General features: G+C 48.4%; 1 protein-coding gene and 1 long non-coding RNA gene across 2 annotated transcripts; one reads left to right on the top strand and one right to left on the bottom strand.

Annotated features, from left to right (window-relative positions):
* Nucleotides 1-30732: 30732 nt before the first annotated feature.
* Nucleotides 30733-120750, bottom strand: LOC307189519. The gene is made up of 3 exons (XR_013829202.1): nt 120157-120750; nt 67027-67124; nt 30733-32095 (listed from the first exon to the last, which is right to left on the bottom strand). It is a non-coding gene; the product is annotated as an uncharacterized lncRNA (long non-coding RNA).
* A 31811-nt stretch (nt 120751-152561) lies between these two features.
* SHB (SH2 domain containing adaptor protein B) lies at nt 152562-287959 on the top strand. The gene is made up of 6 exons (XM_079925465.1): nt 152562-153875; nt 201926-202046; nt 239623-239838; nt 256847-257018; nt 263039-263158; nt 286461-287959. The coding sequence occupies exons 1-6, from the start codon at nt 153165-153167 to the stop codon at nt 286642-286644; spliced, it is 1524 nt and encodes a 507-aa protein (XP_079781591.1). The 5' UTR covers nt 152562-153164; the 3' UTR covers nt 286645-287959.
* Nucleotides 287960-288358: the final 399 nt, after the last annotated feature.

Below are 288358 nucleotides of genomic sequence, written 5' to 3'. Positions count from 1 at the left end.
GTTTTTAAAGGTTGGTCACTAACTCGAAATATTAAAAATAAAAACAAAACAAAAACACTGTGGGGGCCACAAAAACTCATCAGAGGCCTCAATCTGTTATAGGGCAGCCATTTTATAACCTCTGGCAAGGCCAACGTCGCAGGAGTTTAGGGCTTATGGTCAGACCGAATCACGTTTCCAACCTCATCTCCCACAACGTGCCTTCTTACACAGCCAGACCCCATTCTTCAACTCCCACTTCCACATCTCTGCTCCTGCAGCTTCCATACCTGAAGCTGGACCAAGCCCCACCCCTGCCCCCTGCATCATCCAAATCCCACCGGAGTCTGCAGGGTTTTATGGGTCTGTACCTTGGATACCTGCCATGCTCTCTCTGTTCCTAGCTATCTGTGGCCATCTCCCATCGCCTGCTGCACTGGGAACTCCTGGGGACAGCACTCTTTGATTCATTTCTGTGCCCTCCAATGCAGGGTCCCCAAAGAGCCAGTCCAGAGCGAGCACTCAGGAAACAAGAGCACGGCTGACAGACCCAGCAGCATTCACCCAGTGCAAGTGAATTCCTCACTTGGAACAGAAGGATGGGTAATTACAGCCTGGCTTTAGCAATCTGCTATGCATTCACCCTTCAGGGTGTGTGAATTGCTGTGAAATTCTTATCAAGAGGAAAGCAGAAAGTGACTCTTAAAGGGAGAGTTAAAGGAAGGGAAAGAAAGGAAGAAAAGCCTTTGTAAGCTCTCTGGGCTGTGCCTCTGTTGATCTTTGAGCCACGGAGAAAAGGAGACAGAACAAGGCTGCTGGCTGGTGCCGTGGGGAGGTGTAGGTGGGACCCCAGCCCTGCCCTGATATGACTTTGGGCAGGTGCCTTCCCCTCTGAACAGTAAGGGACAGACCCAAATCATCACCTAGAGTCTTTCCTTTCTAAGATAATAAGATGCTGTGTGGCAGTCAAGGGGATTTACAGCGTCCCTGGCTAACATGATCTGGGGGCCACAGGGACTGATTTCTGCCAGTCTCTCTCTCTCTCTCTGGGGACTCCATCAGGGAAAGGGCAAAGCCAGGAGCTACCACCTGAAGCCCATTAGCCCACCTGCCCCTGCTTCCCCTGGAGGTGATGACTTGGTGAGGTCCTGCAAACCCCCAAATGCTTCTCCGCCGGTGGAGATCTGGCCACTGGACAGACCCTGAGACAACTCCTGGGGCAGCAAAAAGCAGGGCTGAGATAGTTAGTACCTGCAGGACCTTGAACAGGCCACTAAGACCCTTTGGGTCTCAGTATCTTCATCAGCAAGATGTGAATGATAAATGCAATTGGGTAGTTGAGATTATGACACTTAAAAATCCAACACAGAGTCTGGCACATGGCAAGTGGCTAATAAATGTTAGGTTTCTGTCAATTAGCCTCAATTTGATATGAACAGGTCAGCCTTTCAACAGAGCCCAGACAGTTCTGAAGACTCCAGGAACCTGGTTTTATCTTCAGCAGAAGGAGCCCAGCCCCACACTGATACAGCCTCAGGGAAAATCATCTCAGCAAGACAGGTAGGTATAAGATGGTGAGTGCAGGAAGGAGAATTTAAGAAAATTTGGATCAGGTGATGGAGGACCGGAAATCCCTCACTGAATGCCCAAGATTTTGAGCCCCAGTGGGTTCTGGCCCAGGGGCTGTCTCAATTGTCTGGAACCACCCCTGAGAAGGCAAGACCTGGTTTCCAGGGGTCAAGGACCGATGGGTAGAGCCCCAGATTCCAAGCAGGGTCCAGCTGGCACTTCCTGATGGCAAGGACTGGTGGCCCCATGAGGGGCACTGGACAGAGTGGAGCTACAAATGGGGAAACTGCATAGCCCGGAGGATAGCATTCAGAGGCAGGACCAGAATCCAAGTTTCCTGAGTCCTTCCTGGGCCTCCCAGGAGAGGAAACCAGGAGGCAGGATGGGGTAACAGCTTTGGGCACATAGACCCAAGAGCTGAAAAAGAAGAAACTATCACAAACATCACCCCCACCAGGCATGCTGCTCACCTGTGCCAGGTGTTGCCCCCTCTCCAAACAAGCCCTCAGTTTAGCATCACTGGCTTCAATCTTAAAAATTACTTACTAAATTCCTGCCTACTTTTAAAAAAATCTGAGTTTATATGCTCAACATGCTCGTTTCCTCTCAGCCCCTTCATTCTCCCATTGCACTGCTTGCTCTGCAGCTGTACCCTCAGATGCTAACATAGTACCTGGGACATAGTACTATGTCAACATATGTTAATAGATAAACAGCTTCCTTCATTTATGAGCATGTTCCCTGGCCAGGCCCTGTGCCAGCTTCTGGGGAAGCAGAGATGCATCTGGGCGGCTCCTTTGCCCTGGATCACCACCTCTATAGCTTAGCTCTCAGCCTCCATGCCTGGCTCCCTTGACTGGGGATCCTGGAGAGCAGACCACCTACACTACTTAGCTCCACTCCCCATGGCCCAGGATCCACCTCAGAGCAGGGGCTCAGAAACCATGGAATTAGGTAAACAGAGAAGCAGATGTTTTGACTCTGATGAAAAGTCAAAAGCAGAGTGGCCAATAAGCTAGAGCTGCTACCACCTCTTGCTGTCTGTCTCCACCTCTCTTGTCTCTCCCCCTCTGGATCTATCCTCCCTTCTGGGTCCTTCCCCACTTTCCTTCCTCCTCCCTCTCCCCTAATGTCTGCCTCTGGTTCATAAACCTGCTCACATTTTTTTTCATGGGTTAGCTTAGAAATAAAAATTAGCTCTCATTTACCCAACGTACAGCCAGGATGACTGGTGGCAATAATCAGCATAAAATACAATTGACAAAGGCTAAAACTCCACATGGTGGAAATTTCATTGACTAAAAATTGACCAAAGCACCAAATCATCTTGATGTTGATTTGCTAAATATGACCCAAGAAACTTGGGCTTGGTCAAAATAGTGGTCAAGAAAAGAAAAGCTACAGTGGCAGATGCTATCATGAGTCAATTTTAAAAAAAGAAAAAGAAAGAAAACTGAGTGATAAACCAAGTCTTCATGGTGAAACAATGTCCCTGACTGAAATAATTTCAGTAAGATTTGCGAAAAGATAAACTAAATTAAAGAGGAAAATGGACCAAAGAAGTCCATTAACTTTAAGGTGCTGGCTTTGAAAAATAATTTTTCCATAATATTAATTAGTGTTGATATAATTCTTATTAAACTACTAGTAACAGCACAAATGCCCAGACTGGGGGTGCAGTTAAGGGAGACATGGATGAGTAGGCTTGGTGAACCTGCGTGCTGTCTTTTACTGCTCACTCTGCATCCCCCACTGCCTATGATGAGCTGGCCCAGTTCCTCCTGATTTGTAATCATCACTGTCTTGCCAGTGGTTTTTGTACTTCTAAAGCAGTTAAGTTTTTACACTAATTGCTGCCTCCTTAATCAATTAATGAGACTTAAAATGTCATTTATCATTGGTAACTGCAACTGGAATCACCAGAGCACTACACTGGCCCACAGATGCTAAGGAATTGCATCCTACATTGATAATTGTACCCTGGCTTTAATGAGATTCTTATTAACATATACATTATTAATTAGACCATTAATGCAGATGTCATTTTGAGTCACACCAGGATTCCCAATGGCTCACATGGTTATTAAGCCTTGCTAACTTGCACAAGGAATTAATACTATATTAAAGGTTCTCTCCACCGTGTATACTAAATTAAATGCTTACTTTTGACATCTCACCCGCCACATCCACTCATACTTGTTAAAGAGAGGAATGAGAGGGAAGCATTTTCATGCTAAGACTTGAGAGCTTCCTATTTTGCAAGTACCTTTGGTGTCTGTAAGTAGATAGGGAAGGAAAGACTGAGAGAGTGGGAGGGGAGAGAAATCCCCTCCCTCCCCACCCCCACTCCTTGGGAGAAACCTACTGGTATTTAATTAGCAAGGTTTCCTAAGGTGTCTAAAAGAGAATGTTCAAATTTTTTTCTTATTATAAAGTATCATTTATTCATTGTAAATAATCTAGGAAATACACATAGCAAAAAGGAGAAAATTTTCATCACCCAGTCTCTCAGAGCCCGGTAATTACCACTCTGAACCATCTCATGTGCTATTTTAGCATATTTTCTTTATGCTTAAATAGACAGTTTCACACAAATAGAATACTCTATATATTGTTTTATAACCTGCCTTTTTTAACTTAACATTTCATGAACACTTTTCTATATCATTAAATGTTCTAGAGCAGCATGAATTGTCATGTTATACAATCTCCTTCATTTTGTGGGATGGTCAGCTTGATAGGTCAACTTGGTTAGGCTATGGTCCCCAGTTATTCAGTCACACACTCATCTAGGTATTGCCATGAAGGTATTTTGTAGCTGTGATTAAAGTCCCTAATTAACTGTAAGGGAGATTATCCTAGATAATGTGGGAGGGCCTGAGTCAGCCAGCTGGAAACCTGAAGAGCACAACTGAGGCTTCACTGAGGAAGAAACTGTGTCTGTGGACAGCAGCTTCAGCTTGTGCCCTTCCTGGTGGGCTGCCCTACAGACTCACCTAACCAGAGCCCCCAGTTATGTAAGCCAACAAATCTTTGAATACATATATCTCCTACTGGTTCTGTTTCTCTGGTTGAAAGCTGACCGACACAGGCCGTGTAGATTTTATGATATAACTATACTATAATTCAGTTAACCAATCCCCCATTGTTGGATATTGTGCTGGATTGTCTTTGCTGTCAACTTGGCACCATCACTCCTTTTACACGCTGGAACTTCACTTCCCAGTATTCTGTTTCCTGAATGTTCCAGGATGGAGCTTGCCAATGAGAGCAACCTGTACAAAATTTGGAAGTGAGATGCCAACAAGAAGCCGTTGTCATTGGGAAGCCATGGCAGTCAGACATGATGGCAGAGTCACCAGGCATGGCAGTTTCAACAGATGCAGTGGCTTTGCAGACCTCCCAGTGAGCTCTCATCCCACAGACCCACTTTGGGGGCCAGATGCACGCAGCTTCTCAGGTTTTCCCACCTGTGCTACCTGTACCACCTTTGCCACCTGTAATTAAGGTGGAAGTGGTTAGCAACTGCTTCTCAAACCCTTCAACTTTCCCCTTCTAGAACCTCACTCTGATGGCTACGCTCAGATTTGCATAAGCCCTGCCTCCTATGTTAAACCCCTTATTCTTATAATACTTGTAATGGCTCTGTTTTCCTGACTGAAATCACTAGTGGTTCGAGAAACAGAGCCTTAAGGATGAGAGTGTGAAATGCTCTCACTAATATTAGAATTAACAACACCATTATTACATCATGGTAATCCATGGCATAAAGTGACAAAACATTTTCTTAAATTATTACCTATCTGAAGTCAGGTATCTGTGGAAAGAAAGTCAAGTGACCAACTAGCTCTGCAATAGAACATTTACAGTGGAAGTAGAGATTATAAGGACTGTGGGATTAGTTGGCTATTTCTAATTGTGCTGAAGAATTTGAAAAAAGAAAGTGATGAGTTCAGGCTTTAAGTTCCCAACTCAAGGTCTGAGTAAGAAAACATAAAGCTTTGGTGACTGCTCTGAAATAATCCTTAGGTTCAAGTTCCCAGAATTTGCTGATCTGACCGTGTTTTCCATCACTCTGAAACAGTAGGTCTGTTAGGCACTAGCTGGGTGATGAGATGTTGCAGTCTGGGGTAATGGGGCATATGCTCTTACTCAGTAACCCATGTATAATACTGTGTCTCCCACAGCCAGGATTCAGAGGTCCGAGGATCAATAAGGGGAAATACAAGTGGCTCACATCACTGTTACCCTTAATGATACACCAGCAACATTTCTGCTTCTATCCCCATGACTTTGGCTCTTTGGCATAGAAGTCTTGGTTACCAGAGGAAGACTACTTCCTTCAAGGGATGCAACAACGGTCCATTCTGTATTACTGGAATGATTAGACCTGATTACCAAGGGGAAATTAAGTTGCTACTACACAATGGGGCCTACTATAGATTAAATGTTTGTGTCCCCCCAAAATTCATATGTTGAAATTCATCACCCAAGGTGCTGGTATCTGGAGGTGGGACCTTCGGAAGGTAATTAGGTCATGAGGGTGAAGCCCTCATGAATGGAATTAGTGCTCTTATAAAAGAGACCTCAAAGATCTCCCTGGACCCTTCCACCATGTAAGGTTACAATGAAAAGACAGCCACTAATGAGGAAGCAAGTCCTTACCAGACACTAAATCTGCTGACACCATGATCTTTGACTTCCCAGCCTCCAGAACTGTGAGAAATAGATGTTTTTTGCTTATATATAACAGTCTTGGTTATTTGTTATAGTAGCCCAAACAGACTAAGACAGGGATAAAGAGAAGTCTTGCTGGGACCCAGGAAATTTTCTGGATGTTTTCTAATACTCTCATGTTCTGTGGTAAAAGTGCATGGAAAACATCAGCATAGTCTAATGACGTAGACTCCTCAGGAATGAAGGGTTGAGTTATTCCACCAGACAAGGAACCATAACTAGTCAAAATGCTTGCTAAGAGCAAAAAAGATTAAGGAATGGGTAGTAAAAGAAAGAAGTCAAATTCCAGCTACAACCACATGACCAGTTGCCAAAATGGGAACTACTTGCTTCCTTGTTTCCTTGCTTTGATATGAGTATATTTGTATCTGTTAACCACTTCTTTTTCTGTTTTCCCCTCACCCATTCTCTTCTAGCTAATATGAAGTGCATTAATAGTGTTTAATCCTATATCTCCATATTAAGTTACAGGGCATAAAAGGGGGGAGGATGATCCAGCTAGATGAGTAAACATCATCCAGAGATGGATAAGGTTTCCTATAAGACTTTGTGTTTCCTCTTTTGGCAGGAGGAGGGGCCCGTGAGCTTGTCTTCAGCTGTACCGAGGAGAGATGCATCATTTCAGGTGGAGTGTGCTGTTGTTACTGTTTTCATTCAGAAGTCAGTCTTAGTGAAAGCAATGTGTATGGATGCCAAGTTGACAGTGGGCTCTTCTGGATCTTCTAGCAACCACTGCTCCTGTTATCAGACTGGAAACTACATTTCCCAGAATCTCCTTTCCTGTAGGGTTTGTAGGATTAAAATATGTCAAAGAGGAACTCTTGGAAGGCAGAAGTAAAGCAGAAGCCATTTTTCTCAGGATATCGCAGCAGTAGCCATGGTCGCAGTCAGATGTGGCAGCTTCTTGGAGGGCTCCATGAGCTCTCACGTCATGGCCCCCCTTACGTAGACACATGCTGGGCTCCTCAGGCCTTCTCCCCATCCCCCCCCAACACACCCTCCCCACCCGCCTGCCATTCCTTCAGTATAAACTGGTTAGTACTGAATCTCCTGACTCCCCTTCCAGATCTTCACTGCCCAGCTCCAACATCCAGAAACTGGGCATCCTCAGACACTGGCCTGGCCACATCATCTTGCAGGCCCCTGAGTTATGATTTTCACTAAATCCTTTGACTGGAGAAATAGTATACCATCTGGTTTGTTTGTTTGTTTGTTTGTTTTTTAAAGAAAAGTGTAGAAAATGGGAGCTTATGGAAAGAAGTATTGGAGAGAAATAATTAGCTGTACAAATGGATTCTTCACCCTCTAAAGCAGTGGTTTTCAAATGGGGGCTATCTTGCCCCCCAGGGACATTTGGCAATGTCTGGAGACATTTTTGGTTGTCACACGGGGTGGAGGGGCAAGCAGACTGCTCCTGGCACCTAGTGAGTAGAGGCCAGGAATGCCACTAAGCTTCCTGCAGCGCACAGGACAGACCTCCCCCCCGCTGCCCCAGCAAAGGATTTCTGGCCCCAAATATCAATCATCCCTCCGTTGAGAAGCCCTGCTCTGGTACATGCTTTGGTTTTAGTCCCAGCCCTGCAATTCCAAGTGTTCTCTAGTAGGAACACCTTCAAGGAGGTCCAGGAGGGAGGGAAGGAATTTCAATATTCCAAAAGCTAAGCACACAGGCTCCCCTGATTTAAAGGGGTTCCCTTATTATTGTAAGGACCTTTAAAATGGTGAATTCTCCTAGTTGACGCTTCAAAAACATTCAATTACAAAAAGTCAGTTTGGCTACAATTTTCCAAACCTCACCCACTAGGTGAAGCAGTGTCCCTCCCTACTCTGCTAGGACACACAGCACTGTTGCTCGGAGGCCTCACTGCTAGTCCATACGGCACCTTGATGCAAATTAGAACAAGCCACCCATCTTCCAAGTACAGTTTTAAATAGGTACGCTATTTACTTCTTAAAAATAATAATTATAACAAAGTCATTTTTTTGTAAAATAAATCAATTGCAGAATATAAAAGAATACTTGGAATTCATTGAGCTGTACACTTAAGATTTGTGTACCATGTGTTCATTAAACCAAAATTAAATGTTCTAAGTAAAATAGAAAATTTGAGCTTTTATTCACAATAATTAGAGCTAGACTAAAATTATTTGTTCTTAAGTATTACACATTGTATCAGATACCTCTCACGCCCCACCTCACATCCTCTCAGTCACTTTTTTACTCCAGATGCTTTTGAGGCAACCAGCTGTGTGTGTCACCTGAGAGCACGTCACCTCAGCTACCCGCATATCTCCTGTTTTCTGCTCTGGGACTTTTCTGATGTGGTCACAGAGGACATTCTGACAAATGTGCAAACTTTGAAGTACAAGAGGGTTAACTCCTCAGAGAGCAACAACCCTTGACCAATGGGGGATGGACACCAGTAGAGAAATGCTCCCTTCTTCTGCCCAATGGGGTACATTCCTCATGGCTCCTCAGGGTCCCAGCCAGATGGAGCCCAGGTGCTCACAGCAGATGCCAGCTACATAACGGGGAGCTTCCTTCCTGTTTCACTTTTCCCAGTTCCCTGGCGCCAGTTTCCCTAAATGAACCACCTTCATGTCTCAGTCTCTGCCTTTTAGGGGAACCTAGGCTAAGACATGCATCTCACTTTCATGGAAACAAAATGTTTATGATTATTTTAATGTTTACTCCCCCCATATCTTGTTTTCTCTACAAATGATCACTAGATTTGACCCACTATAAATCCTGAGTAATTTAAAATCCATATTTATTTGACCAATTGGTTTTTATACAGTCAAACTGGGGTTGAGGCAAGCCCCCATCTCCCTTTTCTCTTTTTTTTTTTAAAGATTTTTTTGATGTGGACCATTTTTAAAGTCTTTATTGAATTTGCTACAATATTGCTTTTGTTTTATGTCTTGGTATTTTGGCCCTGCCCTGATCCTACCTAGTGACATCCTCCCCAGTGGGGACCTCTCTTCCCCAAATCTCCAGAGCACTGTTTACAAGTCATTTGGGCCTGACTCCTGACCAGAATGTGAACTCTCCAAGACAAGGAATAGATCTGCTCCATCTTGGCTTTCTGGGAGTCGAGCCCAACCCACAGTGGGCTTGGGAAAATGGGATGAATTGTAAAAGGCCTAGGATCCAGGAAACTCTCTGAGGACAGTGGCATTTCTTGGTGGTGGCACTGGCTGCTGTGTAACTTAGTAGTGTTGGGATGATGATGGGCTGATTCTCCGAGGACTCTTCATGGGCAGAGAGGGCCCCCACCTGGGAGCAGGGAGACGGGTACTACGAGGAATAACCTTCCTGAATAAGCCTTCCCTCCAGTTGGGCTCTCCTGTGGACACCAGGGCCTTTGTTAACTGTTTCAGCAATTTAGCACTTATTGAGTGCCTACTGTGTGCTAGGCCCTCAGATAAACCAGACTCTGGTCCAAGGAATACACAACCTGATGAGGAAGACACTTGTGAGTCAGTGATGACAGCACAGTGTGTCTCTGTTACGTGTTTATTAGATGGAAGGGCTAGATCTGATGCAGGCACAAATCAGGCAGCACCTGGAGGAAGTGATATCGAAGCTAAAATGAAGGCTGAGGAGGAATTTCTCAGGGGAGAAAGTCTAGGGGTGGAATTCCAGCGGGGAGAGAACAGCATGTAAAAAGACATAGAGGTGTGAAATGGTCTAGCCTTTTTCTGGGGTCATTTGGTATGACTGGGCATTCAGATCTGAGTAGAGAAATACCCCTTAGAGACTGGTACAACCAGATCGTGATGCCTGAGAGATTAGACTTCATCCTGAAAGCAACAGGGATCCTCTGAAAGAATGTAGAGTGACACGGCCAGATTGGAGTTTTAGGAAGGTCATCCTGGTGTGATCCACACGCCCTGGAGGCTAAGCCAAGCAACATGACTCTGAAGGTTCATAAAAGGCAAATAAAGGGCACATGGGTCACCTGGGGATCTTGTTAAAACACAGCTTCTGATTCAGTAGGTTTAGAGTGAGGCATGCTATTCTGCATTTCCCAGAAAGCTACCAGGTGATGCTGATACTCCTGGTCCATGGGCCACACTTTAAGTAACAAGGGAATGAAACCTATTTGCTGGCCCAGTCATTAATGAATGCTGTGAATTTATAGACCACCTTCTGTATTCTCCGGTTTTCTCTTGCACAGGGTTGAAACCACTTTCATTGGGCCCTTCCTGTCCCATCCCTCCTCCACATACACAGAAGAATCAGGAGGTGCCTATGTCCTTAAGTGGAAGCAAGGAGTCATTGGTGATGGACACTGGGTCACAAGGTCGTTTGTCTCAGGCTAATACACAGGCAGCTCCTAGTCCTGCAATAAGCATTAAAAGAACACATTCATCACAGGATATGTCCATCCCACACTTCTGGAGTGCTGTGCTCAGCTCTGGGAGGGGGACAATGGAGAATCATAATGCATGAGGGGTTAGAGGACAGGATGGGACGAAGACCCAGTGTTGAGGGATCTGGGACACTTAACCTGGAGAAGACAGGCTGAATGAGACATGGTCACTTCCAAGTCTCTGCGGGGCTGTCACAGAACAAAGGGAGCAGACATGATCTGGGGTACTCAGGAGCTAAGCTAAGACAAATCAATGGATTTGAACCCCAGCAGGAGTGCTCTTGCTTCACTGTAGAAAAACAAATTCCCATAGTCAGAGCTACCCAAATAAGAGATGAGCTACCTTGGATAGTAGTCAGCTCCTCATTATTGGGGATGTGCAGGACTGTTTAAATAGTAGCAGATTGAATGCGATGATCCCTGACTCCTGAGATTCTCTCATCCGCTCATCCAGCTCAAGATACCCTATTTACTGCAGTGAGCCCAAAAACCCTGTTGCTGTCCCCAGTGGGACTCCAGAGCCAACCTAGTTATTTAATCCTTTGTGCAAATAATCAAATACTAATCATATTTTCACACTGACCATTCATATCCTACCTCCTTTTCCTGGCTGTACAGTGCTTCAGAGAATTCCCCAACACTAGGCTGGAGATCAGGAACCCTTTGTTGGGCCTCTCTCACCACTTTGCTCTGTGACCCTGGGAATGTTGTCTCCTCCCTCTGGACTTCAGTCCTGACATGGTTAATTAAACATCACACCCTGACCCACTGCCAAATATGACAAGTGGAAGTTCACTCAGGATGAAGCCTGTCTCAGGTTCACTGATGAGCCCCAGGACCTAAAATATACTAGGTGTTCAATAAACAGTGGATGGACTGCATTGTGCTTAGCACAGTGACTGGGTCTGTTGAACTGAGTTGAGTTGAATTGAATTCACAAATGTTTTTGGCCCAGAGCAGCAGAATGTTGGTGCTAGATTAAATTTATAAACCATTTGGTCCCAGCCTCTCACCATTCACCCTTCCTTCCCTACGACACCCCCATCTTCTGTTGACACACAAAGGGGCTGAGGAGGCCTGGTCTCTTTTATCACAGAAAACAATGTCTCTGAACCATCTCACCTGTGCTGAAAGTTTTAACTTTTTGCTTTCAAACCAGACCTCTCTCCTAAGCTCCAGATCTGTTTGGCCTCTGCCCACCAATATTACTATGATGATTCCACATGCACCACAAAATCAACATGTCCTGCATCCCCCAAATCTGTCCCTCTACTGAGTTCTCAATTCATCCCCCAGTCGCTTACTTAGGAAACCTGGCGTCATTCTGGACTTTCCTGACTTTTTCAAAAATTGGGCTGATTCCTGAGGGTGGAAAGTAAAGTAATGAATGATTTCTGAGCCTATTATTTTTACATCAGTGATAAACTCAATTTTGCAAGCTTAGAATAATAAATTGAAAAAGACGCAGTGCAGAACTGATCTGAAAGTGTACCTTTCAGCAAAGTACACAAATATTTGCTGAAATAGCCAGATTATAAATTCCACACTCATCACAGTTTTCTTCCAGAAGCTGCATCCCCTCCCCACCAGGTTGGTCTTGCCGACAGCCAACCTGGATCATGCTTTCCTGCCTAGGAGGGGTTGGATCTACTTCAAGGGCCTCAGAGGGGCTACTGAGCACCTGACGGTCAGACCTGGCTTCTTCCTTCCCCACCTGTAGTGGGGTCAGGGAGTTGGATTAGAGCATCAGAATGCAGGTGTCCAGGCCTCACTGGTTCAGTAAGTGGGACACTAGACCATGTATCTTCAACAGGCTTCTCAAGTGATCCTGATACAGTTGGTTTGCCAGCACCACTTTGAAAACTACCTAACTAGACCATCTTAAGGGGTCCTCTGGGACTGATAGCTATGAAGCTATGACAGATGCCCCCTTCTGTCCATGCCCAGATGGGAGCTGGCTCTTATGTGTGACCAGAACCACTACAAACCACATTTATGTTATACCCCAACATGCCTACCACCTGAGAATGGGGCCAGCCATGCTCGGAACCAGAATAAGGGATGAATCAGCAGTCTGGATGGTAATTTATAAGGGCACTAAAATATTCCTGGAAATATAGCTGGATTTATTTCCCAGAATGCTCCTTAAGATAGAACCATGCATGCCTGGAAAGTATCCCCTGACAGATAACCTGCTTGGTCTGGGATAAGATGATGGCCTGCCTTCTCAGGAGAGTGATGTAAGTGTCAGGGCTCCTATTAGCAAGCAAAAGAAACAGACTCTAGCTGATAATAAGCAGAAAGGAAATGTAGTGAAAGCATAGTGAGCAACTCACAGTGTGGCTGGGACAGATGCAGAGTCGGGATTAGAAAATGGACAGAGGCCAGGACCACAGCCAAAATTCCACTACAGAGCCAGGATAGCAAGGACACTACTACTGGCCTCAAGTCCTGCTAGCCACAGCTCACTGGGCACTGGATGCCACCACCCACCCCACTGCCGCCATGGCCCCTGGAGGCTGGGTGCTGCTGCTGCACCAGGGTGGAGCCTCCACGGCCTCTTTGTGTCACTGGAGCAGGTGGGTCTGAGTGCCCGTGGCCTACTACAAGGCAGGCCTGGGAAGTGAGTGTCCAGCTTTTCTGCTTCTATAGTGAGTCAGGCCCAAACATAGGCAGGATGTTCAGAAGCCAGAACACTTCCCAACATTTGGTGTCCACTCCAAAAAGACTTGGCTACCTACAGGGTTCTAGTCTTACAGAATAAAAGAGTCACATTTGGGGCCAGAATTAAATATCTCAGGACAGTAGAAAGAGGATTCATGATGCCATTAACTATCCCCTCTTTCTAAATGTCAAGGCTTCCATTCTGAAGCTGAGTTAAACTATCTGCCTGCCCAGCGCACTTTCATGACTCAGAACCTGACCATTCCCCAATCATGACTTCTGTTGGGCCGGGTCAGGAAGGACTTAGACCTTGATGTGCAGGGAGGTCTAAGCTTACACCCTTGGAATGAACCATGGAGGCCTCTCTCTAATTGTGGGAACCTGGCGTGAGAAGAGTGTGGCCTGCATCCTGGGCTCTGGAAATTGCGGTGGTGTGCTCTGTGAGATTAGGAAAGCTATGTAGCTGAGAGCACAAGGAGGACACAATGACCAACGCTATTACTTTTGCCGCATATCTGCCTACACCGTGAGGGTCCTCTGGGGATGGGATGACACAGTTGTGTGGCCCTACACCCTCCCCCTCCCTGTTGACTCCCAATTGTCCACAACCCAATCACTTCGCAGGCAAATTACTGAGACCCAGAGAGAGTGATAGATGGCACCTCATTTGGCAAAAACCAGAGATCGCAGGAACCCAGGTAGGAGCAGGCTGCATCCCTTTTCCAAGATGCGGGTCGGGACCAGCTTGGATTTGAAAGGGCCAGAATCAGTCAGCTTTTGCCAACAGCCCTGAAATGTCAATAACACACAACAAACATTTATTTCTGGGTCACATCCATATCTACTGTGGGTCAGCTCTAGCTCTTTTCCACTCCATCTTCATTTCAAGACCCAGACCAGATGAGAACAACTTATTCTGGTCCTGTGGAAGAAGGGGAAGAGCAGTAACGGAAACATCTGACAGCTCTTAAAGCTGCTACTCAGAACTGGCATATGGCCCTTCCCTTTACTTTCAGTGGCCAAAGCAAGTCACGTGTCCAAATCGGATGTCAGTGAGGTGGGGCAATTATGATCTCACAAGGAGGGCACAAAACAAGGGAAACAGTAACACAACCTGCCACAGAGCCATCCCATCAGAAGCCACAACAGTGGCACCTAAGCCAGGTCTCCTGCTCCTCTGACCTACATGTCCTCCAGCTTTGTCCCATTTCTCTTGCTTCTTCTAATAGGGTTTGGCCCCACCATCCTAGTCCCATTTTAGAGATGTGGAGACTGAGGCCCACAGAGGAGCCCCGGGTCACCAACTCCTCCCTAATGCCCTTCCCTAACCAAAGGGCTCCCTGTCTACCCCATCCTCTTCCTTGCCTACCCCGAGTCACCAGAAATACTTGCTCTCTATGGAGCACCAGCACACACCTGCTATCAGTCCGTAGGATCCTCACTTAGTCTCCGGAGCACTCTGTGAGGTCAGTCATTTATAAGGCAGAGCTGGAATGGGAGGTGCCTCTCCAAGCCCCCAGTCCTGAGCAGCAAACCAGACTGGACCCCAGTTTTGCCCAACTCTGAAGCTGGTATCCTGCCACTGCTCTTCATGCTGGCCTCAATACCTTCCTCCTCAGCCCCAGCCCACATTCATTGCCACCTGTGGTGTCAACCCGGGTCAGGATGTCACAGCCATGGAGCTGTTCCCTCCTCACCAGCCGGAACTAATCTTTAATTCAGACCCACAAAGCTGGCCCTTCAGTTCCCATTGCCAGGCACAGAAATGAGGATAAATGTGGCTGTCAGTGGCTTCCTACCTCTTTGTTTTTTTAATTTACTTAGAGCTGGGCAGCAGAGATGGCAGGAGAGGAAGCAGATGGCTCAGTGTGACAGATGGGATCCTATCCAGTGACACAAGGACAAGGTGAGAGAAAGTGTGATCAAGAGAAAACGCAGGCTCTGCGTGACAGCGTGTGTGCACGGGCCCCCATGCCAGGACGTCTGTGTTCCGGCCAGCTCGCCAGCCCAGGGCACTGGGCTGGGGCTCCAGTTTGCCCAGCCCCACACCGTCACCTGACAGTGAGGAGAGTGAGGCAGAGAGGGTCACCCACCCAGTCACGCGCTTGAAGGACACCTGACTCCACGCAGTCCCAGCTACACTGTGGTACGTGTGATGGGCGATGCCTGTGGACTGGCTCCCAGGGCTGTCCCGCCCTTGCCACCCCCTACCATACGTTCTTACAGAAGTCTACCTTCAGCCCTGCCTTGCCTATGCTAACGATTCTCCAGGCGGGCTTTCAGAGGAGTGTTTCGTGCCTAGAACATCCCAACATCTCCAGCACTAGGGCTCCAATCCAGGACTGGGAGCTTGGGAAGGGCAGCTCCCCTTCCACCTCTGGAAAGACCCCCTGAGAAAGCATTCAGGTGGAAGAAAGAGACGACAGGGGGGTCTTACCGGTGGCAGAGCTTTAAGATCTCGCAGTGCCCTGCCCTGGTTATGTCACGGATGGATAATAGTCCTATGTACATGGACGCTGTTCAAAGGGGAGAGGAGCATAAGATGAAAGACCCTTCTGTTCTCCTGGGTACACTCGAGAGATTCGGGCAGGACGGTGGCCTGCAGCAGAACTGGGGAGCAGGGGCTGCACCAGATTGCGGAGCTCAGCACAACAGTGAGAATTTGGAGCTCCCAGGACAATCAGGAGGAAGGGGAAAGGAAAGGAGATGGACTGGGGAGAGGAAGCCCAGAGCCTGCATTGGCAAAGTGCAAGCTTTTTTCTCTTTTGGGGAAGTCTGGTTTTGCCAAAATTGTGGAAAGGGCTGAATATCTCATTAACAGTATAGGAAAGAAACAACATGGGAGAGATAAAAGGATGATCCAGAAATGGGACTAACTCAGAGCCAAAGGTGACCATGGGAAACGAATTCCCTTCAGAATTTAGAGAAATCTCGGGGAGCACTGGATCCTCCTCAGAATTGGGGGTTGGGGGTTTGAGTCGATATTAACATAAAAGGCTGCGTTTGGGACACAGTATTATGAAGGTCATTTTGCAGGAGATATAGAAAGATGGAAATGGGGAAATTCCTTTCTTCAGGAGCACTGTACTCGAGTGGGGAGGACCTGAGGATGAGCAGGTGTGGGTCACAGGACCACCCTATATCCCAGCCCTTCCCATCTATACCACGTGCAATCCTCGCGGTCACCTTGGAGCATGGAGGCTATTATCACTCTCATTTTACATATGAGGAAAGGGACTCAGCAATGAAGTGATTTGCCCATGGCCACCCAGTGTGTAAGAAGAGGATCTAGGATTCAAACTCAGGTCTATCCAATCCTAAAAGTCAGCTATTTCTTCTCCTGGAAACCAGGTTCCACTTGGACATGATAAGCTTGAAGGTAGGACGAGGCCTTTCTCCTCACTGACCACGTGGTTTTCCTCACCTGCCCCGCGTGAGCCACATGATATACTTGTCATTCCTAGGGACCCCCAAGGCTGGGCTCTGGGGGGTGAAACACAGAGGCACTGCACACTTGGACCAGCAGACCAGACCTTAAGCCACCAGGCCCTAGAGGTGTGAGCATTTCCTATCCTGATGTGCCCAGCCTCCCTGCAATGAAGAAGCCCAGCAGGAAGGCCATCCTCACATGCTGAGATGAGGGAGAAGGCAGGGGACAGGGATTCTCTCAAACCGTGTAGGTTCCTGGAGGATAAAGACTTCTGTAGCTATTTACTGAGAGTGCTAAAGCCAAGCTCTGCAATCAAACCAGAGGAGTCCAGAGGTGAACAAGGCAGGAACCCTTATCTCCAGCCTGAAATCTCCTCTCAGTCAGGATCTTAGCAAGAAATATGAATCCATTCACTGAAGAGACTTTGGCAAAGGGACCATGTGCAGGGATGTGAGCAGGATGGTGAAGCACCCAGAGACTTGTCACAAAGGGAGTCATTCCACACTGAGGCCTGGAGGGGTAGAGGGAAGAGATGGTGTTCTCAGACTCTCATGAGAGCTGAAGCTACAGAGGAGCAGCCGCCTGCTCACGGCAGTCACGGAGGGACTCACACCCTGCCACAGACATGATGCCAGAGCAGGACGGGAGCGGGGAAGAAATACCTGACCTCTCCTATCTTCCACCCTCCCATTTCCTGTGCTGCCTCCCTAGACTGAACCTAACCAGATGCCCAAGGGCAAAGGAGATGGTGCATTCCGTGGGGGTCAGAGACTGGAATGGAAGGGAACTGCAATGGAGAAGAACCATCAGACTTTTCCCACAAACCCCTCCTGATCAGGGCTTGACAAACCCACTGTTATTTATCAGTTAGAGGTTGAAATGAGAATCCTATAGTCAGGGACAGGCAGATTTTCTTCACTGCCTCACACTTCTAGGAAGTTGTTGATTCTCATGTTGACCCGGAGCCCCTTGGGCCCTCTTGTCTCAGACAAATGTGAGGATCACGGTTCAGGTTGGAGATCACGTTCTCCATCCCCTCCAGCTCAGCGAGCTCCTCCTGGGTAGCACCAGAGAGTCTGCCCTGACATTAGACATTCCCTTCATAAGTGTTCCTGAGGACTCAAAAGACAGTCAGCATAAAGAGCCGTCTTCATGGATTTTCATTGCACTGAAAATTACACAAGTCTCCAATTAAACACAGAACTTTTCCCTTCCCACTGAGATTTCTCTTCTCCCCTTATTCCTGCTCTAATCTGGGACTAGAATTCAAAATCATTCCTGGTGAGAAAAACTAACTTGGAAGCTCTAAGTCACTGGAAGAGGTACAGGTGCTCCTTGAAGCGATGCTCCTGATGACTTTGAGAGAAGAGGAATGCACGTGAACCAGACCTGTCTGTCACCCTCCATAAGATAATGCCGCAAAATGATTTCAATAGGTTAGCAAAACCACATTGTTATTAGCCAGAGCCTGTCTGTACTCAGCACGGATTCAGCAAACCCAATATTATTGCAATTTTGATATCCTACGATTTACATGTTCCATTCTCCTGGTCAATAATTTCCCAACACACTTGCTCACCTCCAAATCCCCCAAATTCTTTACATCCTTCAAGGCCTGTCTCAAGAGGCATCACCATCAATCATTCATTTATTCAAAAATATTTTCGAAACCTGCTTTGTGCCGAGCATATTTATGGAGCTGCAGCAGTAATCAAGACAGACTTGACCCCCGTCCTTGGGTGTGTTTTCTTCATCATGCAGTCTCTTCCATCTTTGACCTCTCCCTGAGCACCAGCTCTGATGATCATATCACATTTGACCTTCAACGATGATCTCCACAGTCTTGTGTCTAGTCCTTCCCTCCAGAACAGGAGCTCCTGAAAAACTGACACTACACCTTCCTCTGTATTAACCAGTGCAACATCAAACATACGTGAGATTGGAATCCAACCACAATCTTTCAAGCAGCTGAGGCCAATCTCTTAACCTTGGTCTCTTCATCTATATAATGGGAGACATTATCTCAGGGTTTCCTGAGTCGAATTTTCTGAGTTGATGAATGTAAAAGCACTTTGCACACTGTTAACCTCCCAGCACAGTAGCCCGACCACCCAAAACAGTTAACCTAAAAGGAATTCTGTCCGGCTCTTCTGCAGATCAGGGGTTGCAGCGTGCTCCACAGCGAAGCTCAGCCATCGGAAAGACAAAGCAAGCGCTGACGAATCTGCCACCCCACCCCCTCTCCCTGCAGTTAAAAGGCGGGTCAATTACCATCGGCTCATTTGTAATCATTACAGTTGTCTAGAGTTTTCTCTGCTGATTGCTTGGGTTAGGAAGCCCCTAATCAGTGGAAGGGGTGTGGGATCTTGAGAGCGCCTTTTGTCTGCAAGCCCCATCCCGTCTTGCCTGGAAGCTGTGGGGAAAGGATGTCAGGAGTCCGTCTGTCCTTGGTATCGTATCCAGAGGCTTTGTGGAGCCTCGGAGGTTTTTCCGGGCTGACCTCTGATGGAGGAGCTGGGGAGGTAATCCCATTCCGGAAAGGGACCCCTGGAAATTTTCATTACTATTAATGCATACCATCCATATTTCACCATCACCAAGGCAGGTTTTCTCACTCTTTTGACAGGAAAACAGACAGGTGGAGTCGTTTTGATTTGGACTGCCTAGTTTCTTCCCCAGGGAAGCTGCTTCCTCTAGCTTGCATGATAATTGAATTTCACGGATGGAATCTTCCACATACTTCTCAATTAGGCATGTGTATAGGCAGTGAGATTTTTCAGGTGTTAATCTATGATTGTCACCCCCTTTATTTTAACCTTTAAATTAATTTTCTTAATTTCTGCCAGCTCTAAACCCAGCTTTGCTAAATAGCATGATTCTGACTTAAATGGTCTAACCTGTTTGTCATAAACTGGGTACAGCTGAAAATCGTGTATGCGTCAGAATTCCTCATTAATCACAGCTGACAAGAAGTCAGAAATGAAGAAGGCATTTCTGCCTCTGAAGGCAAAGTGGGGAAGGACTGGGAAACGCAGCCAACTTGGTGTGATAGCCAAGCTGGGAGGGCAGGGGAACAGTGAGTCCCAGCTCCATCTGGGTGACCTTGGTTAAGTCCTTGTCTCCTTGGGGCTTCACTTTCTACCCTGAAAAAAAATGCAGGCAGGGGTGGGATAGGGGGTTCAGATCAGCTGAGTCCTCTGGGACCTTTTCAGCTGTAACATTCTCTGAGCCTATACATGGCTTCTCAGGGAAATGCCACCAAAGTGACATCTCAGGATTTAAGTGCGCAGCTGTTGTTGAGAATACCAAGAGGACCTACATTCCCAATACTTCACCATAGCATTCTCCAAAACGAGGAAGGCAAGATGATTTTAGGTAGTAAAGGGTCACAGATCTCAGTCCCCTGGGAGTGCTGAGTCCCTGTGGAGTCTCCATCCCCCTGAGCAGATCTGTCTGGCACATCGCATCTTAAATGCCTCCCTGATGCTGGTGCTCCTCCCAGGTTATCAGAGAAGGAGCATTCTCAGACTCAAATCCTTCGTCAGGCAGCAGATCCAGTTAGAATCCAACACTTGAGCACTTCCCTGGTGGTCCAGTGGTAAAGAATCTGCCTTCCAATGCAGGGGACGGGGGTTCGATCCCTGGACGGAGAACTAAGATCCCACATGCCACGGGACAACTAAGCCCATAAGCCACAGCTACTGAGCTTGCACACCTCAACTAGAGAGCCTGCGTGCCACAAACTACTGAGCCCACGTGCCCTGGAAGCCACATGCCACAACTAGAGAGAAGCCCGAGTGCCCCAACAAAGAGCCTACGCACTGCAACAAAAAGATCCCCCATGCCTCAATGAAGATCCCGTGTGCCTGCAACTAAGACCTGACGCAACCAAAATAAATAAATAAATATTTAGGGAAAAAAAAGAATCCAACACTTGTTTGGTGGTGTTGAGAGAGGTTTCTTTGTTTTTCTCCATGTAGGGTAGAGATTGTTTCCTTTTAAGACATTTTTACTAAGGAGCTGATTTTGAAGAATATTAAGTTAATGCAGAAGCTGTGTGGCTTGGGAAAAATTAAAAGTAGCATGTGAATGTCTGCTTTTGCAGTCTCTGGAAAAGTATTTAGCCTCAGTAGAGAGCCAGGCACTATTCAGGCACTGGGAAGACAGGTGAGTAACACCTTTAGGTCCTTACCCTCCCTCCCAACCCCGCACTGCCATATCCTGAGTGCGCAGGCCACGCTCCCGTCCAGAGGCAGAGGCCTCCATCCAGGCACTGATTCCAGAAACCAGCATCCTCATAGCCCTTGGATCCCCGTGCTGTCACCACTCTGCCCAGTTGGGTGACCAACCACCCTGAGGGAGTTTCTGGAACATGGGACTTTCAGTTTTAAAACCAGGACAGTCCCAGGCAAACAGAGACAAGCTGGCCCTCCTACCAGTGATCCAGCCCAAACCTAAAGCAATGCTACCCTCCACCTTCTCCGTCCTCTGCCTTAGTGGCTGCAGCTGCAGGTGAATCAGTCTCCCTTCCCCCACTCCCCACAGACTGGCAGCCTTCCAAATTCTGGTCTCTGCTTAGCACTGCCTGTCAGTCTTTTGTAACCCTCCCCCACACCCTCAAGAGCTATTTCACACCTCTCCAGCCCTCCCCTACACCCTCCATACACCACCCATCTGCCCCTGCACAGCTGAGTTTGCTGTGCAGAGAACGGAGAACAGAGGAGAGGGCAGCAAGCACTAACGACCACTTCTCACCTCCCACTGTACATGCATGCAGTCTCCCCTTCCCTGCGCCCCACCCCCCAGCTCTGTCCTTCTGTCCTCCTTGCTGTCTCCTGTATCTGAGTCACTCGCATCCTACTGGAAGCTTCTCTTCAACTTAATAACACTTGGTCTCTCAACCCTTTCACACCCTCCCCACTGAACCACCACTCCCTCTTCTCACGTTCCCATCCAAACAACTCTAAGGAGTTGCCTCCACTTCCCTTTCTCACTCTTTCAGGTCACTCATTCCTCCCTCCCTACACTTGGGCTTCTGCCCCCTCTAAAATAGCTCTCTCCACATCTCTGATGCCCTGCTAATTGCCAATCCCAGTGCCTTTTTTTGAGTGTTTTACAGATATCAACTCATTTGACCAAAACTATGTATGTGTTGTTGAAGTAAAATAAAATGATACGTCAACCTAGTAAGATAACTTATCTTTTACCCCCACTTTACAGCTGAAGAAACAGGAACAGAGAGGTTAAATATCTTGTCCATGGTCACACAGCTACATGTGATAGAGCAATGATTCAGAAGTCTGTGCCCCTCACACTCTCCTCTGGTACTTCTCTGCTGCCTTCACCTCTGCTGTCCATTCCCTTCCTCCTAATCTTTGTCCCCAGCACCTGAGATAGGGTCTGACACACAGAGGGTGCTCAAAAAATGCTTGTGGTCTCAACTAACTGAATGTCTGTGACACACTCAGGGAAGTCACCATCCAGGGGAGGAAGATCAAACGCAGCCACCAGTGTGTTGAATGGTACACATCACATGGTCCGAGGGCTCTGACAACAGTGACAAGAAAAAACAGTAACAGCCACAACGACAGTGCCCACCATTTCTTGAATTCTAATATACACCAAGAGGTATACTAAGTAGTTTTTCTGTTAGCTCATTGAGTTCAAAAGAATTCTCCAAGGTAAGTATTATTTTTAAGCTCATTTACAGATCAAGAAAAGGAAGTTCAGAGAGGTCCCCAGGAAAAAAGCATATGTGAGGGAGCCTCAGACAGAGAGTGGGTGGCTAGGAAGGCTTCCCAGGGGAGGTGCCTTCTGAGTAGGGTTTTGAAGCACGAGTAGGAATTAGTCAACTGAAGAGCACAGGGGTATTCCAAGTAGGGAACAGTGTCTGCAACAGCTCAAGGTCATAAGAGCATGTACCCATCAGGGAACCTCAGACAGCTGACCTGGCTGGAGGGCAGAGAATGAGATGGGGAGTGGGAGAGGTGAGGCTTTCAAGGGAAGTAGGAAGAGGAGGAGGGGAGCCTCACAGGCCACAGGAAGGAATTTCAACATGATGGGGCCTCAACATGATGGGGCCTCAGCTCTCAAACTGGGGTGTGCATCAGAATTGCAAAACTGCGACCCTAGGCCTCCTCCCCACACAATGAGTAGACCTAGGACAGGGCTCAGGAACTGTGTGTGTGTGTGTGTGTATCTTACTAAGGCTCAAATGTACTTAAACAGCTTTATTACATATAACTGATATACAATAAACTGGACATATTTAAAGTATAAATTTGATATAGTTTAAGATACACACACACACACACACAGCACACACAGATGTGAAACCACCACAATCAGGAGAGTGAGCATATTCATCATTCCCAAAGGTTTCCTCATAATCTTCAAAATCCCTTCCTCCCAACCCCATCCTCACTGATCTGCTATCTCTCATTATAGATTAGTTTGCATTTTCTAGAATTTTATAAATGAGATATAATATATATACCCTTTTGTCTGGCTTCTTTCACTCAGCATAATTATTTTAAAATTCATTTTGAGACAAGCACATGTTGTTTGTAGAAATAATTCATTCCTTTTTATTGCAGAATAATGCTCCATTGTGTGGAAGTGCCATATTTTGTTTACCCATTTACTTGTTGATGGATAAATAATACTGCTGTGAACAGTTGTGTAGAAGTCTTTGAATGGGCATAAGCTTTCATTTGTCTTGGGTAAACACCTAGGAGAAGGATGGTTGGATAGTAGCTTTTTAAGAAATGCCAAATTATTTTCCAAAATAGTAGTAATATTTTATATTCAAACCAGAAGGTATTATATATCCAATACCAATGAGTGGTATCTCATTGTGGTTTTTAATTTGCATTTCCTTGATAATTACTAATGATGAGCATCTTTATGTTCTTATTTGCCATCCCTGAATCTTCTTTGATGAAGCATCTGTTCAACTCTCTTGTCCATTTTTAAACTGGATTTCTTATTTTCATATTATTGAGTCTTGAGAGTTCATTCTATATTCTGGATATAGGTCCTTTTTCAGATATATGAATTGTGAATATGTTTTTTCAGTCTGTTACTTACATTTTATTCTCATAACAATATCTTTTGAAGAGAAGTTTTTAACTTGATCAAGTCCAGTTTATCAAATTTGCTTCTGTAGATTGTGCTTTTGGTGACATATTTAAGAAATTTTTGCCTAATCCAAGGTTATGAAGATTTTGTCTTATGCCTCCATGTAAAAAAAAGAATTACAGTTTTAGGTTTTACATTTAGGTCTATGATGCACTGAATTAATTTTTGTATATAGTATAAGATATAAATCCACAGTTTTGGTTTTGGGGCCTTTTTTTTTTTAATTTGGATATCTAGTTGTTCTAGCCTTTGCTAAAAAGTGTCCTTTTCTCCACAGCATTTCCTTTGCACCTTTGTCAAAAATCAGTTGTCAATATACTTGTGGTTATATTTCTGGTCTCTTTATTCAGACTCCTTATTCTCTTTATTCTGTCTCATTTATCTATTTGCTTTTATGCCAGTATCATGATTTTTATTACTATATGTTTATAAGTATTGCATTCAGCTAGCGTGAGTTTTGTCCTTCTTTTTTGTCCTTCTTTTTCAAAGGTTATTTTAGCTATTATGGACTCTGTGCATTTTAGTATGAATATTAGAATCAACATATGAATTTCTGCCAAAAAGCCCTGTTGGGAATTCGATTGAGATTGTGCTGCATTATAGATCACAATTTGGGGAGAACTGACATCTGAACAATATTGATTCTTCCAACTTCTTATTTTAGGTTTTCTTTAATTTCTCTCAGCAATATTTTATAGTTTCAGGGTACAGTTCTTTTATAACTTTCCTCAGATTTATCCCTAAGTATTTTATATCTTTTGATACTACTGATAAGTGGTAAGTTTTAAAATTTCTGTTTCCAATTGTTTGTTGCTAGTGTGTAAAATACATTGAAATTCTGTAAATTGATCTAGTATCCTGCAGCTTTGCAAAACTTATTTATTACTACTAGTAGCTTTTTGTAGATTCCAGTAGACTTCCTACATAGATGATTATGTTGTGTGTGAACAAAGGCAGTTTTACATTACCAATCTGAATGTCTCATTTCTTTTCCTTGCCTGATTGCACTGGCTAAGACCTCCAGTACAATGTTTAATAGAAGTGGCAAGAAAGGATAGCCCTGTCTTATTCCTGATCTTAGTGGAAAGGTATTCAGTCTTTAATGATTAAGTATGATGTTAGCTATTGAGATTTTACAGATGTTCTTAATCATGGTGAGCAAGTCCCTTTCATCACTAGTTTGCTGACAGTTTTTATCAGGAATGGATGTTGGATTTTGTCAAATGCATTTTCTGTATTTATGAGATCATGATTTTTTTTTCTTTTTTAGTCTGTTAATATGGTGAATCAATCACACTGATTGATTTTTTAATGTTATACTAACCTTGCATTTCTGGGGAAAACCCTGCTTGGTCCTGACGCAAATATCCTTTTAGTCTATTGTTTGATTCAATTTGTGTTCGTAAGGGATTATTAGACTATAGTTCTCTTTTTTTATAATGCCTTTGTCTGCTTTTGGTATCAGGGTGAAGCTGGCCTCATAGAATGAATTGGGAAATATTTCCTCCCCCTTTCCCCCACTTCTTAAAACTTTTTGAAAGAACTTGTGTTAAATTGGTATTATGTCTTTCTTAAATGTTTTGTGGAATTTATCAGCGTGAGAAAGTTTTTATAACCTGTAAATTCAATTTCTTTAATAGATAAAGAGTTTTTCAGGTTAACTATTTCTCCTTGAGTAAGCTTTGGTAATTTGTGTCCTACAGGGAATTTGTCCAGTTCATCTAAGTAGCTGGATGTATTGGCATAAAGTTGTTCGTAATGTTCCCTTATTATCTGGAGACTCTATAGTGATACCACTACTATTCCTGATGTTAGAAATATGTATCTTTGCTCTATTTTCCCTGGTCAGTCTAACTAGACGTTTATCATTCTTACTGATCTTCCCAAAGAACAAGCTTTTAGTTTCATTGATTCTTTCTACTGTTTTTCTATACTGTTTCATTTATTTTCACTTTGATCTTTATTATTCCTTTCTTCAGTTGTTTTGGGTTTCATTTGCTCTCCTCTTTCTATGCTTAAGGTGGTAATCAAGGTCAATGATTTCAAACTTTTCTTTTTCTAATATAGCCATTTAGTGCTAGAAATCTCCCCATAAGTGCTGCTTTAGCAACATCCCACAAATTCTGGTATTGTATTTTTATTTCATTCTGTTCTAAATATCTTCTAAATTCATTTTTTCTTTGATCCATGGGTTACTTAGGAGTTAAGTGTGTTACTTAGTTCCCGAACATTTGAGATCTTTCTGTCATTGATTTATAATTTAATTCCAGTGTGACTTGAGAAAATAATTTATATGAAGTGATTTGTTTTAAATTTGTTGAGATTTGTCCTGAATAGAGTCTATCTCAGTAAATGTGCCATATGCTCTTGGTAAGAATGTAAATTTTGCTGTTGTTAGGAGTATTCAATAAATGTCATTTGGATTAAGTTACTTAATAGTGTTGTTCAAGTTGTCTATATTCTCACTGATTTTCTGTCTACTCATTCTATCAATTTTTGGTTATTTAAATCCCCAACAACTGTTGACTTTTCTATTTCTCCTTTTAGTTGTATTAGTTTTGCTTTATGAATTTTCAAGCTTTATGATTAGCCACATAACATTTAGGATTATGTTATCTTGATCGACTTCCTCTTATAATCATAAAATGACCTTCTCTATCTCTGGTAATATTTTTTGCTCCGAAATGTACTTCGATATTAATATAGCCTCTCCAGCTTTCTTTTGACTAGTGTTAGCATGGTATTTTTCCCATCAATCCATTTTTAACCGATTTGTGTATTTATAGTTAAAATGTTTTTCTTACAGGCAACATTTGTGCTATTGTTGTTATGCATTTTACATTTACATATATTATAAATCCCACATTACATTGCAGTTATTTTAATATTAACAGTAAAATATCATTAAAAGAATTTTAAATAATACAAATATATTGCATATACTTATCATATAGTTACCATTTTGAATGCTTTTCATTACTTTCTGTGAATTCAAAATTCCATCTGGTGTCATTTTCCTTCTGTCTAATCAACTTCTTTTTTTAAGATGTCGGGGGTAGGAGTTTTAGTAATTTATTTATTTATTTTTGCTGTGTTGGGTCTTCGTTTCTGTGTGAGGGCTTTCTCTAGTTGTGGCAAGCGGGGGCCACTCTTCATCGCCGTGCGCAGGCCTCTCACTATCGCGGCCTCTCTTGTTGCGGAGCACAGGCTCCAGGCGCGCAGGCTCAGTAGTTGTGGCTCACGGGCCTAGTTGCTCCGCAGCATGTGGGATCCTCCCAGACCAGGGCTCAAACCCGTGTCCCCTGCATTAGCAGGCAGATTCTCAACCACTGCGCCACCAGGGAAGCCCCTAATCAACTTCTTTTAGCATCTCTTTTAGTGTGGGTGAGCTAATGATGAATTCCCTCAGCTTTTATAGGTCTGAAAAAGTCTTTATTTTGCCATTGGTTTTAAATGATATTTTTGCTGAATATAAAATTCTAGGTTGAAAGACTTTTTTTTTAATCATACAGTATGTCAAAGGTGTTACTTATACTGTTTCTGATAAGAAATCTCGTATAATTCTTATCTTTTTTCCTCTGTACATGTCTTTTTTCTCTCATTGTTTTTTAAATTTTCTCTCTATCAATGCTTTTGAGCAATTATATCATGATATGCTTTGACATCATTTTCTTCATGTTTCTTGTTCTTGGAGCTCACTGAGTTCTTAATCTGTACCTTTATATTCATCACTGTTTGTAGTCTGAGAACATACTCTGTAAGTTTTTGATTTTTTAAAATTTATCAATGCTTGTTTTATTTTCTGGCCCAGCATACGGTCTATCCTGATGAATGTTCCATGGGCACTTGAAAAAAATAAGTATTCTACAATTGTTGGATATCAAAGTGCTTGATAGTGTTGTTGAGATCTTTCATATCTTCACTATTGTTGTTCTAATAATTCTATCAATTACCAGGAGAATAAAAACTATGGCTGTAGTTTTATATTTTTCTCCATCAATTTTTGCTTTGTATATTTTGAAACACTGTTTTTGCACATATTCACAATTGTAATTGTTTTGTCTTCCTGATGAACTGACCCACTTTTCATTATAAAGTTTACTTCTTTTTTTTTTTTTTTTTTTTTTTGCTGTATGCAGGCCTCTCACTGCTGTGGCCGCTCCCGTTGCGGAGCACAGGCTCCAGACGTGCAGGCTCAGCGGCCATGGCTCACGGACCCAGCCGCTCCACTGCATGTGGGATCTTCCCGGACCAGGGCACGAACCCATGTCCCCTGCATCGGCGGCGGACTCTCAACCACTGCGCCACCAGGGAAGCCCTACTTCTTTATCTCTGATAATACCTCTTGCCTTGACGTTTATATTACCTGAAATTAATATAGCTACTCCAGCTTTCTTATAATTAGTGCTTTTGCATAGTACATCTCTTTCCATCCTTTTACTTTCAAGCTTTCTTTCACTTGTAGACAGCAGTGTCCACAGAAAGCTGACACCTGTAAACAGCAGTTAACTAGCTCTTGTTCTTTTAACCAGTCTAAAAACGTGTGCCTTTAATTGAAATATTTAGTTCTACATGTAATATTATTTTTGATATGGCTGCCTTTAGGATAGCCACTTTATTATTTGCTTTCTATTTGTCCTGTTTTCTTTTTCTCTGTTTCTCCTTTTGTGTTCTTTGGAGTTAATCAAAATATTTTTAGTATTCCATTTTAATTACTCTATTGAACTTTTTTCTCTTTCCAACATATTATGAAAAATGTCAAACATACCAAAAAGTTGAAAAAGTTTTTCAGTGAGTACCTATGTGCCTACCATCAATAGTTTCTATTCCTATATAAAAGAATAGAAAAGACCTCATTTGGTCAACCCACCTTCCATATTGGATGCCTTATCTCTTGATTTAAATAGGGTAGAGGTAAACACATTGACAGGGTTGCATTAATAGAAATGTAATTCTCAGAATTTGGGAAGTGAAGGTCCCATCTTTACATATATCGTCTTTACTCTGAGAGGGAGCAGGACAATCTGGACTGTGTCCAGAGTGGGTAACCAGGACAAGGCAGTGACTGGATGCTGGGTCATTTTGAGGAAGGAACTGGCTGTGCTATACCCAGGGAAGAACAGAGGGAGTTAAGGAGAGACATTTATAGGTCATAGCCTTTCAGCCTCGGGGAGGAGGGGGAAGCTGTCTTTGGGAAAGTCCATGAGTCAGGACTAGATAGATGGATGCTCCAGGAAAACAGATGTAGCTTCAGTAAAAGGAACAACTAACAGGAAAAGGTGTCAAAGATGGGCAAGACTATCAAAAGATAGTGAGCTCCCCGTCACTTGAGGTATGCAAGCACTCACTCATTCAACAATATTTATTAAGCCTTTACATGGCAAGCACTGGGCTATGCACTGTGGATCAAGTGGTGAATAAAACAGACAGGTATCTTGTCCTCATGAGGTGGTAAATATTAAACGATCCCACAAATCTGTAAGTATCAATAGTGATTCATGCAGGACATGTGCTCTGGCAAAAACTGGAGAACAGGATTAAATGTTTTCTAAGTCTGAGACTAAACAGCATTTAAACAGGAAGCCCTACATAAGTGATGGCTTCTATTCTTACGTTATTATTAGCATAATTATTATTGTTTGTTCTAGTGTTCATTCATTTCACATTTCCTGAGCACCCACTACGGGCTGTGCAAGGAGGCAGAGCTGCATGAGATGGGTCTTTGTCCTTCAAGTGGAAGGGTCGCTCTGTTACAGACCATCCAATACAAGGGGAAGTGCTGTGGTTAGAAACTAGGATCCCAGGGAGGCACTGGCTACCCAGGAAGCAGTTGAGGGTAAGTGGGGGGAGTCCTGGGGTGGGGGGAGTGGGGCGGGGGGAGCTTCCTGGAGTAAGTGGGAGTGAGTTGGATCTTGAAGGACAAGGAGAAAACTGCTGTGTGTTGGTTCCCTTCATTCCCCGAGGGGTCGGCCCCTCCTCTCTCTAACCCCCCTCCCCCTCTCCCAGCCTCATCCCCCTACCCACTTGGCAGTAGAGGGTTTCCGCTCAGCTGGGCCCCTCAGCCAATTAACACTCTTTGCCTCTGAAAAGCTCAAATCAGCTTCTCAAAGGTGTTAGAGATCAGAGCAATTAAGGTCTCTTTCTAATGCAAATCTAAACCCAAAATTGAATGTTTGTCTCCTTGGAAAATTAGGCTCCCAAGTTCTATGAGGAGCTAGTGAAATTCAGCAAGGGGAGGTGATAGCTTCAAGAACTAGAAGCCAATTTGTTGGGATGCTCTCCAGAAATATTTGATTCAATCAAATAAAAATTTACTCCACATGGCAGCAGAAGTGATTTCTTTAAACATGAATCAGATCCTCTCTCCCCTGGTCTCCGATGCACTTGCATTAACATCCAAAGCCCTCACCACAGTCTCAAGGCCCCACATAATCTGACCCTCGCCTCCCTCATAACTTCATCTCAGGCTCCTTTATAAAGTGCTTGTCACACTTTGTAATTATTTTATTTACTGGTTGGCCTCCCTCACATCATTAAGTAAATACATCACCGTTACTGCTCACCCTGGAGCACAATATATAAAGTTATCCAAGTGAAAAACAGCTGGATTGCAAATCAGAGCTTGAGATTTGGAATGTGCCCTAGAGCCATTCGGAATAGGGCTCAGATTCAAAACGACATTGTTTTCCCCTCAACACCATCCCTGGCTGTTGTAGTAGCATCAGCCGTCGCTGACCTCTAGCTGTATCTAAGACCTCATTTTTCCGGAGAACAGCTAACTGCTCTCTCTTTGAGATGCCCCTCGGCGTCCCAAGCACTCTTCACAAATGGCTCATTTTTAGGTTGGACACTACTCACAGATAACCTCCAAATGCAAAGAAAATTCCTCTCGCCATGGGAACAGACAGAAATGACGTTTTATTTAACTAAGTTGTTTACTCTTCTTTCTCTTGTCTCCCAGTTGGAATGCATGGAGGGCGGGAACCTGTGTCTATCTTGGTCACCACCTATCAGCGGCACCCAGAACAGTGCCTGGTACTTGATGGATATTCCAGAAATATAAATATTTTGAATAAATGGATTTTCTGAAACTGCCTGTGTATAGGCTCAGTGCCAACACAATGGGCACAGAGGTGGGCAAACCCAGATTCAGCCTTGGAGGAGCTCATAGCTCAGTGGGGGGACCCACAGGACCAAGGATTCATTTGTTCATTAAGTACTTGAGCGCCCCCTACAGTGGAGTCAGAACCTCGGTGCAAAGAGACACACATAGGCAAATTCCAGCATGTGAGTTTGAGGGGGAGGGGGGGAAGGAAGCAAGAAATAACCATCTTCCCATTGTGGGCAATTCCCCCAGCTAGGAGGGATCCTAACACCTCCTTTAGCCATCAGACAGACACTGCTTTAGGTACTGAGATACACTGATGAATTAAGGCTGCCCTCGTCCTCAAGTGAATCAGTCTATAATAGATGGCAATGTCACATGGTAACAATAGAAATATTTATGAGTCCAAACCTGTCGCAGAAGTGAAGGTGATTTACCACAGAGGAGAGTACAGTGAGATCTGTTAGAAAAGACAATCCCTGAGCTGGGTTTTTTCAGCTGAATAGGAGTTTTCCTTGCAGACAAAGGAGAGGAGAATGGCATTCCAGGCAAAGGGCAAACCAGGTGCAAAGGCATAGAAATGTAAACCAACATGATGAATCTGAAGAACTGCAAGCCATTTGGGGGTCATTGCTAAAGTATAAAGTGAAAAGGGAGGTCTGGAGGCAGGAGAAGTAGCTGGGCCCAGATGTTACGAGGTTTCACCTGGACTTTATGCTACAAGGGACCAGTGTTGGGGGTTAATCACAAGAATGATAAATCGGCTTTTGCCACACAATAAACCACCCCAAATCGCAGTGGCTTAAAACAACAGTGTTCATGACTTACCCATCTGGGGTCAGCTGGGGGCTGGCTGGTCCTGGCTGGGCTTTGATGAACTGGTTCAGTTCTTCATGAGTCTCTTATCTTCCTCCTGGGGCCATCAGGCCTGCGTTGGCATGTCTTGCTCATGGCAATGGCAGAGGCATAAAAGTGCAAAAGGAGACATGCAAGGCATCTTGAGGCCTGGGCTCAGCACTGGCACATTATCACTTCTACCTCATTCTGTTGACCAAAGGACATCATGTGGCCTAGTCTGGATTCAAAGGCATGCACCTGCAAAGTCATATGAGGAAGGGCATGAGCATAGGAAGCACTGAGGCATGGGGTCCATCAATGCACTCTAGCACAAGCTATGCGATCAGATCTCTGCATTAGGTCTCATGGCCGAGATGCGGAGGGTGGATTAGAAGGGATAAGGCAGTTTCAGAGATTCAGGCCTGAACTAAATGAATGCCCCAGGATCCCACGATTCGTTCTTTCCTCTATTCCGGGTACCCGGGATTTAGCCAGATCAGGCAAAGGGGAGGCTTATCTTTAGTCTTTTGTTTGATTCTAAGAACTCAGCCTGAGCACTCTGGTGCTTGCAGCAGTAAATAAGGAGCCTTTGAAATAAGCAGATAAAGGCTAATATTCAATAAACTAGTAAACAAGGATTTTCTGTAACTCTCTTGGAAAAGACATCTCTGAGACAAACACAGAGCTGAGCTGAAATATTGGATAAGGCCCACTGATCACAAGAAAACCTAACATAGGTAATTGACTATTGGCAAATGCAACAGAACCAAATAAAGCGAGTAATTAACAATTATTGTGCTTGGAGGTAATGGAACTACAAATCCAGGCTGCCTATGTGTTTGTCCCAGGCACTGATAAGAACAAAGTGGGTGAGTAACCCAGGTGTGAAATTCATTTTATTAGGCTAGATCTAAAAATAGGCTTGAATCAGACAGTGGAAAAGAACAGAATTCATCACCACTTGCTCACCGGGGCACATGGGGAATAAACTCAAGCTCTGGTTTTTGTTTAAAAAGAGAGAATTATGGTAGATTGTTTGCAAAAGTGACCCCCATTATTTCCCTTCCTGTATCTATGATGCTTCGTGGATGTGACTTTGTAACTCTTCCCATCAGGACATGGAGTCTGTTTCCCCACCCCTTGAGACTGTCTAGTTTTGACCAATAGACTGTGACAGAGGTGACACTGTGCTAATTCCAAGCCTTAGCCTCAAGACACCTTGCACCCTGTCACTCGCTCTCTTGGGATTTTTGTCCCTGCCATGTGAACAAGTCCAGGAGAGGCTGCTAGAGACGAGTTAATGTCAACTCAGCTGTCCCAGCAGAGGCCCCCAACCATGTGAAGAGCTCAGCCAAAATCAGCGAAGCCAGCCACAGCTGACCACAGAAGCAGGAGGAATGCCAGCTGAGTCCAGAAAACCTGCTGGCTGAGCCCAACCTAAACGGCCAACCTACAGAACCTTGAGGTTAATAAATGGTTGTTTTTTTATTTTTATTTTTTTTTTTGCGGTACGCGGGCCTCTCACTGTTGTGGCCTCTCCTGTTGCGGAGCACAGGCTCCGGACGCACAGACTCAGCCGCCATGGCTCACGAACTAGCCACTCCGCGGCATGTGGGATCTTCCTGGACCGGGGCATGAACCCGTGTCCCCTGCATCGGCAGGTGGACTCTCAACCACTGCGCCACCAGGGAAGCCCAATGGTTGTTATTTTAAGCCACTAAAATTTTTTTTAACATCTTTATTGGAGTATAATTGCTTTACAATGGTGTGTTAGTTTCTGCTTTATAATAAGCCACTAAATTTTAAAGTGATTTGTTACACAGTAACAGATAACAGATACAGGAATATTCTTCATCAAAACAGCTAGAAATAAGCTGTAAAACACGATATAAACAGTAAATAAACAGTAAAAACACGATAATCACCGCTACAAATAACCGGGCACCTATTGTCTACTGGGAACTTTGTGCATCTGAAACTTTGCTGGGTACTTTACATATTCCATGCGGGGTTACATCATCGAAACTCTGCAAGGCAGAGTTATTTTCATCATTTTGCAAGTGGGGCAGATGAAGAAACTGAGGCTGGGAAGACAGTTTATGCAACTTGCCCAAGGTCCACAGCTATTGTTTTCTCAACCTGAGGCAAGTGGGGCTTCTCAGAGGCTAAGAGAGGCCTGGGCCACTTCCAATTTCTGAGATGCTTTGTATACTAGTAAATGAAGATATGAAGAAACAATTACACAAATGGTGACATATTTTAAATCTTTACATTTATTAAGTAATCACTTTTAATATCAAAGAAAAAAGCAATGCACTATAATTGCTAATCACAAGATAATCACGCATTTATTTTAAAAGCATATTAATTTATAGTAAACCGCACGTGGTATGATTTGGTAATGAGATGCAAACGTTACTTTGTGGGCTGAGCATTTTCTGCTTTTATCAGGTCAGGGTACCTCTATGATGGGACCTATAACCCATGTAACCTCCCTTGGAAATAACAACAAAAGATGAAATATGAGGCCTTTCAATGAGGTCAAGCCCAGCCACAGGGCACACCCTGCCAACCCCAGCCCAGCCCAGCCCTCAGGAGAGGCCTGTGCATGGCCAAAGGAGTCCATTCTACACCCTCAAACAGCCCTTGGCTGAGGGGTGAGCTTCCAGGGAGGGCTCGTACAGAAACTGAATTTCCTCCTCTCATCAGAGAATTAAGTCATCTTTATTTTCTATCACAAAATGACTGCATTCTAAGATGTTTCACTCCATTATGTCCAGGCTTACCCAGAACCAAGCAAAGTAGGGATTTACCAAGAAGCCAGACAACATTGCCAGTCTAAACACAGAGAAGGGAATGGGGATGCAGGACTCTGCATGGTCCAGAGGGTTGAGAAGTCATCTTAGAGATAACTTTGAGGCTGGATCTTGAAGCATGAATAGGAGCCTGCTGGGTGGCAGAGAGCATGCCACGTGGCTGGAACAGTGCTGGAAAAGGTATGGAATTAAGAAAAGACATGTACAAGTAGGAATGGTGCAGATGCCAGTGTAACTAGAGCCCAGGATGGGTGGGGGGAGGGTGGAGGCAGTTGAGGCCAGAGAGGATATTGGGGAAAAATAGTGGAGGGTATTTTACCCAAGAAGGCAGCCAAGTCTCAATCCCTTGTGGGTATGGCCTCTTGCTGCCAAGGAGGAATCTCAGTCTTAGAATGCAGCTGTGCACCCAGAATAAATCCCTACAGACCTGACTCCATCTGCTCTTTGCAGTAGCCCATCCACTGTCCTCCTTCCCAAAGACTTCAACTGTCCCCCCTCTGTAGGTGGCTCTCCTGCAAACTGCTGCAAGCCGAGTGTTCCCTGGAATCTAAACCCTGCATTTCTCCACTAATCTGCATAATTTACAAACCAGCTCTGAGGTCTTTCACACAGACTATTCTATTTAGAACAAAAAATGTAACCAAGTTTTGAAGCAGCAGCCTCACAGTTTTTTCATAATTTTACAGACTTAAGAGTAGAGAAGGGGGCTTGCCTAGTGGCGCAGTGGTTGAGAGTCCGCCTGCCGATGCAGGGGGCACGGGTTCGTGCCCCGGTCCGGGAGGATCCCACATGCCGCAGAGCAGCTGGGCCCATGAACCATGGCCGCTGAGCCTGCGCGTCCGGAGCCTGTGCTCCGCAACAGGGAGAGGCCACAACAGTGAGAGGTCCACGTACCACACACACAAAAAAAAAAGAGTAGAGAAGTGCTAGACTTCCCTGGTGGCGCAGTGGTTAAGAATCCACCTGCCAATGCAGGGGACACGGGTTCAAGCCCTGGTCCTGGAAGATCCCACATGCCACAGAGCAACTAAGCCCGTGTGTCACAACTACTGAGCCTGCACTCTAGAGCCTGCGAGCCACAACTACTGAGCCCGCGAGCCACAACTACTGACGCCCACACGCCTAGAGCCCGTACTCTGCAACAAGAGAAGCCACCGCAGTGAGAAGCCCAAGCACTGCAACAACGAGTAGCCCCCACTCGCCGCAACTGGAGAAAGCCCACGCGCAGCAAGGAAGACCCAACGCAGCCAAAAATAAATAAATAAATAAATTTATTAAAAAAAAAGAGTAGAGAAGGGCCAAGAAGGTTGGCTTGAAGGTAGAGGAATGACTGAAGTGACCTAGCAGCATTAAGTCTTGGCATCTGGAGCCATCAGGGCCCTCTGGGATCACCTAGTCCAGGGATGGAAAATATATGACACACGGGCCAACCTCCTGCCATCTGGTGTCCAGGGCAGACATTGCTAATCTATTACCACACACTCTTTGGCTGAGCCCAGAAACAACTGAATCCTCCTGTACACAGCACTGTGGGCAGCCTCTACCCATCAGTCAGAGTCAGCCATAAATGAAAACCAGCTGGTCATTCCTGATGGTTTCCATTGCTCCCAGTTCACAGAGGAGAAAACAGAGGCACAAGGAGGGTAAGGGACTTGTCCAAGGTGGGCTTTCCTGTCCCTTTGGGCAGAGCTTTCCCCTATACCACATGGCCTCCCCATTTCCATATGGTTGCAGAGGACAAACACTTCCATGCCTCAACTGTAATTCAGGGAATGACTCTAGCATATGCGATGGAATTTTACAAGCAACGTCATTTTTCTTTTGCTTCAAGTTGTTATTTGGTCATGCTTTAAAATGTAGATTTGTATTATCATAATCAAAGAACATATAAACAGTTAGTAGATTCTGCCCACACACTTAATAAAACCCTAAGGAATTCATTCATTCACCTATGGGCCAGGCAGGGTGCTGGGCATTGAGTTTATGAGAACACAAAGGACATCCCAGGTGCCCAGGGAGCTAAAATGCTCAAATCTGACATTCTGCTTAGCTTGGGGGAATGTGCTCAGTTCAACTCCCCCATCCTAGCACTGAAGGGACCCAGAGATTCCACACATGCCACCCCTCACCCTGTGCAATCCTCCCTAGAGCCCTTTAACAGGCCCTTGTCCACACACCTTCAATGATGGGGAGAACACTACCTCCCAAGGCTGCCAATTGGACCTTCAGATGGTTCAGCCTGCTACAAATTCTTCCTTTTGCTAAAAGAAAATGAGCCTCCCCAAGTCCTCCACGCACTGGTCCTGCCTTTGTCCCATGGGGCACTAACTTTCTGGGGACCTAAGAGAGAACGTTGAGGGGGAGGGTTGTCCAGTGAAAGAGAGACAAGAAAAGGGGAGAGGGAAGGCATTAAAACCATCCTTTACAGTGTGGCAAGACCGTTTCATATCCTTGCTCATAATTCTTACTCATATCAGTAGAACGTCATCGTGCCCATTCTGCCCCAGTATATGCTGAGATCCTTATAAACCCAGCTCCTCCAGAAGGCCCAAAATGCATTTGCTATGGGATCCTGTGCAAGAGAGCTGGCTGCTATGGTAGCAATTGCATGTAAATTTCCCAGAACCCCCAAATAAACTATTAATCAGAAAGATGAAGAAAGGGCCAAGGGGGTAAATAAATCAGTGAAGAAATCGGCTCCTACCGGGAAGGACAGGGAGCAGGGCCACCCCAACCTGCTGAGGCAATAATTCATCCCTCCCTTTGATCCTTTAAATGCAGAAGGAGGGGCGGCTGGAGCCCAAGGGGATGCTATCTCACTCCCTTCTCCAACTGTTTTGTCTGTTATTCTTTTGGAGCCAGAGAGGCTTGATGGTGGAAGCTGCACCTGGCATCCCATCAGTGGAGAGAAAGAACAAGGCCCCCTGCTAGCAGGAATATCAAAGGTAAAGATGTTTGACCCTGAAAAAAATGTTCTGGCCAGCTTGAAAGAAGCATTCTACTGAAGTGTGGTGATGACAGTGGGATTAGGTTCAGCACTGGTGGATAATAGAAGGATTAGAGTGATGGAGCACAAATTTTATCTAGAAGATTGTGGGATGTGTTTGTTGGTTTTTTCCCCAGGATCTTGCTTTTTTTAATGTTTATATTTGGCTCTTAATAAGGATTATTATGGGAAGGCTTACTAAGCTTCCTTGAAGTAAAGTAGACCCACCTAGAACCTGGTGGGTCCCACCACACAGCCCCCTGGGGGGGGGGGGAGTGCTCTAATTAAAACGCTCCTGGGAGGAAAGGAACAAAGGGTACTATCCCGGTGTACACAGAAGCCTGCAAAGGGAACATCCATGTGACCAAGAAGGGATCTCAGACCTCAGGACAGGGAGAGGGATATTCAAGGTAAGCATGGTGGGCTCCACTGTGACTGTGGCCCCTGCTGACCAGGCCCAGTGGTAACCCCACCCCTGGCTTATGTAGGCAGGGCTATGGCAAGGGGGGAAGAGTGCACTGGAGAGGACCAGCCCTGGCTCCACAGCAAACTCACCCTGGATCTTGGGCAAAGCCCTTCCCTTGTCTGGGCCTCAGTTTCCCAAACTGCACAAGGATGGGCCTGGGGTGACTGAGGTCAACGTCACCATGTAGCTGGCAGTAATGGGCCTTGATGCAAAGTCTAACACGGGACCCTCTCCCCCTACCTTTTGTTTCTCCTTCGAGGGGAAAAAGGGGTTTAATCAAGGGTGTCATCCTTGGGTAAGAAGTAGGGGCAAGGGAGGGGGGAATCCCACCTCAAAAGCCACCCTGGGGGAGATCTGACCAGAGACTAGAGAGGGATGCCTCCAGGACTCCAACAGAGGGGCCCCTGAAGGCTTCTTTGGTGCTCTCTGGCTCTGAAATTTACGTCTCTTAATTGAGAAAAGAGGAAGGGGAGGTGATAGAGGATAGAAGGGGCTTTCTACCCTGTAGGCCAAGGTTGAATTAAAGTCACAAAGAGAAAATCCAAGGGCACCCTGCCTCTCTCCCCCACGAAGCAAGTCTTCACCCCAGAAAAAGCACTTGGCTACGCAGGCCACTTTGCCTGCTGCCTCCTGTAAGCCCCCTCAGAGAACTGTTTTAAGCTCATCAAAGTGAGGAGGCCTTGAAGGAAGCACTAAGGCCCAGAGAGGGGAATGATGGACCCACAGCCTCACAGTGAGGAGGTGGGAGAGGCGGAACTCGCACCCAGGTCTCCCACCCCAGACCTATTCAGTTTCCACTGCCAAATATCCCTACACTGTCTTCCCTGGGCTCTTGCTATAATTCATGTATATTGTACAGTGAAAATGGCAGGGAGAGATCCTGCCGGAATTGGTAATTTTTCACCATGGGTGGCACTAAGGCTTCCCTATTCCCTGGAGGAGGGAAATGAAGCGTTGATTAAGTACTCGAAACATCCCTGACTGTGGACCATTTAATAAGTGCCTCGTCCATCTCTCAGGCATTAGAACAGACATTTGGTCTGCTAATCCAATTTGGCCAGCCTCTCCAAGGCTGCTATCGCTGGCTGCTGGGCGCCATTTTGTTTGACGTGTCAGGAATCAATACAAGCTCCCTGCAATTGCTCTCACTACTGCTTGATTAATTACAAATGAGACCTCTCCCCTTGCATTAATGTTCCACTACAGACAGAGCAACCTGCAATGTCCAAGAAGCTTTGAGGATCTGCTGATGACCCAGCAATTCCCCTGATTCTCTCAGCATATTTCCTGGATGTGAATAAATCATCAGAAAGTAGGTGTGGGGTCTACAAATCTTCACACCCTAAACTGTGATTTATGCTATGCTGTCCACTTGGGTAAGTGTCACCATACTCCTCACCGACATGATTCGGTCCCAAGTCACCCTCTCCCAAACCCCCTCCTCAGGAGACCACAGGTGTCCCTGTGACCAATTCAGTATCCTTTCTATGGAGGTGAGGCTAGTCATGGTCACACCAGCGGCCTCTTTGGCACCCTAATACAAGGATAGTTGGGCTTTGTCGATGACCTCCCAGACACTCCTTTCCGAGCACCTCTCAGTGGCCTCCCCTTCAGTGCAGACTGAAGGACAGTCTTGTCCTCTCTCCTTTCGTGTTCTCATTCCCACCTTTGACCATCTGTCTGCTGATGCTTCCAAGTCTCTCTCCAGACAGGCTTTTCTGGAGCTCTCCACCTGGGTGCTCCCTGCTCCAGGCATCTCAGCCTCAACATCTCTCCCATCTTTGTGAGAGCACCTTGGTCATGGCAGCTTAAAGACTCAGGACATGTCTTTTCTCACTCACACTCTGCCTCCATCCAACTGATCACCAAGTCCAGGCAGACATCTACCTGATGTCCCCGGAGTTCACTTCTACTCCCAGTTCCCACTGTTTCTGCTTCAATTCCTGTCAAAACCTGGTCTCCACACTGCTGGTATCCGCCCCCGCTCCAACTTACTCTCCATGCTTCCAACCAAAACTCCTCCAAAAATGCTGCCTTCACCTTGTAGTTTCCCTGCTCATAATCCTCAAGGACTCCCTGTCACCAGACTCCTCACCTACATGATTTGGTCCCACGGTAAGAATAATCCAGCATAAAGTTCATCTTTTCCTACAAATGCCTCATACTTCCCTACCTCCACATCTTTGCTTACATAGTTCTATCTTCTTCAATCTCAACCAATTGAACTCCTATTCATCTGTCAAAGCCCAGCTCCAATGCCCCTTCCTCTAAGAAACCTTTTAACTACCCCCACCTTAAGAGTCAACTTATAGACAGCCATAGACAGATATGTACCCAATCCATTGCTAGAACAATTATAAAGTCACACAGGCCCACCCTTGACGACTTAAGAACCCAGGACAAGTAAAAGAGGGAGTCTTGCAGCCCATAGCACCTGCTCCCCTCTTTCCACCCTTCTGCCTGACTTCATCCTGTGCTGTAAGGATCTTGTGCACATGTAAGGTTCTTGTTCAAGCCCTCATGCCCAAGATCCACCCCACACCCCCATAACCCCTTTCTTACTCCCACAGTCACTCTTTGACCATCCCTTGGGGCTACGGGTACAACAGCCTTGCAGAAGAGACAAGTACAAGTCCTGGATGCAGGCTTGGTCCCTTTGGGCAGGAAATCCCAGGATGGAGAGTGCTGGAGTGAGGTCCAGAAAGGGCCTGGGCTCTGGGTGGTCCTCATTACCTGTGGGGAAGACCAGGGGAGGAGGGCAGAACTATAGCCTCTGCAGTAGAGCTTCTCACACTTGTGTGCACATGGATCAGGAGACCCTGCATTTATAACAAACTCCCAGGAGATGCAGATGCTGCTGGCCACAGACCACACTGAGAGTAGCAAGGGACTGGAGCACCAGGCCCAGGTCCAAGGGTGGACGGATGCTACATTAGCTGTATGCTGTCTTCTTTGCCACTTGATGAGGAAAAAACACTAGAAGGTGTGGTTCTCCAGAACGAGGGAAAGAGCTCAGGAAAAATAGGTTCCCATGAGGACAACTCATTCTCACCTCCATAGCTCCCAGGTCCTCCCTGCAGACCACAGAGGCAATGACCAGGCAGGTTGGTAGATTTGGGCCTCCTGACTTTAAGTCCAGACCCTTTGTCTACCTGGTGCTGTGAGGAGTCCACCAGACCCTGGGAGCAGGTAGTAGAAGGAAATCAGGTCATTTCCTGTGTACATATGACTGCCCGTGAAAACAAACCTCACCATCAAAACTGCAGAACTAGAATGATCCCAGGAGGCATCTCGGGGACTTTACAGGTAGGGAGACACTGCGCTCCCCCCAAAGGTCTTCCCTTCCCCTGCTCTCTCTCATGCTCTAATTTCACACCCTGGCTAATTACTCCACTCTCTTCTCCCCTCAGCAATATTGCTACCACCACCATTGGGCCCCCTTCCAGTTGTTTTATATATATACATATATATCTTGCCTGGAGTCACTGAGCAACAGGACTGAAAGTGCTCTTGTACAATTCTCTCACTTTAAAAATGGGGAAACTGAGATCCAGAGAGGGGTGGTGACTTGCCTGAAGTCCTACAAGTTAGGATGGAGCCTTAGCTAAGAAACAGGTCTCCCCACTTCCAGTGCAGCTCTGCCCACTGCCCCACACTGCCTCTTTGCTAAACCCACCCTTCATCCACATTGAGCATGTAAGAGACCTCCCTCAGTTAACATCTGAATGAGTTTCAGCAAGCCATTTCACCTATCTGAGGCTCAGCTTCCTTACTGCTCAGAGGGGAGGACCTAGCCCCACCACAGAGTTGTGGGGAGAATTGGGGGAGCCAGCACAGGGCCTGGAAGCGTGAAGCAATTATGATTAAGAAAACAGGCCCTTTATTAGCTCCCTTTGGCTGCTGTGACAAATTACCACAAACTAAGTGGCTTAAAACAACACAAATTTCTTGCAGTTTTTGAGGTCAGAAGTCAGAAATGGGTCTCACGTGACTAAAATCAAGGTGTTGGCAGGGCTGCATTCCGTTCTAGAGGATCTAGGTGAGAATCTGTTTTCTGGCCTTTTTAGCTTCTAGAGGCCACTCACATTCCCTAGCTCATGATCCCCTTCCTTCTTCAAAGCCAATGACGGCTGGTTGGGTCTTTCTCATACACCATTCCTCCTGCACACCTCTCCTGCCTCCCTCTTTCACTTAGAAGGACTCTTGTGATTACTCTGGGCCCACCTGGATGTCCAGGATGCTCTCTCCATCTCAAGGTCGGCAGATTAGCATCTTTAATTCCATCTGCAACCTTAATTCTCCTTTGCCATATAATATAGCATATTCACAGGTTCTGGGATTAGGATGTGGGAGGCCATTATTCTGCCTATCACGGTCCTAAACCATCTGGGAAGTTGGAGAAACTAAGGAAAACCAGGTTTGAAGAAAAATACACATGCAAAAACATTTTGGCATCTAATCTCAGGGGGTTCATGGGCACCCAAGCATGGACTCTAGTATGAACTCTTGGACTAAAAGGATAATATGGGTCCCCCACCCTTTATGACAATTGTCATAAGTATTTTAGAGTGCACCCACGTGCACATGTGCATACTCATATACTCGTGCACACACATATACTCATGCACACATGTGTACATGCATACATGTGCCTATACCTGCACGCATGCCCTGTGTGCACACATGCATACTTATGCTGATACACACACGTACATAGACATATACACACCACGCAATTTTCCTACAGAAATTGGAAGACCTTCGTTGGCTTCTCTGCGTGAGATGCAGCCAGGAAGGCACAGGAAAAGTCTGCCCCTGCTTTACTTCTCCAACCAGCTCATTCCACCTCCACCCCAGCCCCTTGGGGTCTGTGGCCATTCTGTGCTTGTCCCTGACGTTCATCAGTGACCCTTGGCAGGTTTCCCCTGGTGGAGAGTGCGGACCAGCTGCTGGCTGGCACGAACCCTGTGGCTTATTCTTCTGCAGGGTGTTCAGCTTGCAAAGCTGCTTCCCTGAGGCTTCAGCTTGAGTTATTGCTCTGTACATTTATTTTTTTGAGTGGCAACACTTTAGGAGCCCCAGCTCTTACACCTGTGCATTCAGAGCCAAAGATGAAATTGATAGAGGCAACTCACAAGGAGGACAAGAGGGTCTGATTGCACCCAGGCACCCACATGTCCATGTACACTCACTCTCGGACATGCCCATCAACACAGGTTTATACACACTTACACACACACACACACACACACACACACACACACACAGACCTATTTCTGACAGGGCTGCCTATCAAGACACCCAGGAAATCCACCTCGTGGATCCCCCGAATACATGTACATCTCGAGGATGGCAGGTCCCCCAAAAGAGAAAGTCACAAGGGAAAGAGTGGCCTGGCCCCTTCCTCAGCAGGCAAATACACATAGTTGTCCCCAGCCAACCTCCCACACAAGCCCAGTCTCTCAGCCCCACAGTTCCAGGCTCCTTTGAGCTCCACTTCTTCTGCCAGAGTTCCCACCTCATCCTAAATCCCAGCCTCCAGCTTCAGCTGTCAGTCACCATTTGCTTTGCTTGAGTTCTGCTGCTCCATGTGGTAGCGGATGCTGCAAATCTCAAGGGTAAAGGGGAGCAGGGTGAGATCACTGTGATCTAGCCCCAGGTGAAACATCTAAAGTTTGGCATACTTTTGAGCCCACAAAAAATGATTCTTGTTGGCATATCTCCAGTAACTAATTATGTAAAACGATATCTCTTTCCTTCCCAGACTTGAGCCATGCTCCCCAAAATCTCATTGTCATTATTACATTAACTTTGAAAGGGGCAGGGTCCCAGACGGGAGAAGAACTAACCGAGGCCCTCGCCGCCATACCCCAGCTGGAGCTGGATCCCTGTGGTTGGGCTGGGTGAGGCCCTCACCTTCCCAGAGAGACACAACTCGCTGATCTACAGGAATGCAGCAAACCCTTCTGGCAGCTCTTCAGAGGACAATAGTCCATAACCAGGTGGTGATAAGGTCCTTCCACACCTGGATGAAGGGGGACCTGGGAGGCAGGTGGCACCTGGCCCCTGCACTGCTCATGCCAGTTAGCTCTGTGACAACCACTGGGCCCACAGACAATGGCATGCTCCTGGAGGTACAGCTTTGGGGGAGCACTGAGGAGTCACCTGGGGTTTCCCACTCTCAGCTTCTTTGTCCAGAGCATTTCAGCCCTGGCTGGGAGTGACATAGAGATGGAGGCTCTTGGCTCAAGGTGGAGGAACTGCAGGGAAGACCTGTATATGGGGGCAGGGAAAAGATGCTGGATTAGAAGGTCAAGGCCAGAGAGAAAGAGTGGAGAGGAGAGGGCAGTGTGGCAGAGACTACTCATAGCCAATGTCATAGTTAATTCCCCTTCTTCCTGGTTTTCTTGTTGACAGTGTGCCGGGGCTCCACAGCAGCCGTCAGTGGCCACAGCATATAGTCATGGCCAATGAGATGTAAGCAGAAGTCATTTGGGCAGGTTTCCGAGAAAGCATTTTTAGTACTGTCTGTCCTCAGACCCCGCTCTGGGTTCCGTGATTTAGTGGGCCTTGTATATCATGCAGACACACACACACACACACACACACACACACACACACACACACACACACACACACACGCACACCCATTTCTTAATGAACACAAAGATGGTCTCTATCAGTTGAGATCATGTGCTTAACACTGACACAAGCAATCCATGCCCTAAACATCTTATTACAAGCACCATTCAGGCCCCAGGGAAATACACTTCCACATCCCTTGCCCTGTTTCGAAACAATACTGAGTCTGGAAATTTTGTGTCTGTGCCTGATGACAGTGGAGATGAATGCTCCTTCTGAAATCAGGAAGGAATGAATGGCAGAAGAGCTTAGGTAATGGGAAAAATTGTTAATTCCTTCCCAGCACATAGCATGAATGTTATGTTCTTACAGACCAAAGTATCATTTCCCTCTTGTGCCAAGCATCTATTTTCTTGCTCCTTTCCCAGTTCCAATCCCCTTCTGGAGGTACTCACTATTAGCAGGGTGTTCACAGCAGTTGTACATGGCAGCTGAAGAACATGTTGCCATACTTAACAATTCATATTACTCTCAAATTTGTATACTTGTAGGTCTAGACAGAATGTACACAAAGCATGATATGAAGCATTTACCTTGGCAATCACGTGGATGTTGAATGACAGAAGGTCAAGTTTTATTTTTATAGAAATGTTTACTAAGATTTGTTTAACTAAATTTTAAAAATAAATTTATTTAAATATTTCAATACATGAATTATAATTTATATTTTACCTTTTAATTGTTAAATAATTATGACTTTTGTAGAAAAATTAACTTCTATAGAATATGTATATGAAAAATGATTTTTTTTTTTTTTTTGCGGTACGCGGGCCTCTCACTGTTGTGGCCTCTCCCTGTTGTGGAGCACAGGCTCCGGACACACAGGCTCAGCGGCCATGGCTCACGGGCCCAGCCACTCCGTGGCATGTGGGATCCTCCCGGACCGGGGCACGAACCCGTGTCCTCTGCATCGGCAGGCGGACTCTCAACCACTGCGCCACCAGGGAAGCCCAATTCTTTGGTTTTTATGTTCACTTATTTTGTTTTGTTGTTGTTGTTGTTTTGGGCCATGCCACACAGCTTGCAGGATCTTATTTCCCAGACCAGGGATCAAACCCAGACCCTCGGCAGTAAAAGCGCAGAGTCCTAACCATGGACTGCCAGGGGATTGCCTACGTTCACTTATTTTTAACTAATGCTTTTTGATAAAAATATATTCAAATTCTGTATACTTTCATTACATTTACATTTTATGTTTTTATCCTTTAGATCACGGGTTGGCAAACTTTTTCTTAAAGGGCCAGAAATTTCAAGCTTATTAGGCTATACAATCTCTGTCACAACTATTCACCTCTGACACTAACGTGATAACAGCCGTGGACAATATGTAAAAAAATGAGCCTGGCTAAGTGCCAGTAAAACTTTATTTACAAAAACAGGCAATAGAGCGGCAGGTCATAGTTTGCCAACCTCTGCTTTAGATCATTACTGCCAACAGAATACAAATCTGTGAAAATCTTGATGATAACATAATTATTGAATTTTGCTGAGATAAAAGCAAAAATATAAAATTTATGGAATAAATATATGATAACTTATAAATTATGTATACCTTACTTTTATTATTCATTCAGACTTTGCAAGCACATCAACAGAATACCCAGATATATTCAGTCAAATTAAATTGTCTTTGGTGCTTTGTTGATCTTCAGTCATATAAAAATTATAGCCTGACATATATTCTAGATTTTGTCATTTTGAAGGTATTTTTGTCAAAGCAATAAGACAAAGATATGTTATTTAACAGTCTTCTGGCTTGAATTAACAACTTTTAAATTGATAAACCTACGGTAGCTGGGTGTCCCTTCATACTCTTGTCCTGGTCCCTGCAAATATCTGGAGTAGCCTGAGCCTTTTAGGAGGGGACAGGCTTGGCTGGCTTTCCCTTTCACCATTTTGACTTTCCTGTTTTCCTGGAACATAGACATGATGGTTGGAGTTTGGCTACTATATTGCCAACATGAGGAAGCAGCCAAGTGACTGGCAGAAACTTAGGCCTGACAGCACTAAACCTAATTTAGAAACCACCCACCCCCAGACCCTTACCATGTGAAGAAAATGAATCACTACGTTGTTATTTGGTTTTCTGTTACAAGCAGCCAAACACAATTTCCTAGACATAAATTCCAACTGGGAGGTGGCTCTCCCTCCACATTTCTTCTGATGCACCTATCACAGCTCCCATCACAGGCTGGTATGTGTCACAGTACATTCATTCATTCATTCATTCAATAAATATTCACAAGGGCTTATTCTGTGCCATGGCCCAGAGTAGTTCTGGGGCTACGTGAGGAACTGGAGAGAAATATGGGGAGAGATCTTCGTAAGGAGCTCACAGCCTAATGATGGAGACAAGCATGGAAACAATTACAATGGATCCTTGATCTACTATGGTGTTAGTTAAGAAATAGGTAAGAAACCATAAGTCTGGGCAGTTATGGCAGCTCTGGCTATGAAGTTGTCAGGGGCCCAGGCCTCCTCTCTCTTGTTGCTCTGTCATATTGGGGTTTCCTCATTCACCTGGTCCAAAATGACTCACCATGTGTCCATATTCCAGCCAGCTAGAAAGGGCAGAGGAGAACATGCCTCTTCCCTTTAAGGGCACAACCTCCAAGTTTCACACATCACTTACATCCATTGGGCAGAACTTTATTACACAGCTTTATTAACTTTATTAACTAGCTGCAGGGAAGTCTGGGAAATGTAGTCTTTTTTCTGGGCAGCCATGTGCTCAGCAAAAAACTCAGCTATCTATTATATACAAGAAAGAAAACCAGCCATTACTGCCACACTTTCCAAAACACTTCTGAACCACCAAAATAATGAACTCAGACATATAGGCTCGTGATTTCTAGAATCACATTCCCACAAGACACTGGTATTTACTGTTCTCACTTGCCCCATATGACCACTACTAGTTAACTGCCTTTTGAAGATTTCATTAAAGTTTTGTTTATCTCCACTTACTACATACATGTGCACATATACAACAAACAAAAAATAAACCAAAGTTTTTATCACTTAAGTAGAGTCATTCCCTAAGTGATGAATTGAGAACACCAAAACTTCAGAGAATTGGATGCCAGGCAGTCAGCTAGGTTCACTCACTAGCTCAGTATCTTGGTTCAGCACGTTGGCCTCACAACCCAGGATTCCAATTCACGGCTTTTAGGGTCTTCAGAAAAAGCCAAAACTATGTGTGTTATGCCTGTGAATCCTTTGAGCTGAGGTGAGGGTTGTGATGCGCATATAAGTGAAGCAGTCCATTTTAATGTTGCTATTTTCATTCCAAGGGCATTTCAATGTGGTACTTTTACCAGGTCATTTTGAGCTGTATCAAAACATAAAAGCTGTTTGTTTTCTGTGTAAACCCATCTTTAATCCCACCCTATTTCTCAGCCTCAATCTACTCCTTGCTCTACTCCCTCCTCACTCATTGTTATTCAACCACAAAATTTATGACCACAGCAAATGGCCCATGATAAATGGACCCTAGTAAAATATCTGTAAATCCACCATTCTGCTCCCATGGGAGATTTAATAAAAATGAACTCAGATAAAAATACTCATTAAAAATTGAAACAGAGACGGATAGACAGTGCTTAATTTATAATTAATACATGAGAAAATTACAGTCTCTTTCTCAAGGGTATTTGAAAATATTTTAGAGTCATAATTTTTTACCCGCATCAAAACTGTTCTATCAATTCTCATATTTTAATAATGCCTGTTATGGGGTTTTCCTTTATACATAGAGATAGTATCCTAGGTCTTTTTTGGGTTGGTCCCAGCACTGGCAAATTTCCAGATGGCTTTGACTGGATTGACAATTTTAGTCATTACCCTTCATTTTCCTTTTATGACCTAACGTTAGTAGAAATAATGAGGTTTAGTGGGGTTTATTTTTGACAATTTTGGTGGCTTTAAACAAGTGCCTTTGACCCAATTTTTAAATGGCTGCAGATTTTAAGGGGTATTATCTACTAAAGCATCTGATGGAACTTCTGGGTCATTAGTTGCCAAAAGCAGATTCATTTGAGATACAAGGGAAAAATTCTAACCACTTCTGTTTGGTTCTTTCTTTTTATTTTCTAATAAATTTTTTAATTAATTTATTTTTTTGGCTGCATTGGGTCTTTGTTGCTACACACAGGCTTTCTCCAGTTGCAGCTAGCAGGAGCTGCTCTTCATTGTGGTGTGCAGGCTTCTCATTGCGCTGGCTTCTCTTGTTGCGGAGCATGGGCTCTGGGCATGCAGGCTTCAGTAGTTGTGGCACGTGAGCTCAGTAGTTGTGGCTCCCGGGCACTAGAGTGCAGGCTCAGTAGTTGTGGTGCACGGGCTTAGTTGCTCCGCGGCATATGGGATCTTCCCTGACCAGGGCTCGAACCCGTGTCTCCTGCATTGCAGGCGGATTCTTAACCACTGCACCACCAGGTAAGTCCCGTTTGGTTATTTTAACTCTTTCTAAGTTAATGTCTTTTACAGTTTTGGAGGGCACTAAATGGAAAATACTTTTAGTTCTCAAGAAGAGTGAATGGGTGGCCTCTAGTGTGTCCTGCTCCTAAATCATTACCACACATACTCAGTTTCCTCATCTGTGAAAGGGAATAATAGTGGCACCTAATTCACAGTGCTTGAGCATTAAATTAAAATATGGAAAGTGCTTAGCATGGCGCCTGGCACATAAAAAATGCTCACTGGATGACAGCTATGGTTCTATTGTTATTCCTCTTTTTTTCTTTTTAATTTTTGAATTTTATTTTATTTATTTTTTTATACAGCAGGTTCTTATTTTCATCAATTTTATACACATCAGTGTATACATGTCACGTCCAATCGCCCAATTCATCACAGCACCATCCCCACCCCGCCGGCGGCTTTCCCCCCTTCGTGTCCATATGTTTGTTCTCTACATTTGTGTCTCAACTTCTGCCCTGCAAACCGGTTCATCTGTACCATTTTTCTAGGTTCCATATACATGCGTTAATATACGATATTTGTTTTTCTCTTTCTGACTTCCTTCACTCTGTATGACAGTCTCTAGATCTATCCACGTCTCTACAAATGACCCAATTTCGCTCCTTTTTATGGCTGAGTAATATTCCATTGTATATATGTACCACATCTTCTTTATCCACTTGTCAATAGGCATTTAGGTTGCTTCCATGACCTGGCTATTGTAAACAGTGCTGCACTGAACATTGGGGTGCATGGGGCTTTTTGAATTATGGTTTTCTCTGGGTATATGCCCAGTAGTGGGATTGCTGGATCACAGGGTAATTCTAGTTTTAGTTTTTTAAGGAACCTCCATACTGTTCTCCATAGTGGCTGTATCAATTTACATCCCCACCAACAGTGCAAGAGGGTTCCCTTTTCTCCACATCCTCTCCAGCATTTGTTTGTAGATTTTCTGATGATGCCCATTCTAACTGGTGTGAGATGATACCTCATTGTAGTTTTGATTTGCATTTCTCTAATAATTAGTGATGTTGAGCAGCTTTTCATGTGCTTCTTGGCCGTCTGTATGTCTTCTTTGGAGAAATGTCTATTTAGGTCTTCTGCCCATTTTTGGATTGGGTTGTTTATTTCTTTAATATTGAGCTGCATGAGCTGTTTATATATTTTGGAGACTAACCCTTGGTCCGTTGATTCATTTGCAAATATTTTCTCCCATTCTGAGGGTTGTCTTTCGTCTTGTTTATGGTTTCCTTTGCTGTACAAAAGTTTTTAAGTTTCATTAGGTCCCATTTGTTTATTTTTGTTTTTATTTCCATTACTCTAGGAGGTGGATCAAAAAAGATCTTGCTGTGATTTATGTCAAAGAGTGTTCTTCCTATGTTTTCCGTTAAGAGTTTTATAGTGTCCAGTCTTACATTTAGGTCTCAAATCCATTTTGAGTTTATTTTTGTGTATGGTGTTAGGGAGTGTTCTAACTTCATTCTTTTACATGTAGCTGTCAAGTTTTCCCAGCACCACTTATTGAAGAGACTGTCTTTTCTCCATTGTATATCCTTGCCTCCTTTGTCATAGATTAGTTGACCATAGGTGCGTGGGTTTATCTCTGGGCTTTCTATCTTGTTCCACTGTTCTATGTTTCTGTTTTTGTGCTAGTACCATATTGTCTTGCTTACTGTAGCTTTGTAGTATAGTCTGAAGTCAGGGAGTCTGATTCCTCCTACTCCCTTTTTTCCTTCAAGACTGCTTTGGCTATTTGGGGTCTTTTGTGTCTCCATACAAATTTTAAGATTTTTTGTTATAGTTCTGTAAAAAAATGCCATTGGTAATTTGATAGGGGTTGCATTGAATCTGTAGATTGCTTTGGGTAATGGAGTCATTTTCACAATATTGATTCTTCCAATTTAAGAACATAGTATATCTCTCCATCTGTTGGTATCATCTTTAATTTCTTTCATCAGTGTCATAGTTTTCTGCATACAGGTCTTTTGTCTCCCTAGGTAGGTTTATTCCTAGGTATTTTATTATTTTTAGTGCAATGGTAAATGGGAGTGTTTCCTTAATTTCTCTTTCAGAATTTTCATCATTAGTGTATAGGAATGCAAGAGATTTCTGTGCATTAACTTTGTATCCTGCAACTTTACCAAATTCATTGATTAGCTCTAGTAGTTTTCTGGTGGCATTTTTAGGATTCTCCATGTATAGTATCATGTCATCTGCAAACAGTGACAGTTTTACTTCTTCTTTTCCAATTTGTATTCCTTTTATTTCTTTTTCTTCTCTGATTGCCATGGCTAGGACTTCCAAAACTATGTTGAATAATAGTAGTGAGAGTGGACATCCTTGTCTTGTCCTTGATCTTAGAGGAAATGCTTTCAGTTTTTCACCATTGAGAATGATGTTTGCTGTGGGTTTGTCGTATATGGCCTTTATTATGTTGAGGTAGGTTCCCTCTATGCCCACTTTCTGGAGAGTTTTTATCATAAATGGGTGTTGAATTTTGTCAAAAGCTTTTTCTACATCTATTGAGATGATCATATGGTGTTTCTTCTTCAATTTGTTAATATGGTATATCACATTGATTGATTTACATATATTGAAGAATCCTTGCATCCCTGGGATAAATCCCACTTGATCATAGTGTATGATCCTTTTTATGTGTTGTTGGATTCTGTTTGCTAACATTTTGTTGAGGATTTTTGCGTCTATATTCATCAGTGATACTGGACTGTAATTTTCCTTTTTTGTAGTATCTTTGTCTGGTTTTGGTATCACGGTTATGGTGGCCTCATAAAATGAGTTTGGGAGTGTTCCTTCCTCTGCAATTTTCTGGAAGAGTTTGAGAAGGATGGGTGTTAGCTCTTCTCTAAATGTTTGATAGAATTCACCTGTGAAGCCATCTGGCCCTGGACTTTTGTTTGTTGGAAGATTTTTAATCAATTTTTCAATTTCATTACTTGTGATTGGTCTATTCATATTTTCTATTTCTTGCTGGTTCAGTCTTGGAAGGTTATACCTTTTTAAGAATTTGTCCATTTCTTCCAGATTGTGTATTTTATTGGCATCGAGTTGCTTGTAGTAGTCTCTTAGGATGCTTTGTATTTCTGCGGTGTCTGTTGTAACTTCTCCTTTTTCATTTCTAATTTTATTGAGTCCTCTCTCTCTTTTTCTTGATGAGTCTGGCTAATGGTTTATCAATTTTGTTTATCTTCTCAAAGAACCAGCTTTTAGTTTTATTGATCTTTGCTATTGTTTTCTTTGTTTCGATTTCATTTATTTCTGCTCTGATCCTTATGATTTCTTTCCTTCTGCTAACGTTGGGTTTTGTTTGTTCTTCTTTCTCTAGCTCCTTTAGGTGTAAGGTTAGATTGTTTATTTGAGATATTTCTTGTATCTTGAGGTAGGCTTGTATAGCTTTAAAATTCCCTCTTAGAACTGCGTTTGCTGCACTCCATAGGTTTTGGATCGTCGTTTTCATTGTCATTTGTCTCTAGGTATTTTTGATTTCCTCTTTGATTTGTTCAGTGATCTCTTGGTTATTTAGTAACTTATTGTTTAGCCTCCATGTGTTTGTGTTTTTTACGTTTTTTCCCCGTAATTGATTTCTAATCTCATAGCATTGTGGTCAGAAAAGATGCTTGATATGATTTCAATTTTCTTAAATTTACTGAGTCTTGATTTGTGACCCAAGATGTGACCTATCCTGGAGAATGTTCTGTGTGCACTTGAGAAGAAAGTGTAATCTGCTGTTTTTGGATGGAATGTCCTATAAATATCAATTAAATCTATCTGGTCTATTGTGTCATTTAAAGTTTCTGTTTCCTTATTTATTTTCATTTTGGATGAACTGTCCATTGGTGTAAGTGAGGTGTTAAAGTCCCCCACTATTATTGTGTCACTTTCCTCTTTTATAGCTGTTAGCAGTTGCCTTATGTATTGAGGTGCTCCTATGTTGGGTGCATATATATTTTAAATTGTTATATCTTCTTCTTGGATTGATCCCTTGCTCATTATGTAGTGTTCTTCCTTGTCTCTTGTAACATTCTTTTAAAGCCTATTTTATCTGATATGAGTATTGCTACTCCAGCTTTCTTTTGATTTCTACTTGCATGGAATATCTTTCTCCATCCCCTCACTTACAATCTGTATGTGTCCCTAGGTCTGAAGTGGGTCTCTTGTAGACAGCATATATGTGGGTCTTGTTTTTGTATCCATTCAGTGAGCCTGTGTCTTTTTGTTGGAGCGTTTAATCCATTCACACTTAAGGTAATTATCATTATGTATGTTCCTATGACCATTTTCTTAATTGTTTTGGGTTTGTTTTTGTAGGTCCTTTTCTTCTCTTATGTTTCCCACTTAGAGAAGTTCCTTTAGCATTTGTTGTAGAGCTGGTTTGGTGGTGCTGAATTCTCTTAGCTTTTGCTTGTCTGTAAAGCTTTTGATTTCTCCATCAAATCTGAATGAGATCCTTTCCGGGTAGAGTAATCTTCATTGTAGGTTCTTCCCTTTCATCACTTTAAGTATATCATGCCACTCCCTTCTGGCTTGTAGAGTTTCTGCTGAGAAATCAGCTGTTAACCTTATGGGAGTTCCCTTGTATGTTATTTGTCGTTTTTCCCTTGCTGCTTTCAATAATTTTTCTTTAATTTTTGCCAATTTGATTACTATGTGTCTCGGCGTGTTTCTCCTTGGGTTTATCCTGTATGGGACTCACTGTGCTTCCCGGACTTGGGTGGCTATTTCCTTTACCATGTTAGGGAAGTTTTCGACTATAATCTCTTCAAATATTTTCTCAGGTCTTTCTCTCTCTCTTCTCCTTCTGGGACCCCTATAATGCGAATGTTGTTGCGTTTAATGTTGTCCCAGACGTCTTTTAGGCTGTCTTCATTTCTTTTCATTCTTTTTTCTTTATCCTGTTCCACAGCAGTGAATTGCACCATTCTGTCTTCCAGGTCACTTATTCGTTCTTCTGCCTCAGTTTTCTGCTATTGATTCCTTCTATTGTAGTTTTCATGTCAGTTATTGTATTGTTCATCTCTGTTTGTTCTTTAATTCTTCTAGGTCTTTGTTAAACATTTCTTACATCTTCTTGATCTTTGCCTCCATTCTTTTTCCAAGGTCCTGGATCACCTTCACTATCATTATTCTGAATTCTTTTTCTGGAAGGTTGCCTATCTCCACTTCATTTAGTTGTTTTTCTGGGGTTTTATCTTGTTCCTTCATCTGGTACATAGCCCTCTGCCTTTTCATCTTGTCTATCTTTCTGTGAATGTGGTTTTTGATCCACAGGCTGCAGGACTGTAGTTCTTCTTTCTTCTGCTGTGTGCCCTCTGGTGGATGAGGCTATCTAAGAGGCTTGTGCAAGTTTCCTGATGGGAGGGACTGGTGGTGGGTAGAGCTGGCTGTTGCTCTGGTGGGAAGAGCTCAGTAAAACTTTAATCCACTTGTCTGCTGATGGGTGGGGCTGGGTTCCCTCCCTGTTGGTTGTTTGTCCTGAGGCAACCCAACACTGGAGCCTACCTGGGCTCTTTGGTGGGGCTAATGACAGACTCTGGGAGGGCTCACGCCAAGGAGTACTTCCCAGAACTTCTGCTGCCAGTGTCCTTGTCCCCACGGTGAGCCACAGCCACGCCCCGCCTCTGCAGGAGACCCTCCAACATTAGCAGGTAGGTCTGGTTCAGTCTCCTATGGGGTCACTGCTCTTTCCCCTGGGTCCCAATGTGCACACTACTTTTTGTGTGCCCTCCAGGAGTGGAGTCTCTGTTTCCCCCAGTCCTGTTGAAGTTCTGCAGTCAAATCCCACTAGGCTTCAAAGTCTGATTCTCTAGGAATTCCTCCTCCCGTTGCCGGACCCCCAGGTTGGCAAGCCTGACGTGGGGCTCAGAACCTTCACTCCAGTGGGTTGACTTCCGTGGTATAAGTGTTCTCCAGTCTGTGAGTCACCTACCCAGCCGTTATGGGATTTGATTTTACTGTGATTGCGCCCCTCCTACCGTCTCATTTTGGCTTCTCCTTTGTCTTTGGATGTGAGGTACCTTTTTGGTGAGTTCCAGTGTCTTCCTGTTGATGATTGTCCAGCAGCTAGCTGTGATTCTGGTGTTCTCACAAGAGGGAGTGAGAATATGTCCTTCTACTCCGTCATCTTGGTTCCTCTGCCTCTACTGTTATTCTTTAGGGCAAAGTTAAATCATAAATGTTTTACTCCCTCAAAAAGGCACCTGTGAATATTGGCATAGACTCATACCATGTCCCCACCAGTTACCAAGGGGAAAATGGTGCCTTCACAATGGAGTAAGGTGGGAGACAACGATATAACTAGGTGATTAAAGTTAAATCAGCAGTGGTGCAATGATTGACATCGCATGCCCCCTGACACAGCGCACTGAAAGAGACCAGTGTAGTTTTTATGTGATTCCTGCCAAGAAAGCACGGTCTGAGTCTGGACACGAGAAAACATTGGATGGACCCAGGCAGAGGAACCTGATCCAGAATGAGAGGCCTGTACCATTTAAAACTGTCAGAGTGTGCATGAGTAGAAAAGACTGGGGGACAGCTCCAGATTGAAGGAGACCAAACAGACTTGATTACTAAGTGCAACATGTTAGCCTGAGTTGGTCCTGGACCAGAGAGGGAACAGAGACTCTGCGGGACAGCTGACAACAATGAGAGTTCTCTGTACAACTGGTTCTGCAAATTTCCACTAAATTTGAAATTATTTCAAAATGAATTATTATTATTATATATTTCTTCATGCCTTGATAAGGCAATGGGTCCCAAACTGGAAACATAATTGTTCCATTTTAGCTGAAACTATACACCTGCCGCAAGGGAGTGGCCACCAGCCTGAATGTATCTTCTGGTGACTCCAGGTAACATGAGATCATCAGGCAAATAGCAAACTATGAGTCAGAGCACTTCCACTTCTGCTCATGAAGGATTAACAGCTCTAGAAATTGCCATCCTAGCCTAAACAACTAAAAACCAAACAAAATGAGTAAAATGTCTTACACACATATTGGACCCAGGATACAGGTCTCAGGAAAAACCACAGGTGAGCCTCTACAGCTGTCCCAGCTGACTGCCTGGAGGGAGTTTCCAAGCCACAGCACAGGGAGCAGGACCCAAACCAAGACCAGCAAACCTACTGAGTTGGGGGACAGATCAGAGTTCAAGGAGGCAGAGGCAGCTAGAATCGGCAGTATAGAATGCCGAAGATGGCAGAGATGCTCCACGGGAGCTCCGGAGACCCACAGCAGACACAACTAGAAAGCAGATCAGTGGCTGCCCATGACGGAGGGTGTGCAAAGAGAACTGGCTGTAAAGAAACGCCAGGCAACTTTTCGGGGGGTGACAGAAATTTTTATACCTTGATTGTGGTGGTGGTGGTTACACAACTGAAAACACTTGTCAAAACCCATTGAATTATACACTTAAAGTTGGTGATATTGTATGTAAAATACATCACAATAGAACTGTCGATAAATCAAGCACCAAGATCACTTGTGGCTTTGAGATGTCTAGAAGCCATGTCCGTGTTGGCCCTGATAACCTTTGGCCTCACCTTCACTGGACTACATTTTTTTGCTGTTTCAGTGTTCAGCAATTTCCCTTTCCTGATCTTGGAAGCACCTTAAAAAGCTCCATTGAGAATTATAGATGGAGCCTGAAGAGTTTCTCAAATGCAATTCTTGTCACCTTAAACTTTGGGACTCTCTTCCACATTCAAGAAATCGTTCACCCGCAGCTGAAGTTCCTCTGCTGCCACAGAATGATGCAAGGTGGCTTTTTAGTCACATGAAACACCTGTCACCATCCCAAAATCAAATGGCTTCTTTGAGGTTAAGTCTATCAAAGCAGCAAACAGACATTACCTTTGTCCTATTGGCTTCTGTTTGGCACCAGTACTAGAGGAATAAAAATGCCTTGTGAACAGGTTCCTGAACTACTGCCAAAAGTTTTCTTTTGACCTGTTGCTGTGATAAATTGCATCAACGCACTTCCTCATCTGAGTCATCTTTACATTCTTGAAATAAAACTGACTTGACTATAAGGTATTATTCTTCTAACATAGCACTGGATTGATCACTATTTCATTTGGGATTTCGGCCTCTATGTTCTTAAATGTGTAACCAGTGTATCAAACAGTTTGAAGTCAGCAGGGCATAAACATAAAATGGTTTTATTTCTTTGTCCATTCGCTTACCTTCAGGCAAGTTCTGTCAAATCTCTCCCTCCTGCCCCACACTGGCATTTGAACAGATCACATGGCTTTCTGGTCACTTTTAGTTTTTAAAAAATCCAGGCCAACCTATTACAGGTTTAAAACTTCTGTTACAGTGTAGGCAGCCTCACGTCCAAGTTTAAGCCTGTCAAGAATGTTTCCTTATCTAAGGCTGCCGAGAAAAGTTTAGGGCTCAGAACCCCACAGAAGAGCTTCAGAAGTGTGCCGGCACCTACAAATACTATCTGATCCTCTTCATCGCCAGTGTGAGTTATAGCAGGCTGAGGACATTCAGAACACCTGGAAATAGCAGATGTCCTTTGGCAAGATCAAAGTGGTGACCACGGTGGCCTTGGGCAGAAGCCTATCTGTAAAGTACAAAGACAATCCGCACCAGGCTGGCAAGGAGTTTCTGGGAGAAGTCACGGGTCTCTGATCCAACAACCACCTAAGGAGGAAGCGAATGACATGCCCTGAAATTAGCCACGTTCACCACGAGCCTGGACGTGGGGGTCTCTGGAGATACTCCCCTACTCCATGGATCCACACTTGGCCTGCTCACTACCCTAAAGAGGAATGTGGAAGAAATGAAGTGCTGATGCAGGTTACAACATGGACAATCCTTGGAAACCTAATACTAAGTGAAAGAAACCAGTCACAAAAAACTACATACTATATGATTCCATTCATCTGAAATTCCAAACTAGGGAAATCTATAATATCAGAGTAGATTAGCGGTTTCTTAGGGTTGGGGGCTGGGGGTTGGGGAGATAGAGGGATGATAGCTGAAGGGTACAGGGTTTCTTTATTTTGAGATGATGAAAATGTTCTAATATTGACTATGGTGATGGTTACACATATCTGTGAATTTACTAAAAACCACTGAATGATACACACTTTTAACAGGTGAATTGTATGGGATGCAAATTATCTTTCAATAAAGTTATTGAGAGAGAGAGAGAGAGAGAGAGAGACTCTCCCAGCTACAGCGTACAGGAAAAGCAATTTGTTAAGGCACAATAGGTCCCTGTCTATAGGTGTGAGATGTCTGAATTCATAGTGGCCATCTGACCCACGCAGCAGTGCAGTTGGGAAGGTTCGAATCAATGATTATGAGGCAGGAAGCACGTCTAAGTCCTCAGAAGTACGGGAGGAAGGGGATCATGACTACTGGGGTACTCAGGCCTAAGGCCATCCCCTGCCCCCCAGGTCACGGGACTCTTCTTCCTGCCCTCCCCTCCCTGGGAATCACTTAGTTGATGCTGGTCTGGGGACAAGGAAGGGAAACAGAGAAGGACTATTTCTATGAAAAAAAATAATTTTTGTCTGCAGATAATTCCCTGTGGTAGCAAAAGGGCCATTTCTTAGAAAAGAACTCTGAAGTCATGCTTTCTTCTGGATTTCCAATATCAGAGCTTCTTCCCAGTCCTGGTTGTGCTGTAGATGCCCATGCACCAGCAGCTTCCTTGCACTGGGAGTGAGCAGCAGAAACTTCAGAGCTAGGATGTCTCTCCTTTCTTTTCCTCTGGTTGGAATGAAGACTTGCTGAGGGACATGAGCTCCCTGGTGACCCTAACCCTTGCCTCATCCCCCACTCCCACTGGGCAGAGGCCTGGGTCCTGCTGTGCCTTAGCCCTATGAATGTCAACTAGAAGAGAAAAGAATTCAGCAAGGTTAAGGCCCCTGGTGGAGCTTAGGGGGTGTAGGATAGGTGAGTGATGTTTTCAATAGCCAACAGTGATCTAAGAGGTTTCTTCTCCTTGGGGGTGACTCAAATGGAGGGTTTTGCCAAAATTGTTCCATTCATAGAGTAGAGAGGAGTTGAGAAAAAAGCTCCTTTGGTGCATGTCCCCCCTTTTCTATCACATTCAACAAAGGGAGAGCCATTGCGGACCCCACTGTTGAGAGGCCAGGCTAATTCCCTAATTCCACTGAAGGAGGCTGGAAGCAGCAATACCCCAATAGCAATGAGCACACCTAGTGCCCAGATCTTGACTTCTAAATACCAGTATACACTGAAAGGAACAAAGACTCCTTGGAGAAATGGCTGACTCCAGGGTTTAGAAAGGGAAAGTACAGATGAACCTGGAACATCTTGTCCTGCTAGAAAGTAAGGAAGTACTCAAAGGACGATGGAGGCACAGGAACCAGCTTAAAGGCACTACCAAACACCAAATCTACTGCCCAACGTCTAATCTACTTTCTGTCTCTATGAATTTGCTTATTCTAGGTACCATGTGTAAATGGAATCATACAGTATTTGTTCTTCTATGTCTGGCTTCTTTCAATTAGCATAAGGTATTCAAGCTTCATCCATGTTGTAGCATGTATCAGAACTTCATTCCTTTTTAGGGAGGAATAATATTCCTTTGTATCTATATGCCGCATTTTGTTTATTCATTCATCTGTTGATGGACACTTGGGTTGTTCCCACCTTTTGACTATTGTGAAAAAGGCAGCTATGAACATTGGTATACAAGTATCCGTTTGAGTTCATGCTTTCAACTCTTTAGGTACAAACCTAGAGTGGAATTGCTGAATCCCATTTGCTTTTAAATTCCTGCTTCACTAAGTTCCTCTTATAGATAGCATATAGTCTAAGAATTTTTGTCTTAAAGAAATGCAACCCATTTACATTAATTGTTGTAACATATATTTAGTATTATATCTATCACCTGAAGATAATTAAAAGCTTTTTTTCTGATAAGAACTTTTAAGATCTATTCTCCTTGTCAAAAGGCACAATCTGGGCTTCCCTGGTGGCGCAGTGGTTGAGAGTCCGCCTGCCGATGCAGGGGATATGGGTTCGTGCCCCGGTCTGGGAAGATCCCACATGCCGCAGAGCGGCTGGGCCCGTGGGCCATGGCCGCTGAGCCTGCGCGTCCGGAGCCTGTGCTCCGCAGCGGGAGAGGCCACAACAGTGAGAGACCCGCGTACCGCAAAAAAAAAAAAAAAAAAGGTACAATCTTCCAGTTATAAAATAAATTAGTCACAGGATGTAATGTACAGCATGGTGACTATAGTTAATAATATTGGATTGCATGTTTGAAAGTTACTAAGAGAGTCATCTTGAAAGACCTAAAGATCATTTTAATTCTTGCTCTTTTGAGTGTTTGCTGTTTGGTGTGGGACCATGTATTCTTTGGTTTTTATCTGAGACAGAGAGAGAGAGAGAGTATACACACATACGTATTACATTATATCTCATATATTATACATTTTAATGTATCTTATATTATGTATATGTATATATGAGACATATATTCTGTCTATAATTCAATAGTTTTAAATTTTTTTAAGTATTCTTTAATCCACTTTTTTTTCTAAATATCAGACAAGAGTAAATCAGTACTTCCTGAGTCCTCTTGCCTCTTTTTGAGAATATTTTTAACTTTCATTATTTTGTACCACTTTTAAAACTTCTTATATTTTTCTATGTTTAACAGGCACTTGCTCCCTGCCCTCTTGCACCAGGGCTTCCCCACTTTCAGTTCTTAAATTTGCTTCATCTCTTGACAATATTTAATGCTTTTTCAAGTTTCTTATTCAAAAGGGTACAAGGTGGTATGTCCTTTAAACTCTTGCATACTTGAGAGTATGCGAACTTTAAACTCTTGCATATTTGAGAGTATCTTTCTTGAGATTTCAAATATTAAATGTACCTGGGTGGGGCATCAAATAATGGATTGCAATTTTTTTCTTTATTCTTCTGAAAACTGAGGGCAGTAAGAGTTTGAAGCCAGTTTGATTTCTCTTCCTTTGTAGGTTCCTCTTTATTCTGTGCATATACTTGTAGGATTTTTAAGATCCTGCTTCTTAAATATTTTTGTGAGGTGTCTAGATATAGTTCCATCTTCAGTGATGTTTGCGTGACACACGATCTCTTCTGAGCTGCACACTCAGGATTCGTGTGGTGTTCTCTTGTCTATTGCAGTGGTCCCCAACCTTTTTGGCACCAGGGACCGGTTTCGTGGAAAACAAGTTTTCCAAGGACGGGGGTTGGTGGGGGGGGGGATGGTTCAGGCGGTAATGCGAGCGATTGGGAGCAGCAGATGAAGCTTCAATTGCTCGCCTCCGCTCACCTCCTGCTGTGCGGCCGGTTCCTAACAGGTCTCCGACCGGTACTGGTCCGCGGCCCAGGGGTTGGGGAACCCTGGTTTATTGGATGATTGCTACTCTCCAATCTCACCCGCAAAAGCATGGAGTGTCTGCTTGGCACTGCTTTAGTCTCTGGTCTCCATACCTATCTTGTCATTTGAATTTCTTTGTCTTTTCCCCTGCATTTTTGATGAGAGTTTTCAACCTTGACCTCTACAGCACTGATTTAATATTTTACAGCACCAATTCTTTTCTTTAATCTCACCAAGGGATTAATGGGGAGTTTTAATTCTGTGATTACATTTTTAGTTTCTATCACAGTGTTTCCTTTTCTCATTAATTCCTTTTTCATTTAACTTTTTAAAAAATCTCATTCTGTGACTTGTCTGTCCCTCTATTCCTATGGCTTTCTGCCTTTATTTCATAGGGGCCATATCTTTTGACTTATGCAACAGAATGTTGAATAGGTTTTTCCTTACTGACCCAGAGTTGTTGTTAAGACCCAAAGTGAGGATAAGGAGCTAGATGCCCAAGTTCAGGGGATGCAGCCCATGTAGACCCCATGACTTGATCCTGTGAATTTGTCTTGGTGGGGGCTACAGGGCATTCATGGGGCTCCTGAACAGACAGCCAGGCCTGCATTTCTTTCTTTTTTTTTTTTTTTTTTTTTAATTAATTTATTTATTTATTTTTGGCTGTGTTGGGTCTTCGTTGCTGTGCACGGGCTTTCTCTAGTTGTGGCAAGCGGGGGCTACTCTTCGTTGTGGTGTGCGGGCTTCTCATTGTCATGGCTTCTCTTGTTGCAGAGCACAGGCTCTAGACGCACAGGCTTCAGTAGTTGCAGCACATGGGTTCAGTAGTTGCAGTGCATGGACTCCAGGGTGTGTGGGCTCAGCAGTTGTGGCTCGCGGGCTCTAGAGTGCAGGCTCAGTAGTTGTGGCACACGGGCTTAGTTGCTCCGCGGCATGTGGGATATTCCCCGGCCAGGGCTCGAACCCGTTTCCCCTGCATTGGCAGGCAGATTCTTAACCACTGCGCCACAAGGGAAGCCCCAGGCCTGCATTTCTGAGAATGCTCCCACAGAGGGATGACAAAGACCCTCCTGCCAGCTTCCCTCCTTCCCATGAAGCTGGCAAAGCAGACCTTCCAGAGCCCAGGAGGCTTCTTTTACAGGAAAAAGCTCTAGGGCTTCACCTAGTCAACATCAACCCTGGAGGGAAACTCAGCGTTTTCCCCAGCTTCAAACTCCTTCAGTTTTCTCCCCAGCACTTCCTCCTTGCCTCAGCCTGGGAACAAAGACATCTGAACACATCCGCAGGAACATGCTAATTAGCAAACAACTCAGGCTCCCATTGCCCTGAGGGGGGTCATAGGTCTATTGGGCACTGCTTGGGCCCAACACCTTGGCAATAGCACCCAAGCCTATATTTTAATGTATTCAAATACGTTCCCTCGAGGAGTTTGCAGGCCCTCAGGGATACAGGGAGTCTGAGCTGAAACAATTTCTCCTAATTGCTGAAGCAGACACCCAAATAGAATTCTGAATACGAGGCTCCCACATGGAAATTGGCTCACTCTGGCTACAGGGTCTGCAAAGACCCCATGTAAATCAGGGTCTGCCAAAGTGGGTTTCTCAGAGCACTCTTTCCACAGAATGTCAATAGGTATTTTTGAAAATAGGGTCCCAGTGAAAATAAATTTGAGATATGCATAGTAAACAAAGGGTCAGTTTCCTTTCTGCAGAACTTCTTGGCATCTTGCATATTAATGGCCTATTACAGTATTCAGTCAATCATTCTGCATACACTGAGTGTCTACTGTGCACCAAGCATTGTGGAAACAGGCGAGATTCCACATGGTCCATGCTTGCAAGCAGCTCACAGCCGAGCATTCCAACAGCTTTAGTACTCAAATCCTGGTCTGGGCCAGTAGCAGCAACACCAACTGAAAACTTGTTAGAAATGCAGATTCTCCAGCCCCACCTCCAGACCTACTGAATCAGAATCTGCATTTTAACAAGTTCCCCAGGTGATTCATGTACATTAAAGTATGAGAAGCCTGGAATAACATATTGCTAGGGAAGAAACATAAGGTAAGGAGAAGGGCTACTCTGGTAAGCTGAAGACCTTCTGCTGTGGAGCCCAAGTAAAACAGTAAGTAGCAGAGTTGGGGAGTGACTCATTGCCTCGCTCCAGCGTGCACACAGAGAGGCTCTGGTCAGGAGGACTGAGAAGAACACAGTTCCATTTTGGCATCAGTATTTGTTGAGGTAAGTTTCAGCTTTGAGGAAAAGAAAAACCCTAAAAATACTGTCTTAAACAAGATAAAAGTTTATTCTTCTCTAACTTTTGAGAAGTCCAGCAATAAGAATTACTGGGCTGGTATGGCATACCACAGGATCAAGAACCCATGTTCCAGGCTTCCCTGGTGGCGCAGTGGTTAAGAATCCGCCTGCCAATGCAGGGGACACAGGTTCAAGCCCTGGTCCAGGAAGATCCCACATGTCGCGGAGCAACTAAGCCCATGTGCCACAACTACTGAAGCCCGCGCACCTAGAGCCAGACTCCGCAACAAAAGAAGCCACTGCAGTGAGAAGCCTGCGCACCGCAATGAAGAGTAGCCCCCACTCCCCACAACCAGAGAAAGCCACGCACAGCAACAAAGAACCAAAGCAGCCAAAAGTAAATAAATAAAATAAAATAAATAAATAAATAAAAAGAACCCATGTTCCTTCTATCTTGCTACTCTACCTCGCATTCCCAAAGTTGACTCATGGTCCTATGTGACTGCCGGACCTCCAGCCATTACAGCTGCATTCCGGCAAGCAAGAAGTAATAAAGAAGGGCATCTCTTCCTACTTTTAAAGATACTTCCTTAAGGTTTATATACCATCTCTATTTATATCCCATTGTGTGAACACATGTGGGACATGCTCAGGGAACAACCTGGAGAGAATTTAAGAGGTGGCTGAAGAACTAGCAGAATTTAAGTTATTATTGTTAACTTTCTTTGCACCCACAGTGAGTTAGGACCAGGGAATTAAGGAGACTGTTTCCATAGGTTCATTCTCCAGAGAGAATGAGACAGTTGGACACAGTTGTCCAACTTTGGTGGTTTGGGAGTTGAATAGGGTCATCTACTCAATGGTTTCCACATAATGATAATAACATTAAGTTCATAGGGAGAATGTGCTGAATTAAAATTTTTTATTTGATAAATTTTTCTTAAAACTAGTGCTTGGAACTACTTGTCTACTTCTGAGCAAAGATTTTTTTTTAACAAAAATAAGTGAACAAATGGCAAATGGAGAAATGAATATTAATAGGAAACAGAATAAAACTGCAAGTTCAACAACTTTTCCATGAGCGTATGGTTTTTACTATATTTTGCACACATAGAACAGAGCCCTGTTTCCTACAGGTAAACTGTTTCTGGTTCTCTTTTGCACGATGAACTTAAATGTGTTGAGATTTCCCAGGGAACTACAAAGCGTACAGCGATGTACAGACACTCCATCCTTGAATGGAGTTGAGGTCCACTGCTCTAGGCCAAGGCCAAGGCAGGCCCTGAAACCTGAGAGGCTGAGTCAAAGGACCCCACCGTCCTCTGTGGCCCAAACCAGAAACCTGGGAGCATGTCAGAGTTGCCCTCACCCTCACCCACACACCCCAGCAGTCACAAGGCCTGCTCAGTCACCTCAAATTCCTCCCTCTGCTCCTCCTGCACACTGAGAGACAGGAGAGCTTACGGCAAAGGGTCTGGACTATGGAGCTCAACTGCCTGGTGCAAATCTTGGCTTGATTTAGTAGCTGTGTGTGGCCAAGGGCAAGTCTCCTAACTGCTCTGGGCCTCAGTTTTCACATCAGTGAAGTGGGGATAATAATAGCACTTAGCACAGAGGGCTATGGAGGGTAAAGGAGTCCATGGACCTGAAGCAACTGAAACGATGCCTGGCTCACAGGAGCCATGTGAGCGTCAGCAATTCTCACTATCACTATGGCCACCACCTTAAACGAGGCCTCACAGAGGCCAGTAACCATCTCCTCAAGGCCAAGGTCCAAACCACTAAACAGCAAGGGCCCAAAGCCCTGAACCCTCCACTATCTTATTCAGAAAACTCCAGGGGCTTCTTGTGAACCACAGAATTAAGTAGAAACTTTTAATCATCCCATTCAATGCCCTTTATGATATGGAGCTCAATAGATATCTAAGGAGGGAAGAAGAGAATAGAACAAAAAAATGCAGGAAAGGAAGAAAATGATGAGCTAGAAAATTCCATCATCAGCTCTGCTTATTGGCCACTATCCTAAATAAGTGGTCAAGTTGGCAAACACACGTTGACATGTGTTTGTTCCACATCAATCATTAGATTAAGCTGGTCATCTCAGGAGAATCTATTCTCTGTGCATTTCAAAATCTAGACTGTAAATGTCAAAAGTGACTTACCACTCTGAGATAGGCAAGTCTGTACCAGCTTGAAGCTTACTCCTTGAAGCTCTGTGTGTGTGTGTGTGTGTGTGTGTGTGTGTGTGTGTGGTGTGTATATGTGTGTGCATGAAGGTATGTGAAAATAAACAAAGAAACACCAGGTCTTGGTGTGCTTGCAACAGAGTCAAGCTAAACGAAAGGCTTTGTCCTCAATACACACAAACATACTCATGTTCACATTCATTCATTCATGCACACACGTTCTCACACACATGAAGTAGCCTATGTCCACACACAGGGCCAAAGTCACAGGCACAAAAGCTCACTCACCCACACATACATATGCACATGCACTCACATGCACCTCCAGGCCTGAGCAGGGGCCACCTCCTGGATCCCACATCTGTCCCCCTCTCCTGACAGTGATAGTGCCATGCCAGTAGCACTCAGAGGTCGATTTCCAGGTATAGTAGTGCCACATGCTTCTATCCTGGCCAGTATGTGGCTATCTCCAGATCTTTCCGTCCAGATTCCTGGAATTATGCTGAGCCTTCCCTCCCACCTGTGGCAACCCATTCCCAGAACAGTCTCAGGACAAATGAATCACCACAGTGTTTGTCATCTTGCCACTGGGTAGCTGCCATCTCTAGCCTACCTCACAGGATGTGAGTTGCAGGACCTCCTTTTTTAGTTGAAAGGTGTCTTAGAGATCATCCCTTCTGACCTCCTCAATGTGCAGATGGGAGACTGAGGCTCAGAAAGGGATAGGATTTGCCCAAGGTCGCCCAGCAAGTCAAAGGCAGAGCTAAACTTGAACCCTAACTCTAGGGCCAGGGCTCCTTCTACCTCACGGCCACCAAAAGAAGCCCCTCTCTTCTACTGGAGTCCTGATCCTACTAGTGGGCCTTCCTGGAAAAGTCAGGGGGGAAGAGCACAAGATAACAGCTACAAGTGGCCAAGAGTGCCCAGTGACACACTGACCACAGTCAGGAGGGGCCAGAGGTGCTGCTGTCCAGCCTGTGAGATGCCTCCACACACTGCCCTCATTTCCCCATGCAGGCCCCTCAAATGACTTACTATTCTTTGGTCCCTGGAGCTCAGGGTGATGGAGTCAGGGGAGGCAGTGGGCAGAGAGGCAGGCAGGGAGGCGGCCAGAGCTCCAGCACCTTCTTTTTCTAGAAAATAAAATATAACTCAGTCATTCCATAAATCATCTTTTTTGCTCCCCATGCCTGCTCTGCCCCCACCAGGTCCACCCATTCTCCCTGTCTGGTGTCCAGACCCACGACAAACACAGGGGTACTAAGAGGAATCAGAGCTGGGGCTACCACCTCCCTGCAAAACCCACCACTGCAACCCAGCATGGGAGGAGCAGAAAGAGCTCGGTGGAGGGGTGCTTTCCGGAGGAGGGGATACCCCAGCAAGGCTGGCAGGGGTTAGCCCCGTGAAGGGGTGGGGGGAGGGGCATTCCAGGAAGAGGACAGGCAGGTGCAAAGGCCAGGAGGGGAAAGCACTCTGACCGATCATTTAGCATGAGTGGGGCAGAAATGCAAGGAGGAGAGGTGTCAGAAGAAAAACACAGAGACACCACAGAGGCAGGAGGAGGGCAGTGCTGTGGGAGGGTAGTCTGGGTCCCAGGGGTAGTCTGGGTCCCAGGCGCACTCTGGTGGTCCTCAGAGCTGAACCTGATCCCAAGTCAGCCTCATCACAAGCCTGCCAGAAACAGCGTACTAAAGAAGAACAAGGTCAGTCCTCCCCCACTACCAGAGGGGAAACTGAGGCCCAGAGAGAGATAGACACTTGCGCGAGGTCACATTGCTAGCAGAAGCAGTGTGAACACCAGAAGCTCAGCCTCCTAACTAATGATTTGATTATCAGGTCAAATCATTCCTCGCTGCTTGCAAGTTCTGCCCATCCCAAGCTGGGGTATCAAGACAATCCTAGTGAGAGTGGTAAGAGCACAAGGTTGTGGATGGTGGTAGCTGTTCCTTACAGGAAACAGCCCACTGAGAGCAGAGGTGGGAGCCCCAGAGAGACCCATGGCTAAGCAGATGTTGGTTCTCATGAGGCCGATGTTCCAGGCAGTACACAGCTTGAAAGTTCAGCTCTGAGGCTGGGTGAGGCCCTGAGCCCGCGGAAGCCTCTGGAGACAGAGGAAGCATCTTCATGTCCTGTCTGTTGCTGTGTATATTTGGTCAGGAGAGTTATCTCAAGAGAGAAGAAGCAATTATCTTTAGGACTTTCTGTCCCATACATTATTCAGTTGAAAAAAGAATGTCACCTTTGCTGTAAAAATCGATTGTAATAAGGGAAATACTTCTACACTCAACAAAATTCTCAGCCTCAGGATACACAAGCATTAATTAATAATGCCACCATTCCATCTTTTCTGTCACCCGCCCCCAACCCCAATTCAACAGGAGGACACAGGGTCAAAGAATCCCATGGAGTTATAGTTGAAAACTTCCCTAATATGGGAAAGGAAATAGTTAATCAAGTCCAGAAAGCACAGAGAGTCCCATACAGGATAAATCCAAGGAGAAATACGCCAAGACACATATTAATCAAACTGTCAAAAATTAAATACAAAGAAAACATATTAAAAGCAGCAAGGGAAAAACAACAAATAACACACAAGGGAATCCCCATAAGGTTAACAGCTGATCTTTCAGCAGAAACTCTGCAAGCCAGAAGGGACTGGCAGGACATATTGAAAGTGATGAAGGAGAAAAACCTACAACCAAGATTACTCTACCCAGCAAGGATCTCATTCAGATATGATGGAGAAATTAAAACCTTTACAGACAAGCAAAAGCTGAGAGAGTTCAGCACCACCAAACCAGCTTTACAACAAATGCTAAAGGAACTTCTCCAGGCAAGAAACACAAGAGAAGGAAAAGACCTACAATAACGAACCCAAAACAATTAAGAAAATGAGAATAGAAACATATATATCAACAATTACCTTAAATTTAAATGGACTAAATGCTCCCACCAAAAGACACAGATTGGCTGAATGGATACAAAAACAAGACCCATATATATGCTGTCTACAAGAGACCCACTTCAGACCTAGAGACACATACAGACTGAAAGGGGATGGAAAAAGATATTCCATGCAAATGGAAACCAGAAGAAAGCTGGAGTAGCAATTCTCATATCAGACAAAATAGACTTTAAAATAAAGACTATTAGAAGAGACAAAGAAGGACACTACATAATATCAAGAGATCAATCCAAGAAGATATAACAATTATACATATTTATGCACCCAACATAGGAGCACCTCAATACATAAAGCAAATAGTAACAGCCATAAACGGGGAAATCGACAGTAACACATTCGTAGTAGGGGACTTTAACACCCCACTTTCACCAATGGACAGATCATTCAAAATGAAAATAAATAAGGAAACACAAGCTTTAAATGATACATTAAACAAGATGGACTTCATTGATATTTATAGGACATTCCATCCAAAAACAACTGAATACACATTTTTCTCAAGTGCTCATGAAACATTCTCCAGGATAGATCACATCTTGGGTCACAAATCAAGCCTTGGTAAATTTAAGAAAATTGAAATTGTATCAAGTATCTTTTCCGACCAGAATGCCATGAGACTAGATATCAATTACAGGAAAAGATCTGTAAAGAATACAAACACATGGAGGATAAACAATACACTACTTAATAACGAAGTGATCACTGAAGAAATCAAAGAGGAAATTAAAAAACACCTAGAAACAAATGACAATGGAGACACGATGACCCAAAACCTATGGGATGCAGCAAAAGCAGTTCTAAGAGGGAAGTTTATAGCACTACAATCCTACCTTAAGAAACAGGAAACATCTCGAATAAACAACCTAACCTTGCACCTAAAGCAATTAGAGAAAGAAGAACAAAAAAAACCCCAAAGTTAGCAGAAGGAAAGAAATCATAAAAATCAGATCAGAAAGAAATGAAAAAGAAATGAAGAAAATGATAGCAAAGATCAATAAAACTAAAAGCTGGCTCTTTGAGAAGATACACCAAATTGATAAACCATTAGCCAGACTCATCAAGAAAAAAAGGGAGAAGACTCAAATCAATAGAATTAGAAATGAAAAAGGAGAAGTAACAACTGACACTGCAGAAATACAAAAGATCATGAGAGATTACTACAAGCAACTCTATGCCAATAAAATGGACAACCTGGAAGAAATGGACAAATTCTTAGAAATGCACAACCTGCCAAGACTGAATCAGGAAGAAATAGAAAATATGAACAGACCAATCACAAGCACTGAAATTCAAACTGTGATTAAAAATATTCCAACAAACAAAAGCCCAGGACCAGATGGCTTCACAGGCAAATTCTATCAAACATTTAGAGAAAAGCTAACACCTATCCTTCTCAAACTCTTCCAAAATATAGCAGAGGTAGGAACACTCCCAAACTCACTCTACGAGGCCACCATCACCTTGATACCAAAACCAGACAAGGATGTCACAAAGAAAGAAAACTACAGGCCAATATCACTGATGAACATAGATGCAAAAATCCTCAACAAAATACTAGCAAACAGAATCCAACAACACATTAAAAGGATCATACACCATGATCAAGTGGGGTTTATTCCAGGAATGCAAGGATTCTTCAATATACGCAAATCAATCAATGTGATAAACCATATTAACAAATTGAAGGAGAAAAAACATATGATCATCTCAATAGATGCAGAGAAAGCTTTTGACAAAATTCAACACCCATTTATGATAAAAACCCTGCAGAAAGTAGGCATAGAGGGAACTTTCCTCAACATAATAAAGGCCATATATGACAAACCCACAGCCAACACTGTCCTCAATGGTGAAAAACTGAAAGCATTTCCACTAAGATCAGGAAAAAGACAAGGTTGCCCACTCTCACCACTATTATTCAACATAGTTTTGGAAGTTTTAGCCACAGCAATAGGAGAAGAAAAGGAAATAAAAGGAATCCAAATCAGAAAAGAAGAAGTAAAGCTGTCACTCTTTGCAGATGACATGATACTATACATAGAGAATCCTAAAGATGCTACCAGAAAACTACTAGAGTTAATCCATGAATTTGGTAAAGTAGCAGGATACAAAATTAATGCACAGGAATCTCTGGGATTCCTATACACTAATGATGAAAAATCTGAAAGTGAAATCAAGAAAATACTCCCATTTACCATTGCAACAAAAAGAATAAAATAGCTAGGAATAAACCTACCTAAGGAAACGAAAGACCTGTATACAGAAAATTATAAGACACTGATGAAAGCAACTAAAGATGATACAAATAGATGGAGAGATATACCATGCTCTTGGATTGGAAGAATCAATATTATGAAAATGACTCTACTACCCAAAGCAATCTACAGATTCAATGCAATCCCTATCAAACTACCACTGACATTTTTCACAGAACTAGAACAAAAAATTTCACAATTTGTATGGAAACACAAAACACCCCGAATAGCCAAAGCAATCTTGAGAACGAAAAATGGAGCTGGAGGAATCAGGCTCCCTGACTTCAGACTATACTACAAAGCTACAGTAATCAAGACAGTATGGTACTGGCACAAAAACAGAAAGATCAATGGAACAGGATAGAAAGCCTAGAGATAAACCCACACACATATGGTCACCTTATCTTTGATAAAGGAGGCAGGAATGTACAGTGGAGAAAGGACAGCCTCTTCAATAAGTGGTGCTGGGAAAACTGGACAGGTACACGTAAAAAGTATGAGATTAGATCACTCCCTAACACCATACACAAAAATAAGCTCAAAGTGGATTAAAGACCTAAATGTAAGGCCAGAAACTATCAAACTCTTAGAGGAAAACATAGGCAGAACACTCTATGACATAAATCACAGCAAGATCCTTTTTGACCCACCTCCTAGAGAAATGGAAATAAAAACAAAAATAAACAAATGGGACCTAATGAAACTTAAAAGCTTTTGCACAGCAAAGGAAACCATAAACAAGACCAAAAGACAACCCTCAGAATGGGAGAAAATATTTGCAAATGAAGCAATTGACAAAGGATTAATCTCCAAAATTTATAAGCAGCTCATGCAGCTCAATAACAAAAAAAAAACAACCCAATCCAAAAATGGGCAGAAGACCTAAATAGACATTTTTCCAAAGAAGATATACAGACTGCCAAAAAAACCATGAAAGAATGCTCAACATCATTAATCATTAGAGAAATGTAAATCAAAACTACAATGAGATATCATCTCACACCAGTCAGAATGGTCATCATCAAAAAATCTAGAAACAATAAATGCTGGAGAGGGTATGGAGAAAAGGGAACACTCTTGCACTGCTGGTGGGAATGTGAATTGGTACAGCCACTATGGAGAACAGTATGGAGGTTCCTTAAAAAACTACAAATACAACTACCATATGACCCAGCAATCCCACTACTGGGCATATACACCGAGAAAACCATAATTCAAAAAGAGTCATGTACCAAAATGTTCATTGCAGCTCTGTTTACAATAGCCCAGAGATGGAAACAACCTAAGTGTCCATCATCGGATGAATGGATAAAGAAGATGTGGCACATATATACAATGGAATATTACTCAGCCATAAAAAGAAACGAAATTGAGCTATTTGTAGTGAGGTGGATAGACCTAGCGTCTGTCATACAGAGTGAAGTAAGTCAGAAAGAGAAAGACAAATACCGTATGCTAATACATATATATGGAATTTAAGAAAAAAAAATGTCATGAAGAACCTAGGGGTAAGACAGGAATAAAGACACAGACCTACTAGAGAATGGACTTGAGGATATTGGGAGGGGGAAGGGTAAGCTGTGACAAAGCGAGAGAGAGGCATGGACATATATACACTACCAAACGTAAGGTAGATAGCTAGTGGGAAGCAGCCGCATAGCACAGGGAGATCAGCTCGGTGCTTTGTGACCGCCTGGAGGGGTGGGATAGGGAGGGTGGGAGGGAGGGAGACGCAAGAGGGAAGAGATATGGGAACATATGTATATGTATAACTGATTCACTTTGTTATAAAGCAGAAACTAACACACCATTGTAAAGCAATTATACTCCAATAAAGATGTAAAAAACAAAAAAGGATCCCATAGTGGGAGGGACAGGAAATACCCCTCGGGGAGGGGGCCCTATGCTCTGCTAACAGACTATATTCCCTAACTTCTTGGGGCAGCAGCAGCCATGGCACAAAAGTAGGGAAGGGAGCAGTTTATCCCAGAAGACAGGCAGAGGGGACCTTGCCAAAGTCCCAGCAAAATCCCTTAGCTGTCCAGCTTAGCACAGGCATCAGCAAAGGGACCCAACACATAGATCTGCCCTCTGCGACTTAGTTTCCCCATCTGTATAATAATGAGGGAGCTGGCTCTTCCAGCTATTATGTTCTGGGATCTGGAGTCTAGACCTGGTTGGCAAACTATAGCCTGCAGACCAAATCAAGCCCATAGCTGTTTCTGCATGGCCTGTGAGCTAAGAATTGTTTTCACATTTTTAAAGGGCTGTAAAAAAAGAAAGAAAATCACAAGGAAGGCTATGTGACAGAGACTGTATATGGCCTGAAAGACCTTAAATAAACTATCTAGCCCTTTACAGAAAGGTTGCTGACTTCTGCATTAGATTATGTTGGATCTGTGCTCCTTCCCCATTAGAGTTCATAGAACTCTCTGGAACTCTGTGGGATAAGTAGGATTTCTCACAGCTGTGCAATCCATCTTTAATTCTCTCTCTTCCACTGTCCTGTGGCTCCAAGGCACTCCTAGACCCTAGCATGTAGCAGATCTTTAGTCTGAATGAATGAAGTCTATGCTTTTGCATCCTTGTAGCCTATATGCACACTACTCAGGCTGAAAAATTACTCCTGCATAATGGAGACTGTAACCATAGGCTTATATTATCCAATTAACCACCACTAAGGGCTTTACTAGTATTCCACACTAGGCTGGTGCTCAGGGCTGGCTCTGTCCACCAAAAGCTCACAGTCCAATAAGAAAAATCAGACAAGTAACGATAATACAAGCTAGACCATGCAGAAAGGTAGAGAAAGTGAAATGCACACACAAAAGAAGGAAGCAATTAAATCTGAACAGAATTAACATGCCACTAGATAAATGGGCAAAACCAGGAAAACACAGTTCACAAAAGGGAATATACTCTAATAAAACAAATATATGAGAAAATCTTCAGCCTTACCAGTAGCCAGAAAAATGCTAATAAAAATTACAGAGATATATTTTTATGATTATTAAAATAGTAAAAATTCTATTTCAAGTCATGATGCCCAATGTTCTCAATGGTACAATGAAAAGGCTCTCTCACACAATGAGAGTGAATTGAATAACTCTTTGAAATCAATTTGGTAATAATATCATATATAAAAATTACGAACTTTGTGATCCAGTCATCCCACTTTTAAGAACTGGACCAAAGAAAATAATTCAAAATCAGGAAAAGTTTATATGCTAATACATGCAATGACTGCTATAGCAGTTATTTGGAGGCAATATAAAATCTCACCATGGGATTCTCTTCCCAGGATCCCTTTTCTACACCAGCTACCGGGTTATTCAAGGATGATCCACATTAGTAGAATGTGACCCTGCCCCTAACTACACAAAAGGAGTCTGCTCCTAAGAAAGAGGGACCAGTCTCTGAGGGGTGGCTGAATTATCACATGTAAAGCTTGGGCATGGTGTGTGGGTGTTCTCTGCCACGTGGACAGGAAAATCAGAGGAAGATCAGCTGGGAAAGAAGGAAGGAATGAAGTTGACACAGACACAGGATAATACCTTATGGCATTTGCATCCCTGTTCTGGGGGTCCCCAAGGCCCAGCCAGAAGCCTACCCTTGGCTTCTGTGAGATGTTCCAGTATCATCTGCATAAAGATTCCCTTTCTGTTGAAGCTTATTTAGGTTGAGTTTCTGTTACTTAGAACCAAAAGATTAGTAACACACAACTGAACAATGTACAACCATTAAAAACTGTGATGAAGACTATGGAAGCAAATGGGAGAAAAGCCTTTTGACCTAATAAGGATAAAAAAGAAATCAGCTGCAACATTACAAGCATGCTACATATTCAAAGCATGTGGACAGGACTTCCCTGGTGGCACAGTGGTTAAGAATCTGCCTGTCAGTTCAGGGGACAGGGGTTCAATTCCTGGTCTGGGAAGATCCCACATGCCACGGAGCAACTAAGCCCGTGCGCCACAACTACTGAGCCTGTGCTCCAGAGCCCGCGAGCCACAACTACTGAGCCCGTGTGCCACAACTACTAAAGCCTGTGCACCTAGAGCCCGTGCTTCACAAAAAGAGAAGTCACCGCAATGAGAAGCCCACGCACCTCAACAAAGAGTAGGCCTTGCTCGCCGCAACTGGAGAAAGCCTGTGGCAGCAACGAAGACTCAACGCAGCCAAAAATAAATAAATAAATTTATTAAAAAAAAAAAAAGAAACATGTGGACAGAAAAACTAGAAAGGAATACATAAAATGATAAAAGTTGTGCCAGCAGTGGGATATTAAGTGATTATTTTCTCTATTCCCATACTGTTGCATTGCTTTTCTTAAAGTTAAGAAAAAATTCTGAGTGAGGAGATGAGTCATAAACCAAAACACCTGTGACACTAAGTGAAATAATACCTGTTGTCCAGACAGAGGGCAGATATAGGGTCATGGAACCCAAAGGAAGGATATTTTTATTACCTCCACTGGAAAGATCAGAGAAAAAGCCATGAAGGACACAACATTTGAAATGGGCTTTCAGCAATGAGAACAAGGAGCAAGGTATCCAGACAAAGAGGGAACTGAAATGGAGAGAAAGAGAAACAAAAGCTTGGAGGTGGAAGGGCACGCATGTTTGGGGAAAGATGAGCCATTCTCTCATCTTTCCCTAAACATGGTAAGAGCAGAAGGACAGAGTGAAGATCAGTAGGAAATCAGGTTACACTGCAGAGGTTTTAAAGTAGCCACCTTCGGGTCACATTGGCCTAGTTGTTTTTTATTCAGTCAACATAGTGATCACACCTTTCTAAATTAGTTGCTATGCCTTTCATCTCTAACCCTACTCCTAAATTCTGCATTGTGATGCCAGACATGGGACTCTGTTGTTGTTGGGTTTGACCAGTTGGCGCCTTCTTAGCCTCTGCCAATAGGGGGCACTAGAGGGAGACCACAAGGTAAAGGAGAGGCGGAAACACACACTGCAGGTGGGAGTATTTGTTGATTTGGCTTTAACTTATGGGGTTGACTGTTCACATACTATATGATCCAGCAGTCCCACTCCAAGATATGTCTTTGAGAAACTCTTCCATTCACACTGGGAGACATGTCCAAGAATGGTCATAGCAGCATTATTCATCAGAGCAAAATACTAGAAGCAAACTAAATGTCCAGCAGCAAAAGAACAGATCAATAATATGTGGCATTCCACACAATGAAATATTATACAGTGGGGAAAATGAATTAACTATAGCTACATGCATCAACACAGATGGATTTTAGAAAAAAACATGGAGTTTAAAAAAGAATGCACAAGGGCTTCCCTGGTGGCGCAGTGGTTGAGAGTCCGCCTGCGGATGCAGGGGACATGGGTTCGTGCCCCGGTTCTGGGAGGATCCCACATGCCGCGGAGCGGCTGGGCCCACGGGCCATGGCCGCTGAGCCTGCGCGTCCGGAGCCTGTGCTCTGCAACGGGAGAGGCCACAGCAGTGAGAGGCCCGTGTACTGCCAAAAAAAAAAAGTATAAAAAAAAAAAAAAGAATGCACAGAAGATAATATAGATTATAATACTACTTGAAGTTCAGATGCTGGCAAAAGTAAATAACATATGGCTTTGGGATCTATACATGTGTGCTAAAACTATTACAAAATAGGAAGGAAATGACAAACAACGAAATCTGGGTCGTGGTCACCCCTGGGGGAAGCAAGGAGATAAGATAGGGAAGATGCACCCAGACACATGCAAGAATGCCAGGAAAATTCTAGTTCCAAAGGTGGGTGGTGGGTCACAGGTGCTAATTTCACCATTATGCTTTTCCATGAGTAAATACATCACAAATATCTGTGTGTGTATAGACATATATGCATATACATATAATTACATAATAAACACCTTGAAAAAATTCAATCACAAACTAGCTTGTGACCAACAAGTAGTATCCATAGGTGGTCCCTGTGGGCTCTGCCCACAAACATGGGCTCTGCCCCCTGCTGAGGGCCAGGAGTGGATGGAAGATGGTGGGCTGGACCCTGGCCAGCACCACGTCCAGGCATCCCACCTGTCTGCTGCATCCACAGGCATGGCCACTCCTGAGGGGAGCAGGGAAAGCCCTGGCCTAGAAGTCTGGGCCCCTGGGTTTCCAGCTCTGCCTCTAATTACTGGGTGACTTTGGTCCGGCCCCCCTACCCAGCCTTAGTTTCCCCATTTGTTCAATGGGTGGTCAGAGCAGGTGCTTGCTCAGAGCCTTTGTTCTTAGTGTTATTGACTGACCTGGTTTCTTGATGGCAAGATCTGCTGGGAACTTGACAGTCCTGCCATAATGACCTGGGGGACTTTGAGCAAGTTACTTGACTTCTCTCTGCTTAGTTTCCTCAAGTGTTACATGAGGATGGAACTAGTATCTGTCTCATAGGGTTTTTGTGAGGATTGAAGGAAATGAAACTTGTAAAGTATCTAGCACATAATCTAGAAAGAGGGAGTTCCTAATAGATGACAGCCATGGTGAGGAAGACCAAGCAGCCAGGTAACCACACCACGCCTTAGAGGGTGTCTTCCCACATTGCCTCACTCCAGGAAGTAACACCCGGCCAGGCTATCTCCAGCTTTAGCTTTAGCCATAGCTGAAACTGATCACATCACTCTTGCCTTCTCTGTATTACCTCCTCAGCCTGGCATCCAATCCCCTCCAAAGCCAAACCCCAACCTCCTGCCCTGACTTCTCCCTCATGTCACCCTATAATGTGGCTCATTCTTTGGATGCTCCCTCTGGCTCCTGCACCACTCCCATCCCCTATCTAGGACATCATTTTCCCAACCCTGTCTCTCCTGGGCCAAAATTCTCTTCCATTGAGGTTCAGTAGGAATGGGCCCTCTTCCAGGGAGCCTTCTCTGATTTCGGCAGCTAGGGATATAACCACGCCCTTGTCCCACACCCTCGACCCCTCACACCCACCCCAGCTTTTTGTCCCTGTCTCAGGACTACAAGCTCTGCACCCCAGCATCGCAGCTGTTTGTGTCTGCCCCAGCTGACAGAGAGGCCCTGGAGAGCATGGCTTCATCTGACAGTGTCTGATTGTAGTCTGCTACACCGGCGTGGATTATGGCTTCACTTCAAAAGGAGGGTGCTAGTCCTATTCACGGCCCTTGTGGATAAGAGGCCTGAGGTTTGCTCCACAGCTCACAGGGCACAGGGACTATTTCATACTTTCTATAATAAAGCCATTTGCCCACACATGTCCATGGTCGACAAGAAGTCCCTCCACCTCCCTTGGATGGTACAAGAAGCCCCCAGGTTTACACAGTCCAGGTCTTGGGGCCACTGCCCCTCATGGTCACAGCTGCCTATGTTCTTGCTCAGACCTGTACGGCCATCCAAAATCAGGTCACTCTGCTGGTCATTCTACTCCCTTCTGCCCCAAGAAATGCCATCAGGGTTGGGAGACAGTCTCTGCTGAGGCTCCTGGGGTTCCTGGGCTCCCATGCAGTCACCCCCACCCCAGGCCACTCCCCCAGGAGCCACACTGTGGTGAGGTTCAGGCCTCCCCATGCAATTAGGAACCCACCACCCTCCAGGGTAGAGAATGGGGAGGGAAAACAGGCAGGCAGTGTATCCTAGGGTTGCGCACTCCTTTTTCCAACCCCCAGAGCACAAAGCCTCACACCCTCTCCTCAGACCCCCTGGGGTCACCATCCCCATTCAAGGAGAGCCTCGGTTAACCTCCACGAGGCCAATTCTCTACTCTGGCCAGAAGACACCAGAAAACCTGCTTCCTTCCCCAGTGAATGGTTAAACAAAAGGCCCAGACCTTTGGAAAAACAGACAGGTTCCACCCTGGGTAGAGATATCAGGGCTATGGTAAAGCCTGGGGAGAAAATGCTTTTGTTCCTTCTGCAAAGCCTACAATAGTCAACAAAACAAGACACCAATTAATTTCTCAATAATTCTGTCTGTTGCACAGCCAGTGTTAGCCAAAATCCAATCTAGCCTACTTTAAAAGAATAATTCTTATCTGCCCCATCCCATAAAATACAAGCTAAAAGGAGAGAAAGCTGCAGACAGCAGGTAAGTAATGATCTTCAGAGTGGCAGGAAAAAGACTGTCTCCTCTGTGAGAGAGTTGTTGAAATGCATCCTGGTTCCCTCTGAGCTCTGTGGTTGGCTGAGGAATGAGCCCAGAGATAACCAGGCCCTCATCCTGGAACCTGGGAATGTCACCTGATATGGCAAAGGGGCTTCACAGATATGATTACGTTAAGGGTGTTGAGTTGGGGAGATTATCCTGGATTATCTAGGTGGGCTCTAAATGTGATCACAAGGAAGCTTATAAGAGGGAAGCAGAGGGAGATTTACATGGACCAGGAAAATGCAATGTGACCTCAGAGGGAGAGTTTGGAGTGATGCAGCCACAAGCCAAGAAACGCCCACAGCCACTAGAAGCTGGAAGAGGCAAGGAAATGGAGCATCCCCTGGAGCGTCCTGAGGGAATGGTAGTTAGCCTGATAAGATTCAATTCAGACTTCTGACCTCTAGAACTCCAAGAGTATAAATTTCTGTTTCTTAAGCTACTAAGTTTGAGGTAATTTGTTAGAGCAGCCACAGGAAACTAAGACAAGCCCTGACTGCCAGAAACCTGACCTCAGTGACAGCAACTTTCTTAGCCTCGGAGGGCTGGATAATTAGTTTCCCTTGACTTATCTATAGGGGATAAAGAATGTGCATCTAGGAAGAAGAAGGGAAGTGAAACTGAATAGGTAAACTGAGGCCAGATCATGAAAGACCTTAAATGACAAGCTAAAGACTATGGTCCTTACCCTGAAGATTGTGGGAAGCCATAGGTTTGCAATAGGGAAATGATATGAATAGTTTTTTTTAAAATACACCTCAGTTCAGTAGAGAAGGAAATGAGAGGCACAAAACCATATGCCAGGGTACAGGAAACAGGTGACTGCAATAACACAGGGAAGAGATGAGGATGAATGGAGCCTGGAAGAGAGGTCAGGTGGAGGAATGCCCGCAAAGGCCTTAAATCTGGCAGAGAAAGTGAAGAGAAGGTATGCAGGACAGCAGGTAATTTCCAAAAAGGACAATGCAGGTTCCGTCTTATTTAGATGACATATACAGGAAAAGGAAGCCATTTGATCACACCTTTCTGCATATGTTTTTAAATGGCAAAAGCCAACCAAAATAATTCACTTAAAAAGAGAAACTTTTAAATTCCAAGAAGACCAGCGCAATTCTGACTGATCCAACAATCAGGGAAAGCCAGCTTGCACACTTCACTTTTGACCCAAATTTTGAAGAGCATCCAGCTGCATTTCACATGGGCCTCGTGTGATCAACCCAGGCACGCAGATGTGGGGCTTTTACAAGGGAAGCGGCTGGGGAAGGAGGAAGATCCTTCAGGCTGGGATGCAGGAGCTCATGGGTTCAGTCCTGGCTTTGCCACTGGCTGTGTGGCTTCAGGCAAGTCCTTGCCCCTCTCTGGGCCTGTCTCCCCCTAGTCAGCAGTGTTAAAACTGGGTGGCAGAGCTCTCGAATTCTGAAGAGGCACCCAGCAGCCATACAGTCCTGGGAACTGTAGGGAGAGGGTAGGAGTCCCTATCGTGCCCTGAGGAGGGCTGGCCATATGTTGTCTTCCTTTAGCTGACATTTATTGACTACTCGCTATTTGCCAAGCACTGTTCTAAGGCCCTACTTATAGTATGTGTTTGGCATATGAGGAAACTGAGGCACAGAGAGATGAAATGGCTTGTTCAAGGCTGCAGAGCTGAGAGAGGACAGACCTGGGATATGAACACACATAGTCTGGCTCCAGGGCCTGTGGTTTCAGAGGCCTGTTTCATGTGCCAGGTTATGTGCTCTCCCTCCTCTGTGCTCACAGAGCCCCAGGTTGTCCTCCATCTCACCCCTCTAGCACACTGTCCACTTAGCCCTTCCCAGTCACACTGGGAGCACTTTGAGGATCAGGACTGAGTCAGGTTTATCTCTGTCCCTCCACAGCACTGCCTGGCCACGGGCTTGGCTCTTGCTGACTGTTACTGAGGGGCTATCGAATGAAGCTTTAAATGGAGTCAGAGGGAGCCCAGCAATGAAGTGGGTTCTCTGCCCACTCACTGGGCACTGCCTCTGTACCAAACCCCTGTACTGGTGCTGTGGATGAAGAGAGGAATCCAACAGGCCCCTGACCTCCGGAAGCCCAGCCTGGCCAAGTAGACAGATCTGGAAGCTGATAACGAAACCCTGTATGCTACTGTCTAGTGTCACCCAGACAAACCCCACTGCACTGGGGATATAATAACGGGATCAATGAAATCTGCCTATGCCCCTGACAGCCACCACACCCAGCCCCGGACTTGGAGCCTGGCTGGCCATGGGGGAGGGCAGGCAGAGGGCGACACCGGCAGGCCAGCCCCCCTTCCTCTGCCGCAGAAGGCCCTTCCTTCCCTCATTCAGCCAGACATGATCAAGCAGTGCCGGGGCAGGCCCTGGAGGGCACAGACAAGATGGATCAGACACATTCCCTGCCCTTAGGGATTTCACAGGCCAGTGGGCATGGTGAGCTGTGGACACATAACTGTCCCACTAACACACAAGACTCAGACACTGGCAAAGCACCTCCAGATGCCAGGCTGGAGAGACAGATTCATGGATCACAACTGCTAAACACACATTTAACCAAACCTTGATTTTACAGGTACAGAAATTGTGTGCCAAAGTAGGGAGGGGGCTTGCCCACGGTCACACAGAGACCAGTGGCAGAAGCAGGACAGGAACCCAAGCATTCTCTCCCTCTTCACACCCCACTCCTTTCCCCAGTTTGGAAGGTAGAAATCTTCCCCAAATCTCAGCAACTGCTCTCCCAGTAGTTGCTGAGATCTGGGGAGCAACAGACAAAAGAACTCCATGCTCCCATTCCCGACACCCACCCCCCCAGGCCCACATGAACAGCAGCCACAGCCCTGGTGCAGCCACTGCTCTCACACTCATCCTAGACCAGGGCCTGCCTGGGGACCTGGCCCCTGACCTTCACATCTGCTCCCAGAGCCCCAGGACCTTGTCACCTGCTGAGGCACTTCTGTCCAGTGCGGGAATCTCCGGGAAGGAGAGGAGGAGGAGGTGGGAGCTCCCACTTGCTGAGCACCTACTAGGTGCTGGGATAGGGCTAAGACCTTCCCGCGTATTGTCTCCATTCATCCTCACGACTCTCGTCTAGGTGGGTAGGATGACCCCGTCTTTCAGATAAGGAGACTCAGGCTCAAAGAGGGGCTGCAGCGGTCACCGGTGGCCAGTCACAAAGCTCTGCAAGCAAGAAGGGGACTCGGCATCACCCTAAAGACCTGAAGGACCCACCGTCCATTTGTGAACACCATTTCCTGTAGCTTTGTTCCCTCAGTCACGGCTGTGCTTCCTTCTACAAGTGCAGGACTACAGGTTCACAAAGCATGCTCTCATCAGGCGTCTCTCTGAGCCCCAAGGTCCTATGAAGGAGGACTGGGGAAGTCAGCCTCCCGTTTCACAGACGAGGAAGCTGGGGCCCAAGAGCCAACAGGTGGTCAAGCTGACCCAGGTCTCCCTGGCCAGAGTTCTCTGAGAAGCCTAGACCCAAAGTTAGTTTTTGCCAGGAATTATTTTGGGGTTCATTGTGATCCTGGGTTGAGATGGCAAGAAAGGAGAAAGCTGCTAATAGCTTTTCATCAAGGAGGAGAGGTAGTACGGGCATGAAGCAGGGTTCAGGGTAGGTCAAGGATTCCAGACAGAGACACATAGTCTGGGTCCCTCAGCCCTGACTCACACTATTGGTCAGACCCAGTCGTTCAGGACCATGGGTGTCCCCAGATGGAGTCGGTATCGTCACCTAAACAGGCCTCATTCTCAGGCCCCATTCTCAACCCCCTTTATAGTACAAGTAGATGCTATAATGGGTTGCAGAGGGCTGGGCACAAGCCGATACTGGGAGAGTCTTGTCAGTATGTTGAGGCAACAAAAGGGGCTCCCAGAGGTAGTGTGTGTGGTTGGCAGGAACATGGGCTCTGGAAGCAGATGGAATGTCACCTCAGGTAAGGGGCATAGCACCCAAGAACCTCAGTTTCCTCATCTGTAAGATGGGGATGATAGGTACCACCTCCAAAAGGCTGTGAGGACTGATGAGTTAATGCACGTAAAGCACTGAGCATGGTGCCTGGTGAGGAGGGAGAACTCAGAGGACAAGAGCTGCTGGGAGTAGTAACAGCACCATGAGTGGTATCAAGAGTGGTGTCCCGGAATGGATAAAGGCCACAGGTTTCGGACTGGGTCTGCAGGGCCTTGGGGCTCTGAGGAGTTACCGCAGAGCTCAGGGGCCACTAGACATGGTGGAATCAGGAAGGGCTGTGCCTAGCAGGGAGCAGAGCCTGGGGCAATTCAACTAATACAGAGGCTACCTTATCAAGTATGTAAATAATATAAAAAGTAGGTGCTTGATGGTGTGAACCTTAGTATAGTACAGTCAGCAGTGTCTCATGGCACCCTGCCTTTCCCCCCATGCAATGCAAGGGGTCTAGGGATGTAGGGAATTGCCAAATGTTTTTGCTCATTCCCTGTTCCCAGTACCTAGCACAGAGCCAGCCACCTAGTAGGTCCTCAATAATTTTTGTTGGATGAAAGAAAATTCAGGCATGGCTCTGACTCCAGTCAAAGGAGAGCCTTTTTTTTTTTTTTTTTGGCCGCACTGCACTGCATGCGGGATCTTAGTACCCTGACGAGGGATCGAACCCGTGCCCCCTGCAGTGGAAGCGCAGAGTCTTAACTACTGGACCGCCAGGGAAGTCCGAACTTCTCTCTTCTGTTTTACATAATAGGCTTCAATGTAGATTTTCCTTTGAATGAAAAAGGGTTTTTAAAAAAATAAAATTGAAATCCAATGATGTAGTTCATGCTCCTCCTTTTACAGAAAGTCGGAAGGACTTGCCCAAAGGCACACAGCTCAGCAGCTCGGTCAGAGTTCCCACAGACTCAGGCTTTCTCCTCCACCCTGCTAGGTCATCTTCCAGGATGCTGAAGCTATGGGCCCAAGAGCAGGACTGGGCTGGGCACTGCTGGAGATGAAGCCTCTGGGTGCCTGGTGCCAGGAGTGCAGGGAGGGTGAGGATTTTCCAATCACTCCCATCGCTGGAAATGGACCTTGAGTGCAGTCAGAGATGGCATCCAAGATTTATGCACCAGGATGTTTATCATCATGTTATTTATAATATCGAAAAATTGGAAACGACCTAGAAACAGTTTAATAAATTATGCCACAACCTTTCAGTGGAATATAATGCAGCTATCTAAATTCATCTCTTTGGAGACTGTTAAATGATAAGTTAGAATCAAGGCAAGATTCAAACCTCTTAAGGCTGACACCAATTTTTAAAAATACATATATACCAAAAAAAAAAAAAGGCTGTTGGAAATATATCCTAATGTTAAGAATGGTTATTTCTGGAGAGGTTGGAAGGGGGTGGTTAATAGGTGATTTTTTTTTCTCCTACATATTTTTCTGTATTTTCCAAATTTTCTACAATAAGCTTTAGAATCAGAAAGGGAAAAAAATTAAGATTCCCTGACCAGGGCCAGGTCCCCCTAAGAGGGTCAAGTCTCACTCATCCTTTGATCCAGTGAATATTCACTCAACATCTTGTTTCAGGCCCTTGTGTCTCCAGACATTGGAAATGTCTCAGCTTAAAGGCATACAAATGTCATTTTTAATCAATTTCATGAGTCAGTCACCATATATTAATAGGCTGTCTCTTAATTGCTCAACCAACAATTAGAGATTCTGAAAATGATGTAGTACGTATTTTGCATTTAGGAAAGCAATTTGAATGTTCAAGCTTTAAAGCTCCAAAAGATAGTATTTGTGCCTTTTGCACACTGTAGACTGCTCTTTATCTTCTAAGAAGGAATCATGACAACTCTCTCCCCTGCATAGACTGAAGGTTCTTTTTTCTTCCATCTGATCTTATCACTGGTGCTAAAAGTCCCTGGTATACTGTGTGATTTTGAACCAGTCCCTTGACCTTTCTGGACTTTAGCGTCCCCTTCTGTAAGGGCTTTTCCAGCAGGAGATTCTTAGCTTCTCTGTTTCTTTGGCGGTAGGCAGCTTCCAGTGTCAAAATTAAGAGTTTCAGCCTCCAGACCCCTTGACTGCATCCTTACAAGATACCCCTCAAATTCTGGGCTGTTGATTTCCATATCCAGACTTCCAGGCATTTCAGAGAAGAAGTGGCATCCTTCAGGGGTGATGCTAAGATAAAATCAGCATCCTAAATGTGCAAATCATTCTGATCTAAATCTTTGTGGGCTCCCAGTGCCTCATTAAACATCCAAGGCCCCCAGGCTCTGAATCACAGCTCCTCTTCCCTCGCAGCCCTTCAAGAGGACTTCTGATTACCCCATAAATTACATGGTGTCAGAGGGTACCTGCAGGCTCTTCATCTTGCAATCCAGCCACCAACGTTTTTATGGGATATGGATCCTGCCAGGCTCCTACTCTCCTCCATCCCCATGGTTACCAGGGAGGGCCCAGCAGAACGTCTTTCTTGGACGTTCACTGGCTCACTCTCCACTGATGTCTCTCCCCTCCCAGGAATGCATTAAATCCTCTGGAATGGAGAGTTCTTTCTACCAGAAGCCTTTGTTCTCAGCTCTCCTGCCAAAATGAAGTCTAGGTGGCCCATGGATCCTGCTGCCTCAGTGAAACTGACTGACTTTCCAAACACTCTTACCCCTCTTAGGAGCTCAAAGGGGCTTTCCCAGTGGCCAGACCCCAAATAGTAGCCATAGTGACCAGCCAGCCAAGCACCAAAATGATGGAGCCATAAAAACATCAGGTCAGGGAAGCTGTAAAAACATCAAATGTAAAGAAGGTCAACACCCTCTCAGCTCACACCCTAGGCTCAAAATCTCTGTCTCTCAGCTCCAAGGGGCTTGCCTTTGATTCCCGTGTCTGGAATGCCTCCATCTCACCCCTCTGGCCACTTAGGTCCATCGCCCACCGTGTTAACTTGGGTTTTCCCAGATGTTGCACATGAGACAAGCATTCAGGCGTTAATATATATTTGGGAGGTGAGCTCAGGAAGCACCTACTGGAGGCAGGGAAGGGAAGGCAGTCAATAAGGCGGCGTGGTCCAGCCTCAACCCACTGGGGAGCCTGGGGGTCAGAGTTCTCCATCCCCCTCGGTCATTGGTTGGAGGCTGCTGGGGAGGACACTTAGTTCTCTGGCACTTCTGACCTGCCATGGGCTCTGGCCAGCAGGATAAGCCCCTGGGAAAAGAGATGCAGATGCTAACACTGGAAATCAGGTGTTCATCACAATGGGAAGGGCAAAGGAATCATCTCCTACAGCTTCTTAGACACTTGGCAAGCAGCTTATCTCCCCTGGGAAGCTGTTCTGGCTACCACATCCTGTACCGAGTTAGGCCAACTTGATCCCCTTTCGTAACCTTGCCTCCATTCGGGGGAAGAGGGAATGTGTGGACACTGGGCCCCAGGGAAGAAAGTGAGTGCCCTAACAGCCAGTGGCTATGAGGATAGGACCCACCTGCTAATATCACCAGGTATGACGGTCCTTCTCCAACCTGATGCCCCTCCATTCCCAAGGTGATACATTTGTTCTCGCAAGAAAATTTGGGGAACCCAGATGCTTGATGATGCATCTCTAGTGGCGGCCTTCCCTTCCCTGCCTTCCCTTCTCAGTCTCCTACTACTTGCACTCAGGTCTACCTCTGGGGAAACCAAACAAAGGTAGCAGGCAATGGGCAGAAATGGTCAGAGAGGTGAGATGGGGGCACCTTTTGGAGAAGTCTGTATACCAAGACTGAATAATATAAAAATGTCAGTCCTTCCCAAATTAAATTCTCTGCTTAATATAATTCAATCAAAACCACAGTGGAACATTTAGAACTTAGTTTTTAAAAGGAATTTTAAGTTAGTGTATCAGTTTCCTGTTGCTGCTATAAGAAATTGCCAAAAACTTAGTGTCTCAAAATAATACAAATTTCCTCTCCTACAGTTCTGTAGGGCCAGAAGTCTGAGGTGAAGCTTAAGGAGCTAAAATAAAGATGTTGGCAGGGCTTGTTCCTTCCAAAGGCTCCAGAAGATAATCTGTTCCTTGTCTTTTCCAGCTTCTGGAGGCTGCCTACATTTCTTGGCTTATGGTCCCATCATCTTCTCTCTCTGCTACTCCTGCCTCCCTCTTATAAGAAGCCTTGTGATTACACTGGGCCAATTTGGATAATCCAAGACACTCTTCCCATACCAAGATCCTTAAATTAATCACATCTGCAAAATCCCCTTTGCCATGTAAGGTAACATTCACAGGTTGCAAGGATTAGGACACAGACATCTTTGGGAGGCCATTATTCAGGCCTACTACAGTTAGATTAGACAAATAAATGAATTGGAATTGCTAAGAAACTTTTGATGAAATAAAGGGAAATGAAAGTAAACTTGCTTACTTGATAAATAAACTCTAATAGTTAAAAGTATACTATGTGTAGAAAAATCAGCAGTAACACAGTAGCATAGAAATAGATCCAATTATATGTTAAAGATTGGTTTAAGATAAATGTGTTAAATCAAGTAAGTGGGGAAAGAAAGGAGTAATTATTCAATATATAGTTCAGTTGGTTAATTATATGAGGACAAACAGTTTCCTTACAACTTAAAACAAAAAAAATTATAGGTAGATTAAAGAGTTTAATGTTTAGGAGTTTAATCAGTAAAGTAGTAGAAGGAAATATAAGTAAAAAGTTCAGAGATGAAGAACACTGAGCCCAGCATGTTGTCTATGCTGACCATGAATTTTTATTCTGACTCACAAATTCCTTCCCACCTCTCTCATCTTTGTAGCCACCACCATGACCTAGAGTCCTAGCCTTTCAGTTCTCAGTCTACACTACGCTCAGTCTTTTCAACCATGGCCTCCCCCCACGTTCTCATGCAAGAGATTGACTTGATAATCTGGTATCAGTCAATAACATCCCAGAAGGTCAAAGAGCCTGAGGAAATAAGGGTTTCCCTGATATGTATAAGAACGTGCTATCCATCAAATGAGCAGAGAAGAGGGACAGGCAGTTCAGAGAGATGAAATTCAGTTAATTAACAAACATATATAAAAATTCAACTTCATGGGTAATAAAAAAAATCCAAATGAAATTAAGGCCCTATTTTTATCTACAAAATTAGCAAAAATTAATTTTTATTAACAAACCCAAGCTGATAAGAGTATAATGAAATTGGGGGTACTATGTATTGTACTGTCCCTTGAGAAAGCAATTTGACAATATGTATTGGGGCATAAAAATGTCCACGCTATTGACCCAGCAATCCATCTTCTGAAATGGTACACTAAAGAAAAAAGTCTAAAAGAGAAGAGAAAAAAGCTTTATGTACAAAGATGTTCACAGTCATTTGGAAACAACATAAATAACCCACAAGACTATAGCTGAATAAATTAGGACACATACATAAAATGAAATATTCTGTAGGCCTTAAAGGAGTGTGACTCATTAAAATGGAAAAGCAATTGACTGAAAAATGATCAGCCACCCTTGTGATTAAATAAATGCAATTATAGCAATAAAGATATCCCATTTTTCACTTTTCAAACTAGTAAAGATTAAAAATTTTGTTAATGTCCTCTTGGGAAAATGGGAGCATGCTCATTTACTGTTCGTGGGAGTGTAAATATTGTGTGTGTGGGGGGGGTAAACTGTCCAAGCATACAGAAAAATATGGACAGGAATATAATAAACACCTGCATATCTCCAACTCAAATTTTGAAATGTTATCATCTATAGCACTTCTCCAAAAAGCAATTTGCCATTATCTATCACTCTTTTAAAAGTATATACTCTTATATACTCCAATAAGTCCATTTAATAATATATATTCTCGGGCTTCCCTGGTGGCGCAGTGGTTGAGAGTCCGCCTGCCGATGCAGGGGACGCGGGTTCGTGCCCTGGTCCAGGAAGATCCCACATGCCGCGGAGCGGCTGGGCCCGTGAGCCATGGCCGCTGAGCCTGCGCGTCCGGAGCCTGTGCTCCGCAACGGGAGAGGCCACAACAGTGAGAGGCCCGCGTACCGCAAAAAAAAAAAAAAAAAACAAAACAATAATATATATTCTCTTTGAATGTATATATTGTTACATACTCCAATAATTCAATTCCTAGGAATTTACTGTACAAAAATAGTTCTTTCTGCACACAAAGATACCTGTAGTAAAATGCACACTGAAGTATTATTTCTAATGGCAATAGATTGGAGACAACAGTAAGTTCATGCAGTGGAGAACTGGTTGAACAGACCCTGCTCCAGTCCACAAAAGAACACCACCCTTTTGGAACAGAATGAGTGATCTCAATACATGCTAATAAGGAAGTATCTCTAAGATACATCATTGAGTGAAAAAAGCAAGGTGCAGAACAGAATGCACTCTAGGATCTCACTTGTCTATTTTAAAATATATGTATATATACACTTACATATTCATGAAAAGTTTTGGGAAGAATTCCCAAGAAAACTTTTAAAAACAGTTATACCTTGATGAAGGCAGCCTGGGGGAAATGGAAAAGACCTTTATTTTATATGTTTATTCCTTTCTGAATTATTTGCATTCTGTTTTATCGTATACAAATGTTATTTTTGTAATTAAAAAACTAATTTTAAAAGATAAGTATAAATACTCTAAGACAAGTGGGAAATACATATGCTGTAATATTAAGTCACCAAAACAATAAAAAACAAGATGGATTGTGCACTCTGCATGTAGCATGGCTGTGTGCAGGGGGTCTTTTGGAGACAAAGGTAATCCTGCTGCCTCTGTCCTTCATTCCAGCCCTGCCCATGTCCTCCAGCCTTTTCTCCCCTTCAACCTCTCCCTTAAGCACTAACACTAACACATGATCAAGTGTCTCCTCATTAAGACAACAAAAACAAAACAAAAACTCACCGACCTCTCTGGTTCCCTCACTCTCTTGTTCCTTTCATAGCCCCTCCAAGCTGGCTTCCATCCCACCCATCCCTGGCTTTTTGCAAGCTCATCAGTGGCTTAATTGCTAAGTCATGGACACCTTTCCACTACTGATTCACTGGAGCTATCTGCAGTGAATCACATCATCATTTCCTCCTTGAAATGTCTCCTCCTGGGGCTTGGGTTGACCTGGACCCTTCCTGCTTGTCATGGCTCCTGGAAGACCCTTAATGGCCACTCTTCTGCCCATACTCTTGCCCTGAACTTGGGCAGGTTGAGCATTGAGACTTAGTCCTCTCCTCTCGTCTCTCTACCGTCTCATCCACTCCTCTAGCTTCAGAATCACCGTTGTGCAGTGAAGCTGCCCAGACATAGCCCGTGGATGCTGTTGTGTTCATTGGCCCACATGCACCCCCAGCAACAATACCCCACTTCTACTTTAGAGAATTCCTCTCTCCCTATTCCACATGGTCATAGTGCAACTGCCAATCATAATGGCAGCCCTCCCTTTGCCCCAGTGCTGGGTACCCTTATCCAGTCCTGGCCAATCAAAGTTCTCCCAGGACTTCGCTGCTGGCAGAAATTAGCCTCTTTCCACTGAAGATACTAAGCCTATCTGATAGAGAGAGGCTACATGAAGAATGAAGCCAAGCAGAGACCACAGCAGAACTGGAATGTGAACAGACAGACAAAGCTCCAGCAACTTCACTGAACCCCTAGATGCAGCCACATCTAACAGGATCATCATCCTTTGGACTTACATGAGCCAAACAATTGCTTTTGGCTTCACATAGTTAAAGTTGGGATTATGTCTCTCACAACTAGAAAAACCCTGGCTAATATACTCCCAAATCTATACCCGAGACTTCAAATTCATAAACACAACAGTCTTCTGGAAATCTCCACTTGGGAGCCACCGTGCACCTCAGGCCAGAACTAAACATGTCTTCCCCTCCCCCAGCAGACCTGCTCCTCCATCTGTGTTTCTTTTCTCAGCCTCTCCAGCCGCTAGACACCCAGGCAAAAACTGAGCCAACAGGAAGCTTAAAATGACAGCTCTTTCTACTCTGTTTGAGATTTTCCAATTCAATTGTTAAAGCATCAAATATTCAGTTGTACAAGCTCCAGGAAACTAGGTTAAAATGGCATCCTTAGAAAGACTGAGGATCAGCTGAACAGGACCTGTGCGCTGATGCCTCAAGCAACCGCTTTCCAAAAGGTTAGACTTGCTCCCACTTCATTGGCCCAGAAATCATTGCTAATTAAGTCCACACATATTGGATTTCACTCTTCTCAAACCTAATACTTTTAGCTAATGGCAGTCTCAACACTGCCATTAGAAGTGACTTGCTAATCACTACACACCTCCCGCCCCATCACTCCACTCTTCAAGAATATTCTGTGCATCTCCGTCACCAAAATGCTCCAGCCATCCGAGATCCAAGCAATTCCCTAGACATAATGCACAGGTTCCTGCTCCTGGGGCTGCTCTGACTCTGGTCCCTCATCCTTCTATTTTACCTCTTCTCCGCTTCCATTCTCCCAAGGTGTGGCTCAAACTCTGTCTCATCCAGGATGTCTTTGGTGACTCCTTCATGCCCAATTAGGAAAAAATGTCCTCTTATTCCAAAACCCAAAGTACTCATTTGTATCTCTAATGCCTCTGAGAACATATTGCCTTTGGCCTGTGTGTTTGCACAGCTCTTCTCTCCAGGGAGGTTGCCAAGTCTACTTGAAGCCTCGCCTGAGGCTGGATGGACGTCTTCCTCCTCCAGCTCCCACTGCAACGGGGAACGTCTCCTCACACTCACTGCCTATCACAGTGACTGTCACTGCCTTTTCCCAAATCTGGCTCTCCTCTTGGAGTGCAGGGCCAGGCAGACTCATCTCTGTCTTCATGACAAGACCAGAAGAAGGACCCCTGATGCCTTTGCCTGATGCCCTCTAATACTATCTCTCTAACCGGATGCCCAGGTGCCTATGGGAGCTTCAATCAATTGAACTCAACCCGAAAGGAGCAGTTGCTGCTTTATCTAGGGCAAGAGAGGCAAGAGGACACAGTGGAACTCCTCTGAGGGCACCAGCAATCAAGGCTAAATGTGTGGGCCTGGTCACCCCTTCAACTGCTGACAACCCCTGCCCTGGGATCCTGATGGCAGGTTTGCACAAGCGCATCACACTGAAAGCTGCCAAGGCTTCTCCCTTAGAAACACTTCGGGAGCTTGAAGAAAAATCAGGGAAGACAAGGAGGAGTGGTCTGAGAAGAGGAGAAAAATCAAAAGAGCCAGGTGTCAAGGAACCAAGGAAAGAGTTTCAAGAAAAAGAGAGTGATCTGCAGGGCCAAACGCTGCACCCGAGGAGAGGTCTGGAGAAGGAGCCTGAAGGCACTGGCTCCCCTGACCTAAAGGAAGGGCAATCTGGCCCGCAGGGATGGGGAGGGCGGGATAAGTGCAGAGCAGCTGGACTCCTTCAGACCTGCCCCCATAACTACTAGGAGGAGAAACTCTCTAATGTCACTTCCTTCCACCTGCAAAGTCCTCTCTACCTTCACTGCCCAGCTTGATATCACCTCTCCACTAAGCTGTCCCCGGATGTCCCCAGGTGGGAGGGATTGCCCTGTCCTCTGAGCCTAATGCTTTGACTCTTGTCAAAACACATTCATCCTGCTGCACATCAGTTATGTGTGGTCTATCCTGCCCTCTAAGCTATGAGAGCAAGACAGATGGCAAGTGGGGAGGAGGAAGGGCAGCAACTCCTGTAAACCCACTGTGTGCCAAGTCCAGGTCCAGGATGCTCTCTCCGCCTCTGGTCTGAAAGATCCCGAGGGCTGAGAAGCCTGAATGCACACACCCCAGGCTTTGAGGGTGAGGTTCAAAGCAGCAATCAGAGGCAAGATATTTCTTTTCCTTTTAAAAATGTAGGCACAAAACCACAATGAGGTACTACCTCACACCCATTAGGATGGCTACTATGAAAAAGAAAACAGAAAATAGTGAGTGTTGACTGGGATGCGGAGAAACTGGGACCTTATGCACAGTGATGGGAATGTAAAATGGTACAGCTGGTGTGGAAAGCAGTATGGCAGTCCCTCAAAAAGTTAAATATAGAACTACTATATGATCCAGCAATTCCACTTTTGGGTATATACCCAAAAGAATTGAAAGTAGGGTCTCAAATATTTGCATACCCATGTTCACAGCAGCATATTCACAAAAGCCAAAAGGTAGAAGCAACCCAAGTATTCCACAGATGGACGAATGGATAAGCAAAATGTGGTATATACATACAATGGGGTGTTATTCAGCCTTAAAAGGAAGGAAATCCTGTCACTGCTATAACATGGAGGAAACTTGAGGACATTATGCTAAGTGAAATAAGCCATTCACAAAAAGGCAAATACTGTATGATTCCACTTATACGGAGTACCTAGAATAGTCAGACTCATACAGGCAGCAAGTAGAATGGTGGCTGCCAGGAACTGGGGGGAGGGGAGGATGAGAAGTTATTGTTTAGTGGGTACAAAGTTTCAGTTTTGCAAGATGAAAAGAGTTCCGGAGATTGGTTGCACAACAATGTGAATGTATTTAACACTATTGAACTGTATACCTAAATGTGGTTAAGGTGGTCAATTTTATGTTAAAAATTTTTACCAAAAATTTTTAAAACTGTGTAAAACATGCATTCTATTCCATAATATATCCATCTGATTTTAATATAAAAATGATGCATATGGGGCTTCCCTGGTGGCGCAGTGGTTGAGAGTCCGCCTGCCGATACAGGGGACATGGGTTCGTGCCCCGGTCTGGGAAGATCCCACATGCCGCGGAGCGGCTGGGCCCGTGAGCCATGGCCGCTGAGCCTGCGCGTCCCGAGCCTGTGCTCCGCAACGGGAGAGGCCACAACAGTGAGAGGCCCGCGTACCGAAAAAAAAAAAAAAAAAGATGCATGATTTTTCTCTTCCAAAATCTTTGATAACAACTGATGCTCCAGGAAGATACTCTCTGTTTATCCTGACCCAGGAGGGAACCCAAAGACCAGAATCTCTATGAGGGGAGGCCATGTGTCTGACCCTTCCCTGTTCTCCCCATCTCCAGGGCCTCAGGTGCTCTCCTGTCAACAGCCAAGCTGCCAAGAGCTTCCTCCTCACCACAGTGGCTGGCCAGAACTTCGGATTACTCCAGGCCCTAAAGGACAGAACCTAATTGCCTACCTCAACTAGCTAATGGCAGAGCCAAGGCCAGGGAAGGAAAGCTAAGTGAGATGTTAGAATTTGACCAAAAGCAGCTTCTTCGGTTGATGAATTAAGTTTCACAAAGCAATCCCTTTTCTCTTTCCTTAGAGTAGTGATGTCTCTCTCCTGGCTCCCACGTGGAGAAACAGCCATACGGAACAAAAGAGCTCAATTATGCTAATATATTTTTTCCATAATTGTGCATGGAGTGCTGAGGCCACCCTAGGATAAGCCCGTGGCTAAAACCCACCCCCTCTTCCAACTTCTATCTTAGCCCTTTCTTTCCACACACCACTGAAAGGGAGATCCTAAAACAGGCCACTCAGCAACCCTATGCCAGACAAACTGCTAAGCCACATAGGACAGAGTCACTGACTCCATCACTTTCCTGTCCTCCGTGTCCCCCAATTGCCTTCAGGTCAAATCTGAAACCCCGTAGCCTCGTTCATAAGCCTCATCTCCTGCTACCTGCCCCATACACTGGAGGTTCCAGGTTCCCACAGCTTTTACACATTCTGCTCTCTCTCACTGATTCTAAAACTGCTCTCATCCCAGAGCACCACCTGTCTCTCCTTTAGCCCTGGGGCACTTCCTGCCTTGTGCTTTGTTCTCAGGTTCAACTGTGATGGCCCTAAATCTGAGGCTGCTCACAGCTCAGCCCCAACAGGTGGTGGCATGTAGGAGATACCAACAAGCACTCTAAAGAAATCGACCAGCATAGGCTCCTGGAAGAAGGATCCCTTAGCTCACTGTGGTTTCTGTTCTCTGGAGACAGACCCCAACACCCTATGGTTCAGGCCATGGGTGGACATCTCACCCAACCCCAGGATGGTTTAAGTCCTTCTGGGGATGTCCCCAACTGGACGTGAGGAAAAAGGAGCCATCTGTCCCTTGTGGCAAAGCTCTGAGCTGTGGGATACTGGAGAATGGTCAACATTGTGTCCCCTAACATGCAAGAAGCTGTTAGAGAACGGGGATGACACACAGATAAGCGAGCTGAAAGATGGGAGGAGGGGCTTGGCTGCCTCCTCGAATTCTTGTGTCCCTGAAGTCAACCTGGATATGATTTGTTGATGTGAGAAAGGCCTTTCCATGATTTAGTGGCATAGGAAAGCCCAGTATCTTCCCAATAACCTCCTCTCCCCCTTGTCCTACACGTATGTGAGTTGGGTTTCTGTGATAACCAAAAGCATCCTGACTGAGTAAACAAAGTGCATTCTGAGTTTTGCCTCTATCCTAAGGAATCCTGTAGTCAAGCTTGGAAGACTCCCTGTAGGAAGAGGCCCCATTAAACCCCCTTATCTGCCTGGGGCAACAAGAAGCCTCAACCATGCCTCTGCTCCTTCTTCACCTGCTCTAATCTCCCTCCACCTTCCCTTCTAGAGAATTCTATGAAATCCCAAAGGACCTATCCTAACAGGCGGCTGCCTGTCTATCCTCCTTGGTTCCAGAAGCACAAGCCCAAAGGAGTTACTCACTGTTACTCACTCCTCACCTGCCCAGACTTTGCCCTGAGACCCCACACAGATAGCCTGGCCAGCAGACGAGCAACTGGGAGGGAGGCCTGGGGTGGCTTCCACTGCTGGGCTTGGGTAAGGGGCATGGGAATGGGGAAGGATTTGTCTCAAATGATACACTGTACAAGCCAAGAGCTATTCAAAAGTCAATTTGAAGATCCCATCTCAGTGCTGCCTCTCCAGCCCCTCATCCTTAATGAGATGAGACAAGATGAGATGAGGTAAGATAATCGGCAAGAGACAGCCTGAAGCACTGGAAAACCCCTCGCTGGTTCAGAAGCCTCAGGCTCTAGTCCCAACTCTGCTCTGACTGGCCATGTGGCCAAGCACAGCCCCTTCCACACTCTGGGCCTCTTTCTCCAGCTGCGAAATGAGGGGGCTGAAAGATTTCAAAGGGCCCTTCTAACTCTGATGTTGGTGGATTCCCCTGTTGCATGGAAAGGGAGAGGTAACGGAATTCCCAGGTTGGGAAGAGAGAATACAGCACAGACATCAGGGGTGCAGAACCATATACATGTCAGGCTGGGAACCCAGTCCCAGGCACAGCCTGAGACCAATGCTTGCCACCCTACCCAAGCCCCTCACTCCAGACAGCAGGGTGACATGGGGGCCTCATACCAGAGATAAGGCCCTCATGAACAAGTTCTCAGCTCTAGCCCCAGAATGGAAGTCTCTGCAGCCTAAAAAGTCATCTCTCTGCATCCTACTATGTCTCCTATTCCACTTCATCTTGGCCCTTTTGATGGCAGTGAAAAGGGCAGGGAGGACCAGGGGACAAGTCGGAATAAAAGGCACCTTTGAGGGAGGCTTCAGGAGTGGGGGGACGGGGGACGAGTCCCTGGCTAGGAGACAGGAGACCCTGGTTCACAGCCCAGCTCTGCCACTGTCTGCTGTAAGCCCCCAAGCAGTCCCTTCCCCTCTCCAGGCCCAGGTTTCTGCACAATGAGGGGTGAGAACATTTGACTGCTGAGGACCCTCCATATCTGACATTCTGTCTTTCTGGGAGAGGCTACTCCAATAATGATTCCAGGTCTCATTCTCCCAGGGAGGTGCAGCTTGATAACCTCATAACCTCATTTACCAGGGCATTTGATGACCATTGAGAAGGAGACAGAGAAACAGTCCTTTTCACTCAATTTACAATCTTCAGCCCTCCATAGGCAGCCAAGGTGCCTTACAGATGAGACCTGTGCCACCTCCCCATGCCAAACCTACCACCACTCCCAACCTCAGGAGACAGGCCACATCTTTTATGTGGCTCAGAAAAGTGGGGTGAGAAGGATTTGGGCAGAAACAACCACCCCCCTGCCCCAGGGAAGATGTGGCCCAGCAGAGCAGGCACCTGTGCTGTGGAAAGACCCCAGGACCTAAGAGTCAGCTGTGTGGTCTCAGTCTGGCCGAGAGACAGGGTAATGCACAAGATCACAAGATCAGGAAAGGGGAGGCATAAGGAAGGGGAGTTGTGGTTTCCTGGCTTCTCTGCACCCAGAGCATCGGAGCTTCCTGGTGGACCCCATTTAGCTCCCTGAGTAAACACTCCCACAATTTAAACATAGGCCCAGGGCAGCCCAAATATGGAAAAAAATGATTTGCGAATTGTATCAACCGCACCTTCACTCTATGTGAATAGATGAAGAGTTGGTTCTACCCCAGCTAGACCTTGTCCTCTAAGATCTGGGCCCTGTCCTGGGACCTTGCTGATGTTCAATCACTGAGACTGTAGGACTGTTTTTACTGCAGGTCGCTTACCCTGACTCATATATTATCCAAAGTAAGTAACTAGATTCACCTTTCCTTAACTGCATGGTGCCTGAGGTTCTCCTTGGTATTTTCAGGATCCCCAGGAAGCACTCCCATTTCTCTGGGGAGTCCTCGTCTACTCTAGCTCTCCATGTCTGCACCCAGATCAATCCCCCCTCATTCCCAGCATTTCATCACCAGCCTCCAGGCCTGGCCCTCTGCCCACAGCCCTTTACCCCACCCCCACCCCAGAACCATCAACCACTAGAGCCACATAAGTTCACTGAAGGTCTGAGGGTCACAGCAGGGAATTACTTTACAGAATAAGAAAACCATTTAAAATTAAACATCAGGCATCACTCTTGCTAAAGCTTGTCAGCCAAACATACCATGGGAAGTCCCTTATTGCTTCAGCTTCTGGTAAGACTCCAGCCTCCTTATGTTTACTTATTCACTCAACAACACCGACTGTGCACCTTCCATGCTCTGGGCACCCCTCCTAAGTGCTGGGGACATGCAGAAAACAGCACAAAGTTCCCACTATTATGACGCTTACTTTCTAGTAGGGGCAGAAGACAAAAGCAAACAAGCATATGATGTCAAAGTTAAGAAAAAGTATTCAAAATATGAAAATAACACCCTTTCAGCTACAGCATTATCTAACAAGCTGTCTAACTGTCATCAGGGGACTTCCCTGGTGACGCAGTGGTTAAGAATCCGCCTGCCAATGCAGGGGACATGGGTTCGATCCCTGGTCCAGAAGATCCTACACGCCGCGGAGCAATTAAGCCCATGAGCCTCAACTACTGAGCCTGCGCTCTAGAGCCCGTGAGCCACGACTACTGAAGCCCAAGCGCTGTAAGTACTGAGCCCGTGTGCTGCAACTACTGAAGCCCGTGCGCCTAGAGCCCATGCTCCACAGCAAGAGAAGCCACCGCAATGAGAAGCCTGCACACTGCGACGAAGAGTAGCCCCTGGTCGCCGCAACTAGAGAAAGCCAGCGTGCAGTAACGAAGACCTTTATAAATTTATTTTATAAATAAATTTATAAAAAATAAATAAATAAATGTCATCAGACTTCCCAGGGCTATGCTGTCCAATAGGGTAGCTAGTAAAATTTATGGTGGCCACTTAAATTTAAATTTTAACTTATTAACTTTGTATTAATTAATGAAATATATTTAATATAATAAATATATATTTACATATAATTTCTATTTATATCATATTATTGATATCACACTATATTTATATCACATTGTTATATATATTGGTATGCACATAAAGTATATTTATGTATCAATTAAATTTATTGAGATTTCATTTAATTTAAATAATTAAATACTAAAATTCTGTTTCTCAGTCACACCAACCACATTTCAAGAGCTGACTAGCCCCATGAAGCTAAGGGCTATCATATTGGATGGCACAGACATATTGAATAGAACATTTCCTTCATTATAGAAAGTCCTTTTGGACAGCACTGCTCTAGGAGAGCAACTTTTGTTTGACTTACTATTTGCTATTGATTAGGGCCCAGACTCCTAGAAGTAAAATGCTAACTTAAAGAAGACTGATAAGTGGCAAATGATTTTTGTCCAGCAGAGATGCAAATGATTTCTGTCTGGAGGAAAGGGCAACCCCAAAGGTTACGGTTTTGTTGTGCTATAGGACATTAACCAGCTTAGTATCTAACTTTGCAATCTTATTCCAGTGCTCTTTTTCTATTGATTATATACATCAGTTTCTCATACTTCCTTTGAACCAGCTTTGTCATCCTGCTGATTCCCTCACTATGAGTTAAATAAATTACTGGCACATCCCACTGGATGCTTGTGAGAGGGTCATGTTTTTGACTCTTTGGAAATTATACTTTGACATCAGGTAATGATGGGGGCTTGAGAGAAATTTAAGCAGAGTGTGGAGTTAGAGAGCGACAGAATGCAATTTTAGCTAGGCAGGTCAGGGGGGGTGCCTTTCTGAGCAGGTGACATTGGACCAAAGACTGAATTGAAATGAAGGAGCAGGCTGTTTGGATATCTAGGGGTGCATGGTCCAGCACACGGGGGACACAGGTGCAAAGGTAGGTGCTGAGGCTGTCTTGTGCTTGGTGTCTGAGGCGAGCTGGGAAGCTGGTGTGGGTTGAGCTGTGTGATCCTGATGGGCGGAAGAGCTATGGGAGAGGCAGGGGCCTGATTTTATAGGGCCTTGAGTCCAAGGTAAGGACTCTGGAATGCATTTTACAGATGGCTGATTATTTTAAGGCAGAAGCATAACTCCTTTTCATATTCCAGCGGTAGTGTTGAAAAGCATCCTTTGTGATCTATCCTGCTGAGGCTCTCCTGGGCAGCAGGGGTGGTGGGAGGGAATGGGACACCCTTCACCACGTGCTGAGTCCCATTCATGTAGAAGCACTGTGGGTGAGCACCTAGAGGTGCAGAAGGCCCAACCTGGGAGAAACCTCCCCTGACACCCCCAGCCCCACCCACCCCCTGTGTCTCACTTAAAGGTTCTTAAAAGAACTTCTCTAAAGGAGCAATTATCTCTGGAAGAAGACTCTGGCAGACCTTCCAGAAGGTTCCAAACTAGCCAGCTTTCAAACGAGAGGTTTTTTCTCATTCCAGATAGGTGAAGCTGGGTTTTCACCAGACATGGTAGTAGGTCTGGGGCTTCAGAGAGCGGATGAGGTTGCTAGTACGAGTCCAAGGATTGGGGATGATAAAATGAAGATAGGAAGGGCTAAAAGACTGGGTGAAATGGGGGAGGGTACAAAAAGCACCTAGAAGTGTCTCTAAGGTAGAAGAGCAAGGGCAGAGGGAAACTGTAGCCAGGGAGTGAGATGTGACAGCTGAGATTTCAGGGATGGGGAAGGCCCTGGTGGATGTGGGTCCTGGCACAATGGTGCTTGCATCAAATCCCAGCTCTGCTACTTAGAACCTGCATGACCTTGGGCAAATAATGTACCCTCTCTATGATGCACTTTCCTCATGTGTAAAATGGTAGGATAATAGTATTCCCTTGGAAGAGTTCGTTGTTGGAGCACAAAATGAGATAACATGTGGAGGCTTTAAAACAGTGCCTGGCATGGGGCAAGTGCACCACAATTACTAGCTGCTGCTATTGTTATAAAGGGCTATCCTGAGACTGCAGGGCTGAAGCTGAGTGTGAGTCCAGGGGACACTGAGGTCACTTAGGATGGCGGTGGGGCTTAGGTAGAGAGGAAGGGTGTGTTGAATTGAATGCTGCCGTTGGTGTGTTGAGGCAAGGGCTGTCAGAATGATGACCTGGCTGCCCGGGCGTCCTCCAGGGACATCTTCCAGGCTCCAACTCCTGCTCCCCTTCCCCCAGAGGAGCCCAGAGTAAACCCCAAGCCACTCAGAAGCCCTCAGTGCCTCCCAGCATTATGAAGTCCTGGGAGCTTTACATGCATCATCACATTCCATTCTCTTACAGCCCTGAAAGACAAGTATGACCATCCCCATCTCACACTTCAATCCATGGTTAGGGGTGAGTTGATCAAGGGCTAAGCTAGGCAGGAACTTCTTCCTTTGCTTTAACCAGAACAACTCCTTTCTGTTGGTGTCCATGTGGATTTTCACTGAAGATATTGCTTGACAAAAGAATGCCACAGCTTAAAAAATAACAAGGATGGAAGGACTGAAAAGACCTGGACTTGATCACCTTTAAAAGGCTCTTAAAATTCGGATACTTTTTTGCTCTCAAACTGCACTGAAAACTTCCAAGTAACCCTTAGTATCAGTAGGACCCAAAGAGGTCTTTTCCCCCAATGTCATTGCTAAGCATGCTCCTTTGGCATCACACAGATCCACAAATAAACAGAAATGTCAGGGATTCTGGGAGGCTCTGCTCATGGGCAGAGAAGGAGAAGGAGTGGTGCCAAAGGGAGCAGAGAAAAGGAGTATGATCTTGTTCCTTTCCAGATCTCCCTTGCTCATTGAGATTCGGCAGCAGCCTACTTCAATACACTTCAACACATTCCCCGGGAGTGACACACAGAATGCAATGATCTGAGAAGCTTATCTGCTCACCCAGGCGGGTCACAGGACAAAGAGCACGCAAAGGGAGAGCCCATTCTGCTCCACCCAACCCCACCCTACCCCTGTCCAATTCTGTCAGCAGTATGTCCACTTTCATTGCCCCATGTGTCACTTCTCTTCCCCGAGGGAGGGCGGGACCCTTGCCCCTGGTAATGGACATGGCTGTTCTGGAACAATCCCTACCCCTTAGACACTTTCATTCCATCACTCATACTGCTTCCTCCATCTGGAAGAGAATGTCCTTCTGAGTCGGGAACCTCTCAACCTCCATGTCTGAGCGTAAAAATGACCGCTCTTAGCACTTCCCTGGTGGTCCAGTGATAAAGAATCTGCCTTCCAATGCAGGGGACACAGGTTCGATCCCTGGTCGGGGAACTAAGATCCCACATGCCGTGGGGCAACTAAGCCTGCGTGCCACAACTACTGAGCCTGCACACCTGAACTACAGAGCCCATGTGCTCTGGAGACCGTGCGCCACAGCTACAGAGAAGCCCGCATGCCACAAGGAAGATCCCATGTGCCGCAACTAAGACCCAACGCAACCAAGAATAAAATTAATTAATTAATTAATTTAAAAATAAAATGACCTCTCTCCCCCATCTTTATGTCTAGGAAGTGAGATTTTGGCTAATTTAAAATTTTTCTTATTTGTACTTTTCTATACTTCCTGGTTCTGTTGAATTAGCAGGTATTACAAATATAAAAGCAATAAAACTATTATTTTTATGTAGATTTCTTCTTTTATTATGGCTATTTACCCTTCAGGGTCCAGGAAGAACTTCCTGAGCCCTAGCCAGCAAAAACTTCTATCTCTTCCAAAACCCCAAAACTCTTAATTTCCCTCTCTCACATCCCTGAGCATTGTATGTCTGCAGTTATGGTGTTATGGCCAGGTCATACCTCCTTCCCAACCAGACTGCAAGTGCACTGTGGACCAGACTGGGTGATCTGTCTCCACTGCCCAACTTGCCACCTCCAATATCTCCATCATTTACCACCACCATTCCTCTTTTCCACAACACCACACTATCACACCCACCACCCACTAACATCATCACTGTCACCTCTACCCCCATCACTACAACCACTATCACCCATTACCATCACTACACTCACCATCACTGACACCGCAACCAACAGCAACCACCAGAGTTACCACCACCATCATAATTACCATCACCACCATCACCACCACCACCACCACCATAACCCCTATGATAGGCAGAAAAATTACTTTCCAAAGATGTCCACAACCTAATCCCTGGAACATGTAAGTATATTACCTTACACAGCAAAAGGACTCTGTAGATGTGATTAAGGATAAGGACCTTGAAATGGGGAAATTATCCTCGGTTATCTGAGTGGATCCAATCTAACCACATGAGTCCATAAAAACAGAGAATCTTTCCTGGCTGTGATTAGAGAGATTGACAATGAGAGGAGAGTCGGAGAGATGTGACATTGCTGGCCTTGAAGATGGAAGTAGGGGCTCATGAGCCAAGGAATGTGAATGTTCTCTAAGAGCTGGAAGAGGCCAGGAAATAGATTTTCCCTTAGAGCCTCCAGAGTGGAACTCAGCCAGCTGATACCTTAATATTAGCCTAGTGAGCCCTGCATTGAACTTCTGACCTACAGAACTATACGGTAATAAATTTGTGTTGGTTTAAGCCACTAAATTTGTGGTACCTTTTGTGACAGCAATAGAAAATACAACCTCCATCAACAATACTGCCACAGTCACAACCACTCACTCATCATCACTACCCCCCAAAACACTACCCTATTACCATCATTAAAAACACCATCACAACCACCATCTCCAAAGCCACCACCATCATGAACAACAAATCACTGTTACCATTACCCCCATTAAAAATACGTTAACCCTAAAACAACACCTGTCACTACTATCCCCACCACCACCACCACCATAAATGACACTACCCACCATCACAACCCACATTAGCACCACCACTTTTACCCCATCAACAACACTACAGTCACCACTGCCCATCAGTACACTCCCCCCAAAAAACACCCATCTCCCGCCACTACTACCCATCGTTACCAATACCAACAACCTATCACCACCACCCACTACCACCACAACATCAGCACCACCACAATCACCAGCACTTAACAATACCACCCACCACTTAAAGCACCCTCTACCACTACCATCATCACCACCAATGCCACCCACTTCCACAACCATCACCACTCCTGGGAATGTGCATCATGAATGACTGGTTGGTTGGTTACATGAGTGAATGAGTAAGTATATGAATGAATAAGTAAAGGAATAAAGAAAAAGCCCCAGAATGCCTATGAAAGTCAGCTCCATCATTTGGTGATTTGTGGTGTGTAATGTAAATAGATTTGCACGTCAGAGCTTCATCTTTTTAACATCCCTTTCGTCTTCCCAGCTACCCCATCTGCTGCCTTCTTCAGCCACTGTCTAGCACTCCCCAAAGCCTGAAGCAACCTCCTCCAAGACAGTGCTTGAGATCAGTGTGTCCAAATAGATGGACTGGCAAGGCTTTGAGACAGAGGAGCTGAAAGTCTGAGTTCTTGGTGAATGAAAGGTAAGTGTGCATCCAGTTGCCTCTCAGCTCCCGGAGCGATGATGTGGGGCTACCCAACGAGCTCTGAATAACAACCTAATTTAAAGTGTGGAGCAGGAAGGGAGAAGCAGTGCCACTCAACCCAAATTCTGGGGATGTTTCTGGTGCCTTGGCTATTCTCACTGCCTATGAAACCCCAGTCTTGTCCTCCCAACTTCCCTCCTTGCCACTCAGCATATAGCCTAACACCCTGGGACATGGCTGGGAGCCAACAGATCGAAGTTCTAGCTTCTAGCTCCTGCCCTGACAATGGTTTTCTGGGTCTCTGTCTCCCATCTGAGTAATGGGTAAATTAGGAAAGATGTGTCTGGTGTTCCTCCAGTTCTGATGGTCTGTAACTTAACATTTCTACCAAGAAGATTTTTTTGTTGGAGGCATCAACATGTGAAGTCAGTCTCCTTGGACGTATAATCCCTCTCTGTTCACATGCTTGATGGCAGACACAATTCCAAAGTAAGGACTGAGCATCCAAGAAGAGGTGGAACCCTTTACCTTTATATCCAATGGCTCAGTCATGAATTTTAAGCCAGAAGGCCTCAAGGGTCAGCTGATCCAAAGCCTGAGTTGAAAACCTTCTCAAGATACCCAGTCAGGCAGTGCCATACTCCAAACCAGGGCCAGAGTTCCTGACATCCCTGCTCTGCTGAGCTCTTTCTGCAGCCCCAGGAAACCTGGAAGAAGCTACTGGATAAACCCCAACACTCTTCTTGAAGTCTCACCTCATACCCACATAGCTGCTGCAGCCCACACACCACCTGAAGAGCTGAAGTCCCAGCCCCCAATAAAGAAATCTTAGGACTTCTGAGGCCACATCATCCTATGAGCCTCAGAGAACCCAAAGGGAACAATAGCTGTACTCACCTTTGAAGCACTTCCCAGGGCTGGGTAGAGGAAGGAGATAGGAAGAAGAGGGGAGGGCTCGGTAAGTATAGCCTTCCCCCATCTCTGCTTCCTGTCTCTCTCACACACTGTCTCCTTCTGACTCTCTTTTGGTCTCTTTGTCTGTCTGTTGGTCTTTGATCATTTTCCATCTCTATTTCTTTCTGTCTCTTGGTCTCTTTCTTTGTCTATACTTCATTCTCTATGTGTTTCTCTCTGTCTGCCTCTTCTCTCATCTCTTCCCTCCCCCTTCTCTCTCTCTCTTTCTCTCCTACTCATCCATCAGTGGTTCTGCTCTTAGAATTTAAAAGATTGGTGCCAATTTCAAGGTCATATTAATCCAGCTCTAGGAAAATCCCTGTTTGTGAAATAAGATATCCAGGAGTTACAACAATTCTTACAAAACTCCATGGCCTGGTGGAGAGGGAGGAGCTCAGGCCTAGGAGTGAGAGCCCTGGGTTTCTTTCTCAGCCCTGCTCCAACCTGCTGGGTGACCTTGGGAAGCCTTCTTGGGGCTTCAGCTTCTGTATCTATTTGGACACACTGATCTCAAACACTAGCTTCAGCTCTGACAACCTAGTATTTGGAAGGATCCAGATGTTCAGATTCCCCAGCTCAGCCAGTGCAAATCCTAACTGTGGGCCTCATCAACCACTTGCTTTTGTGCACACTGGCAGGGAATTCCACCAGAGTTCCCCATGCCAGTAGGTGTCTCTATGCTCAGTGATAAGGATCTTGCACTAATCCTTGCTTCTTTATGTTCCTCTGTTTAAATGTGTATGAACATGAGTTGGGTTTGGCAGCAGATAAACCGAGCCGCCCTTTGGGAAGATCTGTCTATGATAGGTGGTTTGGAGGGGGCCTCTCAAGTAGCCTGGTTGGGGACCGAGTCTAAAGGCAGAAAGCCAGAGAGGAGTTATTCCCTTTTTCAACAGATGTTTACTAAGCACCACCTATGTGCCAAGCACCCGACCAAATCAGACACTGCCTTTGCCTTTGTTATAATACGAAGAAGAAAGTGATTCTTCTCTGCTGAATGAGTTAACATTCTGTGGGAATCCAGAAGCTACAGTGTTTTGCTTTGAATGAAGAAATCAAGAAATGCTTCACAAGAAAGTGATAGCTGATCTGAGCCCTGGTGGGTAAGTAGGATTTCAATGGACAGAGAAGTGGGGGGGAAAGGTGTAGTCCAGGCAGAGGGAACAGAGAGCAAAAGAATAGAGGGACCATTCCTTTAGAAACAACTGAGTAGAGAAACTGAGTTGAGTTCAGACTGTAGAGGGGTGTGGGAACCTACAAAAGGAGGCTAAGGAAATAAACTTTATCCTGGGGATATGGGGAGCCACTGAAGGTTTTTCAGCAGGGTAGTGACAAGCTCCAATTTATGCTTTAGAAAGATCCCACTGGCCATCAATGTGGCAGCTGGATGGAATAGCAGAGACAGGATGCAGAGACTCTCTGGAAAGACCAAGAGAACACAGAAGTAGAAGCTGTGTCAACAATCAGAATAAATTTATACATCAGCATACATACCCTAGGCTACAGGGTAGGGGAAGAAGCCAAGTGGAGTGAGTCAGGGACAGGAAATGAGGTCTGAGTAAGACTTGGCAAAAGAGAATTCACCTTAAAAGACAAGTCTGTCAAAGCAGGGAGAGAGAGAAGGAAGAACATCTCAGAAGCCCCATGAATGAGCCCTGTATTTGAAAGAAATCACATGTGATAAATCAGCATACATCAGAGCTGACAGGAGCACATTCAAAACAGTTCAATTCTGCATCCTCACTGCATGGATGGGGAAACCAAGATCCAACGAACATGAAGGACTTGCCTGGGTTCTCTAGCAAACCCATGGTAGAGCCTTCTCTAGAATCAAGAACTCCTGCCTCCAAATCCCACAGTTTACCCCCTCCCATATTTTGTCTGGCTAGTGTGTGGCTCCATCTTGCCAGGAAAAAAAGGACAATAGCCACAGGGACCACAGTAAGGTGCCTGGAATCCTAGCTCCTGTTAGGCAGACAGAAAGCTGTGCTATCAGGGAGTGTCACTCCATTCAGAGTTCAGTGAGGGCAGAGCTAGGGCAGAGCCAGTGAAGGTAGAAAGAAAAGATGGGGAGAGGGATATTTTGAAAGAAAAGTTAGCAGACTTAAATGAATGATGCTCCAAGAAGAAAGAAAACAAGAACCCAGGCATCCAAAAGCTCTGGTGATGCTGGATCCATACAGGATGTCATCATCATTAGGGAACAAGACCAGGTTAGAGGTGACCCCCAAACTGAGGAGACTGGGGGGCTGGAGAGGGCAGAAGACAGAAGGGCTTGTTTGGAGTGAAATTACGAGTTTGCTTGGGATAGGCTGAGTTCTAAGTGATGGTAGAACCCCAAGGCTAATTTTTTGAGCACTTACTCTATCATGGGCATGTGATAAGAGTTTTCAGCCTCACAAAACTCCTTGAGATAGCACAATTATTATCCTTATTGGATAGATGAAAAACTGAGGAATGGAGCTGTAAATAAATTTGTCCAAGGTTCCCCAGTTTGTAAATGTCCAAGCCAGATATCAAACCCAGGTCTGGCTAACTCCAAAGCCTGCTCTTGTTATTAGTGTGCTCCAGTTCCATCACCAAGGAGCTACAGAGAGGAGACAGGTGAAGAAATAAGAATAGATAAACTTGGAAGTAGAGAGGACAGAGAGAAAAGTGAGAGTATGGTAAACCCCAAGCAAGACAATGAGCCCAGTAAGGAGTCAGAGAGGAGCAGAAAGAGATAGAGGGAGAATAAATAGAGTCTTTGTCACAGAAGCCAAAGTTGGGGGAAGTTTCAAGCCAAATGTCAAGCCTAGAAGACTCAGAAGAGAAAGTCAGAGTGCAGATGAGAGCTCTAGTTGGGGCAGGGCTAAAACAATCAGATCTGTGAAGGCATATCAGGAAACATGCCCTGACACATTCCAGGGAATAGCAAAAACAAACTCTGGGGATGGGGAGAAAATCTGATCTCCAGAGTTGCCTTTTGTATTATTAGATATGTTCAGTGTTCAATAGCAACAAAAAAATATAACACATGCAAAGTAAAAGAGAGAATGTGTCATACATGCTGGGAAAAAGCAATCAATAGAAACTGTACCTGAGGAAATCCAGATATTTTAAATTAGCTCTTTTAATTATGTTCAAAGAACTCAAAGAAACCATGTCTAAAGAACTAAAGAGGGACTTCCCTGGTGGCGCAGTTGTTAAGAATCTGCCTGCCAATGCAGGGGACACGGGTTCCATCCCTGGTCTGGGAAGATCCCACATGCTGCAGAGCAACTAAGTCCATGTTCCATACTACTGAGCCAAGCTCTAGAGCCCATGAGCCACAACTACTGAGCCCGTGTGCCACAACTATTGAAGCCTGCACACCTGGAGCCCATGTTCCACAACAAGAGCAGCCACTGCAATGAGAAGCCCGCGTACCACAATGAAGAGTAGCCCCCGCTCGCCACAACTAGAGAAAGTCACAGGCAGCAGCAAAGACCCAACGCAGCCAGAAAGAAAAAAAAAAAGAACTAAAGAAAAGTATGAGAATAATGTCTCAGCAAATAGAGAATAACAATAAAGAGGTAAAAATTACAAGGACAAACCAAATAGAAATTCTGAGGTTGAAAAGTACTATAACCAAAGTGAAAAATTCACTACAGGAGCTCAGTAGCAGAATTGAGCAGGCAGAAGTATGAATCAGCAAGCTTGCAGTTAGGTCAGTTGAGATTATCCAATTGAGGAAGAGAAATTTGCAAAGAGTGACTTAAAATAAACAGACCCTTAGAGACCTGTGGGACACTACAAGCATTCCATTATTCACATACTGGAAGTCCCAAAAGGAGAGAAGAGAGAGAAAAGGCAGAAAGAACATTTGAAGAAATAGAATAAAAAACTTCCCAAATTTGATAAAAAACATGGATCTACCCATCCAAGAACCTCAACAAATTTGAAATACAATAAACACAAAGAGATCCACACATAAATACATCATAACCAAAATATCAGAAGCCAAAGAATAATGGGGAATCTTAAAAGCAGCAAGAGAGAAGCAACTCATGTACAAAAGGGCCCCAATGAGGTTAATAGCTAATTTTTCATAAGAAGCCATGGACATCAATAGCCAGTGGGATGACATAGTCAAAGTGCTGAAAGAAAAAAACTGTCAATCAAGATTTCTATATCCAGACAAAAACATTATAAGAAAAAAAACAAAACAAAACACCTAGAGACCAATATCTCTTATGAATACAGATGCAAAAATCCTCAACAAAATACTAGCAAACTGAATCAGGTAAAATATAAAAAGGTATTATGCACAAGGACCAAATGGGACTTTTTTCCCAGGAATGCAGGGTTGATTCAATATATGAAAATCACCCAATGAGATATACCATACTAATAGAATAAAGGGGGAATAATCATCTCAATAGACACAGAGAAAGCATTTGACTGACTCCAACGTCCTTTCATGATAAAAGCACTCAAGAAACTAGGAATAGAAGAGAACTTCCTTAACCTGTGAAAACTCCACAGTTAACCTTACATTTAATGGTGTAAAATCTTCATGGTGAACCTTACATTTAATGGTGTAAAATCTTCATGGTGAAACCATGAAAGCTTTCTCCCAAGATGAGGATCTTCTCTTACTACTTCACAGCATTGTACTGGAGTTTTTAGCCAGGGCAATTAGGCAAGAAAAAGAAATAAAAGACATCCAGATTAGAAAGAAAGAAGTAAAACTAGCTCTATTTGCAGATAGCATAATTGTGTATACAGAAAATCTTATGGAATACACATACACATACACACACAATTAGACTAATAAATTCAGCAAGGTTGCAGGATACAGGATCAATATACAAAATACAGTAGTATTTCTGTACACTAGCAATGAAGAATCCAAAAATGAAATTAAGAAAACAATTCCATGTGCAGTAGCATCAAAAGAGTAAACCATTTAGAAATAAATTTAAGAAAAGAAGTATAAGACTCATATACTGAAATTCCAAAACATCATTGAAAGAAATTAAGAACTGAAAAAAATACAAAGACATTTCAGGTTCATGAACTTAATATTGTTAAGATGAAAATATTTCTCAAATTGATCTACTTATTCGACTCAATCCTTATCAAAATCTCAGCTAGGGAGCTTCCCTGGTGGCGCAGTGGTTAAGAATCCTCCTTCCAATGCAGGGGACACGGGTTCAATCCCTGGTCCGGGAAGATCCCACATGCTGCAAAGCAACTAAGCCTGTGCACCACAGATACTGAGCCTGTGCTCTAGAGCCTGCGAGCCACAACTTCTGAAGCCTGCGGGCCTAGAGCCCATGCTGTGCAACGAGAAGCCACGGCAGTGAGAAGCCCGCACACCGGAAGGAAGAGCAGCCCCCGCTCAATGCAACTAGAGAAAGCCCGTGCACAGCAACAAAGACCCAACACAGCCAAAAATAAATAAATAAAATAAATAAATTTATAAAAAAAAAATCTCAGCTGGGTTGTTTATTTTTAAGAGACTGACAATCTAATCCTAAAATTCATAGGGAAATGTAAGATATCCAGAAAATGCAAAACAATCTTGAAAAATAAGAAAAATGTTGGAGGGTTTACACTTCCTGATTTTAAAACTTACTACAAAGTTACAGTAATCAAGACTATTTGGATCTGGTGTAAGGACAAACTTACAGATCAATGGAATAGAACTGAGAGACCAGAAATAAACCCATATATCTATAATCAATTAATTTTCCCCAAGATAGTTCAATGTGGAAAAAATCGTTTTTTCAACAAATGGTCCTGGAACAAGTAGATATCCATACATAAAAGAATGAAGTTGGATCCCTCTCTCATACCACATACAAAAATTAAATCAAAATGGGCTAAACACCTAAATGTAAAGGCTAAAACTACAAAACAATTACAAGAAAACATGGGTGTAAATCTTCATGACCTTGTATTAGATAATGATTTCTTAGAATGACAACTAAAGCACAAGCAACGAAAGAAAAATAATAAATTGGACTTCATCAAACTTAAAAATGTTTGCTCTTCAAAGGGCACTATCAAGAAACTAAAGAGATAAGCCACAGAATGGGAAAAAATATTTGCAAATCTGAAAAAGTATTTGCAAACCCTTATATCTGATAAGGGTCTAGTATCCCAAATATTTAAAGAACTTTTAAAACTCAGCAATAAAAAGACAAATATCCCCCCAAAAAAGTGGACAAAGGACTTGAAGAAATAAACTTTTCTCTAAAGAAGATATACAAATTGCCAATAAACACATGACATTATTAGTCATCAGGGAAATGCAAATCAAAACCACAGCGAGGGCTTCCCTGGTGGCGCAGTGTTTAAGAATCCGCCTGCCAATGCAGGGGACACAGGTTCAATCCCTGGCCCAGGAAGATCCCACATGCCGCGTAGCAACTAAGGCCGTGCACCACAACTACTGAGCCCACGCACCTAGAGCCCATGCTCTGCAACAAGAGAAGCCATGACAATGAGAAGTCAGCGCACTGCCACGAAGAGTAGCCCCCGCTCGCCACAACTAGAGAAAGCCCGCGCACAACAACGAAGACCCAACACAGCCAAAAATAAAAACAGATAAATAAATTTATATTAAAAAAAAAACCCACAGCAAAATACTACTTCATACCCACTAGGATGGTCATAATAGAAAAGACAGACAATAACAAGTGTTGTCGAGGATGCGGAGAAATCGGAACGCTTATGCATTGCTAGTGGGAATATAAAAGGGTACAGCTGCTTTGGAAAATAGTTAGGCAGTTCCTTAAAACCTTTTGCAGAGAATTACCATATGTCCCACATAGTCCACTCCTAGATATATGACCAAGAAAAGTGAAAACGTATGTTCAGATAAAAACTTTTACATGAATGTTCACTGTAATATTATTCATAATAGCCAAAAAGTAGAAACAACCCAAATGTCCATCAACTGATGAATGGATAAACAAAATATGGTATATCCATACAATGCGATATTATTCAGCCATAAAAAGGACTGAATTACTGACACATGCTACAATACAACGAACCTTGAACACATAATGCTAAGGGAAAGACGCTAGACACCAAATGCACTGCATTATATGATGCCATTTCTATGAAGTGTCCAAAATAGGCAAATCCATAGAGACAGAAAGACTAGTGGTTGCCAGGGGCTAACAGGAGAGATGAATGGAGAGTGATTGCCTAATGGGTACAGGATTTTTTGGGGGGTGATGAAAATGTTCTAGAATTAGATAATGATGATAGTTGTACAATCTGTGATCATACTAAAAACCACTGAATTATACACTTTAAAAGGGTGAATGTTATGGTATGTAAATTATATCTCAATGAGAAAGAGTAGGTAAAATTTTCCAAAGCAAATATTGAGTGGTTGCTTAATCCCTGAGAACATCAAGAGCTCATTTAAATTATCCAGAAAAAAACAGATTTTATTCAACTGTTAAATTCTTTTGAATTTATTACTCTGAAGGCTAGCTTATGTTGCATTTTGTACTACCTTCTTACGAAGTGGTATATTAATTACAGCTGGATTTATAGAGAAATGTCTGCAAGGTTGTTATCTGAAATGTCAACAGTGGTTGCCTCTGGGAGATGGTATCTTCTGTAGTTTTAAATTTATTCTAATGCTTTTATGTACCACCTACATTTTCTGTATGCATATATATCAACTTTATAATCACTAAAATCCAAAGCTCTTTTTTTTTGGCAAAAGAAAAAACACTGGCTATTTTGAGAAAATGTTGATAGATCATTTAAAAAATTCTTTCTACTCACATGAAACCCATAGCATTTTGCTAGTTGCTCCCAAGGGGGGAAAAATGCCCAATTAGCCGAGTGATCACAATTCAAGAATTATTTTTTAGATAATGAAAAAGGCCCTGTGCTAAGCCGTGCTGTGTGAGAGAGAAGGAAGTTTAGGGCATGGTTTCTGCATTCAAGAGTCTTTTGATGTAGTAAGGGACCTCAGATATGTAAATAAATAACTGAAAGAAGGCAGAACAGAAGAGAGGCGCCCGAGACGCTGCAGAATCCCTGAGGAAGCTGTGATTCACCACCACCGGATTCAAAAAGACCGGACAGCTTTAGAGTCTGGTCTTGAAGGCGAGTTGGATTTCACTTGGGAGGGAGCGGGGAGCCAAGGCCAAGGGTGAGGCATTTCTGAGCCCTGCCCACCTTTCCTGTCCCCCACCACACCTCCACTTCGAGGCCCTGGCCTTCCTGAACCACTTACACTTCTGGGCACTGGCTGCTGTTTCAGGCCTTCATGCTGTTGTTCACCTGGAGTGCCCTTCCCTCCCTCATCACCTCACTCTCTCCTGCTATTCTATAAGACTCAGGTTCCTGTCACTCTTCCAAAAGAATTCTCCTTGACTGAAACAGGTTGAGTTCAAGGCCTCCCACCTGTGCTCTGACAGCAATCTGCGTCTGTCTCTATTGCTTCACTCTACACCCTGCATTGTAATGATCCGTTGAGTATTTATTTCCTCCACCAGATTGTGAGCTCAGGTGAAGGAGGGGCTGGGAACCTCGCACAGAGCACTAGTGCTCATTACTGAATGAAACACACACTGTAGCTAGTCCTAGGGATGGCAGCCACACAGTTCTGTGTGCCCAGCACACTCTTCTACTCCCTTCTTCTAGGAGCCCACCCTGCCCTTCTGGCCACAGAGTTGGGCCAGCAATGCTGGCTGGGCCAGTTATCACTCCCCATGCCCCAGATAGTGAGATTGGTCCAGGGAGGCAGGAGGCTCAACCAGGCAACTCAGAGTCCCTCCCCCAGGGCAGCGGGGAAGAGGTACACTTTCCCCATTGAGGAGTTCAGCCTTATTGCTTGCCAGGTAGACAAAACCTATCTGCAGGAGAGAATGACACACAAGACAAGCAAGCACAAATGAGAGGAAAGCAGAAACGGTGTGATGGTAGTTACTGACAGTCTTGGAGACTCTGGTTCCAGTCCTTGAGAGTCCCAGAGCTGGGCTCATTATCTTTCAATAAATACCTTCGTGGGTATAAGCTAGTCAGGCTGGGTTTCTGTCACTTACAAGAATATCCCTGTCCAGTGCTGGGGTCCTCAGTAAGACATACAGCTGGAAAGATCAGTGAAGGCCAGATTGAGGAGGATTTCTAAATGCCACATAAGGAGTGTTGGAGTTTATATTATAGGTGCAGTAATGGGTAATGGGTAGTCAGAGCCTCAGGAGATGACACCAGCAACATGTAAGTTTTGAATTAGAGGGAGAGGGGAGAGGGAAGGCCAGTTGGAAATGCAAAATAAAACCACCCCTATATATCAGAGAAGTCAAGGAGAAAGAAGGTTGAAGAAAACCCTGATTTTATTAGGTAGGAAAGAGCAACAAGGCTTGTGATAAATGGAGAAGTAAAGGAGAAAGGTGGACATGTTGAATAAATTGTCATTTCTAAAACACTGCAAACAGCCCCATGTGCAAACATTAGTCACTAATACAAATGTCTCAGGGGTTTTATAAACAAGCAAGCCATTGCCAAGACTTACATCTGGCAGATGATACATCCATCATGTGTAAATACTTCACGTAGCATCGATTACCCTGATCAATTTTAGGCATCTATCATTTTCCAGGCCTGCAACCCAGCACAGAGAAATTACAAAGAAATAAAATGTTCTGATCATTCTACAGCTATGCCTGGCTCACAGGAAAACAGTGAATAAATCCATGGCAAAACTCAGGTGGCTTCTGTAGCATAAAGAAAAAAATTGCTATTTTGTTTTTCCATAGAATTCTTTCTTAACCTATATCAAGAAACCATCATTTTCAAAATTCACTTCAAAAACCATCCTCATCTTCGGAGGGAGAAAGATCAATAGTGATATCCAAGAAATATGGACAAGAAATGCTTAAAACTAGGAGCCACAGTCATTGGACCTGATACAGCAGCATGACATCTGGTTAAAGGAAGAGAAAGTAAGACTGGAAAGGTGGAAGGCGGTAGGGAGGTTTTATTGTGTAGGCAAAGGGGAGTTGTAAGAGGTTTTTTAAGCAGGAAAAAGACATGGTCAAAACGGTTCAGAAAGGGCCTTTTCTAGGCAGGCATGGAAGGTAATAAGATCGCTGCAAGTGGGGAGGAAATCAGCAGACTCAGGAATGTCAGTCAAGAGAGATGATGGGGGTTGAAATGGGATGTGAGGAGCCCTTAAGACAGAGGTGGTAGCTGAGGCCCTGCAATGAGCAGGAGAGAGTGACTGACATGCTAAGGACAAAGAAAGCAGCTGGTGCTCACTGAGCCCTTACTGGGTACCAGCACTACCTTGGGCACTTCCTACTTACTATCTCATTTAGTTCCTCAAAACAATCCTGCAGGGTAGCCTTTATTAGTTCCAAATTTATATATGACAGAAAGGAGGCTCAGAGAGGTTGAATAGCTTGCCTGAGACCACAAAGATCTTTTGGACACAAAAGCCTGTGTCTTTTTCAATATGAGACACTACCTCCTGGTGTACATTATTTAACCCTCTCAACTTCATCAGGTAGGAGCTGAAGCTAAGATTTAAAACTTGACTGACATTTCCAGCCGGCGAGTGCCCAATTCTGGATGGGAGCCCAAGTTCGACCTGCTCCCATTTCCCCCTCACCTCCAAGGCAGCTGACCTGTTTAATGAGCCTTTGTTCTGCCACATTGTGTAGCTCCCTCGTGTTCATTGTTAAAGCAGGTCTTATTGGGTTTGTTTTAAAGGGGACCCTAAGAAGGGCCTGGGGGAGGATGTGGGATGGGGATGGCTCTTCCTCCCACCAGGAGGAGCCTCAGCACCTTTGAAAATAATTCCTCCAAAGTCGCCTAAAACCCTAGGTCTCTATCCAGCAGCCCTGGCCTGCTGAGGTAATTTCCAAAGCCCCAGACTTGAAGGCTCACAAATCCTCTGTTCATGTTCAGACATATAAATTGCATTAGAGGAGAGGAGAACTATGCACCTGGTGGTGTGATCTCCGAAGAAAAGGCGCTGGAGTTCAAGTGCACACACGTGAGCACACTTGGCACCTGGCCCATCTCTAGCAGAGCCCGGCGGGAAGGCTGGGCCTCTCCAGCCCTCTCCAGGCTAAGATGAAAGGAGCCCATTTCCCTCTTAAGAGCGTCCTAGTTGTGAGGGAGAGGGATCTCCCGCACTAGCAGGCTCATGCACACACACTCCAGGTCATAGTCACTAGAATTAACAATGTTCTCTCGAGAGGCTTGGCCCAGAGGGTCTGAGGGAATATATGGGGCAAACAACTTTTCCTGCAGACATACCAAAGATTCTGGATTTTTTCCTTCAGAACTTCCATCTAGTAGTTTACCAGAATTCCCAAGAACGAAATATTTTTCAATCTGTTCACATCTACCTTAAACCCCTGATCTGTTTTAGGTTTTGTGCTGGGTTCTAAGGACCCAGAGGTGAATTGGAAATGGCCCCTGATCTCAAGTTCTCAGTCCAGGGGGGAAAGCAGACAGTGAATGGGGTCAAGGACTTAAAAGGGCTCTTGGCAGGTTTGGACGCAGACTTGGGTTCACATCTCAGTCTTCATGCGTGCTAGTTGTGTGGCCTTAGGCGAGTCATTTGAATAAATGAGCCTCTGTTTCTTCATCTGGAAGTTAAAATCTACCCAGCAGAGTTGGTATATGGAAGAGAGAGAGAGGATTGATATAGTATCCAGGACAGAAAAGATGTGCCATATATGCTATTGATTATTAAGAGAAGAGAGTAAATATTTTCAGTTGAAAGAATTAGTGAAGGTTTCCTGGAGGAGGTAATATCTACATAAGACCCTAAAAGATGGATAGATTTTGACACATAAAAAGCCAGGAAACATGGTTGTGAGGGATTAAAGGGAAGGATACACAGGTGGCGTGCAGGGGCTTTTTAGGGCAATGAAATCCTTCTGTATGATACACTAATAGTGGATACGTGTCATCATGCATTTGTCAAAATGTACAACACAAAGAGTGAACCCTAATGTAAACTATGGACTTAACAATAATGTGTCAACATTGGTTCATCAGTTGTAGGAAACGTATTACATTAACACAAGATGTAAATAATAGGGGAAACTGGAGGGGGTGCTGTGTGTGGGAACGCTGTACTTTCTGATCAATTTTTCTGTAAACCTTAAAAACAAACAAACAACAACAACAAAAAAGCCAGGAAAGAGAACTTTAGACAAAAAGACCAGCATAAACAAAGCTCGGGTGGCTGTGACATGTGGCTGGAGCATGAAGCACCTGAGAGAACAGTGAGCCCAGAGAGGTGGGTTGAATATCATGTTATGGTGTTTATGCTGAGAGTATGGAGAGATGGCAAATATTTCAAACAAGGTGCTAAAATGATCAGTCTGCATTTAAGGACTATCAGTTAAGACTGCCGCTGAACAGACGTGAATCTGTAACAAAGGCCAAGACAAGAAACAATGAAAATGTGAGTTAAGACAACAGCAGTGGGATGGAGAAAGGGGGCCAGATGCAAGACATATCCTGAGGTTGTCTCGGTCAGGACCTGGTGATTGATTGATTAATTGATTGACATGAGTGGGAGAAGGGGAGGAGTCTAGTAGAATGCCTGGTTTCTGGTTTATGCTAGATGGGGTGGGCAGGGCCATCCCTTCAGAGACCTAGAATGTAGGAGGGCTAGATCCGAAGACATGATGACCTGGCCAGCTTCAACACGTTTTTAAGATAACATTATTTCAGATGTTGTGCAAGACACATTAGAATTTTCCTGATCTGGCCCCTTGGGGCTGACTGGGGGATCACTACCTATAGACATGGGCCCATGCTTGCCTGTGTGGACACTCAGCCTGTTATAGAGGTCTTTCCAATGCTGAGCTGAAGGCTACCTCCCTGAAGCTCCCCCCCACTGGGCCCAACTCATCCCTTGGCAGCCTCACAGACAGGCTTTCTCAGCCTCAGGACAGTCCATTCGAGATTTGTAGGCAATGTCCCTTGAATCTGTCCTTCTTCAGCTAGAGAGCTCCTAATCCTTCACTTGTTCTAACACAATACAGTTTCCAGGCTGCCCTCTCCACCCCAGACATACTCCAGGACACAAAACCCCAGGAATGTCTGGTGCAGCCCAGAGTGTATAGAAATTTAACATCCTTCCTTCTAGACATTATTTCATTAGAGCACCCTGAGAGCCTCTCAGCCCTTGCAGATGGCCCCTCATACTTCCTACTCATCTCCATCAATTCCATCACCTGAGCCCTTCTCTCACTTACGTCTGTTGAGCCAGAATTCTGCAACTGGATTTTTAGCTCCAAGAGTAAGACTTGATATTGATCCTGGATAAACTCCACCCTGCTATGGGGCCATCTACAAGACAAACCAGTTGGAAACTGGAACACAAAGAGCTCCAGACAAGCCTTTTGGAGGACTTAGAAGCAGGTGAGGGGCAGCTGAGATGGTCCTGGCCCTGCTCTGGCCTCAGCTCCTCCATCTTCCACATGGGCTTTCCTGACAACCAGGAGAAGTGATCATACCCAGGTGATCATACTCCACCCCCAGGAACAACAGACTCTGAGAGGTCAACTTATACATCCTTCTCCTGCCGGACAACACCCCCAATCTATCTGAACAGGAAATTCTACAGAAGTTCTGATGTGCAAAAGTGTCCCCATAACTTGTTAACACACGGCCTTCCCAGGGTGGAGCACCCTGGTGGCTTCTGGGGACCCCTGCTCATGATAAATCATAAAGCTGGGAGTTCGAAGCTTGGAAGACATTCCCACAGCCAGTCAGGGACACAAGCCAGCCTCCTCCTACCGGCCAAGGGTGCTCATCCCCCATCCCAGCAGCTTGCACTGTGGGAACCCGGCCATCTCTCCAAGAAACACAATTGCGCTGTTCCCAGCCCTGAAGCCCTATCCAGAAGCTGATTAAAGGTCTAACTTGCTTAGCTGCCTCCTTATGTCATTCAATATTTGGCCCATTGGAAAAATATAAAATTAAAAAACAGAGGCAGGTGATGTTGCTGACCAGAGCAATGATCTAGAAGACAAACCTAAGGGTCACTTACCTTTGAAATTCAATTCATTTTGATTCATCAAATACTAATATAGGGTTTAAAATGAAGTGATCCAGAGTTACACTGGCAAAATGGCAGGGTAAGGATTTCCAAAAATCCTCTCTGCACAAGCAATGAAAACACTGGCAAAAATTGTCAGAATCAACTTTTTCTGAACTCTGGAAATTAACCAAAGGCTTGCAGCAATCCAGGGAACATTTACTCAAGAAACTGCATGTTCATTCAAAGACTTGCACATGAATGCTCATAGCAGCATTCTTCATAATTCCCCAAGTGTGGAAACGACCCAAATGTCCATCCAGTGAAGAAAGGAGAAACGTGGTATATCCACACACGGCAATATTATTTGGCCATAAAAAGGAATGAAGTACTGATACAAGCTACAAAATGGATGAACTTGAAAACATGGTAAGTGGAAGAACCCAGTCAGAAAGGCCACATAGTGTATCATTCTATTTCTATGAAATATTCAGACAGGTAAATTCATAGGGACAAAAAGTAGGTTAGTGGTCACTAAGGGCTGACAGGAGTGGGAAATGGGGAGTCATGTGAATGGACACGGGGTTTCTTTTTAGGGTGATGAAAATATGCTGGAAATAGACAACGGGGATGGCTGCACAACCTCATGATATAATCAAAATGACCGACTTGTATACTTTTAAAGAGTGAATTTTTATGGTATATCAATTACATCTTAATTTTTTTTAATACCCGGTAAACTAAAAATACAAACAACAAAACCCAAAAAGCAACAATAGCAAAAACACATAAATTATCTCTGGTAAAGCCAGAGATATTTTTATTTAACATAAAAATAGAATTTGGATAATAAAATAAAGTCTAACCTTTTTTTTTTTCTCCTCTGTGCTTAGTCTGACTTGACTTGCTCAGAGGGGGCGCTGGCAAAGTCCTCGTGCCCCGCACTTCAGACAACAGCTCCTAGTATGGAAGGCTGCGCCGCCGACACCTCAGCTCCGGGCCGTGTGAGGAAGCCGCGCTCCACACTCAATTCAAGATGGCGGGGCTTCAGTAGTTAAGAATAGCGCAGTAGTTAAGAATCTACCGGCCAATGCAGGTGGCGCAGTATTTAAGAGTCCGCCTGCCAATGCAGGGGACGTGGGTTCTGAGCCCTGGTCGGGGAAGATCCCACATTCCGCGGAGCAACTCGGCCCGGGTGCCAGAACTACTGAGCCTGCGTTCTAGAGCCCGCGAGCCACAGCTACTTAAGCCCTCACACCTGGAGCCTGTGCTCCACAAGAGAAGCCACCGCCTGCACGGCTCAATGAAGAGTAGCCCCCCGCTCCCTTTAACTAGGAAAGCCCGCGGGCAACGAAGACCTAACATATCCAAAAATTAAAAGATGGTGGCGGCAGCGGGTCGCGTGCCGAGACACTGCACAATGGCACTACAGAAGCACAGCTGCTCCCGTCTCGCGAGAACTCCTCTGACGGACTGACGCGATCCGGATAAAGATGGCCTGTCGGAGAAGCGTGTACTCTAGAGCGCAGACTCACACCTCTTCATTGTTTGATCAAAGAATAAAACTTTGTGGGCTTCCCTGGTGATGCAGTGGTTAAAAATCCGCCCGCCAGCAGGGGACACCGGTTCGAACCCTGGTCCAGGAAGATCCCACATGCCGCGGAGCAACTAAGCCCGTGCGCCACAGCTACTGAGACTGCGCTCTAGAGCCCGCGAGCCACAACTACTGAAGAGCTAGAGCTCGTGCTCTGCAACAAAAGAAGCCACCGCAATGAGAGGCCCATGCACCGCAAGAGTAGCTCGCAGGAACTAAAGAAAGCCTGCACACAGCAACGAGGACCCAACGCAGCCAAAAATTAATTAATTAATTTTAAAAAAACCTTTGCTTCTGAACTTTGTCTCTTTCTGTTGGCTCGAATGACATCAGGCAGGAGGACCCTTGTTGGGGCCCGACAGGAAAGTGTCAGCAACAAAACTGCATCTGTTCTGCTGTTTAAAACTCTTCAAGAGTTCCCAATTGCTCTTAGATTGAATCAGACTCTGCATGACCCCCCTCCCCCTGCAGCCCACACCAGTCTCCCTGCCCTGCATGGAAGCCACAGCGGCCCCTGTTGTGTCCCAGGACTCATGCACTCTGCCTGGAGCACCCTTCCCTTCAGGGCTACTCACTCTCAATCACTGGGTCTCAGCTCACAGTCCCCTACTCTGTTCATCCACTCCACAGCACTCGACTCAATCCATACCCACCACGTGTGATTTGCTTTCTTGTTTGTTATCTAGTGCCCACCGGAGAAATGAACTCCATGAGGGCAGGGACTTGGCCTGCTTTGTTCACCATACCACACAGTGGTCACTCACTGCGTGCTTTTTATAATGAATTAGTGATGTCCTCTCAAAGCTTGTTGTTGTTTGGAATTAAACATTTTTTTTTCTTCTATTCCTTGCAATATGTCTCTTTCCAAGAAAGACATTTAGTCTAATTGGTCCCCTGATCAGGATCTTTTTGAATCACATGAAAGACATATGATGATGGTAGGGGTTGGGGTCATGACACTTGTCTAATAAGGGGATATTCCTCTCTGTATTGGAATGTCTCAGGCCAAGATGAACTAACTTCTGTCCTATTGGCCATGTTAGCAGCTTGAGGGGCACCAGGAGGCACTGGTGCCCCACAGAGCTCTCACTTTCTGGTAGAATGACTTATTTTCCCTGTTTGTGGACACACTGAAGTGAGCCGGCCTGGTGCCCTTCCCGCATTGTGTGACTACCGCGTTAAGGTGCCATGCTGAGAGGAAGGGCTCCTCTTGGCCGTTGACTGGAAGATCCTGCCAGACCGTCTCCAGCTTTTTTCTTAGCTAGTATCAGCCCTCTCCTCACCTCAGACTTCCACGAAATTTCTCACGCAGATGTCTCTGTTTCACAGGCATGGAGAAGACACCCACTTAGATGATTTTCATACTGTTTTCATGAATACCAACAGTACTTCCTTCTATACACATCCCTGTGCACACGATTTTGCATTCTTATCTGTTTATTTCCTCAGATACATTCTTAACACTAAAATTACTGAGTTCAAGAGTATTCATACTTTACAATTTGATTACCAAGTTGCTCTCCATAAGGGTTGAACCAATATATCCTCCTCCAGGAGTATATAAATTCCTGTTTTTGAAGGCATTTCCCAAGAATTTTTAACTCCCAATTCCTACCTTACTATATTTTACTTTTCATGGAGGTTGAAAGTAGACTCCCTGTCTCACTGGAGAAATTTGGTGGAGGGGGGAATCCGTCCTGTAGGGGAGCAGCGTGGACAAAGCGGAGAAGGGTTGCTGCCTCCCGGGTACATCCTGGGGCAAACAGTGTCTCAGGCGGTCGCCCGTCCTCTGGGTGAAAGTATCCTAATTTCAGGGGCCCCAGACAGCAGAGGAGGAGTTACAGTGAAGCAGCCTTTGTAGGATTCTCTGAAACATTCCAGACACTTCCAAAGAGCTGCTTGGAGAAGAGCCCTGCCAGGACTTTCCTCAAACTGTTCTGTGTCTTTCCCCACCTCCCCAGGCACCCCCTCTTCTGCTGGCTAAGGTCAGGCTCATCTTAAGCAACAAGAGAGCACTGCTCCCCTCCCCGCACCCATCAAAATGGTGAGGATTTAAATCAGAAAATACTGTTGGCAAGTGTGCAGTGAGATCGGAGAGCGCCTGTGTTACTGGTGGGAGCGTGATGGTCCGTAGGATTCCAAAGCCAGAGCAATGTTCACACCCTTTTTCTCCAGGAATTCTATTCCTCAGGATCTGCCTAAGGGAATAACCAGGTGCTGTCACAGGTTTCACATACGAGGATGCTCACTCAAGCATTATTCATAGTAGCAACAAATTTGGAAACTACCAAAATATCCTATGATAGTGAAGTGGTTTCACAAATCCAAAGACTCAAATACTGAACAGCCATTCCATAACATGTTTTTGAAGAATATTTAATGACATGGGAAAAGGCGACACATGAAATGAAAAAAAGAGACTGCTGCCAAATTATATCTACACGACGATTTCAACGTTGTTAAACGTAGGTAAGAAGCCTTGACGGTTACTCACTAAAATGTTTATGGTGGTTTCTCCGGATTAAGCGTGGTTATAATTATCTTTTTCACTCATTTGTGCATTTCCCAAATTTTCTTTAAGGAGCGTATATTATTTTTAAATTTGAACAAAAATATTAAAAATAAAGTCCTATCATTTTCCAAGGCTCAGCTGAAATTATATTTTTTCCTGGAAACCCTCCTAATGGGTGTGACAAGCGTTTCAAAGATGTGGCCATTAACGTGACAAGTTTCTGTGCCTGTCAGCTCTGGTCATTGAACCTTAGCCCTTGCACCTCTTTTGTGGCACTCATCTCGGTCTCTCTTGCTTTACAGTTATTTAATAAAGTGCCCACCTGCTGCCCTCTCCCCAGGGAGAGGAGGCAACCCGAGGGACAGGGACAAAGTCTGTGTTTTTGTCCTGTTTTTCTAGGGCAGAGGACAGTGAATGTTTATTGAATTTGTTGACTGTGATCAGTCAGATTGTCCAGAGAACAAGAAATTCTAATTGTATCCTGAAAACCTAGATCAGTGGAGCTCATATTCCAAGATTGGATCAAGACCTCTGCTTCTGACCATGACCTGTAAGAAAGGGCTTGGCCGGGGCTTCCCTGGTGGCGCAGTGGTTGGGAGTCCGCCTGCCGATGCAGGGGACACAGGTTCGTGCCCCAGTCCGGGAGGATCCCACATGCCACAGAGTGCCTGGGCCCGTGAGCCATGGCCGCTGAGCCTGCACGTGCCCAGCTGCTGCACAACCACGCAAGCAACGGTCCGCCCCATGCTCACAACTCCTTGGTCGTACTCGCTGTCTCCCTCCATCTCTGGCCCATGCCATGCTCCTTTCAACCTAAGGGCCTTCACACTTATTCCCTTGGCATGTTCCCTTTGTCCCCAGAAAGCTGGCCATCTTCTTGTTATCTGTCAAGTTCAACTCCACAATAGGCTGGTATGGTCCTCCCAATAGTCATGTCCCTTCTTATCCTTTCCCACAGTGTTCATTCTACATTTGTGTGAACATTTGCTTTATGCTTGTCTCTCCTGCTTCACCAGAATCCCCAGAAAGCCAGGTCTGTCTTGATTGTTACAGCTGGTCCCAGCCTCTGGCACACAGCTTGGCACAATCGGGGCTGAATGAACGAAAGGAGACAGATGATGTGGAAAGGACCTGGCAATTAGTAGGCATATTTTTCCACTTCCCTCCATCCCCAGATCCCAGAGCTGATCCAACTCCCTGCATTCAAGCTGATGATGTGGCATCAGAGTTTTACAGCCAGCCAAGGCACAGAGAGGTGAAGAGTCTCGTGGGGCACACAGCTTGTTTACAGTAGGGTGGGGTCCAGAGCCCAAGCTCCCGACTCCTGGCACAATACTCCAAAGAGCTAGCACGTGGAGTTGGAAGCAACCCGAGGACAGGCTCTGTTTTCCCACTTCCCAAGTCCCTTCCAGGGAATGAGTCCTGATATGGTAGATGAGAGTGAATAAAGTCTTTCACGCCATTATTTATCACCAGGGCAGGGAACCCGGAGCTCTGGCCTGTTTGGATCTAGGTCAGTGCAACAACAGTAATCCCTTGCATCTTTACACTGCATTGTCATTTGTAAAGCACAGTTGTTCTCTTGTTTTAGCTTCACAGAAATCCTGTGAGGATGGGCAAGCAGCTGATTAACCCATATAACACGTGAGAAACAAGAAGCCCAGAGAGGCATGTCAGTTTGCCCAAGTTCACACCACTGGTTAGTGGAAGAGCCAAGCCTGGAAGCCAGGCCTCCTGATAACTACTCCAGAGCTCTTTCAGTATTTCCAGCATCTAGCCATGACACGCAAATATTTCTTTATTTTTCTTTATTTTTTCTTTATTTGTTTGTTTATTTTTGGCTGTGTTGGGTCTTTGCTGCTGCGCGCGGGCTTTCTCTAGTTGCAGTGAGCAGGGGCTACTCTTTGTTGCAGTGCGCGGGCTTCTCATTACGGTGGCTTCTCTTGTTGTGGAGCACGGGCTCTAGGCACACAGCCTTCAGTAGGTGCAGCATGCGGGCTCAGTAGTTGCGGCACACAGGCCCTAGGGTGCTCAGGCTTCAGTATTTGTGTCTCATGGGCTCTAGAGCGCAGGCTCAGTAGTTGTGGCGCACGGGCTTAGCTGCTCCACGGATGTGGGATCCTCCTGCACCAGGGATCGAACCCATGTCCCCTGCATTGGCAGCTGGATTCTTAACCACTGTGCCACCAGGGAAGTCCCAAGTCTTTGTTTCTTATAGTACTTTTTAGTCAATGACATCTCAGTAGTGTTGGCCATTTGAAAATAGCTCAGGGAGGAGCTGATGGTGTGATGGGTGTGGCCCCCCATGACTCTGGCTGTCTCCAGGCCCTGGTTTCCATCACCCCAATCATGTGGTCTGGACCTTATGGCTTAAAGTTCCTTTCCTGGCCCCTCTGCTCCGATCCTGACTCTAAGAACAAAACAGATCCTGTACTCTTCCTCCAGGCCCAGACCCTGCAAAGCAGGCAGGACAGGCATGGGGAGTGTTTGTGATGGAATCAGAACCAGGGATTATGTGTACCAGAGAGGAAAGTGCAAGCACTTTCCAGTTGACAAGAATTTGGGCTGTGAAACAGAGAGAGAAGAGAAAGGATGGGGGTCAGGAGCAGAATTCAGAACTCTTAAGAATCTGTCATAGAGATCTTAAGAACAAAGAATCATAGGGACTTCCCTAGCGGTCCAGTGGTTACAACTCCACGCTTCCACTGCAGGGGGCTCGGGTTCAATTCCTGGTCAGGGAACTAAGATCCCTGCATGCTGCGCAGCCAAAGAAAAGAAAAGAACAAAGAATGATATATATTGGGAAAAGCCCAGCTTGGATGTTAAGTTCTGACTTCCAGTTAGATTTCATGCTATAACCTTAGATAGGTCACTAATACATCCCTGGACTTTCATTTTCTCATTTGTAATATTGCATGGAAGGGGAGGGGTTAAGATGTCAAGCTTCCAGTCTTCCCAGTTTGTTCTGGCTGACCCCCAAACTGTTGCTGGGACGGTTCCCATGAATACCTTACATGAAGGATCACTTAGTAAAATATCCAAAGAAAGCAAGTCCTCATTATCTGGGACACCTTAGAACAGTGCTTTAAGAACATAGGCTCAGAAGCCAGACTCCATGAGTTCAAATCCAAGCTTGCCACTTATGAACTGTGTGACCTTGGATCAGTTACAAAATCCCTCTGTGTTTCAGTTTCCTCCTTTGTAAAACAAGAATAATATGTATACCATTGCATAGGGTTGTTTCTTGGATCAAAGGAGTTAATGCAAGTAAAGCACTTAAAATAGGGCCTGAGATATGGTAAACATTCATTAAAAGTGACTCTTATCATTACCTAGCAAAATCTGATACTCTCCATTCCACTTAAATGAAATTTACTGATAACTGATGCTTTCCCTTGGCCCCAATGTTAAAAAGTATAATTACTTTGGATATAAATTAAGAACTACAATCATTTTGAATGTAAACCTTTCCAAAGCACACTGTAAAATGCCTTGCTTTCTTAAACAGGATCTATTAAATATAGTTCCCCTCCTTTCCTGATTCAGGCTGAACAAGAATGGGAGATCACTGTAGACTAGATCATTTCTAAAAACCTTCCTAGTCTAAATTCTAAGATCTCACAGGTAGAACAGGTAAGGTAAGCCCACCTCCACCCTGGGGTGGCTTGTGACATGCCCCTGTCACGGCCGAGTCCCCGGGTGTGGATGGGTCCCCGGGAGCCCAGTGCCCATACCATCCCTTCCACCTTCTGTGCTGTCTGACTCTCTAGGGTCTTCTTGGGCCGAGCATCAGGATCGACAGCAAAGTTATGCTCCCAGGCTCCTGTGCTCTTCCAATATGTTGAAACTCAAGCCGTCTGGCAAGAAATTTGACTCCAGTGGTGCCAAGGATGGCAGTCTGCCCACTGCCCCACTGTGTGCCAGGGCTGGCCTGCAGGCTAGAGCTTGCTTCCCTTCTACCCAGGGCTTGCATCAGACCAGGCAGGGACCATGGGCTACCTCGTTTCCCACGTGGCCCAGGAGAAGGTTTCTGGCAAGCCCACACCAGCACTCAGGACGCCCCTCTCAGCCCCTTTGAGGAGAGGCCCTCAGAGCTGAATGGGACCCAGTGATGGTGGGGTTCCTTGTCACTGGCAGAAAACCTCCTATCCCAAACTGGAGAGCCTCTGATTTTTTTCCCCAAATGGGAGAACCTCTGCCTCTTGCAACCTCACCTGAGGCAAGGTTAGACGTGAACTCCTGAAACTTGATGAAGGAAATCTCTCTAATGGTCCACAGAAAATGGAGGGAATGTCTCTGCTTAAGCTTTAGGGTCAGACAGATAAGCCTCCAAATGTGTGGTTACCTAACCTCTCTTGCAAGACTGGTGTTTTTGGGTTTTTTGTTTTAGCTCTCAGAATGGTGTCTGGTATATAGCTTAATAAATAGTAGTTGACTCTTCCCATTCCTGGAAGCTTCCTCATCATATGCCCAACACACACAAACACACACACACACCAACCACACGCACATAAACACACATGCCTTTCCCAATGAGGGCCTGGAAGCCTGGGTTAAAGAGGAATTAGAAAGAAGATAAGGGACCAGTTCACTCCTCACCATTGCCTCCCCTCCAGGTATGACTCTTTCTCTCCTCCACCACACTGCCAAGACGACCCCAAAGCCCACTCCCTCCTCCACCCCAGATAACAGCAATTATACCAAACAGTTCTTGAGTGCTTCCTCTGTGCCAGGTGCTGAACACCTCTCATGCATCATTCCAGCAGCCTAGGGGCCAGGTCAGCCATCCTCAGGGGTCCCAGCCAGGCCGGGCTATAAAGACAAAAACTTCCGGGTCTCCTGCAGTCCCAAAGTCCAATTCCTTTAGACAACACCAGCCCAGAAGATCGCCAAGCATCATTTTCTGACATCAAACATTCCTGAGAAAGTGCCTTACCTTCCGTGCTCTCCCATGCTCCACCTTTTTTTTAATCTTCAGATTATCATTTAGATTTTTTCCTGAACTGATATAGCACTGTTCTTTAAAAAAAAAAAAAAAAAAGGTTTTTTTACATGACAATTTACCAAAGTCTTCTTTTGTTGCCTTTTTACTGGTTGATCAACTTTGCTTTTCAGATGAGTTTTACTGATTTTGACAAATTGGAACTACAAGAATAGCTTTCTTGGGCTTCCCTGGTGGCGCACTGGTTGGGAGTTCGCCTGCCAATGCAGGGGACACGGGTTCGAGCCCTGGTCCGGGAAGGTCCCACATGCCATAGAGCAACTAGGCCTGTGTGCCACAACTACTGAGCCTGCACTCTAGAGCCCGCGAGCCACAACTACTGAAGCCCCTGCGCCTAGAGCCCATGCTCTGCAATAATAGAAGCCACCGCAATTTAAAGCCCGTGCACCGCAACAAAGAGTAGTCCCCACTCGCCGCAACTAGAGAAAAGCCCACGTGCAGCAACAAAGACCCAAAAACAGCCAATAAATAAATAATAAATTCTTAAAAAAAAAAAAAGAATAGCTTTCTCGTCCTTTCATAGAGACCCTCAACTCTGAAACTTGAAAGGGAAGGAAATTATCCATTTAAATAGACCAGTTGTTTTGCCCATCATCTCCCTTTCCCCTTCCTTTCTCTCTCTCTATACATATTAACATAATTTCATAAGACATCTCCAAGCAGCATTTCCACTGTAATTAATTGCCTTTCACTCAAAGTGACACATTTAAGAAGTGAAATAGCACAAAGAAAGATATATTTAAGAAATTGAGAGCTCAGTTAACTTTGTTACTGATTGCTGTGAAAATGAGATGCTCTTCCCTAGGAAAAGAGCGACTCAAGGATTAAAGAAGTTTGCCTCATTTAGGGGAAAAAACTACAAGAAACAGAATGAAATATTATCAGGGTTGCCTCAGCGTGACGGAGTGATGGATAAATACTTCCTTGCTTCTAAAGTTTTTCTGAGCTTTCTCATTTTTAAAAACTAAGCATGACTTGTTTTTATAATAAAAAGAAAGGAAAAAACACACTCAGGGTGATGACGGCTGTGATGAAGGTGCTTATCTAATGAGTCATTTCCCACCTCTCACTTCCTGTCTTTTCCTGGGGGAAACATCAGGGCAGAGGAGGGAGGAGGCTATGTCATCAAGAAAGACTTGTCCCCAGTGGGCAGATGGAAATTCAGAGGTTGCACAACTTGCCCAGAGTCACAAAATCTTTGGCAAAATTAGAATACACTCTGCCTGTTGGTTATCAGGTTGTCTGCCCAGAGCTCAGTGCTATGCTTTCCCCATTGCTCAATGCCAATGAATAATTACAGGCATCCTAAGCCATTCCAGAAACACAGCCTCCTAATGAAGACTAGGCTCCAGACAACCTCATACACATTAGGAAGGCTACTATCAAAACACAAAAACAGGGGCTTCCCTGGTGGCACAGTGGTTGAGAGTCCGCCTGCCGATGCAGGGGACACGGGTTCATGCCCCAGTCCGGGAGGATCCCACGTGCCACGGAGCGGCTGGGCCCGTGAGCCATGGCCGCTGAGCCTGTGCGTCCGGAGCCTGTGCTCCGCAACGGGAGAGGCCACAGCAGTGAGAGGCCCGCGTACCGCCAAAAAAAAAAAAAAAAAGAAAAAACAAAAACAAAACAGAAAATAACAAGTGTTGACGAAGATGTGGCGAAACTGGAACCCTTGTGCACTATTGCTGGGATTGTAAAATGGTGCAACAGCTATGGAAGACAGGATAGAGGTTCCTCAAAAAATTAAAAATAGAACTACGTTATGATCTAGCAATCCGAATTCTGGATATATATCCAAAAGTATTGAAGGCAGGGACTTGAAAAAGTATTTGTATACCCATTATTCATTATTATTCACGAAAGCCAAGATATGGAAGCAACTTAAATGCCTATCAACGGATAAATGGATAAACAAAATGTGGTTTATATATACGGTGGGATATTCTTCAGCCTTAAAAAAGAAGGAAATTCTGACACATGCTACAACATGGATGAACCTTAAGGACATTCTACTAAGTGAAATAAGCCAGTTACAAAAAGACAAATACTGCATGGTTCCGCTTATAAGAGGTATCTAGAGAAGTAAAATTTATAGACATAGAAATAGAACGGTAGTTACCAAGGGCTGGGGGGAGAGGAGGAAAGGGAGTTGTTTAACGGGTATAGAGTTTCAGTTTTACAAGATGAAAAAGTTCTGAAGATTTGTTTCATAACAATGTGAATGTATTTAACACTACTGAACTGTGCACTTAAAAATGGTTAAGATGGTAAGATGTGTTTTTACCACAATTAAAAACAGAAAGACTAGATCGAAGGCGCGAGCAGGTTACTATCTACTGTTTCCATAGACTTGAAGAGGAAGGGTTATTACATTACTATAATAGCCTTGGTAGTGCTCTCATTGGATCACATTGGTTCCTTTGTGTAACATACATGCACACCCATGGCAAGAGCCAGGCGTAGGTGCACCAGACACCGAGGGACTGGAGCCCAAGAATAAAGAGGGCCCTGGCACCAAGCTTGTTGACTCCCAGCTGAGAGCCCCTGGTGGGGGTGGGAAGGAGACAGGATTGGCCTCAGAGCTTCACTGGTCTGGGCCTCTTAAGAGAGGAGAGGGTAGCTTCTGCTCTGGGAAGAAGAGGGCTCTGCGGCTGGAAGAGAGTAACGGTCAGGCCCCTGCAGAGATGTGAAAGGTTTGGGACACGAGAATTACTTTCCAAAGCAGAAATCAGAAGAAATCAGCCCCTTCCACAGCTGAGCTGCCTTTTGTGTGCAAGTCACTGATGCCCTGAGATTCGTTGACAGCTTTGTGATATCTCTCTGACTCCTCCAGCTTCTGCTCTCCCTCACCTACCTTGACCCCCACCTCTTGTGTCTTCCTGATTTTAATACCTATTTCCTGCCTTTGTTCATGCACTCCTTCATTTGCTCTTCCACTCGTTCTTCTGTGCAGCCAATCATTCAATATATCACAGAGGTTAACAGCACAGACTCTGGAGCCATACTGCCTGGGTTCAAATCCCAGCTTTGCCCCTTTCTAGCTGTGTGACCATGAGCAAGTTACTTAGCTTCTCTGTGCCTCCACTTCTCCATCTCTAAAATGAAAATAAAAATAGTGCCTATCGGGCTTCCCTGGTGGCTCAGTGGTTGAGAGTCTGCCTGCCGATGCAGGGGACACGGGTTCGTGCCCCAGTCCGGGAGGATCCCACATGCCACAGAGCGGCTGGGCCCGTGAGCCATGGCCGCTGAGCCCGCGCGTCCGGGGCCTGTGCTCTGCAACAGGAGAGGCCACAACAGTGAGAGGCCCGCGTACCACACACACACACACACAAAATAGTGCCTATCTCAGAGTACTATTCAAAGACTAAAGACTTAAATCCATGTAAAGTGCTGAGACCCATGACTGGCACAAAAGTATGTTAGGAACTCAAAGTATGCACTCAAACTATGTTAGGTATGATCATTCATTCATCAAACATTCATAGTACCTACCACATATCAGGCACAGGCAAAACAATACTGGGGCCATGAGAAAAAGAATCTAGATAAAGTGCCCCTGAGTTGTTCACAGTCTAGTAGGGGAAACAGCCTTATAAGCAACTAGATATAATCCAAAATGGGCAATAAAGTGCTATTAGGGGGTGGGATACGGAAGGTGGGAGGGAGACGCAAGAGGGAGGGAATATGGGGATATATGTATACATATAGCTGATTCACTTTGTTATACAGCAGAAACTAACACAACATTGTAAAGCAATTATACGCCAATAAAGATGTTAAAAACAAACAAACAAACAAAAATGCTCTGGGGCAAGAGGACAGAAAGAAAGGAGAAGCTGATTTAGGGGAGACGTCTTCACAGAAGTCAGGCATTTGTGCTGGACATTGTAATGACAGTATAAGATTCAAGAAGCTGAGACTGGAGACAGCCTCTTCCAGGTGGAGCTTGAACCTAGAAATATGTAAGTACTCAGGAAATGAAAAGAAGTGCTGTGTCCCTGGGGTCGGGTTGCCAGAGAAAATGCAGGACTCTCAGTTAGATTTGAATTTCAGATAAATATATAAATTTTTAGTACAAGGATGCCTCAAATATACTAAAAAATTATCTGTTAACTGAAATTCAAATATAACTGGGCGCCCTATATTATTTTTGCTGAATCTGGCATCCCTACCCTGGGGAGAAAATGAGCCCTTTTGAAGCCTGTGCCCTGGGCCTGAGCTGTGCCCCCACCTCACCCATGTGTGGTTTGCTACCTTCCTGAGTCACTGGCATTGTTGACTCCAGGCTCCAGAGGGACCCTGATGAACTGTTGGTGAATCATTCGGTGCCACTTTGTTATTAACAATCATGCTCCCCTTGTCCAAGACAGATGATGGAAAAATCCCACATTTGTTCATTTTGTTGAAGGTCACTGGGTCTGCCGTTTTTATGTTAGCTTCTTTATTTTTCTGAGATCACATCTCTTTTTTTTTCCTTTGAGATTCATTAGAACTATGATGGAAAAGAATTCATTCCCTTCTTTGCTGTTAGACAGAGAAAGAGAGAGAGGAAAATTTTTAAAATACCAGCATAATGGAGTAACTGAAAACCGTAGCCTTGGCTGGGAAATGCACTGAGGAGACCGAGGTTTCCATGGTGGGCCCAGAATGTTACAGGCTGGTGGCATTTTGTGCCAACTGTTTGGGAGCCTCTCTCTGTAGCTTCCACCCACACTGGGCCTTTAAAGCTTCAGGTGAGCAGCAGTGAGTGAAGAGGACCGCCACACGCAGAAGAGGACCGCCACCTGCAGAAGAGGAACCTGGCCATCCACAACCAGCTCAGAGGCTGGGGAAACAAATGGCGGTCCTCAGGACCCTCCCCTCCCTCATCCATAAAACATGCCTCTTGGAGTCATTTCACGCCCCAGCATCTGCCTGCTGTTCCAGAAAGGTACACCTATTCATCTCTCTCAAAAATGTTTATGGAGAAAAATTATTAGCAAGAGAAAACAAATTCTCTGGCAAGATATTGCCCTTTGCGAGATAACTATTGCTGTGGAAACGTTGACAATGGGGATGGTGTCTGGCTTGAATGTGGTACGCCTGGGAGGACTGGGGGGTGCCCCTCTACAAAAATGCCCGAGCAGGGAGATTCTGCCTCCTAGGAGCCTGTCTATCTGGCTCGGCTGAAAGATATGGTTACAATGAAATTTCTGAGACTAAAGGGAAGTGGGAGGAGGTGTCCTTTTCTTCTCCAGGCACTCAAAGCTTGCTCAGGCTCCCAGGCCAGAAGACACAACACAAAATGTAATCACTGAGATGAAAGGGAAGAACCTACAACCAAGATTACTCTACCCGGCAAGGATCTCACTCAGACTCGATGGAGAAATCAAAAGCTTTACAGACAAGCAAAAGCTAAGAGAATTCAGCACCACCAAACCAGCTCTACAACAAATGCTAAAGGAACTTCTCTAAGTGGGAAACATAAGAGAAGAAAAGGACCTACAAAAACAAACGCAAAACAATTAAGAAAATGTTCATAGGAACATACATAATGATAATTAACTTAAACGTGAATGGATTAAATGCTCCAACAAAAAGACACAGGCTCACTGAATGGATACAAAAACAAGACCCATATATATGCTGTCTACAAGAGACCCACTTCAGACCTAGGGACACATACAGATTGTAAGTGAGGGGATGGAAAAAGATATTCCGTGCAAATGAAGATCAAAAGAAAGCTGGAGTAGCAATACTCATATCAGATAAAATAGACTTTAAAATAAAGAATGTTACAAGAGACAAGGAAGGACACTACATAATGATCAAGGGATCAATCCAAGAAGAAGATATAACAATTATAAATATATAGGCACCCAACATAGCAGCACCTCAATACATAAGGCAGCTGCTAACAGCTATAAAAGAGGAAATGGACAGTAACTCAATAATAGTGGGGGACTTTAACACCTCACTTACGCCAATGGACAGATCATCCAGACAGAAAATTAATAAATGACACAATAGACCAGATAGATTTAATTGATATTTATAGGACATTCTGTCCCCAAAGAGCAGATTACACTTTCTTCTCAAGTGCACACGGAACATTCTCCAAGATAGATCATAACTTGGGTCACAAATCAAGCCTCAGTAAATTTAAGAAAATTGAAATCATATCAAGCATCTTCCCCAACCACAATGCTAGGAGATTAGAAATCAATTACAGGGAAAAAAAAAAAAAAACGTAAAAAACACAAACACATGGAGGCTAAACAATGTTACTAAACAACCAAGAGATCACTGAGGAAATCAAAGAGGAAAAAAAAAAAAAACCTAGAGACAAATTACAATGAAAATGTGACGATCCAAAACCTATGGGATGCAACAAAACAGTTCTAAGAGGGAAGTTTATAGCAATACAATCCTACCTCAAGAAGCAAGAAAAATCTCAAATAAACAATCTAAACTTACACCTAAAGGAACTAGAGAAAGAAGAACAAACAAAACCCAAAGATAGTAGAAGGAAAGAAATCATAAAGGTCAGAGCAGAAATAAATGAAAGAGAAACAAAGAAAACAATAGCAAAGATCAATAAAACGAAAAGCTGGTTCTTTGAGAAGATAAACAAAATTGATAAACCTTTAGCCAGACTCATCAAGAAAAAGAGGGAGGGCTTCCCTGGTGGCGCAGTGGTTGAGAGTCCGCCTGCCAATTCAGGGGACACGGGTTCGTGCCCCGGTCCGGGAGGATCCCACATGCCGTGGAGCGGCTGGGCCCGTGAGCCATGGCCGCTGAGCCTGCGCGTCTGGAGCCTGTCCTCCGCAACGGGAGAGGCCACAGCAGTGAGAGGCCCGTGTACCGCAAAAAAAAAAAAAAAAAAGAAAGAAAAAGAGGGAGAGAACTCAAATCAATAAAATTAGAACTCAAATCAATAAAAAAGGAGAAGTTACAATGGACACCACAGAAATACAAAGCATCATAAGATACTACTACAAGCAACTCTATGCCAATAAAATGGACAACCTGGAAGAAATGGACAGACTCTTAAAAAGGTATAACCTTCCAAGACTGAACCAGGAATAGAAAATATGAACAGACCTATCACAAGTATTGAAATTGAAATTGTATTAAAAATCTTCCAACAAACAGAAGTCCAGGACCAGATGGCTTCACAGGTGAATTCTATCAAACATTTAGAGAAGAGCTAACACCCACCCTTCTCAAAGTCTTCCAAAAAATTGCAGAGGAAGGAACACTCCCAAACTCATTCTACGAGGCCACCATCACCCTGATACCAAAACCAGAGATACTACAAAAAAGAAAATTACAGACTAATATCACTGATGAATATAGATGCAAAAATCCTCAACAAAATAGTAGCAAACAGAATCCAACAACACATTAAAAGGATCATACACCATGATCAAGTGGGATTTATCCCAGGGATGCAAGGATTCTTCAATATATGCAAATCAGTCAGTGTGATACACCATATTAACAAACTGAAGAATAAAAACCATATGATCATCTCAATAGATGTAGAAAAAGCTTTTGACAAAATTCAACACCCATTTATGATAAAAATTATCCAGAAAGTGGGCATAGAGGGAACCTACCTCAACATAATAAAGGCCATATATGACAAACCCACAGCAAACATCATTCTCAATGGTGAAAAACTGAAAGCACTTCCTTTAACATCAGGAACAAGACAAGGATGTCCACTCTCAGCACTCTTATTCAACATAGTTTTGAAAGTCTTAGCCATGGCAATCAGAGAAGAAAAAGAAAGAAAAGGAATCCAAATTGGAAAATAAGAAGTAAAACTGTCACTGTTTGCAGATGAAATGATACGGCAAGGATACACAATGGAGAAAAGACAGTCTCTTCAATAAGTGGTGCTGGGAAAACTGGACAGCTACATGTAAAAGAATGAAATTAGAACACTCCCTAACACCATACACAAAAATAAACTCAAAATGGATTAGAGACCTAAATGTAAGACCACACACACTCTAAAACTCTCAGAGGAACATGGGAAAAACACTCTTTGACATAAACCACAGCAACATCTTTTGTGATCCACCTCCTAGAGTAATGGAAATAAAAACAAAAATAAACAAATGGGACCTAATGAAACTTAAAAGCTTTTGCACAGCAAAGAAAACTACAAACACGATGAAAAGACAACCCTCAGAATGGGAGAAAATATTTGCAAACAAATCAACGGACATAGGATTAATCTCCAAAGTATATAAACAGCTCATGCAGCTCAATATTAAAAAAACAAATCAAAAAATGGACAGAAGACCTAAATAGACATCTCTCCAAAGAAGACATACAGATGGCCAAGAAGCACATGAAAAGCTGCTCAATATCACTAATTATTAGGGAAATGAAAATCAAAACTACAATGAGGTATCACCTCACACTGGTTAGAATAGGCATCATCAGAAAATCTACAAACAACAAATGCTGGAGAGGATGTGGAGAAAAGGGAACCCTCTTGCACTGTTGGTGGGAATGTAAACTGATACAGCCACTATGGAGAACAGTATGGAGGTTCCTTAAAAAACTAAAAATAGAATTACCATATGATCCAGCAATCCCACTACTGGGCATATACCAAGAGGAAACCATAATTCAAAAAGACACATGCACCCCAATGTTCATTGCAGCACTGTTTATAATAGCCAGGACATGGAAGCAACCTAAATGCCCAACGACAGACGAATGGATAAAGAAGTTGTGGTACATAGATATAATGGAATATTACTCAGCCATAAAAAGGAATGAAATTGGGTCATTTGTAGAGACTTGGATGGATCTAGACACTGTCATACAGAGTGAAATAAGTCAGAAAGAGAAAAACAAATATCGTATATTAACGCATATATGTGGAACCCAGAAAAATGGTACAGATGAACCAGTTTGCAGGGCAGAAATAGAGACACAGATGTAGAGAACAAACATATGGACACCAGGGAGGAAAGTGGTGGTGGGAGGGATGAACTGGGAGATTGGGATTGACGTATATACACTAATATGTATAAAATAGATAACTAACAAGAACCTGCTGTATAATAAATAAATAAATTAAATTAAATTTTTAAAAAATGTAATCACTGAAAGAAGTGACCCCCGGCCCCAACCCTGTCTCAGCTGCTTCAGGCAAGAGGGTTTTAGTCATCAGGTGCCATAGACACAGGACTGAGGACATACAAGTTGGACATACAAGTTTTTTAAGACCCTAGAAAAACACTTGCACACCACAAACGTTCTCATCGACTCCAATTTACAAAATGAAAATTCCAAAATTGAAATTTAACTAAATGTCCATGAAATACAGTATTATGTCAACTCTCTAAATTGTTCAATTTGTTATCCATAAAAATGGTATATTTGAAAATGTTGAGTGGATTCTTTCACTTCAAGTTATCCCTAACTCTGCACGATGACTTCTGAGAAATCATAGTCACTAAAAATTAAATTGGCAAAATAATCTTGAAAACTAAATTATTGAATATGCCCTCAAGACTACTTTAAAGCAAAATAATTGCATTTGTAGTGGAATATGGGGGCATTTTGATGTGTGCTATGACACACGGTGGTGCATGTAAAAGTTAGACTGCTTGGCTCCCACAAAGGTAATTGAACAGCCTTGGTCCCCTGGCACCGGGCCCAACTAAAGCTTTAAAGAGAACATGTGGACACAGACAGGGTAATGAAGGTTCTTGTAGCCAACTGAACTGGTTTGTTCTTATAAACCCAGAGGCCATCTAAGCTGGAAGGATCCCTGGCCATCATGGAGTCCAGTGTAAAGACAGGGCCAGTCTCTGGGTCTCTAGACACCAATCCTCTTTGTATAGGATGAGACATCTGAGGCTCAGAGAGGGGCAGATCATCCCATAGGTCACACAGCCAAAGCATTCATCAGGCGCCATAGACACAGGGCTGAGGACCTATAGGCTTAGAGATGGGACTCCAAGACTCCTCCCTCCTAGACTTTGCCTTGGCCACGATACCATGCCTGGACTTCCTTCTTTCTTCACCAAAACACTGAGGCAGCCCCCTTGTCCTTAGCAAAATATCTAGATATCTTTAAAGATCACTGATTGCTTTGATTTTGTAGGGTCCAGCTCATACTCTCAGATGCCTGTTGATGTCTGCCATCCACTTGTTCATCCTATGGCTTTCCCAACCTTAGTCTAGGTTGGGATAAGGCCCACCTTATGAGTTATCCTGTGCAAAACACTTAGACCAAGATCTCCTTTCCAGCAGGGCTCAGCTAGCTGACCAGCTGGCAGATCCAAGTGCCATACCTACAGTGTGAGAACTGGACTGTGCCCTCTGCCGCCCCCTTGTGGCCACTAGGAGAGGTGCGCTGCTTGGGACCCACCCATGTGTGCCAGGCCCTTTTGAGCGAGCTTGATTGCTCTTTCTGGAAAGGCTTCTTTATTCCTGGATGGCTGGCACCTGGACAGCATTCATCTCCTCCATGCCTGCTCTTCCAGTTTATTGCCCATGGCAACTTCAGCATCCTCACCGAGCAATCAGTCCATCAACTCCCTCGTATTAATTGAGCACAGGTCAATGGTGATAAACCTGGGGATGGGGGATTGCAGAGGGGATGTAAGATGTAGTCCATGACCTTGAGGCGTTCAGAGTCAATAAGAAGAGTCAAAACACACGAAAAGATTTTAATAATTTGATGTTCGAGTGTTCTGTGCCAAGAACTTTAAGAATTAAGAAATGAGGTGAAATAGTTGAGGAGGCCCTGGAGAGAGTAGATTTGAACTGGTGTTTGGAAAAAAGGAAGTATTTCAGAAACAAAAGTGTAAAGGAAAAACACTCCTGGGAGTTCCCTGGTTGCCTAGTGGTTAGGATTCTGGGCTTTCACTGCCATGGCCTGGGTTCAATCACTGGTTGGGGAACTGAGATCCTGCAAACTGCGTGGCGTGGCCAAAAAAAATAAAATAAAGGAATATACTCCTACATATCTCCTTTAATCTCATTCTTCCACCACACTACTTCTGGCACCAGATATGTGAGTTTTCCAAACATCAAGCAATTCTGTGACACCAACTGGGTATCCAACAATTTAACTCAACTCTGACACTGTCTACCAGGAGATAGCATCAGATCCCACAGATTAAGGGCTTAGTCCCACAGACCGTACCCCCCCACACCTTCAGATGGCCAATTGCAGACAGACCAGTTATAACTTGGAGATTCCCACTACCCCCTCCTCAGGTTTGATTAATTTGCTAGAACAGAACTCAGGAATTACTAGATTACTGGTTATTGCAAAAGGATATAACTCAGGAACAGCCAGATGGAAGAGACACAGGGCAAGGTATGTGGGAAGGGGCACAGAGAGCTTCCATGCATTCTCCAGGGCACCACTCTTTCCAAATGTGTTCACCAACCCAGAAACTCTCCACCCTCTACTCTTGAGTTTTTAAGGAGGTTTCACTACATAGGCACGACTGATTAAAAATTAGCCATTAACAATTAATTCAACCTCCAGCCCCTCTCCCCTTCCTGGAAGGGGGGCTGAAAGTTTCAACACTCTAATCACTGGTTGTTAGTCCCCCAGCAACGAGCCCCCAGCCCGAGGAGCTTTCCAAAATTCACCTCATTAACATAAACTCTGGTGTGGTTGAAAGGGGCTTGTTCAGAATAACAAAAGACACCCATTTCACATTTGTGCTCTTAACACTTAAGAAATTCCAAGGATTTTAGGAGCTCTGTGGAAGGAATGGGATGAAGACCAAATATATATCTCTTATTATAAATCAAAGCATCACAAGAAGGAAAAGAAGAAGAGTATTCTGGAAGGTAGTAACAGCCATGAGAAGTAACAACTAAGAAAAAAATTATGGCTAAAATAATATTTCCAAGATAAAAGATAAAATGGAGATGAGCTCTCTTCTTATTACCTTCTCCTCTGGGTGCTCCTACCACTTTCTTCACTTTGTTCTTCTTCTTTGCACAGCACGCATTGCTCTCGGACACTAATGTCCTTCCTGCTATTCATTAGGACCCTGCTGGTTGCAAGTAACAGCAAATTACATTAGCTTAAGTAAAAAAGAAATTTATGAATTGAAATAATTGAGAAGGACATGGACAGCAGTGGCAAAGGGTATGACCAAACCCAGGGTTGACACCATGTCACAGTGTCATCAGCTTTCGTGAGTGTTCTCTCTCTCCCTCCCTCCCACACCCCATCTCCACCTCCATCTCTCTCTTCCCCTCCCTCCTCCCCTCCCTCTCCCTCTCCATCTCCACCTATGTTTTTCACTCTGTCCTCACTCTTTGAGAGCCTCATTCTCCCCTACCACAACTGGGCTTCCTCCAAAAGTCATGGAGGATGGCCTTCAAGGTAACCAGTACAACCAGTACTTCTAGTTGTGACCCCAGAACTCTTCCCCACTAGTTCCATCAGAAGACTCCCCAGGAAAGACTTCTACTGGCCCAGTAAATGATAGAGGCAATGACCCTTCTATGTTCTTCCCTTTATCAAGGGGCTAGAAGTCTGGGAAGTGCATGTTCCAGAATTCCTGCCTTCAGAGACAGCAGTTCTTCCAGGAGAAGCACTTGCCAAGATGTGAAAGGCAGAACAAGGCAGAAGCCAGGTTTTCGCTACTCTGGCACCGTCAAACTTTAGGCTTAGGCAGACATGACATTTTGCAGTGGTCTCTAAGTATTTTCCTGAAAATCTCGTGCCTCAGGATGGGAGGCAGCTGTGATCATCCCTACTGGTTTCCTGAGTTCCTTCAAATTCCTGTCTCTGGAAGCTGGAGGCCTCCCTTGACCTTTGTCCAGATTTTCCAGATGCCCTTCATTAAGTCCCTTCCTTCTTAAAATACCTGGAGCAGTTCCTGTTTGTGATCATATCCTAACTGATACATGCGTACACCCCGAGGGTGGAGCGTGGGGTAAGGTCTGTAACACTAATGAAGGAAGAAGAGGAAGAGTGTGCTAGCAGCCAAATCAAGAGCAACCACAGTTCCCCATGAAAAACAGTGGAGGCAAGTTCAGGTGGGTGGAGTGAGGTAAGACTATAGGGAGGCGCTGAAGGCCGGGCATTCAGAACTGATGTACCCGGGAAACAGGAAGTCAAGTGAATATGATGGCAAGGGCCGCATTTTAGGGTAACCAGTGGTGGTGGTATGGGACAAGTTAGGGCGTGGGCAACAGAAAGGAGACAGTGACAACAGAGGTGCCCTAGAATGGGAGAGGTGTGAAAGCACAAGAAAAGGTGCACCTGAGAGATGTGTGGAAAACAAGGATATTTTGGTATGTCACATTTAAGGACTTCAGAATAGCTGCCATTTATGAAGTTACAGTTAATTATACATCAGATAATCTGCTCATTTTTTTTAACTTATGTTAGGTATAACCCTGCAAGGCAGGAATCATCGACATTGACAAATGAGAAAACCAAGGGTCAGGAAGAGTAACTGATACGCTCAGTGTCAATCAGCTAGAGGTCACAGCCAGGACGTGAACTCACTTCTATTGCTCTTCAAGGCCTGCACTCATTCCCCCAAGCTATGCTGCTTTTCTTCCAAAACTGGTCCTTATAACAGTACAAAGGGCCAACCTTGACCCTCACCTGGCAAGAGGCAGTGGAGGACAATCAAAAGGGCAAAGCCTTTGTCCCTCTGACACAAAGCCCTAAGAAGACTACAATCATGAGAAAGCAATGTGACAAATCCAAACTGAGGTATATTCTGCAAAGCAACTGGCCTGGTCTCTTGAAACATGTCAGTGTCATAAAAGACAAAAGATAAAGACTGGAATGCCAAGCTCTAGATGAGAAGAGACTAAAGAAATGTGACAACTAAATACAATGAATGATCCTGAATTGGATGCTGAATCAAAAAAAAAAAATGCTATAAAGGACATTTTAGGGCTTCCCTGGTGGCGCAGTGGTTGAGAGTCCACCTGCCGATGCAGGGGACGCGGGTTCGTGCCCCGGTCCAGGAAGATCCCACGTGCCGAGGAGAGGCTGGGCCGCTGAGCCATGACCGCTGAGTCTGCGCGTCCGGAGCCTGTGCTGCGCAACAGTGAGAGGCCACAACAGTGAGAGGCCCGCGTACCGCAAAAAAAAAAAAAAAAAAAGGACATTTTATAAACAATTGGTAAAGTAAACCAAATATCAAATAGCAATGTATTAATGTTAAACTTCCCAAGTGTGATAATTTTACTGTGGCTTTGTGGAAGAATGCCATTGTTCTCTGGAGATGAGCTGAAATATTTAGGAGTAAATAAAGCGCTTTCAAGTCATTCTCAAATGAATTAGCAAAATTGATAGACAGATAGATGGATGGATAGATAGATACAACTGAAAAATGTTGCTCACCATCTGGTTCTCCAAGAATGAAGTCTCTAGCCACTGCAGTCGCTGACCTTCAACACGCCCTGAAAGGAGTTCAGGATGGAGATCAGGAACAAGGCACTCTGATCTGGAAAAACCGGCAGAACAGGCCTTCAGACAGTTAGATATTTTCAGGAGGAAATTTTATGAACCCAATCTCTTGCATCTTCTCATACCTAGAAAAGCACTAAAATCATTAATGGAGACATCTGCTCCCTGTGACCAGCAGCAACCTTCTGCAGAGATGTGTGCTTGACTGCACGTACCCCCTTCACCAAAATCATATATACACTGACCTCCCCCCCACCTCTTTGGAGCAGTCCTCAGAGCTATCTGAGAGTCTGTCTCCCAGACTATAGTCCTCAGTAAGTCCCCAAATGAAACTGAATTCACAGCTCTCAGGTTGTGCAGTTTTGTTTTGTTACTTTCAGTCGACAATAGATAGAGTGCAGATGTGGCAAAACGTTAAAAATTAAAGGGTCTGTGGGGTTGGTTGTACTATTCTTGCAATTTTTCTGTAGTTTGAAATCTTTCACAATAAAAAGTTAAAAAATTTTAAATGTATCCATCCCTACTCCAAAACAAACAAACAAACAAACAAAAAACCCAAGGAAAGAAAGGAGGCCTTTACATCGAACATACCTGAGTCCAGCTCTTATTAGCTGTGTGACCTCTGAGCCCTCACGTCCTCAGCTGGAAGATGGGTGTTAGTGCCCACCATATGCACTTCTGTGGGATGACGAAGCCTGGACCTGGAGCACAGTGGCCAGCACAGCGTCCTCTTGTGCTCTGTGTCCACATTTGTTCTCCTCCCTTCCTCCCGCCTAATCCCCACTTCTCAGAATCCGTTACACTGGCCTCTGAGGGAGATTTGCTCAGGATAAATAAGAAGAACCATATGTCCCTTAGAATGCACAGGTGAGGTGACATGATGCCCTGCAGGGACACACTGCCTGAGAGGCAGGCTGGCTGACCCTCTGAACGTTGGGTCTTGGGAACAAGAGTAAGAAATGCCTCCACCCGTGATTTCTTGGTTCACACCGTGGATCAGAGCTCAGAGACTAGCCAGAGCTTCTCATAGTGGGATAGTTGGCTCGCCTGAGCAGAATCAGCTGTGGTTCATGTAAAAATGCAGATTCCTGAGCCCCACTATGCTCTGAGTCGGCTTCTCTGCAGTGCAGGCAGTGTACATTCTAATGCTATTTTCTGAGGTGATTCTGAGGCATACCCAGAGTTTAAGCACCCTTGACCCACACCGTGGCCAGGGTGAACGTGTTATTTTATAGCAAAATTGGTCCATTGGAGAAGTGGATTCTCTGTGGTTAGAGCCTAACAATAACATTAAAAGGTTATACCCACCACAAAAATGTCCACAAATGGGAACCAACAGAAATACGAATCGCGTTGTACATAAAGATAAAAGCAGGAGACTTAGGAAAGCAATGTTTCTCTCTGGGCTTTGCCAGCTCCAGACTCAAAGTATATGACTGAAATGCTGCCCCGGTCTTGGGGGTGAGGGGACCCCCCCAAATCCATCACTGTCTGCACCTTGGGACTAGAGCGATCAGAGCGAGCTCGAGGCCCAGGCAGAAGGAACCCCTCCACTCAACATGACTCTGGGAAGCCACAAAAGCCAGCAGTTCCCTCCTCTGGACACGTGCAATAAACGGTGATGCTACAGCGTCTTGCAAACCCCAAGGGCTCCAGAAATTCCAGGGACTGAGAGGCTCACTTAGATTCTGCCCTGGATCTGATGGGACCTCTCCCACTGGCCTTACAGGACTCTGTCTGGGGATGGTCACTCTGTGGGCTGCCATCTGGGTGAAAGAAGCTGACAGGGATCACCTGGTTTTCCCTGGGGCCAGGTGAGGGCTTGTTAGTGGACATTTGGTTTGGAAGGTGCTGGGCTCCTCTCTCTTCCAGCCAGGAGATCAGATTATTTGGCCGGGAGAGCTCCCCTCTGATCCTGAGAATCTTCTATTCCAAACCAGCTCTGGGCAGGCATTTACCCACATGGTCAGAGTTATTTTGGGAGATTCAACATCCTGCACTCAGCCCCAGGGAGGGAAAGAGACAATTGGGCCGTCTCCAGCCCCACTCCATCCCCAAATTGAGACAGATGACAGACTGCCCTTTGCAACTTTAACTCTTTCCTGGCTCTGGCTAAGAACAATGCACCCCCTCAGGTAAGGCTCAGATGGCAGCATGGTAACCACTGTCATCCAGGAAAAAAATAAAATGTAGCGCTAGAAAATTATGCATGGAAAATGATTTTTAAAAATTGTCTTTAAGAAAAACAAATACCGTATGCAAACACATACGTATGGAATCTTCAAAAAAAACAAACGTTCTGAAAAACCTAGGGGCAGGATAGGAATAAAGACGCAGACGTAGAGAATGGACTTGAGGACACAGGAAGGGGGAAGGGTAAGCTGGGACAAAGTGAGAGAGTGGCATGGACATATATACACTACCAAATGTAAAATAGATAGCAAGTGGGAAGCAGCCACATAGCACAGGGAGATCAGCTTGGTGCTTTGTGACCACCTAGAGGGGTGGGATAGGGAAGGTGGGAGGGAGACATAAGAGGGAAGAGATATAAGGATATATGTATATGTATAGCTGATTCACTTGGTTATAAAGCAGAAACTAACACACCATTGTAAAGCAATTATACTCCAATAAAGATGTTAAAAAAATTTTAAAATACAAATTGTCTTTAAATATTACAATGAAAATGAAAGGATGCAAATTGCATCAGAAGAACATCTGTGTGTGTGTGGTTTAACATTGAAGAAATAAATCACTTTCCCAACTGTAGGGCTTAAAGTAATATTGTACCTTTTAGGAACTCCGAAGTTTATTTTGGAGATGAGAATCAGACTAAAGGCCTCAGATTTATAGTTTTACACACTAGCACACAAAGTCATTCGCATTAGAACACAGGTAAGTGTAATCTTGGAGGTTTTGATGTTTGCTGCCTTTATGCCTTCTTTTTCAATTGTTCCCTACAATGTCGGGGAGCTGTGCCTTGTACAGGCGAGGAGCTCTGTGAAAAGAAGGGAGAAAGGCAGGCAGCAGGGAGCAGAGTCTGCGATGATCCTACAAGGGTGACAAGTGCCCTTTTGCATGTGGAATGTCTGTGGTTCCTCACTGGTGTGGTTTATTAGGGCCTGAGGTGGTAACTCATATTTAAGAATCCTGCTTTGCTGGATCTCTGTGGGATTCAGTTCCACACACAGTCACTCAGGGTCTAGCGTTTGGCAGGTGCTGAGGGAATCCTGGGGGTGGACAGCAATGAATCATGCACAGCCCCAACGACTTGCCCTCCAGAAGTCTCTCAAGGACAGGAGAGTCACACATCCTGGGCACCTGGCATCCCCCAAAATAAATCAACCTGGAACTGTGAGACCCCCATAGACAAAAACCTGACAGTGCCAGTGGGCTTGTATTTTAGTCTTCCGAGGCTGCAGAAAAACCCTGCTCTGTTCTTGATCATCACAAAACAAGCACAGCCTTCCTTCTCCACCTCCACTGGTTGGCCTCAGCTCTGGCCTGCCCTGGTCCTGGCTCCTCGCAGAAGCAGTGCCTGACTCGGCCTAACCAGCCCTGGAGATATCCTTATTTCTCACTGCTTCTCCCCACCCCATCCCCACCTCATCTCCTTGGGACCTGGGCTGACCTCCTGCCCCCCCGACCCTGTCTGGTTCCTTTCTGTCACACTTTCTGCTTCCTCCTTGCTCATGGGCTCCAAGCCCCTTCCGCTGTGCCTTCGGGCTGCCTGACCCAGAATTTTATGCCCTCCGACTCCTCTGGCCTACTTCTGGCTTTTCCTGGCCTAACCTGTCATGCTGCCAGGTGACGATGGTAGCCTTCAAGACTGCCATCAGACCAAAGTTTGAGACTCAAAAGATCACTGCATTTGGTGGGTTGCAAACCCCATAATTTAGACTGCAATTGCTAGAGGATAGGCAGTTTGACCATTAAGATGCATCACTGCAAATCAACCAATTCGCTTTTCTAGCACCCACTTGCTGATCAGGTGCCCTACTGGCATCAAAGGAACTTTTAAACTGGCTCTAAAACTTTAGATACAGCAGAGTCCCTGGAGGGCTTTCTGGCCACAACACCCAGTTTCTGACTCTGAAGGTCTGCAAGCTGGGATTTATATTTCTGCCAGGTTCTCAGGTGAAGCTGATGCTCTGGTCCTGGGACCTCCCTTTAAGAGCCCTTGCTCTAGCCCAGTGGTTTTCAAACTTGGCTGCACATTGGACTCATCTGGGGAGATAAAAAAATATAGACTGATTCCTGAATCCACCCTCAGAATTCTGATTTAATTGGTCTGGAATACAGACTGGTCACTAGATGTTGTATAAGCTCTGTAGGTGATTCTAAATTTTCAGCTGGAGTTGAGAGGTCTGCTCTCGTACATTTCATCAGCAGAGGCTGGGCTAGGGGTGGGGAGCCGCCTTTATCTCCCATGAGAACAATTGCCTGAGATCACTAGATAAAATATAGGACACCCAGTTAAATTTGAATTCTAAATAAACAACAAATAATATTTTACTATAAGTATATGGCAAATACTGCATGGATGTCCATTTTTGTTATTGTTATTTTGTTTCATTTTTTCTAAACCTGGCAACCCTGCCCTTAGACACTCCATGACATGCAATGAGAAACAATGATCTGCCAGCTCCCATTTTATAAATAGTAACATCGAGGCCGCAGAGGCCATGTAGGAAGTCAGAAGAGAGCCAGGATAACAACTCAGCAGTCTTGACCTCCATCCAAACTCTTTTCCTTCCATCACACTTAACTGTGCTAAAGACACTTGTATCCTTCTCTTGTTAGGGGGTTATTGTCAGTCTCCTGGAGGTGACTTCAAAGGGGTCAGTCTGATTTATGTCCTCTCTGCTGCTGTCCCAGTCCTCACCTCCATCCTCCCTTTCTACTGCTGCAGGTACCATAGAGGCTGTCCTGGGGTATGGCCATTCTCGGGGCCATATAATTAATGGCCACCTTGAGGAGGAAGTGGGCTGGAAATGGTCCCAGCCACATACAGCTGTGAGGGAGAGCCCATAATTGGGTAACACAAGGACTAGTGGGATTTGGCACAGGCAAATGACAGGCAAAGCATGTTGGGAGAGGCCCACTTAATTCACAGAGACACTTGGAATTAGTTCTAAATTCTCTGGGAAGAAATCAAGGCAGCAGCATAAACAGCTCAATTAAATTGTCGGCTCAACATTCAGTGCACAGTAATGGTCAAAACACAGCCTTTAATCTAGATATAGAGGATTATCTCTTGACCAGCAATGAGATTCCTAAGATTAGTTGTACCAGAGGTGGAGGGAACAACAGAGCTGGCTCAGCGACACCCCGGACAGGCTTGCGTGTCAGCACGACTGGGACTTGTGTGGAAGGGGCTACCTGGATCCTGCAACCTTCCTGGAGCCCCCTCCGGATGCTGGGAAGACAGGAATGAATCTCGCTGTGCTTCCTTTGTGGAAGAGACACAGTCTGGGAAGAGATCCCCTGAACACATCTGCTTTAAAAATGTGGCAAGTCTGACATGCTCCCACCTCCAGACCAAAGCTAAAGCCACTAGCACCAGGTCCGAGGCAGAGAGATGGCGAGCTTTAGCCCTCTGCTATTCTACCCTCCACGATCAGCCACTCACGTTCACTCATTCATTTTGCAAGTATTGATCCCATGCCTGCTAGGTGTCAGGCCCTGTTCTTGACACAGAAGATATGCAGTGAACAAAGAGTAAAGATCCCTACCCCATCGTGGGGCAAGACAAAGAATAAACAAGAACAATAAATATGCTGTGTGTGAAATGGGAATGAGTGATAACTCAGAAAAATAAAGCAGAGATGAGGATAGGAAGTGTTGAGTGTGGAGGACAATTCTAGATATGGTGCCCAGGAGAGGCTTCACTGAGCACGTGCCATTTAAAAAAAGACCAGAAGGGAGTGAATGGTGACAGCAGTGGGGAAGCATTCCAGGCAGAGGAGATGTAGTGCAAAGGCCCAAGGTGAGAGAGGGTTCAAGGAACAGCAAAGAGGCTGCCTGGCTGGAGTGGGAATTTAAGGGGACTAGGTCATGTGAGGCCTCATGGGCCACTGTAACTATTTTTGGCATCTATTAGGGACGTGGGGATTTTTTTTTTTTCTTTTTTGGCTGCAAGCATGCCATGTGGGAACTCCCCGACCAGGGATCGAACCTGTGCCCCCTGCAGTGGAAGCATGGAGGCTTAACCACTGGACTGCCAGGAAAGTCCTGGGACATGGGGATTTAATGGGGGATTTAATCAGATTCTTTTTTCTTTTTTTTTTTGCAGTACGCAGGCCTCTCACTGTTGTGGCCTCTCTCGTTGTGGAGCACAGGCTCTGGACATGCAGGCTCAGCAGCCATGGCTCACAGGCCCAGCCGCTCCGCGGCATGTGGGATCTTCCCGGACCAGGGCACGAACCCGTGTCCCCTGCATCGGCAGGCGGACTCTCAACCACTGCGCCACCAAGGAAGCCCCCAGATTCATTTTTAATAGGATCACTGGTTGCTGCGTTGAGAAAGAAACCAGGAAATGGGTAGGATACGCCTGCAATGATACAGTCAAGGGATGAAGGAGTTGGACCGGGGTAGGGGCAGTGGGGGTGGTGAGACGTGGTAGGATTCTGCATATTCTTTGCTGATGGGCTGGATGGAGCAGGAATAAAAAAGGTGTCAAGGATGACTGAGGGTTTTGCTTCAGGCCTTCACTGAGGATTAATGACTCTCAAATCCATGCTTCCAGCCCAGACTCCCAGGCTGGTACATAGCAAGGGACTGACATTAACATTTGACAGACTGAACTGAAAAAGTTTTGCTTGATGAATCTGTTGGGATGGTGGCACCATTTTTCTAGGCCTCCACCAATGGCAGAGCCTAGCTCCAGATATTGGGAATGCAGAGAAAAGAGCTGCCACATCCCCACCTTGGTCTAAAATGAGAAGTTGAGACAGGGCAGAAACAGGAACAGGACCACACCCAACCCTTCCAATAAGAAAACTGGGGACAAGAAGGAGGGATATAAAAGTAAAAAATGCCAAGAATGATGGCCATAGAATTGGGTTTGTGATGTCAAAGACACTGGATGCCAATCCCAGCCATGCCTCTTGACTCAACCTCTTCCCTTCACTGGTCCGCCTTCTCTCTGAAATGGGGTGGCTGGCTTTCTGAAGAGTCTGTCCAGCTCGAACCATCTATAGCGTTCTGATCCTTTTCTTACAAGTCCCTGTCTCCTCTAACCATTTGACACACTGCTTCTCCAACATCGTCTTTCGGGAACTTTTCTGTTTCCTTTCAGACTGATTATTTCTGACTCTGAGTCTTGTAAGATGTCACTATTAGTTCCCAAAGGAAAACATCCATGTGTTTTTTTGCCTGCTTGAAATAAATACTACCTTAGGTCAGTTACCTCATCTGTAAACTGGGAATAACACGAGATTGTAGGGATGCTGAGGAGGGTTAATTATATACAGAACATGTAGGGGTTGAGCACACAAGTGCTCTGGAAGTTTTTGGCATAATACTATAGCATTACAATAATTTTGGCTTGCAAATTATACCCCAGCAGAGGCATCACATGGAAAAGTGGGTCTGACCCCATGGCCTGCTGAAAGTGAAATGGGAAATATAAGTTGTGAAATATAACTTCTCTTCCTAAACCTTTGGAAAAGGCAGAGATCACTCTTCCATTTGCAACCCACGTGCAGGGAACAAGTTTCCAGATCCTGGAGAAGACTCTCTTGCCCAGGGTGTCCTGGCCTGCTGCCAGGATCTGGCCATTCCTCCTTCCTGAACCTAGAAGCAGAGATGGGAAGGAAGGGAGCAGGAGAGGATTTGTGGTTGGTTGAAAGGTGGGGCTCGCAAGGAGAATGTCCTTGCCTTTCAGGTTTTCTATTTGAGCCTCTCTTGTGGGATAATTAAGTGCTTATACAGTAGAGGAATGAGTTAAAGGGTAATCTGAGATAGTTAAGTCTAGGGACACCCAAAATAAACATCTTATCTCAGGTCAACTTCTGGGTCCTCTCACCATCCCCCAGACACCCCACAAACACCCCCCCCCCACATCATAGATTATTTGCTGTGAAATTCTAAAAAAGTAGATCTCAGGCAATGAAGGGGCTGTGTAGTTGTTGATGATGTCTGTGACTATGGCGTCATATAGTGGGTTTGTAAAATTTAACTGGCTCATAGAGGATGACAGTCCTGTCTGACCAGAGGGGAAGAGCAAATAGCTTGATCCTGAAGGGACAGTTTGCAGTCAATTCCACTGCATCACTGTTTGTGGCTGAGTGGACAGAGCACAGGCTTCAGGGTAAGACCCAAGTTGGAGTCCTGGTTCTGTCACTTGCCCCACGGTGGCCTCAGGCAGGGGAAGAGGCCCTCCCTGCCCAAGAGCCTCAGACTGCGAGTCTGACCTCCACCTCCAGTTCTGGCCAAAAGAGTCACTGGCCTTGCTCCCTGACCTAACAGGTCCCACTTTACCTACAGGATACAGGAAAAAATAGATTCCCCCAAAGCCCATCTATAATATACAGGTTGCCAGTGGAGGTAATTAATGATTTGGACTATCATCCTAATAAGTTAGCATCCTTAGAGAATTTCTCAGGTGTCAATTCATACCTTAGGGTATGCCATATTCTGGAGCTTGATTAGCCTAATTCAAAGGAGCAACGGCTCTACTGGCAGTTACCTCATTTCTAGGCAGCTCCTCTTCCTCGGCAGAGCATATGCCGCCTCCCAGGAAAAGCTTTACCAAGCAAGCTGTGCTCCTCACTCGGCCTCAGTTTCCGCATTTTAATAATCATAGGACGACCTTAAATTGCAAGCAGAGACTAGTAGAAATGACACAATTTCGGCGCCACCATACCGGGAACTGGCAAACAGGCCCACCTGGGTGACCTTCCTCTGAGCCTCAGTTTCTCCGTCTGTAAAATGAGGGCCCTGGATTAAATGGAGCCTTGCCAGCTCCTACAATCTTAGGCTTTAAACGTTCCCACAGCTCGCTCTGCCAGGTTGGCCGTGAACGGAGTTAAAGCCACGACTTCCTCAGAGGTGAAAAGGTAAGCAAACATTCCGACCTCCCCTTAGCTTGGCTCTCCAACTGGTGGGGGGCCGGACCCCTGCCGCCTATCCTGGCCGCATCCGTCATCTGGATTGTTAAAACGCTCATTTGCATAAGGATTCCTCCGAAGGTCTGGCACAGTGGGCTGAACCGGAGTCTTCGTCCCTTTAAGTAGGGAATAGACACCCTGTCCCTAAGGGGTCTCGGCACCGCAATTCCTCCAAGCGGGTCACGCCGTAAACTAGAAAAGCCTCGTGTCCCCAACAGTGGGGATCCCTGGGTAGCACAGCGCGCGGGTCCCGGGGAAGGGTTTGGCCTCTGCGCGCTGCAGGCTTAGGCTGGCAACCTCTCGCCCTAGGAGGCGGCGGACTGCGAGCGAGACGGGGCCGGTTGCGCCGCGGGACCCCGGCGCCCTCAGGCGAGACCCAGGGCCTGGCGCCGAGGCGGCCACAGGAGGTGGCGCGTGCTGAAGAGGGGAGCTGCTTCTGCCCAGGACCCGGGCGCAAGAGGGGCGGAGCCAGGGCCGAGGTCTGGCAGCAGGACGCGTGGGGGTGGGCGGGGCGGGGTCTGCGGGGGCGGGATGGGGGCGGGGCGCGCGCGGGCCCAGGGAGGGCGGGGCCGCAGCGCGGGGCGGGCGCTGGCGGCCCGAGTGTCACACACGCGGCGGTTCGGGAGGCGGCGACAGCGGCAGCAGCAGGCGCCGCCGGGACGGGCACGGGCGCGCGGGCTCGGGCGGGCGCCGGCTGCCTCCTCCCTCCCTCGTCGCTTGCTCGCTCGCTCGCTCTCCGGCCCGCTTGCTAGCCGGCCGGGTGCCGAGCTCGCTACAGCGTTCTCGGGAAGGAAGAAGTGGGGGGCCGAGGACGCCGACAAGTTCCAGCAGTGCCGGGAATCCGGGCCAAGGCGGTGGCTGCGGTTCCGACGGGGCAGGAGCGCGCTCCGTGGCGGAGCGCACGGCCAGAGCGTCCGAGGAGGGGGGCGCCCGGGCCTTTAGTTATCTGTGGGGCCGCGGCCGGATCCCATGAGACGCGCCCGCGAAGGGCACGAGATCCGAAGCCTGGGAGGCGCGCGGAGGAGGCGGAGGGCGGTGCTGCAGCGGCCGGAGCCCGGGAGCGGCCGGCAGGAGGCGGAGGAGAGAACTTGAACTTGGCGTCGGGAGCGGGCGCCCCGGACGCCCCTCGCCGGGGCGGGGGCGCCGAGGGACCTGGGCGGCAGCACTGCCCCCCGAATGGCCGCGGCGGCGGACCCGGCTCCCGCGCCGCGGCCCTAGGCGGCCTCTCGCCATGGCCAAGTGGCTGAACAAGTACTTCAGCTTGGGCAACAGCAAGACTAAGAGCCCCCCGCAGCCGCCGCGGCCCGACTACCGCGAGCAGCGGCGCCGGGGCGAGCGGCCCTCGCAGACCCCCCAGGCCGTGCCGCAGGCCCCCTCGGCCACCTCGGCGTCCTGCGGTACGGCCGCCGCCTCCTGCTTCTCGGCCTCATCGGGATCGCTGCCCGACGACAGCGGCAGCACTAGCGACCTTATCCGCGCCTACCGCGCACAGAAGGAGCGCGACTTTGAGGACCCCTACAACGGGCCCGGCTCGTCTCTGCGCAAACTGCGCGCCATGTGCCGCCTGGACTACTGCGGCGGCGGGGAGCCAGGCGGGGGGCAGCGTGCCTTCTCGGCCTCGTCCGCGACGGGCGCCGCGGGCTGCTGCTGTGCCGCCTCTGGCGCGGGCGCCGCCGCGTCCTCGTCCTCGTCCTCGGGCTCCCCTCACCTCTACCGCAGCAGCAGCGAGCGGCGGCCCGCCACGCCAGCCGAGGTGCGCTACATCTCCCCCAAGCACCGCCTCATTAAGGTGGAGAGCGCCGCGGGCGGTGCCGCAGAACCCTCGGGGGGCTCCTGCTCAGGCGGTCGCACCTGGAGCCCGACGGCCTGCGGAGGCAAGAAACTGCTCAACAGGTGTGGCGCCTCGGCCGCGGAAGAGAGCGGTGCCGGCAAGAAGGACAAGGTAAGGCGCCCCTCGGCCTCACCCGAGGTTCCAGAGCCACCGTGCGCACGGGTAAACTGAGGCACCTCTCTAGTTTCGAGTTCCTACATCCACTCGGGCTAGGACCTTTGGGGTCAGGCCTCTCAACGGTGCTTCCCAGTTCTGCCTCTGCATGCGCTTTGCCCCCGATCGCCGGCCTCCTGACACAGCCTCTTTCACTGCTGCTACCAAAACGTCCTCTCTCTGAGCCCACAGCCAGGTGCCCCTTTCGGAAGTAGCCTGACGAGAGCGCCCCGCCCAGCCTTGCCCAAGAAAGAGACACCTAACTAGCCCTTCAGACCCCCGAGGAGGAAAGTCAGAGAGGCGGAGCTGTCACGGACTTAAAAGCGTGTTTACTCTTGTCTACCTCCTCTTCCTCCTGCCCGATTCTATACATGGGAAACTGAGGTCCAGAGCTGGGAAGGGACTCGCCGGATATTACCCATTTCCGATGGCAGATTCAGACCGGCTGTCTTTAAATGGATATATGTAAATCACTCTAAACGCCCTGCCCTGACCCACCCCCCCGCGCCAGGTTTCGAAATGGGACGGCCTTTTGTACTGGAGCTGCACCGGGAACCCCCAAGCGTGCTCTTCCAGTTGCAGTGAGCTGGCCTGCAAGAGCGCTCCACTTAGACCTGTCAGTTCCTCCAGCCGCGCATGGGAGGGGTCCGCCTACCCAGCCAGCTGGAAGGAGACCCACCCCTCCAAAACCTCACCTTCCTTCCTGACCTTACCCCCACCCCATACAGCCCCAGGGATGAGGGGGACGATTTTGTGCAACCCCCCCTCCCTAACAAATCAGACCATCTCGAGCCCCACCTTTGAAGCAGGTTAGTTAATTCCAGACAGATGGGGCCCTCTCCTCCCCCTTCACACTCCTGTGACACCCTCCTTTCCCCCACGAAATAATACTTGTTCTGTCTACTTCTGGTGGAAGGCAGTGTTTTGATTACATCTGAGGCCCAGTGCCTTGCAATGGCTATCAGGCCGCTGTCCCTCTTGTTCTCCTCTGGCCCCCTACGTTCTCCCAAAGGTAAACTTTTGCCCAGGTGTGGGCTGGGGGAGACTGATAGAGTCTGAGTTTCTTTTAGGACTGGATGTCCAGACAGGAGGGAGACAGGCTCCTACCTGCCAGCTGGTGCTTGGAAAGGGATCTTTTTTGTTTTCCAGGCAGGAGGAGTAAGGGGATGCCCCTCCTGATTTTTTTCTGCCTGACTTCCTCTCCCCCAAGGTCCTAGGTCCCCCGAGTACTCCCTCCTCCCCCCACTGGGTCTGCTGAAGGCATCGTGGGCAGTCGGTGGATTCCACCTCCCTCTGGGCCAGTTTTGGGGACACATCTTGGAAGCATGGACTCTGGGCTTCCTAAGCACCCAGGATGCCATACCTAAATGACGAAGAGCTGGAAGCCAGGTGGCCACCCAGGTGCTGCCTTGGGGACAGAGGAGGTTTCTCTGAGAGCCCCCAGGATTATGGGTTTGTGGTTGATCTATGAGGGAAACAGCAGAGAGGCTCCCTGCTGCCTTATGTGTGGCCCAGGCTTGGCTAGGTGCTGGCCTGGGAGAACCTGAAGTCCCTGGGGATGGAAGGACGGCCCACCCTAGCTCTCCAGAGAGATTGTGCCTTCCCTCATTACTCCATGACCACCTCCCAGGTAGGCAAATCTCCTTTCTCTACCACTGCTTGTCGTTCTGCTTGCTCACTGAAGTCTTTCTTTATGGTTTTCAAAACTCTAGTAAATGTTTTTTCTAATTATAATTAAGACTGTTTCAAATACTGAGGAATAATAAGTTTTATAGCTGGAGTGTCAAGTGTGTTGAAGACTTGGCTTGTTTGTATTTCTTACAGGTCTTCTCTGTGCTCTCCCTTGCTGGGTACTAGAGCAGGGTCTAGTGAATACTGTGGCCCAGGCCGCAGTGTGCATGATAAGTGCCGTGATGGGACGTGGTCAGGGAGGACCATTATTATGGTTGGCTGCAGAAGAGAGCCTGGTGCTGTAGGGGACTGCAGGTAAAGGCCCTGTGGCCAGAATTCAGAGGTTAGATTTGGGCAGGACCCCAGCGGGGCAGGAGGGCCCGGGTGAGGGAGGACCTTGAAAGCTAAGCACAGTGAGGGCCAGTGAGGGGGTTTAGCTGCTAAATGATGTGAGCAAATGTGGTTTTTAAAAAAGATCTCTCTGGGGACTTCTCTGGTGGCACAATGGTTAAGAATCCACCTGCCAATGCAGGGGACATGGGTTTGAACCCTGGTCCAGGAAGATTTCCCCATGCCGAGGAGCAACTGAGCCTGTGCGCCACAACTAGTGAACCTGTGGTCTAGAGCCCATGAGCCACAACTACTGAGCCCACCTGCTGCAACTACTGAAGCCTGCGTGCCTGGAGCCTGTGCTCTGCTCACTGCAACTAGAGAAAGCCTGTGCGCAGCAACAAAGACCCAACACAGTCCAAAAAAAAAAAAAAGATCTCTCTGGGCTGTATTTTCACATACTAGGTTGTGACTTTGAGCCCTTTGGTCTTTTAAGAAGTTGTTGTGATCCTTGGAGTTGGAGGGATTGTGGCTACCAGATGTTCTTTCTAACGAGTAGGAGGGGAAGGAGCCCGCAAGGGTCATAGTATGCAGTGGTTCTCAAACTGGCACCCGGAGGACTGGTTAAAACACAGATTGTGGGACCCATCGCCTGAAGTGCCTGAGTCACCACACCTGGTGTGGGGCCTGAGAATGTGCATTTCTAACAAATTCTCCGGTGATCTTTTGCTGCTGATCCTGGGACCACACTTAGAGAACACTAATGAAACAGTGGCTTCTTAACCCTCCCTCTGGGTCTTCTGGTCAGAGCTGCTTTGGGATGCAGACTCTGGATGTCCTCATCTCTGCCCTCTTTGTGGGACTGCCTCCTAATCCGGGGCTAACACCCACCCCCAATTCCTGGCCAGGCAGCCAGGAGGCAGCCTGGTTTTCACATTATTTACAGCCAGATAGCTTTTGGAAGGTCAGGCATACTGCAGATCCAGCCCTGAACACCCCAGAGCCCGCCTTCTGCCCCTCACCCACAGATCCAGGAAAACCTACGCTAGCCCACTTAATCTCAGACCCAGCTTCCTTTTTTCTGTTGTTAGGAGTTAGGACAAGAATCCCTAGGGCTGCTGAATGCCGCCTGCGTGCCAGGCCCTGTGTTTTTAACATCGGCCTGTGTTGAGGGTTGCTATGGCATGGGAGTAGGAGCTATTGGTCCATAGATCCTCCTTTGAGGGCCTCCATTGCCACCTCCCAACCAGCTTTATCTTTGGGGGGCCCTTCTCCTGCTTCCCTTAGTTACCTGTGCTTCCTTCTGACACATACGTGGGTGTCCTTCTATTCTCCCAGATAAGTCCCGGGGCACACACACACCTGGTCACATATGCACCACTCAGCCAGCCTCCAGTTTGGGGCATTTTCCCTTTTAGAATCATCTGTAACAGACTGTGTTTTCAGTTTAACTAGCTTTTCCCTGCACTTACTTTTGTGCTCAGAGATCTCTTGGTACAAGGGCGAGCTAGGAGGAAGGGAATAAAGGCTGCAAAAGACTTGGCAGTAATCTTTGGCCTAAGCCTCCGGAGGATATCTACACACATTGTCTTTTCATCATTTGTTTCCCAGTGTTTTTGTCTTGGGGAATTTAGTGAGGTCTTCACCTAGGAGGCAGCTTTGAGCTGGGGAGAAGGCTGACTGAAGCCTGCGGGAGCACTTAGGTGCCTGTGCTGTGAGTGTACATGCATACGTGTGTCCATATATGTATGTGTGTGGGCGTATGTGTGTGCAAATATATGTCTGAAACCTTAATGTGGAAGGTGTTCTTAGAAACTAGAGCTTTCTTGCAGTGGGCCTCACTTGGGGAATGAGAGGTGACAATGTGAGATACGTGGGGTCCTGAGTTTAGATCCCACAGGGGAATCCTTGAAGACTGTTGAGTCAGGAAAAGGATAGACTCAGAGCCATGGTTGAGGAGGATCCCAGGTTACACACAGCTGCCACAGTCTGGGGGAAATGGGTTTGGAGTTAGGAGGCAATTACAATACAGTCCGAGTGAGACACAGTGAGGGCCTGAACTCCTGGGAAGAGAAAAACGAAACTTTAGTAGGTGGAAATATTATTCCGTCTTTATAAAAAAATAATGATGACAAAAAGGCCAGTAACTTGGTAGGTCTCCTTTTGTGCAGCCGAACAGGGCTCATCCAGTTGTATTTTCTGCTGAAGTCTTGTTTCTTTTATCAAAATTAAGTAAATGTTTCCACTGCAACTGAGAAAGTCAAGATGCACCATGACATCAGTTCCCCAAGTTTTAAATACATGCTGATGTGTACCAACAATTTATATTTTGTCAGCATCCACAGAGTTGAGTTAAATAACATGTTTCCTAAGGAATAAATAATATCATGTTCAACTTTTTTTTTTTTTAAACACTCAGCAAACAGTTTCTGAGCAGCATGCTAAGCAGGGGGCAATTCAGAGAGAATAAGTGGTGGCCAGCTTTCCAAGAGGGAAGCTTTTCAGTTTGTAGTTGAACACGAGCTTTTCAAGATCTAGTCTGGGAGACAGAGACGGGTAATGAAGCAGTGTCGCAACATGTGGCATGCCAGAACAGAAGGGCTGGGAGGGCCTCAACTCTGTCTGTGAATTCAAGGAGGGCTTTCGGGGGTGGCAGCATTTGAGCTTCTCCATGCAGAGGCTTGTGCCAAGAGAATGGTTGGAGGCTCTGAAGGGTGGGTGTGGCAGGAGGTTGCAGACGGAGGTTAGCGCCACAACAGGAAGAGAGTGTCTCACTGTCTTTGTGGGGAGTTGTGACTTGTCTTTCAGTCCTTTTCACTTCAAATCATTGATGTATAGCTTGATTGAAGCCAGGGTCAAGCATGAGCTGTCAGTCATTTCTATTTGGTTAACAGCCACATTCTCCAGTTCTGAGAAAGTAATTGATTGGAAAGGTAAGAGCCAAGCTTGGTAGCTGTGGTTTGGCTTGGAACACTTTCTTCTTTGAAGTCCTGTCCCTTGAAAGTAGTGTGAGAAAAACGCTGCATATCAAACCCAGTTTTTCCCATTGATTCCCCGGAAGAGAAGTATGTTCTCCAGGCTTCAGGCTAACCGCTTAATTGGTCCTTGAATCCTCACAATCACCGAAGAAGGAGTTTATGTACTGTATCAGTTAGCTATTGCTGCGTAACAAATCACGCCAAACTCTGGTTTTAAACCAGAGGTTAGCAAAGTTTCTTAGAGCCAGTTAGTAAATAATTTAGCTTGCAGGCCAGACAGCCCCCATCACAACTATTCAACTGTTCTGCCATTGTAGCTTGAAAGCAGACCTAGACAATATATAAATTAAAAGGGTGTAGCTGTATCCAATCTTTATTTACAAAAACGGGAAGCTGGCCTGTGGTCTGTAGTTTCCAACCCCTGCTTTAAATGATAAGCCTTTATTATTGACCATGAACCCACACGTCAGCTGAGTAGTTTTTCTGGCCTCAGCTGGGCTCACTCAGGCATCTAAGGTCAGTGTGGAGTGTATGTGCTGCCCTGCCAGTCCTAGCCAGGCTCTCTTACGTGTATGGGGATGCCTGGTTTAGGATGGCCTTGGCTATATCGAGTAAGCTCTGTTCCATGTGGTCTCTCATCTTCCAGCGAGTTAGCCTTGTTCATATGATGGTGGCAGTGTTCCAAGAAATTACAGAAGCCCATACAGTTTCTTGAGGTAAGAAACTGGCCTACTGTCCCTACTGTCCCTTCTGCTGCATTCTGTTGACCAAAGCAAGTCATAAGGCCAGCCGGGATTCGGGGAGAGAGGAGGAGCTGCAAAGTCCCATGGCAGAGGACAGGGATACAGACAGGCCATTAGTGCTATTGGGGCCTTTAGTGCTATTCTTCTACCATGGAAAGTATTGCCCCCATTTTACAGTTAAAGAAACTGAGTCTTAGAGGTAATAACTTGCCTAATGTAACACAGCTACCAAGTGATGGGGCCCAGTTTATACCTATTCAGTCTGAATTCAAAGCCTATATGCTTTTTATCAATTTGTTCCTCTCCTTTCAATGATTTAGATGGAGATAGTAAGACTCTGATTTTTTAATCTTTTTTTTTTTTTTTTTGCGGTGCACGGGCCTCTCACTGTTGTGGCCTTTCCCGCTGTGGAGCGCAGGCTCAGCGGCCACGGCTCACGGGCCCAGCCGCTCCACGACACGTGGGATCCTCCCGGACCGGGGCACGAACCCACGTCCCCTGCAGCGGCAGGCGGACTCTCAACTACTGAGCCACCAGGGAAGCCCCTGATTTTTTATTTATTTATTTATTTGACTGCGTTGGGTCTTCATTGCTGCGCACCGGCTTTCTCTATTTGCAGCGAGCAGGGGCTACTCCTTGTTGCGGTGCGCGGGCTTTTCATTGTGGTGGCTTCTCTTGTTGCGGAGCATGGGCCCTAGGCGTGCGGGCTTCAGTAGTTGCAGCATGCAGACCCTAGAGCGCATGGGCTTCAGTAGTTTTGGCACGTGGGCTCAGTAGTTGTGGCTCGCAGGCTCTAGAGCGCAGGATCAGTAGTTGTGGTGCACGGTCTTAGTTGCTCTGCAGCATGTGGGATCTTCCCAGACCAGGGATCAAACCCGTGTCCCCTGAATTGGCAGGCGGATTCTCAACCACTGCGTCACCAGGGAAGTCCCAAGACTCTGATATTTACTGAAATGTGTGTTGTATGTCTCCTGCTCCCCTTCATTTAATGCTCCTCTTCTTGCACCCCCTCCCCCATCCCTTTCAGTCTGGGCTTTGGTGGTCCCCAAAGGCTCCCCAGAGCTGGCTTTTCTCTCTCCCTCCCTCATCTCCCTCTGAGTTCCATAAATGAGATGTTAATGTAGCACTTGAGTTATTTCATAGAAAAATTCTGCACACAGAGTTGCCACTTCCCAAGGGACAGCTGCACAAGATCACAAGATGTGTGTCTTGTAACTGTTATGTCTTCTCATTCAAGGACTGGCGAGGCTGTGTGTACTCTTTTAAGAAAAAAAAAAACACTGATATCTTGGCCCTTGTCAACAAGGAACCTAAGTTTCCTTGAAGGAGATCTGATGACCGTCTTCTAATCTGACAACCTCAGAACATGACTGATTTCCCCAGACTGAACCCCCAAGACTTGACCTCGTCCTCTCCCCCAAAGCATTTCTGACCCATAAAATAGGTGTTAAAAGGCAAATCTGAGACAAGTGTGTTTTCCTTTGGCCATTTAAGCAAAGCTGAACCTGCCTGTGGTCGAGTGCTTCCCTGGGCAGTTTCACTTGGAGCTGACTTTCTCATCTTGTGCTGAGAGAGCCAAGTGGTAGTGGCCTGTGGCGAAGGGGTAGGTCAGGCTGGGCCCTAGAAAATAAATTGGGATTTGTGGCTTTGAAGCAGAGAGCTGGGTTGCTGGCTGGCTGATGGCAGCACCTCCGTCAGCTTTCTGAGGGAGGCTGTTCCTGCAGGATGGAGACAGGCTGCCGGTGGTGTCTGCCACACTGACTTGTAACTTGTTTGGCTTGTGTTGACTGAGAAATTGCCATATGCAGGCCACTGTCAGGAGCTGTGTGGATACAGGGATGAACTAGGAGTTGGGTAGTGCCTGCCTGTAAGGAGCTTATTTTCTGGTGAGGACACAGGAACCAAGGTTAGAACACAGCTCTGTATGGCAGAATTTGTCTATAAACAAAGTGGTGTGGGCAGAATTTGTCTATAAACAAAGTATTGTGGGTGAGCTGAGAGCCATCCTGGCACAGAAGCTGTTCTGGGCAGAGCCTTGATTCCGTGGAGCTGAAGGAGAAGCAGGGTCAGGAGGACGTTCATTTCAACTGAGGGAAGCAGGGAAGGTTTCTTGGAGGAGGAGGCGTTTGAATCAAGAAAGAGTAGTCACTTGAATTGAAGGAGCTTTCCACAATAGCAGTATTAGCCAGTACTTCCATTGCATATACTCTAAGGCAGACATTGTTCTTTGTGCTCTACATGCGCTAACTTACTGCTCACCAAAGTCCCTCGAGGTAGATGCTACTGTCATTCCCATTTTACATATGAGAGCACGAGGCAGAGAGGTTAAGTAACTTGTCTAAAGTCACCCTGCCAGTAAGTGGCAGAGATGAGATTTGAAGCTGGATTTAGGGTCTTTGTTTTGAATCACTGTGCCATATCACCTCAGGCTGCACAATCTCATACCTAAATTTTCTCTGCCTTATTTGTGGCTAGATTTAAACTCTTATAAAAATCCCCTCTGTTAGCATTGTAGGACCCACCCAAACTCCTACATTTGGGTGAGTATTCCACAGCTGAAAAGATACTTTCACACCCATAATTAATTTGACTCTAAGAGTCACTCAGTGAGGAAGGTGCTGTAACACCCATTTTACAGATGGAAAAACTGAGGGTCTAGGGAGGCATGGAGCTCACCCTGCCTCCCAGCAGGAACTGCAGTGGCCAGGCTGTTGACCTTGTGTTCTGAGCCCAGTGCCCTTTGTGCCGGGGTGGTGTGGAGGTGGTTTGGCCAAAGCTCCAGTCCACAGGAAGGGTGACAGCCTGATTGATTTCCAGTTCTTTCCGTGTTTTGATTCTGAAACGAGTTACTGAGATCATTAAGGAGCATCGACAGAGGACCTTGCTTCCACAATGGAATTTTCCTTCTCTTCCTGTTTGGTATTTTCCAGTAATATTTCTATTAATGTTTCACTTTCGGAGGCACTGGCTTCCTGAAAGTTTGCACTTTCTCAATTGATGAGCCAGGAAGAACTGAATTTTCCTCTTCTCCAAGGGGAGCTCTCTCTGGATTTCCCATTATGCTGTAGAGGAAGGATCTTGGAGGTGGGTCCAAGGGATGGAGAGAGAATTAGTCAGGGCCCTGGGGAATGACTCAGGCCCTGAGTTTTCCAAGCAGAACTTAAGAATAATGGTCAGAAAGGGGCTTCCCAAGGCCGGGGAGGGGAGAAATGACTTGATAGGTGGGTGGGCTGGGGCAGGGCTTGTCCACTGCTGGGCCTTCACTTACAGGCTGGACTCCGAGTCCTCAGCTGGGCCATGAGAGCCCATACCAAGTCCTTTCTCCTCATTCATTCATTAAACACACATTGTTGAGAATGGGCTACCTGCTGGGTATTGTTCTATTTAGATGCTGGGGATACAGCCGTGGACAAAACATAAAAATTCATGCTACCCTGAGTTTACCCTCTCGTGAGAGGATTCAAGCAAATAAAGTATGTTGGGTAGAGTGTAGAGAAAAATAAAGCTGGGGTGGGCCTCAGTTTGGGGTGGGGTGCTGTTTCAGATGGGTGCTCAGAGGGCTTTGCTGAAGGGTGTGATGGTGTGATTCACACGGCTCTCGGAGAGAAGTGCATTCCAGGCAGAGGGAACAGTCAGGGCAAAAGTCCAAGGCAGGAGCATGCCTGGCTGCTTCAGGGAGATTGGCATGACTGAGTGGAGCAGGTGGAGAGGAAGTGGGGAGACGAGTTCTGAGAGGTGGGACAGGGAGGCTGAGTGTTTCGGGCCTCTCTCGCTTTATCTCTGGGTGAGATGGGAAGTCAGTGGAGGTTCTGAGCAGAGGAATGTCGTCATCTGGCTTTTGGGTTTTGAAAGGATCACTCTGGCTGCCTACTGGAGAATAGACTGGAGGGGACCAGCCAGGAGACCAGCTGGGAGGACCTTCAGCCACAGGAACTGGGGTGCTAGCGGTAGGTGATGAGAGGAGACCAGATTCAGGACATGCCCTGAAGGTAGAGCTGCAGGATTTCCTGCCAGGTGAAATGTGAGATGTGAGGGGTGAGGAGAGTCACAGATGACTCCAGGTTTTAGCTTGAGCAGCCGGGAGGGTAAATTGTCATTAGCTGAGATGGGAGGACCCTGGAAGCGCAGTCACAGTCCAGCCAGTGGAGTTGATCCAGCAACTGATTCTGGGACTTAAGAGCCAAACACGCTCTGAGAACCCAGAGAAGGCATGGGTGGCCTCTGTCTGGGGCTGGGGGAAACCACCAGGAAGAGGAAGTCATCTGGGAGGTGGGTCCAGAGGAAGGTGCACATGGGGCATCCCAGACAGAAGGGGTCCTGTCGACAGTGACTGAGATTGGAAAGGGACCCCTGCTGGGCGCAAGCAGGTGTGGCCAGAGCCTGGGGATTGACTAGTGTAACTGCACGTGATAGAGGAAAGAGGCAGGGAGCTGGATGTGAAGGGCCACCTGCCACTGGTCGAAAATTGCCCCTATTCTCCAAATTGGGAGGCCACCTGCTGTGTTGTGTGCCTCAGCTGGGCACCAGAGCAGGGTGAAGAGGAGGCTGGAACCTGCCTGTTTTGCTAAGCAGAGCATTTCCTTACGGAGCGCTTGTGATTGTTGCCAATGTTCTTTCTCATCTGGGGCTCACCAGTAGGTGGGCTACGAGGAGGAGGCAAACAGAAGGAGGAAGAAAGGAACTTTCCTGGTTTCTACAGGCCACGGCTAAACTCTAAAAATGAAAATGACCAGAAAATTCTTCACAGTGAAGCTTCACTGTTTTGTGGGGCGTGCACTCCCAGAAAGCCAGACAGCCTCGTAATCCTCCCGGTGCATTCCAAAGCCGTGCATGTGATTTGGGGCCCGCGTGGCATTCGCGGAATGACTCAGCCCCTACCTGCTCTCCCATGTGGGGCAGATGCGAGTTGGCCGTGTTCTAAGGCCGTTCCTCAGAACAGCAAGCTTGGATTTTTTGATATATTTCAATGTTGATCTCTGTGTTAACTTTTCTCTTCCCCCTTCAACAAAACTAAGACAGGTTTGGTATAGAAAATGCTGATAAGCAAAACTAAAATAGAAACCAACTTTAATTCTACAATTCAGAGAAACCGCCATTAACATTTCACTGTTTTTCCATCTAGCCTTTTTTTCAGTGCATATATATGTGTGTGTGTCTGTGTATATATATATTTCCCTTCACAAAAATTAATATTGTGTGTATCTATTTGTGTTCTTTTTGCTTAAAGACATGGAAAGATGTCTACATTGTCTTAAACATTCAACAACAGTAATTTAATGTCTGTATAGTATTCTGTTTGTTTATTTAAGCTCTCCCAGTTTTCACTAATTTAACAGTGCTATAGTGAACATCTTTGTAACTTAATTCTTTGCGTAAATAAGTCTGTGATTATTTATCTGGGATTGATTCCCAGAGGAGAATTGTTGGGTAGGAAGATAAAAATTTTGATACATTCTTTCAAATACTAGAAAGACCTTACAAGTTTTCACCTGCTTTACTCTAATGCAATTTAGTTTAATTTGCAGTTTCTTAGGTTACTGGTGCATATGTTTGTTGACTGCTTGTGTCTCTTTTCCGAAATTGTGTACTTCTACCTGTCCATCCTTCCTGCCATAGGGTTTATCTTTTTATTGATTCGTAAGAGCTCTTTGTGGATTAAGGATGGCAGCCCCTCGCCTGCCGTTTGGGTTGCAGGGTATTTTTTTTTTACAAGTTTGTAATTTGCCTTTCGGCTCTGTATCTGGTGGTTGCTTTTGTTGTTTACACTGAATGGTTTTCTGTTGCTGAATCAGTCGATGTTTCTCATGATTTTTGAGTGTGCTGCTTAGAAAAGTTTTCTGTACTCCAGTGTATTTTCTTCTAATACTTTGATGGTTTCTTTCTTTCTTTCTTTGGCTGCGTCAGGTCTTAGTTGTGGCACATGGGATCGTTCGTTGCAGCACGCAGGCTTTTTTGTTGCACTGCGCGGGTTTCTCTAGTTGCAGCGTGTGGCTTAGTTGCCCTGTGTCCTGTGGGATCTTAGTTTCCCGACCAGGGATCGAACCCGCGTCCCCTGCATTGGAAGGCAAATTCTTAACCACTGGATCACCAGGGAAGTCCCTCTTTCTTTTTTAACGTTGACATTTTAATCTGGAGTTTGATTTCAGGGTATGAGGTAGGGTTTTAATGTTATTTTTCCGAATGACCAGTCTGTGTCTGGACATCCTCTCCTTGCTTGCTCTGTGAGCTGTCTGTATTTCTTCAGGTGCCTTTTTAGACTTCAATATTTTGACTCCATCTTGCCCTCACTGTGTTAAATTCTCATTAGCTATTATGATAATGATGATTTCACCTTGTCTTTATAAAATGACACCTTCCGTCTGCAGATACCCATGCACTTATTATACATTCAACTCCTGACACCTGAGGGAAGTAACTGGGTATTAGTACTTCATCTTTGGATGCCATACCTGACGCGGTGGGTGGGATGAGGCCAGGAAAGCTTCGCCTCACCTCTACTGGAGTCAGCTTCCTCCTCCAGGACCAGGGGGCCGGCTGTCTAGGTATATCCAGTGCAACCACTTACTGTTCGCCCTGCCTATGTAGCCTCATCTGGGTGGGTCCATTTCAGCTTTCGCATGGTGACTTTTGTGGAGAGAGGGGTGCAGCATTCAGTCATCCATGCAGCAAACATTTTTTAGATACCCACCATGTTCCAGCACTGGGCTGAGCCGTGCAGACCATCAGCGATGAGTAAGCCCCGGCACTCTAACTCAAAGCCCAGGAGGGGATATTGGAAAGGCCCAGGAATATCTCTGCTGCAAGGCAGCAAGTGTTCAGTGCCAGGATACAGAGGCAGGTAATGACTCTGAGTAACAAGAAGCATTGGAACCTGAGGTGGGCATGGGCAGCACTGTAGTAGACCATGGGTAGCAGAGCTCAGAGAGGACTTGAAGGTGTGGTATGTGGGGACTATATTATTTTGGATATTTAAATTTTTTTCACACCCACCAAAGTCCAGTGCAAGTGACATGAATTCACAGAGTTCTTCCCCCACCCACCGACCTCTTCTGGCCCCTCAACCCAGGTGTCCTATGTCTTCAGTTAGTGAGAGACCCTTTCCGAGGCTCTGTTGCACGTTCTTCTTTTCCTGGCTCAGGCCAGCGTCGGGATAATCCATCCTGCAGTGTCTGCTGTGGGGTTTGTGACATTAATGAATTGGTGTTGATGGAACAGATTAAGACCAGGAGTGTTCACAGTGAATAAGTCAAGGAAAAAAAGATGCAGAATTTTCTGCATGAACACGGATGAACATTTTTATGGGTCTAAGAGGCTGAGGGTGTCTGCCTAATTCACTATGCTGTGTGTCACAGCATGTCAACGAACCCTACCTAGACCAGCCCTGGCAGCACAAATCACCAGGAGAGCATTTTTCAAAATTTTTAGTTGCCTGGGCTCCACCTCACACTAATCACACCATGGTTTCTGGGGACAGAGCCTGAGTATCGGTACTTTTGGAAGGTCCCCATGTGATTCTGATATGCAGCCAATGCTGAAAGTTGCTGTCCTGGAACTTGGTTTGGGGTTCCAGGGGAGCCTAGGGATCATCCAGTCCAACCCTCCTGCATCCGTGCCTGAAAACTTCCAGTGAAGGGGGGATTTGTCACATGAGCACACACTCGTTTGCACAGCTGAGCTTTCAAGTTTTTTCTGCTGTTCCCTCCAACTTAGTACAGGTTTGTTGAGTACCTGGTGTTTATGGGAGCTCTGCTGGCTGACCTCTTTCTCTCTGTGGATTCTGTTACTGTTTTAGTTGGACTCTGAGGTCAAGCAGAACCAGTCTAACCTTACTTCTTCCACATGACGACCCTCAGATGTGTGATCGTATCTTCAAAGGCAGAGGGAAGCTGCAGGCTGTAACATTTCCCCATAGAGCCGGATTCCCAGCCAGGACACCAACTGCTAAGGGCAAGTACCCTTCAGCATCACAAGCGTGGAGGGCATTGATGGACCCCCAGTCCAGGAGCTTCCCGGGCAGGAAGTGGCAGGCTGGAGCGGGTTCTGCGTTGGGGGGGCTGAGGTTGACCCTGAGGAGTTAATCCTTGTGAAGCGTGACCAGATGGGGAGCAGAGCATTGTTGGATTCGATTCCCAGGTGGATTTTGGGGGTCTCAGGGCAGAGAGAGCAGGAGAGCAGCAGTCAGGAGTAGATTCCGGGGGAGCGGGTGGGATCTTGCCATCAGGACCTCAGCGCTGAGCAGGTAACAAGCAGAGCAGAAGCTGCCCGGCTGAGAGCGGCGTGGTGTCAGGAGCCAGGTATTCTCGGGCCAGGTGTTTGCCCTTTGTGGGGGTAGCCGGTGACGCTACACACCACAGGTGCCCAGAGCTGTTGATCCAAACACGGCAGGACCCTAGGGGTGTCCACTGTGGTGATGTGAAATGAGCACTAGTTTTGGGGTCAGAAGTCTGGGCTCAAATCCTGGACCTGGTGCTCAGAAGCTTAGTAATTTGGGGTTAGCTTCTCCGGGCCTGCAATGCTCATCTGTCCTAACATGGGCATAATAATAATAGAGAGTGTCTCCTGACCCCTCACTCTGTGCCTCGTGCCTGTGGGACACTTTCTGTGTGTGATCCTCACGGCCAGTCTTTGAGGTGGTCCTGTTAGAATCCCCTTTTTACAGATGATGAAACACTCTGGAGATGGGGTTCAGGGGCAGTACCTAGGGTCTTTGTGAGGATTTAATAAAATTATTTGTTTAAATGGCTAAGCACGATGCGTGGCATGTAGGAAGAGCTTTATGAATTCTTTTGGCCACAGTCTGTCCTGGGCCTCAACCCAGCCTCGAACTCTGGGCTTCTTATAGCCACAGTCAAGCCAGTGGGACTTCCCTTTCTGGCCGGGTGAGGTTGTCCTCAAAAATTATCCCTGTCCTTATATTGACAGTCAGTTTGTGGTTGACCTATGATTCTCTGCAGTGGGACAATAGAAGTAAAAACTCTACCTGGATCACCACTCTGTTCCGAGTGCTTTATGAATGTTAACTCACTGAACCTCATGACACCCTAGGATGTAAGTTCTATTGAGTCCTATTTTACAGATGGAGAAACTAGGGCAAACATGTATGGTTTTTTGTTTTTTTTTTAAGTACTTTGTCAATAGGTGACACAGCTAGTAATGGGCAGAGCTGCAGGTGGGGGTGTGAAGCCCAGGAAGTTAGTTTGGCTTCTGTCTGCCCTTAACCTCTATGCTACTCAGCTATAGGGAACAGTGACAGAGGTCAGTTCTGTATCATCTGGTTGTTCCAAAACCATGAGGCCAGAGCCATTTAAAAACCATAGCTTTCTACTGTTAATAAAGCATCTGGTTTGAGCCAGGCACTCTCCATATGTCTTCTCAAGATAATGCTGCCAAAGTAGCATCAGGAAGGCTTCATGGAGGAGGTGGCACGGGAGCTGGGCCTTCATGCGTACAGAGGATTTGGATATTTAGAGATTTGTGGATGTTAGGAGGACATCCTGGGAGGGGCGTTGCGAGTGGTCCGAAGTGACTGAAGGAGAGGCTGTGAGAAGACAAAAGAGAAAATATACAAGAGTGAGAGATAAGGCCAGGTGACAGAAGGCCCAAAGGGACAGGCCACAGAGTTTGGTCTGTCCTCTGGTAATGAAAGGTGGTGGAGCACAGGAGTGACAGGGTCAGATCTGGGCTTTAGAAAAAAACCTATCTGTCTCCCTCTTAAGAGGATGGGTTAGAGAGGGTTGGGGGAGGGAGGCCTAAGCTGAGCCTGGGGGTGGGGAGCCCCGTTGGGAGGACACCAAATGCTTTATGCAGACTGGCCTGACCCCAGTCTGCATTCTTTCTTTCTTTATTTTTTAAAATATTTATTTATTTATTTATTTGGCTGCATTGGGTCTTAGTTGCGGCACGTGGGATCTTCATTGTGGCACGCGGGATCTTTCGCTGCAGTGCGGGCTCTTCGTTGCGGCGTGCAGGCTTCTCAAGTTGTGGCGCACGGGCTCCAGAGTGCGTGGGCTCTGTAGTTGCGGCACGCGGGCTTAGTTGCTCTGCGGCATGTGGGATCTTAGTTCCTTGACCAGGGATCGAACCCGCATCCCCTGCATTGGAAGGCAGATTCTTTAACCACTGGACCACCAGGGAAGTCCCCCCACCCCCCACCCCCCACCCCCCCCCCCCCCCCGCCCATACTGTGACTGACTGCTCAGGCAGCTCTCAGATGACATTGGGCAATGGAGGGAAATCGACCGAGTACCTGTCTAGGGGATAGATTCTCTGGATCACTCTCATCAGTAGTTGAGATATGCCTTCTGTGTAGTTTGTAAGTTACCCAGTCCAGGAGAGCTTTTGTCCACATTCTGTCAGAGTCAGACGGATGGTGCACCAGGGGTCCCGGGGCCTGGGTCAGACATAGTGTTACGTCTCCACCTATGGTCTTTCTGGAAAGTTGGGTGGGAGGAGGCCTTGTATGAACCAAGCAGCACCTCAGCTGCTTGCTTCTGTAGAAATACAGAGCAGGAAAGGGCAGAGCCACTGAACAGCTAGCTCTTCTATGAGGGAAGTTGTGTGGGGTGAAGGAGGTAGGAGAGCATGCACTGTTTGTTCTGGGGGGCCACAGAGCTAGTCACCTGACCTTGAGACTGAGGTCCAGCTCTCCCATCTGTTGACAGCACCTCGGGGAGTTGGAGGCAGCCCAGGATGTCCGGGCAAACGATAGCAGGTCGAAGGAGCCACAGTAAAGCTGCTGCTGGAGGCTCTAGAAGAAGGGAATGCAAAAGGGAGAAGGGAGCGCTGGGGTTCTGGCTGCCACTAGGATGCCGACCTTCAGAGGACATCCTCCACCGGAGGAGCTCTGAGAAGCAGGAAGTGCTCAGGAGGCTTTGGGTCCCCAGGGGGGAAGAAACATTAGCCTTGATGAAGATGTTTGCTGGGCTCAGTTGAAGGGTCCCCTGAGGATCCCTGTCCATTCCTCTCTCATTCATGGCTGAATCAGAGGTCCCTCTGGCCAGCAGAGCACGCTTCCCAATTCCTGAAGAGACGCTTTGTAAATAAAGATCTAGGAATAATGTGCCATCAGGCCAGCTCAGGGGGCTCTTGCCACATGCTTGGGGCACACGCCTGGGGAATTCAGCTGTCATTCAGCTCCTCCTTGCTGGGCTTCTGCAAGGCCTGGGATCCATCTGAAGGCCATCTGTGGCGTGACTGTGAAGTGACAAGATGGTGGGAATTGGTGTCATCACTTCCGAGTCACCCACAGGACAGCTGAGAACATTGTCAAGGCCTGGATCACACACGCAGGCCTTGGGCCTGATGTTCTCAAAGTGCAGACGCCCAAACCAGGCGTGCGTCTGGGGCCTTGCCTTCCTTCTCTTGTCCCGCCCCACCCTGATTTTTGTGTGCACCCTTGATTCTGGTTCTTTATCACCCTCAGACTAGAGCAGAAGTGGGCCTGGTTTTGAAAAAGCTGAGGAACTTTTCTCCATCCAGGCAAACCCTTTGTGTTGAGGTGTCCTTAAACTTATTAGACATGAAGCCTCCAGAGGAAGCAGAAATTGCTTCTGACGGCTCACAGAGATCCCTGAATGAAGAGTTTGCAAGTAAGAAATCAGTGGATGAGGGTGCGGGCACAGTTTTTGGGGGGGGTACTATTTAATTCCTCTCCTAAATTAGAAATGCCTTTCTTTATACCTGTCAAATCCTTTGGGGAATGGTTATTCCAGAAAATTTCATAACTTCTTTGCTTTTGATGGTTTCTTCTGGTTTTACCTATTTCTCTACAACCCAGCAAGTACTTTGGAACATTGGATTCCTTCAAGTTCAGAGGCTATAGTTCTGTCTGTGCTCAAATATTTCTTACTCTGCAAGTAAATTTCAGTTGTACACCTTCATTCAGTCAGAGGGTCATTTTAACTGGGACATTGCTGATAGGTGGGAAGGAAACTTTAAATTTATAAAGGGTACTGAAACAAAACAAGAAGTTCATGCCGTCTTGTGTTCCCCAGACTTTTCTTTAAAAAATTCGGAAAGGGAAATCAGGGCTTCCCTTGTAGGAAGAAGGAAGGCTTCCTTAGAAGATCTGGATTTTTGAATTTCAAAGGCTTGTTTGAATGTGAAATCTAAGGTCATCCTGTATTCACAGTCTAAAAATCAGAAAGAAGTGAGTTAGATTGTCATTATTAAGTTTATCCCTGCAGCCACTAGGGGCATGACATTTTCTATTCCTTAGTTCTTTAGTAGTAAAAGAGAATCTTACCCATTGCTGAATAAAAGACCACTTGAGCCCTGTTGCTGAAGAACCGTGGCATGTTTCCCTGCATTGGTCTGTGGTTGGATGGTCAAGACTGACAAACATTGACAGGTGGACCCAGAATCACAGGATGTGTCTCAGGGATTTGTAGCAAGCTGTGTGTGTTTTAGATCATCGTGCACTCGATTTTAAAACACTCCGGAATGCCCGCTCCGACGCTGGCCTAGGGATCTGAGAGCAGCAGTGTGGAGCAGTGAGAGAGCACTGACTGACTGTTCAGGCTTAGTCTGGGTTCAAGTTGAGGGTCTATGACCTTGGGTAAGTCACTTGACCTTCCTGAGCCTATTTTCCCATCTTTAAATGAGGGTGTTCATCCCTATCATGAGGTCAGCCAATAAGGCCACTGTAAAAGGACCTTATAAATCAAGGTTGCCTTAAAAATGTTGTAGACTTGGTTCCAGGTCAGAAAGAATAACGGGAGACTGAGGGAACAACACAGAGAAGCTGAAAAGTTGCTACTCTCTGGCCCAGTGGTTCCCCTGTTAGGAGTTTATCCTAAGGAGAGAGTGAAGAGAGTCACAATGATTTAGCTACCAGTATCCTACAGCATTTGGAAAAAAAAAAAAAAGGAAATTACTTAAATATCCAGCTGTGGGAAATGGTTCATGTATATGGTGGAAAGGAATGCGGCCACCCAGAGCTGGGTTGAGTAACTCAACTGCAGAAGAGTCAAGAGGGGAAAGGCTCACCACAGAAGACTTTAAAAGTAGGGTATAAGAACCCGAATAGTTGTAGTCTCCCCCTACCCCATTCCCACCTACACAGGTAGAAAAAGGGCCAGAAGTAAATAGACCCAAATGTGGATAGCGGTTGTCACTGCAAGGTTGGATATTTTTCAGTTTTTAAAAGCAAACACTATTTAATCACAAAGGAACATTTTTTCCAAGTAAATTAATGACATGGCAAGGGCAAGGGGAATGGGAAGGTGAGCCAGTGTAGGCTCTCTGCCTCCCAGCCAGGCTCTGCCCAGCCTTGTGAATGAGCAGTTGAACTTCAAAGCCAGGGCAGAGAGAGCGTCTCATTGTGTTGGAATGTGGGCGATGAGGCTCACAGGAAGTGATGACAAGCCCTTTGTTATATAAGCTCACCAAGCTGGCTCGGCGGTGCCAGTGGTGGCCCTTGGTGCCCGATCAGGACATCATCTGTCTGTGTCTGTGGTCACAGCCCTCTTATTGGAACTGTGCAGCCAGGCACCGGAAGATACAATGCACACCCTCTCTTCCTTTACTCCCACTGGCACATTGGGCTATTGCATACAGGGAGAGAGGCCAGCGTGAAGGAACTTACTGGCATTATTTACGACCAGGGAAGGTGTGGGGATTTTCCCTTGACCCTTCGGAAGACATCTATCCTGGCTGCCTCCAAAAGCCAGGGCTACCTGCCTTCATCTACTTCTGTTTCTCGGTTCCTATTGGTCTGTGCTGTGTTTACAGCTGTGGTCCTGCTGAAGGAGTTAGTCCCGGAAAGAGGGGATGATTCCCTCGGGCTGGGAACGTGGCTGCTCCAAAGGCAGATTGCAGTTTCCCTCTCTGTTAACTTCCCTACAGCAGGCAGGCCGAACCGGGCCAGGCATAGGACAGGTGCCCACAGAAGCTGTGCAGTCTTGGAGTTTCCTGTATGCAAGGGTGTGTCCGTGCAAGCGCTGTGGCTAAAGATAGTGGAATGTTGCACCCAGTTGCACTTGCCCTTGCACCAGAGATTCTGAGCTACTTTGTATTGAGAACCTATTCTATGCTGTACTCTGCTGGGTGCTTTAGGTACAACACTAAACTGTAATCCTCCCAGGAACTCTGCAAGGAGGTTATTGTCCATTTCTTGTATATGAAAACAGATTCAGGGCAGGGGACATGGCCAAGGCCTGTTAAATTTCCGAGCTTTTATTGACATTCCTGTCTTACTGGATACCAGGGACTCAGCATGTACTCATTTTTTATTTACACTCGCAGCTCCTGGCTCAGAACTTGGAACACTCTAACCACTCTGGATGAATTGAACCTTGAGACTCCATGCTGGGTGGCTTTGGACAAGTCCCTTCTCCTCTGTGGGCCACAGTGTCTCCATTTGTAATGGCCAGGTGTCCTTCTCTGTCAGCAGGCCCCGTCTTTTCCAAAGACTTCCCAGGACAGCCATCCCCAGACCACAGGTTCCTGTGGTCTTATAAGAGGTCTTTTACTATCGGGCTGAGGCCCGAACATCAGATGACTGTTGTCCCCAATTAACGAGACACGAGAAATAAAGTTGCGCAGCTTTATAATGAAACCACATTTCTCACTGCCATTTCAATTCACCCAGAGTTTAAGGCACGCGTTCTGCCCTTGGCAGGCTCATGTGTTTCATTCCTTGGTGTGATCACCCACCTTTCAGCTGAATTGGTTTGAAAAGCCTTGGGTAGTTTCCAGAAATTAAATCCACTCTATAGGACGGAAGATTTACCACCCCAAGATGTTTAAAGAAGTGTGTGGCCACCTCTGGGGGCCGTACTCAGAGAGGAGCGCAGAGGGGCTTTGGGAACAAGGTTGCTCCTTCCAGGGAGGCTCCTTGTTCTTGTTTGCATGTGTCAGTTCCCACGCCTCAGCAAACATTCTGTAAAGGGCCAGGTGGTAAGTATTTTCAGCTTTGGGGACAACATGCAGCCCTTCAATTCTTCCCTTGTTGTTAGAAAGCAGCCATAGACAATATGTAAATCAGTGGGCATGGCTGTGTTCCAATAAAACTTTATTTATAAAAATAAAACGTCGCAGACATCTAGTCTAAAATGTTAGGCACATCTCTTCATAATCACAGCCCATGTTGACTTGTTCCCTCCGTGTTTTGTACATACTTGTTTTGACCTCCTGATTGTATGGAAGTTCCCCCCACCCCGACCCCAGCTCCCACCCCTCCCCAGACCCGTGGGGTTTTTGCAAGCTGTCTCTGACCTAGACATGCTATAAGAGCTTTCATCAATACTTAGTTGCACAGAAGTAGCCCACATTCTCATGTCAAAAAGTATGTCTTTTAAAAATGCACCATTTTTTCCTACAACTGTGTTGTCCTGTGTAGGGTCTCTTGTTGTACAGTCTGGCTCATTATAAAGATGTAGGAAGTTGATATATTATCAAATTGCTTACTGTTACAGATTTTTTAGATGCTGTCAGAAGAAAAGTCCCATCCCTGACGTCCCATAGTGCTTGAGTCTTGACTCTTCTGGCCGGTCCTTTATCTTCTGTCTTTCAAAAGTGACTCCAGTCATGTCATTACTTAAATACTCTCCACAGCTTCTATCATGTCTAGACTCATAGTGTGACATCAAAGCTGACCCTTGGGCTTCCCTGGTGGCGCAGTGGTTGAGAGTCTGCCTGCCGATGCAGGGGACACGGGTTCGTGCCCCGGTCTGGGAAGATCCCACATGCCGCGGAGCGGCTGGGCCAGTGAGCCATGGCTGCTGAGCCTGCGCGTCCGGAGCCTGTGTTCCGCAACGGGAGAGGCCACAACAGTGAGAGGCCCGCGTAACCGAAAAAAAAAAAAGCTGACCCTTACCTCTGTGAAAGGCTCCCTCTGGCTCCATGATTCCCGGCCAGCCGGTTGGAAATTGCTTGCCTTCTGCCAGGATTTTACCTCCATGCCTTTGTATCTTTACCTGTAATGTGTCTTTATGCTCCTCATCCTTCCCACTGGGAGCACCTCACACAGGGCCGGACCTGGAGTGGGCCCAGGAATGCTTGTCAAATGAGTGGCCTCAGTGAGGTTGATTGAGGGCCCAATGTGCTCTGAAACTCCTGGAGTCCCCAAACCTCCAGTGACTCCAGCACAGGGAAACACCCAAACCCCAGTGCCCCCCAGGGCAGCCAGCACACTCTAAATCATGGCACCTAGCGGGCCTCCAACAGGCAGAGTGGCTTTTGTGCCCACCTTTGTGGTGTGGTAGTGAGACTTACAGGAGGGTAGGGAGGTAGGCATCTGCGACGGGCAGCTTCCCCTCCACAGGGGCAGGTGGGAGTGATGATAATAACAGTTACCAAGCTCTGAGCACCTGCTGTATGCAGAGCTCTAAGCCAGGGACCTGTATGGGATCTGCACAGGCTTCAGGGCGGTGGCACTTAGGGATCCTTCAGCTCCTTCAGCATCGTGCCCAGCACCTAGTAGGTGCTCAAAAAATTTATTTTGAATGAATAAATGAATTAGTCTAGAAGGAGGTTTTACTGGAAAGGTTTGTTGTGGCCAGATGGAAGGGCCACAAATGCCGTACTAAGGAGTTAATTGAACCTTTGCTCTGTAGGCAGTGGGGACTTAAGGACAGGTTTGTGCAGGGAGGGGCATCTGTGCAACATGTGTCACGCTTACCCCATTATTTGCCCTTTCCGGTGTTACTGAGATGCCAGATAATGAGGTGTTGGGCTGCACAAAGCACTTCCTTGTGCCGGAGAGAGGCAGGGCCGGCCTTGAAGCCAGTTGGCCACTGGCCTCCTCCCTGTAATTCATGTGCAGCAGCAGGTGGGAATGAGCTGCCAGACAGAGCCAGGGCTTGCCTGCCTCTCCAGGTCGCCGCCTCGGCTTGCTGGCTCCAGCACAGGGGCCGTGGCCCTGATGCGAGGCTTGCCCCTCTGAGCTTTCCCTGCTGCTAGCATGTTCTGGGAGGATTAAAGGCAGCTGGCCGGCTCTTCCCAGGACTTGCTGACTCAGTTGATGGTTCCTATGGCAGGGGAGGGGGGAGGACCATTGCCTCTTGATTTCTCTCCCCATGTCAACCCCCACCACTCCAGCTCTCTGCATTCCCAGGCTGGGTCACCTTGGGCTTCTCCCGTCTAAAGGCAGCTGGTCCCACAGCTAAGTGCTTTTGCCCCCTTGTCCCCCAGAGACCACTTTTCCAGGGAAGATGCAACTCATTGTTTTTAGGTTGGGAAATGCACAGTGAAGATGTAAGTCCCCGGAATCTAAGTATGTGGAAACGTTACTTTGTTCATAAGGGGCTGTTTTAGTGGTTCAGGTCCCTACACGTGTACTGGGTAAGCCCCCTGGCGTGGGCATGGTGAAGAATGCAGAACAGGGCACTGTGGAATAGGTGGAGAGAAGCTGGGGGGCAGGGCAGCAGGCACAAGACGTTCCACCACACAGCAAAATGATCAGGGTCGCAGGGGCATCTGATTGATTGATTCTGGGCGGGGATCTGGGCAGATTCCTTGGAGAACGTTTCAGTCTGGCCCTAAAAAGTGGCTGTGGGAAGAATGAGAAGTGCTCTAGGCAGAGGGCACAGCTCGGCCAAAATCGTGGAAGTCAGCAAGTACGGCTGGGGTCTGGTGGGAAAGTCATGGGGCCGGAGCAGGCGGGGCTGTGGGTGACCTGGCAGATGGAGGCCTTCGAGTGGCTCTGAGGGCCTGGCTAGACAGTTAGCCATGCGGTTCTGCAATGTAGTAATGGGTCTGAGGGGCCCCTGGCTGGGCCTCTATCACCCAGGGACCCAGTGAAAACCCAGGGCCTGGCCCATGGTGAGAGTTAAGAGGAATGTGACATCTAGTCTGGGCTGGGTTGCTCCAGGAAAGCCCATGCTTGGCCAGGCTGGAAATGAGCCCCTGCTGTTCTGGCTGTGACATCTGCTTCCTTGGGCTGGCCTTGGAAGAGCCTGTCACAGTGACTTCTGAGGGAAGCCAGCAGATGGGCAAGATGGAAACGCCCCTCCTGTGGAGCAGGGGAGCAGTGACCCTCACACGGGCACTTAGTTTGCCCTGAGCCCTCACAGTGGTATTGTCTCAGCTGCCACAGGGGGCAGAGAGAGCAGGGATTTCCAGTTCCCATTTTAGGGATGGGGAAGTGAATTGCTTGAAGTCCCCACAAAGTCAGGGAGCCCCCGAGCAGGGCTGGGGTATTAGTCACCACACAGCACAGTCCTCCGTAATTAAAGGGCATGGGCACAGTTAGGAGGTGAAGTTTGCAGTTAAATGACAGTTGAAGATGGTGGGTGATTTCTGGCTTCACTAATACATGTTAAGCTCCTCCTGTGTGCCAGGTGCTCTGCTAAGCTCTTATTGGCGTCATTCTTGCGACAACCCTCGTCAGTAGGTACTTTTCTTATCCCCAGTGAGTGGAGACTGAGGCGCAGGAGTTTGAGTAACTTATGTAACAACCCAGCACAGGACAGACGTGGCATTTGAGCCCAGGCAGTCCCACCCCAGGGTCTGTTCTAGCCCAACGCCCTGGGGCCTCTGTGAGGCCAGACGTGGGCACGATCCCCTCATCAGCCTCGGCAGACTCCTAGCATGCTTTATAATTAGAACAGACTGCAGCTCCTGCTAATGACTTCCTCATGAGATGCATACTCAGAAGCTCGGGAGAATATTGAAGAACGAGAAAGGAAATAGGTAGAGAATGAGGTTTCCACTAAGGCCCAAAGCACTATTTATAAAAAGTACGTGTGCGGGCTTCCCTGGTGGCGCAGTGGTTGAGAGTCTGCCTGCTGATGCAGGGGACACGGGTTCGTGCCCCAGTCCGGGAAGATCCCACATGCAGTGGAGCGGCTGGGCCCGTGAGCCATGGCCACTGAGCCTGCGTGTCCGGAGCACAGGCCACAACAGTGAGAGGCCCGCATACCGCAAAAAAAAAAAAAAGTACGTGTGCAAGCCAACTTCGACCAGCTACGTTTTGGCAGTCGGCTGACTCCTGCCATAACTCTGTCTCCTCTGCTGTCCTTGATGCAATCAGTACTGGCCACACCTACCACCCCGTTGTCCTTGATGCATTTGGTACTGGCCACACCTACCACCCCGTTATGGAGGACAGCTGACATCATGTCCCTCCAGTAAGAGCACAACTCTGATCTGGTCACTTGGCTTCTCAGAACCTCCAGTGGCTTCCCATTGCCTTTTGGAATAATGTGGAGTTGCTTTAACCTGGCATTCAAGGCCTTCTACAAGGTGGTCCCCGTCTCCTTTTCCTGATATGCCAGAGAACATCCTTCCCTAAACTCACTGAATTTTTACCCCTATGCACTTTGCCCATGGCCATTTCCTGAGGCTGGCGTGTCCGTCTTCCCTCCCAGCACTCCATCCTATCTGGCAAATGCAGGTTCAGCTCAGATCTTGCCTCTTGACAGAACGCTGACACAGCCTCTCTATTCTGCCCTCCCCCACCTGTGGGTCGTGCTTCTGCGCCTTGCTTGTGATGATCTGACCCGCCTCACAGGTAGTTTTGCGGTGCTGTGACTGTACCCCTCCCCTGCACAGAGCTCCTTGCTGCGTGATGGATTCACCTGTATGTGTGCATGGTGATGGGAAAGACAGCTCAAATAGAGCCTTTTGGGGCAGAGGTAAAATGAAGGATCCTGATTAGTGAAAAGGGCTTTCTGGGTATCAGGCATGAAGGGCTTATTTACGATTGTGTAGAAAACAAAGGACCTGGTGGTGAATGTACTTAGACCCTTCGTCCCTGGCTGGAAGAAACTGAGCTGTGACTTTTTAGTGTGGAGAAGAGAGGATCTGAGTGAGGATAAATGTCCTAAGCTCTCATCTCTTCCAATCCCTGCAAATGCCAGGTCCTCTAGAAGTTAACTTCCCTCTAAACACCTGTGGGGCAGGTATCTTCTAAATCAACCCTGTTACCTTTCCCTGGGACAGCTGCATTTCCCTCCCACCCCTGCACACTCCATCACCCCTCCTCTTGCTGACTACATGTTATGCCTCTGCTTCAAAAGGTGTGTAAACACGTTCTCTGTTTACAGTAAAGCCCCAAAACAGAGCCCTCAGTCCACCCCCAAACTCCATTTCTATGTGTCTTCGTTACACACCCATACAACCCCTTCAGCATTGTAGCCTGGTCACTTTACTCTCCCTTCCCTCACTTGCACACCCCCCCCTCCAGATACCTTACTGCTGATCCGCCCGCCTCGCGTGTAGTCACTCCCGCCTGAACCCACGGGAGATGCGCCACCTTCTCCAGGAGGTCACCCGACCCCGACCAGCATTGCCTGCCTGCCTGTCTGCCTGCCAGTGCTCTCTCGTGACCATATCTCGTCTCCTTTAGCAGAGTGGCTGGAGCCTGCGGGTGGTCCCCTCGCTGCATCCGCCCCTCCCCTCCACCTCCACCGCGTAGGCGCTAATGCACGTCTGAGGGGGCCACCCTTCTGCAGCCCGGCTTCAGTGATATGGTTTGCCAGCCATTGTGTGGCTTCACACGTGGTCTCATTCCCACCTGAGACAGCCCTCAGGTCACCATGGTCTCTGTTTTCCCCGCAGGGTGGCTGGGCCTCGCCCAGGGTCAGACACATTGCCAGCCCGTGGCCCAGGTGGGACCACAACCCTTCCTGGCTCTCTCTGCCCCTCTGAACCTAGAAGTTTAGCCACTGTTTGCGTTTCTCTGAGGGAACTGAGCCTCCGGGGAGAGAACTGTGGGGGCAGTTTGCGAATGTCTGAGGACAGATGATAAGCCTTGTCCTCTGGGAGCGATCACTCTGCAAGGCTTAGGCCGCTACCCACACTCCCGTCTGTGGTGCAGCTTTAGAACGCAGCCTCAGAATCCGAATGAGCCATTCTGGCTCAAAATACGACTGTGGCCCAGGGATTTGTGGAGAGCAGGGCAGGGCTGCCAGACCTTCTGTCAAGAACCGCCTGGTGGGATTCCTCCTCCTCTCCCCTCTCCCTTCAGCCCTGAGCTACCCTGGGGAGGGCTTGGCCTTTTGGAACTGAGTCGCTGGGCATGGCCCCCACCAGGGCGGGTGGTCGATGGCGGGCCCTGGGCCAGGGGTGTCTTGGACTTGCGAGGTGCCTGAGCTTCCCTGAGGTGTTTCTTACATCAGAGCTGTTTCCGGACAACTGCGGGTTGTGCGGTCAAGTTAAAGAGGTTGTTCAGAAAACCAGACTGGCACCTACAGGAAGTAGCATTACAAGGGGACCTTGTGGCTTTGTGACCTCTGCTCTGTAGATGGGGGAGGGGCAGGGGGTTGTAAAATCCGAGGGTTTGAGCCAAGAATCATGGAATCCATTCATCCACACGCCCCTTGGCCACAAAAATAGGATGGAGTCCTTGGCCCTGGGGCCAAGACCCCCTTTCTTTGGATCTTGCAGCCTTGATATCTGCAGCAGCACAAACAGGCTGATGACAGAGTAATTCCAGAACCGTAATAAAGTCTTGCACTTGGTTTTCTCTTGGGCTTATTTAAAGTGCACGTTTTTTTTTTTTTTTGTAAAAAAGCCCAGTTTGTCAGTTTTCTCATTTAGATGCAATGACAAATCAGAAAAAAAGTTTTGAAATTTTTTAAGACCCCCATTGCCTGGTTGGGAACTAGAGTGGATGTCTAAAGGCCTGATAGCAGCATCTGACAGAGCACTTTTTTTTTTTTTTTTTTTTTTGCGGTACACGGGCCTCTCACTGTTGTGGCCTCTCCCATTGCGGAGCACAGGCTCCGGACGCGCAGGCTCAGCGGCCATGGCTCACGGGCCCAGCCGCTCCGCCATGGCATGTGGGATCCTCCCGGACCGGGGCACGAACCCGTGTCCCCTGCATCGGCAGGCAGAGTCTCAACCACTGCGCCACCAGGGAAGCCCTAAAATTCATTTTTTTACTTACTGAGCACCTTATTATGTGCCCGCCCCTGCGTTAGACACAGATACCAGAAAGATGAGTAGGCATAGACCCTGCCCTAGAACCCCAGTTTAGGAGGTCTTAATAATCACGACAGTATGACTTCACGGGTGTTTCAGAAGAGCAAGTGACATTCTGACATGGAAGGGTTTATAAACTGTAAAGTACAGTGCACGTGGAAAGAGTATTGGTTATTGGGGCTCCTGGGTCCATCGCTTTTACAATAGAACAAGGCGACTCTTGAGTCTGGAGGTCCCTTCAAGCCTGGTGCCTGTGCACCCACCCTGTTCTGCGGCATCCAAGCCCTAGTGTGCATGGAATGCATGGGGCTGGGCACACATATAAGGGGGCTGCAGAAGTGGAGAGGGCGGGACCTGGATGGCCAAATCCAGACTGTAAAGTAAGGGAGCGGGGAAGTTCTGGGAGCCATTTGTAGTTCTCTGAATGTGGTTTGACCTGATTTTTTAAAACTCTTATACAACTCATCAGGAGTTAGTGAAACTGCCTTTAGTCAGTGAGAAGAGAGCCAGATTTTTAAAAAATCTTGTTAGAGTGTCACAGGATGTGAAATATCACTTCTTAGCCCTCACAGCTATTTGTGAGTCTGTGTCTGTCCCCCTGACTGGCCTGGGAACTCCTGTAGGACTGCAGTAGTGTCTCGCTCTGCTCGTGTCCCAGAGTCCAGCGTGAGACCTGCCCCAGAGTCAGCCCAGGGAAGCTGAATGGAGGTGCAGACAGAACTATGGGGCTTAGAGGAGGGAGAACTCACTTCTAGCTGGGGTGGGGGGATCACAGAGGTAGGTACATGCAGGCTGAACCACGATGATGGTAATACAGTGGAGCCCCTACTGCTGCCAGGCACAGAGGTGGGCTCTGTTATTATCCTTACTTTATAGATGAAGAAACTGAGGCTCAGAGAGGTTGAACAAGCTTCCCAAAGTGACACAGCCAGGATTTGAACTCAGCTTTAACTCCAGAGCTCATGTTCTCAAGCACTGTGCCTTGCAGCCTAGGCAGAATTTGAACGTGCAGTTACCAGAGAAGGGAGCATCCTTGGAGGGCAGAGTGTGGGCAGAGAGCCATGGCAGGGGAAGCTGGGGGCTGGTGACTCCTGTGGTTGAGTGTTGGGTGAGGGGACAGTGAGGGGCTGACGTTGGAAACAAGCAGACAGCCCTCTCCACCACGCAGGTGGGAACAGGAAGTTCCTGAGTGACATGGGGTCTCCTAGCGGGCATTCCTTCACGCAGGCTGGCAGACAAGAGCCCTGTGAACTGGCTCTTTCTCCAGTTCTGCAGGCCCTCAGCACCTTGTGTGAGCCCATTCTTATGTGTCGTAGAAGCTGGCAGGACCCTTCTCCACGAAAAGAGAGGGCTCTCTGAGGGGTGGTACGTGGAATTGGTTTTGCCCCAGCCCCCCATGTGTGACCCCACACACCAGCCCCTTACTCTCTCTGGGTCTGTTTCATCACCTCTGCAGGGAAGAGTTGCCTTAGTAGAGTCACTTTCAAGTCCTTTGAGCATAACATTAAGAGCCAAAATCTGGGACAGAGCAGCTGAGTTTGAATCCTGACTCTAACTCACTGCCTTGGTGACCTTGGGCACATTACCCAGCCACCTGGTGCCTCAGTTTTTTCATCTGCAGAATGGGGACAACATAAGAATCTACTCCATAGGAGTTGTTGGGAGCATCAAAAGAACTGCACATAGTCACTTGTCTCAGTATTTAATGTATTATGATCGTGCTTGTCCCATCCTTGTTCTCTCCAGCCCCTGACTGACTCCATGACTCAGTGGAAGGGGAGGGTCTGGGGCTCAGAGGCTCTCTGGCCACCTGCAGAGCTCCTGCAAGGCCAGGGATGCCTCGGTTTGCCCCGTCTGCTGAGCGCGTTTGCACTGTAGAAGTTGAGATCATTGCTGCCAGTAGCCGCCCAACCTCAGCCAAGCTCTTGCAACATTCCCCAGGGTTCTTGGGGTTCCTTGTGCCCCAGTCCTGCGTGGGCAGAGCTCCAGGCAGGTGGCATATTTTGGCAGGTCCTCAGTGGTGTCATTGGTAAAGAGTTTCCTGTGACTGTGCTAGTTAGGACTGTAAAACTACAGTTTTTACAGTCCCCTTTTGTTCTTCCCAGGTGCTAATAAACTGTTTAAAATTTGGTCAAAATGCTGCTTCTCAAAAAAAAAAAAAAAAAACGGAGTTGTTTTGGGAATTCTGTTCCCCTCTTTACTTTCAGGTCATTGAGGTTGGTCTGGGGAGAGTGCCTGGTCCCATGCATTAGAGTGTGTCAGGTGAATGTGTTTGGTATTTATTTCTGCAGGGTCCTATCTTCCGGGAACAGCGGGGCATGAGCTAAAAAAAAAGCACCTGCATCCCAGGCTCCGAGATGGGAGCACGAGCCCATCTGTGTCTGCTGCTGTGGTGTAAGGGAAAGCTCATGGGCTGGGATTCCTTGCCTCTTGACTCACTGTATGACCTTGAGTGAGTCACTTCCCCTGGGTTGGGTTTGTGAAATCCTGTGGATTATTGTGAGATAATAGTGGGATTACACGTGCCTCTCTTCTGCTAGAGATCAGTGATTCTCAGTCTTGACTGCATGGTACCATCACCTGGGGGAGCTTTTAGAAAACGCTGATCCCAGGCCCCACCTTAGACCATTTAAATGTTATTTAAATTTAAACGTTATTTGGAGGCCTGAGTTTAGGCATTGGTGCTTTGTGAAAACTCCCCAGGGGTTCTAATGTACAGTCTTTTGCAAACCGAAGGACTAGCCCAGAGGTGGGCACACTGCAGTCCTTGGGCGAAATCCAGCTGCTGCCTTTTCTTTTTAAAATAAACTTTTATTGGCACACAGCCACGCACATTCATTTAGTGGAAGTGAGAGAAGGCGGTGTACTTTTATAAGGTTGGACCAACCCCTGCCTCCCTTACCCTCAGTCCCATGCTTTGGGATACCATAAAAATCCCAGGAGGAGCATAGAGATTCCAGTGGCAGAGGATCTTAGTCTAGGTCCTTCTGCTGGCTCAACCAGGTTCTGCCTGGAGATCCCTGTGGCAGGGAGTTCACTGCCTCCTAAAATAATCCTGTTCTATTTTGAACAGCTGTGTCTGATCAAACAGTCTTCCTAAAATTGAGTTGAAATCCTTTCCATAACCTCCACCAACTGGTCCTCATTCTGTCCTCTCTGACCCCACAGAACACGTCTGCATCCGGTTCCAAGGATTAACTGCCCGTCCTGCACTGCGCACACATGCCCCTGAATCTTATCTAGAACATACACACTTCTTGGTCTCTTTAATTATACTCATGAGACTTGAAGTCCAGGCTCTTTATCATCCTGGTGGCAGCTCTTAATTAAAGTGCAGGGCCCAGAGCTGGACATGATTCTCCAGTGACCCTAGGATTTGTGCAGATTGGAGGGAGACAGTCCCTCCCTGGTGGTGGAAGTCATAAGGTCACACCACTGTCAATGCAGCCAGTGGGCAGGTTGGCTTTTGAGAAGCTGTTAGACCGCGTGAGCACAGCATCACTTTAATAAAGGTCTCAGGCACCTGAGACCCCTGGGTTATTGCATATCTATGGCAAGTTATGGCGTTATTTCTCCTTCCTGCCCACAGTTGGCCTTGTGGAGTGTCAGTGGGCTTCCCAAAGGGCTCTGTCCCTTCCTGGCTTGCCCCACAGGGGTGAGGGGCACTCACCCAGCCCCCTCACCTGGCAGATGGGAAGTGTGGTCGTGAGAGAGCTCTCGTGGGCCTTGGGTTTATGACATCGCTGGGCCAGGAACGAGGTTAATATTTTTAATGACAAAGGGTGAGCCCCATTATTACCCCAGCTCATTAATCAATGGCAGAACCCGTTTTACCTGTTAGGTGCCCTGGTGTGGGGAGTTCATGAATGGGAATCCAATTTTCTCTTTAAAACCCAAGCCACCTCTCCCCTTCTTAAATCCGGGGGCAGTTCTGGAGAGGGTGTCGATATTTTATAGAAAATTTTTTCTTGGGTGGAAAAGGCTGTGGGAAGCCTTTGAGGGCCCCCCTGCCTTACTTCACCTGGCCAGGGGTGCAGGGAAAGTAGCAGCAGCTATACAGCCTGCCCAAGCCAGTCCCTAAGCCCGCGACACTGCGCCACAACAGCTTCATTTAGGGGACCCAGAATGGATGGGGAGCTCCGGGCCATCTGTTTAAACCTGTTGCCCACAGATCGGAGGATGGGCATGACAGAATTGTGGGGAGAGGGGAAGTGTGGCTGGACCACTCAGGTGGACCAAGTTGGAGCCCTTTCCAATTGGCTGGTCAGCTGGGGCGATGGTTTAAATGTCCCCAGGGAATACATTCTTCTGGGGTCTGTGGCCCCCTCCCCAGTTAGGTGGCCCCGTCACCTGTGTTATCCCCATCTAAGAAATGGGCATGATGGAGCGCCCATAAAGACGAAAAGGTGCTCCCTTTTATCTTAGGAGAACACTGCTTTGAGTTATTCCTGGAAACCCCTTGCCCCATCCAGGCACCATCATCACCACCTCTGGGCTGTGAGGGCCTGTAGGGATTTCAAGCTGGCCACCCTGACCCCGGGGCCATCTCCTCTACAAGGGAACATCTTCAGTTCCTCCGGTCCTCATTGCATATGTGGATACTTGGTTTTCTCCAACCTGCTTGGCTTACCCTAACAAGGTGAAAAATGAACCAGTTCTACCACAAAATCCCCTCCCACTTTACAATGAGAGAAATGAGACTTACAGTCAACTTTGAGAATAACAGTAACTTACTGCAGGTTGGGCACTGTCCAAGTATTAACTCTTGTTAACGAAGCAGCGGGCCAGGATTCAGGTTCACCTTCTGGCTCTCATTCCCCTCCTGTGCTGAGTGATGCTTCTGTGTGCAGAGGTTTGGGAATGTGGGGAGGGGGCCCCAGGGTCTCTCCACTGCCTCATGGCTGCTGTGAACACCTTCAGAACATTCCCTCTAAGGTAAGGACGTGCCTGCGCTACTTCTGGAGGCATGTTGGGGGGAGTAGAAGGAGGTGGGATCCCGGGCAGAAAGGAGAAAGCAGTAGGGGATGGAGGGAGGTAATTGCTGGAAGCCGAGCACACAGCACGGCAGCTGCAGGCGGAAGCGGCTGCTTCCCCAGGTATGGCCCTGGCAGGTTGCAGGTGTTTTTCAGTCACAGGGCGGCTGAGGAAGAGGAAGGGAGACTTCCAGCACCCAGCTGACTGAGGGAGTGTCAGGGGTGGCCCTTGCCCAGGTTGGCACATCTGAGCCAAATTGGCAGAGCTGCTTCTTCTTCCTTTCAGACCTCCCTTCAGAGATTTCCTCCTGCTGTCAGGAAGGAATCCAGGATTTTAGAAACTCATGCAACAGGCCGTGGGGTGGCACAGAAGAGCCAAAAGTTGGGAGGAAGGCCGGCCAGAGTTGAAACCTGCACTACCTTGTGTGCTCTGAGGCCTTGGGGAAACTACGAAACCTCTCTGGGCTTCGATTTTCTTATCTGAAAACAATGTAATTAGGAGGATGAAATTAGGAGGGTCTGGTTTAACGTTCTCAGGTCATGGCCCCAGAGGACCCTAGTCTCCAGGCGTTAGTCCCTGGGAGTCAAGCAGGGCCTCACTTCCTGGCAGAGAAGTGTGTGAAAAGAGGAAGCTGATGATGGGTTGGGGATGTCTCCTGATGGTGTGTTGTCAGCGAGGGGCCAGGCCTCCACGATGCTTGATTAACACAGCAGCAGTAGATCAAAGTTTGCTCTTTTGAAATTAATAAGTCTGGGACTCGTTCAAGATACCTTTGCCTCCCTTTAAGGACAGAACACTTCCGGTGGCAGGTGATTTATGACCTTGTTTGGAAGGAGATTTTACAATGTGCTCCGATAATTAGGGCCACTTCATGCTTGATTCATGAGGCTACTGTCAAGCACTGTGTTGGCATTTCATGGAGACCAGTCCTCGGTGGTCTAGAATGTGCTCTTGGAGTGAGCGGCAGGAGAAGCCAGTCCCCTTAAGTAGTGGATGTACACCGCACCATTGAAACCCAAAGGAAGACTTGATTTTTTTTTTTTTTTGGAAGGCTTGATTTTTAAAATAATGTTGGAAGGACTGAAATGCCCGTGTGGTCCAGTGCTTCCCTCAAAAGCATAGTGATCTCCAGTGGAATAAGAAAAATGAAAACTTGGGGAGTTTTTTTATGACACTAAATTCATTCACTTTAAAGGACTTCGCTTTATTCTCAATTTCCTTTTAACTGTGGTTATTGTTCTTTCCTTTAGAAAATGTTGGTGAGGACATATGGTAGTTAGGTTTCTTGTAGTATTCCTGTGTCTTTTCCCCTCCTCTTTTTTGTAAGTACAGTTGTCCCTGAAATCCAGAATTCTGGCCCTGAATGGGACCCAGTTTACTCTTCCCATTTTACAGATGGGGAAACTGAGGTCCTGACAGGGAGTGTGACTTAGCTAATGGTGCCCAGCTGGAGAGAGGAAGTGATTAGAGTTTGGACCTCAAGCTCCCCATGGAAACTTCTGGATGTGGAGGACCATCAGGATCAGCTACAAAATGTGTGGGGCCCACCTAGTGCAAAACAAGAATCCACAGGCCCCTTGTTCAAAAAGTACTACTAATTTCAAGGTGGTGACAACAGAGCACTAAGCCGAGTGCAGAGCCCTGTGTGACTTCACAGGCCACATGCCCATGAAGCTGGGCCTGGGCACCATAAATGTCACACTCCCTGAAGTACTGGCATTTAAAAATACAAGCCTATAGTACTTAGCTCAAGAAATGAAATGCACTGGACTATGCCTTTGAAACTCCCTGAAATCCCCACTTAGAGCATTTCCTCTGTTCTCCACACAGCCCTTTGTGAGGAAGCCTGAGGTTAGAGAAAGAAGCCAGTGGGAGGAATTATAGAAATGAGGCCCCTTCTAAACCTGGAGGAAGGAGGCAGGACAGGTGGTGGTTATCAGGGCTTCTTCTGCCATCTCACCTGCTAGTGTTTGCTCTGGTGGCCCCATATCTCCAGGGAGGGGTGTTGTGCATCACTGAGGACCAGTGGGTCTGGGGTCACCTGTCACAGGAGCCTGGGCCAGGCAGATAACTGAGTTGTTGCAAAAGGCCAAGGTTCACGGCCATGGCTGTCGGTCAGTGCCCTGGCTGGACTTTGCCCATTGGATTTTTTTGGTTTAGGGCAGACCACAGCCCTTCTCTCTTTGCCCATTGGCTGTGGTAGAGGGCATACATCTGACCTTACAGCATATCTGGAAAAAACAAATCAAGGTCCGTGGCCTCCTGGAGCATGTGTGCCTTTGTGGACATGCATGTACCTGCATGTCTAGGTGCAGGTGCATGTGCTAGGCGAGTATGTATATATTTACTTATTTTATTTACTAAGCACTTAACTGATGCCTACGTTGTGCTGTGTGCACAATTCTAAGCATTTGACAAATATTTAAGACACTTAATTCTTAACAGCAAACTAATAAGCTACATCTTAGTATTATTCCCACTTTATAAATAAGGATACTCAGGATGGACAGTAAGTCATCTGGCCTGCCTAAGGTCATGCAGCCCATTGGTGGCCCAGCCAGGAAGTGGGCAGGTGGCTTCAGTGAAAATGTGCCCTAAGCACGAGGGGCCCCTTATTGGCGTGGAGCAGGCTTCCCCCTGGAGAGAAATGGCCCAACAAACCCTCCGTTGATTCATTAGCTCATTGACTCATTCGGCATTTACTTGGACCCCTTTATGCCAGGCTGGGACTGGGCGTGGAGGTGTGGATGGGCAGAGCCAATCAGACCACCCTGTGTTGAAAGCTTCGGGCACTGTGGCATCACCCTGGGGTTCTCAGGGCAAAAGCTGCAAGTCTGAAATCACTCACATGTTTACAAATCTGGCACCTCTGGGTGGGACATCCAGGAGCAGAGGGGGTGTGGAAAAATGTGTCCATGAGCCTGGAAAGCTCAGTGGTCCTGAGTCCACCGGTCCACCCCGCCAGGCTCTGGAGGGCTTGATCAGAGAGGAGCCTCGTGGAGTGGCGGGTGATGAGAGGGAGGGAGCTAGTGTGCACACCCACATTGCCTTGTTTTACTGAATTTCCTTCCAGTCCTTTTTCTATGCACTTAAATGTACTTCTTTCTCTCTCTCTCTCTCTTTTTTTTTTTGGTGTTATATTTTAGAAAAATTGAATCCTCCTATTAGTTCTGTTTTGAAACTGGATTTTTTGTCAATTGGTGAAGTGCCAAGAGTAAGGTTTTTTTAGTCAATAAAGATTCTGTAACCTCTTTTGCTGGCTGCATAGGGGGTATCTTCAGGCAGCTCACCCCATCCTGGAACGGGTCCGAATCCCGGCTGCCGGGTCAGATTTTCTCCCTTCTGCACTTTTGGCCGTGGCCTGAGCCAAACATGTCTGCACAAAGGAGAGTCGTTTTTAGACTATATCAGGAAAGGTGTCACTATAGGCCGGTGGCTACTCTGACTGTGGAGTCAGGAGCCAGCATGGGCTGCCAGCATCCTCGACTGCAGGGTGGGTGATGTGTGGGTACCACAGTGCTCTGGTGCTCCATTAGCCAGTCATGGGGGGCTGCAGCCCATCCGCACACAGGCTCACCATGGTGGGGGTCTGTGCCCCTCAAGGCCTTCCCAGGTGCTCACATGCTGCACCAGCTCACCCGCTGGACAGGAGCTTGGGCTCTCCCTGAAGCTGTGAGGCAACATTGCAGGCCTCTGTAGGGACTAGTGGCCCATCAGGGTCCCCATTTGGTTTTGTCCAGGTGCTTGTTCAGGGAGCTGCCCACTTGTTCTCTGGAACAGTGGCCTCAGCCCGGGAGAAAATGGCCCATGGCTTCGTGTGGGGACTCTGCCTGCACTAGGGAGGGTGGCTTCCGGGGACGACCTGATTCCATGATTCTGTACAGTCCCCACTGCCTTTGCAAAGCTATTATCTGCTCAGAACCCTGGGAGGGAGATGGAACAGGGAGATCCTTCTTCCCTTGGTGCAGATGAGGAAGCTGAAACTCAGAGGAGAGCAGCAACGTGGGCAGGCTAGGGGCCAAGTAGGACAGGAGCCTGGGGCGATCTGATTGGCCCTCCTATTGCTTCAGCTGGAGTAAACTGACCAGGTGTGAGGTTCTTCCCAGACCCAGGCAGCGATGCCGTCAGCCTCCACCAAGTCCTTCCTGCTCACCAGTCCAGCCTTCTTCAGCTGGCTTGTACCTACATCTATCCCCAAGCTTCGTGCAGGTCCTGGGATGGGGCAACCAGCCTTCCCACACTTGTGAGGCAGCCCAGAAGCCGGGGCCCAAGAACAGCCTCCAATAGTCACTCCTGGGAGTTAGTTGGTATCTGGCTCTGCTGCCCCCTCGCCCTTGGTAAAATGACTCTGAGCAGTGGGTTGTGTGGACAGTTTCCCAGAGTTTCCCTTTTCGGTGGAGTTTTGGTTTGTCCACCTTGGTAGCTGGCTTGATTACCCAGCCAGCTTTCCTGCTACCTTCCCCTCCATGGCCCATTTCCCCATCCCTTGTGTCAGCTCCCAAATAAACCACTTGCACCTGAATCCTGGCTTCAGGGTCTGCCTCTGGGGGAACCCAGACTAAGGTACCTGGCCTGTGGCATCTCAGAGGTGGGAACAGCATCCTTTTCAGGTTCTCCGGTGCCCTCGCCCATGCCAACAGCTTGTTATCCATTGGTCCATTGACTCAGTCTCCTCCTACCCCTGGAGGAAGATGTTTTCTCAGTGAAGGTGGGAGAGCTCAGGCTCAGAGAAGAGAAGAGATGTGCCCAGAGCTCCACACGTGGTGAGAAGCCAGGATACACTGAAGCTCGGGTCCTTGAATCCAGTGTTGCCCTGTACGTCCCTGCCCACCCCTGCTCCTGCCCAGCACACCTTGTGCGGGCCCTGCTGTGCCCAGAGGCTGGCTGCCACGTGGAAGGAACCTGCTCCAGAGCCTGCCTCCCACCAAAGAGCTTGTTACCTGGCACATCATGAGCACGGGTAACTATGATTGAACAAGCCACTGACACCGTTACGGACGGGTATGACATTGTAAAGCTCTGTCCTCGGTAACTTACCCATACATTAGGAGGGTGCCAAGGACATATAAGAAAAAGTGCTTTGGGGCTCAGGGACAGCTTTGTAGCCTAGAGGACTGCACGTGAGAAGGTGTTAATTGAGGCTTGGTTGCTGGAGGGTTCGAGAACATGGCATTATTTTCAAAAGTGAATCACCATTTATTGAGCACCCACTATTAAGCTGAATATAATTGGAAACCCTCAAATACGGTGGTGGTGATTATGGCCGATGCTGCTTGTCCTCCATAAAAAGGCAGTGACTCTGGGGGAGGGCAGCTGTTTAGTGCTGCTTGCACTAAACACTTAAAGACACTCTGGCCTGGCCTGGCCTGCCTTGAGGCTGTCATGTTGGAAATGTGCATGAATCATCCTAACGGGCCTCATCCGGAGACAATGACCCTTCTCTTAGAATGGGTCCTGCACCGCTGTTGCTGGTTATTGAAATGCCCTGTGCCAGCCTGAGCCCCATCTCCCCTTAATCCTGGCTCTGAGCACGGAACACAGGCTGGTGGGAGACGCCGCCTTGCTCGGCCACTCCTGCTCCCTCCCGGCCCTGCGTGGAGCACGGAGGCCTGGTTTTCAGAGGTGCCATAACCCTCAGGAGAGACCTTGGCGTCTGGGCTCTGCATTTTGCTTTACATACTTTTCCTGTGAGTCCACGGGAGAAGTTGTTCTTATTGGACAGAGCCTCCTGTTACTGTGAGAAAGCCCCACGGGCATTCCCGATCTTTTCTTGGGAAGGGAATGGTGGATGGGACAGAAAAAGGACTCAAATTCAGCCATCTAAAACCCACTTTGGAAGCAGGCAGGCTATAAATATGTATGTAGGTCACCAAATGACTTGGATTTTCATGCAGCTGGCATTTGGTGGGAGGCCGGTTTTGTTACCCTGCTAATGAGCATTCCCTTACTGGACAGGACATCCAGGTGACCTCTACAAGACCCTTCCCCTCCCCAGGCCTCAGTTTCCTTCTCAGTTAGAGGAGGGAATCCATCATGCTGGATGATGGGTTGAGATGATGATGATCGGAACTGACATTTCTTGGGGCTTGCCGTGTGCCAGGCCCGTTCTAAGTACATCACTGAGGTTGGCTTATTTAATCCTCACTCCGCTGTCATTTTATAGGCAAGGAGGTTGAGGCACCAGAGGTAACTGACTTTCAGAGCCATTCCATTTCCCTGTTCCTGATGATACAGCCTCCTACCGAGTGCCCTGCCAGGGGAAGGAGAAAATCCTGACCTTACCCTTCCTGTCCCAGGTCTGGTCTGAGAGCACTTTCTAGTCAGTGGCCCCAAACCTCAGGAGGGGCACCTGTCCCCCTTTGAGCAGGAAGCTTGGAAGAAAGGACTGTCTGGGAAGGTGGGTGCAGGTTGATGAGGTTTGTAGGAGGGCTGGGTAGTGCTGAGCCAGAACTCAGGGGAGGAAGAGGGGAAGCCCAATGGGTGACCCCAGGTGGACTGAGCCTGGCCTGGGGCTGCCTCCCACGGGGAGCTGTCTGTGGGGCTGGGTGGAGGTACTTGCAAGAGGCGCTAGGGTGTTTTTTCTGGGGGGGTAATTGTGGTGGATATGCCCTGAAATTTTTTTTTTTTTTTTTTTTTTTTTTTTTGCGGTACGCGGGCCTCTCACTGTTGTGGCCTCTCCCGTTATGGAGCACAGGCTCCGGACGCTCAGGCTCAGCGGCCATGGCTCACAGGCCCAGCTGCTCCACGGCATGTGGGATCTTCCCAGACCGGGGCACGAACCCGCGTCCCCTGCATTGGCAGGCGGACTCTCAACCACTGCGCCACCAGGGAAGCCCTGCCCTGAAATTTTTAAGAAAGACTTTAAGAGAGAAATTAGATAGCCATCCAGGTATTGCAGAAACCATGTGGACCTGAGAGTGAGGAAGCATTTGGTTACCTGTTTCTGGCAGTGACCTTCACTCCCCCCTCCCCAAGACCTCATGCCCCCCAGTAGATTCATGCTTTTCAGGCTGTGGAGAGTGGAGCATATTGGGGTTCCTTTGCACAAATTACACACATAAAAGTTTGAAACCCACTGGACTAGACCGTCTCCCAGGGCCCTTTTAGCTCTTGACCTCACATGTAGTGACTCTGCAGACCCCATGTGCTTCTGTCCTCAGGAGGGATGCACTGAATTCTCTGTCCATAGGTCCTGGCTGAAAGCAGTTCTAGGATAGAGCTATTTCTGAGTTCAAAAAAGAACCTCCCACTGCTTGAGAGATGCTGAGAAGCCAGTCCCTGCCACATAACAGCAAGGTTCTGGGGTAAACAGAGGGCCAGGCTGGGCTCCGCTCCCGCAGCCTCCCACCCGTGACCCACAGCCTTCTCCACGGGGTGAAACTGAGGGAGGGTGGGGTGTGCGTGTGAGAGAGAGGGGGGCCGAGAGAGCAGGGCCCGAGAGGCGCTGACGGAGGCTGTAATTTGGAATGCATTTTTCCTGACAAGTTGGAGCCTGCAGGTGTCTAGGCAAGCAGCTGTGGCCTTGGGAGGGGCAGGACTGGAAAGACCAGTGGAGACTACCACCTCCTGACATGGGCCAGCTAACTGGCTGGTCTGTAAAGAAGCATTTACCCTAAAGTACCCAGGGTCTGCACAAAGAGACAGATGGCGGTTGCTTGAATAGTGACGACTGTCCCAAATGACTGAAGCATGAAGTTGTGAGCTCCTGCCCCCGGAGCCTTGCGGGCAGAGCACTTGACCTCCATGCGTGAAAGTGGGGCCTAGAACTTTGAGGTGACTCTGCATGACTGAGTCAGACCTTCAGGGAGAGAAAGGGAACTGGTCCTAGGTCGGTGTGGAAAAGCACCCTCCCCACCATCTGATTTCCAGGAGTTTCGGCTGAATGCAGGAAGGTAGCTAATTAATCTTCCCCAAATTAATTTTCTTACCATGTCGGAAATGATTTATTGCTGTGCCTGTAAGGAGAGTTAGTCTATGATGGTCAAAGCCGGGGACAGGGAGAGGGAAGCAGGGACTGCTTGCTTGTATCTCTGCATGGGGCGGGGTGTCCCCATAGCCCTGCGTATGTCACAGCCCAGTTCTGTGGACCCCTCCGAGCCCTGGACGCAGGCATAGACCGGGAGCACACTGCTGTCTCAGCACGTGGAGGGTAGCCCTGAGGTTCTCTACCTCTTAGCCGGGTGCCCCGACTAGGTGCATCTTACCCAAAGCATAAAAGGGGGAAAAACGGATCATTCACAAACATTTTTCTTTTTGTGGTTGAGAAATGTGACAGCTGTTGTCATGCCTAATTGCAGCCAATTTTCTGTGTGTAATCACTGGGGCCTCAGCTGGGGTTTCTTCTCAGCTGAGAAGAAACCCCAGCTTGTTCTGTCTTCCCGACTAGATGTTCAGCTTCTCGTGGGCAGAGACCCCAGCTTGATCATGGGCTCCCAGAAGGGGCCACCATAGCGTGTTCTTTATCAACTACTGTCACGTCCCCAAATCATGTCATTATTTGCTTTTCACAACATTCATGTGAAGTTGAGAAAGCAGGCAATTTTGCCCCGTTTCACAGATGAATTGCTCAAACTCAAAAAGATAAAGCAGGTTGCTCGGAGTTACCCAGTGAGGGTGTAGCAGAGCCAGCTCAGGTCCAGAACTCTCTGTCCCGGCTGTTTCTGCTTGGCTGTGTCCTTTCTGTGGTGCCACCCGCCTTTCTGTGTTTTTGCACAGCCCCAGGCAACTGCTGCAGCCCAGCTGCCGCTGGTCAGCCTTGGGGCTGTGGAAATGCCACCCGCCTCGGTCACAGTGGAGTTCCTGCAAACAGCCACCCACCAAGGCGTTACGTGTTAGCTTTCAGGGATCTCTTGAAGGCTGTGTTCTGCTGTGGGGGCAGCCGAAGCTGCGCTAAGGAACAGAGCACAGACAGGTGGTATCCAGTTGCCTGACCTCGACCCAAAGCAGACGCCCACCTTAGAGCCTCTGCTTGGACACCCAAATGGCTGGCGCTCCAGCGCCCAGGCAGTGTGTCCTTTTATTAGCTGTTAGATGTCCTTCCTGACTCACTGAGTTTGCTTCTGTATAGTTCTCAGTCTATACAGAACATCTGTCCACTGCCTCTTCTCCAGGCAGCCCCCGGTCACTGGGAGCTCTCTTCAGACCCCCAGATCCCTGTTTTCTTAACGCCATCTCTTGGTCGGCATGGCAACAGAGCCTCCATCTTGGGGACATCAGGCCTGCCAGGGCCTGTGTCACAGTGGGTCCCAAAGGAAGACCAGGACTCCAGCCTGCCGGTCCCCTGATGGGGGCAGAAGCATGGAGCCATCTGGCTGCTGCTGCCATCTCATTGCCATCTCATGCCCTGCACGCTGTTTGCTCACCTTCCAGGAGCCCTCCTGACTCCCAGAGCTGGGGAGAGGGCTGGGTTGCCCCTGTTCCAGAGGGCTGTGTGGCTCCTGGGTTTCAAGCTGGCAAGCCAACCCACAGAGTCCCAGGCAGTCCCCTCACGGTGCCCCCCTCCCCCCGCACGGTCAAACGGCAGGCCAGTCACACACCAGCCTGGATTTTCAGCCAGGTGTGTTGAATTATGATAGGGTCAGCACCTATCACCTCCCTAAGACAGAGAGAGCACCTCTCCTCTTAGCTGTTCTCTAAAGTGGCTCAAATGCGAGGGAGCTTGGTCATTTTATCTGGGGCTCCTGACCTTTCTGAGATGTGCCCAACACTTTGCAGGCTTATATAAACATGATGGAGGGAGCAACCACTTCGTCAGTTATCAGATTCCCAAAGAGATCCATGACCCCCAAACCATTAAGAAAGCTAACGCATGGTCTTAACGGTGAATTGATAAGGAAATGGTCCAACTGGGACCATGTAGAACATTCCCAGGTTTGTTCACATGCAGTTTGCTTTGGAGTAGAGCAGGAAGAAGTCATGGGCTCGGAAAGGACCCAGGACCTCATGGGGTGCCGCCCCTTCACTTTCCAGGGAGAGGAGAGCAGCACAGGGTGGGGGAGACTTGTCTTGCCTCATCCCACAAGTGGCCGAGCTGGGGCAGCCCGATGCTGCCAGTTCCCACAGACAGCAGAGCATACGTGCCTGTATGGCTTGGAGGGGCACTGCCTGTGGGGCAGTGGGGACAGTGCAGGTCACCCACTCCTGGAAGGTGACGGCTACTCCGTCTCCTGTCCCTTTTTTTTTTTTTTTTTTAGCAGACTTGAGTGATTTTTATCAGGGATACCGGTATATTTCAGTAGTGGCTTCTCTCCACGGTCCCACCAGCCTTCCCTGGAGCCAGGTAATCTTCCTGGAGAGTTTGCTGAGAGCCAGCTAGTCTTGTTCTGAAAGGGTCTGTGCTTCCAAAGAGAGAGGCTTGCACATCCTCACGGCCAGGGCAAGCTTTGGCCGGGGCTCCCCTCCTGGGCAGGTCAGGGTCTTGCCTCCCACACTGCTCAAGCGTGTTGCTCAATCCGGGCCAGTCCTCAGGATTGCACAGAGGATGCCATTACTCCTGCGTCTCAGATTCTGGAGATGGACCAAGGCATGCTGGATCGTCTCTTACTCCAGTTAACCCCCAGGGAAGAAAGCAAGAGAGAGCTGCATTGAACACTGACTTCTTGCTTCACTTTAATGAACAAGGCTGAGAAACATCTGGGAAAAGTGGAACTCCAGAGTGGTATCGGGAGGCTTAGCTTTAGATTGGTGGGCGAGGGGGCTGGCTCTAACTTAGCCTTTCCCAAACTTTAATCATAAGAATCACCTGGGTTGCTTATAAAATATACAAGTTATTAGGGCTAGGAATCTGGTTGTTTTTAAACAAGTGTCATTCCTATCTTCAGGCAAGTTTGGGAAGCAGTTTATCTACTGTACCGAAAATAACCTGTGAAGAGGAGTGCTTTGGAAAAGTTTAGTTTTGCTTATAGTACGTTAATAAGTTTTTCTTGTTTGAAAAATGTGTTAACATTACATACGAGTCTCCTTTTAATTTCCTTTCATCACCCAACTACCAGTCCTTCCCTCCTCCCAGAGGTGTCAGTTTGAAGTGTCTGTCTCCCCAGACGTTTTTGTTATTAAATAGAGATACAGGTTTTCGTTTAATTTTCATAAATAGGTATCATCTTTTTTTTGGGGGGGTGCCATGCCGCTCGGCCTGTGGGGTCTTAGTTCCTTGACCAGGGGTTGAACCCAGGCCCCCAGAAGTGAAAGCGCTGAGTCCTAACCACTGGACTGCCAGGGAATTCCCAATCATCTTGTATTTACCATTCTACAGCCTGCTTTCTTCCACCCAAAGCTATGTCTCGGAGCACTATGTATAGAGCTATAGAGCGACTACTTTCTTTTTTTTAACCTGCTGCATAATATCCCATAGTGTGAAACTGGCACGGTTTATTTAGCAATCCCCCTATTGATGGGCATAGCAGGTGCTTGCAGTTTCTCCTTATTACTTGCTCCAGTAAGCATCCTTGCCCATGTCTCCCTGTGCACATTTGGGAATAAATACTGAAATGTGAAATTGTTGGGTTAATCCATGTGCATTTTTGGATTTTAATGGACGCTCCCAAAGTTATCTTTCACAGTGACGCTACCAATTTACCTTTCCACCCAGAGCCTATGGAGAGGAACCAGTTCTCAACGCAGGTGCCACTGTCTCACTAAAGCATATGGGCATGTGGCCAAGTGGAGACACCCACTTTCCACTTCCCTTTGGGGATAAATTGGAAGACTACCTCCTATCATGAAACTAAATCCCCAAGAAAAAACACCCAGGCCTCAGACTGCTGGAAGGGAGGGACCAGTTCCACCCAGCAGTGTATGCAGAGCAGAAAGGAGGCTTGTGGAGCTCCAGTCTGCAGCCAGCTCCCAGAGCCTTGTCAGAGAGGCGTTGGGTGTGCTGGAATTCTAGAATCCTCCGGCCTGCAATGGACCATGTACAAAAATGGGAGGTTGGAACAGGTCTCTCGAGGACACACCCCCAGCTCCCAGTTTCACTGCTTTATGAGCCTGTAAAAGTCCTTCAGGGCACTGGCTAACCTGGGGTCTCCAATTTTGTTTGACAGCAAGAAAAGGCCTGCCTGGGGTTTAGCCATAACCCTGCTTCATTTTTCAGAGATGGGCCGGTATGCCTATGCCAGGAGGCCAAGAAAGCGAAAGAAGATGTGTTCTATGAGTTAGGTAGCCACACTCTGACAGCCCATCTTTCTGCTGCTCTGCTCCATGGTGGAACGGTGGGACCAGTGGCCTGGGTTCCCCCTCAGCTCTGCACCTGCCCTGTGTAAGGCAAGCAAACCATCTGAAGGGTTCAGTGCCATGTTGGGTCTTTGCCAATCCAAGATCAAAATCAAGGAAGGCTTCTCATGTGCCCAAGTGGCCTGACCTGTGGAGGAGTCCCGGCTGGCTCCCTTTTGCTTGAATTGTTTAATTAGATTTAAGAGACTTGTCCGCTAACTGGGGCATTTTAAAGCAAAGCAAAAGCAACCCCCCCCCCCCCCCCAGGAATCCAAGCCCACTCCTGGGCAAACTCTCGCTTCCTTTCTTTTAACTCAGAAAATCAACAGCCTTCACTCAAGCCCCCTGCCTGGCCATCCTGACTTACAGTGTCCCTGGGTCACACTACCCAGTCCTTGCACCTGAGGCCTGTGGCACGTTGCACGGCACTGTGGTTAAACTCCCCACTCAACTCTCCTAACACCTGGTTAAATTTTTACTCCAAAAACCGGGACATGATTTTGTGAAAGGTCAGACAGCTCAGTGATTGTTTGCTGAGTTTCACGTTGCTCAAACCTCAAATTCCCTCCCCTCTACCAACCTCACTTTGAAGTTTGAAAGGAAATTGATTAAATATACATTTTAGGAATCTTCCGATTTGCTTCTTAAACTAACAGAATTCTAAACTTTTTTTTTTTAAACGGAAGGATTTTCAACTGTCAGCAGGTATAACTGGAACCATATGTCAGCAGAGACCAAGAGCTTTTCCTGGTTTTAGGATTTGTAAATTCTTATTGAAACGGAAGTAAGCAGGGCAGGCAGCCGGAGGGCCCCCGTGACAGCCCACGCTCAGATCTCATTTTAATTAGAAAATACAGATAGCGCCTGCTGAACCAAAGGCCTCCCAGAGCTCCCATCCCAGGGCGAACAAAGATTTGGTTTACATCCTGCTAGCCTCTGTGTTTGCAAATCATAGAGCACTTCCGGGAGGAGCTGGAATGTTGATTTCTAGATTACGGAGAGACTGCAGCCCAGCACCCTCCCCAGCTAATCCCCTCAAGTGATTTTGTTTACTTGGGGAAATATTTGCTCCCTTCTTCATTGCAGAATAGACGGAGGGTGTTCATTCTGAAAAGAGACAGTAAGGAAGGCCGGGATGAGAGAAAAGAGATTAGATGTCATCCACAGCAGGTTCCTCATTTTCTCCTTTAGATTTCAGGCCCCTTGAACTCTGAGACCCAAAACCCTACATGCACTGGATTGGCATCTGAGCTGTTCTGTATGACAGTGGTTCACTTGTCTAATTTTCTCCCTAATGTGTTCTGCAAGTGGTAGAGTAGAAATGTCCTATGAAAGACATGGCGGGCCCTAGCGCTCCCTCTCCCCCATCTTTCCCTGTCTGGTGTCATTTGAGCTCAGTGAGTCTCCAGAAAGGCCACGATTACAGTGTCAGCATCTGGAAGCTCCCCTGCTGGCACTGGAGCCTGACCCATGGCCACAGTGGAGCGGTGGCAGGGGGGCTGCACATGCTCAGACTGCGGGCGCTCCAGCCTTGGGTCTTCCACCGATAAGCCTGCTCTTCTTAGGGGAGCAGTGACTGCTATGTGCTATGCCTCCCGTCGGCCCTCCCGGCCACACGCCAGTGACAGGGCTGCGGGCATCACATTCCCGGCAACTGGAGGTCACTGGCTCCTGCTGCCAGGGTTGCTGCCACAAACTGCCATGACCCGGCAGACAAAGGGGGATTTTCCCTTCCCCTGGGTTTACAGGCCACTCAAATGCTTTACATTCCAGGAGCTGGGAGAGAGTGGAGGCTCCTGTGGTTTCTAATTAACCCCACAATTTAAATAACAATTCATGAAACCCCAAGGGTTGAGAGAAAAGCTAACCTACCCCCTCCCGAGAAAGGCAGCTGGGTGGCCCTGGCTGGGAGGCTGAGGACTTGCCCTTTGCCAGATGTGTGACCAAAGGGGCAGAAGTCACAGTGAGTTTGTGGTGGAGCAAAGGGTGCATTGAAAGGGAACGGGTTTGGCGGGTTCCTGTCCTTTCCCCTCTGGTGAGAGTGCCTCTCCTGAAGGTTAGGGAGTCAGAAATGGGAGGAGGGCTTCCCCGGTGGCTCAGTGGTTGAGAGTCCGCCTGCCGTGGAAGGGGACGCGGGGTCGTGCCCCGTTCTGGGAAGATCCCACATACCGCGGAGCGGCTGGGCCCGTGAGCCATGACCGCTGAGCCTGCGCGTCCGGAGCCTGTGCTCCGCAACGGGAGAGGCCACAACAGTGAGAGGCCCGCGTACCGCAAAAAAAAAAAAAAAAAAAAGAAATGGGAGGAAAAGTTGCTGTGTTTACTCTTAGCCTCCAACTGAGAAGTTTTACCCTTCTCCAGGGAAAATGTGGAACTTTGAAGTGTTCAAAACTCAGATTCTCACACTCTTAGGGGACTCCCCTGCTGTCCCCACTGCCTAGCCCCAGGTGACTGCTCTGTTTGTTGTGGAACTTTGCTGTTTTCTGGAATACAGACAAGAGAGGAGTCCAGGAAGGGCTCTGGGAGGCAGAGGGTCCAGCCAAGGTGCCCGCTCTGGACCTCAGTTTCCCCATCTGTTATGGAAGGGTCTTCTGATGTGTTGCTTCCAAGGCCCTCGCTGGCCTTGGCAGTCTATCCATTCATCACTGAGCTGCTTTGGTGTTTTCACTGGGCCTGTCTAGGGACTCAGTCATCTCTGCAGAGCGTTGATCTCACCAGATTGTTGCCTGGTTACCCAAGGGATGGTTGTGTTCCAGATTTGGGGAAAATGGAACGCTGGACATAATTATCTCTAGGCAAGCTCTTCTATGCCTCAGCCAGCTCCAGGAGCATGTCAGCATTTCTAGGCTCTCTGCGAGCTCATTTCCAACTTTCCTCTGTTTCCATTCCATTAAATCGAGCAAGTCACATTCCCTGAAGACACCTTCCAAGTTCTTGCCTCTGTGCTTCTGTACTGAGATGCCCTTCTGTCCTCACTTCACTGTGCCCGGAGCAGCCACCCTACATATGCAGGCTCAGGCCCCTCCCTTACGATGGAGCACTGCAGCATGGGCCCCTTGTCACCCCTGCAAGAATCAGAGTTCCCTGAGGGTGGGCACCAGCTCAGATTCCTGCCTCTGCCTCCTACTCCTTGCTCATCTGGCACAGGCTCAGTTTATATTTGTTGGAGAAAGCCTGGCTGTGAACAGAAGTGAAGTAGACAGCCACAGGTGGACTCACACGCTTGCCATCTTCCTTGCAGGTGACCATCGCTGATGACTACTCAGATCCCTTTGATGCCAAGAATGATCTGAAAAGCAAAGCAGGAAAGGGGGAGAGTGCTGGCTACATGGAGCCCTATGAGGCGCAGAGGATCATGACAGGTAAGCAGAGCCCTTGGCACAGAGACTTGCAACTCAGCAGGGAGGCAGACGGGCGCTGTGGTCACCGCCAGCCTCCAGAGGTGAAGGTGTGTACTTTCAAGGTGGTGGTTGGGGGGCAGTGCCGTGTTGAATCTTTACCACAGTTTATCTGTTTGTGTTTCACCGACCTCAGGAAGAAACTGGCAGGGCACAGTGACAGTCCAGATACCAGGGTACCAAGTACAGTTAACCAAGATAGGGACTAAGAAGTACATGGGGAAGTGGGGGGGAAAGTTCTCTTAGAAATTTCAGATTAAAGAAAGATACAGCACTTGAGATGGAAAACTTAGCTTGGAACTTCCTAGCAGCCAGGGCAATAAAAGAAACAGCTGGGTCACCTTGCTTTTATTACTTAGTAGAAGGGGGCAGACTAGATCGTTAGGGACAGAATTATCCCTGGCCCCATACAAGAAAATCTTTATTTTAGGGCTGGAAGCAGCTTAAAGAGCCATGGTCTACGTGGCAGGTTTACAGGAAACACAGAGACTTTCCTCCTTTGGCTGTTTTCCTATTGGCCCTTGATGATAAAACCTGTCAGAGCAATGGTGTAGGGCCCAGGAGAATGTGGCCAGGTATGTGGTATCCTGGAGGCCTCTTTTTGCCAGGATGATGCTTGGAGCATCTCTAAAGAATGAGCAGTTATCAGATATCAGCCATCTCAACAGACCCCAGGCATGGGCGGATGGTAGGGAGATCACGGGCAGAGGAGAAGCCCCCCATGAACGTCCTCCTGGCTCAGGAGGATGGTCCAGGCACAGAAGAGCAGCTGTGTGGGTTGGCCCCCTCTGACCCTGCACAGGACAGTGATATGAGCAGAGTCACTACGTGCTGCAGAGCGCGGGCGGGTAGCCCCCCGAATTTTGAGGCCTAGTGAGTTGGTGCCCTGTGTGTCTCAGGATTTGGGATTCAGGTGCCTCCTTCTGTGACTCTATTATTGTTTATTTGTGTTCATGTCTTTGAGCACTTTCTCTTGATTCCTTCTGAATTAGAAGGAAGAAGGGAGGGACTTCCCTGGCGGTCCAGTGGTTAAGACTCTACGCTTCCACTGCAGGGGTCGTGGGTTCGATCCCTGTTCGGGGAACTAAGGTCCAGCATGTGGAGCGGCCAAAAAATGAAATAAAAATAAAATAAATATATTTTTTAAAAAAGAAGAAGGAGGAGGAGGAAGGGAAGAAACAGTTACTGAGCACTTAGTACATTCTGGGCCCGCGTTGAACGTTAGCTCTCGGTCTGCGGAGACCCTGTAGGATAATTGCTGAAGAATCTGGGTGTGAGTCCAGGCCCTGCTTCCAGGACTCTGCGTCATGCCCTTCCTGCTCATGGAAGGCAATTCTCTGGCCACCAGTGTGGCCTCCAGAACACCTGGCCACTTTGTGAAGGGCTGAGGCAGGAAGCAATTGACCAGAGGGACTTCGGCCAGCCTGCTGGAGGGCCACCTCTTGTGGCCGTTCCCATCTTTCTAGTCTCTCCTGGCAAAGCGGCCTCCATGGGCGGCAAGAACCCAAGAGCTGAGTATGTGTTTGGGGCCAGGGTCCCAAGGTGGGAAGCAGCCTGTTCTCTTCCAGCAACTCAGGAAAGCAGATCTGCTGGTGGAGTCTTCACCTCAGGCCTGTAGGAACACCCACTCCCGCCATCACGCCCCATCACCTCCACCCACGTGCCAGCACCCCCATCAGGCCCAGAGAAGCAGCCCCGAGCCCAGCTCAGCCCTGAGGGCCAGTGGTGGCAGCCGTGGCCCTGCGCCTCCCTGTAGCTTCCACTAGTCTTGCACTCAGCGGGCCTTGGCCTGGGTTAAAGGAGTGGTGGGTCCAGGAGTAACTTTGGGACACTGGCACATTCAGACATCAGGGCAGCAAAGGATCTTTGAGGTCATCCAAACCCAACAGCCTTATTTTACAGATGGGGAAACTGAGACTAGGAGGGAGAGGGACTTGCCCGAGGACACATAGTAAGTTGGAGGCGGACTGGCCAGCATGGCCTGTGCTCAGCAGGGCAGACTCTGGGGTTGGGTGCTGGAGGAGGTGTAATGTTGAGTTTGATGCCCAGGTATCCGGGCATGAGGAAATGGCAGGAGCTATTGAGGCTGGAAGCCTCTGCCAGGTCCCAGGCTCCATACTGGGCCCCGTGACATATACACTCTTTAAACCTCACTGTGTCCCTGCAAAGGAGGTGTTGTCTCATTTCACAGGTGAGGGAGACTGTGAACAAGTCACTTCCCTGGGGTCACACCAGCAGAAGGGAGAGACCCAGACCTGCATCTTTGGAACATGGGGGCAGGGGGCTGAAGGGGATGGGTGGGAACATCTGCTGGGAGCCCAGACTTTGGGGAGGGTCCGCCACTGCTCAGTGTCTTTGGAGTGGAGCTGGGCCCCTCCTGGGTGCTGCCATGGACCCCAGCGGTAAGGAGCTGATTAACTGGGTGGAATTCTCCTGTGAGACTTTGACTTTTTAATGAGGCACACCCACGGGGGCCAGGTCCAAGGCAGGGCAGTGTGAGTTCGCTGGAAATCTGGTAGGATCTCAGGCATTCTGTCTCCAAAGAAGCATCCTTCTCTTTGCTGCTCTGTGCTTTCTTCCTACCTTGGAGATTATGCCCAAATTTACCCGTGTTTTTGTTTTTAAGGAAATACGTGATTAAACAGGACGTTTTCTGGGTGTAATGACCTTGCAGCAGCTCTCTTTGACTTGGAATTCTTTGTGTGTAACATCACCATCACCGCAGTGACTGATGGCAAGGATGGGGGCTGGGTTAGCCAGCACCATATAAATGTTCCAGGAAGTAGCTCACTGAGCTGCCACGAAGCTCCCGGGGGAGGGGGAGGTAACAGAGGTTGGTGCTGGGGATGGCAGTGGAGCAGGGGGTGTGGCACAGAACAAGTTATATTCAGCCTTTTAGGGGGACCATTTTTTTTGATGCTGTAACATTTATGTGTATGAGTACACGTAGCTTCTAGTAACGAGGCAGGCATCTTTGGTACGTAAGACTAATGCTGCCAGGGGAATTCCAGTGGTTAGGACTCCATGCTTTCACTGCCCAGGGCCAGGTTCAATCTAGTTGGGGAACTAAGATCCCACAAGCCTTGTGGCCAAAAAAAAAAAAAAAAAAAAAAACAAAGGAAAAGAATAATGCTGCCAGGAAGAGCATGGCTTCCCTGCCTGAGATGGCGTGCATCTCTGTACTGGTTTGAAAGGAGACCAGACTGGAGTCAAGCAGATCTGGGAAGGCCAGTTGTCACCTAAGTGACCCCTGGGCCTCAGTTTCCCCCGAGAAGCAGTAGCCTTGGAGTGGGCAGTCAACAGTACTTCTAGCTGCTTTTGTCTGTGAACTGGCTGTTTGACCTCGCGCAGCACATTCTGTGCCTCTGTTTTTCCCTGTTTAAGGAATGATGGGTCAATAATAACAGCAACAGCAGTGGAGGCCACTGCTAAGGTCTCTTGTACTTGTTTACAGCACTTGGTGTGAATTCTCATTGGATCTTCAGCGTCACTCTTCGAAGTGGAGGTGCCCATTTTACCAATAGACTGAGGCACAGAGAGACTAAGTAATTAGTCCAAGGCAACACAGCCGGGTAGTCAGTTGGGGGGCTGTCTAAGGCCCTGTTTAACTGCTACACAGGACTTCTCTCCAGGGCCCGTCCAGCCCTGGTGCACTCCCTGGAGCTTGGTCTTCAGACTCCCCAGCATGGCCGCCGTGGCCTGTGATTAAGTGGTAAGGTTTTGTCCTCTGTGTCCTTGGCACCATGCAGCAGGTGGTGGGGAGCCTGTGGGAGGTGTGATTTTGTGAACAGAGAACTCGGCCCAGCCCATTGGCTGTAGCTAGGATGGAGGGCATGGAGAAGCATGCCTGTTTTTCTAGGGGCTCCTCTTACCCCCTTCTCTCTGTCTGCCTTAACTTACCATCTCCCACAGACTCCCCTTTGTGTCAACCACAGGAATTAGGTTCTGGATCCAAAAGGGAGGCTCAGCTCTCCGTGGAACCTCAGAACCCATGTATGCCTGGGCCTCATTTTCTGGCCTCATCACCTCTCTCACCTCAGCAGCAGCTCTGGAGATATTTCCTTAACACCCTAGGGCTCTATGGAACCCAGCTGGAAAGCTCGTGACCCAGTCCAAGCTTTCCTTTTTATAGGTAGGAAAACTGAGACTCAGAAAAGTCATGATCCTTTTGAGATTTTTTTTTTTTAACACACTGATTAAATGTGAAGTTGTCTTGTGAGGCAGTGAGTTGACCATCCCTAGAGGCATCCAGGCAGAGGCAAGACAACCGGCACTGGGAGATGATATGAAGGTAGTTAAGTCTCAGATGTGTGGTTGGTTCAAGCTACCCCTGAGGTCTGTGTCAGTCCTGAGCTCCGAGATGTCATGATTCACTGTGTCCACCCCCATCATTAGACACCCAGGATCAGCCCCACGAAGGGAGCACCTGAGACCAACTCTGAATAGGAGAGGATCTGGTTAGGGCTGGCAGCTTCCTTTCTCAGTGCCAGCCTGACTCATGCCAACTGTGCAGTCCTGGTTCCGCTTTTCGTCTTTCTTGGCCCATCTCTCGAGGTCAGATTCTGGTTTTGGCTTTTTCCATGTGTGAATTGAAGAGGAAGGATCACACCACTTCTTGGTTTCCTTTCTGCTCCCTTGTCTATGTATTTGGTGTCCCCAGGCCAAACCTCCCACTGAGCCGATAGGTAGGCCACCTCTCTCCAAATCCCTGCTTAGCAGCCCATTCTTTCCTTCTTCCCAGAGACTTGATCCTGGGGCTTGAGGGCCCCTGTTGCACAGAGACCTGCTGATGTGGTGGGAAGGGTGCTGGGCTCCCTTTTTTTTTTTCTTTTTTGGCCGGGCCACACGGCGTGTAGGATCTCAGTTCCCCGACCAGGGATCAAACCTGTACCCCCTGCATTGGAAGCTCGGAGTCTTAACCACTGGTCTGCCAGAGAAGCCCAGGGTGCTGGGCTCTGAGTCAGGCTGACTTGGGTGACTGTGTGTGTCAGGATGCTTAGCTGGTTGGGGGCTGCTTTGTAAAATAGGGCACACAACACTGATGTGAGTCTTGGGTGGAGGAACAAACTTTGTCCATGTGCTTGAGATTATTGATATTGGGGGGCAGAGGGCCTGTTCGGTTCTTCACATGGTTTTCTGTGCTGTTGAATTCTCTGGCCAGTCCCTGTAGGGGCCCCTGCCCACTTGGAGGTGGGTGGCAGGACACTGGGGCAGGTGGTTCCCCAGCCCCTCTGTGGTACCCTTGGTACCCTGGAGCCCTTGCTAAGCCCTGTTATGTTGGAATCTGGACCGTGTAACCTGGGCAAATAGTGCCCCTGCCTTTAGCAATAATATCCATGAAGCAGGGAGACAGGCATGGACCTGGGTGTCTGGTTGGTGCACAGAGGTGAGCAGGTGAATCTCCAGGAGTTCAGAGGAGAGACCACAGCTTCTAGTTTGGGCCATCCAAGTGGGGTGGGAGGTGGGAGTGGTGGGGATGAGAGCTGGGCCTGGCAACCAGGAAGAGGGAAGAGCTTGAGCAAAGGCATGGAGGTGTGGGAATTCTCTGCTGGAGAGGAGTGGAAGGAGATGAGGCTTTTGATAGGATCCTGATAGGAAAAGCACATGGGGCAAGAGCTTGTAAAGTCGGATTGTATCATGAGGCCCTAGTTAGCCTAAAGGTACAGAATATTTCTCACCTGGGATCCTTCTTCCCCAGACCTTCAGCCCCAGGAATTCTCAGAGGTACCCAAGGTGGTGCTGGTGACAAGGACTGTGGTAGTTTGTTTTTTCAGAGGGCTTTCCTCTCTGCCAGGCACTGCTCCAAATACTTTCCACGATTAGCTCATTTAATCCTCCCAAGGAGCCTGTGAGGTATAGGTACTACTATCATCCCCATTTTATAGATGAGAATACTGAGTCTCAGAAAGGTTAAGTAAGCAGTAAAACCAGGAAAAGCAGCGCCATCTGGAGCCCTTGCCTTCAGCTGAAACACTATCACATCCGTCCTGGACTCCCAGAGGGTCTGCAGAAATAACTGGGAATTTTACAGTTACTTAGGCCTCATTTTTAGGTGTGACTCTCACCCCGCTGCCCCCTCCCTGTCCTATATAAAATTGTTCAAAGTGTCATCTCACAGGATGAATCATATAAGTATTAATTGAAAGCATTTTCATATAATTTTTAATATGTAAGCAATTACGCATTAAAAAGTCCTTAGCATGTTTTTATTATTAAACCAACTTTATAGCACAATAAGAGGAAATTAAAAGAAAGCCATTTCACACACAGCCCCACTGCCCTGGCGTGGCTGTTTTCCTTGCTTAAGACTTGCCTTCTGCCCTCTTAAGCTCCACGTGCTTATAGGCACGCTCCAGGTAAAGCTAAGTCACCTATTTTTAAGGCAGGGGGTGGAGGCGTCCTTTTGTATCTTCTCTTCCTCTGGCATGGCCTATTCTAGCAGCAACATACTTTCCTTCCAAGAGAATGGTGGTTGTGTACCACGTTCAAGTCTCTGTATTCCAGTGGTGGCCTGTTTCAGGAGGAAGGAAGCAGGAAATGTGGATTCTAGCCCTGGCTCTGCCCTGGTCTGCTGTGTGACCTGAGGCAGGTTGCTCCCCCTCTCTGGGCCTCAGCTCCCTCATCTGAAAAATAAGATTCTGCCTTCTTTCCTGGGCTCCATGAGGATCTTTATAAGCACTTAGGTTCCCCGCTTCTGTGGTTACATTGGGCTTCTCCAGCTGTCCTGGTCAGGACTGCACCTTCCCCCACCCCACCCACACCCACTTCCACTTGGCACCAGCCCAGGTCTTGCCAGGCTGTGAGGAAGAGCTGGCTCTGGCACCATCCCAGGAGCGTGCATGCTGCCCTCTGCTCTCAGGGCAGACAGGGCTGGGAGCTGCAGGTCTGCACCCTCTGAACAGCCAGCATCCAGAGGCCTTTCCTGGAGCTGCTATTCTTGAATCCCAGAATAAAAGCCCCAAAGACCCGCAAATGCTTCTCAGAGAAGGGGCCCTCTTGAGTCCTGACTGGCCATTAGCGAGGTCACCTCCAGCCACCCTACCTGAGATTTCTGCCTTCCTCGCATGTTGACTGTCATCTCTGCCCTCCTGGCTCAAGGCAGCATTGTTGTTGTTTTTTTTAATTGAAGTATAGTTGATTTACAACGTGTTAATTTCCGCTGTACAGTAAAGTGATTCAGTTATACATATATATACATTCTTTTTAAAATATTCCTTTCCATTATGATTTATCACAAGATATTGAATATAATTCCCTGTGCTATACAGTAGGACCTTGTTGTTTATCCATTCTATATATAATAGTTTGAGGCAGCACTGTTTTCCTGTCCTTTTGGTGGTAGGAAAGTAGAGGGCCTTTCTGTCTGGGCCCTGAGCCCAGGCCCTTCCAGCTCCACAGTGCCGGTGGACTCTGCTCCCAGAATGTCCATGCACTCGCCTCTCTTCCTCACCTGGCCGGCTCTGCCGCCCTGCTACCCGAACAGTCTCCGCACCCTTCATTCCCCTCCCCCTCTGCAGGCCCCGTGCTCCTCCCTGGCCTGCCTGCTCTCCAAGTCGCCTCAGGCTTCAGCCTGTCCCGGGGGTCACAGCTCTCCGCCGGCTGGGGGATGTCAGGCTGGAGCTGTCCCTGAAGAGCAGTCTTTCTGTCTTGCATCCTCTTTCCACTTGAGGCCCAGAGAGGGGTACAAGCTGGCCAGAGTCACACAGCAGCAAGCCACAGAGCGGGTCTCCTGACTTCTAACGTAGGGCTCCTGGTCTGGTTTTGAAATGGTTGGAAACCTGCCCTTGCCCGCTCCTGCCTGACAGATAGAAGGCTCGGTCATGGACTGTGCATAGGTCCCTGGCTGGTCTATCATTTACCAGAATGACTTACCTACTGGACAGGAAGGAGATAATCAAGTGTAAATAGATTTTGTATTAGTCACCCGATGACTTTCCTGTTCTTGAGAAAGCACAGCTCACACACACGCCCAGCGGTGCTTTACCTGCTGAGCTCCAGGCCCAGGGAGGCCCAGTGGGGAGGGGAGCTGCAGAGGAAGACAGCAGGAAGCCCAGGTTCCCATGGTGACCAGTGAGCCCACACTGGCAGTTGCTTCCTATTCTCTCACCCCACATGCCCCTTGCCCTTTTGACCCTTGACACTGAGCTTGTTCAGCTTTTCAGGAAAGTTGCGACAGGACTGGGACAGGCCACGGAAAGCTGACAGTCATTGACAGCATTCCTGCTGTGTGCCAGACCTCGGTCCCTGCCCTCCAGGTGCCCCCTGGCGCATAGGGAAGGTTGACAAGGACCCAGACAAACACGGATGTCTGTAGTAGAAAACAGCCCAGGCAGAGTGATACCAGAAAGAGAACAGAGAAAGGGGTGCCAGGGGTCCTGAAGACCAGTGTGGGCTGTGCAGAGAGCGGGTATTGAGCAGAGCCACACTTGACGTCTTGACCCAAAGTGGCCTTCCCATCAAGGCCTTCCCTGGCCACTTAACTTCCATTTCAACCCATCCCCAACGCTTCTCACCCCCCTTCTCTGCTTGGTTTTGTTCCTTAACTCTGCTCACTATTTAGCATACTATATATTTTACTCACACTTTATCTGTTTATAGTCTGTCTGCCACTAAGGTGTGGGTTTCACAGGGGCAGAAATGTCTGCTTTGTTCCTGCTGTAGCCTCAGTAGCTAAAGTAGTATGTGGCACAAAGTAGGGGCTCAGTAAACAGTTGTTAAATTCATGAGGCTATTAATTAATTCCAGGGACCCGGGGCTGGTAGACAGATTTGCTGGGGCCCCCTCGGGAGCCCAGAGACATGCCATCCTCCTCTGAAAAATGCCAGATCTGGAAAGTCTGAGTTTAACCAGTTGCTAAATGGGCGGAAAGGTAGAGAAGGAGCTGGCTTGTTCTCTGGGTGGGAGTTGGGTGGGAGTCGGGCAGGAGACCTTTGGCGCCTTGCTCCGTCTTGGAGGTCAGTTCTGTCTCCATGCTGGTGGGCTACCTGAGGTCTCTGGTTGTGCCTGCTCTCTCTGTTCCCTCCCTGGCCGAGAGCTTCTTGAAGGAGAGGACTGGGTCTTACCCATCCTCATGTCTCCTCTGGGCCCAGTACATATTTACCAATTGAATGAATGAGCCCAGGAATACAAGTCTATGTGGAGAATAAATGAACGAAAAGGAAGCAAACAGTAAACAACTACCTGCTTTAAGCAACTTTTTCCATTTGCCAAGACACAGTTGTCTGAAGTCACAGGGCCTTAGTCAGGGAGCAAAGTGTGACGCATCTGTCCATTGGATGGGTGTTTGCAAGAGTCCACTGTGTGTTGGCCCCGTTCTGCGCTCTAGGGGTTGAGGAGTGAACAAAGCAGAGTCCTTGTTCTTGTGAAGCTTTCGCCGTGGGTACAGGATCAAAGGGGAGCGTTACGTAACTGTGAGTCCCGTAAACTCATTTCTGGGAACTCTGGTACTGAGAGGTCTGTATCCCAGACACTCAGCAGCCTCTGGTCACTTCAGCTCAAGGGCTTTCTCAAAGTCAAGGGCAGATTGGAGGCTTGTCCCCAGAGCCCTGACCACCTTCAGGAGGGTAGGATGGTCTCAGTGCTGTCTTCGGGGTTCGAGGGGCACAGCTTTGGCCCAGTGGCTGCCTGCCATGTTCCTCTCTCTTCTTGGCCTCAGTGCAGGAGCACAGACTCTGGGGGTTGTCATGGATTTTCCCAGAGGAGCAAGCACCATCCTGTGCGCTGGCACCAGCCTCACAGGGGTGAGGGCCCAGACCCCGGGAACGCAGCCCCTAACTCCTCTCTCTCTCCTGACAGCTGTGAGAGAAACGGGCATCCTCCCAAAGGTGGAGATGAAGGAACGGGAATGTGAAATAGAGGAGCTCACCTCCCCATCCCTGTCTCTTGCCCTTTAGAATTCCAGAGAGACATTAAAAGATCTGAAGGCACAGAAACTGATGGAAATACCTGTCCAAAAGTAGATTCAGGTCAATTGGCAGCAAAGTTTCTGGCATCCTCTGCCCACCCACCAGCGCGCCTCGTGTGTGGGCAGAGCGTGGAGGCTGCGGGGGACGCCACCCATCCTGAGCAGGTTAGGAAGTTGTTTAGGACGTTGTGCCGCCTGGGTGCGTAGGATGGACTAGAGCAGAGAGAAGCAAGAGGCAGCGAGACTGGTTCTGTGGTTCTGTGGCTACGACAGTCATCCGGGCCAGGGGACTGAGGCCGGAGCCAGGGCCGTGGCTGAGGGGTGCTGCAGGTGGGAGCAGGTGGGTAGGGCAGAAGAGCTTGCCAGCCTTGGGGTGCAGTTGGTGAGAGGGAGGGAGGAGCTGGGACCCTGGTGAGTGGGAGGTTGAGAGTGTCAGTTACCTGATGGGGACTGTCCTATCCAAGAAGGGGAGGAAGGTTCTTGTGGGGGAATTGAGTGGGTTCGGATGTGGCACCATTGCATTCATGTGTTCAGAGGAGGGCCCCAGGGGAGAGGAGCTGGTTTGCAGGGGCTGCCCAAGCAGACTGCCCGCCATAGTTTCTGCCCCACCAGAAGCCTGAAGAGGGAGATTTAGTGATTTGCCCCACACCCTATTATTTGACCAATTAATTAGTACCCTCCTCTAACTAGCCCTCAGCTTGGCTTTCTGGAAGTTTGTAGCGATGACAGAGGGCTGTATTTAAAGGGCCTTTTTGTAGATTATGCCGGGAATCTCCCTAAGGCTCTGGGAGGAAGCAGTGTCATTATTTCCATTTTGCAGATGAGAAAGCTGAGTCATGGAGGCTAACTGGAACTGTGCCGAATTCCAGGCCCCCTCTCCCTGCAGGGTCAGTGCCTGGCCGTGCCAGAGAAGGATGCTGAGTAACAGCGGGTTCGTGTTTTTTTGATGAAGCCTTTCCGTCTAAGGGGTGACAGGTGCCTGAGGTCCAGTCCTCCTCTTCTTCCTCCTCCTCGCTAGTGCTGCCTTTCAACTCTTTCACCTGGCTTAGTCTGTGTTTTGGGGGTTTTTTTGTTTTTTTTTCTTTTCGGTACGCAGGCCTCTCACTGTTGTGGCCTCTCCCGTTGCGGAGCACAGGCTCCGGACGCGCAGGCTCAGCGGCCATGGCTCACGGGCCCAGCCACTCCATGGCATGTGGGATCTTCCCGGACCGGGACACGAACCCGTGTCCGCTGCATCGGCAGGCGGACTCTCAATCACTGCGCCACCAGGGAAGCCCAGTCTGTGTGTTTTAATGTGGTATTGTGCCTCCTTTTTGGTCCTTTTCCAAAACTGGCAGTGTGAGCATCATAAATAAACAAAATGCCTTTTTGCTATCCCTTCTAGAATGCAGGCTTCTAATTGTACCTGGCAACCAAAAAAGTGATGCACTGGAGAAGGGGTCACCTTCTGGGGCCCGAGCCTTTCTGTGGGTCCTCCCTGGTCTGGTTCCACAGTAGCTCTTTGTGCAGTCTCACTGGTACAGCGCTTACCACATTGCTTTGTAATTTATCTGCTGGGTTGGGGCCCCCCTGGAGGACAGGGACCACGGGGCTTGGAACCCTTGCCCTCAGACTGTCGGCACCCGGTGCTTGAGATATTGGCTCAGAACTTTCCGGTAAAGAATGTCCCCAGGTCAGAATGTGCTGGTTTTGGTGGAGTGTTGTGAAATGATTGGTAAACTCTTCCCCCAAGGTTAGAGCTTTCAGGTCTCGAGTTGAGTCACGAGTCCCCAGTCGGCTCACCCCTCCACCCTGGCCAGTGGGCCCCCCTCTCCCTCTCGCTGATCCTGGGCTCAGCTTACTGCCTGTGCCTCTGTAGGTTCACTCCCATCACCAGGCCTCAGGTCTCCATGCGGGGACTGGCATGTACACTCGTGTCCCTATGAGCCCCAACCACAGAGCGCTCCAGATTGGGCGTCCTTTCAAGTCTGCGCTGTCCTTGTCACCCTCCCTTGGCCCTTGGTGTCACCAGCTGCCCCTCCCCCCCGCCAGCTGGGTGCCCAAGCGTCTGAGCCCTCGTCTCCCTCACATGACCAGCCTTCCTCATGCCTTTCCTCAGCACCAGCATCCCGCCTGCCGAAGCTGGGACACCTCTGGCCTGACCCAGCTGATCTTCCCAGCCAGCAGGCCCGGCACAGTGCCAGGTAGGGGAGAGTCTGCTCCTGTCCGTCTCTTCTTCACTGGGTTCCAACTCGGTGCCTTTGCTCACGCTCTTCCTTCCCTTCCAACCCCAGCTCAGCCTGCCAGCTCAGGGTCGCCTTCCCTCGAAGCCCTTCCATCCCCACCAACCAGCCTCTTTCAAAATCAGCAGCCAGTCAGGAACCCTGCCCTGCAGAGCTCCCTGTTTCCATTTTACTGGTGAGGAAGCTGGAGCAACTGCCAGGGGCCATGAAGAGGATTTCTGGCATCCTGGGAACTGTGTTCCCAAGGCCAGGCAGGGGCAGGTCAGGTGGTCACTGGGGTAGGGGAAGGACCCTGGGCTGAGGATGGTGGAGACAGGGACAGCAGCTGTAGGGTCAGACTGGATGGATCGATGGGCGCCAGCTCCCACCCTCCTCAGGGACAAAAAGCAGAAACCTGAAGGGGGGCGGGTGTCGCTCCAACAGCAACTTCACAACTCAGCAGAACTGCAAACAGCCTGTGGGCGACAGCGCCCCTCTGCCCACTCCACCCCCACCTTCCTTGGCCTCTTCTAGGGCCTTATTCCCATTCGCTAGCTCAGAGCTGCTTCCTTGGGGTCTGCGAGGGAAAGAGTTAATGCTGGGCCCTGCTTCTCCTGGGGTGGTTGGAGTGTGGGGAGTGTGGTGCCAGAGCAGGTGAGATAGAGGAGGGGCAGCCCCGCCCTTCCAGGTGAAGCTGAGGAGGGGGCTTTGTCCAGCATCTGTTAAGCCCCAGTTGGGCTGGGCGTTTGGAGCACACCTGGGCCTGCCCCCTGAAAGGCCATTCCAGTGGGAGGTGGCACGTGCTGTGGACCTGCGTCAGTGGTTGAGGAGGTGTGGGCATAGAAGTGAGTACCTGGGGGCTGTGGGAGAGGGCACAGACTGGTCTGCTTGGGTTGGTGGGGCGTGGGTTAGAACAGACTCCTCCACCTGGTGACCGGGCTGGGAAGGGTGGTGGGAGCAGAGGCGGTGAGGGGCGAGGCCCAGCCCCATGTGCCAGGGAGGCCTGGGAGGAGCTGCAGGACTGTCCCGACAGACCCCAAGGAGGCCCCAGTGTTTTGCTGAGGAGGCCTCAGAATTGTGAAAAGCACCCACCCAGGGCAGTCACCTAGGCTGCTGGCTCGCCCACCTCTGCTCAGTCCTCCTCACCCCACCCCCACTCAGCCTAGGCTTTCATGCAAAGGAACCTTGTTGAATTGAGCCTCAGAGAAAATCCGGCAATGTTTTCATTATTTTGATAATTCACACCCAGAAAGTAGGAGGTAGGGTTTGTTTGTTATTAATACACTCAGCCTGTTTGACCCCTAGACTTGAAACTAATTTTCATCTGGACCAAGATGTGCTGTAAATCCCAAGGATCCCAGTGCTAATGAAAAGCTCCAGGTGGCCCTTTGGGCCCCTGCCCCACGCCCTGCCTCAGTCCTGAACATTCGCAGGAGAAGGGCGGAATCTCCTGGGCTGAGACCGAGGAATCGCCTTTGGTTTCATGAAACCTTCAGGCTTCACAGCTTCCCAGGGATTTGGTGCCAGTCCTGGAGTCCGCAGGAAGTAGTGCTTCATCTGAAATCTGCCGTCAGTTTTTAGCTGCTTTTGACCTGAACTATGTGTGGTGCTGTTTGAAAAACTTGAACTCGGGTGTTAAAACCTTTCCCCTCTCTGGAAATCATCCTTCCTAGAGTGAGGGTTTTAGAGCTGTGCTAGACTTAGGGACTGTCTGGTCCTCCCTCGTTTTACAGGTGAAGAAACAGAAAGCCTTCGGGGTGGGGTAGGGCTGCCACTGAGTGGTGGATAGATGAGGTCCCAGTCCTGGGCTCCTTCCAGTCCCCACAGTGTTGTTTGGTAAGTGATCCAAGGCCTCGTGAAGCCGGTGTCCCCTTGTTTCTGGGGAGTTCCTTACCATAAATGACCCATCTTCCCTCCTTCGTGCATCCCCTCAGCCTTTGCAGTGGCCGGCACCCGTGGGAGGTGTTGCCTCTGTCCAGTCCTGGGGGAGAATGAAACTTCTCGCCCCCCACCCCTGCCTTCCTCTGCTGGAGCCCCATCTAAGTCAGTCCTTCACTCCGCCTCTGGGGCCCCGTCTGCAGGCAGTGATGTCTCTTCCTTCTCTGGGACTCAAGAGCCTACAAGGAAAACATCTTTGTTTCAGGAAATCTGTGGGTCTTTGGAATATTTCTAATTAATATTGTCAGATTAGTTGGCCTTTCTCTCATTTTCTTCCAGGACCTTGGCTATCAGTTATACACATGGAGTGATTGTCATAAAAGTTTATATTTACTTTTCCTTTTACTGATTATAAAGTGCTTTTTTAGACATTATCTCATTTCATCTTCAGAATGACCCTGGAGGCAGCCCAGTTATTCTCGTTGTTGAGACAGAGAAACTGCAAACTAGGGAGTAGAGGCAGCCCGCACAGAGTCACCCAGCAGCAGGGCCAGCACGTGCGCTCAAGTCTCAGGGTGCCAGGTCCCGTGTTCACTTGCTGTATCACATCAGGCCCTGTCCCTGCCCCTTTCCTTCATTGACTGGAGCCTGTGCTCTGAGCTACATCCTACAGGACAGGTCATGGGAGTTAAAAACAGTCACAGCCACTCCTGCCCTTCAGAGCTCACCTCTTATCTACAGAGGCCTCAGCGGGGAAGTGTGGGTGAACTGCTGTGTGCGCAAGTCAGCATTCAGACTCGTTGACGGACGCTGGGGGAGAGAGCTCTGCGTGCCGGCGAGTGCGTGGCCTCCAGGGGCACCAACCTGGGTTCCCTCCGGAGCCAGCCGGCCCTCCTTCCCGCTCTCACGTCAGGGGCTGCCTGTCAGCCCCGTGTCCCCCGGCCACACCTGGTCTCATCCTGCAGTGAGGCGGGACTGCAGAGGACCCAGCTCTCCTGGATGAGGCTTCCAGGTCAAACCGTCCAAAGGGCTGGGCCTACAGGAGCCACCCAAAGCTAAAGGACAGGACTGCCCAGGGCCTCCCCATCCACAGAGAGCCCGTGTGTTTTCACACACAGGGTGAGGGGAGGCACAGTCGTGTCTGGAAAGAGCCCTGGGTTTGACGCTAGACGCGGAGCTATAATTATCATCTTTTATTACACGACAGTGCCTCTGCCAGGGAGACGTGCTGGCCGATTATCTCCTCTCCTGACAAGGGTGGTTCCATCTCCCTTTATAAGTACTGACATAAACAGCACACATGCACTTGAGATTTCAAAATTATGAAAGGCCCATTCAGAGTCACCTACCAAGGACCCCTGGCTTCTTTTCCCAGAGAAAGGGGCCAGCCAGGTGGAAGCCATACAAGTGCTTTCTTGCTGGCTGCTGAAAAAGAATGCCCGCTTACCTCTGCGTGGCCTTGATCTTCAACACTAGAAGAAAAGAACACACCTTTTTCCCGATGCTTAAAAAAAGAATAGTAGAAAACCACGTAACAATAGCTGTTGTGTTTGTGTTGATGTCCTGAACACATCCATGCTCCTCGATTCTCAACCACCCTGGGGAGGTAGACAGGGCACATGGTGTTATCCCCATTATGTAGCTGGGGAGATGAAGGCTCAGAGAGGTTAAGGCACTTTCCTGAAATCACACAAGAAACCAGGACTGGAGCCCAATACCTGACCATAAGCCGGGCTTCCACACACACAGGGCAGTTTCTATGGTTCATTTTGGGAGCTCCCTCAACCCCTGATGCTCTGGGGCTCCGTGTTGCAGGCAAAGCCATTCTGGACCAGGGTATCTTGCACATTATAGGGCTCTGATGAGGGGAGCCCCCAGAGACTTTGGAGGGCAAATCATGCTAGAGTCCCCAGGTGGACAGATTAGCCCCAGGTTGCAGACGGAATCCTGCCTGGCCTCAGAGCAGGTCCACCAGGGCAGGAGCACTCAGTGCAGGAGACGTGGAGGCTCCGTGGAACACCTGCGCAACTCTCTGCCCCCGGCCCTGTTCTCTGGGCAGCCAAGAGGCCCCTCACCCCAGCCCGTCTGTAAAACATGAGGAATGTCAGTCCAGCACCCTGCCCACCACCCTGGGTCAGGGTGAGGGGCAAGCTGCCCTGAAGATGTGAGTTCAGGGCCTTCCAACGTCAGTTTGTGTCATAGTCACATGGGGAGGCGAGGGGAGGTGGGTGTGCCGTGTTGCAAATGCAGATTCCTAGGCCGTGCTCCTTATAGGCTCACTGGGGCCCAGGAATCTGCATTTTAATAGCTGGCTCCATGACTCTGGGACAGATGGTCCCATGGTTTGAGAGGCCCTGCTTTAGCCTGGGGTCTCCTTCAATGCCTGGCCCTCTGGTCTGGTCTGCCAGCAACATCGCACTCCCTGACTTCTTGCCTCACTCTCTTTCTACCTCCACTGCAGGGGCGTGGACATCCATTCTGGTGTCTCCTTGACATCCCTCTCTGCAAATCCTGAGCACCGGGGTCTGCAGAGAGGAGCAGAAACCCCTGCTCTGGGAGTGGGCAGTGTCGGGGGCCCAGTCTTGCAAGCTTATCTTGTTAGCTTCACAGCTGTGATCTTATAGTGAGAATCTTGTAAATCTTTGAGTGGCCAGATAGAATAAGGCCAGGGTGGAGGGTGTGTTATGGTTTGGGGGAGGAATCGTGAACTGAAAGACTCTGGAGCTCATCCCAGCACCGCTGACTCCTGGTGTGAGTGTGGGCAAGGCGCTGCCCCTCGGGGCCTCATTTTCCCCATCTCTAAAGTCAAAGCTTCGACCTGATCCTGAGGTGACTTAAGTGCTGATCTCCCCTGGTGGTGGCAGTAGCAGCAATAAGACACACTGGAAGCTCACAGATCCCACTGGGCCTAAGGACATGATCCCCACACACACACAGAAGCCCTCCCGGGCACTGCCTGCTGGGCTGCAGCCGTTGTTTGCTTGTCACCAGTCATGATCAGACGTTCGCACGCCCTGTTTCACTCGGTGTCGGCAGCTTCCCCTCAGCACCCTGGAAACCTGTTTGTGAGCCGAAGCCACACTAGAGACCCTGGGGGATGTCTTTCCAGAGAAGCCTGCTTCCAAATGGAGAAAATTTCACCATGCCCACTTAAAAAAAATTTTTTTTAAATATATATTTTAAAGGGCTGTCATTTTTGCATGTGCGTCATCCCAGTAAAGAGGAAGAGCATTGGAGCCCCTGGGTACCCTGTGTCCCTGCAGCACATGTCATTCCCCTCTGAAGAGGGCAGCTCTCAGAGAGGGGAGGGAAGTGTCGAGGACCACGTGAGGGGCCACGAGCCAACCTCCCCTCTCACCCCTCCCAGATCCCTCCTTCTTGCTCTCACCAGATGATTTCCCCAGACGCGGCCTGACAGTGTTACTCCCCTGCCCGTAGACCTTCACTGAGCCCCACAGACCCAGGTGCAGACTTTCCAGGCCTTCCTCAAGCCACGCCTCCCTCTGCGCCCCACTCAGGAACCCCGGGCTCCAGGCAACACCTGCAACACCTCCCTGCTCTCCTGTGTCAGTTCTCACCATAACCTCCTTCTCCCAGGAGCCTTCCCCAAGCTCCTTGCTCCCACAGGACTCACATAATGCTTCTCATTCCTCTTTTCCTGTTCCTGTTTCTGAGTTCTGAGTGAGCCTCTCTCTCCTCCAGCAGCCTGGACAGGGCCTGAGTCATTCCCCAGAGTCTAGCATGGTGCCCGGCGCTTGGGAAGAGCTTGTTGAAACGGGATGAAAACAGGCCTTTCCTCCACATGCGTCTGAGCCTTGCCTTTGAAGTTGGTTTAATGGCTGCAAACGTAATAATCAGTTGGGATGTTGGATCTCCTGTTTGTCCCTGAAAAATGAGCACTCACACACAAATAATGATTTTGAGGCTGTCAGAGCACATGCTCTCCTGAATGTGAAAACAGGCAATGCAGAGACAGTTGGCCTCACCCTGGTGGGAGATGTCGCGGGTCTCTGGAGTGTCTGTGGTTCGGGGAAGTTTACAGTTTATGGAGCTGTTTGTGGTCGGGGAGTCCAGGCCAGCGGGGTAACAGTCTGGTCTGACCCCGGCCCTAGTGATTCGCCCCTGCCAGTGAGCTGCCGGCTGCTGGTCACTGGTGCCTTGGAATCGTATCTCTGAGATCTCAGAGCAACAGGAACAGGGAGGTAAGCGGGGTGTCACTTTACAAGGGAAAGAAGCTCTGCCCCAGCAAGATGCAGCAAGTGCCCGTCACACGGCTTGCCTGCCTCCCAGCTCTGTCAGCTTTGTTATACCCCGTGGGAACCAGGAGCAAGGAGGAAACATGGCTCCTGTTGTCCCCACCCCCATTTCAGGGCCCTCTGTCCTTCAGTGGGGTCCTGCCCGACCTCAGGTGTCCACAGCCCTGTTTTCCATTCTCCCACTTGCCCTTGTCACACAGTGAGAAGCTCCTGTCCACCCTAGACACCCTGACCATCAGCCCTGGGCTAGAGGAGCAGGGCCTCAGTGTCCATCTCTCTTTCCTGTGTGGAAGGCACAGGACTCCAGGCAGGCATGGGCCGAGGCGCGGTGGGCCTTAGGGAGGCGAGAGGAGGGTGGTGTCAGGTCAGCCACAAAGAGATGGCTGGGGTGGGGGCAGGCTGGCAGGACTTTAGGAGCATTTTGTCCATTCACCGGTCATTTTGCAGCCCCATGCCGTGACACTGACATAAGTGAGACCCTGGGAGGCAGCCGTGGATCCAGGTGAGGCAGCAAAGTGTCTTGGACTTCACTTTGTGGGGTGGCAGTCCACACCAAGATGGCACAATCACTTGGGTTCCAAGGGAAAATGAGGCAGGAGAGACTTCCCAAGAGCTGAAGCTTGACCCAAGTCTTGACAGACGAGCAAGCTGGGAGGAGGGGACCCACCAGCGGTTTCACGGGTGCTTAGCGGGGTCCTGAGGAAGCTCAGAAGTGGGTGTTCTGTTGGGGAGGGGGAGAGACGGCCAGTGCCATGCCCAGAGTGAAGAGAGCAGCCCCAAGTGGCCGGTGTGGCTGCAGTTTCAAGGCTTGTGGAGGGCACGTGAGGAGTTGTGCAACTGCGGGGTGTTTGATGGCCAGTTGACAGAGGGTTTTCCGAGCCCCTGGAAGGGTTGGGGCTTTACCCTAGGGACCGCTGGGAGTTACTGAACTGTAACCCGCCCCTCACCCACATCCCCTGAATCAAATCCAGCTTGCTGAGACCCCCCTGCTGGTACCAGGTGGGCACTGGGCCATTTGGGTGCACACATTGATCCCATTGAGCCTCTACTCTAGAACCGAGGTTGAATTGGAAAATTAGTCTAGGATAAGGAGTTGGGTTGAGTCAAGTGGAAGTTAAAGCCAGTACTGGAAAAAAATGTCTTGAGGCCTTGAGTGCTTAACTAACATATGAATAGGATAGCTCTTCAGTGCTAGAGTGGGCAGCAGAGGGGCAAAATGCCTCCCGAGGGCGGTCAGGAGTAGCGCTTGAAGGAGGTGAGCTCTGAGCCTTGTCTGGAAGGGCTTGGGGAGCTGAAAGGAGAGGTCACTGCTGGTGGGGAGCATGATATGGGGAGCAGGCGGTGACCTTGGCCCAGGGCCTGGCGCAGAGTGGACGTGCTGACTTTGTGATTCTGAATGTATCCAGCATTCAGGGGATGGGGAGCCAGCCTGGTGTTGTAGAAATGAGCGTTTTAGACTCTCGCCTAAGTATTAGCTGACCTACCAAATATTTTTAAAGAACTGCTGCACTATTTAAGTCCTTAAAGCAGGCTTCTGCCATCTGGTTACCTATGCATGTAATCACAGCTCCTGCACACACCCAGGCCATGGGCTTGGGTTAGGGACCCTCCGTCCAGGGTTGGCTAGGCTGCAGGTCTGTTCTTCTGACGTGCTGCTTCTCCCTCCTGAGCAGGCTTCGCCTGGGAGGCCCATCTGAGCTCGAAGGCTGTCATGCAGGTGAGAACCTGGGGAGCTCTTCTGGGGCGTGAGGGCAGAGGTGGGCTTCAGATCCTCCTGAAAATTGAGACACACAATCAAGCCTGCGGACAGGTGGCCCATTCTGTGTCTTCTCCCACCTACAGACCATGGCTGGCTGCAGGCGCACAGAATGGCTGCAGTCACTCCAGCTCAGGGATTTTTCAAAACAGCCATTTCAGGTTGTCCACCACATAGAAAAATCTCCATAAAGCACCCCAGCACATCTCATTTTAAACAGCAGGAGCTTCCTGGTGAACCCTGTAAGAGGAATTAGTTGCAAATTAAACCCCCAGGAAACAGAATGATTTGACCTATTGTAGAGAATTGTTGGACGTGAACCAATTGGATGTTGAAAGACATCTGCCTAAGCTGATTTGGCTCTTAGAGTAATTGCTCCTGAGCCGTTCCTTCTGGCAAATGTGAGGGAGTGCAGTTAAGGGTCCTACAGCAGTGACCTTCTCTACAGAGCAGATGAGAACATTTTGAGCACCCCTCTTCTCTCTGTTCCCACTTCCCTGCCGCCTGCAGTGTCACTCCCACTATTAATGTCCTCAGCATGGTCAGTGAGGGAAGCAGGTCAGGAGGAGGGAGGCTTTCTCCGAGTGAGGATGAATGAGGTTTTTATGGAACTTGGGTGACAGAACCCTCCTCAGCAGGACCCCTGTTCTCCCTCAGGCTTGGAACACACCGTGACCAGTGCCTGCGGGGGAGCATTTTTACAGACTGGCAACCAGTGGCCAGCGGCTGCTGAAGGACACAGTGGTCAGCCCACTGAGTTGGCAGGAAGACTCAGAGCAGCAGAGCCTTCTCCGAGTCAGTGGTGGGCGTACCGGGCCCAGAGGCCAACAGGTTTAAACACCAGAGGAGAGCTTGCCCTGAACACAGGTTGAGAAATGCCTCCGGGGGACGGACGTCCCTGGCGAGGAATGGCCTCTTTGTCTCGCCAGGATGGAGTGGGGAGCCCTGGCGGTCATTTGGCCAGTGGCCGGTGCCTCCTTCCAGGGAGACGTGAGTGAAATCTGAAGTGCGTGTGTGTCTGCGTGGCGGCAGCTGTAACGTGACAGCTGCCACCCCCACCCTCCACCCCCCGACTCCTTCCCCTCTCAGTGCCTCAACCCCCGTTTCCGAGCCAGCAAGGAAGCTTGTCTGGCAGCACCAACTCAGCTGTCATACCACATCAGTTTTTGTAGGTTCCCAGCTAGTGGAAAAGTGCCAAACGCGAGCAGATGATACACTTAATGAAATGCTCAGGAAGAAAACTTTGGTTCCAGTTACTGGGGGCTTTCTATATAGCATAAAAGCACTCCTTTTCCCACAGTGTTTCCAAATTATTCGGTGGTAGGTACCACGCAAAAAAAAAATGTCATGTTTCTAAACCCTGGAATCAGATCATGTCTTTTCAGAACCTTGTCACACATTGCAGGGTTCTTCCTTTTGGGGATAAATATGGAAAATATTGATAGTGAGGTAGAAGTTGATTCTGTTTGTTCAGCGTCAGTGAAGGACCTAGTACATGACTGAAATTACAAAAGAAAAATGAAATGGGACGTCTTCTCCTTGTGAACATAAACCGATGGAATGGCGAGTCATTTATACCAGATGTCAGCTAGAAATAAGGCTGTGTGTATCTGTGCACGTGTATGTATATGCTGCTCTAATCTGTAACGTCTGCACAGGGTTTTATGGTTTACAAGGCTGTTTTTACATCCTTTGTCTGGTTTTATTTTATAACAGCCTCATGCAGTTGGTATTAGTATTCTCCCCACTCCACAGCAGAGGATGCTGAGGCTCTCCTGGGGCAAGTTGACCCCCAAAGGGTGTGAGCTGGTAAATGGCAGAGCCAGGTCTTGAACCTAAGACTACCGAGTCTGGTTCCGAAATGTACACACCAGTCGGTCTATTAGAGCTGCCAACACGTTTGGTACCTGGGATTAAAGCATTACATTACTGGGGGAAGTGAGAGGCTAATCATTTGAATTATATTTGCACTTATTCCAAGACAGTCAAGGTTTGAAACATGCTGGAGTGCGGGGGGGCGGGGAGCGGGGACAGAAGACAATACTGTTTTCACGCACAGCACTCTTCCCTTGTTACTTATTGGGTCAAGTGACATCATTTGGCCATTGAGGAGTTGGAGGCCCAGAGAGGTTGGAAGACTCTCCAGGGCACCCAGCTTGGAAGTGGCTTGGATCTGAGAGTCAAATCCAGATCCCATGGACACTTTCTGTGCTACTGGGTTGCTACAACCATATATAAATGTAAAATGTGGAAAGGAAGGAACAGTATGAAAAGGGGTGATACAGTAAATAAACGAGCAACTGAGATCAATCGTCAGCCTAACGTTTAGTCACTTTACAAATGTGGAAGGTGCAAGGAGCCCAGGGTCTGCTGGCCGTGAGCGCAGCCAGGCTCCTGACCCACAGCCCGAGCTCTGCCCATTGCGTGCCAGGTCTTGGCTTGTCTGAATTTTCTGCAGCTCTTTGAACCAACAGATAGGAATGCTCTTGAGTTGATCTCTGTCCTCTATTGCCAGCTTCATAGTTGGAAGAGAACTTTAAATTCCAGACTGCGGCAACCCCTCCCTACCAAGTGAGACTGCAGTCTCAGGCTCATTTCAGAAATTCCGTATTTCTCAACGGTGAGTCCATGTTAGTCCTCCAGTTATTTTTAGGTGGGAACTTTATATTTTCTCTTTCATACCAGTTTGGCTTCCCTGCTTAGCAGGGGTTATATTTTCTGTCTAGCAGTAATATTGGAGCCGCCTTATTTTTAGCTTGGTTCGTTTTTCTTCCTGTGATTTCTTTTTTCTTCAAATTTAATACACACTCAAATAGGTTTTCTTTCCCTCCCTGCCCCCCCGCCCCAGTTCTCATTCACTGCGTCCTAAGACTTAATCCAAAGGCAGGTTCTAAGTCTCATTTTGTTCCAGGGAAAAGGAAGAGGAAGAGGCTTCAGCAGGCCTTGAGTATCTCTTGTCACATGGGCTGCTACTTGTCATTTTATTAAAGTCTCTTCACCGATCACTCACCCTGTGTGCCCCTAATAAGAAATGCTTTTGACCCCTGCACTCCACCCCCATCCCACCTCTGCAGAGAAAAACCTACTGACCAGGGTAGCGTGAGGGACTCTGAGGGGCTAGACTGCTAGAGGGCCTAGCGTGTGAGCATGTGACTGTGCATGTGTATGTACATACATGTGTGTGTTCATACACGTGTATGCATGTATGTTTGTACGTGCAGGTACACACACACATACTCTGGTGCTCCCCAGACCCTATTTCCATCTCTGGCACCCGTAGCATTTGATTCTGGCTCACGGGCACCCCACAGGTAACACTTGAAATAGGACCCACGGTTGATATAATATGTTGTCATCATTTAGTTCATTTATGCCACCCTGCATGTGGTGGCAAGGCAGCAGTGAGAATGCAGTCTAAAACTTGAGGAAACAGACCCCCAGGTACCTGACTAGCCCAGCCCCCAGCACAGGATAAGGTGAAGTGGGGCAGACCCGGAGCCCTGCTCACCCCTTGGCCTCCTCAGAAGCCTTTGATGGCTCCCTATTGCCTCTCCACTAGAGTGTGATCCTTTTAGCCTGGTGGTACTTAAGCAGATGACACACATAATCACGTAGCCCCAGAGAAGACTGTATTTTAGGCTGCGAGCTTCTCTAGGGCAAGGACCAGGCTTGACTGACCAGCATTTCCCCATAAACCAGCAACACGGGAGCTCCGTAGGGAAGAGCAAGTGAAAGAACGAACTAGTGAAGCAGGTTGCCACGTCCAGACCTCCTCCCTCACCCATTTGCCGTACGGATTTCCAGGGTCAGGATCTCACTCCATTTCCCGAAGCACCTTCCTTGTGTTGGAGCCGGAATCCTGTCTCACTCCGGCTGGATAAGAACTTGTCAAGCTGCTTGTAATCCCTTCTGATGCCCTCGGCAAGGAGTCACCTTTCAGGAGGCAGCCTCTCTTGCAACTGGGCCTGAAGGTCTAGACCTGCTTCCCTGAGCACCCACCCCCCAAAAAGGGCAGCCTGTTTGCTATCACACATCTCAAGTTGATTTTGGTTCATAGCTTGCTGATCAGTGTTGGTTGATGGGAATTACCTCGACTTGTCAGTTAGAGGAAAGGATAACAAGCCCCTGGGAGGGTGGGGTCCTTTGCAGTGAAGCCATGGGTCCCAAATGCTTTCAGGGATCAGGCCTGTCCTCGTAGCTGTGTTTTAGGGAAGCTTTAGTTGTTTGTGGTGCCGAGACTTGTAACTACAGTTCTTCAACGTGTCTCTAAGCATGGAGTGCCTCCACGGATGACCAGGGACATGTTTGGTGGCTGTGTTATAATTAATATGTACATCTTAGAGTTAAAAACCAAAACATGGTCTCCTCGAAACTCTATTTCCTAAACTTCAAATGTGTAAACATGATATGAAACGGTAATTGTTTAAAAACAGTCACAAAAGCAGAAGCTGTTGATCGGAAGCCTGTTCCACAGGAATGTTAAGTAGAAGATGAGGGAATTCCACAGCCATGGTGCTTCCTGAAAGCAACAGGGAACAAGAAGGACAGTGTGCACGGGCTCTGATGAAGGCAGATGTGGCCAATCCCAGCTCTGCCCCACGACCTCACTCACCTACTCTTCCTGTTGCAGCCTCAGTTTCCCCATCTGTCCTGCAGTTAATATAAAGCTGTTGGCACCATGCCTCGTTCAAAGTAGACCCTCAACAAGTGCTGTCACGAACAATAATAATAATAAAGAGGATAGTTTCATGTGCCACGTCTGCACGTGAAACTTCCTTTAAAAATATTTTTTTAATTATTCCATTAAAAAACCATGTGCTCTGGGTAAGAAAACATACAGGCATATAGGAAATTAAAAAATGAACTCTCTCTTCCAGAAACAAGAATCGTCATTAACAATTTGTTTTATATTCCTTTAGCCCTTTTCCCATTATCTTACAAAAATACACATCTCTACATACTACCAGCATTTTTTTCCCTACATAAATGCTATCCTACTAGACATCGTTCTGCATCACAGATCTTGTCCAAGGTCATTAGTCCTTGTGAGTGGTTCTATAATGTGACTGTAACACAGTGTATTCAGTCATTCCCCTATTCATAGACTTTTAACTTGTTTCAAGTTTTTCATTCTTACATTCTGCAGCAAACATCTGTGTATATTTATTTCTGCTTGTGGGTCTGGGTATTTCTGTAGAATTGATTTCCAGAAGTGGAACTTCAGGCCTTAGGGTATTTAATTTTTGTTAGATTCACCAATTTGATCCCTGAAAAGGCCATTTCCAGTTTATACTCCCTCCACCAGTCGGTGAGTTTGGCTCCCTTCCTAAGGTAGACAAATGTTTTAAAAATATTTTTTCCTGTGCTAAATTCTGAATTTGCAAAAGACTGCTTACGTTAGGACTCGCAGGGGATGTGTCAAGATGGATTGGACTTGAACTCGGCCCTCAGAAGCTGGAGTGGGGGTGGGAGCTGAGTGTGTAGGTGGCTAGAAACATGGTAGAGTCTCAGGGTCCCTGGGCTGAGGCACCCTCACCACTAACATTGAGGGTGTGCAGGGGTGGTAAGTACCATCCTAGCTTCTTGAAGGGAGGTGTCAGTGACAGTGTCAGATTCATCTTTGAGCCACTGTACCACCTCTTAACACACTGGGGGTTCGATACATGGGGTCCCAACCCAAACAGAAACTCGGACTTGGGGTTCTGGGGCTCCTAGAGGGTAGCTGGTTGGGAAAGGCCACCAGTGGTGAGAAGGCCATCTCCACTCAGCATCTCATGGCGCCTCTGCTCTCATGTTCCAGGCATTGATGGTACCTTTCACACAGTGTGGAGTCTCTTCAGGACACCTTTTTAGGGCCCCAAGAGGGGCTGTTCTTGTGTTTCCCAGCATAAAAACATTCATTATCCAGATGTTTCCTTCCAAAAATTCTTGAGATGGTCGTATGGATGGTGTCATCTGTGATAGCTGTTGACAGGAAAGAGCCGCTTGAAAGCAGTTCCGAACAGTGGTAGCTTTCGGGTTCCTAATTCTTGTGTATAGCACCTCACACACACCTTCCCTTTCCCCACCCTTCTTTCAGACCAAACAAAAACACTCCATCGGGTTTTTTGTGCTGCGACACCAAGAAATACAAGATGTAATAGTACAGTTGGAAAGACCGGTAGAGTAGGAATCGTGTGGATTTCTCACTCTGACTTCGGCAAGTCCCTTTGATTCTGGGTTTCCTGTTTGCCCTATTAAATGGGGTTGTTGGCTCTGACCATTAGGATCTGTCTATAACCAGATGGTTATAAAAACCAAATCACACAAACTTTGTGGGCCAGAAAGTTCTATCTAGAATGAGGGAGTCTTGCTGTTGGTCTGTCTTGTTAAGTTTGGATTGGCTCTTGGCAGGTGGTCACTCCTGGGCCAAGTAGGGATCCCCACTGAGATCCCCACTCTTGCAGTGGCTTTGCTACCGTGAGGTCTCCTGAGGGTGGAATTGCAGGTTCCTCTAAGAGAGCTGAGGCTTGGCTGCGTCCCTAGTTCTTCAGGGTCAGGAAAAGTGGCAGGTCCCCTCTGCATTGTAATAAAGAGGTTTTCTTATAGACCTGGCTTCTGTGTTGATAACACAGTCTTTTCAGGAACTGTTTGAGAAGGGGAGCAGACAAGCAGCCCATCCTAAGACCATGCATGGTAAGCATGTGAGGAAGGATTCTTCACGGAGGCATAAGTTAGGGTTCTCCAGAGAAACAGAACCAATAAGAGAGATTAATTATAAGAAACTGGCTCGTGTGATTATGGAGGCTGGCAAGTCCCAAGATGAGTCAGAAAGACCCAGTAGAGCCAATGGTGTAGTTCCAGTCCAAGTTTGAAGGCCTGAGAACGAGGAGATGCGCTGGTGTAATTCTAGTCCAAAAGCCAACAGGGTCGAGACCCAGACAGAGCCAGTGTTTCAGTTTGAGTCTGAAGGCAGAAAAAAAGTTGATGTCCCAGTACAAATGCTGTCAGGCAGGAAGAATTCTCTTTATTGGAGGAGGGTCAACCTTTGTGTTCTATTTGGTCCTTCAACTGATTAGACAAGGCCCACCACATTAGGGAGAGCCATCTGCTTTACTCAGTCTGTGGATTTAAATGTTAATCTCATTCAGAAACACCGTCACAGAAATATCCAGAATAATGTTTGACCAAGTATCTGGGCAACCCTGTGGCCCATTCAAGTTGACCCACAAAATTAATCACAGGCAGGAAAACACAACTTTGTGTTGGAATAGAGCTTCTCCTCGTAGAGGGTTCTCATTGCATATTGGGGTTGAATTGTGGAGGAGTTTGCTGGAAGGTGGTTAGGATGCCAAGGTCAGGGACCCTGCGCACTGTAGGATGGGTGCTCTTGTGTATGTCCCCTCCTCCTTCGTGTGCTGGAGCTACAACACTGGAACAAGGAGCCTGTGTGAACATCCACTCTTTGTAGGATCAGACTGAGGTCTCTGGAGCCAGAAAGGCCTCCGAGACCATCTGCTTCACCCCCTCCCGCCTCACCTGGAAGGAATCTTAGCCCTAGCGGATCAGGCAGCTGACCAGGGTCACACAGCCAGTGAGCGGAGGGCCAGGCTGGTCCCAGGCCGGCAGCCTCGTCATCACCATCCAGCAGGCTGAGGTTGTCTACAAGTCCTCAAGGAGATTAGTTCCTCTCTTGAAGCAGTTCCAAAGCAGGGAAGCCTGGGGCAGAGAGCTTGCCAGATCTCAGCAAGTCGCTTCCGCCCGGACAGCTGTGCTGGGCATGCGGCACAACGCCAGCAGCACCCCTCAGCATGAGGCAGTGACCCTGCAACCAGCCCCAGGGCTGCCGCCTCCACCAGATGGGTATGGGTGGGGTTTGACCAGTTTGACTGCAAACCTGTCACATGGCAAGGGGGGCTGTTAGGTACAGATGGAGGGAAGGGTCATGCCTGGAAGGAGTCCCTGGCTCTGCCCTGGGAGGCTGGCACCCTGCACCCAATGCCAGTTTGTAATCACTTGCTTAGAGCCAGCCAGCCTGGGACCAGCAGCATGCATTGGCCACCCCTCTAAAGATCTAGAATGTGCTTAAATACCTCTTTGATGGGCAGCTCTCTTCCTCCTGATACCATCCTTTGCTTTCCTCCCAGACTGCCTAACGATTCCTATAGGTACCTACGTGTGGTCCTGGTCAGATAAAGCCCAAGATGACCTGAGTTGCCTTGACTAATGAGCAAACTGATGACCAGAGGGAGGAAGTAACCTGCCTGGCGTCACTCAGCACGGTGAAGCTAGGACCAAGTTAGGCGACCAAGTCGGCTCTTCCAGTGCTTGCATTCCCTGCTGACCTGAACATGTTCATGTTATTTTGGACCTGGTGAAGCGGAAGGAGCACCAACTAGTGTTGGAAAGGCGGTATAGACAGCTGCATGTTTAAGAGCATGGGCTTTGGAGTCAGGCTGCCTCCATCCCTGGCTTGCTGTGTGACTGTCTTTAAAGTGGTAATGCCAGCAGCACCCCCTTATAGCAGTGTTGTGAGAATTAAGTGAGAACTTGGAGGCACTGCGCTTGGCACAGACCTTGGTACACCGTAGGCACTCAGCACTCTTCAAGTGTATTATTGAGAGGTGAGTCTCCTAGACCTTGGCTGAACCGCTCTGAGCTGCAGATTTCATACCAGGCAGGTGAGGAGGGGGCTTGGGTGTGGTCTTGGATCCTCCAAGGCTTTGCTCTGGGAGGTTCCGTGAGAAAGGGCTGGCGATGCTGCTCAGTGAGGGGTGTAGCCAAGGTGGTCTGGCATGAAAGCCTGTCCCCCGTGGCTTTATCACATTAGAGTGCGGCCCAAGGCCCCTCTGGAAGCTGAGACCTCACCGTGCCTAGCAGACTGGAAGATCGCACCAGAGGGGTGGCTAGCCCTCTCTGTAAGTACAGTCTGTCAATATTTGGAAGACACGAGGCTGGACCGTCTCTGGCTCTGTTTGCCAAGGCCCCTGGCAGTCCCCCCTGGGCCCCAGCCTCTGTCTGCAGCACGGGGGTCAGAGGACACCTGCCCCTCTTGAGGTTGACCTGAGGGTACTGGTGCCACCCCGATTCTGCCTCGTATCCCAGTGGAAATGCTTTCTTTTCCACTTTTGGGAACTGTTCGCTGGAGTGTGTTTTTCTTTCAGGAACCCCGGGCATCCTCTCTCCACTATTTGAAAGGGTAGAGACCTAATTGTTTGGAGGGTTGGACCTTCAGGTCATCACAGTTGATCACCACGCCCTGGTGTTTCCTGCCAGCTTCTGTAAAAGCTTTTTTTCTGAAAGCGCAAACCTGATTGAGACTGCTGGCCCACATTTTGCAGTTTCCTACCCCTCCTCCTGGCATTCAGGGCCCTCCATAACCCAGCCCCAGTTTCCTTTTCTAGCCACTCCCCATCTCCTCTTCCTCAGTAGCGCCGGGCTCGGGACAACTCACAGTCTTTCGTTTTACCTCACAATCCTTCAAGCTTTCCTCTGTCCACGACTTGGCTCTGTTGCCCTTTATCCTGGGGCCCTGTCTTCACCCGTCTGAATCTTCCTTATTTCCTTGAGTATATTCTACCCTGGGCCCCCCATTCATTGTCTGTGATGCCAGGCAGGTCCCTCGGCTTCTGTGGCCCTTGAGGGGCCTCTTTGCACTAGGACTTGAGATCCTCTGAAAAGCCACCTTCTCCCTAAGGTTTTTTGAAATCCCTGGGACTGCCTTTGCTTTCTGCCTCTTCCAAGCTGCCACTGTCTGTACCACTTTAGAACTGGGTTGGTCCCAGCGGAGGCTCTGAGGCTGCCAGTCACCCTTGCCTGTCTGTGTCATGGGGACAAGGAATGACATGCAGCCAACACCCAGGACAGTGCCGGGCACAGGCAGGTGTTCGGTAACTCGTAACTGTTATTCGCTCAGCACTTAGGGATGCTGGTGTCCCGGTTCTCCTGCTAAACCGCAGCTCCTCTGGGGGTGGGGGGAGCCTTGTCTCCACGTGAGTGCTCAGCATTGGCCTGGGGTCCGCCTTAGCACCCAGTACGGGCTCAGTGATGTTTGAGAAAGAAAAGCAGGCAGGCTCCCCGATTGCCTGTGAATGTGGGTCTTCCGTTGACATGGAAGCAGAGAGCTGTCTTCCTGAGAAAGTTGCTGCACTAAAGGGATGCTCGTTGATGCACTGCCTTGAGCCTGGGAGCAGCCTGGATCCTGGAGCGGCAAGTTCGCCTCAGTGAGTCTCTGCAGGGGATGGCAACAGAACTCAGGCCTGCAGCCGCTTGGAGGCCTGTGCACGCGAAGGCAGTCACTGGAAGAGTGCAGAGTGATGGGCAGGGCGGAAGGGCCTGGCCATAATTGCAGGCAGCTCCCGAGAGCTCTGTGAAGAGGCCCATGTGGCCTTTTAAATCGTGAGCAAAGCACATTCGGTGTCATCAGGGGTGTGGGCTTGTCTCCCCCAGGGACCACAGAACAGGGCCCTCCAGGGGAGACCCCGTCCTGTACAGATGTCCAAGGGCAGGGATCAGACCAGGCTCCCTGACTCAGACCTGGGCCTTCCCCTCGCCCTTGGGCTGAGCGTAAAAGAGCAAGCGGTGCAGGTTCCACCGGGCAGTGACAGGCCTGCACGGCTCCCGCCGACGTGACCATTGTTCTTGTTCCACACCCTTGCTCCACAGAGCTCACCCTCTTTTTCTAGGGTGTTTCTATGCACGTCTGGAAAAGAGATGGTAAGAGAACTCCAATTAGTCAGTCTCGTGGCTTCTAGACAGCTCCGGAAACCAGACTAGATGGAGGAGGGGGTGGGGCCTCTGCCTGTGTTGTGTTGGGTTTGTGTCCAGGCTCCGTCTCCAAGCTGCCCTACCCTTGCTGCCCGGCGGGGTCCGCCCCGAGGACCCCTGCTGCCCCATGCTGCCACCTCAGCCTCCGGGGGCCCCCTGCATTCAGGCATTCATTAGGAGGAGGGTCTTTCTCCAGCAGATGTTTTAACAGTTTAGATGAGGAGAGCGTCCCCTGCCTTCCCTTTGATGTGGTGCCCGGAACTTGGCGGGATTTCGGCTGTGTCTAATTAGGAACAGCTGCCCGCCCCTCCTGTGGAACTCCTCACTTGGGCTGTGATGCCGGGTGTGCTTTTTAACACCTCAGGCCTGACTGAAGTAGATGCCCCTGCCTCCAGAAGATTACAAACAAGACAGTCTGATAAAAGAGACATGAGGAAGCATCTGGGAAAGGTAGGAAGAAGAGCCCTGGTCTAAGAGTTAGAGGACCTGGGGCCTCGTCCTTCCCCAGGCCTCAGTTTCTCCATCTGTAAAATGTAGTCATTAGACTCCTGGGCACTGAGCCCTCCCCTGTGTGTTTTGTGTTCCGCACAAGAGTTGATCTGGAGCAAAGCTCCCATGTGGAGGCGAGAGGCTGCCAAAGCAGCAGCTAAAATCAGAAGTTGTGGATCCAGAAATGGAAGGTTCATAGATGGGTGGTGAAACCCTGTCATCTCCAGCGCAGGGTTGCCTGTTAGAGTTCATAAGCAGGCCTTATGTGGCTCTGGGGGATGAAGGGTGATCTCAGAGGAGGAGGGCTCTTGGAATGGTATTCCAAGGATGCCCCAGTAGTGGTAACTGACATGAAGTCAACATTCCCGGAGTGCCTTCTGTGCACCAGGCGCCGTTCTAAACACTGAACGTACAAGAATTCGTTTGATCCTCATAACATCCTGGACACTGTTGTCTCCGCTCCAGAGATGAGGAAACTGGGGCAACATGCTCTGGGTCCCCCATTGGGGCCGGGATTCGGGCCCCAGCGGTCTGGTAGGATCAGTGTTTTCAGCCACCACACTGTGCTGTTGAACCTATCGCTTTCCTGGACCCAGGGCTTTGCCTCCCAGGTGGCGGGTGCAGGGCAGCACCAGTCAGTGGCGCTGCATTGTCCTAATAATGCAGCCCTGGCCCATGGAGGCCTGAGGGCACAGCCAGGCAGGCCCACCACCGGCTGAGTAGAGGTTTCTTGGGCTGACAGGGGATGGCAGGGCCTGGGACTGGAAGCCTCCTTGGCCACACATCTCTACTGAGCTCTGCCACCCTGTCATTTGGGATCTGGTGTGGATTCCCAGACAAACCAGCTGGGAAGATTAGAGGTGAGGGGCCTGCAGGCTGGCATCTGTCATTTCCAGCTAGGCTCCTGCATGTCTGTGCCAGCCTCACCCCGCCCAGCTCCACCCTGCCTGGGGGTTCTCCAGCCTGCACCTCTCCTTAGACAGTCTTGGGGGTGCTGTCCCGTGGCATTCAAGGCCGTCCAGAACCACTTCCAGCTGCCTCAGCATCCCCTCTCAATGGGCCCCCTGGACGGCCCACCTTCCCCACATACACCTCGTGCTTCCAGCCCCTGTGCCTCTGCTTCGGTCCTTCCTTCATCAAACACCCAACTTCCCTGCCATACCACCGTGCCACGCCCTCATGTCTAAATTCTTTAAGGCGCTCCCAGATTTCCCTCAACTGAGTTGTAGAGTCACATCTGCTCCCTGTTGAGGACGCTAAGCCTCCTCTGTCTGTGTTGGGGGCTCTGGCCCTCTTTCCCCAAGGGCTCCCTGAAGACCAGGACTGTGTCTGCTTCATCTCCGTCTCCTCTCGTGCTGGGCATTCAGTAGATGCCTAGCGGGGTGTGAGGACAGGTGGATGCTGGCGCTCCCAGAGAAGGCTGGGTGCACCAGCGAGTACGTTGATTTCCTCGGCCTGTTTCCCAGAGGTGAGGCCAAGCCCTGCCCTCCTTTCTCTGTTCCTGAAAGGAAGGTAAAGAGGTAAAGAAGAGGTTTTTTTTTTCTTCTAGTCTTTTTCATTAGATGTGTGTCCTCCTGCTTTCAGAATACTGACCTGAGGCTCTGCATAATAAAAAGAAATGTATATGATGAGGCTGTTATAATAGACATCAAGATCCACAATAGAAGGAAGGGCACGTGAAAATGATTCTACCCAATATCTAAGCTAACCTAGCTATCGAGGCTAAGCATCAAAATGAACCCTGAGCTTCCTGACAGCCAAAGGAAATAAACAAAACACAAACACACAAACAAAAAACTGTGAGGGGGAGGCACGGAGTTGGTGAACACCAGAGCAAAGCGTAGCTTGTTGCCAGTGGACTGGGGGAACTCGAAACACTTAGAGCCACTCAGGAGGCCCCTGGTTTGCACCAAGCTCTGTCCTGGGCCCCTCACTCAGATGATCCCCTCGGCTCTCCTTGCCTCTCAGGGCCACGGCCCTTGGTCAGTACACCAGCCTCACCCTCCTGGCTCTGTGCCCTTGGTGAATACGCCCAGGGCCCCTTCCAGTTCCAACATTCTCCGATTCTAAAACAAAGTGCTCTCATTTTTTTTTTCCTCCATATATAGTTCTACTTGAAAACCTTTCTACTTCAGAAGCCGACAGAAATCCCTACCCTGTCAATTTAATGTTCCTGCTCCCTGCCTAAGAGGCATAACATCACAGCCTGCCACCCAATATTAAAGGTCATTTTCCATGAATTTATAGATGGTGATGTCGAGATAACTTGTGACTTAAAACATACAGTTACCAGCTCCCCTATTAGGTCAGTCTCTGGACCGTCCCAGATCGGTTTGGGTAATAAGGAGGACGGACCATCCCAGATCGGTTTGGGTAATAAGGAGGACGGACCTGGTCATTAGGCAGGGGACAGTGATGTCTGGTGAGCTGCCCTGGCGCAACTGCCCTTGACTTCCTGGGGCTCTTGGCAAACGTCTCCTGGGAGAGGAGATGTTCCCTTAAATGGGTGTTTTCTCAGGCAAAGGCAGCTGCTTCCGAAACACGCAGCTCCTATAAGCCCAACTTAACATCGTATTTACTTTCATGTGATCCACTCTTAACTACATTTTTTCTTTACTAACATATTATTCATTATTTAAAACAACTTTGAAAAATTACTATGCAATAATTCCTCCCTCTATACACAGTAGCTGTTTATCTTCCTGTATCAGGTTTTCTGTCCTTTATTCATGTGTATCTGTACTTACAACATTGCTGTCATCAGAGTTTAGATATTATGGGCAAAGTGTGTGATGACGGTGTTCAGCAATTCCTAAGCAAGGAGTAGAATTCCTCTGGGGCATTGTTCACATTGCCCAGGACTTGTTTAGAAAGCCCACATTATATGGTTTGCTCAACACATAAACAGTCTTGTATTTCACTTTTTAACTTAGCATAATTTCATGCACACTATTCCACGTAGCTACATAATCTTCAGATTTATCATTTTAATGGCTGTTTAATATTCCATCCAGTTAGCATGCCGTAATTTACTTAACTGCTCCCTATTGTTGAGGCCTTAATGAAAATTTGAATTCACCATGTAATAGGGGGGAAGCTTGTTTTAATGATTACCATCATAACATCCCCTACCCTAACTGCATGCCATTACTAACCCAGCTTTGGTAAGGTGCAGATGCTTTGGGGACAATAAATCCTGTCTGAGAGGTGTATGCCCAAGTCCCTCTGATTTAATAGCTAATCTGTTCCCTGCACATGTTTTCCTTTTAAGCTAGTGTTTATGTAGACTATCCATCTCTTCTGAATATTGTGTAATACTGGGCTATATGCATTTTTCATATTGTTCCAGGTACCTTATCACTGAAGTCAGGGACTTTCATAAATTGGAATTTGGGGGTAAAGAGGGGTTTCTGGCTGTCAGTTGTCATTCATTTATCCCACCCACATTCATGGAATATCTGTTTGCGTCTGGGCTCTGTGTGAGAGGGAGAGAGAAAGCAAGGATGTTCATGATTATTGGGGGCCCACAGAAGTGCATCCACGAGTTGCTTTGTGGCCCAGGATTAAATGACGATTTGCATGCAAAGTGCCTGTCAGCTGCATTCCCAATGTCCCTGTCCCTTGGAATTCTCCAAAGGCAGGAAGCTAGACTGCACTCCTTAGAACCAGGGGCGGCAGTGGATGCAGATGATGATGACCCCACAAAGCAAGCACTTTGGTAGATTTCGTAATTTACAGAGTTGTCTCCAGTACTTTACAGTTGGTCTTCGCCTTAAGATGACCAAGTCCTGCCTTTTATAGCTCTTCTCTTCTCCTCTTACTCCCCCATAAAAAGGAAAGCATCATCCTCAAAACTAATAAATCATCCCAGTTTACTCATGGGACCCAATAAAGACGTGTTTTGCCAAAGTAAGGGACATCTTCTCAGAGGAGACATGATTTTAGGCAGCCTGAGAACCACATAGTGAGGTTTTTCCCTTTTCATTTACTTTCTTTCTAAAAAGAGAAGGTTATTCTTGTTTGCCAAAGAAAGTATCTTGGTTTGCTGCTTAGACCTCCCGCCTGCCCCCACCAGCTCTCCAGTACTTGCCATCTTCCTTTTCAGCAGAGAGAAAATGAGCCTTGGGCTTGCCTCCTGGCAGTGGCACCCACCTAGTTGGTTTTGTTCTTGTTCATTCTTTTTATGTTTATCATCTGTTTTTGGTAAGGATAATGGCTTATGGGATGGTGATTAAAAGTTTCCTTTTTAAGTGAATTTATTTACTGTAAAAAATGAGGCAACATCAATAACAATGGTAAATAATAAGCCAGGTGGTACTTGAAAACAGCAAAATCATGAAGTCGGTATGTAACTCAGTGAAGTTTGGGAGATACTACCACAGCACTATTTAATGTCATCACTAAAGGTCACTACCCAGCATTGGTTAGTTTGTGTTGTATCAGGGCCTGTGCGCAGAGGTGGATTTTTTGTCGACCCTATGAGCTGGCCTTGGATCATGAAGCCCAGCCTAAAAGAATGCTCTTTCTCAGAAAGGCTGACGTCATTCATGTGTTTTGTCAACTGCTCTTCAAGGCACATGACTCCTGTGGGTTTCTACTATATCTTCATGGCACTGGACCTCTGATTTGGAGAATGCCTCGAGATTCCACTTAAATAGCTCACTCTCACCACCCTCAGTGCTTTTTTATCAAGCCCCACCACCCCTCTCCCACCTCCTTGGACCTGGTGCTCCAGCAAAAGTAGACAGTGAATAGACACACGGTGGAATATTATTCAGCCTTAAAAAGAAATGAACTTCTGACACACGCTATAACATGGAAGAACCTTAAAAACATTATGCTAAGTGAAATAAGACTGTCACAGAAGGCCAAATACCATATGATTCCACTTATATGAGGTACCTAGGTAGTTAAATTCATAGAGACAGAAAGTGGAAGGGTGGTTGCCAGGGGCTGGGGGAGGGGAAATGGGGAGTTAGTGGGGGACAGTTTCCGTTTAGGATGAAGATAAAGTTCGTGAGATGGATGGCGGTGATGGTTGCACAACAGTGTGCATATACTTAATGCCACTGACTTGTGCACTTAAATGTGGTATAATGGCAAATGTTATATACATGTTACAAATAAAACAAGAAAGTGGGCAGTGAGCACGTTCTCTCCAGCTGCACTGCCTTGGCTTGCCCTGGTCCTACCACAGGGAATCCTGTCCCTCTCCTGTTTCCACTTGTCAGAGCTGTCAGTTCAAATGTCATCTCTCCTCCTGTCTCATCCCTCCCAGGCCCTGCAGCAGCCCCTTTGCTGCAGAGTATTATGGTGATTTAGGTGCCCGTTGTATCTCTTCTGGAAACAGTGGGCTTGCCGAGAGCAGCCTCAACAGTGAACCCCCTCCTTTCCCCCTGTCCTCACGTTGGCCCTGCGCACAGTGGCTGTTTATGATCAAAGCAAGAAAAGTGCCCCTGTGTGAGGAGGAAGCGCCTGATCGTAGCATCATCCTGGAATCCATCATTCAGCCACTGCTGGCCTCTCAGGAATAAGCAGCAGCTGAAAGGAACATGCCCTGTCTGGGGCCTCATCTAGATGGGCGGTCGCCCCTCAGCCCACACTGGAGCCAGGCCTTGGCATCCTCTCCAGAAGATTAAGAGCTTTCCTTCCTTATTCAGAAGTGAAACTGGACATCTGCTCTCAAGTTTCTTGGCTGTATTCAGTGTGTTAGAAGATAGGCAGGCCCTGGGGGAGGTAGAAATGCAGGAAAAGGGTCATTCCTGGGGCTTTGTAGGGGAAAAATCAGTGACCCTGCGTCCCCTGGGGGTGGTTCTTGGCTTCGTAGGTCTTTAAAATGAATATGTGAGCTGGGTGGAAACTTGAGGGTCATTTGGCCCAATCTTCTCGTTTTATAGCTAGGGAGTGACAAGTCCAGAGACCAGGGAGTTGCCCTAGTGGGAAGACCACCCCCGCCTCCGTAAGCGATGGGGCTGAGAGCTCTGCCTGTCCCGGGCTGGTGTCAGAACACACCCGGAACATCACGCTCACTTCTGCGCCGTGCCCTTGAAGACTGCAGGCGGTGGCAGGGAGGCTTCTCAGGGAGGCTTCTCGTTCTATTGTTTGGTCCAGAGCCTGAGATCTCTGTGAGGAAGCCTTGAGCAGTGAGAGCAGAGACCCCGCCCTCGAGGGGTGGGACAGAAGTTAAGTACAGCCTCCACCTCCCTGGCTGGCGGCTCTGAATTCCTTTGGCGTCACCTGGTGGGTCCCAGGTGAGGAAGCACGTGCTGTGCATGCCTTACATCTCTGCTTCCTTCCTTTTTGACCGCAGAATTTCAGAGGCAGGAAAGCGTCCGGTCCCAGCACAAAGGCATCCAATTATACGACACCCCTTACGAACCCGAGGGCCCAAGCATGGACTCCGACTCAGAGAGCACGGTCAGCCCCCAACTGCGGGAGAGCAAGCTGCCCCAGGATGACGACAGGCCCGCTGATGAATACGACCAGCCATGGGAATGGAACCGGGTCACCATCCCAGCTCTGGCAGGTAAGGAGCCAGTGGCCCTGCCCAGAGGCGGCCGCTGACCCACATGGCACTCACCTTTGTAAAGGGAGTAAGTGCACGGGTCCCTGCCTGCTCAGGTAAACCACAGGGTTTCTAGTACAGCTGGGCCCTTCAAGGATGAGGAGGGTCCTGGAGGAAGTCCCTTAGGCCAGGCCTAGGGGAACTCCTGGGTCTGGCCTCCAGGGTCTCCGTTCCAGTCCCTCCCCCCATCCCCAGAGACAGCCCAGATGATCTCATTGTCTGACTCTGTCTTGGTCCTGTTGGTAATGCTCTAGTTCACTGAAGCCAAGATTTCAGATTTCAGAAGGAAATCTTAGAAGCAAGAAGAAAATCAATCTGCAGAGTGGCTCCTATTGGGCCTCGTGGAGCCCAGTGGCTCCATCCTGTCATACAGCTGCTACAGGCCTGCATGCATCCAGGGCTGCTGCGTTTCCTGTCCCAGCTTCAGCACGAGCCCATCCACAGAGCACACGCCGTGGCCACATCCTGACCTCAGGAGTTGACCCCACCCCTGGCCTAGAGCCCCTTGAATGACTCGGGTGCCTCTCCTCTCCCACAGCCGTATGGAGAGCAGTCTGCCACATGTGTCACCTGTCCTAAGCTATGTACACACCCTTTGATCCTAACCCCAGTCCTTAGGATCCAGGCTGAGGTTATGATCTAAAGCACAGGAAAGGCATGATGATCATGAGAGATGGAGAATGACCTGAATGTCCAGCAATGGGGGTCGGTTAAATGGAATATTGTGCAGCCACTACAAAGTGATGTTGACACAGAGTTTATAACAACCTAGGGAAATGCTTATGTTTAATGTTAAGAGGGGAAAAGTCAGATGCAAAAACACTTTTATGCTTCTAAGAGTTTAGGCATATAAACAGACATCGAGTGAGTAATTTAATTCTTACCACATTGAAGGTCAGAAAGGGAGTTTTTTTTTTTTATTTAAGATTCATTTTGCCTTGAATCTCCCATTTCCATGCACAACTAGACCCTCCCTCCCTTCCTAGCCCCCCAAAGTGAGGCCTCTGCCCTCCACTCATCTTGATCCCCTCGCTCGAAGTTCTGACTGTTCTAGCACAGACTGCTCACAGTTCCCTGGACGTAGCGCGCTGTGCAGTCCCATGCCTTCTGTCTAAGTGGCCTTCCCTGCTGTGTCCTATCTGGAAAAGTCCTGTGCCTCCTTCGCCATCCCTGTGAGCCCTCCTGGTACGCAGCCACACATCCCACGGGCTTCCTTGCTGCCTCTCTGAGCCTGTGGAGCTTCCTGCACGTGACTCTGGTGGGGCACTTCCCTCACCACATAGACTCAGTGCTGTAGGTGCTGGGCCCGCCTGCCAGGCCTTGATGCCAGTCAAGAGCCAGAGCCGAGAGTAGTCATGTGGCTGAGGTCCTTGGTCACCTCAGGTCTCTCCTGTGCATTTCACAGCCTCCTCTGCCCTCGGCACAAGGGAATCCAAGGCCTGTCCACTGGCATGGCTGACAAGGCTGTGCTCCTCCCGGGTGTGGGAGGAACTAGAACGGAGCCGATGATGTCCCAGAGGTGGCTCTTCACAAACACCAGTTTGATTAAAGGGCTAAAGGGCTCATGTGACAACTGTCCTAGATACCAAGGGCCCATGGCAAGAGATGACATTCCAGGCGGTGTGGCGTCTCACCCTCTCCTGGACTGACCACCTTGCAGGTCATGTCACCTTAGGTGCTCTAGTCTAGTCTGGTGCTTTGCTGCTCAAAATGTGGTCTCTGGACCAGCAGCATCACATCACCTGGAAACTGGTGAGAAATGCAAGGTCTCAGGCCCCACCCCAGACCTGCAGAGTCAATCTGTTTTAAAAGACCCCCGGGTGATTCGCTGGCATGTTAAAGTGAAAAGCCCTTACCCTACAGGACATCATCTCTTCAGAAGCCTCTCAGACCAGAACTTGCCCACTTCTGCCCAAAGCTAGTTTTAAAACTACTATACATTTAGTTTTTCACAAAGGATCACAAGGTCTTAGATGGAACTGTCTCCAGACAAGTTTCTGAGCCACAGGTATCCACTGTGGACTTGGTTATATGTTGCTGAGTTGCTATCACAAGTGTCATTATAGGTCAACTTCTTAGGCTGCTGATAGAAAGTAGACTCAGACTCATGTCCCCACCTGTGTCTCATCAAGTCACTTACCTCATCAATTGTGTGTCTTGCTCTGGGGTGGATACTGATTGTGCTTTTCCCCAAGAAGCTTTTGGCTCGGTTCTGATTTCTGGGGCATAGAAGGAAGCTGTTTCACTTGGGCTGGAGGGATGCTGTGAGCACCAGCCTTTAGTCTTGACCAGATCCCTCCCCACATCTGTGGACAGAGCCTGTCAGGTACGGCATTGCAGCCAAGGAGCACCCTCCTGTCTCCTAGCCCCAAAGTGCAGGTGGAACGAGGTGGATGGGCCACCTCTCAGGTAATAAGGACGAGGTGAAACAGTTCGATTAGGTTGCTAAAGTGCTGCCGTGGTCCCATCTGTAAACCCAGAAGGATGGCTGCTCAGAAACAAAGGATAGTGTTCCCATCTGAATCAGTAGTGTGTGTGGCACGCGCTTTAGCACATCATTGGTGGTGCCAAGGAGCAAGGCAGGCTGGGCTGGGCCTCGTCCTCCTTATCGCAATACCTGTTTGAAATGCCCCACACAGTTTCTCTGGGCCCTCGGGAGCCCTGTGATGGGCCCCGAGAGCCTGGGGTGCAGGATCTGTAGCCGTGGTAGAATCCATTGGGCAGTATCGTTAGCATCTCTTTCCATTCCTTGTTTTTTGTTTGTTTGGTTGGTTTTTTGCCGCACCGCGCAGCATGCAGGATCTTAGTTCCCCAACCATGGATCGAACCCGTGCCCTCTGCAGTGGAAGCGCAGAGTCTTAACCACTGGACTACCAGGGAAGTCCCTGCATCCCTTGTATTCTGATTCTGCCTGTTTAGCTTACATGAGGTATCCTGGTCAGTGTTTTCAGATTTCCGAAGGTGTGTGGTGTGGGGACCCCCAAAGGGCAGAGGTAGGCCCACCAAGAAGGAGTCCTAGGGATTTAGGGTCACAGTGAGTGGTAAGAATTTCAGGTACACCTGAAAGTGTATAGTGAGCTTCCTCTCACCAAGATTTGCCCGCAGAAGCTTGAATGAGGCAGGATTGGTGTTGGGAGGGCTTTGCCCTGCAGTGGGAGGTTGGCCTGCAGCCCTCTCCAGGGCTGCTTCCAAGCTTCATTCCTTCAGGATCCCAGCATGCTGGTCAAAGGCCAGGAGAAGGGAAGGCCTCTGAACTACTCTGTGATTCAGTGTAAGAAGCAGAAGTGCTTTCCGCCTTTCAGAGTGCTGTCCTGCACTGCATTCGTGAAATGAGGCTGTTCTCAAAGGGATGCTTTGGCATTCTCCGCAGAAGTAGGCCTTCTCAGCCAGTGCAGCCTTTCGGGAAGGCTTGATCATCCCTTCCCGGTTGTCGCGAAAACAGCTCTTGCAGGGTGTGAGGTGGTCCTAGCTTCTCGGGAATGATAGTCTTCCCTTTTCTCAGAATTCTGTGGCCAGGTGAATGAGAGACACCGCAAGCTCCCCAGGAGCCCTCGGCTTCCCTTGCCTGCCCTCCCTCCAGGAGGCTGGTGATGGCCTCAGCCAGAACCCCTGCCCGCACCCATCCAACACCGGAGTCCCAAGCCACACACATGGCCTGAGCTGATCCCAGCCCCGGGACAGATGCCCAGTCAGTTTTACCACCAGCTGCAGCGAACAGAGCGGTGCGGTGGCTTCCATCAGGCTGACAGCCCCCTTGCCACCCAGCAGAAACACCTGCCTTCAGAGCTGGCTGGACGCAGTTCTCCACCCACTCAGTTCTCCAGGGGGTGAGTTCTCCACTCACCGCCCCCTGGAGTCTTTACAGCCGGCAGGTCCAGCCCCCCGTTGCAGCTCCCTGCTCAGCGTGGGGCAGGAGAAGCAGCCTGGGTGATTCCACGCTGTCTTGGGGGTGACGCAGCTTGTCTGACCAGCCCCTGGGCTTTGTGGCACGAATTGTGGGATGGACAAAGGAATCCTGCCCAGGAGGTGGCCACACAGGCAGGGGGCCGAGGAGCTGGGTGGATAACCTGGCAAAGCAGACATGGATTTGGAGTCTTCAGATCTCTGAGGGGCCATTGGAAGGACAGGGACTGAACCTGTCCTGGGGCTTCTATTCCCTCACCTGGGAAATGTGTCCACTGCAGAGGGCCCTGGTGGGGCTTAAAAAAGGGCACTGCGTTGGGGAAGTGCTGGTATTTACAGAACACTTGTGCATGCATTATCTCATTTAATCCTCACAACCACCCCCTGGGACCTTAGTTTCCTCCTTTTACAGATAAGAAAACCGAGGTCCAAAGAGAAGAAATGATTGCCCAGGAGCCTATAGCTAGTCAGCTGCAGAGACGGGATTTGAACCTGGGAAGTCCCACTCCAGAGCCCAAGCCCTTACCCTGTCAATGTCTGGGCTCTCTGACACCATCCAAGATGCTGTATATAATGTGGCTGGAGCCCTCGCCCTCCCAGAGCCCACAGGAAATGTCACACGCCTTTCATCGCCCTTGCACCAGTTTCTCCCTGCGTCTGCAGCTGGTAGGATACGTGCCTAGAGTGTATGTTCCCACTTGGAACAGTTCCAGCTGAGGATTCTGTGGGAGCCCAAGTTCTGGAGGTTCATGCCTGCATGGGGTGACCAGAGCCATCCCACGGGTTGGTCCTCTTTGCCATCCCTCAGCACAGGAAGGGGTCCCCACCCATGGCATCCCACTCCCCCTTGTCCAGCTAGGGAAACTGAGGCCCGGGGAAGGGATGGGGACTGCTGGAGACCTCATAGCAGTCATGCCGTACACGGAGGATACATCAGCGTTTCCTTTTAATTCAATGGGTCAAGTTAAAAACTACATCCTTAATGATTTGCAGTTGCTTCTGGGAAGCGAGTGATCAGAGTGCCTGCTCAGGGTTGGGCTCAGGGTGCCAAGTGGCAGGAGAAACAAAAGTCACTTCATTTTCGATTCATCGTCTGGAGATTTGTCTACCTTGAAGCTACTTTTCAGGCAATGTCCTGGGTTCAGCCAGAAACAGGCCTGCCTCCCAGTGAAAATAGAAGACAGACCTGTGACTCAATGCTGAACATATTTATTTTGGGTACTTGTCTGGCTTCCGCGCTAGCTCCTTGGCCAGTGTCTCCACCCTGGAAAGCTCAACACAGTGTCTTGGTGTCGGGAGCCATTGGAACAGTAACCGGAGTCAGACAATCGCAAGTTCACATGCCAGCTCCACCACTCACCCGCTGTGGGACCTCGGGCTGTTCAGTCTCCTGAGCTTTAGTTTTCCCATCTGTAAAACGGGGATAGTCACAATCCTTATCACACTGGATCTCTGTGTTGATCAAGGGAAAAAATTGGATGAAAAGACTTCGTAACCTCTAAAGGGTCACACATGAGAGAACGGTTGTTGGCACTCAGGGAAGGCTTGCTGTATTAAGTCAAATTTAATTTTATATATTAAAACAATACTGCATAAAGAGGTACTCGGGGGCACAGAGGGCCCATTTATGAAGTTCATTCCCAGTTATTCCTGGCAGTGAGAGGCATGGATAGTGCGGAAAGCAACACTTCTGTAGGAAATACTCCATCTCGATTCCAGCAATAGTTCTCACCATGAACCACCTGGTTCTTCCATCCTTTATTCAGTGCCTCCCGAGGATTGGGCCACTGGTCCCCAGGTGTGAGAGGGTCTCTACTGCCTTTCTCCCCCACAGCCCTCCCTCCCCATTCTGGTTCTGACACGTTTGTTGATTGGTTGGTTTGCGCAGAGCGTGCAGCAGAATCACCTGGAAGAAGTGTCAAACATTACCGGGTCCCACCCCTAGAGTTCCTGATTCAGTAGGTTCCAGGAATGAGGCATGAGAATTTGCATTTCTAGCAAGGTCCCACGTGTTGCTGATGCTGCTGATCTGGGGACCCCACTTTGAGAACCTGAAGTATACTCAGTACATACTATGTTTTAGGTGCTGGGGTCAGGGAGGAGTTAGGGAGGGGGTGTCACAGCTCTGCTCGGGTGGTGTCCATGCCACCTCCTCCAGGAAGCCTCCCCTGACATGACCAGTCCCTTCCCCACCCTCATCCCAGGTTGGGCTGGGTCCCCTCTGTGCTCCTACCACATCCCGTATGGGTGTGCATTGGTTTATTCTGGAACCGCCAGATACACACTTGTTACTGTCAGCATGGGGGGTGCTAATGCTGTGTTGGTCACCCCTTAGGCAGGCACCCTCTTGAGTTTTGACATTTTCCCAGCTCATCAAGTGAGGCTCAAAGGGCAGAGAAAGGGGAAAGTAAGGTCTCAGGTATGTCTGTTTCCTAAACAACTGTGAGTCATCTCTGAGCCAGTTCAGTTGGCTAATTTAAAATAATCCTATGAAGGTAAGGGGATGACAGAGGAGGGGCAGGCAATTAACAGCTAGTGAGCGCCAGTTAGGAGGCTGGCACAGGTTAACCCTATGAAGTTCTGCAAGGTGGGTGTGGTTTCATTGTCATCACACAGATGACACTACTCAGGCTCAGAGAGGGTGAGCAGCTTGCCCACAGTCACACAGCTAATGAACTCAGCTCAGGCTCTCTCCACTGCTGTGTTGACATTGAGAGTGCGTAAAGGGCAGGTCTGAACATTCTCTTTAGCTGTGCTCGGGCAAGGTGGCTTGGGCTGTTCTGGAGGCAGAAGCAGTTGTGCCCACTTTGTGCTGAGCTTGTGACTTGTCACAGTCACTGTGAAACACAAATGCTCTGAAGGTGGTAGTGCTGACATTGAGTCCATCAGACCCTGCTCCAGGCTCACTGTTCCCACCAAGCCCATGACTCATCCTTGTGTACTCAGAATAAACAGGCTCGGACTCTGCAGAAGTTTCCACGGGGAATCTTAGACCTGCCACCATCACCTGGCACACCCAGCACATGCCACCTTCTCCTTACCATTGGCCCCACTGGGGCTCCGGCAGTGCTTCCTGCCCCCTGCTCAGGTTCCCAGAATGCCTTGGGCCTGGGAGGAAATTAACAATTGTGTTTGTACTCGGAGCTTTTTGCTATGTAATGAGTAACAGTTGTAATTAATGTTTAACACGTGTGAACAGCAGGTCTGCAGAGAGAAGGGGGCTTTAAACAGAGAACTGGGATCACTCGCTTCCTTTGGCTGAGGGACAGGTTTTTCCAGTTATTTTTTCTGTTTGACATATGAATGAATTCATTTAGTAACAGAGAAAAAAAAGAGAAAAACACTGGTGTTTCATAGCTTTGGTTTGCCTGCTAATTATATTGATAGGAATGTTTTTGCTTCAAGTGCGTTTGTCTCCTGTGTGGAAGAAACCCAAAGGTTTAGTAGAATATCTTTGCCCTTCTGCTTGGCAGGTCAGAGATCTTTGTGTGGTTAGAGATTTTTAAGCTCTGTGAGGTCAGAGACTCTGCCGGCCTTGTTCACACCTGGGTCCCCACGTAGATCAGTGCCTGGCACATAACGAACACACAGATATTTGTTAAATTATTGAATAAATCACGTCTCAGGAAAACCAACCCCAAGTTCTCTTCAGGACACAGAATACATAGGTATCATGCAGCCTGCTCACACAGAGGTGATACGTTTTCACATCATTCTTTCGTGCTGTATACCTGTCTTCTCTCCAGATGAGGGTGAGGGACCTGCATGAAGAGGGGCGTTTGTGAGTGGCTGTTGTCTGCTGCGGTTGCAGCCCCTGGTCTGAACTCAAGGCCGAGAGTGTGTCCCTGGGTGTTTGAGGATTGACCCGTGCGTCCGGATGCCATGTTGTGAGTGAGGAGACTGGTGTGCCAGTAGGTGGCAAGCAAACCCTTGAGAGCCATGCACCTGCTTGTCCCCTCCTGTCATTCCTCCCTTCCCCCACCACCATCTGTGGAGGGGCAGCAGCAGAAACATATAAGCAGCTAGGCTGGGGCTTTGGGACTCCTGGAAGGGGAGACTCATTTCCACAAATGCCCAGCCTGCTCCCTGCAGGTCCTCAGAGGCTTGTGGATGGGGGAAGTCCCTTTCCCAGGCCCTAGGATTGATTCTAAGTGTCTGTGGGTGTCTGCAGGTTAAAGTGTCAGGAGACACACTACATCAGACCTGAGGGGACACCTGACACTGAGCCCAGCTCAGAACTAGGAGAGTTGGAGGGTCTGGATTTAAAGCCCTGTGCTGCCCCTTGCTAGCAGGATGACCTGGGGCAAATTGCCTGTTTCCTCGTCTATAAAACCAGGTGGTAATTGGTGCCAGGAGTCAGGGGCACAGTCAGTGTGCTCAGTGGAGGCTGGCTTTTGGTATCATTATCATTACTATTGTTTTTTTTGAGAACCTGTTGCACTGTAGACAGGATTTGCGCAGAACTTGTTAGAGGCTCCTGGGATTCAGAAGACGTGGGTTCAAGTCCAGGTTCAAATCTGGCTGTTGACATGGGGCAAGTCAGTCCCTTTTGCAGCTCTTGTTCCTCATTTATAAAATGAGTTGTGATGGTGGAGGTGGCTTGCTTCATCAGCTGTAAAGGCCTCTGCGTTTGGGTCATTTCATCATTTTCATCAGGATTTGTCCCTACTTTTCCTGCAGCCAAGCAGCAGCCCTTGGGGCAGGGTCTTTGCACCAGGCAGCGGTGTCCATGCTTCCTTTTTGGGGTGCAGAATAGGAGGATGCAGGCACGCCCCTCATGCCAGGCCCTCCTTCCCCAGTCCAGGCTTGGGTGTACATGCATGGACAGCGTTCCTGGAAACCAGATGGGATTCCTGGAGCCCAAGTGGGTTTCCCCACGCCCTGCTTCTCGGGGAGTCACCACTGCCCCCTCTCATAATGAGAACCTCTGTTCTCAGGCACTGCCCACGAGACGTGGCAGCTTGGTGCCCTGGGGCCTGCATGTGTCTGCAAGGAGAATACAGAGGCCTGTCATAGGTGATCCTGGAAAAGCAAACCAAAACATTTGCTAGGCTGCCCATCACCTTACAGCCTACCTGGAGGCACAGCCTTCACTAACCGGGCAGAGGGGAGAGTGAGGCCTGCTCTTGAACTGCAGGGGGGAAGAGGGCTTCACCTCTCTGGGCCTTAGTTTCTCCAGCTGTAAAATGGGAATTCTAATACTTGTCTTACTATGAGGAGCAGGCGAGATGAGGCAGAACATATGTTTAGAAAGTTGAAGCAACAGAGGACCGTTGTCATAGGAACCGAGTTTTAGTCAAGTGCAAGTGTTTGCTCATCGTTGTGAAAGCTTGTGGTATTTCCATACACTCTGGGTCATGGGGGCCCCCCACCTGCCCAAACCAATGCGCAGTCTCCCTCCTTGCCCCCTCTTGGGGGCTTATGACTGCCTGGGCTGCAGCCCCTTCCATGCCTCTGCACCCCTGCCCTCCCCACTCCCCGCCTGTCCCCCCACTACAAACCCACCCGGCCATCAGCAGTGTGGAGGAATCAGTGCCCAGGACTGTGTGGAAGGGATGCCTTGGGCACCTTCATTCTGTTCTCTGTGCCCTTGTGTTTTCAGAGTCATAGGACATCCATGAACAAACACCAGGCCTGGAACACTGTGCAGGCCCCTCCTGTCAGCCCCGTATTCACTCCCACCTCATCCACACGGGGCCTAAAGAAGCCTCTTTAGCACCTGAGAGCTCCATGCACAGGGTTTTGTTTTCAGTTCTCTAATCCTTGTTGCCTTATGCTTAAAGGACTCTGTCCTGTACTAGAGAACTGGGAGGGCCGGAGACTCCAGGCCAGCCAGAAAGAAGCAGCCACTGAACCTGGAGCACATTGCAGGCCTCACCTGGGACCCAAGACCCTGGGCCCCCTTTGCTCCCTTCCGGTTCCCTGTGAATGACCCCTGTCCTTAGGGGCCACCATCCACACTCGTGGTCCGCCCAGAGGGCTGGGGGATGTTTGGCAGACTGTCGACTCTTCTCTCCCTGCCCGTCCCCAGAGAAAGGCACTTCTAGAGGCTTTCCAGGGTTTCCAGGAGGCTGCCCCGTGTTTCCATCCCAAAGCAGAGGGACAGGGACTGGGGTCTGGGGCTCGCTGCCTGGGGTGACAGCCTGCTTCTATCTGCTGGGGCAGGCTATTCGCCCGCACCAGGCCCCGTTCATAAAAATGTAGGTGAAGTTGCACCAACCTCCTCAGTTCATTGTGAGGGTCAGAAGAGAATGTCACGTCGGATCCTCACATATGCTTGCCCATGCACGGGAAGCACTCAGTAAAGGTCAAGCCATTTTTCAAAACTATTAAAATAATTTGAGGTGGGGAGTCCAGCTCCTAAGTTTCCTTTCTTGATTGATGAATGAGTTTTTTTGGTCCTGCTGACCATAAATCTGGATGGAGATTCATTCACTCAACAGATTCTAAGCATCTACTATATATCAGGCACTGTTCTAGGCATTGGGAATTCGCCTTTGAATAAAACAGAATATGTCCTGTCCTCTTGGAGCTTCCAACTTCGGAATTCCAGCACAGGTTGGAGAAGATGGTTTCTGATACAAGGTACTTTATCTTCTTGAGTACATGAAAAGGAGCTGCTCTGAGCATGGGTGTGACCATGGGGAGAAGGGACCACCACATACAGGGGGCCTGCCTGGACTTTGGTACATCATCTGTTACTAACCACCTCCACAATCCTTTATGGTATAGGTGTTGTCAGCCCTGTTCTACAGAAGAGGCAGCTAAGGCTCAGAGAGGTTTAGAGTCTTGCCCAAAGTCACACAATAGTGGCAGAGGCAAGGTTCAAACCCAGATCTTCCTAACTCCAGAGTCCACGTCCTTTCCATGATGCTGAGCCGCTGCAGTTCCTCTGTCCTCTGGCCTTGTTGCAGCCCATGGCCTGTGTGTCAGGCATGGGGAAGTTCAGAAGAGGCTGAGGCACGAGGCCCCATCTCCATCCCGTTCTGAGAAGACACCTACATAATGCACTGTAATACAGACTGGCGCGGGGTCAGACAGTGGCACAGACAGGGGAGGCGGGGTTCAGAAGAGGAGAAAGGAATTCCACCTGGGGGGGTGTCTAGGACAAAACTTCCCCCCAGGAGGTAGCATTAAAGCTGAACTGAAGAATGGCTAGGACTTTTGCACCAGAGATAGTGAAGAAGGGGATTCTGTCAGACAGGCACAGCATAGCAAAGTCCTAGAGGCAGGAAGGCAGATGATGGATTTGGGACCAGCCATTCTTTGTGACTGGAGCCTAGGGGTGGGTGTGGAACCCGGAGGGGTTTTTTTAGGGGAAGATGCATCCGGAAGGTCAGGTTGTCACCAAGTCACAGAGGACCTCAAGCATCAGAGTGAGTTCTCCGTCCCAGGGAAGTAGGAGCCAGCAAGAGCTTCTGAGCCCAGAGAGCTGTGCTTGAGAGGCCCTTTGGCATTTTGGAACCTGATCTCTCTGGCCAGCCCTGAATGATAAACAGGAAGGAGTCAGATCCTGAAGGAACACATTTACTTCATCTAAGCAAACATTCACTAAACACCATCTCTATGCCCAGCACTACAGTCAGTTTAGGGACAGACAAGAGATTGGAGAGGAAAAAGAGGCCTAAATCCCAGGCGCTGCCCCCGCAGAACACCCGGGCTGGCTGGGGGCCCACTGAGCTCCAAGAGAAGGGCCAAGTGCCATGAGCCGCCCAGGAGGAAGGTAGCTCTCGGCAGGTGGGATCAGGGGAGGCTTTGTGGAAGGGGGACTTTCGTGCCAGACCTTCGAAGCTTCTAGACTTCATACAGGTGGTGGTCGTTTCAAAGACTAAATGAGTGAGGCACAGCTCCTGCCCGGCCAGCCCCGCTCCTTAGCTCTGAGACTCTGGCGGAATTCTTCCTCCCCTCCTCTGGGCCCCCACTCCCTTGCCCACACGGTGGCAGGGTTTTGTGAGGGTTAGAGCTCGCATGGGCACCTGGAAATGCCGTCTTCTGTCATTGACAATGACCCAACTTCAAGGCTGATTGGTATAAAATCTACCATACGTGTAGGAAGGGGACCACCAGCGGCAGAGGCTAATCTGCAGGGAGGAAGGGCCTCCCGGAAGATCTGAGCTGGGTCTTAAAGAATGAGACGTGTCATTAGACCAGAGCTTTTGGAAGGACATTTGGGACATCACGAAGGGCCACCTCACCCTCTCGGGAGACAGGCTGCTAGAGCTGTCAACCGGGCCACTTCTCCCACTGCCACCAGGGTACTGGTCCCCATCATCACACCAAAGGCAAAAGGGCTCCAGAGGCCTGGCCCTGCCCGTCTGAGTCTCCCCTCCCTCCCTCAAAACTCGGACTTCTGTTTGTAATTGCCTATAGGTGGAATTAATTAGTTACTGTCATTCTAACAACTCACAAGGGTGGCATATTTTTTCTCTAAATGCAGATATTCTTTTGAGGGCTGTGTCTTCCTTTACCTTTTGCAGAAAATCACTAACTTAAAAGAATTGCCTTTTTAAATTGCAGATTAAAGGGAAGCTTAATTAGAAGGAATGAAAGCAGTTGTGTTTGGAGCTTTTGTTCTTAACTTTTTTTTTTTTCTTGTGCTGCTGAATCACTTGGAGTTTGTATATTTTTACTTTAGGTGGAATGATTTGCCTAATTAAGCCTGTCATTCATCACCACCTGTTCCCTCTAAAATGTATGGCTATATTATTAAGCTTGCAAGCGGATGTATGAATTAATTCAGTGGGGATTTACAGTGTTGACTGGGACGTTATTAGGTTTTATCCAATTTATCTGGTATGAAAACCGATATTTTTCCCCAGTACAGTGAAACAGCAGCTCATTAAGTTTCTTCATTCAGTCATTCTTTGAGCACCTGTTATGTTGTGGGCATGCTCTAGGGATGGGAGGTAGGGGCAAGTATGGTGTAGCCCCTGCCCTTGAGGGGCTCATGAGGAGCCAAACAAGGAAACTGGCAATTAGGGTACCATAGGCTGAGATCAAGGGGAGTCTGGGAAGGAGGTGAGGCCAGGGAAGGCTTCCTGGAAGAGGTGACCCCTGAAGAGCAGGTGGAGTCAGTCAGGTGGACAGTGGGGAGGGGAGGGTGTCCTGGTAATACAGGCAGAGAGCATGGCCTGGAAAGGGACCTGGTGAGATCTGAGACTAGGCAGGTTGCCAGGTCGTTGGTTGTGAGAGCTTGGGTTCCTTCCATGATCGGTGTTCCATGCTCCATGCCTCTCTTTTCACCTTCTGTGCCAGGAGGTGTGTCGTGGGATTGTATACTGGGAGAGAGCCCCCAATTCTGATTTTAGCCGGTGGAACACCCAGGTTGTCAGAGGTGAAAGTGCCTTACAGTTCATCTGGTTTCTCCCTCTCCTCTGCCTGTGGCAAAACTAAGCCTAGAACCTCATCTCCCGCCTAGCCCCTTCCCCAACCCCCACTCCTCTGCCCACTCCAGCACTGTTCACCCCCAGGGGCCAGAGGCCTGCCGAACTGCCTCCTCTCCACTCCCGACATCAGAAAGTTAGCAGAGGGGAGGCTTCGTGGGAAAGTACACACTGGCCCTGTGCTCCCTGACCCCCTCCCCTGCTGTGCCCCGACCTCCATCTCGGTGTGGCATCACACAGGAGTCTTCTCTGACTCGCCCCACACGTAATCAAGTCCTGTTGGAGTCGCCTCCCACATCCCTCTCATCACTGAGGGATTCAGCCTTCCCTAACTGGTCTCTCTGCCTCCAGGGTTGCCCCCAGACCCACCCTCCTTCAGCAGCCAGAGAGGTCTCTAAAGCCCAGTCTGAAGAATGGCGTTCCTTCATTCAGCCCATCGTAGGATCAAGTCTCAGCTCTCTAGAAGGGCGACCAGGCCCTCACCTGTCTACCCGATCGCAGTGCTCACCGCTGCCCACGGTCACCCGTCCAGGACTCTGCAAGTTAGGGGGCTCAGGTCAGAATCTGCTTCACCTCTTCCTCACGCCCCCTCCCAGAACATACGCCCCATTTGACTGGTTGCCATGAGGGCTGGTGTGGTTCAGCGGGAGCCCTGGTGGGGGAGCTGGGCTGCTGGGAAGCCAGGGAAGGGCCCGCGGTGACATGTGTGCCAGGGCCCCGGCTCTGAGCTTCACCCCCGTCACCACTGTGAAAGCCCAGCTCATGAGCCAAATGGAGGAGGCCTTTCTCAGACACACAAGCCCAGGACGTATTCCCTGCAAGGGTCTTGAGGTCATTGCCATCTTGCTGTCTGTCCCTGTGGTTGGACACAGGACAGAACCGTAGCTGGAGACGAGGGCAGGAGCCCCCAGCCAGTCCTCGCTCTGCCCTTACTCCACACTGCCAGTCCTGGCATCACAGGCTGTGGGCGTCTGGAGGTTGGAGCTTGGCCTCCATCCTGCCTTCTCATGGAGCTTAGAGTTTTCTGTGAGTCTTCTTCACCTGGACGATGCCAGCCCCATCCTCCAGCACTCAGGCCAAAAGCCTGTAAGTGACCCTGATCTTCTGTCTCACTCTCACTCCAGCCTGAAGACACAGACCAGTCCTGTGCCTCTGCCGGAATCTGGTTTCTCACGGTCACTTCCACCCGCCTCTCCCATGCCAGCCCATCCTGCAGGAGCTTCCCCTCTGCTCGGCCTTGCTCCCCTTCCATCTTGGTCTCTCTTTTTTTTTAATTCACAATTTTTTTCTTAAGTAGGTTCGCAGCAAAATTTGAGATGAAAGTATGGAGAGTTCCCATATACCCGCGTCCTCTATCCCTTGTCAGTCCAGCAATCCTGTTAAAAAGTGCCAGGTTGGGCTTCCCTGGTGGCACAGTGGTTGAGAGTCCGCCTGCCGATGCAGGGGACACGGGTTCGTGCCCCGGTCCGGGAAGATCCCACATGCCGCAGAGGGGCTGGGCCTGTGAGCCATGGCCGCTGAGCCTGCGCGTCCGGAGCCTGTGCTCCGCAACGGGAGAGGCCACAACAGTGAGAGGCCCGCGTACCGAAAAAAAAAAAAAAGTGCCAGGTCAAAAGGCTTCCCCGCCATCAGAACATCAGAATGGCTCTTCATTTCTCTCAAACCGAAGTTCTTCCCAAGGCCTCCAGAGCCCCACGACCTGGCCCTGCTCCCTCCCACTCCCCTCAGCCTCAAACTCCGCCCCCCCCCCCCAATCCCTCCAGTTGCCCTGGGCTGTGTTTTCTCTGTCACCCTTGGCCTGTTCCTAAATTCAAGGCCCTTGAATTTTCTCTTCCTTCTCCCTGGGATGTCCTTCCCCCGGATGTGCACGTGGCTCGGCCCTCCTTTCCTCCAGTCATTTATTCAGATGCCATCCTTCAAGAGGCCTGCCCTGTCCTGCTTTTGTTTTCTCCGGAGCACTTAGCACCAGCGGGTGTGCTGTGGATCTGACTCATTTCACTTGTCGTCTGTCTCTCCTCACTCGGACCCTAAGCTCCAGAGACAGGGATTTCTGTTTTGCTCACTGCTGTTTCCCCAACCCTGAACTGTGCCTTGCACATGTGAATGAGAGTCTAGGGTGGACAGCCTGCTGGACCCCACTGCAGTCATGACAGTGACCATATACACATGCGTCCAACCTGTTCAGGGCCTTCCATTGGCAGGTACCCCCTCGCCCCTTCCCTCTGTTTTCTGTAGTGATTAACAGAGAAGAGTGTCTTGGAGGGATGGAAATGTTTCACAGTCCTGATGCGTGATCTTGCTCCGCGCCTGAGACGCACAACAGGTTCATTCACCTCCGTCCCCGTGGACAGGACCACTGTCAGGGCAGGGGTTTCCCAGCACCTTCTGTGAATGTGAGATTGATTGCCATGCAGCTGGTGTTGGAGGACAGCTGGCCACATCCACGCTTGCTGGTTAGGGGGAGATTTTATACCATTGTGTGTCCGTGGGCCTGCACCTTGATGTGGCCTTGGGAACATTGTTCCGCAGGCCCTGGCCCAGCTTACTAAGCGCTCTGTGTATGCTGGGCCCATAGGATGCAGTCCCTCATGTGATCTCCCCAGCAGCCTGGTAAGGTAGTGAATGGGGCCTCAGAGAGGTTGAGCAGCTTAGCCAAGGCACACAGCCAGTCACTGGCCAGCTTAGGAGGGGGGGACTCAGGTCAGTTTGGAAGCTTCTGTGAAGTGCTTAGTACTGTGTCCACACTGAGCAGACATGATAATAAAAATAATAATATAAATCATAATAAAAGAAAATATTTGTAATAGCATTGACTGAGCACAGACTAACTGCATGCCAGGCGCTCTGCTAAGATGGCTGTACACCACCTGGCAGAATCCTCACAGCAACCCCATGAGGTGGGTACGGTCGTTATCCCTATTTTCCAGGTGAGGAAATTGAAGCCCAGAGAGATAACTTGCAAGGTGGACTAGCCAGTCTCCAGGAACACTTCTGGCAACTCCAGTTTTAGCTCAGTATTTTCTGCTTTTTGTGGGGTGTCTCCGGGGTCCTGCCCTCAAGAGGCATCCTCCCCAGCCCGTGGGGTGAACAACACTCTCACAGGTCCAGGGCGGGAAGAAGGCACACTGGAGGACCCATTCCGCTGTGCCGGACACTGCTCCAGGCTCCCCTGGGTGCTTGGGTCCAGGACAAGGAGCAGACTTGGGTGATGCAACATGACCCTGGATTAGAACTCTCTAGGGTTGTCCTAGGAGAAAGGGGGCAGATGTGGCCTGTGCCACCCCAGGTGGGATGGGAGAATGGGAGGAGGAGAGGAGCCGCTTTGAGACAGGTTTTTGGCAGAAAATGAGGAACTGTCTAGGGGACTGTGCCCCCTCTGGGAGTGCCATGTCACCTTTGGTGGAGGTTGCAGGAGGGTTCCTTTGGGGACCAGGCTGAGCTCAGTGGCCTCTGGGGATTCAACCAGCCTCTCGAATGCACCGTCTGTTTCTGATGGCACAGGCTTGTCCCGTTTTAGGAAGCCCACGTCTTTCGAGCCATGTTTGTTCGTTGCCTGGAACCCTTCTGCCTGCAAGTTGTAAAGCCCCAACGAGAACCATCAACCGTGACCCCACTATGCGCCACTCCTTGAGCTGAGCTCTGGGTAACCAGGTAACCGTGCTCTTTCTCTCTCTCCCCCACAGCCCAGTTTAATGGCAGTGAGAAACGGCAGTCATCCCCCTCGCCTTCCCGGGACCGGCGGCGCCAGCTTCGAGCTCCCGGAGGGGGCTTCAAGCCCATCAAACATGGGAGCCCCGAGTTCTGTGGGATCCTGGCAGAGAGAGTGGATCCTGCTGTCCCACTGGAGAAGCAAATGTAAGTTCTTAGGGAGCAAAGCCCAGTCTCAGCAACCAGTTCATGGAGTCACTGTGGAGGCTCATAGAAGGTCAAGGCCACTGTCAAGTCTGTCCGATTGGGGTTAGAGTGCGTGTCTCCTGATTTCTGGCCCTGTCTCTCCACACTGTGTCGCCTGCCTTCCTTTAGTTGGCTAGTAGGAAGTTCTGTGAAATCGTCCGCATGGTGCACCCCTCACTCTTATATGCCCCTTTCTACTTTCATCATCCAGCAAGTGAGTTTTTGAAAAGCTGAATGTATACTAAATCTTGCTGCCTAATTATATATTAGATTTATTTTTATAGCTGTAGTGATGGTTTTTGTTGTTTTTTTTTTTTTTTTTTTTGTAGTGATGGTTTTGCCCCACATCTGCTTGATATTAATTGGGCAAGGCCTGGACACTCTTGACTTGGGTTTTTCCCAGAGATTTCCCAGCTTTAATCAGCGTCCAAGTCCCATCCCTGCTGCCCCTTTCCCTCCCTGCTTCTCCTCAACACCGCTGGTCAGTGTTTACTGCCCCTCCCCTTGACCGTGATGACCATCTCCCTTCTCTGCTGGGGTGTCAGGTCCCTGCTCTGCTCTGAAACTTTCAGTGGCCCCCCATCACCGCCAGGATGAAGCCCCATATCCCATCTGCCGCTCACTCTGTGAGTTGCCCCCAGACTGCTTTTTCAGTTTCTCATCATTCCACATACCTGCCCTAGAGTGAGCTTCTCCAGGAGCTTAATAAAACACGTCCTGGATCCTGTGCTGGCACCGTCAGGTGTATCATCCTCTTAACAAGCGAATGTGGGATAAATGGGGTGATCATCTTATTGCAAAATGAGAAAATCGGGGCTCTAAGAGAGGTGGAGCCTTGGCTAGGATATCATGGCTCAGAGTGCAGAGGTAGGATTCGAACTCCATGACTCAACCCCACACTCTCCCCTCACTTTCCTCTCATATACACTTCCCCCTCACCCTTAGCACATGGCCGGCACAGAGTAGGCACTCAGTAAGGCCAAGAGATTAGCTGACACCAGGCCGGTTCCTTAGGAGACTTCATTGTGTGTGTTATGTACTATGTTAGTCTCCGCCCAGGGGATTCTGGTCTCACCCAGCCGGCAGTGCATCCCTCACAGGAAATGCTCCCTTGCTGAGCAGGATGCAGAGTTTTCCGAATGATGTCATGTGCTCCTGTGCCCCTTTTTAAGCGTGTGCTGCAGCCTCCTTTGTGACAGCCCTGCGCCTGCTACATCAAGCACATTGGAGGTGGGGTGCGCTCCCAGCGGGTGTTGTGTTAATCACTTCTCACAGCCACACAGATTGGGTGGCAGGTTTTGCTTATTTCTGATCAAACTGTGAGCTTTTTAATCAACAAACAAAATATGATCCAGAGATCCCTGGGAGTTGGGAGCTATTCAGCATGCATCCTGACCAGGTCTGCCTGGGTCAGTCTCAGCAACCAGTTCATGGAGTCACTGTTAAGGCTCATAGAAGGTCAAGGCCACTGTCAGGTCTGCCTGATTGGGATTAGAGTGCGCATCTCCTGATTCCTGGCCCTGTGCTTCCTCCCTCCACACTGTATCACTGCCTGGGGTCAGCGGCCCAGCCTGCCCTCTTCCCACTCCCAGATGGAACTTCATGGGCCCCTTGAGGGCAGTTCTGCCTTTCCTTTCCCGTTCCCACCCAACAAGGCCCTCGGCCAAGTCCAGAGTCGTGACTGGCTTCCCTCCCCCCACCACCCCCGTCTCATCTCTCTGGGATTATTCTGGCCTGCTGGAGACCCTGCCTCATCACCCGAGAGATGGGCTTAAATAACATCCCACTTCCAGAGGAGCCTGAGGACCCAGGTTCACCGTATCCCCCCACCTGGACTGGTGTTGCCTCAGAGATTAGGGGGCCCCTTCAAGGCCCGACTTCTCTCCACCCTAGCACAGAGGAGAGGGAACATGGGGACACTGAGGGATGTGCCCCAGTCTTAGAGGGTTATTGAAGGTGGACAGTCACACATCTGCCCGGGTACCCCTACCACTTGCTTGCTCTCCTGGGATGGTGGAAAGGCTGCTCAGGTACTCAGGGCAACTGCTCCCGGCCTTCTTCAGGCAGCCCACCGCCCCCTCTGTCCTGCGTCATTATTACCATCAGCATATAAACATGTGCCAGTTGTGAACCTCTTAAAGCAAATAAAGAAGTAATCCTGACGGGACATCCCCCTCTGGCTCTGGCCCCTGTTGGGAACATAAGCTCCATGAGGGCAGGAACTTGGCTGGGTCACCACTGCTCAGTGCCTGGAACAGTGCCTGGCACATAGTATGTGCTCAGTGAATAGCTAGCTGTCCACTCAATGGACAAAGTCCCCAAAGAGGGACTTTCGGAACCTTTTCCCACGTGTCAGCACGTCTTCTCTCCCTTCCATCACCTGCCACTCTCTCACCCACCACAATCTGCTTCCCTTTTCTGCCTGAGTCACCAGGTGACCTCCTCTGACCTCTGTGGCAGCCAGCACAGTAGACGGCTCCCTCCTGCAGAGACAGTCTCTGCTCCTGGTTTTGCTCCTGCCTCCCCCGCCGGATCCTTGTCTCAACCTGACCTGAAAGTCAGACTGTCCGAGGCTCAGTTTCCAGCTACATACTCTCCCTGGGTAGTCTCAGGATGCTGGTGGTGATTCACCAGTGCGCTTCCCCAGCCCACAGAACTCCCAACTCCTACGTCCAGCTGCCTTTGTGGAATCTTCACTTGGCTGACGAATGGGCATCTTGAATTTAACACGTTCAAAACTGGACTCCTGATCTTCTCCTGGACACCCCCTCCTCCCCAGCTTCCCCACCTCCACAAACGGCATCACATCTACCTAGTTGCCCAAGCCACAACGCTGGAGTCATCTTGATTCCTTTGTTTGCATTATACCAGCATCTAGTACATTACTAAGTTCTTCCAGTTTTCCATCCAGAACACAGCCCGAATCCATCCATCTTCTTATCTCAGGTCCTCCCATGTGGACCACTGCAGAAGCCTCCTCTCTCGTCTCCTGCTTCATTTCCCCTCTGGCCGCTCTTCAGGGAAGCCTGGCTAACCTTTTGTAAGATCATCCAGAGCAAGTATCTCTTAAGCATCTCTGTTTAAAACTCTCATTGCCCTCCCTATGCTTAGAATAAAATCAGACTTCTTCCCTTGGCCCACAAGGCCTCAGGGAACTGGACCCTGCCTTCCTCTCCATCCTCATCCTGTACCACTCACCACACTCACAGTGCTGGACCATTCTTGCTGCCTTTCTGCTCCGTGGACACCCCAAGCTCATTCCTACTTCTGGACCTTTGCATTTGCTGGTTCCTCTGCAGAGAACGTGTTTTCTTTGGCTCTTTACATGATCGACTCCTTCTCACAGTGCAGATTCTCAGGTCAAATGCCATCTCCTTGGGGTCCTCCCCTGTCCATTCATTCCATAGTAAGCACCTCCCCTGCCCCAGTCACTGCCTTCTCACAAACCCAATATTCCTACGTAGCACTTGTCACTATCTGACATTGTTTCCTGAATCTATTTGTTGATTCTCCATCTCCCTGCATCAGTCCTGTGAGATTAAGGGTGTAGTAAGTGGTGAGTAAATATTGGATGAGCTCATGGATATTGGTTGGACTGGATGGCTATGGTTGAGTCTTCTTAATCCCTATGGTTCTGGCCTGAGTGGCCAGCTCTGCAAAGTCCAGCACATCCCCAAGATGGCCTGCTGCCTGGAATCTCTTTTCAGTCCAGACAAAGCCTCCTCGGGCGCAGGGGTTGGTCCCCAGCCGTGCCCCCCAACCCCAAGGACCACCCAGGCCCATCCTGGCTGCCCTCTCCCCATCCTCCAGTCTAGTGTCCTTTGCCCCATCTCTCCCAAACTCCTGGTTCTCCTTTGATCCTCGACCCTGAGTCCCCTGCCTTTCTCTCCGTGTGGAGTGACTGGAGCAGCAGGGGAAGGAACCAGCAGCTTATCCTGTTTACCCACCAGGGATTACCCTTAACGAGGATCCAGAGCCCCCGGAGGCCTGTCTGCCACCACCTCCCTTAGTGCTGCTTGTCCTGTGTTCAGGGGGCAGATGCGGACAGCACTTCCCTGGAGACCACTTCTAGGCCTTCACTGAGGACAGCTCTGCTTCAAATATCTGAAACTTGTTTTCCGAATAAAACAGCATTTTGTCAGCTCACTGGGGTGTGTTACACAGGTGAAATTTCTCTTGTCTAACCTCTTCTCTCAAACACAGTCATGTATCTTTTCTTAAGCATATCCTGAGCCTTCACGTCTCTGGGAGGGTGAGCGGTCACCTCCTGGCGATCAGTGACCCGGTCACATGCTCATTGGATGGGGATACTCACATCATACTCACGCTCCAGTCCTTGCTTTCCTAGAGCTGGTTGGGTTTTTTTTAGGTTATAATTATGTCATCCTCACTGCTGCTAACTATTCAGAACACTGCCTTATAAACGGCAGAAAGTGCAGAGAAAGGCAGTGCGACGCTTTTCTCCAAGCAGAATGTCTGTACCAGAACTTTCACGGCTACTGTTCACAGGGCACTCCTGGGCAGGTCCAGGAGGCAGCCTCCCCCATACACCTGGGAGCTTAAAATGTAGTCTGCGCGGGGAGCAGCAGCCTGAAATAGTGATAGTTGGGGAAGTGACCCTTGGCCATCAACAAGTTCAGTCTCTTTCAGCTGATGCTCGTAGCTGCCGTTTGTGCAAACTCACCCCATTGCAGGCTGTGCACCAGCCCTTTAATGCATCGTCCCATTTGATCCTCACAACCCCCAAAACAGGGGTGGAGTGATCCTAACTTGGTAGGGAACCCCGAGGTGTACCCAGGTTCAGCCACTTGCCCCAGAGTGCCCGGCTGGCCAGTGGCAGAGCTGCATCTGTGACTCAGCGGCCAAAGGGTGATCCATCCTTGACCATCCAGCACCCCTGGTTCTCTTCCTGACCCCATCTCTGGCCACCTTCCCACTGATCCAGCCCCTCAGAGACTGTCACGTAAACAGAGACCCGTTCTGAGTATACCCGCTGGTCGGCATCTTAGGATCCTCACTCTGCCACTGCAATTTTACCTTCAGCTTTTTCAGTCTTGAAAATCAACGTTCCCCTTTTGTTCTGCAGTCAAGCATCTGTCACTGCACCCCTCCCTTCTGATTCTGCCACTCACCACATGCTGTCCAGAAGCAGTGGCACTGGGATTTCCACGTGCCCAGTCGATGCCAGATGCACTTGGCAGGAGCACTGGTGTGACCCCCCCCACCCCAAATGCCTGCTCTCCTGAGTGATGAGCACCGCCCACTAGTCCCACAGATGTCGCAGAGCCAGCACGTGTCCCTCCTGTCAGCGCCCTCTGACGGCTTCTGTGTCACTCAGATGGAGAAAGCCAGAGTCCCCGCATTGCCTTGCGTGCAAGGCCCCCGAGCCGGCCCTGCTGCGTGGCCTCTTCGGCCTCAGCACCCACCCCACTGCCTTGCCTCGCTCCAGCCACGCTGGCCTCCTTGCTGTTTCCAAAACATGCCAGGCACTCCCGCCTTTGCTGCCCTTCCTTCTACCAGATGCGCTCTTTTCCAGCTGCTGTCCTTCGTGGCTTCCTCCCTCACCTCCTTCAGGTTCACGCTGAAATGTCACTCTCTGCAGAAGGCTTCCCTGGCAGCTGCTTAAAGTAGCGGTCCCTCCTGCCAGCTCCAAGCCAGGCAGCCCTGCTTCGTTTCCTCCATAGCCTCCACACTAGACCGGAAGCTTCATGGCGAGGAGATCGCAGGTCTGCTCACTGTTCTCTCCCCAGGACCTGCGTGCAGCAGGCATTCAGTCGATGTCTAGTGAATGACTGAACGCACGGATACACACAGGTGCACGCACACACACAAACGCACGTGCACTGCCTCGTGACAAGGAGGCCCGGGACGCCGACAGCTGCCCTCGGAGAGGCTGAGCCTCGTCGGGGAGGAGCGGATTTCAGGGTGTCAGCTGTGGGGGTCCGTCCCTGCTGGGTTCTGACCCCGTCTCTTCTCCGCAGATGGTATCACGGAGCCATCAGCAGAGGAGATGCGGAGAACCTGCTGCGACTCTGCAAGGAGTGTAGCTACCTTGTCCGGAACAGCCAGACCAGCAGGCACGACTACTCCCTCTCCCTGAAGTGAGTACACCTTGGCCACCTCCTGGGCCCTCGGCAGCCTCCAGCGATGCGTGGCCTGGCCCCAGTGTCTGGGGCAGAAAGACCCGCCAGTGTCCCCCAAGGGAACTTGCCAGCATGAGTTATTTCAAGCCTTGCTTTTCCAATTTGATCTTATTCTGAGATACAGAGGAGTTTTTATGTCCTCTGTTTCTGCCCCCCACAAAGAGGGGGGGCATTTTCCTAGAATTTATATTAAATATCCAAGAATAGCTTTCACACGTACGGTGAGCCAGGGACTATAGAAGTGCGTAGCATGCCTCATCCCTCTCTCAACCCTCACACAGCACTTTGATGAGAAACATCTTGTCCCCGTTTTGCAGATTAGGAAACTAAGGCTCAGAGAGGGGCCATGGCTGGCCCAAGGGGCAGGGCCAGTACTCAAGGCCTGGTGTTTGACTCCCCACTGTTCCTGCTGCCGCCATGAGAACCACCCTTTCCTTATGTTCTAGGTTGCTGTTTGGGAAAGTTTCACTTTTAGGTGTCACACAAAGGTTGTGAGGAACACTGGGAAGAGCCAGGAAGAACCTTGCTGGCATTATCACCTGTCAGGTCTTTCTGGATACGAGGCCATTGCTTTCAGGATAGGTGGCCCTGCCATAAGAAAAGGGTTTTTTGATTGAGGGCTTCATCATTTAGTGCCGTTACTGACTGGATGGAACCCAGCGGATTGTCTGAAACCCATTTTACAGACAGGAAAACTGAGGCCTGGAGAGAGGACGGATTTAAAGAATTAGTGACAGAACTGGGGCATAAACCCAGGCCCTTCAGCCAGCACAGACCATCAGGAGTAGTGCAGCTCTCTGCCTGCTTCCTTTCTGCTCTACTCACCATTGTTCAAGGCCATGTGATGGAGAGAGGGCCTGCTGGGATGCAGCTGTCAGGAGAGCCCTGTGCAGGCCGGGTTGTGTAGTCAGTAGGGTCAGTGCAGCCAAGGAGAGAGAGATTGGCCTGTGTTCTCTGCTCAGGACTGACCCCACCTGAGAGGGACAGTGACAAACTGCAGAGCAGAGCCTGGGCAGGAAGCAGAGGCACTGGAAGTCCGCCTGGAGAAGGGAGGGTGTGTGGAGACTTGGGGACACCACAGATCTCTCAAGGACATCAGGGCAGAAGTGGTAGATGGGAGAGTTATGGGCAGGCAGATTCCAGGTCAGTGAGAGGCGCAGTTCTCTAACAGAGCCAATCAGGAATCAGAACGATCCAAAGCTGCCTCAAGAAGTAGCGAGTATCTCATCACTGGGGGTGTGTGCAGCCAGGAGCCGGACAACCGCCTTGCCAGGGAGGACGTGGAGGGGATTTCTAAGCAGCTGGGAGGGCACTCAGGACAAACGGCACATGCATGCTTCATCGTCCACCATCAGGCCTGACAGCTTAAAGAATCAGGCCAGTTATTGCAGCCCAGGAAAATTCAATACACTAAACCGTGGCTGGGCTGGAGGCGGCCAAAGCCAGAGGGCCACAGTGGGGTCAGGTGCACACCGCTGGCTGTGCTGCCTGGGGCCAGGGGGTCTTCAACTCCCCACTGCTCCATGCAGCCCCCTCCCTCCCTTACTGTTCGAGGTAACCTGGCAACCCGGGTGCCCATGAATGATGCTTCCAGATCTTCACCTTCCCGCCTCAAGGTGAATTGTGCCTTTCTGGACTGCAAGAGGTAAAAGAAGCAAGTGACATCAGAGATGGGACTCCTGTGTCACCACCTTTCCCTGGTGACCCAGACAGCCTGCCCACGCCCTGGGCTTCCTCACTCTCATCACGCTGGCAATCTCTGAGTTCCTCAGTGGATCTCATTCTTCCTGGAATTCTGTCGTCTGGGACCAGGCCAGAGGCGTCTTCCCGAGAGGGCTGATTGAATGCACAGAGAAAAGGGTGGGGCTCCCCGTGCCAGGCCCAGTCGTTCATCATGAGGGCCAGGGCCCCATCGCACTTCTGTTCGTTCACTGGGCGCGTGCTGGGCCCCTGCACTGGGCAGGCCTGGCTGAACATTGGGGCCCCTGGTGACCCCACCACAGCCCTGCCTGCAAGGAAGAAACAGCCTCCCAAGTTCCCAGGATGTTTTGGGGCTGAGGCGCCAGCATGGGAGCACACAAGGAATCTCGAGCCAGTGGCAGGAGTACTCATGCCAGCGGTGCCTGCGTGGTCCATTCCTCAGTGCCCTGAGCCCATGCCCTCCGTTATACAAACAGGCCCAAATGCCAGCTCACCGGTGGGTCTTCAGAAGAGTGTTTCTGTCAAAGTCCTAAGAGCATAATTCCCTTTTCGTTCCTGGTTTGCTCCCTTCCCTAGACCGTAGGACCACTCTCGGGATGGAGAGCGCCTTGATTCTCTTCTGCTCTGTAACAGGCTTATAGTCCAGGGGCCGGGCTTCCCCACTTGCTGGCCTTGTGGCCTTGGCAGCCACATCACCTTTCTGAGCCTCAGTGTCCTCATCTGTGCATGAGAGGTGACGCTGCTTTCCTTACATCGATGCTTATCAGTGTCTCTGGCTCTCCGGGGTTCCCCTGCCCGTGGGCTCAGCCACCCATTGTCCTTGGAGTGCTGTGGCAGGATCCCCTGCACCTCCCAGGCGAGGGGAGGAGGTGGAGGAGACTGAGGGCGCAGCCCAGGGGCCTGCGCTGGGATCCCAGATCAGAGCACTCTGCCGTCAGGCCCAGGTTTGTCTTCCTGGACCCGTCCTGTCAGTTCTCATTATCAGGAAGTGCAATTTGGATGACTGATCTCTGCCCATGGGTGCTGGAGGTGGAGGGTTTAGTTTTGCATGCTTGTCAGGAGCCATTAGCTCCCAAACGCCAGAGGGGTGGTCTTACCTGGTCAGCCTTCTCTTGAAGAAGGCCAGAAGTGGGGAGGAGGGCTAGGCCATCCGTGGCTGGCCAGAGCAGCCCACTAAGTGGAGGTGGGCTTGTTTTCCAGAGCAGCCTCAGTTCCCAGTGACCAGTCAGGCTGCCGGCCAGGGAGTGACACCTGGCATTCATCACCTCAACCACAAATGGAACTGCCCTGGTACTGAATGTCCCGGTTGCTTGGGGCAAGTGCCAGCTTTGCCAGCCACCATGGAGGTCCAGGGACTCCACATCCCGAAGCCTCCCTGGTGGGGGTAGGGTGGGGAGTGGCATTATCAGGAGTGAGGTGCAAATGTACATTGGAATTCCAGCTATGTTATCATGTGAGCCTTGGGTCATGCGATGAGGGTATTCCAGGGTGGAGGAAAGTGTTTGGGGAAGTCTGGCCCCAGAGGACAGGGCCCTCCACCCCTCCCGTCCTTCCCTCAGCACATATTTGTCAGAGCCCTTGGTACCAGGCACTAGGCCGAGCAGCACAGGGAGCAGAGGAGAGGACAGCCCGGCCCGGGCTGCAGAGCTCCCAGTCTGGGCCTTGTTGCTTGCATGTCTGCACAGAGGCCCTTGGGGGCCAGAGCTGGCGCTGGAGTGAGAGGGTCTGGAGAAGCTGCTGCGCAGAGGTACACTTAAGCCTTAAAGAAAGGGTAGGCATTCCCCAGGCAGGGACAGTTGGTGGGCATCTCAGGTGGAGGGGACAGGCTAGGCAAAGCCCTGGAGATGCAGAAGAGCCTGGGCAGGACTCGCGCCCTGCAGAGGAGCTGAGACTCAGTTCTTAGTGACGGGGCCACTCTCAGGCACCCGCCTGTATGCTTAAACCCCACTTCCACCCTGCAAATCCACAGCACTTCACGATTTAGAAAGCCTGCGCGTTCGCCTCGGGACAGCCCCACGGGGTGGCCAGGGCAGAGACCACCATCCTCGTTCTCACCTTAGGGTAGAGGAAGCTGACCGACCAGCTGAGAATGGAGTGGAGGCAGAGGATTCCCAGCCCAGTGTCTCCCCACCCGCTCCCAAGCACTCCTTACACCGGCCAGAAGGTCATCGGTGTCGAACCTGAAGCGACCGTAGAGGCCTGCCTGGTCCAGTCCCTTTGCTTCATGGCTGGGGAGACTGAGACCCACAGGGGATTTGTGACTGACCAGCTCCCCAGCTGGCAGCTGACCACACTGACGAGAGATGGCGACTGCTTCCCACTGTGGGGACCAGGCAGATCCCTGGACCAGCCTAAGCTGCCACCCACCTGCCCCTTCACCAAAACCCCCCGCACCCGTGGCAATCCAAGATGGCGCCTGCCTCCCTCACCTCCTCGCATCCATCCAAGTCCCCTCCATGGCGGACGCCCCCACCCGTGAAGCAGTCTTGCAGAGGTCCTGCCTCATGGCTTTTGAACACTGCCCTCATCCCCTCCTTCTGCAGAACTCTCCCTCTTCCCCTCTCCAGCCTGACCTGACAGGGCGTCAGACCCTTGGCGCCCTCTCAAGCCATCAGCACACACGTTGGCCCCAGCGCCAACCATTGACCCCTGCTACACTCACTCTAGCCTCGGGGAAGTGAAAGGTTGAGCTTTTAGAAGTTGGCAAGAAAACATCACCCTCTAACACAGTTTACTGTTTGGAAAGGCAAGCAGCGGGGGAAAGGGATGAAAAATCTCATTAAAAGGGTTCTTTAGGCACTTTGGACTGTGAATGACTCTTTGCAATTTCTAGTTTCATGAGTTTTTGCAAAGGAATCTGGACAAGATGAGGGAAACAGGGCTCCAAAGACCAGAGGATTTGCTGCTGAGGGCCGGGGAGGCAGGGAGAACGCCAGGGCCTCCTCGTACACAGGGCAGGCTCTGCCTGTTCTGGGCACCCCCCCCGGGATGGGGGCAGACAGAGTGGCCCTCCTGAGGCCTCAGCAGGGATGCCCCTGCTCCTTTGACAAGGGCCCAGCCCTGTTCTCTTTAAGCACTGAGAGCCCCAACTCCAGTGGGGGACATGGCCCCAGGGAGCCCTCACAAAGGGGCCTTCAGCTTTCAAATCCCCAAAGGCAAACTTCACAGCATCCTTGCAAATGTGTGGCCCAGATTCTGACCTCAAGAGACATTTCTGGGGTCTGACCTTTTCCCATCAGGGTACAACTCAGCCCTGATCACTCAGGAGCCTTCCTCAGCCCATGAGCTCTGCCCCTTCCGTGTCTTGTTATTTAATGGGCTCCAGTCTCCAGGAGTTCATAGCCCAATCGGGGAAGAAGTGGTATTTACACGAGTAACTCAGATACTCATAGAACGTGTTTAAGGCTCCCCAAGGCAGAAAATGCTCAGGGCTGTGAAAGACGGAAGGAACCAGAAGAGGGGTTGTTTGAAGGCCGGGCAGATCTTAGACCTGTGCACAGGGTAGAGAGGGCAGCCAGGCAGAGGGAATGGTACAGAGGCAGGAAGTGCAGAGCTTGTGTAAGAACAACAGATGACATTGATGGGAGCCAAGGAGACGGGTGGCCCTAGTCATCAGGCTGAGGAACTGGGGACTCTAACCTGTAGGGCAGGGAGCGTTCCTGAAGGTTTTGAGCAGCGTCGCAGTCATGTCCCCAGAGCTGTATTCTAGAACCATTCATGAACCAGGGTGTCAAATGGAACACTACTCTGCCTCCCTCTCCCCGACATGTCCACAGACATGCCACCCGAGCTAGCACAGTCCAAGAGGCGGGCAGCACGTGGCCACACGTCCCAAGGGGAGATCCAGGGCAGCCCTTTTAAAGATGTAGAGGGAAGGGGCTTTCCTGGTGGTGCAGTGGTTGAGAGTCCGCCTGCCGATGCAGGGGACACGGGTTCGTGCCCCGGTCCGGGAAGATCCCACGTGCCACGGAGCGGCTGGGCCCGTGAGCCATGGCCGCTGAGCCTGCGCGTCCGGGGTCTGTGCCCGCAACGGGAGAGGCCACAACAGTGAGAGGCCCGCGTACCACACACAAAAAAAAAAGTAGAGGGAAAAGCATGGGCTCTGCAGCCAGAGATACCTGGGTTCAAACCCTAGCTCCATCTCTTACCTGCTGTGTGGTTCTCGGCCAATGACTTTACCTCCCTGATCATCACCTAGAAAGCCACGTAGGCCACTCTCATGAAGTTGTTGTAATAATTAACGCAGCTCAGCAGGTATATGCCAGTCTCCGCTCCTCCCAGCTTTCCCGGAGCCTTTAGAAATTGCCGTGGAAGCAGCAAGGTGGACAGGGCTGCACCAGGGCAGGCGCCCTCAGGGTGCGTCTGGGCTACATCTGCTTCTGGATGACACGGGCGAGTGTCTTCCCCGTTCCCACAGAAAGAGGGTCTGGCATTTGATTCGTAAATTTGCTTCCAGGTCCAAGCTGTCTTTCTGCTCAGTCCTAAGCGTGGTGGGAAGGAGGGAGCGGGACAAGAAGATGCCTCCTGCTCTGATTGCTAAACGAGGCCCGTCAGGTTCCTGCTTGGAGCTGGGGGTCTGTGCTGACTGCTGGGCAGCCAGTCTTCACCCAAAAGATGCTTCCTGGGAGGGTGGTGAGCGTAGCAGGGCCAGAGGAGCTGATGGGCTGCGTTCCAGGGGCTCTGGGGGCACATTTCTGTTAGAGTTGTTTTTCTTTCTTCTCTCCCCTCGTTGATTTATATAGTAGAGGAGAGAGTTTTCAAACAGTAGGCATGTCTGGGTCTAGGCAGGCGGGCCAGTGATTAATCTTAGTTTGTTGCTGCTGACAGCCAGGAGCAAGAAATAATAAAGGTTTGCAGGGCGGGGAGAGGCGGGGGATGAGGAAAGGCTGCTCGCCCTGCGATCATTGGCAGGGAGCACGGACTTCATTTCCTTCTGCCGTCTGAGCACCCCTTGTCGGGTCGACATCTGAGGCTCCAGCCTCTCAGCTCCATGGGGGCTGCTCCCATGGTCAAGCCCCCAGGGTGGTCCCCCAGACCACAGTAGAGCCTCCCCGGCCGTTGTTGGGTTCCCTGCCCAGCATGACCTCCTGCTCCAGGATGTAGGACTCCATCACCACCACTTGCTCTCCTCTCCAGCCTGCCCTTGAGGGCAGAGCTTCGAGAAAGGCAGGTGTGTGCCGCCCGGGGCACTGCTCTGCTGACCAGGGCCCTGGGTTCCTGGCTGCCTGCTCCCGTGACTCTGCACCTCTCTGAGCTGCCAGGTGGGTGTGAGGGCTGGAGAAGGGGGAGTACAGAAGAAAGAGAGGTGGGGGTCAGGCAGACCGGCACAGGGGTAGCTGACTGACTCCAGGCAGACAGTGATGGCAGGAAGGGGTGGAGTGAGGACGGGTTTTGACATGGGCCTTGGGAAGTGAGGAGGGTTGAGGCAGTTGGGGATGGTCAGGGTAAGGAGCTGCCCATTCTGAGGAAACAGCAGCCCAGGAGGACAGAAGCTGCCTACTTTCCAATCCACAGTTTTCAATATATCCCATCACTAACTCCTCCCCATCTCCCCAGGATAGAGGCAGCTCTGTGCAGCAGAAGACATGGGCTCTGGATCAGTCTGGATTGGGCTCTTGAACCCCAGCTCTACCACTTACTAGCAGGGTGGCCTTGGACAAAGGGACTTAACATCTCTGAGCCTCAATTTCCTCATCTATAAAATGGGTTTTACAGAGGTATTCCTGAAGAGATGATATACGTGAAGTGCTTGGCATGTGCCCAGCAGGCATTAAGTGAGTGTGGTAGCCCACTGTCTTTGTTACAGACTTTGGAGAGCCATGGGTTATTGAGGAAAGAGCTTGGTGTGGTCCAGAGCCTTGAGAATTGTCTGGATCTGTCCATGCCCGCAGCTACTCCCCTTTATGGTGGTGGGATTTTAGAATTTATGCAGGCTGCAACTTGAGAAAATCCTGCCTTGTTATGACTGAGACTCAAATCACAGGGCTAGAGTCAAATCCAGACTGCCCTTGTTCTGGCTGTGTGACCTTGGGTGAGTCACTTAACCTCCCTGATCTCCCAGTTCTTGATCAGTACCTGAAGATGATGACCACTTCAACAGGCATTCCTTTCTGTCCCCCTCACTGTCCTGCTGACCCCTATCTCTCCCTCCACATCTTCAGACATTATGAGTCGATTACAAGAGCCAGAACCTGGTCCAGGACAGTAGCTCTCGTACATTAAGTACACTTGAGCAGAAATCTTGGGATTTAGGGAACAGAAAGAGACCTTTTACATCACCTGGCCCAATGCCCTGTACAGGTGGAGAAACTGAGACCAGAAAGAGGAAGAAGCTTGTTTGCCTCCTGGCTTCCCATGCAGGCCCTGTTTTCTGGCAGCATTTGCATTGGCCTGAGACAAAGGGCAGGCAGGGGAGAGGGGCCGTCTGCCTCTTCGCTCTCACTACACAGAGGATTTCACATCCTTTCAGGACTGATGGAGGGAAAATGAACTTTCTGTTCAATTAGTGTGCGACATGTTTTCTCCTTCTAAAAGGTTTAAAGGAAGTGGTGCAATTAGGAGCTCCTCCAACGCCCCGTGCAGGAGACTAAATGAAAACAGTGAACTTCAGAGACAGAGGTTTGCAGAAACCCCGTCTGACCGTGGAGGTGTCTGGAAGGCAGATGGGGGTGAAGCGCTGGCTGCTGAGGAGGCTGCAACAGCTCAGCGAAGGACTAGGGCGGTGGGAGTAGAACAGAGGCCGTGTCCTGGTAGAACTGAAGAGGGTGAGAAACAGCGAGAAGTCAGGGGCCTCATCTAGATTCCTGAACAGCTGGGTGAGTGGTGGCACCACCAGCTGCAACATGGACCTGGAATGGTTTTGAAAAACCCAGGAAACTCGTCCTAACTCAGCTGCCCAAAACCAGAGGCAAGGGGTGCCCACACTCACACTGCCAACCCATTGTCCAGAGCACCCACCAGCCTGGCAGTGCCCAGCGTGCCTGCTGATGGGCTGGGTTTTCCCTTCCTGACTTGCTGCATCTCCCCTCCCAGCCAAGCACACGGCATTGCCCTTTGCTCCCCCGAGAGCTCCCTGGTCCCCTCCAGAGTCAGAGCCACCCTGATTACATTTCCAGCTGCTTTTTAATTATCTCATATCAGCCCCCATAAATCTCTCCGTAAGGCTCGCCTGCCGTGGGAGGCGTTCCAACTGTTGCCAGGAAGCCTCTTGTGCCCTGGGACAGCTTCCCTTCTGAGGCACTGGGTGGTCTCTTCAAATGAGAAAAATATTTCTTTCCAATCACATTTCTAACATCTTGTTAATAGGACTTATTTAATAATACTTTTGCAAAAGCCATCTGGGAATGGCTTGATTGAGAGGGCATGTGGGGTGCAGCAAGGACAGGCCATGGTGACAGATACAGACCTTGTATCTGCCATCAGCAGATACAGCAACATGGAGAAAGATGCAGTCAGGGACCAGAGGACCAGGGCCTGAATCACTGCTTCCACCAGCCAGGAGGGTCACCCAGCAAGTTATTTCACGTCTCTGAGCCTCAGCCCCGAGGCTCAGGGAGACAGCGGAAGGGAAAGCTCTTAGTAAACCCTGAGTGTCTGTATGAATGCAGGTGGTGTTATTTACAGAGCCTTGTGCTTTCCCCGGGGGAGTATTGGGGGTCTTACTTTGCTAACAGCTAGGTAAATAACTCAAAGCCCTGCCCCCCGCCCCCCGCCCAGAGGCATTTGGCGGGGCTGGAAGCAACCAGCTTCATTCAGTAAAATCCCAAGGTTTCCTGTTCCCCATACCTTCAGGCCCTTGCAGCCAGAAGGCTCTTGAATCATCCAGGTCAAGACCCTGGCTTTCGGATGAGAGAAACAGGCACAGGAAGGGAAAAGGACCTTCCCAAGGTCCCGCAGCGAGTTGCTGGCAGAGCCCAGATGTCTCAACTCCCATCCCAGGGTTATTACCCTTCTGAGCCCATAACACTATATTTTCTCTCCCATTTTCTCCATAAACATTCTTGGTATTTGCGGCAGATTTATACAATCGGATGTCAGATTTTATAGCTCTCGTCTTTGCTCCCACAGTTCAAACGCTAAAGCTATAAAAATGCTATTTTGCTGTGTATGAGTGTGGGTGTGTCACACTCACACGTGCACACACTTCCATTTTGTGCCTCGAATCTGCCCTTTTCTGAATGAAATTGGGTCATTTGTAGAGACGTGGATGGATCTAGAGACTATCGTACAGAGTGAAGTAAGTCAGAAAGAGAAAAACAAATATCGTATATTAATGCATATATGTGGAACCTAGAAAAATGGTACAGATGAACCGGTTTGCAGGGCAGAAATAGAGACACAGATGTAGAGAACAAACGTATGGACACCAAGGGGGGAAAGTGGCGGGGGGTGGGGGTGCGGTGGTGGTGGGATGAATTGGGAGATTGGGATTGACGTGTATACACTAATATGTATAAAATAGATAACTAATAACCCGCTGTATAAAAAATTAAATTCAAAAAAAACCCTACGTTTTTCTGGGCAGCCCTCCCCCAGTGAGCAGCCCCCATCCTCCTTCCAGCTAAGGGTGCTTTCTGCCACTTTTAATACCTTTTTTTTAAGGATTGTTTCACCTAGGAGGAATATCAGAAACAATTGGTTTTGGCAAAGCTGGCTTATTAGAAATGTTTTAATTAGAACTTTTTTTCTTTCTCTATTTTCCTTTTGAAAATCTACACGCTGCTCACGGCCCTGAGCGGCTTGAGGATCAGCCTGTCACATACTCAGCACAGACTTTCAGGGCAGGGGCAACAGTTCAGCAGTGTAGGTGTCACTGCTGCGTTCCTACCAGGCACCAGGCCTTTGACTGGATGGGGAGACAGAGGCACATCAGAGTCTAAGCTTGTAGTCCAGGCATGGGGACAAGAATAGGTGACTACTGTGATGGAGGGAGGTGTAGCAGAGAATGAGTAAGGGAGGAAGAAAGTGAGTCTGACTGGGGGCATCTCAGAAGGCTTCCTGGAGGAGGTAGCATGTGAGCAGGGCCTAGGACGATAATAATGTATTGGGAAGTAACAGAAAGGTAGAAGGATGATTAGGTTTGGTATTAGAGGAGAGGTCTCTGCAGTGTCCCCTCTCCCTGTGGTGCTAACTCCCTGTGGTGCCAACTTTTCAATTGTCCCCTCCACATAAGCCCCCCGTGGCCCAGGTGACTAATAATATTGTGGACGTAGATGTACCTTGTAAACTCTGAAGTCCTAGTCAGCTCTCTCTCTGTCTCCCTACAGCTTCTGCATCTCTGGTCCTTTATCTTTTCCACAATTCCTTCCCACCCCCCAACTTGCCAAAGAGTAGCCACATGCCCCTCATTTCCACCTGACACTAAAGGTGTGTACCCCACCCTAGCTGAACACAGCCTCCCAAGGGAAAATGCATTTACACGGTGCTGGGCAGGCGCTTTGCAGTCCCTGGTACCTGGTGTTAGAAATTGAAGAGGCTTCTGCAGTGTATCCTCTGAGGCAGGTAGAATTGTGCCAGTAACAATGATTAAAAACTTGGGGGGGGGCAGTATATGAGTTCTGACACAAGTGATGATGAAACCACTGAGGCGGCAAATGCATGAGGTGGTGTGTGCTGGGCACACCCACCTTTCAGATTCACGGTCTCCCAATGGGAGCATAATCCCGTTTTGAGTTCAGATTTTCAGGCTAGAAAAATACTTTCTCCTGTCCTCAGTTGTTCCAGTCTTACCCCCTAAAAATCTTCTGTGATGAAACAAGGGTTGACTTTTACTTTTGTGGAAGTTGTGCTTTTAAAAAGCAATCAGTTCCAATAGTAAGTAACTTTTGGGAACTCAATTACTTGCAGCCATGCTGAAAAAAACTGTAATTAACGTGGTCAAACCCTAGCCAAATAATAAAATGAAAGCTTTGTTGTGTATCAAGGCAGAAATCAATTTCATTAGGGAGCAAAGAGCCAGAGATTTAATTTTGAGAAAACTCTCCACCCTGTGGACAGAGGTTGTCAAGAAGCTGCCAGAATGAATGCCCAACATGAGAGGATTCGCCCTCCAGAGCCCAGATTACTAAGGGCTGGCAGTGACCTTTCAGAATTACATTTGCAAACCTTCCAATTGTGGCCACAGCCAGTGGGGCTTTTGCTTCTTAATGTTCTTGGACTGGTGCCCCTTTTGGTTTGGTCAAGAGGTGCATGTTGTCTGCACCCACTGACACTTGCATGCCAATGAGATCCTGTCCCTTGGGATGGGGAGGAGGAAGAAGACAGAGGTGGACTCTGGAGGTCGGAAGACACCAGAAAGGAGTTCAGCGAAGGCTCAGAGTGTCCACATGGTGATGGAGTCGTGTCCAGACAGCAGGGCTAATAGCCAAGTGGGACATACCCACTGGGGACACTGTCCGTTTGCAGGCCAGCATGTGTATGAGAGATTGTGAGCAGGAGGGGGGACCAGAACGAGAGAGGACAGCTGGAGAGGAGCAGCCTCAGGTCTGCGCCTGCTTCTGTATTCCGCTCTCCAGGGGGCCTTCCCACGGCAGGCAGAGCAGCTGTGACCTGCTGGAATGTGCTAAGTCACATTTCAGCTCAGAACATAGAAGGACTTTCTCATGGTCAGAGCCATCAAAGGTTGGAAAAAGTTGTACCTGTAAGGAGTGAGCTCCCCAACATGGGATAAGCCACAAAAGCTGAACATTAGATGTGAATATGGACTTTGCATCATCAGATAGAACGGTGGTTTTCAAACTTGAATGTGCGTCGGAATCTCTTGAAGAGCGTATTAAAAAGCTGATTCAGGTTCCAGAGAGGCCCAGGGAGTCGCAGGCTTAGCAAATCCCCAGGAACTTTGATGTAGGCATTTTGGGGCACATTTGTAGAAACTCTATATTTGAGAAACCTGCACTCCTCTTCCAACCCTGAAACTCTGGGATGTCTGTAATGAAGTTCAGTCCTTTTGTTTAATATCTGAATAGTCATTCCTTCTTCATTGCATGGTGTGAGCACCTATGTGCTAAGTTTCAAAGGTTTAGCAGTTTGTGGGACCTCAGTGGTCACCTAGTTCTCTCCCTTTGTTGTATAGATAGATGGGGAAACTGAGGCCCAAGAGGACAGGAGCCAGGGCTGGGACCAGGTCCCTGACATCCAGTTCAGAGCTCTTTTCACTTGCTTTCAGTGACTTTAAGGACTATCATAAAGTCCACCCCATTTCACAGATGAAGAAACTGAGGCCCAGATCCCCAAGGACTGTTGGGAGCTTTTCCACTGAAAACCACCATCACCGTCATTCACATGATGTGCAAAAGGCCCTTGGCCAGGGTGTCTGGGTGGCTTAGAGTCAACTGTGTGCCTTTGAAATTTCAGGGAGGAAGAACGGACCCTCAGGTTAGAGGAAGGACCACTGAGCAAGTAGGTCTGTTTTAGCTTTCAGTTTTTAAAGGCCCTCCTGGATTTTTCCTTCTTTACTTGTTTGAGTAAAACTGTGAGTTGGATCAGGTGCTTTGTGGGCGAGTCCCCTTCTTTGCTGTGCTAATGAATCGGTTGGTCAGTTAGCAAGGGACGCCCCAGCCAGGAAGGGAGTTGGGTCTGGAGGATAGTGAGGGTAAGCACTGTGCTTTAAGGACAAGGATGAGAATTGGGGTTGGGGGGGATTGCTGCCTTCTTCCCCCTCCCTGCACGTCCACCTCCACCTTCCACCTTGTCACAGGCATTGCTGCCTACTCTGAGCATACAGAGGCTATGGGTAGTGCCCAAGAATCCCCTACAGCGAATGGCACAGGGGCGGGGTAGGGGGGAAAGGGGCACATTCTGGATTCACTGGAGAATGGGAGCAAACCTCCACCCCTTTCTGGGCCTTAATGTCGTCTGTAAAATAAGAGCAGGGAAACACATGGTCTCAAAAGCCTCTGCTTGGTGTCTGGTCTATCTCGGAAATGTTGAATACGGAGCAATACACACAGTACTGCCATAAACCAGTATTTTTTAAGCAGAGAAGCCTCTTTCCTCATCATTCCCATTCTGTTTTCATGTGGACCCTGCTGTGTAACAATGTGCTTTTGAGAGTGTTGGGAAATACCACTCCATGTTTGGGAAAGTCGATCTCAGGGTCATAAACACCATGCCCATAGTCACCCAGCGACAGAGCTAGGACCAGAACCCAGGCCTGCCACCCCAGCCAGGCAGGCTGCCCAGCTGGAGGATGTGGTCCTGCTGCCAACGTGGCCATGAATGGCAGACCAGGCAGACAGGGAGACACGCTCGGTGCTCAGCACGGAGCCAGCAAGGCAAACCAGATGGGCAGCAACTTCTACTCAGGCTCCTGCAGTGCAGGTGGGGACAAAGCCGTGTCAGAACCCCTAGAGCCTTAGCACCTGCCAAACTTGCTCATGCACCATCCAGCTCGGATCTCAGGATGGTTCTTACGGGTGGGCAGTGAAAACTCCATCCCGCAGATGAGGAAACTGAGGCTCAGAGAGAGGCACAGCTCGGAGTGGCAGAAGGGGACTCAGACCCAGGTCTGGGTCCCGCTGGGTCTGCAGGTGGTGGTCCCTTTGCCCTTGTCTTGCTGCCCTCATCCCGGAGTACTCCCCTCATCTCACTCTCCAGCCTCACCTGGCTCAACCCCAGGTTTCCAGCTCCCCTTTTGCTATAAAAGCCCCTGTGCCCCTGGCAGCTGGCGCTTACCCTTAGGGCTGCCTTTGCCCAGTCCCTGTTCTGGACCTTCCTTCAGGTACCGTGTGTTCCCCCTGCACCTGCTGGTTGGTGGTGAAGTGGGAGTTGGTCCTTGGAAACAGCCTGGAGCCCTTTGGCAAATTCTGTGTTGTGTCTTAAGCCCTTAAATAAGGAGCCGGATGACTAACCTTTATCAGGTGTTCATGCTTCCTTCACACAGGCATTCTCACTTCTCCCTCACAACTACTGTGAGGGTGGACTCTTCATTACTCCCATTTCACAGATGAAGGATTTGAGGCTTGGGTGACCAGTGAGCTGCCACTGTTGAAATTTGGGGCTGGATTATTCTATGCTGTGGGGCTGTCCTGTGCAGCATCCCTGACCTCCACCTGTAGATGCCAGCAGCTCCCCTGTCTCCAGACATTGTCAGATTCCTCCAGGAGGGAGGTAAACTCGCCCCAGTTGAGAACCAGTGCTCCAAGAAGAGTATGGGTGGAGAGAGGCTTGTCCTAGTAGAAGGAAACCCCCCTCTACCCCACCCCAGGCCTGAATGCATTCTGTCCATCCCGTTGGCACAGATGTTAAGAAGCCTTGCTTTTGCCACTGTGCTGTCCTCAAGCCCGGGGATTCCCTGTACCTGCATGAGGATAGCCGTCCTGCCCTGCCTTAGTCCTCCTGGCCGAGGCTGGCACACCCTCCACACCACTGTGATGTCTCTCATTAGCTTGAAAACTTCAGCACTGGAGGAACCCCCTCTACCTTTTCCAGACGGGGATGCTGAGGCCCAGGGAGAGGGGACCTGCCCAGCCAATGACATCAGTGGGATCAGAGTTTGAACCCAGGCATCTGACTTCAGTTCAGCCACCACCATCAACCCCACGTGCTTCAAACACAAAAGGGTCTTCGTGTTCCTGGAAGAGTCCTCTTTCCCCTTCCTAAAGCTCTGAAACATTTCATGTCATCCCTCCCCCTGCCTCCACCTCTCCCCTTGCAGTTTTCATGTGCATTTGCTGGAGCCTGAGGACTGCTAGGAACACCGACCAGAGAGACTGCAAAAGTCATCCAGCCTGCCCCCATGCATCATTACCCTCCCACTTACACGCCCCCAGTGATGGGAGGCTCACTCCCTCAGCTGTCAGTCTGGATCATTAATATCTTCCTGCCTGGCACTTTGTTAGTCTACTCCTGGGAAAATTGCCCCAGATCAGTTCATTTTGACCTATGCTGCCTTGCGTGGCACAAAACAAGCTTATGCGTCTCCATGTTTGCCGCGAGATGCATCTGCCGGCTCTCCTGCCTGGAGGTGGCTTTTCGTCACGAATTACTGGAGGCCCTCTCCCTGAGCCACCACCTTAGAGCTTGAGAAATGCCCGGGCTTCCTGGGGAGGCTCATCACTGCCAGTGTGCTTATTGAAAGTCTAATTATTTGGTTGTAAATCAAGTTGTTTGGCTCAGCGGTGTTCACATTTAGATGTTTGTTCACCATAACTTGGCGCGTGTGTCTTTGGCTTGTCCCCTTGAAGGCTATTTCGGAAGGCAGTGGGTGGCATGTGACCTCATAAGCCCCTTCCCGCAGCTCCTCAACCCCTAGAACATCTCAGCTGGAAAGGGCTTCCATGCCCCTCACCCCATGCATTGCACAGTTGGAGAACCCCGACACACAGCTAGAAGGACTCACGCCCTGGTCCCCTGGTTCAGAAAGCCCTGGTGTCCTCTCACTGTGACTCAGGCAGGTTGCTTCTCCCTCTGGCCCTTGGTGTTCTCGTGTGTGCAGTGGGTGTCTTGCAGATAATGCCAGCCCTCCCAGCTTCTTTGTGAAGCCACAGGTTGGTCCAGTCCGACGGCAGCGGTGGCAATCACATTGTACATGTTTGTTCTGCCAGGCTCCCAGGACCTGTGCTGGTAGTTCTCAGCACGTGCAGATGCCAGCCTGACATCCTCAGGAGATGTCAACCAGGTACCTTTCCCCTGAAGGCCCCCATCACTTGAGATCTGGGTATTTTTTTCCCACAGCGGACCCAGGGCTCTCCTCAGAACATGCTTCTCTGCAGGCACTCATGAGTGTTTCTGGAGTGGCTTGTTTCACAGATGTGGCGAGGAGTTTCTCTGTAGACACTTACCCAGCAAAATATCCCATTTCCCAGGAGGTCAAAGAGCAGACGTCCTGAATCAGAGCCATCTGCTTGCAGAGGCAGCATTGCCGAGCAGGGGGCGGGGTTATGGCAGGAAGTACCTGTTTTGTAGGCCCCTAGGTGGCCATGGAGGCAGGAGGTATCTTGCCATGGTCACCCTCCAGGTGGCTCCCTTGGGATGCTCCCTCACCCAAGATCACAGCAGATCAGCATTAGAGCCGGGCCTAGAACGCACCTGTGCCCAGTTAATTCGATACAAACGTCCGTGTCCATCTCCACTCCGACTTGGGTGCACACTTCTGGGGTCAGAAGGACCTGATGGGCTGGTCTCATGCCCTCTCCACGCTGATCACAAGACCTGTGCTCCGAGAGCTCTGAGGGTGAATTCTGGTTGCTCTTGTCATGCTCATGGAGAGCAGGCAACACCTCCCTCCCCTGAGAATCATCCTGCAACCAATTGTTGAGGGCATTCAGGTGCCCAATTTCATCCTTCCTCTTCTCTTAACCGATCTGGCCTCAGGAATCTTTGCACAATGTAAGATTCAACTTTTTAATTAAAATAACCCACAAGAAGAGGAAGAGGGCTTCCCTAGTGGCGCAGTGGTTGAGAGTCTGCCTGCTGATGCGGGGGACACGGGTTCGTGCCCCTGTCCGGGAAGATCCCACATGCCGCGGAGCGGCTGGGAGCCTGTGCTCCGCAACGGGAGAGGCCACAACAATGAGAGGCCCACGTACCGCAAAAAAAAAAAAAAAAAAGAAGAAGAGGAAGAGATACAGCCACTTTGAGATCTGCTGGGCCCCAGAGCGGGGAGGGCCTGGGCCCTCAGGAAGATGTGGTTTTAGGAGGGAACTTGTGTCACATTCGTTTTATTTATCTAGGCCTGGGCAGGGGGCACTGGCTGGCTCTGTACCCTTGAATCATTTCTTGTAGAATCCCAAGGAAAGAAAAAGGTTTGACCCATTCTTCTCTGTGGCTTGTGGCTTCCCTCAAGTGAGACTTCTCTTTCCAATTTGAGAGGCAGGTGCCTTTGTACCCCCTGCAGAGGTGACCCTCTAGGTTCTCCCCATGGCTCTGCCCCTCACTAAGCTGGCTCCTCCTGGGACCAATGCTGACCAGGCAGAGCAGCCACTGTGCCTGGCCTTGAAAGAGGCAGCTTCTACCCAGCTTCTACTCAGGGGCCTGGTGGAGTCGCCACCATCCTGCCCTCTGGAGCTTACAGTCCAGAGAGGAAGATGCTCGGGGCCTCATTTCCTTGGCTCAAAATAGACACTCACTAGATAGCTGCTGGATGGATGGATGGATGGATAGATGAATGGAGTGCTCGGCTATGCGCCAGACATGTGCTGAGGGCCCAAAGGGGAATAAGGCTTGACCTGCTGAGAAACGTCCCAGTGAACAGAGTTCCCGACCTCAGGAGCTCACAGAGCTGCAGGGACCTGGACACCTGGATCCGTCTGGTTGGGTGGCTGAGCAGGGGAAGATGAGGCTGCAGTGGTAGTGTCAGGGCCCTGAATGCTTACCACAGGCTTCAAAGTCAGACAGACACAGTGAAATCCTGGTCCCACCGTGTCCCATGGGACAAGGCACACAACCTCCTTCAGCCTCAGTTTCCCCATCAGTAAACAACGGTAGTCACACCAAGCAACTTATCAGCCTTGCTGTGGGCTTAAATGAGGTCACGTGTAGCAGTGGCTCAGCTCAGTGCCTGGTGCACAGTGGGGTTCGAGCATTCATTCTGCAGTGGCAGTGGGGAGCCCTGGACGGTTTCGAGCTGAGGGACAGTGTTCTGGGGCATCTCAGTGAAGAGAGCAGCTCCCCAACCACCTTTCAGTAGAGGGAAACCAGAGATCACCTCTGTGTGTGGTTTCCTGTAACCAGGTCCTACATGCTAGTCCCCAAGGGCAATTTCCTTGCCTTCTCCTGCATAAATATTATATGCAAGTATTTTTAAGTCACTTCATTGTGAAAAGAAGCGATTTAACATAACTATTACCCAAGATTCTTCATGAAATATGCATCAAGCAATTAGGCCTAAAAGCAAGAGGTGAGGCCTCGCACCCTGTTCGGGCCAGCAGCTGCAGGCTGAGTGATGTTTTATTAAAGCCCGTGATTATGAGACAAGGTGGGGTCTGTTATTAGGCCCAGCGCGCCAGGCACGTTTGATAATCCTGGTGATGAGGACGTGCTTTTTGTGATGATAATGAGCCATTTGAACGCCCTGACAGCCACAGCACCCCCAGCCTCTACCAGCCTTACAAGACTCATTAGTCAGGTCACCCACTGGAGACACCCCTAATTGTGACTTAGCTCTTGCAAGATGTCCTATCAAAGGAGACAGGGCTGACACGGGAGCTTGGCAGGCGGTGGCCTGTCTGAGCTCCCCGGGGACCCATGCCTTCTCAGAAGCAATGATGGGAGGTGGCCCGGGACCCGGCCCACCTGGTCCTGGACGCGTGGGCCCCAGGTTCTTGCCATAACCACAGCTTACCTTGCTGTGTGCCCCGAGCCAGAGTGCTGCTCTCTCTGACCTGTTTCCTCCAGGGTACCCCAAGAGGGTGAAACGAGATGGTCCCCAGGTTGCTTCTTGCTCCAACAGCAGTGTCCAGAGCACCGCAGCATCCCTGGGCATGCTGGTTATCTGATGCACCCTCTCTTCTCCCTGGAAAATTTAATCCTTTCTCTTATTGTGCTGGATGTCGTCTTCTAAGTAGAGTTGGGAGTCTTTTTTTCTTTTTTTTAAATATAAATTTATTTATTTATTTATTTTGGCTGCATTGGGTCTTCGTTGACGCTTGCGGGCTTTCTCTGGTTGTGGCGAGCGGGGGCTACTCTTCATTACGGTGCGTGGGCTTCTCGTTGCGGTGGCTTCTCTTGTTGCAGAGCACGGGCTCTAGGCGCACGGGCTTCAGTAGTCGCGGCATGTGGGCTCAGTAGTTGTGGCGCACGGGCTTAGTTGCTCCGCAGCATGTGGGATCTTCCCGGACCAGGGCTTGAACCCGTATCCGCTGCATTGGCAGGCAGATTCTTAACCACTGTGCCACCAGGGAAGCCCCCAAGTTGGGAGTCTTTAAAGCCATCCCTGGCAGCTGTTTTTAAATCGTCAACTGTTATTAGGTGGCACCTTGCTCGTGGGGACCTTGTGACCCATCAGGGTGTATCACTGCCGCACACCCTGTAGCTATGTGTTGACGAGGCTCTGCCTGACCTTTGCATAAGTCCGGGTTTGATAGATTATCTCAGAAGGAAATCCTGCTTACCTCGCAGGGCCCACCAACTCCGTGTGATGGTCCCTCCATGGTTGGGGACTCTGCCGGTCAGGACACACTGTCCCCAATCCCCAGGATGGCCTTTCACTGCTAGCCCCTGTGCTGCTCTGACCCATCATCAGCCCTGCAGGGTGGGTGTCGTGGGGACTGAGGCTTGGAGTCAAGGAGTCACTTGTTCAGGCTCTGATGCCTCTCGCCCACCACGCGCCTGGCCTCACATGGAGTGTTGGGGGCTAACTAGGGCTCTCTCCTGGAGCTGGACAGTACTGAGGTCAGGAGCGTGGGCTCTGGGAAAGGCCCACCAGGGAAGGAAGCAGCATCGCCACTGCTGATTGCTGTGGGACCCTGGGTCAGCCACCTCCCATCTGAGTCTCAGTGCTTAGCACATGGCCTGGCTCACAGGAAGTACCCAGGACACATCAGCCTGAGGGCCATCCGGACCAGTACCCTGTGACAGCGGCACTCCGTGGGCAGCAGTGGAAGGGAGTGGGGCGTGAAGCTGCCTCGACCCCTTCCTGCAGGAAGCCCTCACCGTGTGGGCAGCAGATTATGCTCATACACATGGAATCCAGGACCTTAGGCCCAGAAGCACCCTCAGAGGCCATCCAGTTAGTCTCCCCATGGATCCAGTGGGGGCAGGGAATGAGCCCAGTACGGCCCAAGGAGAGCATCAGGTCCAGAGAACCAGAGGGTGCAGTGCGTGAGCCCAGGGGGAAGGGCCGTTCCTGCCAGGGCTGCAGGGTGAGGGCCAGCTCTCCCTCTGCCGGGAATGGTCAGGCCCTGGACTCAGGGGTCACGGGCCTGAGTTCTCTGCCTTGGGCTCCGAACTTTGTAACCGCCTGCCCCCTCAGTACAGCCCAGCTCAGGGTTATAAACTAGTGTGTACTGAAATACGAGCGTCAGAAGAACAAACAGTGGGCCTGGAGAGTCAGGAGGGACTGCAGGAAGGTACCAGCGGCTGCCTGTGCCTGTTGAGGTGGAGGCGTTAGTGTGGAGTTCCTAATATCTGGTGACCTCGCAAGCCCTCAGCCTGGGAACAGAGGAGCTTCAGCTTCTGTCTCTGGCTCTGTCCTCTGTTACCACCATCCCTGCCCACTTCCCTCACTGAATATTTTAAGAAAAACTGGTGTGAAAATACCCCATTAACCAGTATGAGTTATTTCCTTTAACCTCCTTAGAAATTAAATCAGCTCCCCCTGCAACTTCGTACCTGCAGTGCCATCAGAGCTTTGGCGTTCAGACCAGCTCACAACAGGTTGCTGTGATCTAACACATCCTGCGCTTTGCAGCCCCAGCTGTAGACTGTGGTACATAAAGCCAAAAATATCACCCCACACAGAGGGCATGACATGTCCAAGGCCACACACACCCGCCCATGTCACTCACCTGCAGCTCCAGCTCTGCTGTCTCCCGTACACACCCCTTCTCCAGGCAAGGCTGAGCACGTGGCCTCCAAGAATGCAAAGCTTTTTAACTGTCCCCGGTTTTCTTAGCCACACAATTTCAGCCCTGCATTCAAGCAATTACAGCCCTTTCCAGGCCAGCACAGATTTGCCATCTCTCCATGGATGTGGGTAGCAGGTAGCGGAGTCTTCACTCAGAGGGAGTTGCACGTTTTTTCACTTAAGGCACGCACCAGGTCCTTTCTAACAGCTTAAGCAAGTGTGCCTCCTGCTTCTAGATGTGACAAGGCAATTCTCCAATGAAATGACCCTTCACTGAGGAGCAGAACTTGCCACAGGCTGTGTAATTAGAACATTGTCAGCCTTAAAAAATCTTGATTTAAATTTCAGTTCTTTACAGGAATTATTCTCTCTTGAAACATAATTGCACTCCGAACGATTTCCTTTAAGCTAAGGGTGACATCTCTAAATACGTTATTATGAGCAGCTGTATTGCTCAGTGCTTGCACTTCATTAAGCATTTGCTCTGCCCATTTGAAAATGGTCCTGGAGTCCAAATTGACGCATTAATAGAGCAGGCGCCGGTAAGCGTGTGGAACCCGGTCCTGGATGGAAGAGATGTGGGAACAGCTGAAGCAAGAAGAATCAAAGCTCAGAAGGACTACAAACTGCAAACCTGTGTCCACACGGAGCTCTCGGCCTTGCCTGGGGTGGGCCTGGTCTCCTAGGAGCCGGGCCTCTAGGGCTGCTCACAAGTTATCGGTGCCCAAGGATGGGCTCTGGAGAAGGCGCAGGAGGTCAGAGCCCCAGCTTTCTCACTAAGTGACACACCCTCAGTAAATTTGGACTGTGCTTTGGAAACCAAGCATCCACAAGTGTGGTGGCTAAATCTTGGAGCTGAGTGAGCAGGGAAAGGGCAGCCTGAGCACAGGCAGGTTGATGGAGGGGTTAGTGACCCGATGTGGCCAGAGTCCTGGGTGGGAGGCGGGAGAGGTCTGCTAGGGCCGGGTGGAAACAACACCCCACCCAGCATGCTGGTGCAGCTGGCAAGCCGCGAGGGTCACAGACATAGGGCTCTGCTCTGACCTCCGAGGAACCCACCCACTACCCATTTCGGAGGATGCCGAGCATGGTGGGCACAGAGCCTGCGCACTCCTCTGGAGCTCTCAGGGGAATTGAGAAGATGGACAAGTAATCACAGTTCAGGAAGGCAAGTGCTGATGGAGGCGTTATATCCTCGGTGCAGCTGGAAGAAGGAAGGAGCTCTGCCAGTGGGAACCTGGAAGACTTCCTGGCAGAGGAAACACTACACCTGGGCCTTGGAGAAGGAGGCAGGCAGGGTTTACTGAGCAGAGAGAGGAAGTGCAGACAGGAGAGTGCCTGCGTTGGGGCAAAGCCGGGGAGCACACATTCTCCCTAGATTCTATTGGCTTAAACTAGTCACGTGACTACAGTGGATACAAGGGAGGCTGGGAAATGTAGTCCCTGGCTTGGCAGTTGCATAGTACTGAAGAGAGAGCATCAGTTTTTGGAAAACAGCTCGCCTGTCATCCTGCCACACTCTGTTTCCTAATCTGTAAAGTGGGGGTGATGACCCCTGTCCTGCCTACTTGTCAGGGCATTGGGGACTTAAACATTGTGCCTGCCAGGCAAGGCTTAAATTTTCATCTGCATCAGTAATAGGAAGAGGGGCCAAGTTTGGGGGTTTCTTTGTTTTCCTGAGGAAGTCCCTCAAAGCTCCCGAGGCCGAAAGACTCTCCTGCAGTGTTTGCTGCTGATTCCCTGTCTGCTGCTGGGATTGAGGGGGCTCTTAGGTGCAGCTGCATTTCAGCCGGTCCTGGGCTCTGTTCCTGGCTGGGAGAGGTGCAGCTCAAGTCTGCTTCTTGGCTGGGATCTCTTCTGTCCCGGGCAGCAAGGAATCTTCACACCTTAGCAGGAATATGGCCAGAGGGAGAGTTCTCTCGGATAATGAGTGTGAATTCGTGACACACCTCGGTTCAGAGCAAAAGTGAGTAGCTCTATGGGAATTGCTTTCCTGATTGATCTTGGGCCTTCGTCACTCTGCACATCCTAATAATCTCTGCGCTTTGTTCACAGGAGCAACCAGGGCTTCATGCACATGAAACTGGCCAAAACCAAAGAGAAATACGTCCTGGGTCAGAACAGCCCCCCGTTCGACAGTGTCCCAGAAGTCATCCACTACTACACCACCAGAAAGCTGCCCATCAAAGGGGCCGAGCACTTGTCCCTCCTCTACCCCGTGGCTGTGCGGACCCTGTGAGCCCCTCCCTGCCCTGCGACAGGGCCCAGACGTGGAGGAGCCGGTGGCCCCTGCCGACCCGCCCGGCCGCTGTTGCCAGCCGTGTCCAGTTTGTGTCGTGTGTATGGTACTAGCACACCACTGCATGTCTCTAGAATGCTGTTGCCACTCATGGGGGCTGGAGAAGGCCTGGATAAAGACTGAGGGACGGCCAGCCCGCCACCGCAGCCCCCTCCCCCAACCCCTCTTCGAGTTTCTGTGAATTAAAATATTTGCAAATCCAAAGAGATGCCTTCCAGGATGAACAAAGGAGAGCAGCTCCGAGGGGCGGGGCGGGAGCTCCCGGGGTTGCGGCTCTTTGTTCTCCAGCCGTCAGGAATTCACACCTGTGTGCGGGGTGCAGTTTTCCCACCGGGGCCCCGCTGGTGCTGGGAGCCAAATGCTGGTGCTTTGAGAGCCCTGAAGGCCCTGGGAATCCCGCCTCCCCTCTGGTGTGTGTGTGTCAGCGTGTGTGTGCGAGTGTGAGCACATATGTGGGAGAACATGGCCACACACAGATATAAGCCCACTAATCCACTTTTAGTCATTCAGTGTAATCATTAGGAGATCTCCAAGGAATCATTGTGCGGTCAAAAAAAGGATTCAATTATTTATGAATAGGCTGTGTAAATAAAATAGTCATTTAATATATATTCTTATCCCTTTTTTTAATATACTGCAGTGGGTCTCTGGGGGGGGCAGTGCTTACCTGCGGGTTTCGTCCCCAGAGCAAGGTGTGTCCCCTCTGGGCACGCGGGAAGGAGGCAGAGCCCCCAGCTCAGGGCTGAGGCAGCCGCTGGGGCAGAGGGATTTGCTTTGCCCCCTGAGAGTCAAGCTGCAGGAGGGGGCATTCAGGCTCCAGCAATGGTAGCCTCAATTGTTGACTCAGCACCCACGCTCCCCCTTCTGCCTACAGCAATGCAGTGATGGCAGGTCTGTGTTAACCCCTCAGGTGCACAGCACCCAGCAGTACACAAAGGGCTCTCCCCATTAACTGGGGTCACTGCTACCCTGTGAGGCATTTAACATGTGGGGAAAAGGAGGCTCAGAGAGGGAAAGTAGCTTGTCTAAGTTAACACAGCCCATAAGCAGAGGATGCTCTAGAGCCAGTGCTTTGGCTCTACATGGCCTTGCTGTCACCCTGGGAGAAGGCAAATCCTGACCTCTCAGGGGACATGGAGCCGGAGCTCCTGGTCGTCCGCACTGCCTCCACACAGACAAGAACACCCGCACACACACTCCCACACTCCACCCCTATCTAGCCCCTGCCCTTGACAGGAGCGGGAGTCTTGCTCACATAGCGCAGACCCTCAGTGAGATTGCTGTTACTCAGTTCCCCTTCCTTTCCCCCCCACCCACCTACCACCGCACCATGCATGTTAAATGCAGTGGAAGAAAGAGAAGAATCCCACCCAGCAGAATGAAAGGCATGGCTTCCATCCACTGAAGGAGGTGCAAGGGATCCAGAGAGAGCACAAGTGTCAGCGCCTTCGCCAAGCACACGTCAGTCTGCCTGCCAGTGGTCTGAGCACAATGGAATTTCGGTGACCATCGTCCCCAGCAGGAGGGGGCTGAACCGAGTTTGAACATCACCAGCGCTGCCAGGCCTTCCACGATGCTTCAGACTCACCGTTCACATTAGAGACAGAGGCCCAGCGAGGAGAGAGGACTTGCCCCGGCCGCCTGTCAAGCCAGG

Source organism: Stenella coeruleoalba (assembly GCF_951394435.1).
Source record: "Stenella coeruleoalba genome assembly, chromosome: 7".
Taxonomy (NCBI): Eukaryota; Metazoa; Chordata; class Mammalia; order Artiodactyla; family Delphinidae; genus Stenella; species Stenella coeruleoalba.
Note: the sequence above shows the minus strand (reverse complement) of the source record. Positions and strands in the feature narration are given on the sequence as shown.

What these genes read in the sequence shown, in the direction of transcription:
- SHB (XM_079925465.1), top strand. Translation starts at nt 153,165, where the DNA reads ATGGCCAAGTGGCTGAACAAGTACTTCAGCTTGGGCAACAGCAAGACT. An exon ending in GTGCCGGCAAGAAGGACAAG is followed by an intron (nt 153,876 to 201,925) that starts GTAAGGCGCCCC and finishes TCTTCCTTGCAG; the next exon opens with GTGACCATCGCTGATGACTA. An exon ending in CACCATCCCAGCTCTGGCAG is followed by an intron (nt 239,839 to 256,846) that starts GTAAGGAGCCAG and finishes TCTCCCCCACAG; the next exon opens with CCCAGTTTAATGGCAGTGAG.